Source organism: Eurosta solidaginis, chromosome X (genome assembly GCF_040869045.1).
Source record: "Eurosta solidaginis isolate ZX-2024a chromosome X, ASM4086904v1, whole genome shotgun sequence".
Taxonomy (NCBI): Eukaryota; Metazoa; Arthropoda; class Insecta; order Diptera; family Tephritidae; genus Eurosta; species Eurosta solidaginis.
In genome coordinates this window covers 52,842,028-53,130,385 of record NC_090324.1, presented here as the reverse complement: position 1 = coordinate 53,130,385, position 288,358 = coordinate 52,842,028, and the positions used below count along the sequence as shown (strand labels likewise).

General features: G+C 38.1%; 1 long non-coding RNA gene across 1 annotated transcript; it reads left to right on the top strand.

Moving 5' to 3' along the window:
- The first annotated feature begins 68,802 nt into the window (after positions 1-68,802).
- On the top strand, positions 68,803-248,678 carry LOC137234672 (uncharacterized). Its single transcript, XR_010947864.1, has 3 exons — positions 68,803-68,821; positions 134,481-134,706; positions 248,341-248,678. It is a non-coding gene; the product is annotated as an uncharacterized lncRNA (long non-coding RNA).
- Positions 248,679-288,358: the final 39,680 nt, after the last annotated feature.

The following is a 288,358-nucleotide window of genomic DNA, read 5'->3' as shown; positions in this document are numbered from 1 at the left end:
CATACGTTAGATCTCATGCATAGGCTCAAAAAGCATGAATTCTACTTATTTCTGAAGGAGGTACTTCGGTTTTTTTTGATCAATTTATCTATGATTAATATTACAGGAATGCGATTCTGTGGCTTTTCCTAATGTTCACATGTTGTTGAAAATCTTATGTACGCTTCCAGTAACAACGGCAACGAACGAGAGATCTTTTTCAATTCTTAGGCTGATTGAGATCTATTTGAGAAACACGATGAGTGAAAATCGATTTAATGGCTGTGCATCACTAAGCATCCACCGTGATCAAATTGTTACCTTTGATGAAGTTTTAGATGAAATTGCAAAGAAAAGCCGACGCACGCGCTTGAGTTTTTAATGTAACCTTTTTCATATCATATTCTGAATACACGTACTTTAATGTTAAAGCTTAAGACAACATTTTTTTAATTTATTTAACTGAAAAAAAAATTTTTTTTTGAACCCACTCCAAGGCAATATTCTGGCTACGCCCCTGCCGTGAATAAAGAGTTTTTGCGACCTGAAGAAGTAATAATTCGTCGAGATCATCAAAAGTGTCCTGTTATTTTTCCACGTGATTGTCATGACGTGGCATTTCCTACCTCGTATTTAAACAGAATCTTGCCAAATGGAGAGAAAGTGGAGCGTGACTAGTTAGTGTGGAGTGCCAGTAGCAATGCTTTATATTGCCTATCATGTCGTCTGTTAAGCACCAATACTTTAAATCGACCTAAAATTTGTTGTCCTGGCGGATATTCGAAATTCCAGGAATGGAAGAAGCTATACGATAAACTGCCATCACACGAAAATACTCAAGATCACATTAAATGTTATATTCAATGGCGATCTTTACAAAATCTAATTCAAAAGGAGGCTACAATTGCTACACTTATCAATGAACACCTAATCACTGAAACTCAAAGGTGGAAAGAAATTTTATATAGAATTTTGGACACTATTTTATATTTGGATGAAAGAGGCCTAGCTTTCAAAGGCGAAAGTATATATCTTGGTGAACGAAACAATGGACATTTTTTGGGCATCTAAGATCTTATAAGCCATTATGATCCGATACTTAGATCACATTTGGAGACAGTTAGGATTTCACAACAGCAGCACAAACGTTTACAAGTTCACTACCTTTCCCCATACATTCAGAACGAGTTTATAGAAATTTGTGCAAAGCACGTGAGGGAAACTATATTAGATCAAGGCAAACAAGTCAAGTATTTTGCTATTATCGTTGATGCTATGCCTGATGCTAGTCACGTTGACTACGTTCATTTTGCGCTAACTCCATTGCAATTCGAAAGCAACAAATTTCACAATCCAAAAACGGTTTTTGGCTTTCGTGAATTGTAACCAAAAAACACGGGTCAGAAAATCGCTGATATAATTTGCCATACTCTAGGTAAACATGAAATCCTATTAAAAGATTGCCGTGCACAAGGGTACGATAACGGCGCCAATATGAAAGGAGCTTACAACGGAGCACAACGTCACATTCTCGCGTCACATTCTCGACAAAAACTCGAATACTGATTACTCGCCTTGTGCAACCCACAGTCCCAATTTATGTGATGTTGATGGTGCATGCTGACGTTGTACGACTGCATTTTACTTTCTTCGGAGTTGTACAAAAATGTTTTACTATTCTCAGCAGCACTCCACAACGATGGGACATCCTCAAAAAAATGTACCGACAAAAGCCAAATTTTTCTGCGCAAGCATACGGAGATGTTACCGACATTCTCAAGTACATCAACAAGTTCGAATGTATCTTGATGTCCTAAATTTGGTTCCAAATACTGACTACCATTAATGAAAGAAACGTGGTCCTCTAAGCTAGAGACGCCACAATTGATGCTGAGGTCCGACTTCTAGATGCCTCATAAACTGATTTGAAGTTGATCAGGAACCAATGGGAAACAATTTTAAAAGAATGCAAAACAGTTGCTATCCAATTGAGCATCTCGCCAAAGTTTCCGGACATTCGAAAGAAAAAGCCCAAAAGACGTTCTGAGGATAATTTAAATGAGATGATTACGGATGATTCAGAGTCTGATTTTAAAAACAATACATTCCTGGTGATCGTAGATTCGGCAATCACTGGCACTACTCAACGATTTGCAGCTATGAGAAATTTGAGCGATTCGTTTTCCTTTTGTGGCAATTTGAAGACATGGATGAAACTACGATACGGGCGAGCGCAGTAAAATATGTCGAAAGATACAAGTCGGACAATTCTAAGCTTAGAATGCGAAATAGTTCACTTGAAACACATTTACGAAGCAAATTTTGATGATGGTCTGTCACCATTGGAATTGCTAAATGCCATCTATGTTCAAAATCTGTATACAATTATCTTTTGCACTATACCTGTCACTGTAGCTAGTGCAGAACGTTCCTTCAGCGTCCTTTCAAGAATCAAAAACTTTCATAGATCGTGTTCATCTCAGGAGTGAGTTTCAGGACTTGCCACGCGTTGTGTTGAGTCCGTTTTGGCAGGACAGTTAAATTTTGATATTATTATAAACAATTTTGCAGCGAAAAAAGCAAGAAAAGCCACTCTTTGATATCCAAACCTTCTATATTGAATAATTAAAATTTATAATTATCATTAAATTTATCAGAAATGTATTAAAATGTTACCAAATAACTAGAAAAGATTACTTAAAACAATATGTGTCTATTAAAAGATAATTTTATTTCTATGTTAAAATATAATATTATAATTAGTAAATATACTGTTTTATTGTCAGCTCTTATTCCAAAAATCATTTAGTTGATGTGGCACAATTTGTTTGATGTAATACATCAATAATGATTCATGAATGAGATGTCATTAATTCAAGTTAATCAAATGTATTAGTAGATTTTTTATAGGGGGCCCGTAAATTGTTTAGTTCCGGGCCCGGATTTTCTCTCTACAGCCCTGCATCCAATTCACACATATATTCAATTGTTTATGAGAATATCATAAAAATTTGGACTAAAGCTTCAATTCCTATTGTTTCTAGGGAACGAGTTATTCAATTGCTGAAAACTTGCTTCGGAAATTACCTCTTCTTGAAAAGATATCCTAAAGCCAAACCAAATCATAGCTATGAAAACAAATTGAAGTGTTTTTTAGGGTCATCTGAAAAGCTCTTCGACGTTGCAGCTTGCAAATGCTCTTCATTTGAATATTGTAATTGCCTAAAGCTAAAGAAACTTCCTATTAATGAGAGATGTTTTTTGTTGGATCAAAGAAGTGATAGATAAATGGTCATTAGCGTAGTTGATAAGAAAGAAACGGTTAGATTAAGAAGCGAAATCAGAGAAAAGTTGAAGAGTCAATGAGAAAAAAAATCTTTGTACGCAAGAAGCAGGTATTATGTCAGAAAACTTATATGACCATTTAACATGTCCGATTCCATTGGTAGACAAACCGTCAGTCTCGTCGGCGAAACGGAATACATTCCCATTTCCAACAGTTGCAAAAATGTGTGATAGATATGGCTTATCGACGCGATCAGCTGCTGCTGTTGCCTCTGCGGTTTTAGTTGACGTCGGTTTGATAACAAACGATGATTTAACTCTCGTTTTAGATAAAAACAAAATTCATAGAGCAGTTTCTAAAGCACGGAAGGAAGCTTTGGAAAATATTGAACACATTGACATAAGAAGCATTTATTTTGATGGATGCAAACCAAAACTCTTATAAATGAGACAATGGGGGATCGTTACCATCGGAAAGAAGTTTTAGGAGAGCACATCTCCATTTTAACAGAACCCGGATCTGTTTATTTAGGTCACGCAGCACCAAATCGTGGCACCGCAAAGGAAATTCTTAAATCGATAACAACATTATTAGAGGGACCAAATGGAATTTAGATGATGTTGTTTGCGTTGGATGTGACGGAATTGCAAGGAACACTGGTTGGAAGGGGGCATAATTCAGTATTTAGAGAAGTATTTGGGAAAACTGTTACAATGGTGTATTTGCATGCTTCATGCTAATGAGTTACCTTTCATGCTAATGAGTTGCATTACGGGCCCTAGAACATATTCCGGAGCTATTGGTCAACAATTAGCTGACTGTGAAAATAAAATGATTGTGTCTTTTTGTGCAGTTTCCAGTAATTTGCCTGAATTGCCGAAAAATATAGTATACGATCTAAGTACAGATCAAAAATATCTTTATGAAATATGTCGAGCTCTATCGATTGGTTCCTGAACTCCTTAGCTGGCAAGCCGTAAACCTGGACAAATTTCGCATTCGAGATGGCTTACGTCCGCAAATCGCATTCTGAGACTTTACATAAGTACTCCTAACCCATCAGAAAACTTGAAAATGCTAGTTAACTATGTGGTTAAAGTATACGCTCCGATTCGGTTCCTAAACCGGGAAAGGGAGTCTTTTAAAAATGGAGCCAAACACATTTTCCAACTAATTATGTACTCGCGATTTTTACCGGCATATCTAAAACCTGTTGTGGATTCTGCTATCGAAAGAAATGCCCTTTTGCCCATCCAGAAAACATACTTGTTGGTATGTTATTGGATAATATGGACTACATTCGGGATCTGGTATTACAAAGAATAATTGAAGCCAGAGAAGCAGAAAATAGTTTTAAAAGATGAATATTCAATTTACCAAAAGTCAACTTCTGTGCTAGAGATTTCAGGAAATTATTTTGTGGAATGAGGGTGGTGTTACAGCTACGCCGGTTTTTCGAATTATCTCAAATGAGAACCTAAAATCATGGTGAAAAATAAAAGCTTGGAATTACCTGACTTCCCTTGTCATACGCAAAATGTAGAAGGATGTGTTAAACTGGTATAAGAAGTTTCTCAAAATCGTAATTGGTGCTACTTCTAGAGATGGTTTTATTAGAACCAGATTGCAATCCCGAGCAGAAATGCAAAATGATCGACAGAAAAATATGTTTAAGCTATAATTTTTTAAATTAATCGAATACAATTGTTCTTTAATTTATTTCTTTGTACTTGAACGATTGATCTCAATAATAAAATATCTTTTGAATATGACTTTTTTCAGCTAAAAAGTTTAAGCTTGTAAAAATGTAAAATAACAAAACTTCAAAATTTGTTAGAGCCCTCAGGATGGCCCTGAGTTCTAATTTTTTTTACTTTTCTCGTGGTCTGTACTCAATTGCGCAAATTTTGATACCTCTTGCGGTAGCGTAGCTCCAAAATAAATGTACCCCATACATGGACGGGCCACCCTTATATATAGGGGCTCTTTGGCTGAAAAGGTATCAATGTCACTTCTACACACAAGTACGATTTTTTAAAATATTTCGATCCATGCGCCACGTATCGGAGTTTTTTTTTTTGTTATTGCATTGTCATCGGGTTCTGAACTATATTCCAAGTTTCAAGCTTGTAGCTTATCGGCAGGGGTCGCCGAAATCAAAACTGTGGCTGTATGAGTAAAACTAAAATCATCTTATTAGTGCTGATTACATTCAACACGGCATCTACAGACCACAGCCACAATAAAGCAAAGCTTGACCACAACCGCTGCCAAGCATTGGCTTCTTAATTACTTTAAAAGCGGAAGCCACCAATATATATTACAGCAAACAGTAGCGAAAAATTTAGAAAAAAAAATATTAATTAGGTTTAAAAAACGTCCAAAAGAATGATTTTAGCTTTTATTGTCTGTTAATTATTTGTATTTTAATTTTTATTTGACAAATAAAAAGGACGCCACTCACTGTCGCTTCCCAAAAATAGAATTAGGTTTAATTTGGCTATAACGGCTTTCGTAATTGATTGTCTTTACGCTCTATCGGGCCGATAATAACGACACTCATAAGGACATGTGTAAAAATAATATCACCGATGTGGCGACTACACCACCGTCGTGAATGAAATCACCCCTATTGGTGGTGGTTTAGTTGTTGATGAAAAATCATGTCCGTCATGTCCTTCCGTCCGATCGTTAACACGATAACTTTAGTAAATATTGAGATATCTTCACCACATTTGGTACACCATCTTATCCTGACCAAGAATAGATTGGTATTGAAAATGAGCGAAATCGGATGATAACCACGCCCACATTTTATATATATAGCATTTTGGAAAAAGCAAAAAACCAGATTATTTAATACACCTAGAATATTGATATTTGACGCGTGGGCTGATATTGAGACTCTTGATAAAAATTTTAAAATGGGCATGGCACCGCCCACTTGTGATAACATCAATATTACAAATATTATTAATCATAAATCAAAAATCGTTAAACCTATCGTAACAAAATTAGGCAGAGAGTTTGCCTTTAATATAAGGAATGATTTGAAAAGAAATTAAAGAAATCCGTTCAGGATCACGCCCACTTTTATATTACAGATTTTTGAAAGGGTCGTGGACGAATAAAATAAGCTATATCTTTGCAAAAAAGAGCTTTATATTAATGGTATTTCTTTTCGCAAGTGGATTTATAACAATAAATATGAAAATTTAAAAAAAATTGCGTGTCACCGCCCCTTCTGTGACTGAGCAATTTTCTATGTTTCGGGAGCCATAACTCGAAGGAAAATTAACGGATCGTAATAAAATTGGGTACCCAAATTTTCCCTAAAGCAGGAAATAGATCTAGACACAATGGACGAGATTGGTTAAAGACCACGCCCATTTTTATATAAAAGATTTTTATAAGGTTCGCAGACGAAAATAATAAGCTATGCTTACTTACTTACTTAATTGGCGCTTAACCGTCTAAACGGTTATGGCCGTCCAACAAGGCGCGCCAGTCGCTCCTTCGCTTCGCCAACCGGCGCCAATTGGTCACACCAAGGGAGTTTAAATCTTTTTCCACCTTGTCCTTCCAACGGAGAGGGGGCGTCCTCTACCTCTGCTTCCATAGGCGGGTTCCGATAGAAACACTTTCTTGGCCGGAGCATCATCTTTCATTCGCATAATATGGCCTAGCAAGCGCAGCCGCTGCGTTTTAATTCGCAGAACTATGTTGATGTCTGCGTATAGCTCGTACAGCTCATCATTAAATCTTCTTCGCTACTCGCCATCGCCAACGCGTAGAGGTCCATACATCTTTCGAAGAACTTTTCTCTCGAACACTCCCAAAGCCGCTTCATCTCCTGTTGTCATGGTCCATGCTTCTGCCCCATATAGCAGGACGGGTACGATAAGTGACTTGTAGAGCATGATTTTCGTTCGCCGAGAGAGGACTTTATTTTTCAATTGCCTACCTAGTCCAAAGTAGCATTTATTGACATGGAGTGGATTGATTCTTCACTGGATTTCAGTGCGGATGTTGTTGCTAGTGTTGATGCTGGTTCCCAAATAAACGAAGTCTCTTATTATTTAGAAATTATGGCTTTCAACAGTAGCGTGGTTGCCAAGGCGCATATGCGCTGACTCTTTTCTCGATGACAGCAGGTACTTCGTTTTGTCCTCATTCACCCTCACACCCATCTTTACCACTTCTTTTTCCGGTTTGGGGTAAGCGGAACTAACGGCGCGGATGTTTAGGCTGATTATATCAATGTAATCAGCATATGCCAGTAATTGCACGCTTTTGTAGAACAATGTTCCAGTGCGGTTAAGTTCTGCAGCTAGTGTAATTTTCTCCAGCATCAAATTAAAGAAATCGCACGATAGGGGGTCACCCTGTCTGAAACCTCGTTTAGTTTCGAACGGCTGAGAGAGGTACTTCCCAATTCTGAATGAGCTGATGGTGTTGCTCAACGTCATTTTGCACAGCCGTATAAGTTTTGCGGGGAAACCAAATTCAGACATAGCGGTTTTAAAGTCGACGAAGAGGTGATGTGTGTCGATTCTTTTTTCACGGGTTTTTCCAAGTTTTGGCGCATTGTGAAAATCTGGTCGATGGTGGATTTACCAGGTCTGAAGCCGCACTGATAAGGTCCAATCAGCCGGTTCACGGTGGGCTTCAATCTTTCGCACAATACATTTGAAAGGACCTTATATGCGATATTGAGAAGGCTGATTCCACGATAGTTGGTGCATTTTGCAGTATCCCCCTTCTTGTGAACTGGGCAAAGAACACTTAGACTCAAACCGTCGGGCATGCACTCTTCCGCCCATATTTTGCTAAGAAGCTGCTGCATGCGCCTTACCAACTCCTCGCCGCCGTACTTGAATATCTCCGCAGGCAATCCATCAGCGCCCACGGCCTTGTTGTTTTTCAATCTGGTTATTGCTATTCTAACTTCGTCATAATCGGGCGGGGGACATATATTCCAACGATTGCGGGATCGGGTTCTTCATCTCTGTGCGGTGAATTTCTGCCTCCATTTAGTAGAACAGAGAAGTGTTCCCTCTATAATCTAAGCACTCTCTGGACATCAGTTAAAAGGTCGCTGTTTTCCTTCCTACAGGAGTTTGCCCCGGTCTTAAAACCTTCCGTCTGTCGCAGTATTTTTTGGTAAAATTTTCGGGCGTTATTCCTGGTGGCTAGCAGCTCAAGCTCCTCGCACACACGCCTTTCTGCTTCTGCTTTTTTCTTCCTGAAAAGGCGTCTCTCTTTCTTTTTCAACGCACGATAGCGTTCACACACTCCTCATGTCGCGCTCGCTTTTAACGTAGCCCAGTAGGCAGCGTCTTTTCTTTCAGTTGCAACGCGACATTCTTCATCGTACCAGTTGTTTTTTTGTGGTTGCCGGTAACCAATTTTTTCCTCGGCGGCAGTACGAAGTGCTTTGAAAATATGCTCCCACTGTTCCTGTATTCCTTCAGGATGAGTTGTTCTCTCAGAGAGCAGGTGTGAGAGTCGAGTTGCGAAATCATTGGCAGTCTGTTGTGATTGAAGCTTTTCGACGTCCAGCTTTCCTTGTGTTTTTTGTTCCTTGGTTTTAGCCGAGTTGAGGCGGGTGCGTATTTTGGCTGCAACGAGATAATGGTACAAGTCGATGTTAGGTCCTCGGACCGTGCGCACATCTAAAACACTGGAGGCATGCCGTCCGTCTATCACAACGTGATCGATGTGACTGCGGGTATTTCGAGTATCTTTTTATGCATGAACCTCGTGCTGGATTTGACCATGTTTCGTGCACCGGCAAAGTCAATCAGCCTCAGTCCGTTAGGAGAAGTTTCATTGTGTAGGCTGAACTTTCCGACTTTAGGGCCAAAAACACCTTCTTTGCCCGCCGGCGTTAAAGTCAACAAGCACGACTTTTATATAGTGACGGGAGCCACGCTCGTATGTGCGTTCTAATTGTTCATAAAAAGTGTCTTTCTCCTCATCATCTTTCTCCTCTGTCGGCGCATGGGCGCAGATGAATGATATATTAAACAATTTTTTTTTATTCGGTTAGCGGCGGGACGTTCGTCCACAGGTGTGAACGCCAGAACTTGGCGACAAAGTCTCTCGCCCACCACGAATCCGACGCCGAAACTGCGCTTATTCATATGGCCACTCCAATAGATGTCACAATTTTTGATATTCTTGCTTCTTTTCTTCGTCCAACGCATTTCTTGGATGGCGGTGATGTCAGATTTTGCTTTGACGAGGACATCAACCAGCCGGGCATCTGCACCAATCCCATTCAGGGAGCGGACGTTCCAGGTGCATGTACTCAATTCATTTTCCTTCAAACGTTTGCCATGGTCGTCATCAATAGAGAGTGTATTTATCCGAGGCTTGTTGTTATATTTCATTGGAGTATGGTTTTACGTGGCGGGTCCCAAGCCCAGCGCACAACCCGCTCAGCGTGGGTGCTATATCTTAGCGAAAAGAGCTTTGTATCAAAAGAATTTTACTTTTTAAATGGAATTATTAAATTGGAAACACTAAAAGTTTTGAAAATGGGTGTGGCACCGCCCCTTTTAAGACTAAGCAATTTCCAATGCTTCGGGAGCCATAATTCAAAGAACAATTAACGGATCGTAATAAAATTGGGTACACAAATTTTCCCTATAGCAAGAAATATTTCTAGAAAAAATGGACGAGATCGGTTAAAGACCACGCCCATTTTTAAATAAAAGATTTTTATAAGGTTCGCAGACGAAAATAATAAGCTGTATCTTAGCAAAAAGAGATTTGTATCAATAGAATTTTACTTTTTAAATTGAATTATTAAATTGGAAAACACAAAAATTTTTGAAAATGGGTGTGGCACCGCCCCTTTTATGACTAAGCAATTTTCTATGTTTAGGGAGACATAACTCGAAGAAAAATTAATTTATCGTAATGAAATTGTGCACACAAATTTTCCCCGTAGCAGAAAATATTTCTAGTAAAAATGGACGGGATCGGTTAAAGACCACGACAACTTAGATATAAAATAAATTTAAAAGGGTCGTAGACTAGAATAATAAGCTATAACTTAGCAAAAAATATTTTTGTATCAATGATATTTCACTTATCAAGTTTTATTGTAAGAGGAACATTTTTGTTTAACGGGCGGTGCCACGTGTTATATAGAAAAGTAATTTATCTGGAATGAAATGTGCAATTGTCATTCCGGCCGTGTCTTTACGTGTGAGTGGGCGTGGGGTATCATCCTCGACTCAACGCCAATTTTTTCGGGCTTTTTTGCGTTGAGTGGAAAAGTAAAATAGGCCTCAAGGTTGGCTGCTTTGCTTCCCTCGGGCGTTTTGGCGGAGTTAGGAGATGCAATGCCTCCCTGACCTGGAGTTAGGGAGGTTTTATGCACTCCTAATAGGAATCAGTAACATTTGAAAACTGGCGTGGTGCTAATGAAAAACCTAACCTTATTTTTATATACTAAACAAAATTTAACGGGATATTGTAACACAAACTAACGGAATATCTGGCGTGACGCCATACAAATCAAACGTGTTTTATATACGAACGGGACTTTGACCCATAAAGGGATAGTGGTAAAAACATGGCAACAAGCCATATATTGGATTTTCAAATATATATGAATAATTTTGTGCCTGGGATGGTGCCATGAAAAAAAAACCAAAAAATTTACATTTCTGCAAATAACGGAATTGAATAAGTGAATTTAGACAACCTGGCAGTATAAGGGCTCTTTTAAGCTCCTTGCCATGCGACGCTTGCGAATGCAGTCTCATTTATATCCAAAAAAAAAAGTGCAATTGAAGCTCATGCTGAGTATTTAACGTTCGGTTACACCCGAACTTAGACACCTTTACTTGTTGATTCTGCTGTTACTCTCTCATATGAATTCTGTACACGACAGGCATGCTGCCATTGTATTTGAGCTTCCCACAAAGCCGAACTGGTTTTTATCAATTATCTCATTTTGAGTCATAAATTGTTTGAGACGGTTAAGTAGTATGCTTTCGAATATTTTATCGATGGTGCTAAGCTTGGTTATGGAGCTGTAGTTTGAGCACAATTCCTTAGTTCCTCCTTTATGCACAGGAACCACTGAGCCAATCTTAAGCTCATTCGGGTACTGGCCTGATCGAAAACAATCGTTTATGAATTTGCTGGTCGTATCAGCAAGATCACCTTTATATTTTTTTATAAATTTCGCAGAGATTCCATCTGAGCCATTGGCGGACTTTACATTCAAACTCTCTATCCCTTTTATAACTTCTAGGGTATTACACTCTGCTAAAGTGAATGGATATCTTATATTATTTGCTGGGTTTTCTATTAAACTGATTGTATCTGGCATTTCATTCAACAACTGTATCAAAGTATTCATCGACACTATTAGCAATCTCATATATAGCATTATAATTCTATTTTTATGTATATCAGATCAGTAACATTTTCAATCTTCTTTCCATAAATAATTTCCTTTATAATTGACCACGTTTTATTTCCAGAATGTATGTTTTCAGTTATTTTATTACCAAAGTATTGGTTTTTCACATAGTTGGTCATGTTTCGAACATAAATTTTTAGTGAGTTTTACTGACTTTCAAAAAAGAGATTTTTCGTATACTTTATTTTCATTTTGTAATATTTATTTTTATCTCTAATAATGTTAGCGATCTCTGAAGTCATCCAGGGATTCCTGCAGCCATCTCTTAATTTGTTTATCTTTTTTGTATTTTCAAAGGCGCTATAGTCAAAAACCTCTAACAACCTAACATTATTATCTTTAATACAGTTTTGGTTCATCTCTATGTCAACGTTTATTAATCTGTGATCTGAAATCGGATTATCTTACAGGGAAAATAAATAATTATAGGTCAACTTATCTGATAAAACGTGATCCATTATACTGCCAATGGAATTTTTCTTTCTTGTAAACATTTCTTGACATAAAATATTCAAGCAAATTAAGCCGTCACTGTAGAAGGTGTTGAGGTAGTTAACAGTAGCTGTATTTCGTTGCAAGCGAGCTTGAAAAAAACCTTCAACTAGGTAAACAGTTTAATTATGGCAATACCATACAGATGGTTACTTTTGTTAGCTGCTTTGACATTTGTACTTCTAGCGCAGTATGTTTTTGACACTCAACCACAGAATTACAAAAACAAAATACATGAAATGCGTTTGTTTGTTTGTATGTATGTCACCCTGCCGCCACGCTGTTATTTTTGTTTATCTGCACATTCGTATGTTCATTTCATTAGCTCGTTCACAATAGTGCCCTATTTTTAAATAGGCAACACTATACAGCACTATCAATCAGGTCGACAATTACCTAAGCGGTTTAGTTGAAACCGCTTAGCCAACTCAACTTTTTATTGTTGCTTTCCATGCAATTCGGAAAGCTAGCTAGTGTTTTAATTGTAATAGTTTGCAACGAAATACAGCTAGCTTCATTATTATTATTTAGCAAATTTAAATTGAAATCACCAATTATAATAAAGCTTTTATATTTCAAAACTTCGTTTTCAAGGAAACTGATAAAAGATGAAGTATCTGAAGCACAATTTTGATATACGCATGTTATGTGTAAACCAATTTTAATTAATTTTATTGCTAGAAAGCTACTATTCTCATATTCTAGAGAAGAAACTAAAGCAGAGTCCATGCTTTCATGCATAAAAACCAAGCAACCACCTGCTCGATTAGTTTCTCTGTTTGCGAAATAAGCACTGTAGTTCGGAATATTAAAATACTTATTTTCGTTACTATATATCAAAATTTCGCTAAGTGCTTTATATGAATTGGTTTACCCGTCTTCCTCTTTTCGTCAACAATGTCATTAAGTTGATTTGTTTATTTCTTATGCTTTGTATATTAATGTACAATATATTAAGATTAAAATTAGGAATGTTATGAACACATATTTCATTACATTTATATTTCACATTTGTAGCTATAGGAGCATTTTTTATTATATTGAAACTATCCATTATACGTAAATACAATATCTAATAGATTTTTAGAATTAAGTATGTATGTATAGAGTTATTTTAGTTTCTTTCTGTCTTCAATAATTCGGTTTTTATTACACCGCTCATTTCTTCTTTTCTAACCAAGACTTTCGCATATCTCACCCACACAAATTTGTAGTTTTTTTAAAGCTTCTTCCTTTGCTTTTTTAAATAAATCGCTTAGCTCTTTTTCCATCAGGTGATGGAAGTTAATATTTTTTCCCCTCATATTTGTATTGGGCAGTATCTCAGACACATCTATTTTTTCTCTTTCTTTCTGAATTCCATGCATTTCATTTTGAATCCTTCGTTTCTCATTTTGAAAATCAACGATTTTGCTGTCATCAACTTTGGAGTTTACTTGTCTTCCTATTCCAACTACAATGTCCTTCCACGTTGATTTTTCTATTTTCGGTAAATTTGTTATGATTAAATCATTTTTATGTTTACTTTGTTTAAGTGTAATTATATCTTTTTCAACAGTTCTCACTTTATTATTCATATCAGAGCTTTGAGCTTAAGCTCCACCAGTTCTTTTTTAATTTGCTTATATTGCATCCCCTTGGATGAGCGCTCACCTTCGTGGTTACGCCATGTTAAATTTAAAGTTGCCTTCTACTGCGTGTGATGTACTCCTATAATGTACACGCTGCCTCTTTACGATCTTGGAGGGCACTGCCTCCAAATACTTGCCATTTTATGTTTACACAAAACTCCGGGGCGGTCTTATCTGCCAAACTCCCATTTAAAAACTTTATTTAAATTTTCTTTAAAAAAATTACTTTTTATTTTATTTAGAAATATAAACCACGTCCTTCGTGTAATCTTGCCAAATTTATAATGGTGGCGGTGAAATATGAAAATGTCGAGGACACTATTGCCGATCGTCATTTTCATATGTCACCCCACATATGTATCTTATTCTTTCTTACTAACAGCCTTACAGTAGCTGAGAACATATATGCAATATGTTTTATTCTTTTTTATGCTATTCACAATGACATATTAACATTGTGAGCAACGATGTTGCCAGATGTGTCTATAGGAAGATGACTTGGGGAATTTTACCCTTACACTTATTCTCCTCCGAGAGTCAAACTATCTCACTCTTGAGCGCATCAAAGCTATCACTAATAAGTTGCTGTGAGTTTCTAATTTTGTTCATAGCCTTTTCTTGCAATTTGAATTGCTTTTGCATATTTTGGATTATTGTTGTTAGGTTGGGGCAATCACCTCACACAATCTTCTTCACTTTCACTTTTTGTTGTCACTTTTTCTTTTAGGTGAACTTTTTTATTTTTTTTTGTATTTTCTTGTATTTTGATTCTCTCAACTCCGAAATGTCTTGTTTACACTGGGATTGTCTTTTCTATGGACTATCTTTACATGACGGCTTTAGCATTTTCAAATTTAAAGTTAACAGCATCTGAAAGAGAATTATTCCTATCAATAAAATAGATCTTATAAAACTCCATGGTATACTAAAGATTTAAAGAAACTAAAAAATTTTAGAAACAAATTTTATAAAAAATTTAAGTCTTCGGGCTCTTCTTCCCATATAGATCTATATCTGCGTGCTCTCAGCCTAATAATTGATGACGTAATAGATGGCATTATCAATATTAGTTACTCAACACAGGCTGATGTCGATGGTTTGTCGGCCTGCCTATTTAAAAATTGCCCAATTTTTGCTTACCCTCTTTTAATGTTACTCAATAAATTGCTTGGTAGTGGCGAATTTATCAGTGCTTGGAAGATTACTTCTATTACCCCTATTTTTAAAAGCGGTAACAAGAATGATATTTCCAATTACAGACCCATCTCTAAATTATCTACGGTTTCTAAATCATTTGAGTACATCGTTAAACAGAAAATGTGGTTTGCCATTAAGAGCTTGATATCACCTAAACAGCATGGCTTCCTGCCAGGAAGTTCAACTACGACAAATGTAGTTATATTTTCAGAAATCTGTTTATCAGCTTTTGGCAGCCGAATTCAAGTTGACACCATCTATACGGACTTTTCGAAAGCTTTTGATAAAGAAAGTCAATCGCTTTTATCATCCAAACTAGCCTGTTTGGGATTTCCCTCCATCTTTTTAATGTGGATAAGATCATATCTTTCATCTAGAAGCTGAGTGGTAACCGTTGAGAATACATTCTTTTATTGCCTCCTCTGGTGTTCCTCAGGGTAGTATTTTGGGTCCGTTGCTCTTTATTATTTTTATAAATGACATATCAAGCTGTTTTCGACACTCAAGATTTCTTCTATGTGTTGATGACCCGAAAATATTGCAACGAACTTAGGGAAATTCTGCTTATTTGAAACCTTCTGCTAACGCTCGAATCGCTAAACTGTTGAATAAATAACTCCAATATTCAATAATGCAAAATGGTCTTTATTAGACTGCTTTGAGAGTACTTCACAGTAACACTTATACTTCAAAACCTATAGCGTTCTTAAATCAAAACTGATTAGTCCTACCTCAGCTTGCGCTGCCTTTATACTCTCGGTTTCCCCATTCACCCGTTTCTCATAAGGTCTAGTAATTTTGCGAACTTCATGCTTGGTTGTAGCCATATGTGTGTGTTTATGTGAGTACTACTTCGGCTTATGATTACATGTGTTTGTGAAAATATCTTCGTTGCCTTGTATATATGTGTATAAATGAGGATTGATTTGATGTACACAAGAGTGTCAGCTTGCTTTCTTGTTGTGGTGCCTTTATTTACAAGCGGATCTTAATATTGTTGTAGCCTGATGTAATAGCAACCGATTACATTTGAACATAAAAAAGTGTTTTCATATTCGTTCTCAAAGTCTCGTTCTCCCATTCCCACCAAAAACAAATACAACAACCACCAACACTGGCGGGCGGGTTCGACGAACACACCACCAGAAACAACAAGCACGTATGTGCAAGCAAAACGCACGAGGAAATCGAGCGAAAACCTACTGAAGGAGTTGGAGAAGGAAGTAGAAGAATACGAAGGGAAACCAGCTAAACTACCAACACCGACATTAAGCATCACCCCAACACAACCTGATAAGTCAATACCCCCCATCCAGGTACAAAATTGCCCCTCGCATGCGCCTGAGAGAGAACGCGTGCAACTGAAACGCGACGAAATGAGCACCGGTGAGCTAATGAATACCGTCCGCCACTGGGATCCGCATTTTTCGGAAGGTGAGTCGCTGCACGAATTCTGGAGGAGACAGAGGAGCTCGCCGAATGTTACCGTATCCCCGTCGACCGGCTCCTCCTAACGCTGCCGGAACTGCTACGTGGCAAAGCACTCCAATGGTGCCGCATTCGTAAGCAACAAATCAACCACTGGAGCGATTTTCTATTTAGAAGAGGCCATCCGAAAACGCAGGCAAGAAGGCCCAGAAAAAGCCAAGGACTACGTTCTCGAATTGGAAATGCTGATCCGCCAGCATCCGACATCGAGGGAATATACTATGGCCTACGCGTTGAATACCGCCTCTTCGTCAAGCGCAGCGAGTTTAAGACGATCGATGAACTGCTGGAAATAACGGAAGGATATGAGCTGCTAAAAACCGAGGAAGCGAAACAGGGCAAAGTGGCGATCCTCCACCGCGCGAGTCTTCCAGACCAATTTTCTGATTTATGAACCATTTCGGACTCGCGTGAATAGTTATAATTGTGAAAGGCAAACATTCTACGTACGGGCTAAATCTTTCTACGCTTATCACCGCGGCGTAATTCTCCAGCTCCGTGATGATATAATTTCACTGGGCTTTGTTTAGTTTGGCGGAAATGTAAGCTATCGTTCGTTCGTTGTTCTACTCGTCTAACTGAAAGAGTACCCCGCCCACTCCGTCTGTCGAAGCATCACACTGGATGTAAAAACGTCTGTCAAAGTCAGCATGTACCTGTACGGAAGCAGAAATAAGGCTCTGCTTTAGCCGTTTGAACGTCTTCCTCGCTTCCCCTGTTATCGTGAATTTCTTAACTTTATCTTAAGTGAGAGAGTTGTGCAGCGGAACTGCAATGGTTGTGTAGTCTTGGATAACACGACGGTACCAGCCTGACATCCATAGAAACCATCAGAGCTACTGTGTGTTTTCGGTTCGGAAAATCCTTCACAGCAGCAACCTTGTTCGAATCAGTCCGGATGCATCTATCGCCCACTAAATAGCATAGGTATCTAAATTCTTTGAAACAAAATTATCTTTTTCCACATTAATGGCAAGGTTAGCTTCACGTAAACATTTCGCGACCTTTTCCAGCAAACATAAACAGGACGCAAAATCTACGGAACATACCAACAAATCCTCTAAATACACAAACATGGAATCACATAAAGAAGCGGGTATAACCCTGTCCATAAGTCGACACATTCTTTTCGTTGCATTACAGAGTCCAAAGAACATGACTGTGTATTAGTATAGGGGACGCCTTGGCACTGTAAAGGCTGTGTTTTCCAAAAATATTTTTTCAAGCGGGATTTTGCCAAAAGGCATCTTTGAAATTGATGGCTGAAATGAACCTAGTATTCTGAAAAATACTGAGAATCCCGTCGATATTTGGCTGTGGGTACGCATCTTTTATAATCCGCTCGTTAACTATTCTCGCATCGAGACACAAACGCTTCTTTTCTCACTTTATTACCAGCGATACAGGCAAGCTCCAGCTACTGTTGCTCTCCTCAATCACTCCTAAACCAAGCATCCTATTCAGCTTTCGAAAACTAGCTTTTGGATCGCTGGTGATATGGGATAATATCTCTGTTTTACTGGGACCTTTTCATCCACAACTTCTATAATATGCTCTTCTACACTAATTCGGCCAAGCCCTAGGACTGCGAAGGATGGAAACTGCGCTTTGATTCCCTCTAACGCAACACTTTGCTCCTTAGTCAACACATGTCACACCGCATGATAAATCGCCCTCAGCGGGTACAATTTCTGCAACGCCAGTGTGGAATGAATGCGTGCTAACTCCCCGAATAACAACATTTAGATCGAAAGCCTGCCAAAAGTCTACCCCTAAATAAACCTGTTGCTGGAGGCCTGGCACGATAAAGAACTCAAAGTCTTTATACGTTCCACTCCAAAGGACAGACAGAGTGATAGCACCAGCTGTATGTATATTTTGATTATTTAATGGGATGATGCTACCCTCTCTGTCTTCTATCACTTTTTCGTAATTCGTCCCTAGGCAACTCGCGCCAGCACCTGAATCCAGCAAAGCTATGACATCCATATCACCGATTTTTGTTTGAGCGAAGGAACCGTTGTTGCCCTTCAACGTGACAATTGTTGAAACTATTTTATTAAAAATTCTTTTCATGATCTTTTTTCTTTCTCTCATTTTCTTTATTTTATTGTAATTCCAGCTTGCTAACATTTCTTCGCAAAAAATCCGATGTATAGCGGCTTCCTAATCCAACTTTCTTTCATTGTAGACTTTTTGGCTCGACTTTCGATACGCCCGTATTTTCATTAGACAAGCTACTATCAACTCTTTTTAAAATTTTGTAGCTGGGTTGATCTCCGGGCAGTCTGTGCCCTGGCGAGAACTCCCGGCAATCTCCGCCAGTTGAGAGTTTAATTTACCCGCTTTGAATACACAAAAAGACACATCGCCGCCACACGAAAAACACACCATATTATGGAAGAACAATTTACATTTATTCTCCTTCTTCAACTCGGACGGATTTTTAACAAAAATCGACAGGCATACAACAGGAAAAACATAACATGAGATGGAAAGGGGACGCACAAAAGGAATTGGTGGTGGGTTTGAGGTTACAAAAAAGCTTTATTTGAGACGCACTTCCGGGCATTGACTGTGTTTGTTGTTGGAATGCTGCCTTCGGTTTCACATGATTCGCGATCGCGTCCACGGTTTTCCGGTTAATCCCCTCATCCCAAGGTGTCAATTCGGGATATTCGAGCTCGTTGACCGGTTTTGCTCTGCTAAAATTTTCTTTAATTAGCCGTTCCGCCCGCCGACATTCTTCCGCCTTAAGCTCAGCCAGCGTTTCAATTTTAGATGCGAAGGTTAAGTTCGCAAGGTAGGGTTTCAGGTTTCCTCGGATTATTCCTACTAATTCTTTCTCCTGAATTTTTTTCCGCAGGCGGAAAGTCAGGTTATGGACCTCACCATAGTTGTCGTCGAACCCTTCCTGAGGCTGTTGCTTACGCTCCATAATTTCTGGTATTATCTCGTAGTCGGACTCTGTTGTCTTGAAGTGGGCCAGGAGTTCAGCTTTAAGCTCTAAATACCCAAAATCGGGTTCGCCCGCATGATCTTCTAGAACTTGCCAGTATCATTTCAGGGCAGAGCCCGTTACGAGACAATGGAAAAAAGGTGTAGGGCTGGAAGTGAGAAACATTGTGCTGCTGCCTCAACTTCTCGATTCTAAAAATGAAGCTCTCCACCGTAATTCCCTTGCTTGTACCGTCAAACTTAACATGCCACTTGTCCAGGTCCAACTTTTTCCATCTCGATGGGTCCTGGGCGTTCCTATCGGTATCGGTACGAAGACAGACACTCATGAAAAAGGAAAACTTTCTCGAACAAATTGGGGTTGAACACAAAGATAAATGAGCACGCTAAACAAATTCTAACCCTGTGGTTAAATTTAGCGATAGTAAAAAAAGCAAAAACAATCAAAAAATTTTAGGGATGGTGTAGTCAACCCAAACTAACTGTGGTGACTGGCAGATAGCCAAGAACAAATTGTCTTTCATCCGTTCAAACCGAAACACTGGTCGATTTCAACGTTATCGAAGACACAGGGATCCGATACTTATATAAGATCGCTGACAATGACATTTTAATCTTTCCTTTTTTCTTTTGATCTTAGATCCGATCGCACGTCTAAAGCAAACTTTATAACTTTTCATATATTGGTAATTAAATATAATATATATTAGAACACAAACGTACGTATACTTTCATTTGGATAAACCAACATCCCCAACAATTGGTGACCCCGACGTTGCAAAACGAAATGGTCAACGGGCAGGCAGACGCAGCTGCCGCAGCACCACCAGATGATAGAACGATCATTAATAAAGTTTCGGTGAAGGTTCCACCATTCTGGCCGGAGCAACCAGAGATTTGGTTTGCGCAGGTCGAAGCGCAATTCAGCGTACCTGGAGTGTCCACCGACATTTCTAAATTTAACACTGCGGTTGCCACTATAGAGTCAACCGTTCTAGCGCAAATTTCCGACGCCATTTTAAGTCCACCTGAGACTGGCAAATATCATAACCTTAAAACACGTATTATAGAACGCTATTGCGAGAGCGAACAAAAGAAAACTCAAAAGCTGCTTTCGGAAATAGACTTAGGAGATAATCGACCAACGCAACATTACAACGAATTAAGCAGCCTTGCGAAGGGCAAAGATGGTAGCGAATTTCTGAAATCACTTTGGCTACAGTGGCTGCCGGCGCAGACAAGAGCCATTTTGCAGGCATCAGATGCTAAACTGCCAGAGCTTGCAAAGCTGGCCGATAAAATTTTGGAAGTAGGCGATTTCCACCAAATGGCAGTCGTTGGTGCGCGTAGTACCGGAGATCCATCGGATTCCCAAATAGATAAACGTATGAGCGCCTCGAAATGAAGTTCGAAAAGTTAATGCGAAAAGGCACCATCGTAATCGGTCACGTTCATTCTCGTCACGACGTCGTAGCCGTGCAGACACACCTAAACGGGCAAAGGATGAATACTGCTGGTATCATCAAGTACATGGAGAAAATGCTCGTAAATATCGGACACCGTGCACGTATGAACAATCAAAGCCAAAAAACTAATACAAATTTCGGAACAGGCGAGCAGATCTGAAAATACCCAACGAATTGCTCGCATACTTGTTCATGACACCAATACAAAAACGAAATTTTTAGTTGACACCGGCGCAGATGTGTCGGTGTTGCCCGCACTAAACGCTAAGACATTCAAAAATGTAAGCTCTACGCCGCAAACGGATCACCCATAAAAAAATATGGCGAAAAGCGACTGCGGCTATCTCTTGGCTTAAGGCGTGTTTTTTATGGACGTTTATTCTAGCCGATGTCAGTTCGCCCATAATAGGTTCCGATTTTTTAAGGTACTACGATCTTCTCATAGATAGTAAGCGAGGTATGCTCCTAGATAGGCATACGCTTTTAGAAACGAAGGGTACTTTCACGCAAGCAAACTTATCACAGATCCTTGTTTATGACGTCCATGGAAAATACGCAAAATTACTGCGTGAGTATCAAGACAACGCCATGATCAACATAAACAAGATACCTGTCAATTTAGATGTGACACACCACATCACAACGATAGGTGCACCTGTGTTTGCAAGGCCAAGGAGGTTAGCGCCAGACAAGCTGCGTGAAACGAAAAAGGAGTTCGAATACCTGCTGCAAAAGGGTATTTGTCGGCCGTCAAAAAGCAACTGGGCGAGCCCCCTACACCTCGTTCGAAAGGAAGACGGGACAAGGAGGCCGTGTGGGGACTATCGAGCACTTAACGCTATCACGGTGCCTGATAGGTACCCAATTACATATCTACACGACGTTACGAGCATTTTACATAACAAAACTATTTTTTCGGCAATCGACCTTCAGAAGGCCTATCACCAAATACCCATAGAATTATGCGATATTCCCAAAACGGCTATAGCCACACCATTTGGGCTATTTGAATTTGTTTTTACGACATTCGGTCTGAAAAACGCTGCACAGACATTCCAGTGACACATTCACCAGGTACTAAAGGGACTCGACTTTACCTTCGCATACATCGATGATATTTTAGTGGCTTCGGAGTCTGAAGAAGAGCACGAAAAGCACCTGCGAATAGTGTTCGAACGCCTTCGTCAAAGTAACCTAGCAATTGCACTCGGCAAATGCAAATTCGGAATGAGAGAGCTTAAGTTTCTAGGCCACACGATAAATGCAGAGGGTATAAGACCACACGATGATAAAATTGAAGTAGTACGCAATTTTAAATTGCCAACCGTAGCCAAGGGGTTGAAGAAATTCCTAGGCATGATTAATTTTTATCGATCCTTTATTCCACATGCGACGAAGAACCAGGACATCCTTCAGCACCTCATCGTTGGCAATCGAAAAAATGATAATACTACTACATGCGGCGAAGAACCAGGACATCCTTCAGCGCCTCATCGTTGGCAATCGAAAAAATGACAATACTACTATCACTTGGTCAACGGAGGCCAAAGTAGCCTTCAACGCGTGTAAAGATGACTTGGCGAACGCAACATTAATTAGCTATATGGCACCGAATTCCAAACTTACCTTGACAGCAGACGCTTCAGACGACGCGGTAGGAGCGGAGCTGCATCAAATTGTGGATGGGCAAGTTCAACTTTGGGTTTCTATTCAAAGAAGCTGACAGCGGCGCAGAAAAAATATAGTGCGTACGATAGGGAGCTTACAGCGGCATACCAAGGCGTACTCCATTTCAAATACGCTCTCGAAGAAAGGGAATTTACATTGTTTACCGACCATAAACCTCTCATTTTCGCGTTGGTTGAAGCAGCGACAAGGCATGTTTTTAGATAGGTTTTCGAGATGGCCTGTGGCCGTACCTCTAGTTGACATAACAGCAGAGAGCGTAGCTAATGCGCTGATTATTGGTTGGATATCAGAGTATGGCATACCACAGAAGATTTCCACCGACTTAGGGCGCCAGTTCGAATCAGAGGTATTCAAATCATTAACGAGAATCCTGGGCGTCCAACATTTCCGTACTACACCATATCACCCTCAGTCGAACAGGCTTATTGAACGCTGGCACAGCACACTTAAATCGTCAATCAAGTGTTGCCCTACCAGGAACTGAAGCTTTGCTTTACCTCTCATCCTTCTTGGAATGCATACTTCCGTGAAGAGAGACATCGGCGCGAGCCCCGCAGAAATGCTTTATGGTATACAGTTACGAATACCAGGGGAGTTCCTACACGAGAGAAAAAATCAACTTAGAGAAGCAGAATTCATCGAAGTTTTAAGAAAAGCAATGAGGGATTTGCCAACAACAAAACCAGTTCGACACGAAAAAGTCTCAGCTTATGTACAACCAGCGCTAAAAGATTGTAAATATGTTTTCGTACGAATGGATCGCGTTCGCGAACCATTGGAGCCAAACTACGAAGGACCGTACGAGGTTATATCGAAAAACTAAAAATACTTTGTAATACGAATCCGACAGAGAGAAGCAAAAATCTCTATCGATCGATTAAAAGCGGCATATATTTTTAACGATAGCGATATCGAGGATACGACGCCTACAGTACAAGGTCCACATATTGAGCCCGCGACGTCCAACGCAAAAGACGGGGTGACGGTAAAATATTCATCATCAGGACGTCAGGTCAGAATCCCTCTTCCGTATCGTTAGTCGAATAACTAGCCGGGGGGTATTGTGGTGACTGGCAGATAGCCAAGAACAAATTGTCTTCCATTCGTTCAAACCGAAACACTGGTCGATTTCAACGTTATCGATGACACAGGGATCCGATACTTATATAAGATCGCTGACAATGTCATTTCCATCTTTCCTTTTTTCTTTTTATCTTAGATCCGATCGCACGTGTAAAGCAAACTTTATAACTTTTCATATATTGGTAATTAAATATAATATAGATTAGAACACAAACGTACGTATACTTTCATTTGGATAAACCAACATCCCCAACATAACCAAAAACATTTTATTAGACAGAAAAATTAAAGACGTAAAAACTTCAAAAAGGCCCTTATTAAATGTATTTAAAGCAAAGTAAATGAATTTTAGTTCAATAGCGAAAATAACAAACTAAAAAAAAATACAAATAGAAGTGAATGACAATATATCTTTCAGCAAACAACTGAACTGCAAAACTGCCATTAACAGATATAATGAACTTTAACAAAATAAAAAACTAATCTAAAAAAACTGGAGGTTTGCAAAAATAGATATTTAGCAACTAGTCCTATGAAAAGATATCCTCAATTCCAGAGAACTCAGAAGTTCAAAAAAAAAAAACAATTTATTTTCAAATAAAAAAATTTATTATTTACCTTAATTATAATAAAAATCAAAGCAATTGTAAGCAAAAAAAAACTCTTGAAAATTCAGCCAAATTTAAATTCAAGAGCCAAAAGCCACTACTTCAAGGGGTTGTAAAAAAATTCTTTGTGTTGATTTTTTAATAATAATAAAAGAATAGTATGTAAAGATAAAATTTCAAATAATACCAAAAAAATGTGTAAAAATAAAATTTTCTATAGTAAAAAAAGCTGTTCAACAATAAGTATATATGTATATGGTGTGAGGGCGAGTTAACATCACCCATAAACAAACATGCACAGATACGAGTTAACAGCGCCATCAATGTTGCTGACATACGCCGTCTCAGCCATAGCAACATTAAGCCCTGTTGCTAAACATATTGGCACTTCCAACAAGGAACAGTGTGAGACGAAATAAGACTGACAAGTATACATGTGTTTGGTTAGGTGTGTATTCGAACTATAGGCAGATATCGTATAAGTTTTGGTACCGAAAGAAGGAATGACCAAGTAGGTTCGGCCCAAAAACAAGTGAATAGAGAATGAGTTAGTTCGAAAACAATAATCAGTTGATCACTAATGCAATTTATGGTAATAACAGCAAGGAGTTTGCTGGCGCTGCAAGGAACGCGGACACCGCCGCTTCCAATGCAGGGGCCGCTGGAGAATGTTCTGCTACAGGTGTGGACAGGACAACATCCTCTCAAGGGACTGCCTATGCCTTTCGACCAACCAATCCACCAACAAAAACACATCCAGGATGCCGTCAAACTATGTGAAAGGAAGCCGCCAAGCATTATGTGTTCGGCCACAGAAGCCAATGGAACCACCAAGCTGCGAGCCCGCTGCCGAATTGCTAGTACATGACCGTTTCTACATACCAATAACCATCGAGGGCACGAGCGTGCGCGCGCTGGTGGACATCGGCGCCACCTTATCATACGTCGATGAGTCAATACGAAATCACCTGGAGAGTAACAACATCAAACCACGTCTTAACAGACGAAGCGTCCAATTGGCAGACCAGACGTGTGTCTATAGTTCGAATTCCTACCCAGCAAGGATTGCGTACCAAGGACGAACGACTAACACAATTATTTCCGTCATCCCGAACCTGGTAGAACGGATGATCTTAGGAATGGACTTTTTACGGGAAAGGGGAATCAACCTCACGCTAGATGGCCAGCCGGTAGAAGACACTTTGACCAGACGATCAGCTGAGTTAGACATACTATGTGCAATGACCAGCTGGGAACACGCGAACAATGGCCGAAGTTCGGAGCAGGAAACTTTCAGAGCACCACCAGAAGCGATCGAGCAAAACCGTTAGCCCAATTACCGCAGCCGAAAATTCAACCATCGGTAAGTATAACCGACCGCTGAAGCCACGCTTCGACACCCGTTATCCGACTATACAAAAATACAACTTGGATAAAGAGTACCGAAAAAGATCGCCGAACGCGATATGCTATGCGCTCTCCCGCCACCCGTTACAAAACACCGAACCAGACATATTTTATACAATAAAAAGCGACATAGAAGGTCCCGGTGAGATTATTGGCAACCGTGCAATATCCGCAGCCATGGGAAAGAGTAACCACCGACATTGTGCCAACACTACCACGTTCCAAGCAAAGAAGCACTTATCTCCTCGCCATGATCTACAAATTCTACAAATTTGTGGAGTTAATCCCGGCGCGTCAAGCAAAAACGGAAAGCGTACTCAAAGCGCTACAAGAAAAGGTCATATACAGACTTGGTTGTCCGAAAACCTTCCTCACCGACAATGGGAAGCAGTTCGGCGGAGAAGCGTTAGCACCGTTCCTGAGCGACCACCGAACATGGGAGTAGGAGATTCCACAAATGGCACTTGCAGTAAATATGGTCAGCAAAGAGGGCACAAAAGAATCTTCAGCAGGCATAAACTTCGGTAAAATAAAGCGACGTTAGAGCGGGTGCACACGGAGGGAGCAGTACCAGTGGCCAACCAACCGAGCAAAAACACAAAGGGGACCAATTTTTTCCCGATCACATTTTACCGAATACCTGATGGCCATGATGAAATCACAACCCAAGGAAGATGGAAACGAAGAAGAAGAATATTATGTATTATAATGAATTGTATGAAATATACTCTGTTAGTTTTAAGAACAATGAAATGTAATTATTCTTACGTTATACAAATTAATTAAAACGTGACATATAAACATAAATTCTGTTAGATATAAGTGCAATGATTCTGTATATTTTTGATAGAAAAGAAAAAAATAATTAATAAAGTGCTTCGCCCACATGCACACCGGCATATGACCTAGGTCATGCCTGGAGATCCATCTTTCCCCACCGCAGCTTTCCGTCAACCGAAGTGGGAGGGGGGCTGTAACGTATCATTAGAATAACATCACCCCCTTGTATTTCCTTATTCACTTAAACCTGAACCCCCCCTGTACTTATTTTTCTATAGCATAGCCAACAACCACTATGGTAAATAACTACACGCTACCAACGACCGATGGCAAACCAATGGTGTAGGTATTCCGTCAACACGAGAAAATTACAATAATATTGTATTGGTTTCTCAACCAGTTTGCGGCACCACCCATATAACAGCGAATTTGCATATTTGCAATTCAGTGCTCACTGGTGAGCCAGCGGGAGTGGTTGTCTTTTTAAAGACAAAATAACCACTCCGGCTAGCTAGTTGAGTGGAAGGGGCGCTGTCATGGCGCGGGTCACCCTCCACCAGGGCTGGACAACACGAATGGTGTCTTCGGACTACTTTTCCCTCCGTCGCCCACCTTTGTGCTTCAGCGGCCCTCTGCGTCAATGACCAAATACCCCCCCCTCCCCCCCCCCCCTCAGCACGGGTGGCGTGGCAGGGGCGCCGTCATGGTGCGGGTCACCCTCCACCAGGGCTGGACGACGCGAGTGGTGTCTTCGGAGTACTTTTCCTCCGTCGCCCAACTTGGTATTCAGCGGCCCTCTGCCTCAATGACCCAAAGCACCCCTCCCCCTCAGCTCTGGTTTAAAAGGCTGACCGGAGCGGTGGGACCACTCCCACTAGTTAGCTAGGGAGAAGAGGGTGCGACCGTGGCGCGAGTCACCCCTTGCTGCACCAGGACGACGAGAGTGGTGTCTTCAGGCTACTTTTCCCTCCGTCGCCCTGGTCTGGTAAGGAATAACCCGCTGCCCGAACGACCGCACGACCCCTCTCCATAGCACTGGTTTCAGCCGTGAGCCGATGCGTGCGCACAAGGGGCTACCGCTGTGCCGTTAAGGTGCACTTCCCCTCCGCCCACGGTTCGACGCACTGTGTCTCGGCTGGTACAATTTCGCCCCCCTTACGCATCTTGTAGTAGTGTGCAAGTAGGGCGGCGGGGGTGTCCAGCGGTGAAAATAGTCTCTTCTCCAGGTCACCGACCCCGCCCACTATCGATTATGCCGAAGACTGCCGATCAATCCGATACCGTCAACCGACCCCGCCCGGAACGAGCCGCCACTGTCCAGGTAAACCCCATCGCCATTCTACTTCCCCTCTCACCCCAGCCCTGATACGCCCTCCGTAGCCCACCGCCGCTGCCATCGCATCGTCATCCCTCTGGTGCCACCACTGCTTCCATCCCGCCTGTGCTGCGCCGACCATTGGGCGTCTGCAATACTACCGCCGTGCCGATCCCGCCGTGCTAGTGCCGCCGCTGCTACACCAACCACTGGCCGCTTGCCATCCTACCGCCGGTAAGCAGCTGCTTCCGTCCCACCACTTCTACGACGACCACTGGCCGCTTTCCGTCCTACCGCCGTTAAGCCGCTGCATCCGTCACGCCGCTGCTACGACGACCGTTGGCCATCTGCCATCCTACCGCCGTTAAGCCGCTGCATCCGTCCCGCCGCTGCTACGACGACCGTTGGCCGCCCGCCATCTTACCGCCATTAAGCCGCTGCTCCGTACCGCCGTACCAACCCGGCCGTTACCCGACCATTCAACCGTCCTACCTAACATCCTCTGCTCCAACGACCGTTAGCCGCCGCTCCGCCCCCTCACCATCTTGCGACGGAAAGCTGCTGCCCGTGCGAGTGTTCGTAACACATACATATTGTGTATTTATTCAATAGGGGTTTGTGGGACCTTTACTCGACTCTGGATTGACTGAGCATTACCACAGCCTTAGACAAACCCCACCTCATAATAGACTTCCATATATCAAAATCATCAGTATCGAAAATAATTTGATTTAGCCATGTCCGTCTGTCCGTTACCACGATAACTTGAGTAAATATTGAGATATCTTCACCAAATTTGGTACACGAGCTTATCTGGACCCAGAATAGATTGCTATTGAAAATTAGCGAATTCGGATGATAACCACGCCCCCTTTTTATATATACAACATTTTGCAAAACACAAAAAACCTGATTATTTAGTAAATAATGCACCTAGAATGTTGAAATTTGACGCCAAGACTGATATTGAGACCCTTGACAAAAATTTCGAACGGGCGTGGCACCGCCCACTTGTGATAAAATCATTTTTTCAAATATTATTAATCATAAATCAAAAATCGTTAAACCTATCGTAACAAAATTCGGCAGAGAGGTTGCCTTTACTATAAGGAATGCTTTGAAGAAAAATTAACGGAATCGGTTAAGGACCACGCCCACTTTTATATAAAAGATTTTTATAAGCGTCGTGGACGAATAAAAATAAGACATATCTTTGCAAAAAAGAGCTTTATATCAATGGTATTTCATTTCTCAAGTGTATTTATACCAGTAAATAGGAAAAACTTCAAATTTTAAGAAATTGGTGGGGCTCCGCCCCTTTTATGATTAAGCAATTTTCTATGTTTCGGGACTCGAAGAAAAATGAACGGATCGTAATAAAATTGGGACACATATTTTCCCTATAGCAGGAAAAATTTTTAGAAAAAATGGATGAGATCGGTTAAAGACCACGCCCCCTTTATATAAAAGATTTTTAAAAGGGTCGTAGAGGAAAATAATAAGCTATATCTTAGCGAAAAAAAGCTTTGTGTCAATAGAATTTTACTTTCTAAATTGAATAATAACATTAAATTGAAAAAACTAAAATTTTTGAAAATGGGTGTGGCACCGCCACTTTTATGACTAAGCAATTTTCTATGTTTCGGGAGCCATAACTCGAATAAAAATTAACGGGTCGTAATAAGATTTGGTACACAAATTTTCCCTATAGCAGTAAATATTTCTAGGAATAATGGACGATATCGGTTAAAGACCACGCCCACCTTTATATAAATGATTTTTAAAAGGATCGTGGACGAAAATAATAAGCTATATCTTAGCGAAAAAGAGCTTTGTATCAATTTGTTTCTAAATTGAATTATAACATTAAATAGGAAAACAATAAAAGTTTTGAAAATGGGTGTGGCACCGCGCCTTTTATGACTAAGCAATTTTCAATGTTTCGGGAGCCATAATTCGAAGAAAAATGAACGGATCGTAATAAAATTGGGTACACAAATTTTCCCTATAGCAAGAAATATTTCTAGAAAAAATGGACGAGATCGGTTAAAGACCACGCCCATTTTTATATAAAATATTTTTATAAGGTTCGCAGACGAAAATAATAAGCTATATCTTAGCGAAAATAGCTTTGTATCTTTGTACTTTTTAAATTGAATTATAACATTAAATTGGAAAACACTGAAATTTTTGAAAACAGTTGTGACACCGCCCCTTTTATGACTAAGCAATTTTCTATGTTTCGGGAGCAATAACGCGATGAAAAATTAACATATCGTAATAAAATTGTGTACACATATTTTTCTTATAGCAGAAAATATTTCTAGTATATATGGACGGGATCGGTCAAAGACCACGGCAACTTAGATATAAAACAAGTTTAAAAGGGTCGTAGACTAGAAATATAAGCTATAACTTAGCAAAAAATTGTTTTTAATCAATGATATTTCACTTATCAAGTTTTAATGTAAGAGGAAATGGGGAGACATTTTTTTTAAACGGGCGGTGCCACGTGTTATGTAGAAAAGTAATTTATCTGAAATGAAATGTACAATTGTTCACGCTGAGTATATAATGTTCGGTTACACCCGAACTTAGACACCTTTACTTGTTGTATACAAGTTTGGTACGTTCAAAGTTGGAATATGCTGTCTTTATCTGGATATTATGATTGTCATATCAATAGGATTGAACGAATTCAAACATCCTTTATTCGATTCGCTCTTCGGTCGATTGAGTTCATGGATCCGTTACCTTCGTACACTACTAGATGCCAGCTAATTAATATGAAATTGTTATACTCCAGAAGAATTATTCTGTCACTTTCTTTTGATTATGAATTAATTCGGCGAGCTATTGATTCCTCTGATTTGCTAGAATGCATTTCATTTCATATCCCAGCCCGAAGCTTGCGGAGTAATGACATCGTTTTTATTGATCGAGATAGAACAATATATGCCTTTAATTCTCCTATTCTAACAGCCTTAAGAGAATTTAATTTGTACTCAGGTGCACATGATGTTGATTTCTCTATCAAAAACTAAATTTAAATTATTATTAAATAGGATCGTTAATTAATTTTTAATTTAATGTTTTTATTATCTTTAATCTGTATGAAAAAGTATATTTTCTAGATGTCTTAAATAAATAAATTCCCCAATTATATACGCCTCCGATCTAAAATCTGGACCCTGGTTATATTACCATCATCAGAAAGCCTTAACGGTAAATACTTCATTTGCGTATCCACTGGTAATAAAAGGTACAGTCCCTTACAAAAAACTTAGAATTTTTTTTAAAAAGCAGCTAATAAATAAATTTTTGATCCCGTACCAACGGAAAATCCACTGCCTGGTTCTATATACCCAAAAAGTTCGTTGCGCCAAATATCTACTTTAACATAAAAATATATAAGTACGTATATATGTAATATATGTATATACCACTAACTTACTTACTTAATTGGCGCTTAACCATTTAAACGGTTATGGCCGTCCAACAAGGCACGCCAGTCGCTACTTCTTTCTGCCAACCGGCGCCAATTGGTCACACCAGGGATTTTAATCCTTTTCCGACGGGTCCTTCCAGCGGAGTGGGGACCGCCCTCTACCTCTGCTTCCATAGGCGGGTTCCGAGAGAAACACTTTTTTGGCAGGAGCGTCATCTTTCATTCGCATAACATGGCCTAGCCAGCGCAGCCGCTGCGTTTTAATTCGCTGGACAATGTTGATGTCTGGGTAGAGCTCGTACAGCTCATCGTTAAATCTTCTTCGGGACTCGCCACCGCTAATGCGTAGAGGTCCATACATCTTTCGAAGAACTTTTCTGTCGAACACTCCCAGAGCTGCTTCATCTGATGTTGTCATGGTCCATGCTTCTGCATCATATAGCAGGACGGGTACGATAATTGACTTGTAGAGCATGATTTTCGTTTGCGGAGAGAGGACTTTACTTTTCAATTGCCTACCTACTCTAAAGTAGCATTTATTGGCAGGAGTGATTATTCGCTGGATTTCAGAGCAAATGTTGTTGCTAGTGTTGATGATGGTTCCCAAATAAACGAAGTCTTTTACTATTTCGAAATTATGGCTGCCACAGTAGCGTGGTTGCCAAGGCGCATATGCGCTGGCTCTTTGCTCGATGACAGCAGGTATTTCGTTTTGTCCTCATTTACCATCAAAACCATTTTTACCGCTTCTTTTTCCAGTTTGGGGTAAGCGGAACTAACGGCGCGGATGTTTAGGCCGATTATATCAATGTCATCAGCAAATGCCAGTAATTGCACGCTTTTATAGATATTATTCCAGAGCGGTTAAGGTCTGCAGCTAGTATAATTTTCTCCACCATCAAATTAAAGAAATCGCACGATAGGGGGTCATCCTGTCTGAAACCTCGTTTAGTTTCGAACGGCTGAGAGAGGTACTTCCCAATTCTGATTGAGCTGATGGTGTTACTCAACGTCATTTAGCACAGCCGTATAAGTTTTGCGGGGAAACCAAATTCAGACATAGCGGCATATAAGCAGCTCCTTTTCGCACTGTCGAAGGCGGCTTTAAAGTCGACGAAGAGGTGATGTGTGTCGATTCTTTTTTCACGGGTTTTTCCAAGATTTGGCGCATTGTGAAAATCTGGTCGATAGTAGATTTACCAGGTCTGAAGCCGCACGGATAAGGTCAAATCAGCCGATTGACTGTAGGCTTCAATCTTTCGCACAATACACTTTACAGGACCTTAGATGCGATATTAATAAGGCTGATCCCGCAATAGATGGTGCAGTTTGCAGTATCCCTTTTCTTGTGGACTGGGCAAAGAACACTTAGATTCCAATCGTCGGACATGCACTCGTCCGCCCATATTTTGCAAAGAAACTGATGCAATCGGCTTACCAACTCCTCGCCACCGGATTTGAATAGATCCGCAAGCAATCCGTCAGCCCCCGCGGCTTTGTTGTTTTTCAATCTGGTTATTTCTATTCTGACGCTCCATTCTTCTTCGTACCAGTTGTTTTTCCGTGGCCGCCGGTAACCAATTTTTCCTCGGCGGCAGCACGAAGTGCTTTGGAGATATGCTTCCACTGCTCCTGCATTCCTTCAGGCTGAGTTGAGCTCTCACAGAGCAGGTGTGAGAGTCGAGTTGCGAAATCGTTGGCAGTCTGTTGCGATTACAGCCTTTGCTTTGGAAGATATGCTTCCACTGCTCCTGCATTCCTTCAGGCTGAGTTGAGCTCTCACAGAGCAGGTGTGAGAGTCGAGTTGCGAAATCGTTGGCAGTCTGTTGCGATTACAGCCTTTCGACGTCTTGCTTTCCTTGTGTTTTTGTTCCCTGTTTTTAGCATCGCAGAGGCGGTTGTGTGTTTTGGCTGCGACGAGATAATGCTCCGAGTCGATGTTAGGTCGTCGGATCGGGCGCACATCTAAAACACTGGAGATATGCCGTCCGTGTATCACAACGTGGTCGATTTGACAGCGAGTATTTCGATCGGGGGACCGCCATGTAGCTTGATGTATCTTCTTAAGCATGAACCTCGTGCTGAAAATGACCATGTGCTCGAAGCACCGGCAAAGTCAATCAGCGTCAGTCCATTAGGAGAAGTTTCATTGTGTATGCCGAAATTTCCGAATGTAGTGCCAAAAGAACCTTCTTTGCCCACCCGGGCGTTAAAGTCGCCAAGCACGACTTTTATACCATATCGGCGGCAGCGCTCGTATGTGCGTTCTAATTGTTCATAAATAGCGGCTTTCTCCTCTGCCGGTACATGGGCGCAGATGAACGATATATTAAAACATTTTGCTTTTATTCGGATAGCGGAGAGACGTTCGTCCACAGGCGTGAATACTTGGCGACAAGGTCTATCTCCCACCACGAATCCGACGCCGAAACTGCGCTTATTTTTATAGCCACTCCAATAGATGTCACAATTTTTAATCTTCTTTCTTCCTTGCTTCCTTCAACGCATTTCTTGGATGGCGGTGATGTCAGATTTGGCTTTGACGAAGACATCAATCAGCCAGGCATCTGCACCAATCCCATTCAGGGAGAAAACGTTCCAGGTGCATGTCCTGAATTCATTGTACTTCAAACGTTTGCCATGGTCGTCATCAGTAAAGGGACAAGCGAGACTTATTATCAAACAATACCCACTGAGCCATGATAATTTCGAGCTTGCCTGGGAAGCGCTCAGATCTAGGTACGAAAACAAAAGGATACTCGTCGACAACCAATGGTGAATCAAAACTCGACCCAATTTAATAATATTAGATTCCAAGCATATAATACGGAGTTCAATAAAACGGCTTCGCAACCAATACCACGCAGTCAAACCTTTAGTTAGGTTTAGAAATTTATCGATACCAGACTGAGTCAAATTTGTGACAGAAAATAGTTACTGCGGAAACTGTTTATCACACCCGAAGAATAAATGTAAAAGTAGTTTCTCGTGCGTATATTGTTAAAAACGTCATCTCTCGTTACTGCATTTGCAGCCCCAACCCCAACAATTACAACCACACCCCAAAACACAAAATGCCCAAGCCGGCACCCCGAGGAGAACGTACGACGAGCGGCCAATTCCTCAAAATCTCAGGACAAAAACCCGGTTTCCACACTCTTTTCGAGTAATCAAGGAATCACCCTACTGCCAACAGCAGTATTATCAGTATACTTTTCTGGTGAATTTCATAAAATTCGTGCCCTAATAGACCAACGTTCACAAAAACCTTTTGTATTATCGCTTGTACATACACCAAACCCAACAACGATGTGAAGCACTCTACCGGACAACCACAATTCGCGGAGAAGATGTCCGCTACAGAGTCAAACTGCCGTTCAAGACGAAATTTCCAGCAAATCTGGCACTCGGCCATTTACGGACCAGCAGCACAACAGCAGTACATCAGCATCGAACGAATCTCGAGAGAAAACCCGAATTAAGGGACAAAATTTTGAAGTCCTTAATGAGTATTTAACAATGGATCACATGGAACACTCGCAATTTACACCAAATGTAACTGTTGAATCGTTGAAAATATTTTAAGGCAGAGTTGCGTGTTTTCTAAAAACGATTAGCTGAAAGTTTTTATCTTCTTCATAGATGAGTATTTGGCGATTCGTTTTCTCAATTTTGCTGTTAAACACAAACTTATAAAGTCGCCATTTAAGTATAACGAGCATTAAGTCATTTTGTAGTATATGGCCTGTATATATTTACGGGTACAAACCATGAAAATAGTTTTTCATCCCATTTGCTAGCTGCTAAGAGCAACGTCGCACCCCTTAAAACCGTGAGTCTTCCACCGTTGGAACTCTGTGGAGAAGTCTTGCACTCCAAATTAGTGAAACAGCTGCGAAGTGAGCTGAATCTACCCCAACACGAACTCGTTCTCTGGTGCGATTCTGCCATCGTACTGGCATGGTTTGAAAAACCACCCCATACCCGGAAAACGCATGTCGCCAACAGGACGTCGGAAATTATTAAAAACGTTGACAACGCCAGTTGAAGACATGTTTCCAGCAACGATAACCCAGGAGATTTTGGCACTAGGATCTACAAACCTCGAAACTTAGTCGAATGTCACGAAATGTGGGAAGGACCTAATTGGCTTATAAGGCCATCAACTTCGTGGCCAAAGGATATATCTCACCACCCAACTCGCCCCGAAAAACGACATGTGGAAGTATTCCACACACTGCAGGAAGAAAATAGAGATATACTCGACCGTTGTTGATCGTTTTCTCAAGCACTTAAAGTCGTGGCCTATATGTTGCGGTTTATCCGAAAATCAATGAAACTAAAAGTTCCATCCACGCTCAACCTCACCCACATCGAAGTGAATGATACCAAAATAAAAATCATCATTCAAACTAAACGGAGTTATTACGGAGCTGCTTCAAACGTCAGGAACCTTACATAAAACGAACACCCTTCTAACATCAAACCCCATGCTTGATGACTCAGGAATCATGCGAGTTTCTAGAAGATTAGCATATGCCACATAAAACTTTAATGAGCTGCACCCAATAATCATATCCGAAAACTGTCATTTTTGCTCTCTCCTGTTCGACTTGCTCCATTCGAACCTGCGGCACTCCGAAAAACATCTTATTATTATTATTATTATTTATTTAATATAGAATCTTTGAAATACAATGTTTCTTACAGACTACATAACGAATTAGATAAATTTACATTACAGAATAGTGTACAGAAGATTTAAGAAAGCCTGTTTTGTCATTGTAAAATCAATGACTGTAGTTTCTGACAAAATATTAAATTCTCTCAAAGAGCGCACCAAAGGTGCATTTCCAGCAAATGCCGTTTTTACTTTGGATAAGATACACGAAGGTTACGTCTAGGGACATTGAAACATATTTTATGCAAGAGATATGGGCAATCAACGATGAATCATGTTAAACTTAAACGTTAAGGACAAGATAGATCTACGGCTTTCAAGAGATTGCAAGTTTATCAGTTGAAGACGAGCTGTGTAGGCTGGAACCGGGTTTTCAAAATTCAGAAACCGTAAGGTAAATTTAAGGAAAACCTTTTGTACACGCTCAATCCTCTTAATCGGAAGTTGATTATATGGCCTCCACACGAAGACAGCATACTCAAGATGCGAGCGCACAAAGCTTGTAAATAAAAGTTTCAAGGTATATGGGTCTGAGAAATTAGTGCTGTTACGACGTACAAACCCCAGAACTGAGTATGCTTTCGCGATAATGAAATTAATGTGGCTGTTGAAAGAGAGTTTTGTGTCAAATATAACTCCTAAGTCTTTAACTTCATTAACATTTAGCAGAGTAACATTTGAAATGCTGTAAGACGTACTACGTACATTAAAAATTTTTGCAAAGGTCATTTTGAAACACTTCTTTATATTTAAAGATAAATGTGATTTACTACACCATAGATAAAGAGCATTAACATCCTGCTGCAGCCGTGCTTCATCGAGGGAATCTTTGACTACAGCAAATAACTTAAGATCGTCTACATAAAGCAAACACTTGGCGAATGAAAAACAACTTCCAATGTGATTAATAAATAAGACAAACAGTAGAGGTCCAAGAACGCTTCCTTGCGGTACGCCTGAAGTGGCCACGAAAGATTCGGAACACATGCCGTCAATAGTAACAACACAGCGTCTATTCGATAAATAGGATTTGATCCATTCCAAGAATTAGGAATGAAAACCTAAACAAGCCAGTTTTTTAACTAGAATTTTATGCGAGACTTTATCGAAAGCTTTTGAAAAGTCTGTGTATATACAATCTACTTGATGACTATCAGAAAACGCTGTTATGCAGTAGTCACTAAGAGCCGCTAAGTTCGTAACTGTAGACCTTCCGGGAACAAAGCCATGTTGGTTATGAGATATAATGGACTTTGTAGCAAAATAAAGCTTCTCTTTTACTACACACTCAAAAAGTTTAGATATAGTTGAAAATTTTGATATGGGCCGATAATTTCTAACATCATTTTTCTTACCACTTTTTAGAATGGGAGTTATGTAAGTGACTTTCCAGTCATCAATGAAGCTACCAGACGCCATCGACTTGTTAAACAAGATTTTCAAAGGCTCAACAAAAGCTGGACAACTTTTAAAGAGGACCGCAGACAGACCATCGACATCAGTTTCCCAAGAGGGCTGTAGCAACGATAGCCCGTTGGAGATATCTTCAGAAGAAAATGTGAGGGAACCGAAGTTGAGGCACGTGCTTTCGTCAGAAGAAAAGTTTGGTAAAGCATCGCTATCATCCGATACGAAGTTGGACATAAAAAAATCAGCGAAGAGGTCAACCACATCTTTAGGAACCTCCGCGAAATTATCATCTAAGAAAACCGATTTAGGGATGTTTGAACACGATCTCTTGGATTTGATATAAGTCCAAAAGAATTTAGGATTATATTTAATGCTGGACTCAGCAGATCGAGTGTAATTTTTTCGAAGATGTTTATCTACCCTTGTGAATTCTTTTGAGTACCGCTAATACATGACAAAAAAAATGCTGGCATTTAGATTTTAGAAATTTTTTATAATATTTATATATATAAGTTAAGATATATAAGTTTCTCTCACCCATGCAAGAAAAATACGAATATTTTTCTTTTCATGTCTTTCTGCAGCCGCATATCTGCGGAGATGCAGAAATGCTAAGGCAATCAAGCCGGAGGAGCGCTACGAGTGCGCGAGGTACTGCATCAACTGTCTGGCAGTCTCGCACTGCAGAGGGGAATGTGACTCCCCGTCCAAGAGCGGAGAATGTTCCCTCGGCCACCACACGCTCTTACACAGGGATCAACGCCAAAGCAACACCGCCGGACGCCATGACCACAACGCTCAACGAGACAGGTAAACCCCACGAGCACGCGCGAAAACCCGCCAAATGGCAATCCAATTGTCGGTCGGCTCGAGAGCGCGATGAAAAACTGCGAAAACTCGTCGAAGAGGCACGGGTCGATGCCGTCCTCAACCCAACTACGTGTCGGGGAGGGGACGGGGGGAGCATGTTGAAGACGTGATCCAATTTTCGGACTAACTCTGCCCTCTCCGTCTGGCAACAACCGGTCAGTGCGACCAAGCGCAAGTTTAACTCAGCTGTGCTTTTCGACCACCACCGCGCATAAGTTAATCAGTTTCTGATAAACCACCGCCCATACGCATCGATCGTGCCCGTTCGTGTTCGCTTTTTTTATTTTATTGCCCGCCCGCCTTCGCGCAGTTTTGAAATACTTAGTTAAATTCATTTATTATTACTTGAAGTGTGAATTGCAAACATAAATGCATATATACAAATTTTAAGTTAAATAAAGTGCCTAGTGTCAGCTGTTTACGCAACGTAGCCGCCAAAACCACGCAAAAGTAGAATGTGTTTGAGCCTTAAGACTCGGTTTTTCAGTACCAGTTTAAATTCCAGTTAAAATTTACTTTTTATGCGATAATATTTAATTTGAAGTGTGTGTGTGAAGCGTGCTCCGCCTACCATACGGGGTTAAGTCCCAGGCAATGCTGAACTTTTTTAGAAAAACGTTTTTACAATCACAGTTGAAGGCGAGGTTGCCCCTCAGCAGTGAATTAGCAATCACTTTAAATGCGGGGTTTTTTTAACATGAAAAGCCTCTCAATAAAAATGCAGCTACCGTTAGAGTCGACATAAGACATGGCACCTACATCCCGTCAATTTGTGGGAAAAATTAAAAAGGAGCACTACGCAAACCGGATGAGGATTTGGGCCAATATCGGGGCATAAATTGCTCTAAGAATTTTTTTATATATATATTTTTTATATTAACCTCAATGAAAATTTACATATGGCCCGCAGATATGGCCTTAGACTATCACCTCGGCATACCTACATATTAAGGCTTCAACCTATAAAGAGCTATTAGGTACGCTACGGGTTCGATAAACAAAGTCGTACGTACATCCAAAAAAACCCACTCTTCTTTTGACGATAAAGTATTGACAATAGTTGTAATTCTTTGCAAACAAACTAGAAAAGAACGGGCAAGTGTCTTAAACTCAATTATCTTATAAATTTCATCAACTTCACAACAGTGCTGTTAAAGGCTCGGTTTTATCGAAAACGGTGGCGTCATATAGCGGTCGTTACATAGCGGTAGAGTACGTTCTCACAAACTCTACCACGGGAGTTATTATGTGGTAACTAAAAAGATGGTGAAATTCATCGTAACGTAATACAGCCGCAGTTAAAATAATATTACGGCCGCCATGGTGGGATAAACTAGTTCATCAACGTTTTTTCTTACCGTCACTGGCAAAACGGTGACCATTTTGTCAAAAATTTCAAACTAATTCAACAAAAAATTATTTTGGATATTATTTTTCTTTAAAATGCTTAAAACAAAATAATAAAAAAAATATCAAAACCCATAAAAACCGTTCGAAGTGAGCATTAAAAATTCGAAAAAATCCTTCATAACAGCGGTGTAAGTTAACAATAAAGAGGTGCCGCTGATGACGATGAACATATAGGCCGCTATTTGGCGCCACCTAAGAAACCAAGCCTTAACTATCAAAAATAATATATATGACACTTATAAGGCGCGATTTGCTCCTAAAAGATTTTACGCCGAGCTTCCCTTCCAAGTTGCGTCGCGATCCTTTTAATTTTTCCTACAAATTGGCAGGACGGGAGCTACGAACTTTATGACGACTCCGAACGGCATCCAAAGATTGATTGAAGAATAAAGATGTTGCATGCGCGAACTTCAGTGGAAAGCAGCGGAGCTTCACAAAATTCTAGTAGGTCACTTCCACCACACCACAAACTTTAACACAAGTTTTAACGTAATATAAGCACACAAAATACACTGATTGTAGTTTTAGAGTGTAAAAATGTAAATTCTGAACACATTATCTGAATAAAAAGTGTACAAATAATTGTTAAATAATAAATACAGACAGTGGTAGTTTAATACATTCTGCTATGGTGAGTGGTGAATGTGACCTACTAGAGGTTTTGTGAAGGTTGCTTCACACTATTTTTCGCGCTTGCAAAACCTTTATTCTTCAATCTTTCCGGCATCTGCAAGGCGTTTCATGGCAGAAATACACTTGGAGTGTTTGTCAAATCACTGCCAAGGGATGACCCCGCTTAGAAAAACTGTTTTCTAATAGAAAAAACTTGTTTCTAAACTGTTGATACTACTTTGCACGGAACGTGAACCCAGGATCTTCGATGTGGTAAGCGCGGCACGCTGCGACCACACCACGGCGGCCGTTGTAAATATACTTAAATAATTACAAATTATAACTAATGGTGCAATTTTAGGCTATGTTTATCAGTGAGAAGCACTCATTTGATACAATGCTCAGTATAAAACAAAGTCGTCCTCCGAAAATTCAATAGGTGGAGTTGGGCAAATTGTATATTTGCTCGTGCCCAACAATACGTGCTCAAGTTCTTCTCTTCGAGTAAATTAACACCTAAAAAGTAGAGTTTATTCTCGCATGTGTGTAAAAATTTAATTTTTTTGAGTATTTGACTTTTAGTGTGAATGTTTGAAGTGCCCCATTCACAATAGAACTGATTTTAAGCTTTGAAACGCTGCACAATCCTGGACATCTGGTTCCTTATTGTTCCAGCGCGTTCAGTGCAAACGCTTTTGTATATCGAGAGAGTAGCTTATTTTTTGTGCTTGCTTCCAGGGCCGCAGAGAGCAGAGCCGTGCCCCTGAGACAGTTCGCGTTTACGGGCCCCCCTAAAAAATAAACTCAATGCAGTAAAAAAAATAACATAACATACATAAAATTTTCTATTCACATTGTCAGTTTTATTTCATATAAAATAAGATTTACTGGAGCACTTACATAAATGAAAGGTTAGATTTCATTGGCTGATTTACTTACATTAACTTTTTCTAAATATGTACATTTTAACAGCTTGAATCACCCAAGGAAAACCTTCCGTGCTTTTTGGTGTGCAAATATGAAAATTAACTATTCAAAATTAATGCTGCGAGCAAGGCTGGACTCCAACGCCAATGTTCCAAGGATTGTCAAGCGATTTTGGCTCATAGTAGAACGTAAAAAATTTTTCACGCGGGAAAATAGACTAAAAGAATGCATTTTTTGGATTTCCGATCAATGAATTATCCCCTCTAAATGCCAACCCTTTGTCTCCAAGAAATAAAACAACATCAAGAATTCTGCGGAGTATCTCTCTCCAGTGAGTTGCTTAATTTTTAAGTTTTTCCGCCAAGAGAAAATCCACTGAACTTGCATTTCGAATTCTCATTTCATATTGGCGCCACTTTATATAGCAAGTTTTATGATTTTGACTATTTTCATGTTCAGGAATTCTGTCGTGTAACCTCTTCCAACCTTTTTCTTTAGAATAACCTGAAGACTTTGGCAAATCTGATCGGGTATTTTCGGAAATTTTGCTGAAAAGCCGGCATGGAAAACAAAAGAGCGCTTCATTTGTTGCACTCCAAACAAGCTAATCACGCTATACTTTTCTCCGTCTTTTTTAGAGTAGTATGGATTATGATTTGAAGGAAATGGCGACCACTTAAGTCGTTGGGAAATCGAAATAAAATGTGATTTTAAGTTAGTTTAAGCATTTTTGACAGATAACGCTTATAAAATTGTGTCAAAATCACATTTTATTCCGACTATGACTATGCCCCATAGTATTTAATCGGATGCTTATGATTTTAGTTAATTGATTTTCAGTTTTAAAACAAAATATGTATGTATCTATGAAATCCTAGTTAGAGTACTGTCAATACTGCTTTGCCTTGCCAACCCCCAAAAACCTTCTTTGAAAAAGATTAGCACTTACGTGACGTGAGATAACATGTACCTTTTCTGGCTGCTGGATTCACAGAGGACGAGCCTCTTTGCAACAAAAGCCGATGAACCCACGATACAGCTCCTTCGTTGGGTTTCCCGGCAACAAAGTTGCTATACCGCGGGCTCACAGCGGTAAAAATATAAATATGCATACGTAATACCACTTACACATACCTGTGTGTACTAGTGACCACAAGTATGCGTGGGTGGTAGTTGATTATGTTACGAGGGGGCAGATATATTTAGGTCTGTGACCTAAACATGCCTGCCCTCTTGCCGTAAGCAACGTAAGAAAATGAAAAAAAGGGAATGCCACGTCATCACACGTCCAATAAGGCGCTGCATCGTAGTAAGGCGGTGCAGATGCAGACTGCTAGCACTGCACGCCGTCTGATTGACCTCACGTTTCCTCTCCTGTGGAAAAAGAAAATAAATTATTGAACACCAGTTCGTGGTTTGAAATTCCGTGCAATATTTACTTAATTATATATAAGAGCGTGCGTGTTTGAGGCGTGAAGATCGGAAAGTTTATTTCTGGCACGCTCCTGAGACCACCAATCCGAATAAGGTTGGTTGAGTTAGGAGACTGCCAATTGTATATGCCGGTGTACCGCTCAACATTATTTCGGCGTATATGTCAGTGCTGAGTGTGACCCGAATGGGTGATGAGCGGTAGAGCTGCGGATCCGCTAGCCGCATAAATTGGAAAGGCGCGGCAATCTTCGGGTCCACACTAGACGGCGGACTCAAGCGATAGTGGCCTTTGACCACTGCGGCTTGAGTTGTGACATGCGTCGATGACCGGAACTTGCCGCGCAGAATAAGAGTGCATTTCCCTGGTTTTGGCGCTCCAATTGTAGATCGCGTACAAGCTCTGCATCGACGATTGTGCTGGTGGCGCAGGGATCGATAATGGCACGAAACAGGTGTAAGTGCGCCGACGGCCTTGTCTCCGCTTTCGCCTGTTCTTCTTAAGCTCTCGCTCTCTCTTCTTCCGCCACCTGCTGAGCCCAGGATTTTGTCAGTCCCGTTAGGTTGATGAACAACACCTCGTCGAACGGTGCTGGCAAGCGACGTCGAAATGCTTTGCGTCTCCCTCTGACTTGGCCAATAAGTTTTGGTAACGGGTCATGTTCTGAAAGCATATTGGTATCATTGATCATGACCAAATTGAGGTTGGCGGACTGTTGTTTGGATGTCATATGTAGGGTTATTTATGTACTTGTAATAAATATATTTTGTTATGTTTAAAATTTTTTATTATTAGATTGTTTATTGTTTATTATCAAAAAAATTAAAATATTGTCAATTAGTAAAATATCTTTTATAATTCAAGTTTAATAAAATAAATTTTAAGTGAATTTAATCTAAAATATTTTTTTTTTTATAATTGAATAAAATTTTTTTGATGTAAATTTATTTATGTACTTGTAATAAATATATTTTTTTTATATTTTAAATTTTTTATTATTAGATTGTTTATTGTTTATTATCAAAAAAATTAAAATATTGTCTGTTAATAAAATATCTTTTATAATTCAAGTTTAATAAAATAAATTTCAAGTGAATTAAATCTAAAATTTTTTTTAAATAAAATAGTTTTAATTAAACTATAATGTATGTCCAATGTATTTTCGCAAATAAAAGATAAAAGATTAAAGGCACTAAGAAAATACTTATGTGCGCAAAGAAACGGAAAAAACTGATTTAGCACTCATGTATTCAATGTGGAAGGTGCTTTAGCACATTTAGTACATTTATAATTCGACTTTTGTCTGTCAATGTCGCTAAATCTTGTGCTATATAATTTGTGGTGTGTTTTGTATTACCACAAGTGGCCTGCCACCACACGGAACGGTTCGCAACTTGGACGAAAAGGTATAAAATACTGGCTGTGCAGTTGCGTTTCCACCATTCAACATTATTTTCGACGTGTATTATCATTAGTGTTGAAATTCGTGGAATTAAGTATGAATGATTGGTAGAGATATGTAGTTCGCGAGATGTAGTGCATGTAGCAGCGCATGATGCCTAATATCGGTATTGCCGTTCATTGACAGTCAGAAATTAAGTGTAGAAATTTGACATTTGCTCCGCTTTTTCTTTTCCTGAATGGCAAAAAGTCATTAATTTATAACACGCGGTGGTAGTGTACGGTAGTCGTAAATTTGGTTACCGTTTTATTAATTAATTTTGTCTTTTTATTTTTAGGTATACAGTATACCAGTCAGCAGGGACAAATAAATGTCCAAATTGCTATGGTTGCAAATTTAATATTGATTATAAGCGACAAAACATCACAATATTAATTCAGAACGCGCCTGCTTGCCGCACTTTTTGCTTTCCGAGTAATATAGATTCTAATTTAAGCAAAGTAATGTATCGACCATGTTACCAGTTACAATGGTCAAATTGGCGTCTGTGTAGCCCAAACGATCGATTAATGTATCCGAAACGCGTTCGCCATCAAACCTATCATTCAACAAAAGGAATCTAATAAAGGTGCGCACCAGTCAGATATGGAGTGTAATATTAAATCCAAGTAAAACATTGCTGATATTTGTGATTCTATGTTTGTCTGCAATACAGGCGGTTCCAATACCGGCATAATAAAGCCCTGATAAAGAAAATCCAAAAGTTGGTTTTCATCATCAAATCAGCAAATGTACGTTTTGCATTATAACTACGCATAATTGATTTAATAGAATACCTAAACGTTTTTCCCTATAGGGTGTAGATATTTCAGCCTGACTTGATACAAGGTTTTCAGTAGGGTGGAGAAAGGGCTACTGACACAGTAATTGATGTCGCGAATGATTAAAAAAGTAAGTCATATAATTTTAATTGCTCCAAGCGCACAGCATTAGCATACCGACCTGTTGTACAAACCCATGCATATCATTTATCTAACAGGTTTTCGCTAAGTAAGTGCAGGTGGTGGTGCAGCATCTGGGTTTGGAATTGATACCTTATTGCCAATGATGTAGTTGCACTAACAGTAGTGTTACAATAAAATCTAGATGTGACACTGTACCAAGTACGTCACCATATGTTGGCGGTCCTTGTGATGGCTCTGATCTCAGTATGAAGTAGTATTATCGGTGTTTGAGCTAGCCCCAGCGTTACTATTCGAAGTTGAGGAGAACGGCGCACTGTTACCACTACGTGATAAGCTCTGTCGCCGCGGGCTAGAGCAAAATCCATTATAACTTTATTATTTCTATCGTTTTCTAGAGGTTGTGAAATGCGAAACACCATACTCGCTATTGCTGAACACGAAATTTGCAACACAATGGATTATTTTCCTGCTTTTAGATGTGCGGAAAGCCCAAAATGGACCACTTAACTTGTTTTGATGCTTGTTTTCAGCAGTTTTGTAGACATTTGTGTCTGCACGTCGCAAATTTTTATGTATGTGGAAATAGGTACCCACCATGAAGCAGCAACCACAATTTCGAAACCTTGCTCCACCAGCCTCTCCTTGAGGTATCGAAATTTACGTGCTGTCTTTTCATGCTTTCAGTCACATATTTTCGTGCATTTTCAATAACATACACAACTATTTTAAACAAATCAGAACTAAACATAAGCTAAATATGACTAAAGCCGTTTATGAAATACACTCTAAAAACAGCATGTAATTTTACCCAAGAAATAAGTTCACCTTTATACTACAGCGCAAAAAATGCTTAAAATTTACCCTCAAAAATTTTTTGTGTAGTATTGCGGTTCTTATAATAACAAGTATACATATTAAAGGAATTTCGAACATTTAATTTGTAAATTTCATCCAATTTGCGCATGCAAAATGTAAAGTTCAACAAGTGTGTTTACACGTACACAGCCAATGTTTCAAAGTAAGAATTTATTGCGTACAATTGCTTGCAATGTTTAGTTTAACACACAAAATCAATCAATCAACGCACGATCATGCACGAAAGACATTCGTTATAGACGCTTGTGGATTAAAAGACGTAAATCGTGGTATTACAGTGAATTAATCAATATTAGGTAAATAATATTTGGTGCACAAAAGTGATTATTATTGTTTACTAATAATATTTGTAAGCGTAGGTAAATCAATATATATATATATTAAAATATACGAGTGTAATATTTGTGAAATGAAACTAAAAAATTTGCTCGTAAGCAAGAAGGCGCTCAAATCTGCTGCAACAAACATGCAAGAATTGGTAGCCCAATAACTTATCGGAATGCAAAGACAAGCGAAAATAAACAAAACTTTTTGAAACAAATGCACGGATCTGCTGGCAGTTTTGTGAAAAACCTATCAATAACAACGTATATGGAGGACTGCTATGCAATGTAAAGACAGTTCTTTAACAATTTGGAAACTATACCGTCAATTACAGAAATACAAGCAGAATGGCCATATATTTTTGAAAGCCAATACCTTTCGCAACATTTCGAGCAATTGATAGGTATTAAGACCCCTACATTCACAGAAAGCTATTCAAGTAAAAAACCAGGGTCGAAACATTCAATACTATTGATATATATAGTATGCGGCATTGCAAAATATTTCGGCGAAGACACAAGTTATATATTTATGCATTTTGATGTACTAAGTAATAAAAAATTTTCATATTAAAAAGAAAATACATTTAAAAAATACAATTCTAAAAATTATATTTCAGTTTGGAACCACCAAAGATGATATGATAGCGAAAATTTCAACATGCGCACCTGTCATTGCATTTCTTGGTAAGTTAATCGTATATCTATATATATAAAAACAAGTGCACATTTTTGGTGTTACTTTATAACTTGAGACCGGCTCCACCAAATTCAACGGTACATTTGGGCTATCATGTAGATAATTTCTGTAAGGTTTGATTGAATTTGGTCGAGCGGTTCATGAGATATATCACAAGGTTCGGCTACGTTTCATACAGGCATGCTTAACGAACGAAACGATATCATTTCGTTACGATAATCAACGCTAATAAACGAAACGAAGTCACTTCGTTTCGTTTATTAACGTTAAGAACGTCAAATGATATCGTTTCGTTCGTTAAGCATGCCTGGTTTCATACCAATAGATGGTGCTTATTTCTATATTTGCCTTATTTCATGAAATGGAATAGGTGGTGCTTATTTCCATTTTACATTATTCAATGGAATTGACGTTTCTAGAATTATAATTTGACGTTCGGCATTTCTCAAGTAAAAACCAAACGCAAAAAAGAAGTCATTTGTTTTGTTTTTTTTTTTTATAAAAACTGTGAAAAAAAAATAAATGAACTAGATTTAAGTAAATTCGATATATGCTGTGCTTCAATTTGGTGAGTAATGTCCCACTAAATTTATTAAGTGTGATTTTGTTGTGTCAAAGAAACAACATTGTAATAAAATTACGTTGCTTTTCTTCAGAAACAACCATGAATACAGTTCAAATAATCTTGGAAATTGCTGACCGACTGCATTCTGATGAAGATGTCATAAATTTCACATCGGAAAATTCATTTTTGGCTGGGATTTTGGCAACAAGAATTCAAGAGTATCGAGTTCATCGCATTTTTTACGGCGAAGCGCTGATGCACTATTTCGGTCAATATTTTAGATTTCTCGAAATCAAAACCCGACATTTCGCAAATTTCAACTGGTTCTTTTCAAATGGTCGCTTCCTTACTGAAAATTTACAATATCTCTTCATTACACAACTGTCCCAAGAAACAACGGTTCAGCGCAACGTGTTCAATATACTTTCATGACGAGAAATCACTTATTGGGAAAACGAATATACAGAATCGTTGACTGTTGCCATTCAACTTGCAAATTTACGACTACCAAATCTGATAGCCATAAGATTTACATATACAATGTTTCTTCGAAATACGGATCAAGTCAACATTAGAAACATTCGGTCACCTGTTTTCGAATCAATATCGCTACAACTATTTGGTAACCTAACACATGGATCCCCCGATTTCAACGAATATATTCACCAGCGTCCCGAAAATTGTTGTTCCTACACACTTACTAACTTTTTTACTCTGATGCCTTAAGAATAAAAAAATTTAAAAAAAAATTATGAAGAAATGTATTTATGATGTGTTGTACTGACTCACCTGCATCTGGTCGAGTTTTCTTAAACAAGAGTTTGAAAAATGAACATGGCTGCCATTTTGGCAATAGGGATTTTTCAGATACAATGGAAAGAGATACACCACAACACAACATATCTGTCACATCGTACTTTCGATGTATATTGACATTAGGTCTTTCTATTATGAACTATGGAGAATCAACACGTGTGTTCAATATTTATGTAGTTTTCGATTTCTTCATTTTCAATTGAATTTATATCAATATTTATAATACATTAAGAATTCCTTCTTTAAGTATGTCTTATCGTTGAACTATGTAAAGAATTGTGGCAATGTTCTTTTCTTAAATTAAATTTCTTGCGTTGAACATGGAGTTTTAGTGAATTTTTTTCCTTTCTCTTGAAGAAAATGCCTCGAGCCAGACGTCAAAATATCGGTCGACGTACGCGTAGTGCTACCAGAATTTTACTTCAAAGAAGAGCACAACAAAGTATTGATGACCTATCGCAACAAAATGAAATACGACGTGAACGATATGCACGAAATAGATCTGCAGAACCACAGCGGCAAAGAAATCCAGCACGGCCAAGACAAATACGACGTCGTGTTCTAGAAAATATGTGTCGTGCTGCTTTTAATTACGATCCACAAATTGATTACAGTATGCATGAATATATTGGATTAATGAGTGCGACATGTCCATATTGTGAAGCAGCTAAGTTTCTGGGTGAAACGGCCGTCATGTGTTGTGCTAATGGCAAAGTGAAATTGCCAGCATATGAAACTCCACCTGACCATTGTACTTATTGAGTTTTGGAGGATCACCAATGTCGAAGCATTTTATGAATCACATACAAGAATACAATTCATCATTTCAAATGACTTCTTTTGGTGCTACAAAAATTATAAGAGATAATTTTATGCCGTCATTTAAGGTGATTATCTCATGTGGAATATCTAATTGTTCTTTGGATTTAAGTAACAGTTTCTACAATGTTTTTAAGGATTCTGATCGAACATCAAATTACATTGCATGCACATTACAGATTCAAGGTCAGATTTATCATCGAGCGGTTGCATTGCTACCATTTCCTGACGCTAACCATACATTTTTTCAAATATATTTTCTCGGAGATGAAAAGCGTGAGTTGGATGAACGTTGCACAATTGGCTCACATACAAAACGAGCGATTATTTGCGATCTCCAAAGATTTTTTCATCAGAACAATGAATTGGTGAAATTGTTCAACACCGCTCTCGATCGTATGCCATCCTATAATCACAAAATCATAATCAGAGCGGATAAAACGCCTTTTGGTGAGCATGCCAGAAGATTTAATGTACCAACGATTGATGATGTGGAAATTGTAATTGTTGGGGATCAGTTTCAATCCCGCGATATTGTACTTCATCGTATAAATGAACAATTACAGCATGTTTCGGAACTTCATCGCAGTTACGACGCATTACAATATCCAGTTCTACATTGGAAAGTGATGATGGTTATCACATTAATATACCAATGATAGATCCAAGAACCGGTAAATAATATACTAATTATATTAATCAGATATTGAATAAAAACTAAAATTTAAAACTGAATGAACATATTTTTTACAGGTCGAGATGTTCAAAAGAAAGTTAGTGCGATGAATTATTATCCTTATCGATTGAATTGAGAACAAAATTACATTCTGAGATGTGGTAAACTTTTTCACCAAAACATTGTAGTTATGTATGCAAAAATTGAAACTGAACGTCTCAATTTCATCCGATTCAATCAAGCCAAATTGCGATCTGAAGAGTACATACATTTGCAAGATGCAATAGCGAATGATATTGGACGTCTGACGATATTACCAGCTTCTTATATTGGTAGTCCACACCACATGCACGAATATGCACAAGATGCTATGTCATATGTTCGAAAATACGGCCGACCAGATCTTTTCATCACTTTTACGTGTAATCCGATGTGGAGCGATATAAAAAATAATTTGTTCGGCGGTCAGTCACCAGCAGATCGACACGATGTTACAGCACGTGTATTCCGGCAAAAATTGAAGGCAATGATGGATTTAATTGTGAAATTAAGCGTTTTTGGAAAGGTACAATGTTGGATGTACTCGATTGAATGGCAAAAAAGAGGTTTGCCACACGCACACATATTGATATGGCTGGTACGTAGAATAACACCGGACGAGATTGATAGCGTCATATTAGCAGAAATACCAGATCAAACCATCGATCCAGAATTATTTGAAGTAGTAACAAAAAACATAATTCACGGTCTATGCGGTGAAATAAATATGAATTGACCATGTATGATCGATGGGAAATGTTCAAAGCGGTATCCGAGAGCATTAATTTCCGATACCATAACAGGCAATGACGGATATCCATTGTATCGAAGTCGATGATTTGAAAATATTGGTAAAACGGCGATACTAAGAGAATGCGCAATCAAGATATCGATGTTGACAATCGTTGGGTCGTGCCATATTCACCGATACTGTCAAAAGTTTTTCAGGCTCACTTAAATGTTGAGTACTGTAACTCAGTAAAATCTATCAAATACATTTGTAAATATGTGAATAAAGAGAGTGATATGGCTATTTTTAGAGTAGATTGTGAAAATAGAAAATATGAAATCACTCAATATCTAATGGGGCGATACATAAGCAGTAATGAAGCAGTTTGGAGTATCTCTTCCTTTCCTTTGCACGAAAGACGTCCTGTTGTTGTCCATTTGGCAGTTCATCTGGAGAATGGTCAACGAGTTTATTTCACTAATGAGAATGCACAGCAGAAAGCAGCACAACCACCAGCTACTACTTTAACTGTTTTTTTTTCAATTGCGTGAAATCGACACATTTGCCAGAAATTTGATATATGTTGATATACCGCAATATTACACCTGGAAAGCATCATCGAAAAAATTTCAACGGCGTAAACAAGGAACACCAGTGGATGGTCATAGGGGTATTTTCCAAACAGATGCCTTGGGCAGGATGTATACGGTGCATCCCAACAACGCTGAATGTTTCTATTTGCGTATGTTGTTGGTAAGCGTTCGAGGACCAAAATCATTTCAGGATTTAAGAACAGTTCACGGTCATTTTTGTCAGACATATCGCGAAGCACGTCAGCTCTTGCATTTGTTAGAAGATGACACTCATTGGGACGCAACACTTCATGATGCATCGATTTCATCTCATCCATAGCATATACGAATTCTATTTTCGATTATAATATCAACATGCATGCCATCGAATCCAGTTAAATTGTGGAATAAATATAAAGATTACATGACTGAAGATATTTTAATTCGGGTGCGTCGTAGAGCAATGGATCCTGATTTGCTGATTACATTGGAAATGTACAATGAAGCTTTGATAATAATTGAAGATATGTGTCTTGCGATTGCCAATAAAGCATTGGGACAGTTAGCTTTGATTTCACCAAATCGTCCAATGCATAATTTATTTGATCGAGAGTTGCAGCGTGAACAACAATTCGATTGTGAAGTTTCACGTACATTTGTTCAATCCAACATCACCAAATTGAAAAATCAACAAAAGGATATATATGACAAAATCATGCAAGCTGTTTCTGATAGCACTGGTGGATTATATTTTTTGAATTCGCCTGGCTGCACCGGAAAAACATTTGTGATTTCATTGATTTTAGCAACTATTCGATCGCAACAGAAAATTGCTTTGGCACTCGCTTCTTCTGGAAATGGTGCAACTTTATGGGATGGAGGACGAACAGCTCATTCAGCTTTAAAATTGCCATTGAATATATTGGTGGTTGAAACTCCAACCTGCAACATATCCAAAAATTCAGCGATGGAAAAAGTTTTGCAACAAGCAGCGGTCATTCTATGGGATGAGTGTACAATGGCAAACAAAAAATCATTGGAAGCATTAAATCGAACGATGCAAGATTTACGTGGAAACCGAAGGCTTTTTGGTGGTGCTTTAATTTTATTGTCAGGTGACTTTTGACAAACATTGCCCGTTATTCCACGATAAACATCGTCAGATGAGATCAATGCATGTATGAAGTCTTCCCTTTTGTGGCGATACGTGAAAAAAATTAACATTACACATAAACATGCGTGTTCAGTTGCACAATGATGAGTCTGCAAAGCAGTTCTCGAAGCAATTGTTAGAGATCGGAAATGGCAAAATTCCAATCGACAAAACAAATGGTTTGATTACATTGCCAAATAATTTTTGTACAATTATCCAATCAAAAGAAGAATTAATTGAACGATTGTTGCCAAATATTTTTCAAAATTACTTGAATCACGATTGGTTGAGAGAACGCGCAATACTGGCTCCAAAAAATGTACATGTCAATGAAATCAATCATCACATTCTGAAAAAATTGCCAGGTGTGGTGACAACATACAAGTCAGTGGATAGCGCAATGAATCAAGATGACGCAGTGAATTATCCAGTTGAATTTTTCAATTCATTGGAACCGTCTGGTATGCCACCGCATTGTTTAAATTTGAAGGTCGGCTTATCAGTTATTTTATTACGGAATTTAAATGCACCAAAATTGTGTAATGGAACAAAATTTAATGTAAAAAAGTTGTGGACGATTTTAATTGAAGCAACAATACTGACCGGCAAAGCGAAAGGTGAAATTGTGCTTATACCGCGAATCCCACTGATACCAACAGACATGTCATTTGAATTCAAGCGTTTGCAATTTCCAGTCCGCTTATCATTTGCTATGTCAGTCAACAAGTCCGTGCTTTTCGCACGGACAGTTATACGTTGCCTGTTCCAGAGTAGGCATTCCAAATTGTTTGTTTATTCATATTCCAGATGGAAAAACGAAAAATGTAGTGTATTCAAATGTTTTGGATTAAGAAGATTTAAACACTTCTATGATATTTTATTCTTTTTCCAATATTTCTATTGGTGTAGCGAAGCACACCGGGGTCCTGCTAGTATCTACATAAAGTTTAAATGTAATAATGTTTGCAATTTTTTAAGAAAATATTGTTACTTATATAATAATCGAAAAAGTTATTGTTACAACAAGTAATGACTACAATATTTTAGCGAGCATTCAACAAATTATTAAATTTTACTTTACTTTAATATACTTTATACAAAAGAAATTTCCCATGGAACTCATGGTACGTTTTTTATAAGCATTACCCCTCTTCTTCGCGAGGTAAAAAAAAACAATATTAACAATTTATAAAAAGTATATCCTTGATTTGTAAGCTGACAAATTTCGAACAGTTCAAAAATTTTTTCTCTCAAACAAATATTTACCTGGGAACAAAATATTTTTATATATGCACAAAAAGCACAAAGTACAAAAGTACGAAACAAAATATTTTTATATACATAGATACATAGCTGTAAAAAGTGAATACCTTAATTTTTAAGCTCACGAATTTTTAATAATTCAAATATTTTTTTCTGAAACAAATATTCAGCTGGAAACAAAATATCTCTACATAAGCAGTATACGTAGTATAAACCATTTATAACCCACTCAGAATTTGCAAGTTTTAAATATTTATGTATACATATATACATAATTTCTATATAATTTTAATATTTCTCTCATAGAAATGTTTAAACTTTATGTGTATCTTTTAAAACTTCAAATCATCATCATCATCATCATCATCCTCACCTCCTATTGGTGCATTGGGCCTCGACCACCGACTTAATTCTTATTCTGTTAGGTGCACTTCTTGTGATGGCATTCCACGTGTATCCTGCGTCTTCGAGTTCTTTATCCACCGTTCTGCGCCAAGTTTTCGCAGGTGCACCAGGTCGTCGGCTTCCTTGTGGATTCCATCGCAATGCTTGCCTGGCTATATTTACTGGAGGTCTTCTGAGAGTGTGACCAATCCACGACCATTTACGCTTGGTTATTTCTGTGGCAGCTTTAGGTTGATTTGTTCTAGACATAAGTCGTCATTTGAAATTCTTTCCGGCCATCGAATTTTCAGGATTCGGCGCAGACATTTATTAATAAAAACTGTTAGAGATTTCTGAATTAAAGTTGAGCTTATCCACGTCTCACAAGCATAAAACAGTACTGATTTAACATTCGAATTAAACAGTCGAAGCTTCTTTTTAAAAGATATTTGACTGGACCTCCACACGTTTGCCAGTTGCCCAAAAGCCATTCTTGCTTTGTTTATGCGAGACTGAACGTCCTCATCTGCACCGCTCTTATTTGAGACAATACTACCAAGATAAACAACGAACTCTATACCTTCGATTTCATTTTCGTCAACCGTAAGCATCAATGGCCTTGATGAAATACTATAGCCGCATCTTATGACTTTGGGTTTCGCTGTATTGATGCTTAGTCCGGCCTCCTTTGCATGTGTGTTGACAGCTTCTAAATCTTCAAATACTAGGTGGGTTATATATATGCAATTTATGAAAAGTTTTCAAACCTGCATTGTATGCACAAAAAGCACAAACACAATATTTTTATCTTAATATTTTAAATTACTACTTCTATGAATTTTAGGGCTATTTGAAGACATTAACCGTATTAAAAAAATGTAACACCAAAATACATATATTTCTTATTTATTGAAATTCTTATGGGTTAAAAACTGATATTTACGCCCCGATTCTAGTGTGGTAACAACATTCTTCACCACGGTAACGAAATCATGTGGCAACTTTTACACCCTTTTGGTATTCTACCTGGGAAAGTAGCCGGATAATTTTTTACCCACAAAAGTAGGTGGTTACATCGAAATAACCACACAACAGCTGTTGTTCAGAAAAGGGCAAAACTGAAAAATAAAGAATTGTAAGCGCAAATAAGTAAAGATAATAGTAAAAAAGTGTTGCCTCTTGCTATACATATTTGTTTACATTATGTACTTTTACAGAATAAATTACAATATACCTATGTAGAAACCTAACATGCATAATATGCATAAACACATCGTCCCGTTTATTCGTTAACCTCGTATCTACAAGTGAGACATTTTCGGTAAAGCGAACACGGTTGCCACACCATGTTTTCATTTGGGACCAAAATTCGTCGAAAAAAGAACCAAATTTTTTTTTTTTTTATTAGTTTAAAATACAAAATTTTAGGATGTTTCTATATAAAATTTGACTAAACATAGTGAATACTTTCCTTTAATTCAAGCTGAACCAAACAAATATATGGGCGTGCAACCAAAAATGATACTATATTTTGACATAGGATAAGTCTATGTCTTCCACCAACCAAACGTTGTGAACCTAGTTTTGGTCACAAAGCTCTTGGTTCCAGCATTATACTATGTTCAAACAGAAAAATAAATTGAGGCTATTTTGATTTAAATTGAGTGGTGTTCATACAACTCTATTTAGCTTACACAATAGTAATTTGATAGCTGGTTGGCTCATCTCTACAGTAACAACATATCTTTGTTGAGACTGTCAAAATGTGCGTGTTGGTATTAGGTGAATGGAATGGAATGAAAACATAAAACTTTGAAACTTTTGTGTGTTGTAAGAAAATGTGTTCAATGTTTTGGTTTCATTTTGATTTTGCCATCTTCTTTTGACGATCCCTACTCCAGTGAAATGAAAGACATAAAATCAGCTGATGAAATGAGCCAACCATATAGTTCAGCCATGCGTAACTGACGTTTAAGTATACTCAATAAACACACTTTACAATGTTGCATTTGCAGTTTGAAACAATTTATTACGCAATTTTTTTTAAATTGGCAATTTATTATTACAATTTATTATATGAAAAATTGCGTAATAAATTGCCCAAACAGTATAAATTGCCAATTTGGTGTGTGTTTGAACCTAGTATTATGTTGTTGATTGCAATGAAATAAAATCTATGGCGCAGTTAGGTTTTAGTAAGAAACGGTTCAAAATTTGCGTTCTGGTGTTGCCGAACTATGTATGTGGAAAACTCAGTAAATCATAAATGAAACTAGTAAATTTTGTTAGTGCTATTTTTATATATGCCGACCTTTTCTCTTAGCGTTTAAACTTAATATCAGAGCCTAGATTCAGTAAGTGTGAGTTTTGATCCCAGGACTGAGGGATTCTGCTAGCACCTACGGGAATAATTTTATACAAAACATTTCTTCCGAGATCGAATCTCTTTTGCATTTGCTTCCTTCTGTCTTCGAGTTAAAATATTTCTTGTGCGAATATATTTAGTTTTCAATTACCTTGCGTGGCTTAACACCACAATAGTCCTGGAATTCGTTGAACTCATTGAGCTGGGTGAGAAAGATTTAAATATCAAATTTCCAAGCGAGAAATAATGCATCGAATTTCTTTGTATAAGTTTTGAAAGTGTTAGGCTCACGACAGAGTGCTCGCTATAAGCTATGCCAGGCGAGAAGAAATTTTTATTTTCATATATTTATTTTACATAGCGTTGTATAACCCATCGAAATATCTAGCCGTTATTAATGTTATTATAAAACAAGAGTTTTTTTTGATTAGTCGGCTATTTCATCAACAATTAACGACAATGTGTTTGCCAACACTTTTCTTTTTAATGCCTGGCTTAATTATATCCTAGGTGAAATGTTATTGTTCTGGTACATTTTACTGACTGAACAATTTTTTATGGTGAGAGTTCCATTGAAGTAAATTCAAAATTATATGGGGGTTAACGAAAGTGTAGCAAAAAGAAAGAAAAGTACAAATCGCGGCTACTGCCTAAAAAGGACCAAAATTGAAGAAAAGGGATCAGCGGACCAAATGGGGTTAGAAGGGACCGTTTTTGGTCCAAATGGACTAAAGTGAAAGCGAAGAAAACTATTATTCAAAATTCTCCACAGACACTGGTGAGTTTCTTGATGATGACAGCGTTACCACTTGGGCCAGTATCGCGAATAAAAGAACTGGTAACGATATTCGGTTACATAATGTTCTGGGATCTATTCTACCGGCAACGCTCAGAAACGAGGCATTAGTAGATTTTAATTGAATTAAACTTTATAAAAGAAAATTGATAATTTATTGTGCTTGGTACACTGGCCGAAATATATGTAAGGGCAGGGACTTTTTGCGATTTTCACAGGGTTTTGCTCTGGCTAAATTATTTTCGCTATTTTTTTATAAAAATATATGTCAATACATAATAGGCAATATAAGCTTAAGTTTATAACTTTATGGACAAAATTTCGTCATTTCCAAGATTTTACTAAGAGTTTTAGAATTCGAGTATGCAGTTTTGTAGCTCATTGAATTTTAGTGCAGTGATGTGTTAATATTAAGCCGGTAAAAAATTTTCTGATTTGTGACAATTTTTTTTATGACTATAAAAATATTACGTTAAAAAGTTTGTATGAAAGAAAATGTGGCAGTCCATTAAAAAAATGGCCAAAAATAAAAAAAAAATCTTTAGCGACTTAAGGTTATCACATCATTATACTAGAATTCAATGCTGTATTATATATTGACATATATTTTTATAAAAATATAGCTAAAATAATCTAACTGGAGCAAACCCCGGTGAAAATTGCAAAAAGCCCCTGCCCGTATATATATTTCGACTAGTGTAGGGTTAAAGTTGAAAATTACACATCGATGGGTAATATTGTGTAAGTTTACAACTTCGGTGCTTAAGCTATTAAACATATAAAGCGTAAATTTGCGCATGACTCACATTTAATGTTTAAACTTCGTACACATAAAGTGTTTAATTTTACGCGTAAACTTTCTGTGTGTAAAATTGCTGCTATTATAATTGGTAAAGAGCTGCATAGCTTAATAACGGTGAGTTTACACAATTTTTTTTAATGTGTAGCTTTTAATTTGCGAATATTCCCCAAAATCGTCTCATTACGTGGTATATGTTTTGACTCATTTTGGGATGAGCAAAACTAATTGTAAAAATTAATAGGAATAATTTTTTCGGTAAAAGAGGTGCTATGTGGTACGAGTGCCACCGATTAACTATGACATGCAAATACTTATCCACATACCGTCAGCTGAAGTGCAAAAAGACGTCGCTAATATCTGGTGCTATGATGAAAGGCATAATTTTTATTCTAAAAATGATATTTGCGATTAAATGAAGATTGTTGGGATGATTGCACTTCAAGATACAGTCTTGATATAAGCATTCATCTGCATACCCTATTATTTATTAGTTCATACAAAAATTTATCAACATTATGAAGCACCTCTCTTAAGTGCTTACTAATAGCCATAACTACGTGAATCACACAAAATCACCATCTGAATTTATATAAAAAAGTGCTTAGGAGACCTAACTGATTTTATATGAATGAAGTCACAATTATAATTACATGCACCAAGCGGCTTCTTCTTAAATTTTCTTTTTGTGTTGACAATATTTCTAAATTATATGAGTAAAAATCTTGAAAGCGGCTACAATTTAGGCGTCCTCACGATAGTGGTTGAACAATGATTTTTCTACTCTTTGTGTTATATAGTTTTGGATATTGCCATAAGTCATTAGGAGCCTTTGTTGTGGATGATTTTGTCCGACCTCAAGTGACATATTTGGGACCCAGTACAGTTGTGGATCAAAAAAAAAAAAAATTAATTAACTTCTTTTAAAGTGTTGAGCTTCAGTTGGAAATTGAACGCGATGAGTTTACACAGTATGAATGGGCGACCCCAACTGCAGTTCGACAGCACTTCGATGAACGACAATCCTTATTTAGCTTTAATCTATTTACTCAAAAACTAACGATGCTGCATCTCCCATCATTCAATCAACAGTGCATTGGAGTTGACACTGAGGTATCATATCGCGTTCGACTACACCAATCTCGAGTTGATTATTTTCAATTAGTTCAATTTGGAGTAGGAGTCTCAGTTTTTCTCTTTTCTGGAAAACTTGGCCATAACAAAAGGTTTTATTACTTAACGGGTGTCGTTCCTGGAATTTGTTGTTCATTTATGCTTTTAATATGACCGATGAAATATAATAAGGAGTATGTAAGGAAGATAGCTACGGCACTTGCATATGGCAGTTTAATTCGTAAACCGCGTATCTACAAGTGAAAAACTTTCGGGAAATCGGAGAAAACTAACTAAATAAATTGCTTACTATGCACAAGAGATGTAGTTAGGTAGTACATGGCTAATGAAGGCCCCGAATGCCATGAGGGTAATTTATCCTGGCTATTTTTAGAGTAGATTGTGAAAATAGAAAATATGAAATCACTCAATATCTAATGGGGCGATACATAAGCAGTAATGAAGCAGTTTGGAGTATCTCTTCCTTTCCTTTGCACGAAAGACGTCCTGTTGTTGTCCATTTGGCAGTTCATCTGGAGAATGGTCAACGAGTTTATTTCACTAATGAGAATGCACAGCAGAAAGCAGCACAACCACCAGCTACTACTTTAACTGTTTTTTTTTCAATTGCGTGAAATCGACACATTTGCCAGAAATTTGATATATGTTGATATACCGCAATATTACACCTGGAAAGCATCATCGAAAAAATTTCAACGGCGTAAACAAGGAACACCAGTGGATGGTCATACAGGTATTTTCCAAACAGATGCCTTGGGCAGGATGTATACGGTGCATCCCAACAACGCTGAATGTTTCTATTTGCGTATGTTGTTGGTAAGCGTTCGAGGACCAAAATCATTTCAGGATTTAAGAACAGTTCACGGTCATTTTTGTCAGACATATCGCGAAGCACGTCAGCTCTTGCATTTGTTAGAAGATGACACTCATTGGGACGCAACACTTCATGATGCATCGATTTCATCTCATCCATAGCATATACGAATTCTATTTTCGATTATAATATCAACATGCATGCCATCGAATCCAGTTAAATTGTGGAATAAATATAAAGATTACATGACTGAAGATATTTTAATTCGGGTGCGTCGTAGAGCAATGGATCCTGATTTGCTGATTACATTGGAAATGTACAATGAAGCTTTGATAATAATTGAAGATATGTGTCTTGCGATTGCCAATAAAGCATTGGGACAGTTAGCTTTGATTTCACCAAATCGTCCAATGCATAATTTATTTGATCGAGAGTTGCAGCGTGAACAACAATTCGATTGTGAAGTTTCACGTACATTTGTTCAATCCAACATCACCAAATTGAAAAATCAACAAAAGGATATATATGACAAAATCATGCAAGCTGTTTCTGATAGCACTGGTGGATTATATTTTTTGAATTCGCCTGGCTGCACCGGAAAAACATTTGTGATTTCATTGATTTTAGCAACTATTCGATCGCAACAGAAAATTGCTTTGGCACTCGCTTCTTCTGGAAATGGTGCAACTTTATGGGATGGAGGACGAACAGCTCATTCAGCTTTAAAATTGCCATTGAATATATTGGTGGTTGAAACTCCAACCTGCAACATATCCAAAAATTCAGCGATGGAAAAAGTTTTGCAACAAGCAGCGGTCATTCTATGGGATGAGTGTACAATGGCAAACAAAAAATCATTGGAAGCATTAAATCGAACGATGCAAGATTTACGTGGAAACCGAAGGCTTTTTGGTGGTGCTTTAATTTTATTGTCAGGTGACTTTTGACAAACATTGCCCGTTATTCCACGATAAACATCGTCAGATGAGATCAATGCATGTATGAAGTCTTCCCTTTTGTGGCGATACGTGAAAAAAATTAACATTACACATAAACATGCGTGTTCAGTTGCACAATGATGAGTCTGCAAAGCAGTTCTCGAAGCAATTGTTAGAGATCGGAAATGGCAAAATTCCAATCGACAAAACAAATGGTTTGATTACATTGCCAAATAATTTTTGTACAATTATCCAATCAAAAGAAGAATTAATTGAACGATTGTTGCCAAATATTTTTCAAAATTACTTGAATCACGATTGGTTGAGAGAACGCGCAATACTGGCTCCAAAAAATGTACATGTCAATGAAATCAATCATCACATTCTGAAAAAATTGCCAGGTGTGGTGACAACATACAAGTCAGTGGATAGCGCAATGAATCAAGATGACGCAGTGAATTATCCAGTTGAATTTTTCAATTCATTGGAACCGTCTGGTATGCCACCGCATTGTTTAAATTTGAAGGTCGGCTTATCAGTTATTTTATTACGGAATTTAAATGCACCAAAATTGTGTAATGGAACAAAATTTAATGTAAAAAAGTTGTGGACGATTTTAATTGAAGCAACAATACTGACCGGCAAAGCGAAAGGTGAAATTGTGCTTATACCGCGAATCCCACTGATACCAACAGACATGTCATTTGAATTCAAGCGTTTGCAATTTCCAGTCCGCTTATCATTTGCTATGTCAGTCAACAAGTCCGTGCTTTTCGCACGGACAGTTATACGTTGCCTGTTCCAGAGTAGGCATTCCAAATTGTTTGTTTATTCATATTCCAGATGGAAAAACGAAAAATGTAGTGTATTCAAATGTTTTGGATTAAGAAGATTTAAACACTTCTATGATATTTTATTCTTTTTCCAATATTTCTATTGGTGTAGCGAAGCACACCGGGGTCCTGCTAGTATCTACATAAAGTTTAAATGTAATAATGTTTGCAATTTTTTAAGAAAATATTGTTACTTATATAATAATCGAAAAAGTTATTGTTACAACAAGTAATGACTACAATATTTTAGCGAGCATTCAACAAATTATTAAATTTTACTTTACTTTAATATACTTTATACAAAAGAAATTTCCCATGGAACTCATGGTACGTTTTTTATAAGCATTACCCCTCTTCTTCGCGAGGTAAAAAAAAACAATATTAACAATTTATAAAAAGTATATCCTTGATTTGTAAGCTGACAAATTTCGAACAGTTCAAAAATTTTTTCTCTCAAACAAATATTTACCTGGGAACAAAATATTTTTATATATGCACAAAAAGCACAAAGTACAAAAGTACGAAACAAAATATTTTTATATACATAGATACATAGCTGTAAAAAGTGAATACCTTAATTTTTAAGCTCACGAATTTTTAATAATTCAAATATTTTTTTCTGAAACAAATATTCAGCTGGAAACAAAATATCTCTACATAAGCAGTATACGTAGTATAAACCATTTATAACCCACTCAGAATTTGCAAGTTTTAAATATTTATGTATACATATATACATAATTTCTATATAATTTTAATATTTCTCTCATAGAAATGTTTAAACTTTATGTGTATCTTTTAAAACTTCAAATCATCATCATCATCATCCTCACCTCCTATTGGTGCATTGGGCCTCGACCACCGACTTAATTCTTATTCTGTTAGGTGCACTTCTTGTGATGGCATTCCACGTGTATCCTGCGTCTTCGAGTTCTTTATCCACCGTTCTGCGCCAAGTTTTCGCAGGTGCACCAGGTCGTCGGCTTCCTTGTGGATTCCATCGCAATGCTTGCCTGGCTATATTTACTGGAGGTCTTCTGAGAGTGTGACCAATCCACGACCATTTACGCTTGGTTATTTCTGTGGCAGCTTTAGGTTGATTTGTTCTAGACATAAGTCGTCATTTGAAATTCTTTCCGGCCATCGAATTTTCAGGATTCGGCGCAGACATTTATTAATAAAAACTGTTAGAGATTTCTGAATTAAAGTTGAGCTTATCCACGTCTCACAAGCATAAAACAGTACTGATTTAACATTCGAATTAAACAGTCGAAGCTTCTTTTTAAAAGATATTTGACTGGACCTCCACACGTTTGCCAGTTGCCCAAAAGCCATTCTTGCTTTGTTTATGCGAGACTGAACGTCCTCATCTGCACCGCTCTTATTTGAGACAATACTACCAAGATAAACAACGAACTCTATACCTTCGATTTCATTTTCGTCAACCGTAAGCATCAATGGCCTTGATGAAATACTATAGCCGCATCTTATGACTTTGGGTTTCGCTGTATTGATGCTTAGTCCGGCCTCCTTTGCATGTGTGTTGACAGCTTCTAAATCTTCAAATACTAGGTGGGTTATATATATGCAATTTATGAAAAGTTTTCAAACCTGCATTGTATGCACAAAAAGCACAAACACAATATTTTTATCTTAATATTTTAAATTACTACTTCTATGAATTTTAGGGCTATTTGAAGACATTAACCGTATTAAAAAAATGTAACACCAAAATACATATATTTCTTATTTATTGAAATTCTTATGGGTTAAAAACTGATATTTACGCCCCGATTCTAGTGTGGTAACAACATTCTTCACCACGGTAACGAAATCATGTGGCAACTTTTACACCCTTTTGGTATTCTACCTGGGAAAGTAGCCGGATAATTTTTTACCCACAAAAGTAGGTGGTTACATCGAAATAACCACACAACAGCTGTTGTTCAGAAAAGGGCAAAACTGAAAAATAAAGAATTGTAAGCGCAAATAAGTAAAGATAATAGTAAAAAAGTGTTGCCTCTTGCTATACATATTTGTTTACATTATGTACTTTTACAGAATAAATTACAATATACCTATGTAGAAACCTAACATGCATAATATGCATATACACATCGTCCCGTTTATTCGTTAACCTCGTATCTACAAGTGAGACATTTTCGGTAAAGCGAACACGGTTGCCACACCATGTTTTCATTTGGGACCAAAATTCGTCGAAAAAAGAACCAAATTTTTTTTTTTTTATTAGTTTAAAATACAAAATTTTAGGATGTTTCTATATAAAATTTGACTAAACATAGTGAATACTTTCCTTTAATTCAAGCCGAACCAAACAAATATATGGGCGTGCAACCAAAAATGATACTATATTTTGACATAGGATAAGTCTATGTCTTCCACCAACCAAACGTTGTGAACCTAGTTTTGGTCACAAAGCTCTTGGTTCCAGCATTATACTATGTTCAAACAGAAAAATAAATTGAGGCTATTTTGATTTAAATTGAGTGGTGTTCATACAACTCTATTTAGCTTACACAATAGTAATTTGATAGCTGGTTGGCTCATCTCTACAGTAACAACATATCTTTGTTGAGACTGTCAAAATGTGCGTGTTGGTATTAGGTGAATGGAATGGAATGAAAACATAAAACTTTGAAACTTGTGTGTGTTGTAAGAAAATGTGTTCAATGTTTTGGTTTCATTTTGATTTTGCCATCTTCTTTTGACGATCCCTACTCCAGTGAAATGAAAGACATAAAATCAGCTGATGAAATGAGCCAACCATATAGTTCAGCCATGCGTAACTGACGTTTAAGTATACTCAATAAACACACTTTACAATGTTGCATTTGCAGTTTCAAACAATTTATTACGCAATTTTTTTTAAATTGGCAATTTATTATTACAATTTATTATATGACAAATTGCGTAATAAATTGCCCAAACAGTATAAATTGCCAATTTGGTGTGTGTTTGAACCTAGTATTATGTTGTTGATTGCAATGAAATAAAATCTATGGCGCAGTTAGGTTTTAGTAAGAAACGGTTCAAAATTTGCGTTCTGGTGTTGCCGAACTATGTATGTGGAAAACTCAGTAAATCATAAATGAAACTAGTAAATTTTGTTAGTGCTATTTTTATATATGCTTACCTTTTCTCTTAGCGTTTAAACTTAATATCAGAGCCTAGATTCAGTAAGTGTGAGTTTTGATCCCAGGACTGAGGGATTCTGCTAGCACCTACGGGAATAATTTTATACAAAACATTTCTTCCGAGATCGAATCTCTTTTGCATTTGCTTCCTTCTGTCTTCGAGTTAAAATATTTCTTGTGCGAATATATTTAGTTTTCAATTACCTTGCGTGGCTTAACACCACAATAGTCCTGGAATTCGTTGAACTCATTGAGCTGGGTGAGAAAGATTTAAATATCAAATTTCCAAGCGAGAAATAATGCATCGAATTTCTTTGTATAAGTTTTGAAAGTGTTAGGCTCACGACAGAGTGCTCGCTATAAGCTATGCCAGGCGAGAAGAAATTTTTATTTTCATATATTTATTTTACATAGCGTTGTATAACCCATCGAAATATCTAGCCGTTATTAATGTTATTATAAAACACGAGTTTTTTTTGATTAGTCGGCTATTTCATCAACAATTAACGACAATGTGTTTGCCAACACTTTTCTTTTTAATGCCTGGCTTAATTATATCCTAGGTGAAATGTTATTGTTCTGGTACATTTTACTGACTGAACAATTTTTTATGGTGAGAGTTCCATTGAAGTAAATTCAAAATTATATGGGGGCTAACAAAAGTGTAGCGAAAAAGAAAGAAAAGTACAAATCGCGGCTACTGCCTAAAAAGGACCAAAATTGAAGAAAAGGGATCAGCGGACCAAATGGGGTTAGAAGGGACCGTTTTTGGTCCAAATGGACTAAAGTGAAAGCGAAGAAAACTATTATTCAAAATTCTCCACAGACACTGGTGAGTTTCTTGATGATGACAGCGTTACCACTTGGGCCAGTATCGCGAATAAAAGAACTGGTAACGATATTCGGTTACATAATGTTCTGGGATCTATTCTACCGGCAACGCTCAGAAACGAGGCATTAGTAGATTTTAATTGAATTAAACTTTATAAAAGAAAATTGATAATTTATTGTGCTTGGTACACTGGCCGAAATATATGTAAGGGCAGGGACTTTTTGCGATTTTCACAGGGTTTTGCTCTGGCTAAATTATTTTCGCTATTTTTTTATAAAAATATATGTCAATACATAATAGGCAATATAAGCTTAAGTTTATAACTTTATGGACAAAATTTCGTCATTTCCAAGATTTTACTAAGAGTTTTAGAATTCGAGTATGCAGTTTTGTAGCTCATTGAATTTTAGTGCAGTGATGTGTTAATATTAAACCGGTAAAAAATTTTCTGATTTGTGACAATTTTTTTTATGACTATAAAAATATTACGTTAAAAAGTTTGTATGAAAGAAAATGTGGCAGTCCATTAAAAAAATGGCCAAAAATAAAAAAAAAAATCTTTAGCGACTTAAGGTTATCACATCATTATACTAGAATTCAATGCTGTATTATATATTGACATATATTTTTATAAAAATATAGCTAAAATAATCAAACTGGAGCAAACCCCGGTGAAAATTGCAAAAAGCCCCTGCCCGTATATATATTTCGACTAGTGTAGGGTTAAAGTTGAAAATTACACATCGATGGGTAATATTGTGTAAGTTTACAACTTCGGTGCTTAAGCTATTAAACATATAAAGCGTAAATTTGCGCAGGACTCACATTTAATGTTTAAACTTCGTACACATAAAGTGTTTAATTTTACGCGTAAACTTTCTGTGTGTAAAATTGCTGCTATTATAATTGGTAAAGAGCTGCATAGCTTAATAACGGTGAGTTTACACCATTTTTTTTAATGTGTAGCTTTTAATTTGCGAATATTCCCGAAAATCGTCTCATTACGTGGTATATGTTTTGACTCATTTTGGGATGAGCAAAACTAATTGTAAAAATTAATAGGAATAATTTTTTCGGTAAAAGAGGTGCTATGTGGTACGAGTGCCACCGATTAACTATGACATGCAAATACTTATCCACATACCGTCAGCTGAAGTGCAAAAAGACGTCGCTAATATCTGGTGCTATGATGAAAGGCATAATTTTTATTCTAAAAATGATATTTGCGATTAAATGAAGATTGTTGGGATGATTGCACTTCAAGATACAGTCTTGATATAAGCATTCATCTGCATACCCTATTATTTATTAGTTCATACAAAAATTTATCAACATTATGAAGCACCTCTCTTAAGTGCTTACTAATAGCCATAACTACGTGAATCACACAAAATCACCATCTGAATTTATATAAAAAAGTGCTTAGGAGACCTAACTGATTTTATATGAATGAAGTCACAATTATAATTACATGCACCAAGCGGCTTCTTCTTAAATTTTCTTTTTGTGTTGACAATATTTCTAAATTATATGAGTAAAAATCTTGAAAGCGGCTACAATTTAGGCGTCCTCACGATAGTGGTTGAACAATGATTTTTCTACTCTTTGTGTTATATAGTTTTGGATATTGCCATAAGTCATTAGGAGCCTTTGTTGTGGATGATTCTGTCCGACCTCAAGTGACATATTTGGGACCCAGTACAGTTGTGGATCAAAAAAAAAAAAAATTAATTAACTTCTTTGAAAGTGTTGAGCTTCAGTTGGAAATTGAACGCGATGAGTTTACACAGTATGAATGGGCGACCCCAACTGCAGTTCGACAGCACTTCGATGAACGACAATCCTTATTTAGCTTTAATCTATTTACTCAAAAACTAACGATGCTGCATCTCCCATCATTCAACCAACAGTGCATTGGAGTTGACACTGAGGTATCATATCGCGTTCGACTACACCAATCTCGAGTTGATTATTTTCAATTAGTTCAATTTGAAGTAGGAGTCTCAGTTTTTCTCTTTTCTGGAAAACTTGGCCATAACAAAAGGTTTTATTACTTAACGGGTGTCGTTCCTGGAATTTGTTGTTCATTTATGCTTTTAATATGACCGATGAAATATAATAAGGAGTATGTAAGGAAGATAGCTACGGCACTTGCATATGGCAGTTTAATTCGTAAACCGCGTATCTACAAGTGAAACACTTTCGGGAAATCGGAGAAAACTAACTAAATAAATTGCCTACTATGCACAAAAGATGTAGTTAGGTAGTACATGGCTAATGAAGGCCCCGAATGCCATGAGGGTAATTTATCCTGGGAGAGGGTAATTTTAACGGGAGATATGGTTTTGTCCAAAAAGCAACAAACAAGAGCAGTTTTATAGATGCCAATCGCAGGCTGTACATGCCGACCTCAACATCAGTGCACAGGAGGCTCAGGGTTTTACCTGTTCCGGTTGGCGATTACAGCACAGCGTTTGTACCATCGCAAAGTGTTTGGTGTAGAACAAACTAGCTGGACAAAAACAAAGTTCTTATTCCAAGAAAAATGTAATGAGAAATGAAAGAAAACAAACAAAATAACGGGATTTTTGTTTTTTTTTTGATATTTCTGATAATATATGTTGAGTAATTGAAGTCAGAAGGCAGGAATGGCCGTAAAATGCATTGATTAATTTGCAAAATTCTTGTCTAATATTAAGCTTCATATTTCTTTTAAGTTAACACTTTTATATAATTTTTTTGATGGATTCTAAGCTTGAAGGTAAGTAAAAAATTTTAATAGTAATTGTTTCAAAATTAGAGTATTTTCAATATATTTAACATTCCGTTATTAAGAAGAAAATGTATTTTTTCCCTATATTTTTAAATTTAGGGACAAAAAAGTTACATACATCCGCGGACATCCGGGTTAAATTTTACACATGTTATAGCCGCAAGTATTCTCTAATAGTAGAAAGAAAAATCCATTGCGAGTTCTTTGCACATCTATTTAAAATTTTTTTTTTTGTAGATATAGTTATCTCTACATATAAAATAGGATGTAGGTACGTACCAGCTCCTACGAGATATTTGAAACTTTAAAGCTGATCTAGAAACGGCAAAGACAATTCCCAGGTATAGGGAACAAACACGTAGCCATAAAACACACAAAAATAAACGCGCAAGGTCAAAAAGAGGACACCAAAAGCAAAAAGGCGAAGATCACTGACTTCAACCTGCCACAACCTACCGCACCAGTCACCAAGGCATAAAAACAGGTACATACAAAGCAATCCTAATACAGATATAACCACACTGGAACGTTACACAAAACAACCCCATTTGTTAGCATCTACGCCAATAACTGAATGTAATATAAATACTGCACAACTGATAACAAATCAGAACGATCAACGACACTTAAGATGGCAGCACAACAATAATCAACGATTCACCCTGTCGGAAAATCAACAACACAAAGCAGTTTAGTTATACCCGTACCAAGAACGGAGTTTTTTGACATTTCGGTTCAACATTGGAAGGAAAACAGATATAAAGAATTGTTGAGTTTTGTTGTACTTAAGTACGATTTAAGCGAAGCAGCCGAGTATTCGATAAAAAGTTTAAGCTTACAAATATCGGCATATTCGTCGAAGCTGGATCAAAAGTGGAACACTTCTGGAAGATTTTTGAATAAAAACTCGGAATGACTTTCGGGTCCATACTTCACATTTACAATAACGGTGGATTCAAAGTTGCTATCAGACCAGCCAACCACTTCTTCAGGTAACCTAGGCCCCGGAAGACGAAAGAAGGACTTTGTTAGCTGCAGTGAAAAAACCAAACGGCGTCGAGTGGATGACCTCTTGCAATCTAGAAGTCCTGGTGAATTACTTTATGCGGCAGAAGTATCAACGCGTATGTCCGGCAACAGAAATTTTGCTAACATTATAAAAAAAATCACAGGAAACCACTCAACTATCCGGAAAAAAGATGACATGTGAGCCAGATGCAATATGCTTGAGCAATGTAGAAGCTTTAGCATACTACGTATATAGCAAGTCGACGGCTCATAGGTACAAAACGACTCGGATGCTCAACTTCCAAGACAGGCCATAAAGTTTATTATTTTATAATCTGAGAAAAGCTAAGGCAGAATGCTATCCAAATGAAATTGATGTGGGTGAAACACGTGCGGAAATTAAAGTCCAGCCCGTATTAGATAAAACTGTTGAGCGTTTAGTTTTAGCAAATCAAGAAGTTTTTGTTAGTTTGACGTATACTTTAATCAGCAAGTGGGGTTGCGATGGAAGCTCTGACCATAGTACATATAAGCAAAAGTTTACATGCATTTCTGACACTGATGAGTTTTTGTTTATATTTTCTTTCGTTCCTCTTCAATTACAGGATGAAAAGGTAACATTGTTTGGCAGAATCCTCGACCTTCTTCTACCATGTATTGCCGTCCAATTAAATTTATTTTTTCTAAACAAACAAAAGATAACCTACCCTATAACTTTTTGTTGGATCAGGTTTTAATTAATTAAAATCTATTTTCTTTTCTACTTTGTATGATACTTTACTTTTAAGTTTTTGTAATAAGTAATTTTCACATAATTAATTTAAATATTTACATTGTTATTACTATTATTGTAATTCACTTTTACATTCCTGACTGGTACTATAAAATAATTTTGTAAAAATTGTAGTGCCAGGATAAATACTCAAATAAATACAAAACATGTATGGACATATGTATAGTCACTCACATAAATAAGTAGACACCCCTTTTTGGACAATTCTTACAATTTTCGCTTTCGCAAATTTATTTTAACTAATTTCCCATAAGAAACTTTGTCACGATCTATAACAAAAACTAAATTATATTTAAAAAATGTTTGAAAAATTCGACGAATTTTCATATTTTAACTTATTTTCCATAAGAAAATTTGTCATGATCTATAACAAAAACTAAATTATATTTAAAAAATGTTTGAAGAATTCGACGAATTTTCATTAAAAAATTTTAATTTTTTTCCGAATTTTTCGAATTTTTTAGAGTATGTAGATTTGTAGTCTATTCAATTTAAGTTCAATAAAGTAATATTCTTGACTCCTTTAAATTTTTTTGGATCTATGTCACTTATTCACATGAGTTACTGTATATGAAATAAGCAAATGTGTGCATATGAAGTAAAATTTTTGAAAAAAATAAAAAAAAGAACATATGGCTGAAAAAAATGACGTAGTTGTAATAAATGACTGCATATGAAACGAAAAATCTCATAAAATAATTTTATCTAGCTAGCTTGTTCTACACGAAACATTGTGCATCGCATAGGCAAGTTATTACATTTTCCATATACGATGTGTTATAGATTGAATATTTTGTTTCATGTAGGTTAATGAAGCAGTGCAGCTGCGTAATGAGTATAATATACGACTAGCTTATGAAATGGAGGAACGTACAAGACGAGCTTCAATGTTGCGTAATTTTCAAGCAGGGCAAAAGGAACTGTTCGCCCAGGCTGAAAGCCGTTTAGTGGTAACTAAGAAACTTTTTCTGGCTTAGTTGCAACCTATAACAGATTAGTTGCACGACATTCAGGTCGTGACTCTACAAGTGCCGTCTAAACAAATGGATGCAACTTGTAGAGTGAGAGATGGTTGTTCAATAAAATAGAAGGGTTGCTGAAACTCCTTATGAGGAATCAATTCCTGAGTTGTTTAAAGACCACATTCGTCTAATAAAAATCGTCGGACTCCAAAATCAACCCCCTCTATATAATTGTTGACTACAATTTCCAATTTGAAACAAACTATAAAAAATATTTCCAAAATTGGCTGTGCCCTATGCTTTAATGAGAAATGAAGCTTCAAATGCTACTTTCATATTTACACACAAAAAATCGAAACTTATTTCCGTTTGGGGCAATTTGCCTTAAAGTATATCCATAGAGTAAATCTTCGTTTCCTCAAGTTCTTTATAAACTGCCGGGCGGAGAAAAAAGGAAATACATTTAAGCAGACGCGGTTATGGTCGCCATGGGCCAAATATTATAATACTCAAAAGAATTGAGGGATTTCGCAATAGGAAAGCATATTTTTTTTCGGTTTGTTATGAATTTCTCAAATAATGGATAAGCTCTCCACGCATATTAAAAATTCCTTTTTTGTAGAATTGATATCTGTGTCAGTTTGACAGAGTTTCGATGGCTTTTGGGGGTGGTAATTGTTGATTAAATTGTATTCTGTGGAATATAGTGGATCTGCGTGAGGGTTGTTTGTTGGCCTCGTTTCGGGTGAACGAGAGCTGGGTATCGTTCTGGTGTCCTCGCTATGGGTTAGTGAGTGAATTGTGGAAAATTGTTCGGAATAACGTTCTTTCTGTTTAGTGTCTGATCGGGGAGGGGTTATTTGGTATAGAGGAATTTGGACTATTAAAGTTCATCTTCCTTGTCGTTGGACGGAAGTAGTACCAATTTTGCAATTGGCCTCGTAATTTTTCCCTTGAATGTATTGACGTCAACAACACGTACACGGTTATCAGAGCTTGGGTGTATTTTGACGATTCTCCCCATTCTCCACTCTTTGGGTTAGAGGTTGTCCTCTTTATGACCACTAGGTCCCCGGGTTTTAAGTTGGATTGTGCATGTTTCTACTTATACTGTTTCTGGATCTCGGTGAGATATTCCGATTTCCGCCTTTTGCAAAATGTCTGGTGCAGGGCCTTCATTTTTTGCCATCGATTTACTATTGATGCAGGATTCTCATTACAGCCGATTTCGGGTGGAGCTAACAGATGCCCACCCTCGAGAAAGTGGCCTGGAATAAGCGGCTCCAGGTCGGAAAGTTCGTTAGATGAGGGACTGTATGGTCTTGAGTAGAGGCATGCTTCAATTTGGCATAAGAAGGTCGTAAACTCTTCGGATGTATATTTATGATCGGACACAATTTTTTATAATGGGTTTTAAAACTTTTTACCCCTGCTTCCCACAAGCCTCCCATATGAGGGGCACTCGGGGGTATGAAATGCCATGCGAGAGTTTGGAGGCTATATTTGTTCAATGTGTCGTCCCTTGTTTCGCGCAGAAAGACCTTGAACTCGGATCGTAAAGATCGCGAAGCTCCGACAAAGTTAGTACCATTGTCGGAGTAGACATTTTTTCGGTATCCTCGTCTGGATACAAATCTGGCGAAGGCAGCAAGGAAAGGCCCGGTACTAAGGCTTGTGCCCTTGTAAAGATGGTGCGCTTCTTTGGAAGGATTCCTATAAGTTGAGTTTGTGCCCGCTTCTTGTAAATAGTGCAGACTTTACAGTTGTGGATGACAGACTTAATCATGTTTTTAAAACGCGGAATTCAGTACTGAGTGCGAATAAGTCGCAGCATCAGCTGATTTTCTCCATGGAGGGAGATCTTATGTATAAATTCAACTAGGGGTCTGGTTAACCTACAAGTGTGTGGAAAGATAATGGGGTGACGCTCATTGTAGTACATGTCTTGGGATACGTCGACCCGACCACCAGTACCGATTATACCTTCAGTATCGATGAATGGGTTTAAGGGTAAAATCTCACTCTTCCCATGAATTAGTTTCCCTGACTTCAAATTTGCGTACTCTTCTGGATAGTATTGCCTTTGGCATATTGTTATCAATCGTTCTGTCGTTGTTTTTATTTCATCAGGTGCTTTTAAATGAGAGTGCCTTTTGAAAGAAGCTTTAGCTTGAAAAGTCAGAGAACCAATCAGAATGTTAGAATTATTATTAACATATGCTGCGCGAACCTATACCTCTTTTCCTCAATATTCGTGTTGGCTCATTCCATTTCAAGACACCCGGTCCGCGCAGGACATAATTTTTGATTTCGATGAAATTTTAATATGTTGTTCTTTGGTCAAAATAATGAAAACACGTGTTTTTTTTTTTGCCTAAAAAAATTTTTTTTTCGGATTTATCGGCAATTGAATTCGATAAAATTCTATCGATGTTTTATTCACCTATTTCTTTAACTGTCAATAACTTTGTCAAAAATTAACCGATTATATTAATTTTTTCTTTGAAATGTTCGTTATTACTTTTACTGTTATATAAATTTATAAACAATAGCATGCAGTTTGAAAAATTTTTTTTTAGTATTTAGTAAACATTTATGACTTTTTTCAAAAAATAACTTCTTAAAACAGGTTATTTTTTTTTTGTTTAAACTTTTGCTCTATTGAGTTTGAAATTTTTTTTAGTATTTAGTAAACATTTATGACTTTTTTCAAAAAATAATTTCTTAAAACAGGTTATTTTTTTTGTTTAAATTTCTTCTCTATTGAGCGAACAGTTCACATCTCAACTTGGCCAAATGCTTACTAGCCAAAACTCGTTGTTTTCGAGATATGAATTTTTGAATATTAAAAATTTTTGCCCCCATTTATTGATGCAATGCATTACAGCATGCAATAACTTTGTCAAAAATTAAGCGATTCTCATGATTTTTTTTTTGAAATGTTCGCTATTACTTTTAATTTTATACAAATTTATAAACAATTGCATAAAGTAAAAAAAATTATTTTTTTAGTATTTAGTAAAAATGTATGACTTTTTTTCAAAAATTAATATATGAAAAAAACGTTATTTTTTTTGTTTAAACTTTTTCTATATCAGGTGACGAGTTTATATTTTAACTTCGGTAAATATCCATTAGTCAAAACTCGTTGGTTTCGAAATACGAATTTTTGAATATTAAACTTTTTTTCGCGAAATATTGATGCAATACATATCAGCATAAAGGGAGATCAATACCAAATGCTTAAAATTAATTAAAATATCACATTTACTTTCGAAAACATTTATTTGTTATTATTTTTCAGAATATGGCAAAATATTTTACTAAACCTACAATACCGTCACAAGAGCCTTTGCCTTGTCCTGTTAAAAAATCACTGTAATTCTCAAAAATAATAAGAAATGAATGTTTTCAAATATAAATGTGATATTTTTTATTAATTTTAAGCATTTGTCATTGATCGCCCTTTATGCTGATATGTATTGCATCAATATATGGCAAAAAAAGAGTTTAATATTCAAAAATTCATATTTCGAAAACAACGAGTTTTGACTAATGGATATTTACCCAAGTTGAAATATAAACTTTTCACTCGATATAGAAAAAGTTTGAACAAAAAAAAATAACGTTTTATGAAATATTAATTTTTGAAAAAAAGTCATACATTTTTACTAAATACTAAAAAATTTTTTTTAACTTTATACAATTGTTTATAAATTTATATAAAACTAAAAGTAAGCGAACATTTCAAAGACAAAATCATAAGAATCGGTTAATTTTTGACAAAGTTATTGACAGTTGAAAAAATAGGTGAATAAAATATCGATTGCATTTTATGGAATCCAATTGCCGATAAATCCGAAAAAAATTTTTCTTGAGGCAAAAACAACACGTGTTTCATTATTTTGACCAAAGAACAACATATTAAAATTTCATCGAAATCAAAAATCATGTCCTGCGCGGACCGTGTGTCTTGAAATGGAATGAGCCTGTTGTAATCTTCTTCTTGTGTTGGCCAATTTCCGTTGTCTTCTTGTAACCAAGAAGGTCCCTGCCACCACAAAGAATTGTTGATTTGATCCGAAGCGAAGAGGCATCTGCTCGCCAAATCTGCCGGATTTGACGCGGAGTCTGCGTGCCGCCATACTTTGTCTCCTACTTTGTCGATGTGTCTAAATCTCACTGCACTAGGCACGTTTCCAATTAAAAAGAGGGCACCCGGGGGGTTATGTTAAATTGATGTATATGTATTTATATTGTTATTCACAATTCAAACTTTAAAATACATAGATCAACAAAGTTATAAAATGAAATTTAATTAAATATTAAAAAAGGGAACTGCGCGACGGCGGGCAGGAGAAACTCCGATTTAAAAAACACACGGCGAATGATGCGGGCACGAACGATGCGTTTGCGTGGGGAGTTTTAAGTAAACTGACTTAGATTATGCGCGGTGGTGTTCGGCAAGCACAGCTGAGCTGCACTTGCGCTTGGCCGCACTGGCAGGGTGTTGCCAGACGGGGGGGCGGACTTAGTCCGAAAATTTGATCATGTCTTCAACATGCCAAACCCCCCTAAAGCTATAGGTGGCATATGCTAATATTCCAGAAACTCGCATTATCCCTGAGTCATCTAACATGGGGTTTAATGTCAGAAGGGTTTTCCTTTTGGGTAAGAGTCCTGCCGTTTGAAGCAGCTCTATCGTGTCTCCGTAATAATTCCGTTGAGTTTGAATCATGGTTTTGATTTTGGTATCATTCACTTCGGCGTGGGTGAGGTTGAGCGTGGATGGAAATTTTAGTTTCCTTGCTCTCTGGATAAACCGCAACATATAGGCCACGACTCTAAGCGCTCGAGAAAACGACGAAAATAGGTCGAGTATATCTATATTTTCTTCCTGCAGGGTATGGAATACTTCCACTTGTCGTTGTTCGGGGGGAGTTGGGTGGTGAGGTATATCCTTTAGCCACGAGGTTGATGGCCTGATAAGCCAATTACGTCCTTTCCACCATAATGGACATTCGACTAAGTCCTGAGGCTTGCAGCCTCGAGTGCCCAAACCCCTGGGTTATCGTGACTGGAGCATTAAGTCATTTTGTAGTATGGGGCATGTATGGAGGACGCCGTTCAACGAGTTGCCAGAATGTGACATTTTTGATGCGTTGAAGACGACTCGGACTTTTCTGGTTTTGCTTTCGGGTTTTATGATCGTTGTTGGGTTTGGTCAACTTCTTCCTGTTTCCAACATTTTCTCAAAAGTTGGTTGAGGGGGTCATCGGTACATTCCGTGACATGAGTGCTGAAAGTTGATACTTTTCAGCTACAGGGCCGCTTAATATCCATCCGAATATTTTATTTTGGGCAAGTAATGTTCCACTCACATTCCGTAGAAGCCCTTCGGTGAGGATTTGCGGGGTGATATCGTTGCCGATTACCATATCGATTTTCGATGGTATCGAATACTGTGGATAGGCAATCGGTAAATGGGATATTTCTTCGAGATCGATGCTTGAAACTCTGACTGTGGGCAAGAACTTAGTTAGTTTCGGCAAGATTATTGCTTGTGCGTCTATCATTTGGGTTAAGTCTGCAGAACAGAATGTTATCTGGCAGACTTTATTGGTATTTTTCACAACCGTTCACCCATTCTAGATATCTGGTGGAGAGACTCTTTTGTGGGTAGACCAAGAAGCTTTTGTATACGGGATGATACAAAGGTTTTTTGTGAACCTTGGTCTATTAGGGCACGAATTTTATGAAATTCGCCAGCATAGTATACTGATACTACTGCTGTTGGTAGTAGGGTGGTTCCATGATTACCCGAAAAAAGTGTAGAAACCGGGGTTTTGTCCTGAGACTGTTGGGAGGAGGTGGCTCTTATAGCGGCTTTCGATGTTGAGGGTCGCTCGTTGTCCATTCTCCTACGTTTAGCTGGGTTCAGTTGCAACATGATCATAAACGCACAAAAACCTTTGACTAGCGAGATGTATCTTGATGCGCAAGTGGGTTATTACCATTATTAGTGAAGATATATCTTGCAAGTGTTTGTGTCGTAAGTACTTGTCAGCATCACTGTCTGTTGACCAAGAACAGATAGTTTTATTCACAAAGAATTATATGAGGCTCTCACTCTATAGAACATTTAAGTAGCTATTCATGAGGAAAGACACTTGCGCTGATAGATTACTTCGGTAGTTGGTTCACGGCGAACGGTCCTTTTTGATCATAACATGTGGTGCATAGCGTTGGAGGGAGGTGCCGCCTTCAAGCAAAGTCTGAGCACAATCAGCTCCGTCGTTAACAATGTATTATACATTGTTGTAACACTGCAGGACAGAAAAGGTTGGTCACATTCCTAAATTGCGACAAAGCACAAATCTCGATCTAATTGACCTGACAATTAGATACCCGAGATTATAAAATCAATTAAAGAGGGATACTGAGGCAAGCACGGAACTCGCGGTGGAGTTGCCGTGCAACCGGGTGCCATTACCCGAAAATGGAAGAGGAGGGTGGATAGTTCTCCTCGGCCAAACCAAGGCTGGTGGACTTGAACACCCCAGCTCACCGATTGGTACCAACTTGTTGGGCCGAAGATCAACGGACATTGATCTGTGTTTTAAACCGGATGTAGGTCTACGAAGACAGCGACTCCTGTAAGCACTTATCGAATATTGGGGTTTGGGATGCAAATGCAGCTGCGAATGATGACGCTTTTGGCATTAAACGCACGTGAAACTTCTTTTACATGCGTTCTTGGGGTGTGACGTTGATGACAAGTTTTCGCAGTAACTAATTTCTATCACAAATTTGATTCGGTCTGATACCGATAAATTTCTAAACCTAACGCAAGATTTGACGGCGTGGTATTGGTTGCATAATTTAAACGGAGCCGTTTTATTGAACTCCGTGCGATCTGAGTGGGTTTTATTGTTATTAGATTGGGTCTAGTTTTGATTCACCATTCGTGGTGTAAAACTCGAAAATTGGGGTTTCTCTTTGCCTGGTCTATAGGTACTTAGTCTCCCTACTACCTCGTATCTGCTGGTCAAAAAATTATTCATATCATCCCAAAGTGGGAGTTCTTTTCGGAGGGATTGTTCCCATAGTGAAAGGCTTTCACTTAGCAGCTTGGATGAGCAGAGGTAAACGAGGATTGTGCCAGTCCGTTGTCGGGATTCCTTGGGTGTTTAGAGTTAACATGCAATTGTTGATATTTGTCTGCATCTTCTGGATTTGTTCTCTGTTTTCCGCGAATATTGTTGGCAGATTGAACAACGTCTTCAGTTGGTTGTCGACGAGTATCCTTTTGTTTTCGTACCTAGATCAGAGCGCTTTCCAGGCAAGCTCAAAATTATTAGCGCTCAGTGGGTATTGTTTTACAATAAGTCCAGCTTGTCCTTTTGTTTTCAGGCGTAGGTGGTATAATGGTGATAATTTAGTGTGTTTTTATAGACTGCCGTGAACATATCTCTGAAGGATGGCCAGTCTTCGTATCCACCATGGAAGAATTCGGTGTCACATGCTGGTACTTTCAGATAACAACCATTTGATTTTGTTGAGGCATTTATTGGGTGGGCGGGTATTTGTTGTTGGTTGGTGCTAGCAGTGTTGAAAGTTTGCAAGGCTTCCATAATTTCAGATTGGCATGTTTGATAGGTTTCCATGCATTTAGCGAATTTTTGCTCAACCGAGCCGCTAAAATCTGTATAATTATCTGAGAAACTTACTTGTCGATGGTGCTCTAGCGCATTTGCCCATATTTTATCTAGGTCGTCGAATTTGACCTTGAGCATACACTCTGATAAATCGGTAGCTTGGGAGGGTGACCATCTTGAGCAGTAAACCTCTAATTGGTTACCGTCATATATAAATTCCTGCAGGCATTGGTCTGCAGTGGTCAATTTTTCGGTTTCGTTTGTTTTTGGCATTATAATTTAATGTAATTTATCAAGAAATGGGAGCTTTTATTAAGCTGTGAAAATCGAAAAAAATTTTGTCAAAAGGGCAAAAAAAAATTTTTTTTTGAAACCAGACTAAAGTACGCTTGGTTTTTAATACGGGCTTGTATCAGCGCTTCTGAGTACAAGTAATGTGAGTATATAAATGGGTGGGTGTTCACTGGGTTTTTTTTTTAGACCCGCCTAATATATGCTGGGTTTTTTGTTATATGTACTTGTCTCAGCGCTTCTGTGTACAAGTAATATGGGTATATACGTATGTATGTATATGTGTAATATATTTGCGGGTAAACTGTGGTGTACCAACAATACCTTTTTGTTTGCAAATGCCAGAGCACTTGATCTGTTGCCAAAGTAAATGTAACTAAGTGGGTATATACATATATAACATATATACGTATATGCTTTTATAATTAAATAGGTATTTAGCGCAACGAACTTTTTGGGTACCGGGCAGTGGATTTTCCGTTAGTACAGGAATGAAATTTTATTTATTGAGAAAATTATGGGCTTTGACGGTACTGTACCTTTTGGTACCAGTGGGTAGGCAAATGAAATATTTTGCCGTTAAGGCTTTATGATATGGCTTATATATCAAAGTCCAGATCTTAAGATCGGAGGGCTATATAAATTTGGGGAATTTTAGATTTGGGTCCGTACTTTAGACGGAGGGAAAATACATGTGGATATATAATGGGTATGTTTATAATGAAGGGGTCCGGATTCTAAGATCGGAGGGATATATATGTATGTATATATATGTACCGTACTCACTCTGACATTTTTGATTTTTAAATGTGTTACTTGTGAGTTGTTTGTGTTGTCCTTTATTGTAATGTGTTCCTCGATGTTGTTGTGTTGGTAATGTTGCTTTGATGTATGATTTTGTTTCCAATTATTGTTTTCCAACATTTTCCCATATGTAGTTTTTTCTTTTTTTTCAAAATTTTTTGTAAAAACGTTATATAATTAAGTTCTTGATTTTTTTAATACCTTTTGTTTTTTGTATTCGTGAAAAATTAAATATATATATTTTTTTCCAAAAAAATCTGCACTTTGTTTTTATCTTGTCAGCCCTTTTCCAAGGATTATATTTTTCCCTTACATTTTTTTTTTTAAATAACTCTACCGTGTTTTTTTTCAAATCTCCAACTATTTCAATTTTTAATTTCTTTAAACTTTTCTTTTCCTTTTCACCTTCACCCACTTTTGTGACAACTTAATTTTGTTTGATGTTTTGTGTAAATAAATCTTGTGTTAGATTTTTTTTTTTGTTTTTTGAAAAATAGATTTTTTTTTTCCAATAGTGTGTAGTGTTTAAAATAAAGTGAGTTTTGTTTCTTTTATTTTTTTTCTCTTAGATATTTTTCTTCTTATTTAAATTTTATTTTTATTAGCAAAAAATTATTTTTTACTTTACACTTTTTTTCCTTTTCCGCTTGTAGCTTTGTGTAAATTTTTTAATAATTAGTTTTTTTTTTTTGTTTGAATTATTTCCAATAAATAGCTTTTTGTTTTTTTTTGTGTATGTAAATTTTTTTGTTTTTTATTAAAATTTTGATTTCTCAATTTAAAACCTTTTTTGACACCTTAATGTTGTGTTTTAGCTATTTATATATTTATGTATGTGCACGTACCGAACGCGTATTATTTAATGTAAAAATTTTTGGTTTTATTGTTTTTGTTTTTGGGTCGCTGGTTGCCTTTTCCGGCTCGAAGGACTATGTCTAAATCTCACTGCACTTTTCCAATTAAAAAGAGGGCACACGGGGGGTTATGTTAAATTGGTGTATATGTGTTTATATTTTTATTCACAATTCAAACTTTAAAATACATAGATCAATAAAGTTATAAAATGAAATTTAATTAAATATTAAAAAAGAGAACTGCGCGACGGCGGGCAGGAGAAACTCCGATTTAAAAAACACACGGCGAATGATGCGGGCACGAACGATGCCTTTGCGTGGGTAGTTTTAAGTAAACTGACTTAGCTTATGCGCGGTGGTGTTCGGCAAGCGCAGCTGAGCTGCACTTGCACTTAGCCGCACTGGCCGGGTGTTGCCAGACGGAGGGGGGCGGACTTAGTCCGAAAATTGGATCATGTCTTCAACACGATGATTTTTGTTATTCGATGGGCCACGAACGTTGACCACGAACATGGTGGTTTTCGGATCCATGCGAGCACTATAATTGAATCTGTCCAGAGAGTTACTTGAATTTTCGAGAGTTTCATAATTTCAATCACAGATTATATTATTTTTGCTAGTAGAACTGCACCGCAGAGTTCGAGCGAGGCAAAGATATGGTTTCGACCGGGGCTACTTTCGCCTTGGCAATCAGAAGTTTGGTGAAGACTTGAAGCTGAAGCCATGAATTTGGATATTGTCCTTCATTGTATAGTGAACCCATCGCGGTATGCGTAAGTCGTTAATTTTTTTGTAGTCAATCATGAATGATTGCCATCGATGTAAAGTGGTTGCTGACACGTTTTCGTCCCAGCCTGCCTTTCTATCTAAATGTTTTGAATTATCATCTCGGCTACAATTATGACTAGTGCCAGCCAGCCGAGAGGGTCGAAAAGTTTTGCGATCGCAGAAAGTCTTGACATTTTTGTTACGGCATGGTTATTTTCAATGGGTTTCGCTGTAAAATAGAAGAAGTCGAAATGGGCGTTCCACCTGATTCCGAGTGCTTTTACCGTGCTAGTGTCTTCAAACTCAAGAAATTCCTCGTTTAATAAATGTTGTTTCGGTATGATGATATTTGATCCCTTGCCCTTATCACAGTTTCGATGTTGTGTCCACCGGCGAGTACGTCATCAACGTACATACAATTTCGCCGGATATCTGCTACCATTGGATGCGAGGCCTCCATGTCATCAGCGAGTTGGTGCAGCTTCCGAACCGCGAGGTATGGAGCACAGTTGATCCTAAATGTTACCGTTCGCTGGTATTTTGTTTGGTCTTCATTGACACATATTTGGCGATACATTTTTTCTATGTCGCTGTTGAATACGTATTTGAACGTATCTATCCCCTAAATCCCCCCACCCCTATCTACGCCACTGGTCCAGCCGTTTCCTGTAATATTAATGTGTTTAACACATCTTTCCTAATGCCGCCTAACATAAATTGGGGGTAAATGTCTCCGCCCAGAACTATATCGACTGGCTCCTGTTACGTTACTGCCTGTTTTTGAGGTAAGGGACGGTGGCAAGCAGGCATGCTTGCGAGACCTGATTAGCTCGTCGGTTGGGGGGTCTTTTCCACCGTCCTCGCCTACAGTACCCGTAAACAAAAATAGAGGGATTCATGCCTGTGTGTACATATAGAGATAGGGTGAGAAATAGACAAGGTGATAGGAAAGTGAAGGCCCGTCCAGGTCAGGTGGAGTCTACCCTCCCTCTTCTACATACGGAATGTAGACGTGGGGTTCGCCTACACCAAACAAAAGGGGAATCCTATCTACTCATAGTGGTATTTCAACCCATTAACCCAAAGAAAATACCGAAGAATAGAAATAATCCAAATCGATCTTTTTTTCTTGAACGTTATAAACGTATTTCTTAATTTATATTTCAGATAATAAACAAACCCAACAAAAAAAGGAATTTAATGGTTCTTAAGCCTATGTAACTAAACCTCTAACAATTATATAACGAAGACTTCAACTCAAGTTTCAAGTTTATGCCTAAACTAGCTCAAAGGAATTTTCTAACTTTTCTCCAATTGTTACCAAAATCTATCTGTAATATGTGCCTTACTTCAAAGAAAAACTGCTACGTTAACATTAAATTTCAAGATAGAAATATAAAGATAACCGCAAAAAAATGTGTAAAAAGAATTATATAAAGGAATATTAATATTCGCGATTCTTATCGCCCGTTCATTTACGTGGTTCTATAACCACGGCCGCTGCTGTAGGCTTCTCCCAATCCAACCTAATTCCTCTCCCTTTCCCAAGCAGTTGCAAAAAAAAATGCAAACCAAAGCAACAGAATATACATACGCACGCAAAAAAAAACCGCGTGTACTAAATAGGAAAAAATAGGTAGTAAAGAAATCTGCCTTCCAATGCCTAACGGGATGAATTATAGAGAGGAGCTACTTTGGATGAGTTTCCGCTTTTAGTCACGCGGTCATGGGCTGAAACGTCGTAGCCCAATTACGAGGTCAAAAAACATGTATTTAACTTGGTTCCGGAACCATTTAAATAATAATTGTAAGTGATTAACTAAGTAAATAGTAGTGAAGAAGATCGTGATAACAAATTATAAATATTTGCCCAGTGGAATGAGCCTTCTGGCTTATAGAAATGTTTTACAAAATTCATATATATATATACAGCTATGTATATATGCATATTTATATAAACTGCGATTTAAAAGCTACTTTTAATTAATTTGTTGGTTTGTTCTTTAACGCTTATATTTTTTTTTTTTTGCTTTAAGCTGTGGAAAGCTACAAGGCCTTGAAGTTGCTGCAACTAACAAGTAGAAATCTAAATTCAAAACTCGCCAAAATTAAGAGAAGGCTATCTCAAAAATCAAATTATTGAGTTCACAACCGATTAGTGTAAAAAAATATATGAAGAAAAAAAATTAAAAGAACAAACATGCACCGAAAGTTTAGTGCAAAAATAAAATCAGAACCCAAACGTGGAATTGCCCCCACACTAAATTCTCCTCGCAAAAATACAATAAATTCGCTGGCGCATATAACAAAAATTATACACATATACATAAAATATATAGAAGTTATTAAAAAAGCAAAGCGCTGCCAGTCTCTCCGTCCTCACTGTGGATGTTGTGGTTTTCGCTGCATTTGTGTTTTTCCTTCTTTGGCTTATTGGTGGTTGCTTTTCCATCCGACTGGCCAAATAACATTGCGCTAGGTTTAATTTTATTTAATATCTACGATGTTTCCTCTATGCCGATTTGCCGTCGGCTTTGACGCAATTAAATTAACATCCAACTTCTTGGGTGGATGCGGTCCAGGGATAACCCCGCCGGGTGGGGACCTGTTATATAAATAGACCAAAACCTTACTAAGAATTCTATTTGTTTGTATTTATTAATTCTATTTATTTGGATGTTATTATGTGTATGTATGTATATGTGGCTACGTAAATGTGTGTCTTATTTATTCGCATTAATTATTTCATACTTTTATTTATTTAATTAATTAATTTATTTATTTAATTTATGGTATGACAGTGGTTATAAATTTAATTTATTTAGAAAATGGACAATACTATTTCTTTTTTCTTAAATTTATTTTGGTTTAATTTATTTTAAAAAATAGCAGTATTTTTATAACGCTTGATTTACTTAGGGTTTTATTTGTTTAATATGTTCTTTGGTTTCAGGTTTTATTTAATTTTAGGTTTTATTACATTTTATATTTTATTAAATTGTAGATTTTATTTAATTTTTAGATTTTATTCAATTTTAGGATATATATAAAATTTTAAATTTTATAATTTATTTAATAATTTGGGAAAAATTTAAACAACGTGACATCAGGACGGACAAGGCGACAGCTGTTTCGATTATACCTTGTAAATCTCTTCAAAGCCTTTTCTCCCGGGAGTGGGAGTCGAACTCGCACTCCTACGATAGTTGAAATGGTTGTAAACGCATTCAGCTACGTCATGCCAGTTGTAAAGTTCTTCCCAATTGCCTTCTTTTTGCATATTTTAATCTTTTACACATTGCATACTTCGTATGCAATTATGTGTTAAAGCTATGCTTGGTACGGCGGTTTTCAAAGAAACTTTGGTTTTTGTTGCTGTTTTCGTTCTATTTATAGAACTACAACGAATTAACCAATTTTGTCTGTTTGTATGATTTTAATAATCGGGGATTGCCCATATTGCTTTTTCAAATGTATGAAAACATTTATTTGGAGCAATTTTTTAATTTTATAATTTATTTAATAATTTGGGAAAAATTAAAAAATTTAAATTTAAAAAATTGCTCCAAATAAATGTTTTCATACATTTGAAAAAGCAATATGGGCAATCCCGATTATTAAAATCATTTAAATTTTATAGTTTTTTTTTTCATTTCAGGATAATTTAATTGGAGATTCTATTAAATTTTAGGTTTTATAAAATTTTAAGTTTAATTAATTAAATGCTGGATTTATTGAATTTTTGGTTTTTATTCAATTTTCGATTTAATTAAATTTTAGGTTTAATTAAATTTTGGATTTATTAAATTTTTGGTTTTTATTAAATTTTCGATTTAATTTAATTTTAGGTTTAATTAAATTTTAGGTTTTATTTATTGTAGGTTTAATTTAATTTTAGGATTTATTTATTTTGCGCTTTTATTAAATTTAGAATTTTATTAAATTTTTTGATTTTATTCAACGTTAGGTTTTACTTAATTTTAGCTTTTATTACATTTTCGCTTTTTACTGAATTTTGCATTTTATTAACATTTTAAGTTTAAGTAAATTTTAGATTTAATTTAATTGTATACCTTTATTAAATTTTAGGGTAATTTAATTTTAGATTTTATTAATTTTAGGTTTTATAAAATTTTTATATTTTATATTTTAATTGATTTAAACAAACTGTACTTTTCACTTACCTTAAAGCTTGTTGCGTTTTGAGTGTACCGGTGCACAGTGTTTCGTGTAGAACAAGCCAGCTGGACAAAAACAAAGTTCTTATTCCAAGAAAAGTGTGATGAGAAATGAAAGAAAAAAAAAAAACAAAATAACGGGATTTTTGATTTTTTTTGATATTTTTGCTCATATATATTGAGTAATTGAAGTAAGAAGGCAGGAGTGGCCGTAAAATGCATTGATTAATTTGCAAAATTCTTGTTGAATATTAAGCTTCATATTTCTTTTAAGTGAACACATTTATATAATTTTTTTGATGGATTCTAAGCTCGAAGGAAATCACAATTTTTCTATAGCAATTCTTTCGCAATTAGAGTATTTGCAATATATTTAACATTGCGTTATTAAGAAGAAAAGGTATTTTTTCTCTATATTTTTAAATTTAGGGACAAACAAGTTACAGACATCCGCGGACATCTGGGCTAAATTTTACATATGTTATAGTCGCAAGTATTCTCTAATAGTCGAAAGAAAAAACCATTGCGAATTATTTGCACATCTATTTTTAATTTGTTTTTTGTAGATTTAGTTATCTCTACATATAAAATAGGATGTAGGTACGTACCAGCTCCGAAGAGATATTTGAAACTTTAAAGCTGATCTACAAACGGCAAAGACAATTCCCAGATATAGGGAACAAACACGTAGCCATAAAATACACAAAAATAAATGCGCAAGGTCAACAAGAGCACACCAAAAGCAAAAAGGCGAAGATCACTGGCTTCAACCTGCCACAGCCTACCGCACCAGTCACCAAGGCATAAAAACAGGTACATATAAAGCAATCCTAATGCAGGTATAACCACACAGGAACGCTACACAAAACAACCCCATTTGGTAGCATCTACGCCAATACCTGAATGTAAAATAAATACTGCACAACTGATAACAAATCAGAACGATCAACTACACTGAAGATGCAGCACAACAATCATCAACTATTCACCCTGTCGGAAAATCAACAACACAAAGCAGTTTAGTTATAACCGTACCAAGAACGGAGTTTTTTGGCATTTGAGTTCAACATTCGAAGGAAACTAGATATAAAGAATTATTGAGTTTTGTTGTACTTAAGTGCGATTTAAGCGAAGCAGCCTAGTATTCGATAAAAAGTTTAAGCTTAAAAATATCGGCAGTCGAAGCTGGGTCAAAAATGAAACACTTCTGGAACACATAAGGAGCGATTTTTGAATAAAAACTCGGAGTGGCTTTCGGGTCCAGACTTCACATTTACAATAAAGGTGGACTCAAAGTTGCCATCAGACCAACCAACCACTTCTTCAGGTAACTCCGGCCCCGGAAGACGAAAGAAGGACTTTGTTAGCTGCAGTGAAAAAACCAAAAGGCGTCGAGTGGATGAACTCTTGCAATCTAGAAGTCCTGGTGAGTTACTTTATGCGGCAGAAGTATCAACGCGTATGTCCGGCAACAGAAATGTTGCTAACATTATACAAAAATCACAGGAAACCACTCAAATATCCGGCAAAAAGATAACATGTGAGCCATATGCAAGATGCTTGAGCAATGTAGAAGCTTTAGCATACTACGTAGATAGCAAGTCGATCGTAATGGATACAAAACGACTCGGAAATGGAGCATCAAGGCAGGCCATAAGGTTTATCCATCATTTTATAGTCTAAGAAAAGTTAAGGCAGAATGCTATCCAAATGAAATAGATGTGGGTGAAACACGTGCGGAAACTAAAGTCCAGTCCGTATTAGATAAAACTGTTGAGCGTTTAGTTTTAGCAAATCAAGAAGTTTTTGTGAGTTTATTACATACAAACTTGACGTATACTTTAATCAGCAAGTGGGGTTGCGATGGAAGCTCTGGCCTTAGCACATATAAGCAAAAGTTTACATACAGTTCTGACACTGATAAGTTTTTGTTTATATTTTCTTTCGTTCCTCTTCAATTACAGGATGAAAAAGGTAACACTGTTTGGCAGAATCCCCGACCTTCTTCTACCATGTATTGTCGTCCAATTAAATTTATTTTTTCTAAATAAAGAAAAGATTTTATTGTTTTTGAAACGAACAAAGCTTTAGAGGAGATAAATGCGTTGTTGCCAACAAAGTACATGCTCGAAGAATACGAAGTTTCCGTAAATCACAATATGCTTCTAACAATGATTGACGGAAAAGTTTGCAATGCTTTGACTGACACTTCTTCCGCACAAAAGTGTTATATTTGTGGTGCCACTCCAAAAGATTTGAATAATGAGTTACGGGACTTTACGCCTAACCGAGATAATATTGGTTTTGGTTTGTCTACACTCCATGCATGGATAAGATGTTTTGAATGCTTGCTTCCCATAAGTTATCGCCTCGAAGTAAAAAATGGCAGCTTAGGAATGAGGCAGATAAAAAGAGTGTAAAGCTACGTTCCAACGAAATCCAGAATAAATTTAAAAGTGTACTTGGATTGATAGTCGAGAAAACCAAAACCAGGTTTCAATAAATACCCCAGTTGTTTCAAGCTTTCACAGTAGTGTTGCTGATGCTCATGACTATTCCACAAGTGACTCATCGAATGAAAGTGATGATAGCGAATAATAACATAATTATAAAAGATAACCTACCCTATAACTTTTTGTTGGATCAGGTTTTATTTAATTTAAATCTATTGTCTTTTCTACTTTGTATGATACTTTACTTTTAAGTTTTTGTAATAAGTAATTTTCACATAATTAATTTAATTATTTACATTGTTATTATTATTATTATTGTAATTCACTTTTACATTCCTGACTGGTATATAAAATAATTTTGTAAAAATTGTAGTGCCAGGATAAATACTCAAATAAATACAAAATATGTATGTACATATGTACAGTCACTCACATAAATAAGTAGACATCCCTTTTTGGACAATTCTTACAATTTTCGCTTTCGCAAATTTATTTTAACTAATTTCCCATAAGAAAATTTGTCACGATATATAACAAAAACTAAATTATATTTAAAAAATGTTTGAAAAATTCGAAGAATTTTCATATTTTAACTAATTTTCCATAAGAAAATTTGTCACGATCTATAACAAAAACTAAATTATATTTAAAAAATGTTTGAAAAAATTCGTCGAATTTTCATAAAAAATTTTAATTTTTTTTCGAATTTTTAGAATATTTTATAGTGTTGAGATTTGTAGTGCATTCAATTTAAGTACAATACAGTAATATTCTTAAGTCCTTTAAATTTTTTTGGATCTATGTCACTTATGTACTGTATATGAAATAAGCAGATGTATGCATATGAAGTAAAATTTTGGAAAAAAATAAAAAAAGAACATATGGCTGAAAAAAATGACGTAGTTGTAATAAATGACTGCATATGAAACGGAAAATCTCATAAAATAATTTTGTCCAGCTAGCTTGTTCTACACGAAACACTGTGCGGTGGCCAGTTCCGTAAACTTGCGGTCACTTGCAGTAAAAAAAATAAGTCCGCTTTATAAAAAAACTTGTTTAATATTTTCTTTTTTTTACGCACTGGTTATATGTAAGACGTCCTTTTCGGTCTTGAACACTTCGATCATTAATTTATATTTTATTTCGGCCATTAAGCGCTACCATCACCAAAGTGGAACGGCAGGTTTCCCTCGTCCGTTTTTCACTCAGCACCCGAAGGAATTACCTATGCATTCTTGCCACTAAACGTTATTCACATATTCATACATGCCTACACAGCCACTAAAACCTACTCCTACAAGCTATCTATATAGACATTCACGCTTTCACAAGGGAACATACTTTCCACGCATACATACATTCACACACACGAAGTAAGGTTTGACATGGTTGTGCACTAGGCATTGGCAACTGGTTTGGCTGTTCGATGTTGCTTTATATTTTCGACGATGGGGCGATTTGGTTTGACGTGTTTCCTAGGGCTCTGATAAATTTATGTTGCATACACTATACAGGCTGTCGTTACGGTCCCTGACAAAGAATCTTTTGTTAGCCAGTACTAAATCAGGGAATGCTTACCTAGTCATTGCGTTTATGTGGCAAGTGGGAAGATTCCCTTTTAGTTGTGGTAAAACCAGCATGATCTATTGATCTCGACTAATGGGTCTGTTGGTGACCGCAGTTGTATGTTGTACGCTTCTTTTACTTGTGCAGACATTGTATTATTGATGCCCGAAACTTGGGCATGCAGGTGTTTGGATGTGTGAGGACCCAAATCCACCGGCTTTGGAGCCCACACATTCGAACCTACAAATATTTATCAACCTACAAATATTTCCATAAGAAAATTTGTCACGATCTATAACAAAAACTAAATTATATTTAAAAAATGTTTGAAAAAATTCGTCGAATTTTCATAAAAAATTTTAATTTTTTTTCGAATTTTTAGAATATTTTATAGTGTTGAGATTTGTAGTGCATTCAATTTAAGTACAATACAGTAATATTCTTAAGTCCTTTAAATTTTTTTGGATCTATGTCACTTATGTACTGTATATGAAATAAGCAGATGTATGCATATGAAGTAAAATTTTGGAAAAAAATAAAAAAAGAACATATGGCTGAAAAAAATGACGTAGTTGTAATAAATGACTGCATATGAAACGGAAAATCTCATAAAATAATTTTGTCCAGCTAGCTTGTTCTACACGAAACACTGTGCGGTGGCCAGTTCCGTAAACTTGCGGTCACTTGCAGTAAAAAAAATAAGTCCGCTTTATAAAAAAACTTGTTTAATATTTTCTTTTTTTTACGCACTGGTTATATGTAAGACGTCCTTTTCGGTCTTGAACACTTCGATCATTAATTTATATTTTATTTCGGCCATTAAGCGCTACCATCACCAAAGTGGAACGGCAGGTTTCCCTCGTCCGTTTTTCACTCAGCACCCGAAGGAATTACCTATGCATTCTTGCCACTAAACGTTATTCACATATTCATACATGCCTACACAGCCACTAAAACCTACTCCTACAAGCTATCTATATAGACATTCACGCTTTCACAAGGGAACATACTTTCCACGCATACATACATTCACACACACGAAGTAAGGTTTGACATGGTTGTGCACTAGGCATTGGCAACTGGTTTGGCTGTTCGATGTTGCTTTATATTTTCGACGATGGGGCGATTTGGTTTGACGTGTTTCCTAGGGCTCTGATAAATTTATGTTGCATACACTATACAGGCTGTCGTTACGGTCCCTGACAAAGAATCTTTTGTTAGCCAGTACTAAATCAGGGAATGCTTACCTAGTCATTGCGTTTATGTGGCAAGTGGGAAGATTCCCTTTTAGTTGTGGTAAAACCAGCATGATCTATTGATCTCGACTAATGGGTCTGTTGGTGACCGCAGTTGTATGTTGTACGCTTCTTTTACTTGTGCAGACATTGTATTATTGATGCCCGAAACTTGGGCATGCAGGTGTTTGGATGTGTGAGGACCCAAATCCACCGGCTTTGGAGCCCACACATTCGAACCTACAAATATTTATCAAAACTCATTAAAACGTGTATAAATCCTACTTGAATTACAATGAATTTATACATATAGCATGTAAAATGTACAAAACTGAATTATATGAATTAAATTTACACATACAAAATAATCATTTTTGAATTACCCTAATATACATGTAAACATTCATGACAACATCTAATTTCTTCGTTTAAATAATTGTCTCTGCCCGCATACGGTAAATATTTTGGTTGAACATTATAATTTCCACAGATAACCCATAACCGGCTGGAATTTTAAATAATGCTGGGAATACAGCAATGCAATAAGCAACACACATAAGCTCCCATTGCAAGAACACCTAAAATATACAAACATACGTATACCAAGCCATTGCGACCAAGCACAGCAAGCATTAAAGCGAACCGTCGGGGCGGACATCGCACAAAGAGAAAGGAAAAAAGAAATGCAATGTACTAGGAAGCGGTCACGTTAGCATACCAACAACACAGCGTGGGTACTAGACACAAGTTACCTACGAAGGGCAACCAAGTCGTCGACAACAACAAGACCCAATAAGCAAGCAGCAGAGGGAAAACAAAAATAACTATGCTAACTAACTGGAGATGCGTACCAACGAACTCACATGTTAGGGGGGGGCAGTACAAGAGGCTTTTTTACATACGCAATTTGGAGATAAATACTTATAATGCGATATATGGGTAGAATAATACAGTTAAATGTAAGATACCTTAAGTAAATACATATAATAAGTAAAATTTATTGTTGTAGGATAACTGTCCACCTGCGCGTGGATAAGTATAAAAGGGCGACAAATTTCGCGAATTGGGACAGTAGCCAGCTAGGTATAGTAGCCTGCTAACGCCTTGTTTAGCGGTGAATGGGACTCCTGGGATTTTTCCATCTCACGAGTTCTTTATTTTAGCAACTTTGGGGGTTTCTCCAACCCCATCGTTAGAGGGATTGTGGTGGTTTTTCCACCTCCGCAACCTTCAGAAAGAACAGGGTATTCTTAAGCTATATACTCGGTGGGGGTTTTACCAACTCCACCGACTGGGAGGAAGTGGTGGTTCTCCACCTCCACTTTCTTTACGAAGTAGTCAGAGATTTTTAGTTTAAGCGTAGTCCCGGTGGGGGTTTTCCCAACCCCATCGGCGTAGAACCGACGGTGGTTTCCCACCTCCGTCGCCATAGCTTTAAGGGTAGTTTGAATATTTTGGAATAAAGAGTTTATAACGTTTATTTTTTTTAACAACAAAACGGGATCTTTCTCTTTAAAAGGAGACGATAGGGATTCTTCTCTAATTCCACAGGGATCCTGGACGGACTGAGCATACCCCGGCGCAAGGAAAAGTCCGTCACAAATGGCGCCCGAGCAGGGACTCTGAATGCATAGACTCATGGGAAACAAGTAACAATACGAGGATAATCACGAGAGGAGTACAATCCACCAAAGGATAACAGGTGGTAAAATCACAGGAAGATCACACAAGGGAATTCAGAGTAGACGCGCACGATGTCGCACGCCAACGTAATGGACCGAGTCCGTAAGTGGGGTCTGAAATATGACGGTGGTAAGGACCCGCTATGTTTTATTGAACGGGTGGAGGAGCTGGCCGACAGTTACGAAGTTGGTCGCGATTCCATCCCACGAGCGTTACCTGAGTTGCTGAAGGACAAGGCCTTGGTGTGGTACCGGAACAACAACAGGCAGTGGCAAGAGTGGGAAGCCTTCAAGAAGGACTTTCTAAAATTTTTCCTGAGCTCGAGGTATTTCGAGAAGATAGATGACGAGATCCGTCAGCGTACGCAGCGCGCAGGTGAGCAGTTTAAGGATTACGTTTTATCGTTACAGGCACTCATGCGTCACGCTGACTACAACAGCGAGCAGAAGCTGAACCGGATTTACAGAAATTGTCGACGAGAGTACAAGCTTTACATCAAACGGAGCGAGTTCACCAGCTTAGAGGAACTGGTAAGCATGGCCGAGGATTACGAGAACATCATACCGGAGAAAGAACCGCTGAGGCCGGCGGCGAAACCTTTTGTGCCGCGACGGCCAACCGAGCATTATCAATATATACACGAAGATGAGAAGCAAGGGGATCGGAGAACGGAGGTGCAACGACAAGCGAGCACGCCAGAGCATGCGACGACACCACGCCAAGGGCCCATCGATCCACGGAACGCATGCAGGCGATGCGGGGAAAGCGGACACTACGCACATGGGTGTCCAAACGAACGAAGGGATTTCTGCTGGCAGTGTGGCCGAGTAGGTATACTAAGGCGTGACTGCTGTCGTGGACAGCAGGGAAACGGGCAGAGACCCCATTGGTATCGAGGGGTGGCGTCTCAACAAACCCAACCTCGTACTCAGTAAGTACATTTAGGCAGACCCAAGGGCGAATCTTGGCTGCAGTAACCCTGAATGGAGAGGAAGTCATGGCGTCAGTAGATACGGGGGCGACACGAAGTTTCATCAGCGAGAAGACAGCGGCGAAAATAGAAGCACGGAAGCTCAAGAAGATACAGACACGAGTGGTGATGGGCGATGGTAGCGTAGCATGGATAGCGGAGGCAGTGGACGCAGAGGTAAAACTGGGGGATCAAGTGCATCAGAGTGAGTTGTTAGTTCTGCCTGGGTTAGTCGACAGCGTGGTGATCGGGACAGATTATCTGGCAAAGGCTAAATTTGAGCTGAGGTGTGGCAACGAAACAATGACGTTACGAGCAGAAGAGAGAGCGCAGGAGATGGTGACGTGTACAACCATGATGGAGGACGAAGGTAGCGCAAGTATCGAGAAAGACGTGAGGAGTGACGTTGCGGTGAGTACGTTTCTAAAGCGCGAATTACAGATTTTCGAAGAGATGACAGGAGTATCCAACATTGCCACGCATAAGATAGTGATGCGAGATGACCGTCCAATCAAACAGCGGTATTTCCCTAAGAACCCAAAGATGCAGGAGATCATAAACAAGGGGGTAGACGAGCTAATAGAGAAGGGTTGCATCGAACCATCCCACAGCCCACACAGTGCACCAATAGTTCTAGCCCGGAAGAAGAACGGCAAATGGAGACTCTGCGTTGACTATCGGCAGCTCAACGCTCGCTCAGTGCCAGATGCGTACCCACTCCCAAGAATACAGCATATCTTAGATAGGCTACGTAGCGTGCGTTTTATCAGCAGTCTGGACCTCAAAAATGGTTATTGGCAAATCCCGATGGAAGAAGATAGCAAGAAGTATACAGCATTTACCGTGCCTGGCCGAGGGTTGTATCACTGGAAAGTGATGCCGTTCGGTCTACATTCCGCTCCGGCTACGTTTCAGCGAGCACTCGACCGTGTTATTGGCCCAGAGTTGGAACCAAATGCGTTTGCCTACCTGGATGATATCATCATCACCAGCACAACTTTGGAAGAGCATATAAAGCACCTAGGGGAAGTATTTCGGCGGCTAAGGAGGGCGAATCTGAAGATCAACCCAGAGAAATGTGAGTTTTTTAAGAAAAGTTTGAAATATCTAGGACACGTCGTCAGCGAGGAAGGAATACACATGGATCCCGACAAAGTTGCGGCAATCAAGGAGCTGACGCCACCACACAACATACGAGAGTTAAGGCGATTTCTGGGGATAGTCTCTTGGTACCGGAGGTTCGTACCCGACTTTCACAAGTTGCGCACACACTGACGTCAATGTTGAAGAAGGGAAGTAGGTGGAAATGGTCCGAAGAACAACAGGCGGCATTCGAAGCGTTGAAGAATGCACTAATACAAGCACCAGCAATAGCTTGCCCAGATTTTACGAAAAGATTTCGATTACAGACAGACGCGAGCGATTATGGTCTCGGAGCAGTTCTCACACAGGGGTTGGATGACGAAGAGCGAGTAATAGCGTATGCTAGCCGCCGGCTGAATAAAGCCGAGATGAACTACTCACCAACTGAGAAGGAATGTTTAGCAATCGTGTGGGCAATAAGGAAAATGAGACCGTATTTAGAAGGGTACAATTTCACGGTTATCACCGATCACCTGGCTTTGAAATGGTTGAACGCGATCGAAAGTCCGTCAGGCCGGATCGCTAGATGGGCGCTCGAGTTACAGCAGTATTCGTTTGACGTGCAGTATAGGAAGGGCAAGATGAACGTGGTCGCAGATGCACTGTCGAGGCAGCCACTGGAGGAACAGCTGGGTAGCCTTACGACACATGAAGAAAGTTTGAGTTGCAAGTGGTACATGTCAAAGATGGCTGAAGTAACGAGGACACCAGAAAAGTTTCCCGAATACGTCATAGAGGAAGGAAGACTATACAGACGAATTTGAAGTCAAATGGATGGTGAGGATGCGGTACCCTGGAAGTTATGCGTACCGAAATCGGAGAGGCGAAGAGTGCTTAACGAGATTCACGACACACCAAGCGCGGGGCACATGGGGATACGGAAATCCATCGCGCGTGCAATGATGCGGTATTACTGGCCTGGGATGTTCAGGGACGTACGGAAGTACGTACAACAATGCCACGCATGCCAAGTCTACAAACCCAGCCAGCAACAAGCTGCAGGTAAGATGCTAACGCAGATTTCAGATGAACCTTTTGCTACCGTTTTTGCAGATTTCGTTGGACCACTCCCTCGTTCGACGCATGGTAATACGATGGCATTAGTTTTCGTGGATAAATTCTCGAAATGGGTAGAGATCATAGCAATACGGAAGGCGACGACGGAAAATTTGATCAGAGGTATGAGGGAGAGGATTTTGGCCCGATTTGGCGCGCAAAAAATTCTAATCACAGACAATGGAGCACAGTTCACAAGCAGGAATTTCAAGAAGTTTTTACAAGAAGCCGGCATAAAGCACCAGCTAACGGCACCGTACACACCGCAAGAGAACCCGACGGAGAGAGCGAATCGTAACATCAAGAGGATGATAGCACAATTCACTGGGAAGGAGCATAAGACATGGGATGAGTTGTTGCCAGAGATTACACTAGCACTGAATACGAGCGTATGCGAGTCAACAGGCTACAGTCCAGCATTCGTGGTACAGGGTAGGGAACCGAGGATCCCCAACGCCCTCTACGGTGAGCAAACACTTGGCACAGGCGAGGAGAAGGTGGCTCTCAGTGAAAAGATGGCGAAAATGCGAGAGGTATATCAGATGGCACGTCGTAGACAACAGCAAGCATCAGCGGAGCAGGCAAGGCATTATAATTTACGTAGGAGGCAATGGCAACCGGCGGTGGGCGACTTGGTACTAGTAAAAGAGCATCAGCTGTCCAAAGCAGTGGACAATTTCGCAGCAAAGTTAGCACAAAGATACAGTGGGCCTCATCGTGTAACGAACTTCGTATCGCCCGTATTCGTCGAGCTAGACAAGGTGCATAACGGCAAAAGGAGGACGGCACACATAAGCGAGCTAAAAGCATACCATCAAGCGACAGTCGAAGAAGAAGCAAGTCCAGAAACAGAAAGAAGAATACGTTCACCCCGCGAACGTGGTAAGTCAAAAGCGCCCCGCCAAGCCCCGAATGAGGGCTTCACTGAAGTCCCCATCGGGGAACAAACGAGACGACCGACGACGATAGCAACAACACGACGCGCGCCATCATCAGCATCGTGTAGTGGAACCTCGAACCAACATTCCACCGAGATATCAACCGAGAACACAGAGCAACTGGCCGTAGTAAGAGCAACGCCACGCGCACCAACATCGCAAAGAGTCCAGGTCACGGAAGAAGATCAGACGGATTACAGCACTGTAGCGACGTGTGGTTCACTAGCACTCGCCAATTCAGGTTCAAATTGTTTCGGAATCGAACGCGCAGACATAATCAACAACCAACAGGTGATAGATGAAGACCGGAGTGGGTGGCACACAGCACGAGCGCAAGCCCCAACCCTAGACAACGGGATCCTGACGACAATGAACTACGTCAACCACATAGCCAGCCAATGCTATAACCTGGTGACGGAATTCTGCATAACATTTCATTTTAGAACAAGACCCAGATCGCGACAGATTACCCTATAAATAACGCAAGTATTAACCGCTACGAGAAATTGAATTTTTCAATGGTGACAGTAAGTCACATTACGGCAGGTGAGGAGAGAGCGTGAGGACCGAAATCCATCGGCCTTGGGGCCACACACGCAAAACCACATTTTTCAAATTTTACAATATTCAAATTTACCGACATAATTTTTTTGAAATACCCTAAAGTACATATACGTATAACTTTGAATTTACATTCGTATATTGGTACATCATCATTCCGCAGCAGTGGGACCACCAACGAACGTCAACGACGACGAAGTATTTAGGCGTTTGACCAATGAGGTCAACGGCAGCCTCCACGACGACGACGAAGTATTTAGCCGTTTGACCAACGAGGTCAACGGCAGCCTCAACGACGACGACGAAGTATTTAGCCGTTTGACCAACGAGGTCAACGTCAGCCTCAACGACGACGACGAAATATTTAGCCGTTTGACCAACGAGGTCAACGGCAGCCTCAACGACAGCGACGTACTAAGTCTCAACGCGAGTGACGGCAACATAGGCGAAGGTGAGGATGTGCTCACAGAAATCGAGAGGTGGCTCGAAAAGACAACAGCGGAGGCGACCGAGACATTGGCCAACCGAACCGGAGTCGAACCCCTCCCCGAGGAATTAGCGAGAGACATCAGGGAGCACTTACAGGTAGTACGGACGAAGCGGTGGAAGAGGACGTTCCATCGGAACATAGACGGTCACACGTACCGAGTGAGAATCACTAGGACCGGCCTGGTAACGGTAACCCTGCTTACGGCAGGTGAGGGGAGAGTGTGAGGACCCAAATCCACCGGCTTTGGAGCCCACACATTCGAACCTACAAATATTTATCAAAACTCATTAAAACGTGTATAAATCCTACTTGAATTACAATGAATTTATACATATAGCATGTAAAATGTACAAAACTGAATTATATGAATTAAATTTACACATACAAAATAATCATTTTTGAATTACCCTAATATACATGTAAACATTCATGACAACATCTAATTTCTTCGTTTAAATAATTGTCTCTGCCCGCATACGGTAAATATTTTGGTTGAACATTATAATTTCTACAGATAACCCATAACCGGCTGGAATTTTAAATAATGCTGGGAATACAGCAATGCAATAAGCAACACACATAAGCTCCCATTGCAAGAACACCTAAAACATCAAACATACGTATACCAAGCCATTGCGACCAAGCACAGCAAGCATTAAAGCGAACCGTCGGGGCGGACATCGCACAAAGAGAAACGAAAAAAAATGCAATGTACTAGGAAGCGGTCACGTTAGCATACCAACAACAGAGCGTGGGTACTAGACACAAGTTACCTACGAAGGGCAACCAACTCGTCGACAACAACAAGACCCAATAAGCAAGCAGCAGAGGGAAAACAAAAATAACTATGCTAACTAACTGGATATGCGTACCAACGAACTCACATGTTAGGGGGGGCAGTACAAGAGGCATTTTTACATACGCAATTTGGAGATAAATACTTATAATGCGATATATGGGTATAATAATACAGTTAAATATAAGATACCTTAAGTAAATACATATAATAAGTAAAATTTATTGTTGTAGGATAACTGTCCACCTGCGCGCGGATAAGTATAAAAGGGCGACAAATTTCGCGAACGCCTTGTTTAGCGGTGAATGGGACTCCTGGGATTTTTCCATCTCACGAATTCTTTATTTTAGCTACTTTGGAGGTTTCTCCAACCCCATCTTTAGAGGGATTGTAGTGGTTTTTCCACCTCCGCTAAGCTATACTCGGTGGGGGTTTTACCAACTCCACCGACTGGGAGGAAGTGGTGGTTCTCCACCTCCACTTTCTTTACGAAGTAGTCTGAGATTTTTAGTTTAAGCGTAGTCCCGGTGGGGGTTTTCCCAACCCCATCGGCGTAGAACCGACGGTGGTTTCCCACCTCCGTCGCCATAGCTTTAAGGGTAGTTTGAATATTTTGGAATAAAGAGTTTATAACGTTTCTTTTTTTTTAACAACAAAACGGGATCTTTCTCTTTAAAAGGAGACGATAGGGATTCTTCTCTAATTCCACAGGGATCCTGGACGGACTGAGCATACCCCGGCGCAAGGAAAAGTCCGTCACAGATGGCAGATTAATTCGTCGCTTGAGTTTCTCGGTAAAGCGTGGTACGCAGATCACAAGAAAGTCATTCCATATAAAAAGCGATCAAGAAATGCTCAAGAAAATTCCTTGTGGTAAATTTTCTTGAGGTAGTACGCAGTTTACAAGAAATTTAGTACGATACTTTACTACTATTTTTCCATCAAATTTACATACGGTAACACCGGTTTCCGCAAGAAATATGTCAAGTGCCATATATTTCTTGAAGAAAAAAAGGTAAACAACTGGAAAAATTAGGTAAGCAAATTTTTTTTTAATTTTTCTGTGATAAATAATTATTATTTTATTTCAGAAATGGAAATAAATATTGCTGCAGCACCAAACCGCAAAAAGCGCGTATTAAATTTCACGGCGGAGGAGAAACGGGCTCTGATAAGGGAAGTGAAAGAGTGGCCCAGGATATGGGATACTTCTGATCCATTGCATTGCAACGGAAATGCAGTGGATCAGGCCTGGGTCCACTTAAGTAGCTCCCTTGGGAAAGAAAATATGTTAATAAAACTTTTTGTATGTATATTTGTGGTAATAGTTTACTTTAGCTCACAACAGCTAAACCTCGTCCAAAAATATCAGGAGAAGTGTCAAAAGACGCGGTTTGCACCCAGGATCACGAATCCGAAGGCGGAAATTCAAAATTTTATGTCTTTTAGGAGATATTTTCAAACAAAATTGAAAATTTTCATGTGGTTTTTGTTTTGATGAAAGAAAAGAAATGAAGAAAAACTGTGGGTAAAAGTGATTTGCGCGGATATAGTTTTGGTCTCCAAACCGGTGTTGGACCCACCCAGGGTAATTTTTTATAAGCGCGGCCGAAGGCCGCCAATGCAAAAACGTGTTCTGCGCAAAAATACTATGGATCTCACCCCCTGTTTTGTAGCGCTCCGGGTCCATTTTTGGGTTTTTGGATATAACTTTTGACAGAAATGAAATTTTGAATTTCCGCTCTCGGGTTCGTGGTCCTGGGAGCAAATCGCGTCTTTTGACACCTCTCCCGATATTTTTGGTCGGGTTTTTGCAGATGTGAGCTAAAGTAAACAAATACCATATTTGTGTATTTTAATTGGTCATTATTTACTTTAGCTCAAAACTGTTAAACCACGTCCAAAAATATATGGAGGAGTGTCAAAAGACGCGTTTTGTCTTTTATAAACAGGTATTTGCAAACAAAGTTGGAAATTTTCTGTAATTTCCATTTGGTTCGTGTAAGCACAAATATTGGGTGTTCCGAAAACTGCAATTGTGTTATTGGTACGGAAGTCAAAACGCATATATATATATACCTCGTGCGACATTTTTGGACATTTTTTAACAATTCTGAGCAAATGCAAAGTATTACATTTAATTGTATGTGTTATTTACATTAGTGATTGAAAGCAAAGACGCGTGGACCAGCCTTCGGGAAAGCTATCGCTACCACGCCAGAGCATCCAAGCGGCAAAAGAGTGGCAGTAGCGGCGGCGCTGCGCTGGATGAGCCAAAATTTTCAGAGGAAATTGGGACTTTGCCGGGGAAATGGCATTCTTGCCAAACGTTTCAGAAAAACGAAGGTAATTTTGCAATCCACTTTTAACTAACTTCCCAATGTCTTAGAGTCCTGAAACTCAGCACGTAGTTCGAAACTGGGTGACAATTTAATTCATGGAAAACCAAATTCCTTTGGGTGGTGTAGGGATCGAGATAACTGAAAATCTCTTAGAAACATGGTGAATCTTGCGATAGATTTGAAAAATCACTTTTTGTGCATGAGTTGTATGGAAGAAACCAAGGCTGCACAACGAAATAAACAAATAATTTTTTTTCGACAACAAAATCATAAAAAATTTTTTTTTAAATTCGTTTCGTTGGCAACAGAAACAAAATCAAAAAATTAGAATGTTTGAGTAATTTTTTGAGCAATTTTTGTATGGAAAAACATACTGAAACTCTAAAAATCAATTTTTTTTTACTTTGATTACAACTAAATGAAACTTTTGAATATCGAATAAAAAACGAAATATTTTTATTTTTTTTATGAAAATAACGTTATTATGCAGGCCTGGATGAAAATAACCAACACTCTCGACAAAAAAAGTTTTAAAAATTCGGTGAAACTTCTAACTTGACATTCCAAAACTGCATATTCGAAAAATTTTTTGAAATTCGGATTAAAAAATTCAAATTTTTGATAAAAATTTTTTCGAAGTTTGATCCATTGTCCTGAATTCTGTGTGTATACTTAAAAAAATGTTAGCATTGTACATGTACTCTCTTGCAGGACATTTAGATTTACATCTTCATCGAATTTCAGTGAGGAATCAAGCCAATATCCCTTAGATCCCTCAGAGGACGTGAACAGCACGTAAATTACTGACAACGATTCCTAATACGACTATGTGAGTATGGGTGCAGATGGTAATATCGACAGCAGTATTGCGCATTTGCCACAGCATCACATTCTGCGTTGATGTCTGGCAATATGCGCAACACCATGACGTTCTATAAATATAAATAAATAAAATATATAAACAGACCTACCATTTTGTATTTACAGAATCCAAAGCGTTCGAAACCATCTACGTATCTCAAAGTCCAGATGAGAAGTGGGGGCGCTTCAATAGAATTTTAAAAAAGCAAGAGGAGTTTTTGTAGGATCGTAAGAAATCCCCATACGCCCAGGCATTATCGAATTTTGACTGGCTGCTAAATAAGCTGCCACGTTCTGTCGGAGATGACATGTGTCTTCACATAAACAGTATCCTTCTACAGAAAGTCGAGGAACACAAATTCAGCCAGACCACAGAATAAATTGGTCTGTACGTGAGTGCCTGTGAAAAATTGTTATAAATTATATTTAAGTAAGCAGACTATACCGCGCCGCCGAAATTATAATTCCTTATGTTGGTACGAACAAAAAATTGATCTACGACATACACTCATTGCCAAATTAATAGGTACATAATTCATCGGTCAACTACACCTTTCAGAATAGTTAATTGAATTTCAGAATTTGTCATTTGGATTAAGAATAGTTATCTGAATTTCAGAATATGTTAATTTGATTTCAGAATATGTAATTGGAATTCAGAATGTGTGAATTGGATTTCAGAAAATACCTTTCGAATTGTTTTACTTTTAAATGAATTTATGAAATGCCTTCAACTTACAAATTATTTTCCAACTTTGCGCAATAAATTGTATGATATCTGAAATCCAATTGATGTCTTCCGAAATTGAATTGTCTATTTTTGAAATCCACTTCACACATTCTGAATTCCAATTGCCTATTCTGAAATCCAATTATAGTTCTCTGAAATCGAAATCACTATTCTTAAATCCAAATGACAAATTCTGAAATCCAATTACCTATTCTGAAATTCAATTGACGTTTTCTGAATTCAAAATTGAAAAGGTTTAGATTTGCGAATGATTCCTTCTAAGTTTTTAATTTTTTTTTTTTGTAACAACATTAAATTTGGTTCGTACGAACATGAGGAACTATAATTTCGACGGCGCGGTATTGGCCCTTATTGAAAATATACATTTAATGAATTTAATAAGCTCCTAAAGCGTCCAAATATTGAAGTCTATTAGTAAACTCTTTTGTTCATATTGCCCAATATATTATTAGATAAAAAGGAATGTTATTTTATGTTTGTTATAAATAATCTCCCTTATTCATAAAAAATTAAATAGGTTTATTAAGCTCTTGTAATTGGAAATTTGTATGGAAATGTCATTTTAAAAATCTTTAAATATTTTTTATGAATAAGGGGGTATATTTATTTAATCCCATTATTAATACAAAATATTGAAGGTTTATAAAGCATTTCCATACAAATTTCCAATTATAAGAGCTTAATAAACCTATTTTATATTTTTATGGATAAGAGGGGAAGTTTATAGGCGCTTATTGAAAGCATCCCTTCATTATTAATTATTGTATTGTATTATTAATGAGCTCTCAAAGAGTAAATATTGAAGTCTGTTGGTGAAATGTATGATATATAGTGTGCGACATAAATAAAGCACCGAAATTCCTTTCAGAAAACCTACATAGCTTAACAAAAGTCAAATTATAAGTTTCCTAGAACTAAGTATCTTTTATGAATATATAACTGTTTAGTATATCGAAGGCTGAGTGGAAGATCACCGTTTCAAAACATTTAAAAAAATTCCCTTTCTCAGAAATTGTTTCAAGAACGCCTTAACTTAGAATTTTTTCCAAAAACGCCCTATTTTATAACTTAGTTCCAAAACGCCGTATCTTAGAAAGAGTTTACAAAATGTCATATTTGAACGAAAACTAAATACATTTCCAGCTGAGATAGGGTGTTTTTGAAACTCATTCTGAGATAGGACGTTCTTGAACCAAGTTTTGAAATACGGCATTTTTGAAACAAGTTCTAATTTAAGGCGTTCGTGTACCAATTTCTGAGAAAGGCATTTTCGAAAAATGTTTTGAAATACAGTGATGTTCCACTCAGCCGTCGATGTGGTCTTCATAAATAAAAGCAAAATATTGGGGTATATTCATAGTCAGAACTAGGTGGGTACTTAAAGTTAGTTGTAGCTATTTGACAAAACTTCCAATGCGCTATCTGTCAAAAAAAGTTGCAACTAATTTAAAGTATACGCCTCATTGAATTAAGAACTTGCACTTAAGATTTTATTTAACCAAAAGCAACAGAGACTGTTCGGTGCTCTAGTTTTGGCGCACACTGTACATATCGTCACTTGCTTGCCAGAAGCGTGAGTGTGCCATTTGTTAAATTTTGATCTAATCAGGCCATTAGATGAACCATTAAATATTCTAGTATATTGTATCAAAATCTCGATTAAAATGCATAACAGGAAGGCTGTATAATTTGCATAACAGAAAGGCACTCTAATTTGCAAAATATAGCTAAATCTATAATAGAAGCCACCTAAACAAAAGTTGCAAAAGTTATAAAGAATTAATCAAACTTTGAAAAACGGACATCAAAATTTGCACCTTTTTTGGCAGAGGGTCTAGCAAATTTTTGAGTACGCAGAATAATGGTGTAAATGCTAGAACTACTAAAAAGTTTATCTGAATTTTCCGAATTTTTTGTAGAGGCTGTTGAGAAATTTCTTCCATATAACGCATGAGAAAATTTTTCTTTTGTATAGAAGAACAAGCCTCTACAAAAAAGTTCTGAAAATTCAGATAAACTTTTTAGTCGTTCTAGCATTTACACCATTATTCTGAAATTGATTGGGCTACAAAACTGCGTACCCAAAAATTTGCTAGACCCTCTGAAAAAAATGTGCAAATTTTGATGTCCGTTTTTCAAAGTTTGATTAACTCTTTGTAAATTTTGCAACTTTTGTTTAGGTGAATTCTATTATAGATTTCGGAGCCACTGTTTGTATGTATATTTGTTTTTAGTTTTTAATGTTTCTTTGTATATACATACATTGTCTGAAAGTGATATTTATAGACTGAATAAAAGCCTTCAATTCCAATTCTATATTTAATATTTCGATTTTATATTTTTTGTATGACTTTGAGTCCATCAAAGGAAAGTACAGCGTCCAAAACCATTTTAGAAAATAAATATCTTTGTTGATGAATAAGTTTGGAGGACATTGCTGTGGCAGCGCATTTTTCCAATAAAGCACCTTGTTATTCCTTTTATTGGCTCTTCTACATGTACAGCCATGTCATATTTTGGTCATGTATAATTTTAATGCTTTGCGTATAGCTTTAATGATGATACGTGCATGCACGTCTTCCTCAACATATGGCTTAACTTGTTTTAAGATTTCACCTGCTTAAAGTACTACTGAAGTGGTGCCATCGCTGACCTGATAAGAGAAACATTTTCATTCTACACATTCTAATATAACAAAAAACTTACCTCAGTATCTTGAGATTTGGCGATGTCGACTAGAGTTTTACGGCTGGATGGACAATATGCAATAGTTTCATACTGCTTGCACCATCATTTGAAATTGTGGCCTTACCACTGGAATCAACAATATGCTTGTCCATACTACGTGGACCCAATATAGTGCGTATAGCGCCCACCATTGATTGCGAGGCATTGATGTTGGATATGAGTTGAGGTTTACCTTGAGAGCTATCGGTACCCAAACATTTTTTACACAAAAAGTCATATGTACCCAATACAAGTTCAGGACATTCATATTTATCGAAACGCTGTCCGGTGTGGCCCAAATGTTGGAAATATTCAGTTGGCTCTATTGATAAAAAATATGGATCAATGAACGCAAGCAAAATTTAAAGATTTTTTTTTACCTTCTGTTGTTACTTTACACATAAGACTTTGGAAACGACGACCAACATCTACAAATTTTACATAGGAGCCTTGCAAAGATTACATCTAATTGCACCCTATTCACCAAAATTTACAATGGGTGGCTCATATTCACCCTCAACCGTGCGTGGCATTGGTGAGCCGGTAAGTGTAATGGACAAAGCTGTTGTTTTTAATAAATCAGCTGTTGCAGGTATGCAATACAAAGACGACCTGCAAAGAAGAAAGATCAATGTAATTGCCAAACAAAACATTAATTTCGATTATCGATACCTAACGTAAAGTGGCGAGGAGTTACCCTGATCTTCTACCACAAATTTTGTTGTTTTGTGGTCACCAATGGTGGTAATAAACCCTGTTCATTATTAATAAAAGCATCACCAGCGCTATTTTGATTTTCAATGATAACGCTTATCGGATTTGGCATCTGATCGGGATCTAAACGGCGTTGGGCTTGATCATACTGTTGCGGCTGTTGATATTTACCAGTAACAGGTGCAGGAGGTTGCTAAAGAAAATAACACAAAAATAATCATCAGCAAATTTGTAAATTATTAGTTGTATTAGCATACATTATAACCGGGACGTCCGGACGTGTCCGGGTATTGGGGGTTGACCCGGCTTGGGTGGTTGACTGAGCATTGGCGTCTGTCCAGGTTGTGTTGGTGGCATCATTTGACCCATGTAACCACGTGGTGCACCTGGTTGTTGTAGAGGATAACCTGGATGTTGAGGTTGTGGTGGATAGCCCGGATTTTGTGGCATTGGCAGATAGCCATCCTGGGGAGGTTGTTGCTGCTGTTATCGTGGCATTGCATAACTCGGTTGCTGTTGTGGTATATACATTGGCATAACTGGATGTGGTGTCATTGTCCCACCTGGTCCAGTAGATGCCGACGGCATACCGGAGGACCTTGTTGCTCATGGCCACCAAATGACTGGCGCATAGGGTGTTGAGGTAGCATTTGACCGAATTTTGACTGCATTAGACCAGGCTGTAGTGGCATTGGACCCAGTTGCGGTGGCATTTGCTGTTCATCTGTTTGCTGGTATGGAAATGTAACACAGCCGGCAATTTATGTTGAAGGTGCAGCTGACCAATTTGAGGACCATTCTAGAAAAATAACAACATTTATTAGACAGAAAATTATTCAAAAATATATGTTTGCGAATACTTTACCCAATAAGGGAAGTGATGTTCTTTATATTTCTTTTGTTTATGTGCTCTTCTTCTTGCTTGTTTCACTATTCACCGTAGATTTTTAACGTCAAAATTACTTCCATACTACACTATTTCACGCAAGAAAAAAGGCAACATTTTTCTTGAGCAATTACTTGTGATCTGCGTACCAAGCTTAATGGATGAGCATTCAGATCCCGAGTCTATTAGGGCTCTCGCCGAATAGTCAACACCATTAAAATGAACATTAACCTGAGCTGTCTCTAGTAATACCCCTTTACTTTTATTTGCGAAACATGAGTTCACATTATTAATAGGAGCATTTTCTCTTTCAGCATTGCGTCGTAATTGAGCTTCTCGTGACGTTGATGCTCCGATTGTATCTGAATTATTTGTTGGTTTTGGCTGTTTGGAAATATGAAGCAGCGTATGATGTCTTAGATGACATATGGCACAGTTCATTTGACTGATGCACTTTGTTACCGAATGGCCAGCAGAAAGGGAGTTTATTCACCCACGGCTGCTCTTAGTTTGTTCAAACCGTTTATTGGGTGTCAAACGTAAAAACTTTTCGCACTTTGAAATTCGATGTGCAGGACTCTTGCACATCTTATCTGTAGGTTTGGCTACACTTGCCTGATAGGACCCTAATTTTTTAGCAGACGCATCTGTTGTCGAACGAAATACTTGTGGCTTTGATGGTTTGCAAACTGTATCCCCTCTCAAATCACTCACGGTTTCTAGGGTTTGGAAACGATTCGATAAGAATTTATCCATATCAGCCCATTTTGAAATTTCTGTTTTGTTTTCGATAGTTTGTTCACAGAGTGCCAGTGTGGTTTCCGGTTTTTGGAACATAGATAAGTTATAATTGCATCCCAGTTTCATATGTCGATATGATGACACTGGAGCGCTAAGACGCATTCACTCTCAACTGCTTTCAAACTAAAAATAATTTTTAATTGAGCTTTATTCTTTCTTCTCAGTTTTCTCAACCTTTCCGAAAATTCAGCTATTGCTGCCTGGCACTTAAGAAAGCTGAAATATGTAACTTTGTGCTTCTTCTTAATGGCCCACAGCTCTTTTGACTGACTCAAGTTCTGAGGAGCTCAAGAGTTCTTCATATGTCTGCCTCGCCTTTTCTCATAGCGGTGTGTTTTGTATGGGCTGAAGGGGACATATCATTGTAGTTAGTTTCAAACTCTGTCACTGCATCTGCTTGTCGTATGTAGGTATCCATTGTATTAGATGAAAATTTATTGAAATATTAATTAATTAATTGCCTTTGCAGAGAGTATTATGTGAAAATGAACTGAAATGCAGGAAAGGAGAGAGGTTCCTCGGTGAAGTGGCCTCGAAACAATAACAGTCCACTAGAGAGGTGGGTGATTCCTTGGTGGTTCCTAGGTGAAGACATGAGGACCGCATCATTAACCTATAGACAGTTAAAGGGCCGCGGCCGGCGGAATCCTCTGGTGCCTTAGCTCTTTGAGGGGGGGGGGGCGGAGAGGGGGGTCGGTTAGGCTATACCATAACTGCATTCACATAAATTTAATTTTATAGGATTCCTGACTGGAGAATAAAAATCAAAACAAACTTAGAAATTAGGTATGGTAACATTGGCGGACACTAAATATTACCAAGAGAAAAAAGGGACACCCTACTGTTAATCGTACTGATGGATTCAGCAAGGTCTAAGGTGATATTCGACCTGCGCTTTCTATACCCTACCCAGCCATGGATCTTCTTAACAACTGCATTTGCTGAAGATCCCCAAAGAATGTAAAGTTCCCTACCTCCCTATGCCATCATATGCCTCCAGTAAAACTCAACTTAACACATAATTATATGTTATAAATTCACTTCACATATTTATTCATATTCAATCAGTAAAAATTATTTATATTTACGTTTACTATATATACTACATTCTTTACTTGGCCAATATGCGCCAAATCCGTTTAGATACAATGGCACCCGTTTTGATAGGTGAGAATAATTAGGTAGCTATGTATCTAGTATAGGCAATCCAATTGTGCCTTTAATGCTAGGAGCTCAGAAAATTTAGCTAACCGCAGTTGGGTGTGATCGCATTCAGAAGCAAATTGTAAACAATTTGTGGTTTCTTTTTTCCTTTTTCTTTAACGCATTTCTAAGTGCACTATGATAATTGTTGTTGCGTTTATGGGCAAATATGGGATAAGCTGTTATCAAGTCGACATTGGTATGCAAATTTGTACCAATAAATATGTAGGTATATATGTCGTCATAGGGAGCAGGTTTATTGCTTGCTACGTTCTACATACTAATGTCGATCTGACTGTGCTTATCAAAAAAAATTAAGAAGGTCGAACAATAAGAAAATATTAAAAACAACAATTGACTTACATGTGTTTATGTGTATGTTGTGTATGCGATCCGTCATTGAAAGGCCTTTCAGGGATGAATGTGCGGGACAGCTTATACTGTTCTTATTGTTGGTGTTTTATTTTAGCGAAATTCTTATAAGTTGGGCGCATTACTGTACCCTAACAATTAGGTGTTTTTGCTTTTATTTAAAAGATCACACTAGCATAACCACGACCGCTATACGATTTCTTTTGCCCCCTTTTTTTGTTTCTAGACAAGCTTTAATTATTATATATCTATTCTAAGTTTTGTAAGTTTTAACTTGCTTGCTACTTTAAATAATCATTTTCAAAACTTTTTCTTTCTAATTACGTTAAATATACCACGATTGTTGACCTAAAGTTTAATTAGGAATGTTTAAAAATTTTAAATTCATTAGCGAAAACCAAAAATAGGTTACTAAATCACGTAAATTTTACTAATTTAACCTTCTATAACTATTTTCACATGTATAATATTATGGGCTATTTCCCTCGTGGGTTTTGCCATCTGCACAAACACTTATAATAATATAGGCAATGGACTTTTGTCCTCTTTTTGTGGGCTGTTCAATTTCCGCGATGATCAAGATGCGCGCCTGGTATGCGCGACTTTTATTTATAAATATATCCTTCTCCAATGTATTTCTTTATTTTATTTTCTTTAATTTATATCCGCCTTCATGTATTCAAGTTTATTAAAAACTAAACTAATTTCAATGACATTTTCAAATCATATTTTTTCTATCTTCCCAACGTATGTGTTCAAAATTAAAATTATTGAAACAATTAAAGTTTATAGGAAACCAGTACATAAATAATAAAAGAACAATACAAAACAGAAGACTTAAACAACGAACTTAATAATATAAACATGCATATATAACTCGCCCTCCTCATATAATTCGAGTCCCTTCGAATTTCAATTCAAAATCCACAAACAAATTATTTTTAAGTTAACAAAAATAACAAACGGAAATTATTACTCTGCAAATTGCCTCAAAGGTCTTTTAATCTGAGAAAAATCTATTTTATTAAAATTTTGGTGTTTGACAAATTTTTTTGCTATTTTTTGTCTGGTTGCCTTCGGATTTCTAATATAAATATTGCTTGTATCGAAATTTGGTATATTCTCTCTCTTTTTATTAATTTTGTTTATAACATATTTCTTTTTTTGGCTCATTTCATAAGCAATTTTATTGTAATCAATATCAGATCTATTAAAAAAATCGATTGGTTTTATTTTAGTTGTATTGTTATAAAATCCAACTCCCTTAATTACTATTTCTTCAATATCTTCAATATCGTCTGAATTTCTCAAAATCCTAATATGCTCTAGCAGAGTTGAATGAAATCTTTCAACATCTGAATTACCTGTATGCGAATTTGGGGTAGTAAAATGCACTTCAATCTGTTTTTCTCCACAAAACATTTTAATTAAGGCGTTATTAAATTGGTTATCCATTTTTAAAAGTTTTGGAGTGCCTAGTATTGCTATTCTTTCCTCTAATTTAATCTTAACCGTACACATATTCTTATCAAAAAGTTTATGAACTGAAACTAATTTCGTAAATCTATCGATTGAAGTTAAAAAATACGTTTTACAAACTTGAAAAATATCTATATGTACAATTTCGTTTGGGCCATTTGGAGTCAATGTATGATTAAATTTTTTTTTAAAAGGTTGACGGTCTTATTTATTTTCAAACCAAATAATACAACTATTAATATATTTAATAATAATTTTTTTTAAATTTGGATAGAAATATTTTAATTTAATTTCCTCAAAATTTTCAGAACTTCCCCTATGATTGCTTTCATTATGGATACGTTCTATTATTTCAAAAATGTCTTCCTTATTACAAACATCGATTGCCAATTTATTACACTTTGTGAATTAAATTTTTTTTCTGGAAAATAATTTAATTAACATTTCCTTTATAACGCTGTACTCACAATCATCTAACTCAGAATATATTCCTACTGTTCCTTGTTTCAAATAACGCCGAAGCAAATCATTCAAAAAATGTGTTTTGTGTATATCCTGCTGAGAAATATAAATAATTTTATATTTTCCAAAAATTGTTTCAAAATCTTTTGTTTTTTTTTTTTACAATTCGTATTTGCATTAAATACTTATTAATAATAGAATCCGAAATTAAAAATTGTTCATTTAAATCATCAGTTATTTCTAAAGAGTTTTCAAATAAAGATTCTATTCCGAAATCTTTATTATCCTCAATGTTATTTTTCTGTGGTATACGACTTAAAAAACCAGCCACCTTATTTTCTCTACCTTTTAAATATTCAATTTCGAATTCGTATTCACTCAACAATATTTTCCATCTTATTATACGTGAGTTTGGTTCTTTTAAAGAAAACAACCATTTCAATGGTTGGTGGTCAGTTTGAACAAGAAATTTTCTACATATAAATAAGGCCTAAAATATTTAACTGACCAAACGATAGCAAGTAATTCTTTTTTTATTGTGCTATAATTTCGCTCATGTCCATTTAATGTCCTACTTGCAAAACAAATTGGTCTACCACTTTGACTAAGCACTGCACCAATAGCTGAATTACTGGCATCTGTCGTAAGAACAAATTTTTTAGAAAAATTTGGAAATGATAAAATAGGAGGTGACACTAATATTTTTTTTTAATTTATTAAACGCTTGTATATAATCCACATTATTAATATCAATCTTTGACCCTTTTTTGTAATAGGAGTTGCTATTAAGGAGTAATTTTTAATAAACTTTCTATAATATCCAGTTAATCCCAGAAAAGACTTTATCTCTTTAACAGTTGCTGGTATATCCAACTTATTTAATACAGAAATTTTATCTGGATTGGGCCTTATACCTTGATGAGTAATTTTATGACCTAGAAAATCCGTTTCTTTTGATAAGAATTTGCATTTGTCAAATTGAATCTTCAAATTATGTTCTTTAAGACACTTAAAAATTTTTGCCAAATTTTCAAAATGTTCTTCTATTGAAGTGGAAAAAACCAAAATATCATCCATGTAAAGTACACAAATCTTATTTACAAATTCACTCAAAACGAAATTCATCATTCTTTGAAATGTTGCTGGCGCATTTTTCAAACCAAAGGGCATTCTCAAATATTCAAAATGACCCATTGGGCTAGAAAAAGCAGTCTTTTCAATATCAGCCTCATTCATAAGAATTTGATGAAATCCCTTTGCAAGATCAATAGTTGAAAAATATTGAGCTCTACCAAGTTTCTCAAACAATGACTCTATATGCGGAATAGGAAATTTATCATTAACTGTAACTTCGTTTAATTTTCTAAAATCGACAACAACTCTCCATTTCTGTTGCTTTGAATTATCAATTTTTTTAGGAAATATCCAAAGTGGAAAATTATACGGAGATCTACTATGTCTTATTATTCCATCTTTTAACATATTTTCAACTTGCATATTAATTTCTTTTTCTAATGCATATGGATACCTATAATTTTTACAATATATTGGCTCATGGGGAATTGTAATGATTTCATGATTAACATAATTAGTCGCTGATAATTTTTGACCTTCCTGATAAAATAAATTTTTATTTTGTTCTAAAAAAGTCTTTAATTTATTCTTTTCATTCTCATTTAAATCTTCACCTATTAAGCCATTTATATTTAAATCATTTTTTTCTATAAAATATACGTCACTGAATTCTAAACCGTCTAATTCATCATCATAAAAAGAAATTTCTGAATTATTAACAACAAGCTTATTTTCCAAAAAATTTATTTGAGCTCCAATTGGACTTAAAACATTTATTCCCAAAACACAGTCAAATTTTTTATTATTAATATTTACTAATTTTATTGACATTGTTTCATTTAATTTGTTAAATTCCAACGGCACTTTCGTAACAACTTCCTCAGTTATTAAACTTGACCCTAACAATGTATTAAGCATTAAAGGCTTTTGTAATTTTCTCCTACTCCGGAATTTATTAAATATTCTGAAATCTCCTAAAGTTGTTGATGCACCACTGTCAATTAAACATCTTACTTTGATATTATTTATCGTCAAAACAACTACTGGTAATTTGGACGTTCTTGAAGCCGTAAACGAAAATTTGATACAGTGTCCAGAGAATCAACTTCCATTGGCTCTAAATAATTTTGGCCATTAAATTTTCTATATCCACTATTATTATTTTCATAACGACCATTCTGTCTAAAATAATTTCTGTTAGGATTTTGATTGTTATTAAACTGCTGAAATTTAGGGGAATTTGAATTATTTAAACTGTTAGCATTAAATTGTTTATTTTTTTCTACATAACAATTTCCTTGAAATTTCCTCATGTTGGATTGTTCAGGATTATAAGATTTAATATTAATATTGATTTCTTTAATTAAATTATTCTCTACATAATAGCTATATGCCTGATCAATATTCTGTATATTATTTTGTAATAGAATGGTTTTAATAAATATTGGAAGAAAAGTTATATATACATCAAAAATTATTCTTTCATTATTTATAGGAGTATACAAAATATCAATATTTCCCTCTAAATAAAACTTCGAATTCATCAAATGTAAAATTTTCCTTAAACCAACATGCATCTCTTCAATATTTGAAGCATTCACATTCATCGCTTCATTTCGAAGATGTATAAAAGATTTCTTAACTCCAAATTCCTCACGTAGCCTTTGAAGCGTTTGTTCCCACGTTGGATTTACCAAACATTCAACTGCACGTAATGCTTTACCCTGAAGACGATTTGCCAGTACACATTGAATAGTTCTTATATGCTCCTCGGGTGTTAACGATAGCACAGTCGCTACATCTCTCAAAAAGTTATTTAGACTATACTCACTCTCTCCATTGAATACAGGAATACTTCGTGCTTCCCTCAAGCATTCAGCTAATGTTAATGCCATTTTTTTTTTTGTGGATAAATTTTGTTTTAGTATTTGATTTTATAAATTTATATATGTATATAATCTTATCCGTATATTTAACAACACGGATTATGAAATATATTTCCAAAACTGTCTATTTTTTAAATATTTAATTTTGTCCAAATTAAAAATGAGTCGCTTTAGAAAATTATGTATTTTACGAGCACGATTTTCACTTAGTCTTTGTTGTTTTTTTTTTTTTTCAGGCTTTGGGAAGTATGTTGTTGTATACACAAACAGTAACACCAAATAAACTGCACATATATTTTCTAGTGGTTTCCTCTGTCTTAATCTTCCAATAAAGATATACCGTCAATATTAAACGAACTCCTTTTTGTTTTATTATTTTTTTTTTTTATATGTACCATATATTATTTTTTTTTATCTCAAATGTATGCTCGTTTATCGAACATATCCCATCCTCGTCGCCACTTTTATTTATTAAGAGTCCTTCCTTAATAATAAATATATCCTTCTCCAATGTATTTCTTTATTTTATTTTCTTTAATTTATATCCGCCTTCATGTATTCAAGTTTCTTAAAAACTAAACTAATTTCAATGACATTTTCAAATCATATTTTTTCTATCTTCCCAACGTATGTGTTCAAAATTAAAATTATTGAAACAATTAAAGTTTATAGGAAACCAGTACATAAATAATAAAAGAACAATACAAAACAGAAGACTTAAACAACGAACTTAATAATATAAACATGTATATATAACTCGCGTTCGTGGCGCATTGCAACTTTTTGTTGGGGAAGGTGGCTACTTGGATGCTAAGGCAACCGAATGGGAGTCATTTCGCCAAGCGGACTTATATTTCGGTCTTCCACGATATTTTATGCTTATCCACTGAACTGTCCACCTTCAGACTAGTGCGCCAACGTTCCAGCTGAGCCGATGCAGACGCTGGCAACCAAAGCTGGAGGTGGAGATATGGAGATCGTGCTTCGCACGTATATGGTGTTCTTGGCACTGGGCACTCTCTAAGCTATTAGGCGTGGCCGTGTAAAGACGCTGGTGAAGAATTCCAATCACTTGGTACTTTGCAATACGGTTCTGACACAGGTCTGCCAAAAATAGAATTCGGGACTTTTTCCGCTGGTGATATGCTGCTAATTATTTCACCACTTCGGTGACTCGCTTGCACACAGGAGGTAGAGATGTCCAAAAAAGAGGCTAACTGTAGGCACATGGGCCCTTTTATACCTTTCAGAGGCCGGAAGTTAAGCTTCTCATTGTGACAGATGCGATCTATCACGATATGGAAAATGTAAACAAATTTTTAGCTTTTTTTATACTAACTTTTCATTAGGCACAAGACAACAGCGCCATCAACGGCTCGAACTTTGATTCTGTTATCTCATGCGGTAAATTTTTTCAAAATACAAGTAATACCAGTACGCTGGGTCATTCGCTGGCTTATTCGCCACCGACCATTACAAAACCCAATAATACAACCCTGGTAGGACGGAGTATTATGTGGAACTAGCTTCTAATATCATTGGCGTGATAAGTGCCTACCTCTTTTCCCTGCAAGTCCTCGAGCTGGTGATAAGAATTTCCAAGGATCTTTCGAATCCTACATTTCATAAATTTTGACCTAATTTCATATTGTACTGATCGGAAAACTTACTCAGGGAAAAGTTACGGCGGTAAACTTCTTGACCTTCTTTAAAAGATACTGATTTGGAACGTAAATTATATTGCTTGGCGTTCCTATCGTATGCCTTGCGTATGTTAGCTTGGATGTCTTTCCTCAACAACGCCAAGTTATCTGTCCGTTCGAGAGGTAAAATTGGCTCTTCAAGAAGGGATAAGTCTTTTAGCAATTTATAGTCGGATCTATGTGTGATCATATCCAGCCCAAAGGATGCTCTATAAGGGGAATATCCAGAGACTGATGCAGGGCGGATCTCAAGGAACGAGATATGCGGATATGCACGTCCCATTGGGTTTGATCTTTCTTTAGGTACGAACGAATCGCTGCTAACAACGACCGATTAACGTGCTCAGCCGCATTACTCGGCGGTGAGTATAGGGCAGTGTACATGTGACGGATACCTAATTCCGTGAGAAATGCCTTGAATTATTTAGCTTTATATTGGGTCCCATTATCGCTTACAAGAGTTTCGGGAACCCCAAAACTATGGAAAATATTTTCCAGAAGAAATTTTTGTTTTGTCGCTGACGTGAATTTCTTCAACGGTTGAAGCCAGTGGTACTTGCTAAAATGATCAAGAACAATCAGTAGTCCTATGTTGTCATTTTTGCTTCGCGGGTATGGTCCCTGCAAATCAATATATAGTCTTGGAAAGGGTCGACAAGTAGGACTATGAGCACCCATTGGAGGACGTAATGTGACGTTCGGAGCTCTACTCTCCTTACAGACCCCACACTGCCGAATGTACTCGCGTACATCTTTAGCAAGACCAGACCAAAAAAGATAACGGCGAAATTTTTCTATCCTTTTTTGTACACCCGCGTGAGATGACGTAAGGCTGTCAGGGGCTTGTTGTTGTTACGTAGCCTCTCTGGAACCCATACCTTCCAAGGTGATTTGTCTTTTAGCGCATCTACCATGGCTGGGTCTGTTCTAATATACACTATTCTATTGACGATTTTCATATCGGGAAATTTCTCCGCATTTGCAGCAATTTTGTTCTTCAGAGCTACATAAGCATCATCATTAAATGCCTCGGAATCAATATTTATAACCGGGTTCATATCCAATGCTAATATCTCATTTTCACACAGCCGTTGCAAAGCATCTGGCACGATATGATCTTTACCCTTTCGATGAGATATGGAAAATTTAAATTGCTGCAAACGAAATATCAAGCGAGCAAGTCTACCGGAGACGTTTTGCTGTCGCATTAACCACAGAAGGCTCGAATGGTCCGTGACTACTTCGAACTTTTGGAGCTCTAAGTAGCAACGGAATTTTTCTATGGCCAGTATTACGGCCAAGCATTCACGCTCGGTGACGCTATAGTTACGTTGAAATCGGGTCAATTTCTTGGACATAAACGCTATCTGCTTTTCTTCTTTTTCTTCGGACAATTGGACTAAGACTGCGCCAATAACGAAGTCACTGGCATCACAATTCAAATAAAATTTCTTTTGAAAATCAGGATTGGTTAAGACTGGGGCCGTCGTCTAAATTTGCTTCAGTTGGTTCATCGCCTTTCGGGCTTCCGACGTCCAACAGGACTTCTTCTTTGTGGACAAGTTTTCAGTTATGGGATACGTGAGGTCAGCGTAGTTGTGAATGAACCGACGGTACCATCCACAAACCTCAAAGAAACCTCGAACTTGCTTCAAGTTTTTGGGCGGTGGCCAGTTTACAATACAGGATACTTTATCGGGGTCGGTACAAATACCACCACTACCAATGATATAACCTAAGTAATTAATGCTTGTGGCACAAAATTGGAGTTGGTAATATTAAGAGTCAAATTTCCTTTTGGAATTGCTCTGCCAAACGAACTAGTGTCGTCATGTGCGAGGCAAAATTTTCCGAAACAATGCACAGATCGTCGAGGTAACCAAAAACGCAATGTCGGAGGTCAGGTGGAATAATTTCATCCATCAGGCGAAACATGGTTGACGGGGCATTGCATAAGCTGAACGGCATTACCTTAAATTGATAAAGCGGTCGTCCGGGTACTGTAAACGCGGTCAACGGTTTGGACTCACGACTAAGCTCAATTTGCCAATATGTATCTTTAAGGTCGAGTATGGTAATTATATTGGCTTTCGGTAGTCGTGAAATATTCCATCGATGCTAGGTAAAGGATAGGCATCTTTTTTGGTGACGTCGTTGAGTCGACGAGCATCTAAACAAAGGCGAACTTTATTGGGTTTGACTACGAGACGCATGGGTGAACTCCAAGGGCTTACGGATGGTTCAATTACATCCAGTTCGAGCATGCGATCTATCTCATTATAAAGCAACTTTTCGAATTCTGAGTTAACGAGATAGAAACGCTGTTTCACGGGCTTCGCATCTCCAACGTCAATATGATGTTGAATTGAAGCTGTACGACCTAACCCTTTAGTTGCGTTAGGGAACATGTTTTTGACTACGTCTAGCTGTTGGCACTCCTGTTGGCTCAATGGGTAAGAATTTTAGTCTTGTTTAATGAACTTATTATATTTGGGGCAAGAGAAAATAATCTCCAAAAATCATGACCTAATATAAGTTTCTGTTTTATGGAGGGGATGACATAAAGCTTCATAGGCATCTTGGTGGACTTATAGGTCATCAACACCTCAAGTACTCCAATGATTTGCTGCTTTTCGCCATCGGCAGTTCTGGCCTCAGACTTTAAAGGTCTAAATTCAGGCATGATTGAGAAATCTTCGGTTGGAAGGGTTGAGCCAATGCAACTGATATTTGCTCCGGTATCCAAGAGACCAAGCTCTACATAATTCAAAAATGAAACTTCTGCATAACTGTGCATATCTCTCTGATCACTAAAATGGTTGAAACTAATAGTTTTCGGGTTTCCTTAATATTTTGAAAAAATTTTCTTAATCGCAAATTTCGCTTACTTACGTTAGACTGGATATCTTGAAAGATTCGATTCCTAACTTCTAAATAATTGTCTAACCGTTCTTGATATAAGCGACGATGAAGAGGAACTGGGTGGGCCAATGGTTGAATAGGTTTATTTTCTTTAGATCCCAATGGTTGATTTATGCTTTCGGGCCCATCTGGTGTGGATTGGATGCACCCGTTTGACGGTTTCCTGAAAACTTTCGGAGACACTCTGGGCATTGCGGCTTATATACGTTGGAGGTACCACATTCGTAGCAAAAAATGCGGCGATCTGCCAACCAATCTTCCCAAATGTGACCTACTTCCTCACAATTCCAGCATTTGATTTTGGAATGGTTGCTACGAATTGCTGCTAATTCTCCTTCAAACTTTACTTCTTCGTCGGGTTCCGCACCAGCTTCTTCTAGGGTATAAACCTGACGACGATTAGCTATTGGTCTATTTTTGGCAACACTATCTGTGCGGCAGCCAATCTCCTTTGTCCAATTTTCACTCATTTGTACCAAACGGCGTAAGTGCCCAACAGATTTTACGGGCTTGTACAATAAATTTTCTCTGGTATCAGGACGTAAGTTATTCTTCAAAATCTCCATGATTTCTTCTTCGTCCTGCTGCACGCTGGATTTGTCAATCAGCGACGGCATCATGAAAAGATGCAAATGAATCCCCCGGCTTTTGCTTACGAGACCTAATCATCTCCTTACTCATGAAAGCAGAGCGGTATTCTCTATAATGCTGACGAAGAGAAGCACAAATATCTGACCAAACCATACGATTTACCAGCTTATGGTACCTCCAGTACCAATATCTGGCTTTACCAGCAAACAATATATGCATGTGCTTACACATGGCAGTAAAGTCGCTGTTTAAGGTTTCATCTGTTAGGGATTTTACCCGATAGAAAAACTCTTATACACCTAAACCTTCCGCGGATCCGTCAAAGTGTAAATTCCATTTTTGCATAATGTCAGCTGTTTCTTATATGCGTGTGGACGATTCTGTCAAAGCAGTGGTATCCCGCGAGGTTATTTGTAAAACAAGGTTATTTTATAGGCTTGAACTAGGCTGAGCATTTTGAGATAAACTAACGTTTAAACTCGTCATGACTCTAGTCACGGTTTGCTTGATCATTTCTTTAATAATTGTAAGGCCAATCCCGTTGCCTTGACGATTATTTCATTTTCGAGAGGGCCTACCTCGCCTTCTATATTCGGTAATAGGCTGGCCTTCAATCTGGTTGGTACTATGACAAGCATCCAAGGCGGATAACGGTGCGCCACTTGTTCCAGCACCCCGCATCTCTTGTGTTTCAATAGGGTTGGAAGTTTGTGTTGGTTGCATGGTCTTAGAAAGACTTCGCGTAACAATGGTTCGATCAGTTATAGGATCGGTGCGTTTTGACTTAGCTCCAGGGGAGCAATTGCCAACAACTATTTTCAGATCAGGTTGGTTAATAATTTGGTCACACAGGTAAACCTGACTATTTTCTGCCAACCAACTTTCAAAACACGGTTTATGAAAAATACGGTCGCAGACTAGTATATAACAAGGATGAGTGTTATTTATCTCCTGCTTACAATGGGCACATACTATATTTGTAACTGGCCCTGATGGTGGACTGTGCTGTAATGGCATTATCAAACCAAAATTCAAATTCTCCAAATAACTTCAATAGAAGAAACAAAATTTATTTTCCTGGCTTTGGCATAGGCTGATGACATAAAAAATAGGTAAAACTATCAATACGATGTGATTTATAGGGTGCACTAAGTTTTTGTAAGTTAATAAAAAGAAAACGGATGCTAAATGTGCTTACTGCCGTGCTCCGATTCAAATTATTCGGTTTGTACACGCCAACGCAGCATACGATCGCGTTGCAGACAATAAATCGGCCAGAGATCTGGCAGAAACGATCTCTAACAATCCGGTGCAATACTTGGTTTCATCAAGTATTTTAGTAAAAGTATAATGTAGGGGCATTCAGTACTTGGATCCGTGCAGAGCCGAATACGCAATATTCTGGAAATGTGTACAATAGTATTTACTAGTTGACCTAAAAAATTTATGATTTATCCCAAGACAAATGAGCTGTGCTTGTGTGAGAACTAATCTAGAGACAGTGGATGGAAAGTACTAACTTAACTCGGATTCGATTGAGTCCTAGTGCAGCTAAACCTGCTTCTCGGCTTGGTATCCAATCAGAATAACCAGCATCGTATGCCGCTTAACTCCCTCTGCAGCATCAAGCTCTGCGGAAGTAGACTTAAACCGATCTAACTTCGTCAGAAGGGATGACACACTTCCAAACTATATTAAAGCTTCTCAGCACAAATCGGATATGTGCGACAACTAACTATGTAGAATGTACTTGGAAAGTTTTTTCACTAAGTGGGTGTACCGAATATGTACCGCTGCGTTCCAAGCAACGCAGACGCCGCAAAGCAGTGCTAATTTTGTTATCACCACACGTCAGTTGGCCCCACGTTGGGCGCCAAAAATGTATGTAACAGTCCACTACAGAGGTGGGTGAATTCATAGGTGGTTCCTAGGTGACGACATGAGGAACGAATCATTAACCTATGGACAGTTAAAGGGTCGCGGCCGGCGGAATCCTCTGGTGCCTTAGCTCTTTCGGCGGGGGATGGGTTTGGCCATACCTTAACTGCATTCACATAAATTTAATTTTATAGGATTCCTGAATGGAGAATAAAAATCAAAACAAACTGGGAAATTAGGTATGGTAACATGGGCGGAAACTAAATATTGCCAAGAAAAAAAGGGACACCCTACTGTTAATCGTACTGATGGATTCAGCAAGGTCTAAGGTGATATTCGACCTGCGCTTTCTATACCCTACCCATCCATGGATCTTCTTAACACCTGCATTTGTTGAAGATCCCTAAAGAATGTAAAGTTCCCTACCTCCCTATGCCATCATATGCCTCCAGGAAAATTCACTTAACAGATAATTATATTGTCACGGATATTAGCATCACTAAATTATCCCATCACTAAGGCGATGCTAAGGCCATGCCAAGCAGTATTTACGTTAATAATTAACTCAAGTATACACATATATAAGGCAGCCCAGAGAGATGTCACACACAGATGCATTTACTTATATGCCTATGTGCGCAAACTACAAACATTCACATCAATAATTCAATCTTTATGTATCTACTTAAACGAATAAATAATTGCGTCTACACATATGTACACATTCCGACGAGCAACATTTACATACAAGGCAGCAAGAGATGAGATGTCACACACCGATGAATTTACTTATACGCTTATGTGTGTGCGGGAGACTGTAAACTACAAACACATGCATATACCTTATCTGAGTTGTCACAAGAGTGAGCAATAATTTGTGCACGTAGTTGTGGCTGGCGATTTTGTAGCCGAAACAACTAGTAAGTTCTGGAAATCGAAGAGCCTAGAAGTATGCAGCGTAAACTATAAAAGCGGCGCCAGCGAGTAAGAAGTAATTCAGTTTGAGTTGAGCAATCAATCAGTTATTGATTAAGCACGCGATCTGGCGGCCAATAGTAGAGTTTAATTTGAGTTATCAATCAGTTTGGTTATTAAGCCAGCGAGTAGCAAAGTATAAGTGTTATTGTGAAGTACTTTAATAAAGGCCATTTTTCCATTATTCAATATTGGAGTTATTTATTCAACAGTTTAGCGATACGAACTTAGCAGAGGATTGCAAATAAGAGGATTTGCAAGCAAATTCGTTACAATTGGTGTCAGAAGTGGGATTGTTGAATAAATTCCAGAGGACAACAACGACATGGCAAAGTTCAGTGAATTGAAGATCCAGCAACTAAAGAAGGAGTTGGAGAGCCGTGGATTGAATACAAGCGGCGTTAAACTTGAACTTCAGGCACGGCTACGAGAGGCAATGGAAGCGGAAGGAATTGATGTGGAAGAGTACGACTTTCATCTTGATGGCGAGGAAGTAACAAAAATTGAAGAGAAAAACGAAACATCGCAGACAGTTACGAGCACAGACTTGAACATGATTTTGGCTGCAATATCTGCTCAAACATCGACAATGTCATCACAGATGGAATCCCAAGAGACACGAATAACATCGAAAATTGAAGCACAAGAAACGCGTATGGCAGAAATGTCGGCGCAGATTACATCAAAGATGGAGACACAATTGGAAGAACAGAAGACATATATGGCATCCCAACTGGAATCGCAGGAGACACGCATAACATCAAAGATGGAAGAACAAGAGGAGCGCTTATCATTGCAGGTGGCACAAATGTCTTCACAGTTAGAAGCACAGGAAGCAAGGGTAACATCAAAGCTGGAAGCGCAGGATGCAAAAATCGCTCAATTTCAGGCAGAAGTCGATGATTTAAAGGGTCGTATGGAGCAGTTACAATTAAATCGTCCAGCAGTTTCAGCAAGTAATTCAAAGGTAAAAACACCATCCTTTGACGGTTCTGTTCCTTTCCAGGTCTTTAAGCTACAATTTGAGAAGACCGCAGCAGTGAACAACTGGAATGTGGAAGATAAAGTTGCCGCACTCTTCGTAGCATTGAAAGGACCAGCTGCCGAAATCTTACAGACTATTCCAGAATACGAACGGAACAGTTATGACGCATTGATGGCTGCTGTAGAACGGCGATACGGAAGCGAACACAGGAAACAGATATTTCAAATAGAATTGCAAAACCGCTACCAAAAAGCTAACGAGACCTTGCAGGAGTTTGCTTCTGACATTGAAAGATTGGCTCATCTTGCAAATGCGGATGCACCCGTGGAATACACGGAAAGAGTGAAGATTCAGAGCTTTATAAATGGCATACGAGATGTGGAAACGAAGCGAGCTACATACGCGAACCCAAAACTGACATTTTCTGAAACGGTATCACATACATTGACTCAGGAAACTGCCTCCCTATTAAGTAAACCAGCATATAAGGCTCATCGTGTAGAAGTAGAAAGGCCAGAATGGATAGACACAATTTTGGAAGCACTGAAGGGATCACAACAGAAAAATGCCGGAGTTATTAAATGTTTCAAGTGCGGCAACCCAGGTCATATTGCACGACATTGCAGCACCGGTCCCAATAGCTCCAACAATGTGGGTGGCCGTAAACGCAGAGCTGAAGGAGATGAGCAAATCTCCAAGTCCACTCAATCGTTAAACTAAAGCGAGTCAGCCGCAAGGGGCGACAGCTGGCTCCCTCAATTGAATGCCCCATAATCTCTATCTCACAAATTGGAAGAAGGTCAAACAATCTTACTGTCGGAGGACATGTGGATGGAAAGGAACGTTTACTGACTGTAGATACGGGTGCATCTCATTCCATCATTCGAGCGGATTTAGTCAACAAGAAGATAACACCATTGCATGGAGCAAGATTGCGTACAGCCACTGGAGAAGACAGCACGGTTCTAGGAAAAGTATCATGTGAAGTCGCAATTGGGAACGTCACGGTAGTACACAATTTTATAGTGGCAGAGATTGTTGATGAAATCATAATTGGAGTGGACTTCTTAATCGACCAGGGCATCAAGATCGACATGCAAAGCAAGACGATGCGATATAAGAACATGGATGTACCACTTAATTTCGGCTACGAGAGAGGCTACAGCAGTAAACGAGTGCTGGTGGAAGAGAGTCAGCGAATACCACCAAAATCCGAAGCAGTCATCTGGGCAAAGGTTGATGGAGATTGTGGGACAAACAAATTGTGGGTTGTCGAAGCAGCAAACAAATCAGCACTGAACATACTTGTAGGAAAAACCCTGGCTATGACAAAACAAGATGGATGTGTTCCAGTAAGAGTACTCAATGAGTTCAATTCACCACTCAAACTAACTAAAGGAGCTATTTTGGGAAGATGCCAAGAGGCTGAAGTAGTTATTAACTGTGAACAGCTCCAGGAACACGTTTCAGCTAGTAATACTAATCTTTCAAATGACATCACGGCATGGACGCAGGGGCTAGAGGAAGCATATCAGAGTAAGGCAAAACAACTGCTCCTAAAGTACGCGAACATATTTGACCAGGATGGTTCTAAACCAGGCCGCACCAACGTTGTGAAACATCAAATTGACACTGGAGATGCGAGGCCGATCCGTCAAGCTCCACGTAGTGTTCCACTGGCGAAGCGGCAAATTGAGAGTCAAATTATACAAGAAATGAGCGACAGCGGCGTCATCGAACCATCAGCTAGTCCCTGGAGCTCACCGGTAGTACTTGTAAAGAAGAAGGATGGAAAAATGAGGTTTTGCGTGGACTACCGGAAGTTGAATGACGTTACGAAAAAGGATAGCTACCCATTGCCAAGAATTGACGACACTCTGGACTCGCTCTCTGGTACGAAATGGTTTTCCACACTGGACTTGAAAAGCGGCTACTGGCAAGTGGAGGTAAATGAGGAAGACAAAGAGAAAACAGCCTTCAGCGTCGGAGATGGTCTTTGGCAATTTACAGTAATGCCCTTTGGACTATGTAATGCACCAGCTACTTTCGAGAGACTCATGGATCAGGTATTGAAAGGACTACATTGGAAAACATGCTTGGTGTACCTGGACGACATCATCGTATTGGGCAAGAATTTCGATGAACATCTTAAGAACTTGGAGGAAGTTTTCCAAAGAATAGCTGGCGCTGGTCTGAAGTTAAGTCCCAAAAAGTGTGCGCTGTTTAAAAAGGAAGTAAATTATTTGGGTCACAAGGTAACGACAGAGGGCATCTGCACTGCGAACGAAAAGATAGAGGCTGTAAAGGATTGGCCAAGACCACAGAACCTACATGAATTAAGAAGTTTCCTTGGGCTGTGCACATATTACCGCCGATTTGTACAAAATTTTTCCAGCGTAGCCCATAGCCTCCATGAGCTTACAAGAAAAAATAAAGCTTTTGAATGGAAGAAGGAGCAAGAAGTGGCTTTCCAAACATTGAAGGAGCGTTTGTGCACTGCCCCAATGTTAGCATATCCGATTCCAGGAGCAACATTTATTCTAGATACAGATGCGAGTGGATATGCTATAGGAGGCGTTTTATCACAACTGGTCGATGGACAGGAGAAGGTAGTTGCATATTACAGCCGTTCGATTGGAAAACCAGAGAGGAACTACTGCGTTACGCGGAGAGAGCTGTTGGCATTGGTAGAGTGCGTTAAACATTTTCACAAATACCTCTACGGCCAGCGATTCCGTGTCAGGACAGATCACGCAGCTTTAAAATGGCTACTGCAGTTCCGTAATCCAGAAGGACAATTGGCACGGTGGATCGAGCGACTACAAAGCTATGACTTTTCCATTGAGCATCGAAAAGGTAGTACTCATGGAAATGCCGATGCAATGTCACGAAGACCATGTAGTTTGGAATGCAAGCACTGTTCAAAAGCCGAGGCTAAAGAAGACATTATAGATGTCCGGCTAATGACTATAACATGTACAGATGAATGGGACAAGGAACAGCTAAGAAAGTGCCAGCTAGAAGATGCAGATCTGTCACGTGTTATGCAAGGGCTCGAACGAAATGAAAGACCAAACAGAGAAGAGATGTCAGCAGAGAGTCCCATTGCGAAGTCATATTGGGCACAGTGGAACAGTTTGGAATTGATATCCGGTTGCCTTCATCGAGTATGGGAGAGTGAGGATGGTAAATACAAGAATAAACTGATAGTTGTTCCCAGAAAGAGGATTCCTGATGTGCTCAGCGAGCTGCATAATGGTCCAAGCGGAGGTCATCTTGGAATCACGAAGACGCTCGAGAAGATTAAACAGAGATTTATTGGGTTGGTTGCCGTCAGTCGGTCACTGATTGGATTGCGAACTGCGAGGTTTGCAGCAGAGCGAAAGGGCCCAGAACACGAAGTCATGGCCAGATGAAGCAATATAACTCAGGTGCGCCATTTGAAAGGATCGCTATGGATGTCGCCGGTCCATTTCCTACTAGCAACGGCGGAAACAAATATGTACTGGTAGTTATGGATTATTTCAGCAAATGGCCAGAGGTATACCCAATCCCAAATCAAGAAGCGGAAACGGTAGCAGAAGTTTTTATAAACAATTGGGTTGCAAGGTATGGTGTACCAATGGAGTTACATTCTGACCAAGGCAGGAATTTCGAATCAGCTGTGTTCCAGGAAATGTGTAAGTCATTGGGCATTCGAAAAACACGGACAACTGCATTGCATCCTCAATCCGATGGTATGGTAGAACGATTCAATAGAACATTGGAGGAGCACTTAAGGAAAGTAGTGGACAAGTACCATAAAGAATGGGATACCCGCATACCATTATTCTTGATGGCTTACCGATCAGCAGTGCATGAGACAACGGGCCAAACCCCTGCAAAAGTAATTTTTGGCAATGACCTTAGACTGCCAGCTGATTTGAAGTTTGGGATAGATGCCAATGCGGAGAGAAATGTCAGGAAATCCACTAGTGATTTGGAAGAAGAGCTAAGAGAAATACATGATCTGATAAGGCAACGAACAAAGATTATGAGTGACAAGATGAAAGCCAGATATGATAAAGCAATTAATTCAGAAGGTTTTCAGGAAGGAGATTTGGTGCTGTTATACAACCCACAACGTAAAAAAGGTTTGTCCCCGAAATTGCAGTGTAATTAGGAAGGCCCATACAAAGTTGTAAAACGGATCAACGATGTAGTGTACCGCATACAAACCATCGGTAAACCACGAACCAAAATGAAGGTGGTCCATTTGGAAAGGCTAGCAACGTTTAGATCGAGAGATTTGTCTGATCGGGACGATCAGACTTAGGTGGAGGGCAGTGTCACGGATATTAGCATCACTAAATTATCCCATCACTAAGGCGATGCTAAGGCCATGCCAAGCAGTATTTACGTTAATAATTAAATCAAGTATACACATATATAAGGCAGTCCAGAGAGATGCCACACACAGATGCATTTACTTATATGCCTATGTGCGCAAACTACAAACATTCACATCAATAATTCAATCTTTATGTATCTACTTAAACGAATAAATAATTGCGTCTACACATATTTACACATTCCGACGAGCAACATTTACATACAAGGCAGCAAGAGATGAGATGTCACACACCGATGAATTTACTTATACGCTTATGTGTGTGCGGGAGACTGTAAACTACAAACACATGCATATACCTTATCTGAGTTGTCACAAGAGTGAGCAATAATTTGTGCACGTAGTTGTCGCTGGCGATTTTGTAGCCGAAATAACTAGTAAGTTCTGGAAATCGAAGAGCCTAGAAGTATGCAGCGTAAACTATAAAAGCGGCGCCAGCGAGTAAGAAGTAATTCAGTTTGAGTTGAGCAATCAATCAGTTATTGATTAAGCACGCGATCTGGCGGCCAATAGTAGAGTTTAATTTGAGTTATCAATCAGTTTGGTTATTAAGCCAGCGAGTAGCAAAGTATAAGTGTTATTGTGAAGTACTTTAATAAAGGCCATTTTTCCATTATTCAATATTGGAGTTATTTATTCAACAGTTTAGCGATACGAACTTAGCAGAGGATTGCAAATAAGAGGATTTGCAAGCAAATTCGTTACAATATGTTATAAATTCACTTCACATATTTATTTATATTCAATCAGAAAAAATATTTATATTTACGTTTACTACATTCTTTACTTGGCGAATATGCGCCAAAGCCGTTTAGATACAATGGCACCCGTTTTGATAGGTGAGAATAATTAGGTAGCTATGTATCTAGTATAGGCAATCCAATAGTGTCTCTAATGCTAGGAGCTCAGAAAATTTAGCTAACCGCAGTTTGGTGTGATCGCATTCAGAAGCAAATTGTAAACAAACAAATTTATGGTTTCTTTTTTCCTTTTTCTTTAACGCATTTCCAAATGCCCTATGATAATTGTTATTGCGCTTATGGGCAAATATGGGATAAGCTGTTCGAGTCGACATTGGTATGCAAATTTGTGTAGGTATTAGAAGTTTACGCCGATCACTTTATCGGCGGCGGCGGCGGCGGTGTAGTCTCTACGTAGTGCCTACGCCGCCGCCGCCGGTGTTCTTACTTTAAAAGCTTGATTTTTCTATTTAAAAAAATAAAATTTAGGAAAGGTTTTGTTTATATGTATTTAAGGAAATCAACGTGTTGGCCATTTCGGAAAGATCCGGGGGTTTTGCATCAAAATCTCGCAGACCGTTCAAACATTTTCAGGAGTAGCTCCTTGCGAAAGGATTGTCCCTCGTTTGCCTGCTCCAGAGAGGCTTCGAACCTAACCCCGGTCTTTGGAATAGGTACTGCCGCGTCTGCTGAAAAGAAATAGAGATACATAAAATAATTTTGCCTGTATATTTCGTGCAAAGAGTAGTTTCACCTAGGGTTAACTCTTAATAATCGTCGCGAACACAATTTCTTTATGTCATTTGTCGCTCCTTGGCGGTCACGTATAAAGGCGACTTAGGGTTGCTATTAATGGTCTATTAATACTCATGTCTCTCGTGGCACAGGGCGCCTCCAGTTTTTTCGGCTGTTTTTAAGAGCTACAATTCCCGATGTGCGAACAGTAGGAATCCCACCACCAGTCGCTACCACGCCTCCTGAGCCTCACACCATATGCCAGTACAAAAGCTATAGGACTGCGGCTTCGAACTCATACCTTCGTCGACGTCACTTTCTTAGAATCTCTAGGTGTAGCTCCGAAGACTTTCCAACGGATGCTTTTGTCGCGCTATGCCGCAGAGGTACACCAGAGAAACACCTTGAAACGTTAGGGAGTGACTATTCGGCCAAGGATGCCGCCCTCGAAATCATAAGCAGTCTAAGTGGATGTCATTGCGACATGGGTGAAAATCGTATAATCCTCGGCGCATCTACATAATTAAAATTTTACAAGGACCGTGGATAAAATTTTTAAAATGTAGACCAAAGATTGCAGACGTTTGTGTTCACAACATTGATTTCAATAGTCTTCGTTAAATTAAATTTAGAATGAAAGACGACGGATTTTAAGTTGAAAGTTGTTAACTACTGTTTTCCGGCCTTACGGAATAGGAGCTCATTATGGATGACCGCGTAGCTTCAGTTTTCAGACAAGTTCGACTGTCCACTACGTTAGGGTAGTATCACACACGGTGATTAGTTCCACTGTCTTGGGAAAGCTTTTGCTTCACCACTTTGAGTGTTCTTGCGAAGGACAAAGCCTCACCTGGTAGATATATGTGCCTACGTATTCACATTTGTAAAAGGAGCCATAACGTGTAGGTGATATTTAAACTTGGTTGATAGGCTATAATCAATGTGATTCACTCCAAGGGACTAGTTTTGGATAGGGCCGCCAACTTTAGGAAATGTCAAACCGGGAGACTTGGGTGTTGAAGGATGAAGTGTGAAAATCAAAATTAACATTTCAGACGCTATTGTATAGTTTCGCAAATAAACAACAGATGTTTGAATGCAAGACTTTGTGATTTTTCAAACCCTTCTCATAAGTACATATATCCTCAACTTAAGTATGAGGTAAGAATAATTTCAAAGGAGTGTTTATGCCTCTAGAACCTACCAAAGGATTTTGCATCACTGATTTCGCTTATTCTTGAGGACAATTTAAAAACATGTTCGCCTTGGGTCATTTTATTTGAATTAATTGTTCATTATTAATTTTTTCAAAAATGCAAAGTGAGCATATAAATTTATTATATAACTTGCTTTTAGTGTTTTGTTTTAATAACTTGCTGAATTAGGTGATGCAAAGTCCGTGTTAAGCTGGCATCGAAAGCGCCTGTTATTTTAAATAACTTTTGAATAGTTATAAAGAGTTAAATTTCGCAATTAGTTTCTTATAACTGGCAGTGATGCGCATCCGTTGATATCACTTTCGACCATATCCGACCAATTTTCGACATGAACAATAAATGACCTAAACAGTCTTAAACGAGTAGAAAATATAGTAACGCGGCGGACGCCGCGCCGATGCGCCGATATTTTTGACATTCGGCGGCGGCTTGCGAAAAACGACCAAAATCGGCGGCGGCGTATATCTCTAGTAGGTATGTATGTCGTCATAGGGAGCAGGTTTATTGCTTGCTACGTACTACATACTAATGTCGATCTGACTGTGCTTATCAAAAAAATTAAGAAGGTCGAACAATAAGAAAATATCAAAAAAAAGGTACAATTGACTTACATGTGTTTATGTGTATGTTTATCGATGCGATCCCTCGTTGAAAGGCCGTTCAGGGATGAATGTGCGGGACTGCTTGTACTGTTGTTATTGTTGGTGTTTTATTTTAGTGAAATTCTTATAAGTTGGGCGCTTACTGTACCCTAACAATTAGGTGTTTTTGCTTTTCAGCTGCAAGTCTGACGTCATTGATTTTAGACAAAACTACAAACTGACATTAGACCGTTCAAAAAAACTCTTTTTTTTTTTTGTTGAAAATTTTACTTTTAAGCCCTCTTCTAAAAGATCACACTAGCACAACCACGACCGCTATACGATTTCCCTTTTTTGTTTCTAGAAAAGCTTTAATTATTATATATCTATTCTAAGTTTTGTAAGTTTTAACTTGCTTGCTACTTTAAATAATCATTTTCAAAACTTTTTCTTTCTAATTACTTTAAATATACCACGATTGTTGACTTAAAGTTTAATTAGGAATGTTTAAAAATTCTAAATTAGTTAGCGAAATCCACAAATAGGTTATTAAATCAAGTAGATTTTACTAATTTAACCTTCTATAATTATTTTCACATGTATATTATTATGGGCTATTTCCCTCGTGGGTTTTGCCATCTGCACAAACACTTATAATAACATACGCAATTGCCTCTTTTTTGCTTTATGGACTTTTGTCCTCTTTTTGTGGGCTGTTAAATTTCCGCGATGATTAAGATGCGCGCCTAGTATGCGCGTTCGTGGCGCGTTGCGACTTTTTGTTGGGGAAGGTGGCTCCTTGGATGCTAAAGCAACCGAATGGGAGTCATTTCGCCAAGCGGACTTATATTTCGGTCTTCCACGATATTTTATGCTTATCCACTGAACTGTCCACCTCCAGACTTGTGCGCCAACGTTCCAGATGAGCCGTTGCAGACGCTGGCAACCAAAGCTGGAGGTGGATGGCAATCTGGAGATCGTGCTTCGCACGTATATGGTGTTCTAGGCACTGGGCACTCTCTAAGCTCTTAGGCGTGGCCGTGTAAAGGACGCTGGTGAAGAATGCCAATCACTTGGTACTTTGCAATACGGTTTTGACACAGGTCTTCCAAAAATATAATTCGGGACTTTTTGCGCTGGTGATCTGCTGCTAATTATTTCACCACTTCGGTTGCACACTGGAGGTCGAGATGTCCAAAAAAGAAGTAAACTGTAGGCACATTGGCCCTTTTATACCTTTCAGAGGACGGAAGTTAAGCTTCTAATTGCGACAGATGCGATCTATCACGATATGGAAGATGTAAAAAATTTTTTTGCTTTTTGTATACTAACTTTTCATTAGGCACAAGACAACAGCGCCATCAACGGGTCGAACTTTGATTCTGTTATCAAAATACAAGTAATACCAGTACGCTGGGTCATTCGCTGGCTTATTCGCCACCGACCATTACAAAACTTGCAAGAAAGCTAGTAATTTAAAAGAATATGCTAATAAATTGTGTAAGCCAATATGTAATGGCTAGTGAAAGTGGTGTTAATAAGAATAACGAAACACTAGTTAATGGACCTTCTTGATAACTTAACCAAGGACTGTATTCAGACTTTATAGTGCTTAGTGATCTTTTATATATCACCAAAAAATAGATCAGTCAAAACTGATATATATATTGCCGCAAGTGAAAAATAAAAATTTCAATTTTAAAAAATTGGACAAGAATAAGCCTGTTGGCCACCCAAACAGCAACAATATGTGCTGGTGAAAATATGTGCACTTTGCGCTATAACAACAAAATAAACTGCAATCGTATTGCCCGGGTAAATAAGTGCAAGTTACTTGTATGTGGAAATAATTTTAGTTAAATTGACTTTGTGCACGTAAATTAAAATTAAAAATTTTGGTTTAATAAACTCAGCAAATCAGAATTTAATTCTGTGAATCTTTTTGAACATGAAAATAATGCAAAATTGAAGATAGTAAAGTGGTGCAAAGCGGTATTTGAGGTTATGTTAACCTTTTAGAGCAGTGTTGTGCTACCTTAAGCTGTGTCCGGACAATCTTTATATAACTGCGTAATGTTCTTTGGGACATTATGTGTTTACCGAAAGGGGCGAGAATACTTTTAATTTTCCCTACTATTGCACAATTGTATATGAATTTTCCACTTATCACTCACTTGCACTTTTTTTTTTAAGAGAAAGAGACAATTTACGACGCTTTATGAGTTTTATTTTTAAATTTTTTATTAAAAGAGACACTACCTAGCACGGAATAAAGCACGTACATTTTATTAAATTGGTGATCCGGAGTGATGATTGGGATTTGTAGATGTTGTTGTCGTTGATGTTTGGTGTTGCTATTGGATGCTTTTCCTCTGTGTATAGCCTATTGTTGGTTATAACAGATTATATTGGGTGAACAATTTCCAGCTTTTGGTTAGCTGCTTCCTTGATTTTATCTTGGTGTTAATATCACGAGATTTTTGAGAAGTTAGCTGTTTCCTTGATTATATGCCTAGGGAGTGGAGTGGACTGTAGTTTGTGTTTGTGCGGTTCTCTTGACCGACTCGAAGGATCATGTACAAATGCGAGGTGGCAACGGCGCGCACCCACGTATTTGTTAGAGATGGTTAGGCGGGAAAAGGAAGAAATGAAAACACCAAAAAGGTTTCGTATTAATAAAAGGAAATACAATGGTTTTTATTAAATATATTGAAAGGAAGCAACTCGTGTTAAGAACAAGGTTTAACAAATGTTGTGAGATTTAATATTGAAAAGTATTTGAAAAAGATTAGCACTTAAGTGACGTGAGTTAACATGTACCTTTGCTGGCTGCTGGATTCAAAGAGCCTCTTTGCAACAAAAGCCGATAAACCCTCCTTCGTTGTTTTTCCCGGCAACAAAGTTGCTATACCGCGCACTCACAGCGGTAAAAATATAAATATGCATACGTACTACCACTCACACATACCTTTCTGTACTAGTGACCACAAGCATGTGTTGAGTTTGTTACGAGGGGGGTAGATATATTTAGGTCTGTGGCCTAAACATCTTCAAAGTCGGGCATACGTAACATCCTCAACAATTACTTATCAAATATATTTGAAAAAGTATTTGCAGAAGCCACTATGAATTGGTAATGAACGCAATAATATCGATATAGGGCCAAAAGAATTGGACTCGCCAAGTTGTCCTCAACTTTGGCCATGTTGAAAACATGTATTAACCTTAAAGATGTATTAACCTCAACTGAGGTATGCATTTTTTTTTTTTTTATATTTGTGTTAAAAGTAGAATTTGTACCAATTATTGCCAAGCGAACTTTCTTGGTGTACCAGGGCGATGAGGGTCATCATTAGCGACGGAACTACGCGAAATCGGAGACACGCTCTGTGAAGATAGGGATTCTGCCTTGAAAAGCTTCTCGGTAAAAACTCATCTGCCTTGCAGATGCCGTTCGCAGTCGGAATAAAACATGTAGGCCCAGTCCTGCCAATTTGTAAGAAATATTAAGTGGAGGGTATCGTACCCTGCATTTTTCAATGTAAACAAATCTACAATTATCTGCCTGTTCGGGAGTGCTATATTGTTATAATTTTTTTAACTATTTGCAAACTACTCTAATTAATATTTAAATTTTGTCTTATCAAATATTGTTTTCCAGCTTATTGGTTACACCAATGCGATTTCAACAATTTCCGGGGTTATAAGTCCTACTAATTTAAGTTTCTATTCCTCACCAAATACTGGAGGTTCAAACATGGCGCAAAGATCTACGCCACGGACACGATGGAACCCGCCATTTCTAATGGAGGATGAATTTAGTATGATGTAACATACAGTATCAAGTATCTATCAGGATAATGGACCAGTAACAATAATGGAGGATGGTAAGTACAATGTGTATGGAGATAAACATTTACTAGTGGACCGGGCATGCTTTTTTCTAGTTGTCCTTCACATCAATTCAGTCAATGGCAGCCTCGTTCATTATCACATACTTCTTCTTCTTCCATTTCTCATTATGTATCTCCCTTTCCCATTATTTTCCTCTTGAATTTTCTCTGCCCTAGGGTATTTGACTCTTACAGGCCAGCTTGATAAAAATCCATTGCGGCAGTTTTCTGTCAAAATTGTCTCCATGCTTTATATGAGGTCAAACCGAAATTGAATTTACTGCATAAAAAGCTACTTCGATTTCCAATTTTTGTTATACCTCAAATTTCGGTTTGATGTTTGCATACATGTTGCAACACATACTTATTTCGGTTAAGGCAAAACGTTTATGATCCTGCGTTATGCTGGCGCAATGGGTTTCTATTAAGTTGGCCTGTTACTAATTGAATTTTTTATGGTTAATAGAGTACCCGGCGTCGCTGGAGCTGGGCATGAAAATTGATTAATGCAGAGGTACAAAAATTTCAATTTATGAAAATGATAGAAATTTTATTTGAAGCCTATCTCATCTCTCACTTTCTCTCTCCTCTTTTTGAAAAAAGGTTGCTATAAAAATCATTTCCAACTTTCTTTTCCCCTCTAATATCCCTTTAATAATCTTGCACGTTTCGAGTACCCACGGACTGACCAACAAGCTGTTCAAATGCGGAGGTGCAAAGTTGCAAAAGGTATGCGTAAATTTCTATATGAAATGTGGACAAAAGAGCGCTGGCACCTATATTGGGACTTAAGCGTGATCTCGCCTATCCAAGAGAAAAGCATTGCCGTATACTGCTAAATGAGCTCTCTTCAATCGTGTATAAGAATATATTTAACATGATATGCAAAAGACTAAACATATTCACGATACGTCAAATATTTATTAAAAGAATTGACAACCGCCATCTGATTTCAAAACAGTTTGCGATGCTCTGAAAATGAGTCACTTGTATGCTGCTATGTCTAAATTTATTACAATGCAAAGCTTGGAATGGGTAAGAGTTCAAACTGGAGAGGTCTAATGTGGACAAATGAGCGCTGGCCAGAAGGACTTACGCGTGATCTCGCATATCAAAAAGAAAAACCGACCGAATACTGCTAAATAAGCTCACTTAAATCGTGTATAAGAATATATTTAACATAATATGCAAAAGACTAAATATATTCACGATACGCCAAATAATAACTTGCAACCATCAAAGAACTGGAACCACCGAAGAATATATGAGAGTTACGACGTTTTCTAGGAGTCGTGTCTGGGTATAGAAGATTCGTGCCGGATTTCTCACAAGTCGCACACCAGTTAACATCGATGCTCAAGAAAGGTAGTAAGTGGAGGTGGTCTGAAGAGCAACAATCAGCATTCGAAGCACTTAAGGCAGCACTGACGCAGGCACCGGTACTCGCTTGTCCAGATTTCTCGTAGAAGTTTATTTTACAGACGGATGCAAGTGATTTTGTTCTTGGTGCAGTACTTACGCAAGATTCAGGCGACGAAGAGCGAGTAATAGCATACGCAAGCCGCAGGTTAAACAAGGCAGAGATGAACTACTCACCGACAGAAAAGGAGTGTTTGGAAATAGTCTGGGCAATACGAAAGATGAGGCCATATGTAGAAGGATACACGTTTACAGTAATAACAGATCACCTAGCTTTGAAATGGTTGAATGCGATAGAGAGTCAGACTGGTCGGATTGCGAGATGGGCGCTAGAAATACAGCAATACTCATTTGACGTACAGTATCGAAAAGGAAAGTTGAACGTTGCGGCAGATGCATTATCAAGGCAACCGATGGACGAGCAGTTGGGTACGTTGACGATGGATGACGAAAAGCCGAGTGTAAGTGGCTTAAAGCAAAGATGGAAGATATACGAAAGGCCCCGGAGAAATTCCCAGAGTACGTTATCGTAGATGGAAAGTTGTACAGACGCATAGGAAGTCAGGTGGATGGCGAAGATGCAGTGCCAAGGAAGCTATGTGTGCCGACTCCACAAAGACGCAGATTGCTAAACGAGATACACGACATACCGAGCGCAGGGCATATGGGCATCCGAAAATAGATAGCAAGAGCAACAACACGTTATTACTGGCCAGGAATGTTCAGGGATATACGGAAGACGTACAACAGTGTCACACATGTCAAATATATAAACCGAGTCAACAGCCAGCCGCGGGTAAGATGCTAGCGAAGATTTCAGAGGAGCCTTGGGCAACAGTCTGTGCAGACTTTGTTGGTCCAATGCTACGATCGAAGCATGGCAACACGATGGCATTAGTCTTCCTAGACAAATTCTCAAAATGGGTAGAGGTAGCACCAATCAGAAAGGCAACGACAGAATGCTTAATAAGAGGATTTCGAGAGGGGATTTTGGCACGGTTCGGCGTTCCAAAAGTATTTATTACGGACAACGGAGCGCAGTTTATCAGCAAACGTTTTAAGAGATTTTTAGAGGAACTTGGCGTGAAACACCAATTAACGGCACCGTACACACCGCAGGAGAACCCGACAGAGAGGGCAAACAGGAACCTCAAGAGGATGATAGCACAATTTACAGGAAAAGAGCAGAAGGCATGGGAAAATTGTTACCAGAGATAATGCTGACATTGAATACAAGTGTATGTGAGTCGACAGTACAAGGGAGGGAACCGAGAATCCCCAACAGCCTTTACGATGAGCAGACATTTGGTGCAGGTGAGAAATTAGCGAACCCAGGAGAGAAGTCAACGAGGATGAAAGAAATATTCGAGATGGTACGACGGAAGCAAGAGACAGCATCTACGGAGCAAGCGAAGTATTACAACTTAAGACGAAGGCAATGGCGACCGGTCATAGGCGATCTAGTGCTGGTAAAGGAACATCAGCTGTCAAAAGCGGCGGATAACTTTGCAGCCAAACTAGCGCCCAGGTACAGTGGACCTCACCAGGTAACGAACTTTGTGTCACCAGTGATCGTAGAGCTAGACAAAGTCTTCAGAGGAAGGAGGAGGACAGCCCACCTAAGTGAGGTGAAAGCATACCACGCAGCCGACGCCGCCGACAACAACGAATCCAGGAGGCAAAGTCATAAACAGAGATACAAGAAGGACGCTAGTGAAGATCAAACCGCGTCAACATCGTCAAATCGAACAGCAGACAACAATCCCGAGGTACAACAACAGAGAAAGAACAGCGAGGTAGCCATTTGCGGTACGCTCACACGAGTCAGCGAAGAGACCGAGAGACAACACGGAGGGAACCAAGGTACAAGTCAACAGCTGATGGCATATAGACACGGTCAAGTGCAACAAAACATTGCGGAGAATCAGGTACGAATATTTCCAGAAAATAAATTACAGATCACCAGAGAACCGGCGCATGGATCAAGATTACACCTAGGAAGGCAGTTCGCTATGGTGGCCTTAAACGAACACACACCCCGAGACAACTGCGAAATTACAGACTATTTTGTAAGATTCTACTTCAATCCGGATGAAATCGGTAGTAACGGACGCGCCCAACCGATACAGTGTCAAATCATACACGAAGAAATTTCATATCAAGAAGTACCCGGAAGTCGAATCAACCACTAAAAGCTCGGTAAAATCTAACCACAATTACATAAATATCCCATAAATATACTCTTTAACTATGCGCATGATATACCACGTTTTTTTAAAATCCACCATACATGATGGGAACACCCTAAGGAAAATCCACCAGTTTTCATTTAAAGTACAGGCTGGCATCATACATGCCACCAACTGGAAGGACAGCGACGAACAACAACATAGCAGCATCTTGATGAAAGTTACAAAAACTAATTTGGTAAGAAGGATTGAGTGATACCGTCTAACGCGTTAGGAGAAAAACATATATAAACCGGGCCTCGGCAGGCCAAACCTCAAAGTATCGTAAAGCGAGTAGCAACGAGTACGCCAAATTATTCCAATTTTTCTGAAGAACAGAATGAAGGGTGCGAGTGGGCCCCGTTGAGAATACGGCTACGGCGAACGAAACCAGCTGCCACATACGAGGAGGGAAGTGGCGATGACAGCACCGCGGATTACAGGTCCGAGTCCGACGAGTGGGCCATCGTTCGGGACCCTACCTCGATCCCCATTTCCTCAGAGAGCGATGACGAAGACGACAACGAACCACCACCACGAGGAGACCCAGGGTCGAGGGTACCCTCGGCGCGTCAATCTCAGAATGCGCATATATAACGCGCATGTCGAAACCGAACTCCCGGCCAAGCAGAGGATCGTGGAGGCGATATGAACGAAGTATTAAGCCGTATAGCCAGCGAGGCCAACGGCAACTTCAACGACGACAACGACGAATAGGAGGAGCACCTAAGAGGTTGTAACCTCTCTACCGGTGTGGGTAAACTTTGGTCCACCGTAAAGTCCCTATCTAATCCGACTAAGCACAAAGACAAAGTTTCCATCGCCTTTGGCGACAAAGTGCTGTCGGATGCGAAAAAATGCGCGAGCGCTTTCTGCCGACAATATATAATGAATCCTACGGTCGACAAAGATAAGGTTTTGATACGGTCAACCATGCCTCGATACTGCAAGACCTGGAAGGGTCTACCCTTCCCCCATGTCTTAAAAGGTGGACCGCAAATTATCTGGTTGGTCGGCAGGCATCGGTGCAATTTAGAAACGAAACATCAAAACCAAGGAGAATTAAACAAGCGGTGCCACAGGGTGGTGTCCTATCCCCACTTTTGTTTAATTTCTACATATCTAAGCTACCTTCACCACCGGCGTTTCCTACGCCGATGACTGGACAATAATGGCCACAGGCCCAGGCCCAAAGATCGATGAGCTATGCAATAAAATAAACGGCTACCTCCCTGATCTCTCCAGTTTTTTCGCCTCGCGAAACTTAGCATTATCACCGCCTAAATCTTTCGCGACCTTATTTACAACATGGACGTCCCAAATGTCGACCATTTTGAACATCCACGTCGATGGCACTACGCTACCGATTGTCCTACACCCCAAAATCTTGGGTGTGACCTTTGATCAGGATCTACATTTTGGTGAGTACGCAGCCGCAATTGTTCCGAGAATTCAGAGCCGTAACAAAATCCTCAAATCCCTCGCTGGCAGTACCTGGGGAAAAGATAAAGAAACGCTAATGACTACATACAACGCGATTACGTGCTACGCGTCACCCATATGGTCGCCAAGCCTAAACATTACCCACTGGAAGAAGTTACAGGTCAAAATACTGCTCTCAGAATTGCCACTGGCTGTCTTCTTATGTCCCCAGAACAACATCTACACAATCAGGCGAGAATACTCCTCATCAGGGAGAGAAATGAGATGATGACCAAACAGTTCCTGTTGAATACCCAGAAACCTGAGCATCCCAACAGACATCTGATTGATGAACCAGCACCGCCTAGGGGCTTAAGGAGTCATCTCCGTAAGCATTTTGAGGAAATACGGCACCTGAGAACCCAGCCGTATAAAGCGAAAAAACACAAGCAGGTCCTTGGTGAACTCCGTAAACAGGCGTCAGACGTTTATGCCGGGAATCGCCCGGTGAATCCAGTACTTAAAGAAAAGTATCCAAAACTCGCGGAAGAGGAACGCATACTCCCCAGGGAAACGCGTGTTACTCTTGCTCAACTTCGTTCTGGATACTGTAACAGGTTAAATTCTTACCTATCCAGAATCAACCCCGACATACAAAATGTATGCCCCGCTTGCAATGTGTCCCCACATGACACCAACCATCTCTTTAACTGTAATGTGAAACCAACGCGTATAACACCCCTTTCCTTATGGTCCACCCCTGTTGAAATGGAAAGTTCTTTGGACTCCCGTTAGAGGATATTGATGACAATTTGTGGTCGGTCGCGGCTGTTAGGTGGGGCGAAGAATTGCTACAACAACAACGGCGACATCAACATATTAAGCCGTCTGGCCAGCGAGGTCAACGGCAGCCTCAAAGACATCAGCAGCGACGAGCTAAGCCTGACGGCAAGCAACGAGGACATCTGCGACCGCAACAATAACGAAGGAGACGGCAGCAGTATGATAGGCGAAATCAAACAATAGCTGAACAGCGCCCAAACAGACACGCCGGAGACGTGGGAGAACCGCTCCGGTATTCAGCCACTGCTCACCAAGGACATTCAACGGCACCTACACCAGCCACAACAGCAGGCACAGAAACGACGACAGCGGTCTTTCAAACGCTTTATTGAGGGTCATCTCTACCGCGTCGCATTACGCGCACTGGGCTGGTCACGGTGAGTCTCGCTGCGGCAGGTGAGGGGGGAGTGTGAGGACCCCAAATCCGAGGGATTTGTATCCTCACAACATCCACATATCTATATATTTTTGTAAACAACATACATTTTGAAATAACTTGGAATTTATATTTGAATTTATCACTTATACATTTTATATGAAATATACATATGTATACCTTTATGAATTATACTCTAAATACATATATTCGGTTGTACATTGAAGTGATAATTATTAAATTGAAGGACAAATTAGACTTGCGCACTTTTGCCCGCAAGCAAAGTATTTACATTTTCGCAAACATAAATTTTAAATATAGTATCACCCTAACACGTATTGAATATTTGGAAGGGAGGTAGATACGCACAAAACATAAAAATGCAGCGGTCAATCAACCCTTTGCACACTCAAAATTCAATACTCCCAGCTACAAATTCAACATACATAATAACTTAAGTGAACGGAGATCAGTCGTCAAAATAAGCGCCGCTACTAATTGAAATTTCGCTATACATATTTACGCATTAGCATACAACACACCAACGCACGACATACAAAAGAAGGCAGAATCATTGGGCAAAGCAAAACACAACATTAGAATCAGGTGACCACAAACAAATGTACAAACACACAATAGTTAAAGCAAAAGCTGGAAAGCACGGTATGAGCAAGTACAAAGGCCGTGTATTCAATAAGGAGCATTATGGTGCGTGGAAGTTCATGGGAAGGAAATATTCACCGGAATAACAGTTGTTTTATATTGTTAATACTATTAGTTAGAAGTTGCTATTATAAAATAACCGTTTGCCTGCGTGCAAATATTAGTATATAAGGGCGACGAGTTCGCATTAAAATTCAGAGATTAGGAGACAGGCATACGAGTCGGTAGGTTTTATGACTACCGACCAAGAGTACACCTGAAGGTTTTTGATTTCATTTGTACTAAAAGTATATTCGTCTGGAGGCTTCATTACTCCATTCGACCGCAGAGGTTGGCCGAGGGCTTTATTACCTCAGTCACCTCTTACAAAGCAAGGGAATCAGCTAGGAGTAGAAATAGAATTTTTATCAAATAAATACTTTTATAACGTTTTTATACGAAATAAACAGGGTTATTCTTTTAGAAGGACTGGTAGGAATTTCTACTTTCAGGAACCCTGGACGGACTGAGGCCAACCCAGGCAAAGTCAAAGGAAAAGTCCGTCACAATGTAACATTGGCGAAGCACGGCGCCTTTAAAACACACGCAATCTTGCTCATATTTCATCACCCTCTTCATATGCAGAAACCACAAAAAATAATAAAACTAAGAAAAAATTCTCGGAACGTAACTCTCCCAACAACCAAAAATCAACTCAGCAAAAAGATCTCAGCACCTTACCCCCCCTTCCAACTGAAACTGCTCGTGTAGAGCACTCAGTCGAAAACTTAACAACAATAAACAATAATACAATAGCATCACTTCATAGCCCTTCCAATCAGCTCCCACACTTTAACCAAACTCTAACCACATGGATACAACAGAAGATAATCAACCAATCCTTTCTTCCCTCACTCAACAAAATAATGAAACTGCGACTAACTCTTCTCCCGAACTTCTACAAATTTTATTCAATTCAATGTCATCCACTCCACTTGATGTTGTTACAACAGGTAACGCAAACATCAATAACTCTCCTCCATTTTAAAAAATCATAGCTCTTTCGCTCTCCCTTAACTATCGTATCTATAAATTTATTCCGTAAAACAAGTTTACTAAATACAAAGTTTTTTATTTTCTCTTCAGTTCTCATGTTCTTTAGAATATGACAACAGAATATTAAACGAAATATTAATTCTGATGAGCTAACTGAACTTATTAAAGAACACAACCCAAGTGTAATTGCATTGCAAGAAACACATTGCCCATCATATTTTAACCCTTATCCACCGTGAGGCTATACTGGCCTTTTTTATAATTCAGCCAATAACTCCTCTTGCAAACAAGGGGTAGGAATATTAATAGAAGAAAATATACCATATTAACAGATCAGTATACAATGCCCTATACAGGCGATTGCCGAAGAACTGCAAACGCAAATAAAAACAAGTAAGGACGGGACTGTCTTCGGCTGTACCGAAGACTTCATACCTTTCATGAATGGGGCTGAACAATAATCTTATCCCGTTCGTAATCTCCAAATAATCGGATGTATAAGATAAGAAATATATAGTGAACAGATGTACATACCTAAACGATTTTTGAGATAAATATAAAATAAACAAGTAACCGAACATTACATACTCAGTTGAGAGCTGTGGAGACAAAGTAAGGGAAAATCACCATGTTGTAAAAAGAACCTAGGGTAACCCTGGAATGTGTTTGTATGACATGTGTATCAAATGGAAGGTATTAAAGAGTATTTTAAGAGGAAGTGGGCCATAGTTCTATAGATGGACGCCATTTAGGGATATCGCCATAAAGGTGGACCAGGCTTGACCATAGAATTTGTTTGTACGATATGGGTATCAAATGAAAGGTATTAATTAGTATTTTAAAAGGAATTGGGCCTTAGTTCTATAGGTGGACGCCTTTTCGAGATATCGCCATAAAGGTGGACCAGGGGTGACTCTAGAATTTATTTTGTACGATATGGGTATGAAATGAAAGGTATTAATGAGTATTTTAAAAGGGCGTGGGCCTTAGTTCTATATCGCGAGATATCGCCATAAAGGTGGACCAGGGGTGACTCTAGAATGCGTTTGTACGATATGGGTATCAAATGAAATGTTTTAATGAGTATTTTGAAAGGGAGTGAGCCTTAGTTCTATAGGTGGACGCATTTTCGAGATATCGCCATAAAGGTGGACCAGGGGTGACTCTAGAATTTATTTTGTACGATATGGGTATCAAATGAAAGGTATTAATGAGTATTTTAAAAGGACGTGGGCCCAAGTTCTATAGATGGACGCCTTTTCGAGATATCGCCATAAAGATGGACCAGGGGTGACTCTAGAATTTATTTTTCGAGATATCGCCATAAAGATGGACCAGGGGTGTGTAACGAACTTTCTCCTAAATTCAGCTGCTTAGAAAAATATTCAGGGATTAGGGTAGGTGCTTGTACTCGAGGCGGGTCTGCATACCTTGCTATGCTACAACTTAGCTCAGGGAAAAGGGGTGGGCTTGCCTCGGTACTTACAGCGAAAGCGTTACTAAAAATTTAAATGTATGCAGAGAGAGATAATTCAACAAAACAAAAGAAAACCAGCGAAATAAAAAAAAAATACCGCAGCCTTGTACACAATTGTATACCTATCATCATGGGATACGTCTACACTGGCGAGGAATCACGCAGCAACAACAATAATCGAAAGAGGGAGGTGAATGGTGGCATTTCCCCCTCTGTCTTTACCCACCCAACCTGTTAATGAATTACGTAAATTTTTGTTCATTAACCCAATATCATACTTACTCAGTTTACCATGACCTAACCCTACATTTCGTCATTCAATAAAGGCAACTCAGCAATTCATTTTGGAAATTGTATACAAAAACTTTAATAATTTCATAATAGTAATACTTTACATATAATTGTGATTACGACTACCCTAATAGAGAATTCTTATCCCCCTTTTTTTTCTTTCTTCATCTCAATAATAACTTACAAGGATACGGTATCATTTATTTTGTTCTTATTCTATTAATTACGTTTATATCTTTTCAAAATCCTTAAGCCAAGTTTTGTTTTCTACTCTAAACAAAAGTCTAAAAAAAATTATCCAACCCGTTGAAATCCGTTTCCCAACTTTTGACTCAGGATAAGAATCAAATCAAAAAAAAAGAATTTCAAAATTATGTAATTATAATGACTTCAACCTATGTATATGTATCATTAAACAAAAATAAAAGTTCCAATTAGGTATATTTACATAGGTAAGGATGCTAAAATCCATAACAAAAGCTATATAAAAAGAATATATGCATGTAATTGTAAATAAACACTTACGTTATAATCTGCTGCATCGATGCGACGATGGGCCCAGCGACGTCGATGAAGCTCGATGTTGCCTTGCGTTTATGATGTTGCTGTTGGCAAAATTTAGCGAGTATATGTTTGATGCGCGGCAAAAGAAAAAACACCAACAAAAACCGATTTGATATAATCAAAGGGAGTATATGTAACCATTTGTATGCTTCAACCAAATGTGGCAAAAATTTGCTGTTCAGATAACAACAAGCCAGAGTTTAAGCCTTCTGAGGCCATCAAAATGGTAAAACGAGGTTCGATGACTTTGTTTACACATATGTACATGTTTGGATGAAATTATTTAGTTTAAAGTTTCTTGCTGTTGTGCTTTTAACTATAAAGTGATTCCATTCAAAAACATTCGGAAAATGATAATTACGGCAAAAAATAAAAGGTTAACAATATTGAAAAATTTTAATTAATTTTTTTTTTTGTCATAAAGAAAAATAAGTATAAAAACAAAATTCTATGCGTATTTGAACATAGCCAAAAATATTTCTAATTCCAATTCATTTATAGAAATAAAATTTTTTTATTATTTTCTTTTTTTCCTACCGATCACCCTTTCTAACTTATTTTAGATAACCTAATATACACTAATCTGCCTTCGGAAGGTTTCTCGGGAACGGGAACTGGGCCTGAATCCTCTGCTCATAATGAAGCTGCAACGATGCGCGTGGAAGAGGATCTTATTTTCATTTGGCTGCACAGCACTATGCAACTATTTGTAGCATATAGGGGATGATGGAACGTTTTCATAGATTTCGTTTATTCTTCATATTTGTTTGTTTATTCATTCGAAATTAAATTTATAATCGTAAAAAAAAAATCAATTTTTTTTTTTCACTTGCGAAAATCAATTGTAATTATTTTACGGTGATAATTATATGACGTAACAGTCCTTCTATATTTCTAACATCCGTAGTAATTTCACCCTTTTCTTTTGTGGTTTATTCAGCAAAAAATTCGAATTTTCGGACTTTTTCGAAACGTTTGAAATTTTTATTCAAGCTTTTTCTTTTTTTTTTTTAAAGCATTCACGTCCTTTCGACTTTTTTGCGAAGTTTTTACACAATATTCAGATGTTCCTTTTTTTTTTTTTTTTTTGAAAACGTTATGCAATTCGCATAATCTGTATAATTTTCGTCTTGTACATTTTTTTTGTACATCGAAATTTTTATGAGAGATTTTAGAATTCAGTAAATTAAACAACCTGTCCAACATATAATCACGATTCTTAATTCTTTTCCAGTTTTTGGCATTCTTTCGAAAACGTTTTTGAAAATTTGGAAGTTTTAATGAGGATTATTTTTCGCTACGAATTTTCAATTTTTTTTTTTTTTTTGCAACAAAACACTTGGAACTACATCTTTTTCCTTTTTGTTTTTTTCTTTTGAAACACTGCACAATTTCAATTTCTCCATTTTTTTCGCAGTTTTTAAAGATTTTTGAAACTTTTTAGCTCTTTCACTATGGAGCATTTTCCAACTCAAAAAACAGAGTTTTAGCGTTTTTTTTTTTAACTTTCAAAATTTGTTTAGTTTTTTTTTTCGTAAATATTAAATAACTTGTTCGTTATTTTTTTTTTTGTTTTTTTTTTTTAAACAGCACATATAATCAATGGGCATTTGCCAACTGCTGCATATGAACTTGTGATTTTTTTTTTTTTTTTATATAATTGTTCCACAATTAGTTATTTTATTTCAGCTTTGTCATTTTAATTTGTCCACCTTTTTAATTTAATTTCCGGACGAATATGCCTTAATACAGCGCAACCAACTAATATACCGCAACATACTTTATATTTGGCTCTAGCCACAGACACGACCATCACTCAATCAACATCATCGAAAAACTGCCTTTTTCCCAAAACGACTCATCGCGCTCTACCCTTTTGTTAGCTATAGCCTCCTCATATCATACTTGATCAACGGGATAATCGGATGATCAATAAGCCGTTAAAATTGGTCACCTGATCTGCATTTTAAGCCTTTGCTAATTCACTCTTTTTTTTTGTACGAGCGAAAAAAAAAAAAGCATAAAGAACATTATGAAATTCGACGTCTGAATAAGCTGCGGTAGGGACTCCAATCCCGAAAATCCTAAGTCCCGGAAATCCTTGATTTGCCTATCAGTTGAGATGAACTTAGCCCTGCCTCGGCTTGCTGGTTGAAGGCGGGCTGTTGCAACTGAGCTTTGAAGAAGATGACAAACATATTCTTATATATTGTTGACTTAAGACCCGTTCGAGCTTTTCACGGAGATAGCGTCGCCTTCAATGGTTCCGGCGATAAGCAAATTAAAGTTAAAAAAAAAACAAATATAATGCTCATATTATAGTATTGTAAACATATTTTTTCAAATAAAATGTACGAAACTTTGAGAGCTAAACTGTTGAAAGAAAAACAAAATTCCTAAATCTCGGGACTAATCCCGATCTTGGGATTAAAATTAGATTGGATCTATATCACTGATCACCTGATATTACGGTTGAGCTTGGCTTAGCATATATAAGTAAGTATGCGTGGCACATACATAGTGGATGTTGTGTTATCATCCCGTCTAATGGGATATGGTAATGAGCGGATCGAGACTCGAACTTCCCAGTGGTAAATTCATCTGGTCATCATCATAAACTCCCCCGCCCCAGACAAATGCAACGATGCTATGCGGAAGTTACATTTGAAAATATATATGTGTAGGCACCAGCATCCGATGCGTTTGACAGTATATCCATGTTCCTTATGGTTATTGCCAAATATCTTTTGCGTGATATCTTCCTTTATGATTGCCGTCAATGTCTTCCAGCTCGTAATATGCGTTTCCTATCCTCTTTATTACTCTGGCCTTAATACCCCTAGGAGCTAATTTAGCAGTAAAATGTTTTACTAAATTGCTTTGTTCGAAATTTCGACGTATCACTTCTTGACCAGGCTGAAATTCTCTCATACGTGATCGCAAGTTATACGTGCGTGTATTCTTTTCGTGAGCTGCCTTAATTTTATTTTTGATGCATTCACGGATAACGGCAAACTGATCTTCCCTTAAAGGTTTAACACTGCCTTCCGCCAATAAACCTAAATTCTTCAATAACTTATAGTCTCCACCGTGGGTGATCATGTGTTGGCCAAAAACTATGTAATATGGTGCGTTTCCGATTGTATGATGTAAACTGTTCCTCAGAGAGCAATTTATACTGCTTATGTACTTATCCCAATCTCTTTGATCTTTTCTAATAAAGGATCTTAGCGCCTCATTTACAGCATGGTTAACACGCTCAGATGCATTAGACTGTGGTGAATAAACTGCTGTCCTCACATGACTGATGCCGTGGTTTTTCAAAAAGTTCGTAAACTCTTTGCAGGTGAACTGGGTGCCGTTGTCGGAAACAATAGTTTCTGGTACACCAAAACAGTCGAAAATATTTTCCTTAAGGTATTGAATAAGGAGATTTGCACTGAATTTCTTCACAGGTTTTAGAAAAGTAAATTTTGAGAAATGGTCCAAGATAATAAATACTCCAATATTCCCCGCTTTGGATCTAGGAAAAGGTCCAATTAGGTCAACATATAGGCGTTGAAATGGCCGGTCAGTTTCAATAAGTTCACCCATGGGCGGTCTTAATATATAAGTCGGTGTCTTAGATGTTTTGCACAAATCACATGTCATTACATAATTGCGTATATCCGTAACCATTCCAGGCCAATATAAATTCCTTCGTGCACGTTCAATGGTTTTCGCTATTCCCCCATGTGCAGACGTAGGCGTGTTATGAGCGGCATATATCACACTTTTTCGCAATTCCCTTGGTACGAATAGCTTCCAGACATCATCGTTGTCATTATGCTCATTTTCAAATGAAGACCGATAGTAAATATATTTATCTATTACCTTATAATCTGGAACTGAGCTGGCTAGAAATTTTTCCCTTAGCGCTTTATATTCATTCGAATCGAAATACTCTGACTCTAAATCTATTTCTACCATACTTCCTTGTTCTATCTCGGCGATTTGTGCGTCTTCGCCATCGTAGACCCTCGACAATGCATTTGCCACTTTATTTTCACTACCTTTACGATGCTCTATCAAGAAATTAAATCCTTGCAACTTCAGTGCCTACCTCGCTATCCTTCCATTCAAATCTTTTTGGTGCATAAGCCACTTAAGACTGGCATGATCTGTAACGACCTTAAATTCATGCCCTTCGATATATGGCCTAAACTTTTTAATGGCTAAAACCACCGCTAAACACTCGAGTTTAGTCACTGTATAGTTCCTCTGAGCTCTGTTCAATTTATGAGACATGTACGCTATAGGTTTTTCAATTCCCTCTTCATCTGCCTGTGCCAAGAGAGCCCCTACCCCATACTGGCTTGCATCGCATTGCACTACGAAAGGCTTCGAGTAGTTGGGATGAATTAGTAAAGGAGCTGTCGTAAGTTTCACTTTAATCGCATCAAACGCTTGTTGAGCATCCGAGTTCCACTCAAACTTACGTTTCTTAGTGAGCAATTCGGTCAACGGAAAGGTCAGGCTAGCATAATCGGAGATAAATCGACGATACCATCCTGTCATACCAAGGAATTGTCTAATGTGGCAGACATTTTTGGGTATCGGATACTCCGTAATAGCTTTAACTTTCTCGTCATCGACTGCTAACGATCCATTTCCAACAATAAATCCTAAATACTTGACTCTGTCGAGACCAAATTTACTTTTGCTAATATTTATAGTTAAACCAGCCTTCCTTAGTTGGGCGGCCACTTCCAATAGATGAGTAAGGTGTTCTTCAAACGTTTGCGACATTATCCGCAGATCATCAAGGTAGACGAATACATGAGATTTGAGGTGGTATGGAATCACTTTATCCATTAGTCGGCACATGGTTTGGGGAGCATTGCATAACCCAAAAGGCATACGCTTAAACTGATATAAAGGACGATTGGGAACCGTGAAAGCTGTTTTAGGGCGAGACTCTGGAGAGAGGCTTATTTGCCAAAAGGCATCCTTTAAATCAATTTTAGATATACATCGCACTGGCGGAAGTCGTGAAAGTAGACCTTCAATATTCGGCAAAGGATACGCATCCTTCACTGTCAGTTCATTCAACTTTCTAGAGTCAAAACAATATCTAGCTTACCTGGCTTAACCACTAACACACCTGGAGAAGACCAGGGCGAACCTTCAGCTTCTTCAATCACTCCTAGCTCGAGCATCCTATCAATCTCTTGGCAAAGAACTTTTTCCATTGCTGGAGAATTTGGGTAATATCTCTGTTTAATAGGGATGGCAGTGCCGGTATCTATAGTATGCTCTATCAATTTAGTTGATCTTAGCCCTTCTTTCTCGAATGGTGGGAAGGCAGCTAGAACATTTTCTAAGCGAGATCTCTGAGGTGACGTCAGCGCATCAAAATCTACTTCAGAAGACAATGTATTAATATTAGGTTCTGGTGTCACTTTTAACCCAAAAGCTTGCCAAAAGTCCATTCCACATATTACATCATTCGCCACTGTCGGCACTAACAAAAATTCAAACTCCTTCTCGCAGTGGTTAAACGATAATAATATCGAAATAGAACCTAGAATATTTTGTTTCTTACCATCTGCGGTCCTAACGCTACCTAAAACTTTTCTATATCCGTACTTACGACCATCAATAATTGATTTGGCTAAATTTGACCCTATATAGCTCTTATTAGCTCCACTGTCCAATAGAGCCAGATAATTTTTTCCGAAAATATTTAGGTTGGCATATGGACGTATGTCAGCCCCGTTGTAAACGATGGCTGAAATAACCATTTTTCGTAACTTTCTCTTCAGCTGCCAAAAGTCATGCATACGCCTCGCTGATCTACTTTGTAAGGATTTCCTAAGAGTATCTGAAAATATTCTTGCCCGAACACGTTGATAGTCGGCTAACCTAACATGGTAAGGTCGATAGCGAGGTGATGGGTGTATGGATTGCTTTGCAAGGTTATGAGGACCTCGAATCTCCATCTCGTTTGGCGCTAGTCTAGGTGTTTCGTTACGTTTCAACAATTTAGGTGGAATATTATCAATCGATTTAGTTGGTAATGGGTTTAGTTCCGAGGCGGGTTCGATGGACGTCCGTCCAATGTACGACGAACATCCCTCGTCCTGTTTTCCGACGGTTGGTTACACTTAGCACAATTCGGTTTGTAAGTGTTTACTTCCCCGCAACCATAACAAAAAATTCTCTTGCTCTTTAGGCAGTCATGATACCGATGGCCAATTTCTTCACAGTTCCAACATTTAAGGGAATTGATTGCTAACGCATCGATATCGGTCGTTAACTCTTCAATTTCTACATTCACATTATTTGTATCGCCGATGTTGTGTACCACTTCATAAAGATTTTTGCGGACTGGGTTCGCCCGAGGTACAGACGCTTGTAAGTCTCTGAAAAACTTTTCGTGTTTTCGAACTTCTTTACGCAACGTCTGTATGTCCTCTATTTCCAAATGTAATAACTCATGTCGCAATTCCGGTTTCAGGTTTCGTAATAGAATTTCAACAAGCTCAGATTCGCTTATTTGAAATCTTAAGCGATCGCTCATCATCATTACGGCATCAAAGAATTCGTCAAATAACTCTGTAGGCCTTTGCTTTCGTCTCCTAATCTCATCTCGAATTTCTGAATCGGTTGAGTAATCTTTGAACTGACGGCGCAGAGCGTCGCATAACTCAAACCATTCGAGATTATCTACGTGCTGCCTATACCTCCAAAACCATTTAAGTGCTTTTCCATCAAATATGGAGTGTATATGTTTACATAAAACCTCAAAATTACCATTCAGATGTAAAGACGTTAGGGTATTGATACGATAGATGAACTGGTCCGTCGTCATACTATCCGTTGAACCATTAAATCTTATTTGCCAATTTCTAATAAGATTCGATATTTTTTCGTTTGCCAAAGTAATATTACCTATGCCGATCGAATCCGTTCTTCGTGGGTTAGTAAATAGACGTCTCGAGTTTCTTTCTTCGTAAGGAACTTCCCGTGGCCATTCGACTGCTTCCTCATGTCGACGCTGGACTGGAGAAGGTGTTCTACCGCGATTTAAATTGATATTATGTTACAAGGTTTGCATTTCATTCGTGATGGTACTAGTTATTTCATTACGAAAATCATTCAAAGACTGACTAATAATTTCCTGAACTCTACGTTCATTGACACTACCTACATGATTCGCTGAGGTCATACGAGGATTTCTCGGACTCTGCGATTGACCACCGACGTGAGTGCTCGCAGAAGTAACTCGAGGTTGAGGATTTTCTAGGCCCTGCCTACGTGTATTTCGTCGCTCTCGAGGTACAGTTCCCGTTCCTCGACTGTTCGAATCTCCGATCGTTTTAAGATCTGAGAGGGCGCATGTTTGCCTACAAACCGGGCATGGTTGGTTGCTATCTAACCAGGTACTAATACACGATAAATGAAACTTATGCTTGCATGCCGTTTCGACTTTTTCGGCATTAGTCAGAAAATTGTCACTACATACGGTGCAAATAGTGTTATTCATACTATGGGCTCCTCCGCTGGCCGAAGCCCTATCTGGACTATGAGTAATAGGCATATCGGTTGATTTATACGCAAAAAAAATAAAATAAAAATTAGCTAGTTAGTCAGTTCGGCAATATCAACTATATATCTTTCGCAAAAAAAAAGTTATTATGAATTAAAGTTAGTTTTGTATCTTATAGGCTTACAATCAAAAATAAATAATAACAGAAAGACTACTCTGTAGGGTATGTCATGGCGGATAACCTACTGAGAAAGGAAAATGTTTGTTAATAAGACGTTGTTGTTGTTGCTTCGCTTATCCCTGCCATGCTGGTATAAAATTACTAACTTACCAATTTACTTCTTCGGTTTGATAACCCTATTTGGTCTATGAGGATTGATCAACATCCTTAGGAGAAGTATTTAGGTGAAACCTGATTTTACATAACGATATATGTATATAAAACCTTTTTAAATTTTATTATTATTTTTTTTTTTTTTTCAATATGAAACGAAGGGTAAGATTAAGCGAACAGCTAAATCAGAATTATCCTCTAAGTTCGACTGAAAAAATAGTATTAATATCGTATTATCTATGGAAACGTTAAACCAACGGTATGAAATCAGGTATTCCCCGAATTAAAAAAATCCTGTTTTATAACCTTTCCACTTCAAGCATAAAAAGAAACTAGAACAATCCTTAGTAAAATCCGCGGAAAGAATTCGAAATGATACAAATTCAATAAGTCCTCCTTCTTTTACTAAGGCAAAAAAAAATGTTCAAAAATATAGGAGCTTAGACAAGGGTGTGATGATTTTAATTCTTACACTACATAGGTAGGTTGATTTCGGGTGAAAACCAACTTACTCAGATATAAACTTTCAACCGAAATTTGCAATTCCTGAAAGATTGTTTAAACACCTTGTCTGGCCCCACGTTGGGCGCCAAAATTTTCTGTAACGAACTTTCTCCTAAATTCAGCTGCTTATAAAAATATTCAGGGATTAGGGTAGGTGCTTGTACTCGAGGCGGGTCTGCATACCTTGCTATGCTACAACTTAGCTCAGGGAAAAGGGGTGGGCTTGCCTCGGTACTTACAGCGAAAGCGTTACTAAAAATTTAAATGTATGCAGAGAGAGATAATTCAACAAAACAAAAGAAAACCAGCGAAATAAAAAAAATTACCGCAGCCTTGTACACAATTGTATACCTATCATCATGGGATACGTCTACACTGGCGAGGAATCACGCAGCAACAACAATAATCGAAAGAGGGAGGTGAATGGTGGCATTTCCCCCTCTGTCTTTACCCACCCAACCTGTTAATGAATTACGTAAATTTTTGTTCATTAACCCAATATCATACTTACTCAGTTTACCATGACCTAACCCTACATTTCGTCATTCAATAAAGGCAACTCAGCAATTCATTTTGGAAATTGTATACAAAAAGTTTAATAATTTCATAATAGTAATACTTTACATATAATTGTGAAACGACTACCCTAATAGAGAATTCTTATCCCTCTTTTTTTTCTTTCTTCATCTCAATAATAACTTACAAGGATACGGTATCATTTATTTTGTTCTTATTCTATTAATTACGTTTATATCTTTTCAAAATCCTTAAGCCAAGTTTTGTTTTCTACTCTAAACAAAAGTCTAAAAAAAAGTATCCAACTCGTTGAAATCCGTTTCCCAACTTTTGACTCAGGATAAGAATCAAATCAAAAAAAAAGAATTTCAAAATTATATAATTATAATGACTTCCACCTATGTATATGTATCATTAAACAAAAATAAAAGTTCCAATTAGGTATATTTACATAGGTAAGGATGCTAAAATCCATAACAAAAGCTATATAAAAAGAATATATGCATGTAATTGTAAATAAACACTTACGTTATAATCTGCTGCATCGATGCGACGATGGGCCCAGCGACGTTGATGAAGCTCGATGTTGCGTTGCGTTTATGATGTTGCTGTTGGCAAAATTTAGCGAGTATATGTTTGATGCGCGGCAAAAGAAAAAACACCAACAAAACCCGATTTGATATAATCAAAGGGAGTATATGTAACCATTTGTATGCTTCAACCAAATGTGGCAAAAATTTGCTGTTCAGATAACAACAAGCCAGAGTTTAAGCCTTCTGAGGCCATCAAAATGGTAAAACGAGGTTCGATGACTTTGTTTACACATATGTACATGTTTGGATGAAATTATTTAGTTTAAAGTTTCTTGCTGTTGTGCTTTTAACTATAAAAACTTCAAAAACATTCGGAAAATGATAATTACGACAAAAAAATAAAAGGTTAACAATATTGAAAAATTTTAATTAATTTTTTTTTTGTCATAAAGAAAAATAAGTATAAAAACAAAATTCTATGCGTATTTGAACATAGCCAAAAGTATTTCTAATTCCAATTCATTTATAGAAATAAAATTTTTTTATTTTTTTCCTACCGATCACCCTTTCTAACTTATTTTAGATAACCTAATCTACACTAATCTGCCTTCGGAAGGTTTCTTGGGAACGGGAACTGGGCCTGAATCCTCTGCTCATAATGAAGCTGCAACGATGCGCGTGGAAGAGGATCTTATTTTCATTTGGCTGCACAGCACTATGCAACTATTTGTAGCATATAGGGGATGATGGAACGTTTTCATAGATTTCGTTTATTCTTCATATTTGTTTGTTTATTCATTCGAAATTAAATTTATAATCGTAAAAAAAAATCAATTTTTTTTTTCACTTGCGAAAATCAATTGTAATTATTTTACGGTGATAATTATATGACGTAACAGTCCTTCTATATTTCTAACATCCGTAGTAATTTAACCCTTTTCTTTTGTGGTTTATTCAGCAAAAAATTCGAATTTTCGGACTTTTTCGAAACGTTTGAAATTTTTATTCAAGTTTTTTCTTTTTTTTTTTTAAAGCATTCACGTCCTTTCGACTTTTTTGCGAAATTTTTACACAATATTCAGATGTTCCTTTTTTTTTTTTGAAAACGTTATGCAATTCGCATAATCTGTATAATTTTCGTCTTGTACATTTTTTTTGTACATCGAAATTTTTATGAGAGATTTTAGAATTCAGTAAATTAAACAACCTGCCCAACATATACTCACGATTCTTAATTCTTTTCCAGTTTTTGGCATTCTTTCGAAAACGTTTTTGAAAATTTGGAAGTTTTAATGAGGATTATTTTTCGCTACGAATTTTCAATTTTTTTTTTTTTTTTGCAACAAAACACTTGGAACTACATCTTTTTCCTTTTTGTTTTTTTCTTTTGAAACACTGCACAATTTCAATTTCTCCATTTTTTTCGCAGTTTTTAAAGATTTTTGAAACTTTTTAGCTCTTTCACTATGGAGCATTTTCCAACTCAAAAAACAGAGTTTTAGCGTTTTTTTTTTTAACTTTCAAAATTTGTTTAGTTTTTTTTTTCGTAAATATTAAATAACTTGTTCGTTATTTTTTTTTTTGTTTTTTTTTTTTTAAACAGCACATATAATCAATGGGCATTTGCCAACTGCTGCATATGAACTTGTGATTTTTTTTTTTTTTTTATATAATTGTTCCACAATTAGTTATTTTATTTCAGCTTTGTCATTTTAATTTGTCCACCTTTTTAATTTAATTTCCGGACGAATATGCCTTAATACAGCGCAACCAACTAATATACCGCAACATACTTTATATTTGGCTCTAGCCACAGACACGACCATCACTCAATCAACATCATCGAAAAACTGCCTTTTTCCCAAAACGACTCATCGCGCTCTACCCTTTTGTTAGCTATAGCCTCCTCATATCATACTTGATCAACGGGATAATCGGATGATCAATAAGCCGTTAAAATTGGTCACCTGATCTGCATTTTAAGCCTTTGCTAATTCACTCTTTTTTTTTGTACGAGCGAAAAAAAAAAAAGCATAAAGAACATTATGAAATTCGACGTCTGAATAAGCTGCGGTAGGGACTCCAATCCCGAAAATCCTAAGTCCCGGAAATCCTTGATTTGCCTATCAGTTGAGATGAACTTAGCCCTGCCTCGGCTTGCTGGTTGAAGGCGGGCTGTTGCAGCTGAGCTTTGAAGAAGATGACAAACAAATTCTTATATATTGTTGACTTAAGACCCGTTCGAGCTTTTCACGGAGATAGCGTCGCCTTCAATGGTTCCGGCGATAAGCAAATTAAAGTTAAAAAAAAACAAATATAATGCTCATATTATAGTATTGTAAACATATTTTGTCAAATAAAATGTACGAAACTTTGAGAGCTAAACTGTTGAAAGAAAAACAAAATTCCTAAATCTCGGGACTAATCCCGATCTTGGGATTAAAATTAGATTGGATCTATATCACTGATCACCTGATATTACGGTTGAGCTTGGCTTAGCATATATAAGTAGGTATGCGTGGTACATACATAGTGGATGTTGTGTTATCATCCCGTCTTATGGGATACGGTAATGAGCGGATCGAGACTCGAACTTCCCAGTGGTAAATTCATCTGGTCATCATCATAGGTGACTCTAGAATTTGTTTGTACGATATGAGTGTCAAATGAAAGGTGTTAATGAGTATTTTAAGAGGGCGTGGGCCTTAGTTCTATATTTGGACACCTTTTCGAGATATCGCCATAAAGGTGGACCAGGGGTGACTCTAGAATTTGTTTATACGATATGAGTATCAAATGAAATGTGTTAATGATAATTTTAAAAGGGAGTGGGCCTAAGTTCTATAGGTGGACGTTTTTTCGAGATATCGCCTTAAAGGTGGACCACGGGTGACTCTAGAATTTGTTTGTACGATATGAGTATCAAATTAAAGGTGTTAATGAGTATTTTAAGAGGGTGTGGGCCTTAGTTCTATATGTGGACGCCTTTTCGAGATATCGCCATAAAGGTGGACCAGGGGTGACTCTAGAATTTTTTTGTACGATATGAGTATCAACTGAAATGTGTTAATGAGTATTTTAAGAGGGCGCGGGCCTTAGTTCTATATGTGGACGCCTTTTCGAGATATCGCCATAAAGGTGGGCCAGGGGTGACTCTAGAATTTGTTTGTACGATATGAGTATCAAATGAAAGGAGTTAATGAGTATTTTAAGAGGACGTGGGCCTTAATTCTATATTTGGACACCTTTTCGAGATATCGCCATAAAGGTGGACCAGGGGTGACTCTAGAATTTGTTTATACGATATGAGTATCAAATGAAATGTGTTAATGATAATTTTAAAAGGGAGTGGGCCTAAGTTCTATAGGTGGAAGTTTTTTCGAGATATCGCCATAAAGGTGGACCACGGGTGACTCTAGAATTTGTTTGTACGATATGAGTATCAAATTAAAGGGGTTAATGAGTATTTTAAGAGGGCGTGGGCCTTAGTTCTATATGTGGACGCTTTTTCCAGATATCGCCATAAAGGTGGACCAGGGGTGACTCTAGAATTTTTTTGTACGATATGAGTATCAACTGAAATGTGTTAATGAGTATTTTAAGAGGGCGCGGGCCTTAGTTCTATATGTGGACGCCTTTTCGAGATATCGCAATAAAGGTGGACCAGGGGTGACTCTAGAATTTGTTTGTACTATATGGGTATCAAATGAAAGGGGTTAATGAGTATTTTAAAAGGGAGTGGGCCTTAGTTCTATAGGTGGACGCCTTTTCGGAATATCGTTATAAAAGTGGACCAGGGTTGACGTGGCCTTAGTTCTATATGTGGACGCCTTTTCGAGATATCGCCATAAAGATGTACCAGGGGTGACTCTAGAATTTATTTTGTACGATATGGGTATCAAATGAAAGATATTAATGAGTATTTTAAAAGGGCGTGGGCCTAAGCTCTATAGATGGACGCCTTTTCGAGATATCGCCATAAAGATGTACCAGGGGTTACTCTAGAATTTGTTTGTACGATATGAGTGTCAAATGAAAGGTGTTAATAAGTATTTTAAGAGGGCGTGGGCCTTAGTTCTATATATGGACGCCTTTTCGAGATATCGCCATAAAGGTGGACCAGGGGTGACTCTAGAATTTGTTTGTACGATATGAGTATCAAATGAAAGGTGTTAAAGAGTATTTTAAGAGGGCGTGGGCCTTAATTCTATATGTGGACACCTTTTCGAGATATCGCCATAAAGGTGGACCAGGGGTGACTCTAGAATTTGTTTGTACGATATGAGTATCAAATGAAATGTGTTAATGATAATTTTAAAAGGGAGTGGGCCTAACTTCTATAGGTGGACGCCTTTTCGAGATATCGCCATAAAGGTGGCAGGGGTGACTCTAGAATTTATTTTGTACGATATGGGTATCAAAAGAAAGGTATTAATGGGTATTTTAAAAGGGCGTGGGCCTAAGTTCTATAGATGAACGCCTTTTCGAGATATCGCCATAAAGATGGACCAGGGGTGACTCTAGAATTTGTTTGTACGATATGAGTATCAAATGAAAGGTGTTAATGAGTATTTTAAGAGGGCGCGGGCCTTAGTTCTATATGTGGACGCCTTTTCGAGATATCGCCATAAAGGTGGACCAGGGGTGACTCTAGAATTTATGTTGTACGATATGGGTATCAAATGAAAGATATTAATGAGTATTTTAAAAGGGCGTGGGCCTTAGTTCTATAGGTGGACGCCTTTTCGGAATATCGTTATAAAAGTGGACCAGGGTTGACTCTAGAATGCGTTTGTACAATATGGGTATCAAACGAAACGTGTTAATAAGTGTTTTAAAAGGGAGTGGGCCTTAGTTCTATGGGTGGACGCCTTTTCGAGATACCGCCATAAAGGTGGACCAGGGGTGACTCTAGAATTTGTTTGTACGATATGAGTATCAAATGAAAGGTGTTAATGAGTATTTTAAGAGGGCGCGGGCCTTAGTTCTATAGGTGGACGCCTTTTCGGAATATCGTTATAAAAGTGGACCAGGGTTGACTCTAGAATTTGTTTGTACGATATGGGTATCAAATGAAAGGTATTAATGCGTATTTTAAAAGGACATGGGCCTAAGTTCTATAGATGGACGCCTTTTCGAGATATCGCCATAAAGATGGACCAGGGGTGACTCTAGAATTTATGTTGTACGATATGGGTATCAAATGAAAGATATTAATGAGTATTTTAAAAGGGCGTGGGCCTTAGTTCTATAGGTGGACGCCTTTTTGGAATATCGTTATAAAAGTGGACCAGGGTTGACTCTAGAATTTGTTTGTACGATATGGGTATCAAATGAAAGGTATTAATGCGTATTTTAAAAGGACATGGGCCTAAGTTCTATAGATGGACGCCTTTTCGATATATCGCCATAAAGATGGACCAGGGGTGACTCTAGAATTTATGTTGTACGATATGGGTATCAAATGAAAGATATTAATGAGTATTTTAAAAGGGCGTGGGCCTTAGTTCTATAGGTGGACGCCTTTTCGGAATATCGTTATAAAAGTGGACCAGGGTTGACTCTAGAATGCGTTTGTACAATATGGGTATCAAACGAAAGGTGTTAATAAGTGTTTTAAAAGGGAGTGGGCCTTAGTTCTATGGGTGGACGCCTTTTCGAGATACCGCCATAAAGGTGGACCAGGGGTGACTCTAGAATTTGTTTGTACGATATGAGTATCAAATGAAAGGTGTTAATGAGTATTTTAAGAGGGCGCGGGCCTTAGTTCTATATGTGGACGCCTTTTCGAGATATCGCCATAAAGGTGGACCAGTGGTGACTCTAGAATTTGTTTGTACGATATGGGTAACAAATGAAAGGTATTAATGCGTATTTTAAAAGGACATGGGCCTAAGTTCTATAGATGGACGCCTTTTCGAGATATCGCCATAAAGGTGGAACAGGGGTGACTCTAGAATTTATGTTGTACGATATGGGTATCAAATGAAAGATATTAATGAGTATTTTAAAAGGGCGTGGGCCTTAGTTCTATAGGTGGACGCCTTTTCGGAAGGACAAAAACCGAATACAGAGGAGAAAACAATAAAGAATCTACGGTATAAACTAAGGAAAAACAATATTGTCACAACGAAAGCGGACAAAGGAAACACCACTGTGCTAATCGAAAAAGAGCGGTATATATCCAAAACCGAGGATCTCATAGAGGAAATAAAATGTCGTAGAATGAGAGAGGATCCCACAGATGAATACCAAAAACAAATCAAAGTTGCTATAAAAAATGCAACAAATATAGTAGATTCTAACATGGCACATAGATTGGTCCAAATGAACCCTTCGGCTCCTCCACTGGTTGCGCTACCAAAAATCCACAAGCCGGACACGCCAATGAGGCCCATCATTAATTTCAAATCGGCACCATGTTACAAACTGTCCAAATATTTAAAAACGATATTAATAGATACTCTGGAGCTAAGGAACGAATATGCAATAGCTAACACAACAGAACTAATAGAGAGACTCGAGACCGTAGAGCTAACAAGAAACAGCAAATTGGTATCTTTTGACATAAAAGATTTATACCCATCTATACCACTATCGGAGACTTTGGACATAATTAGCTCAACAATAGTTCATAACACAAAAAACAAAGTGAAAAGTATGCAAATCACAAATACGCTAAGAACCACTTTACGTCAAAACTATTTTAAATTCAACAATAAAATATATAGACAAACAAACGGTCTTGGAATGGGAAGCCCCACATCAGCAATTCTTATGGAAGTGTTCATGCAAAATCTGGAAGAAAAGTACATACAGGAGCTGAAGTCCAAATTAGGCGTGTCATTTTATGCTAGATATGTGGATGACATAATATGCGTTTTAACTACTAATAACGAAGAGTTCGTACTGGAGTACCTCAACAAACAGCACGGCAATATAAAATTTACAATGGAAACCGAAAAATACGGAGGAATCAACTATCTAGACCTCACGATAAATATTGATAAAGAAGCCAAAAGATTTAACTATGACATATATAGAAAGTCAACGGCCACCGACACAATAATACACAATACCTCAAATCACCCTCAACATCATAAAAATGCAGCATTAAGGCACTTGGTACATAGACTTGAAAGAACACCTCTTACACAAGAGGCATATAAGAGAGAACTTGAGGTCATATATAATATCGCTGCAAACAACGGATATAAAAAAGCACTAGTAGATAAGCTCAGAAGGACAAATGGAGAACCAAAAAGAAATAATGAAAAGGAAAATAATAGCTGGACGACTATGACATATACTGGAAAAGCAACATATAAATTGGCAAACTTCTTTAAAAAATACAACATTAACACAGCATTCAAAACATCGAACAATCTAGGGCGAAAACTAAGAACTAACATTAACTCAGAGGATCCGTTTAGCAGCCACGGCGTATACAAGCTTACCTGCGGATGCCAGCATAGTTACATAGGACAAACAGGACGGCAAATAAGAACGAGGTTCAGAGAACATATTAGAGATTACAACAAAAAAATACGGAATCCAAACATTATACCCGAGTCTAACTTCGCGAATCACATGGTCGAGAATGAATGTTCCCCAGCAAACATCAATAAAACAGTTAGGGTTCTTCACATACAAGAAAAGGGCCGACGTCTCAACGTACTCGAAAACATGGAAATCTACAAACAGAAAACATTCGATGGTAGAGTAATAAACGAACAGATAAACACAATTTCTGACACAATATTCGAGCCTTTAAAACTTGTTTACAGGAAACGACTTAATCACACAGGTACAACAGACAAACACACAACAACAAATAAACACAAAACAATTAACACACCAAAACAAAAAACCGACAAAGAAGGTCAAACGACTAAAATAACAGATTTCTACCTACCCCAGTCAGCAACGCAAATCGATTAGTAAACCACCCTCGGTTCTGAACGAACACACAGCACATACACATAACTAAATATACACAAGCATCAATTTGACAATACCTGCTCATATACCTACGAACTATAAATACAGGACAAATGACAACAACAGATCAGAACGAAAATCGACACTGATGATGGCACAACGCCGAAACCGGTTTGTCTCAAAACCAAATTTGACAAGGGATGACGGAAAATCGTTCCAATATACATCACGCTAGAATTTGTTTGTACGATATGGGTATCAAATGAAAGGTATTAATGCGTATTTTAAAAGGACATGGGCCTAAGTTCTATAGATGGACGCCTTTTCGAGATATCGCCATAAAGATGGACCAGGGGTGACTCTAGAATTTATGTTGTACGATATGGGTATCAAATGAAAGATATTAATGAGTATTTTAAAAGGGCGTGGGCCTTAGTTCTATAGGTGGACGCCTTTTCGGAATATCGTTATAAAAGTGGACCAGGGTTGACTCTAGAATGCGTTTGTACAATATGGGTATCAAACGAAAGGTGTTAATAAGTGTTTTAAAAGGGAGTGGGCCTTAGTTCTATGGGTGGACGCCTTTTCGAGATACCGCCATAAAGGTGGACCAGGGGTGACTCTAGAATTTGTTTGTACGATATGAGTATCAAATGAAAGGTGTTAATGAGTATTTTAAGAGGGCGTGGGCCTTAGTTCTATATGTGGACGCCTTTTCGAGATATCGCCATAAAGGTGGACCAGGGGTGACTCTAGAATTTGTTTGTACGATATGGGTATCAAATGAAAGGTATTAATGCGTATTTTAAAAGGACATGGGCCTAAGTTCTATAGATGGACGCCTTTTCCAGATATCGCCATAAAGGTGGACCAGGGGTGACTCTAGAATTTGTTTGTACGATATGGGTATCAAATGAAAGGTATTAATGCGTATTTTAAAAGGACATGGGCCTAAGTTCTATAGATGGACGCCTTTTCGAGATATCGCCATAAAGATGGACCGGGGGTGACTCTAGAATTTGTTTGTACTATATGGGTATCAAATGAAAGGTGTTAATGAGTATTTTAAAAGGGAGTGGGCCTTAGTTCTATAGGTGGACGCCTTTTCGGAATATCGTTATAAAAGTGGACCAGGGTTGACTCTAGAATGCGTTTTTACAATATGGGTATCAAAAGAAAGGTATTAATGAGTATTTTAAAAGGGCGTGGGCCTAATTTCTATAGATGAACGCCTTTTCGAGATATCGCCATAAAGATGGACCAGGGGTGACTCTAGAATGCGTTTGTACAATATGGGTATCAAATGAAAGGTGTTAATGAGTATTTTAAAAGGGCGTGGGCCTTAGTTCTATAGCTGGACGCCTTTTCGAGATATCGCCATAAAGGTGGACCAGGGGTGACTGTAGAATTTGTTTGTACGATATGGGTATCAAATGAAAGGTATTAATGCGTATTTTAAAAGGACATGGGCCTAAGTTCTATAGATGGACGCCTTTTCGAGATATCGCCATAAATATGGACCAGGGGTGACTCTAGAATTTATGTTGTACGATATGGGTATCAAATGAAAGATATTAATGAGTATTTTAAAAGGGCGTGGGCCTAAGTTCTATAAATGGACGCCTTTTCGAGATATCGCCATAAAGATGGACCAGGGGTGACTCTGGAATTTGTTGGTACGATATGAGTATCAAATGAAAGGTGTTAATGAATATTTTAAGAGGGCGTGGGCATTAGTTCTATATGTGGACGCCTTTTCGAGATATCGCCATAAAGGTGGACCAGGGGTGACTCTAGAATTTGTTTGTACGATATGAGTATCAAATGAAAGGTGTTAATGAGTATTTTAAGGGGGCGTGGGCCTTAGTTCTATATGTGGACACCTTTTCGAGATATCGCCATAAAGGTGGACCAGGGGTGACTCTAGAATTTGTTTGTACGATATGAGTATCAAATGAAATGTGTTAATGATAATTTTAAAAGGGAGTGGGCCTAAGTTCTATAGGTGGACGCCTTTTCGAGATACCGCCATAAAGGTGGACCAGGGGTGACTCTAGAATTTGTTTGTACGATATGAGTATCAAATGAAAGGTGTTAATGAGTATTTTAAGAGGGCGTGGGCCTTAGTTCTATATGTGGACGCCTTTTCGAGATATCGCCATAAAGGTGGACCAGGGGTGACTCTAGAATTTGTTTGTACGATATGAGTACTAAATGAAATGTGTTAATGATAATTTTAAAGGGCCTAAGTTCTATAGGTGGACGCCTTTTCGAGATATCGCCATAAAGGTGGACCAGGGGTGACTCTAGAATTTATTTTGTACGATATGGGTATCAAATGAAAGGTATTAATGAGTATTTTAAAAGGGCGTGGGCCTAATTTCTATAGATGGACGCCTTTTCGAGATATCGCCATAATTATGGACCACGGGTGACTCTAGGATTTGTTTGTACGATATGAGTATCAAACGAAAGGTGTTAATGAGTATTTTAAGGGGGCGTGGGCCTTAGTTCTATATGTGGACGCCTTTTCGAGATATCGCCATAAAGGTGGATCAGGGCTGACTCTAGAATTTGTTTGTACTATATGGGTAATAGATGAAAGGTGTTAATGAGTATTTTAAAAGGGACTGGGCCTTAGTTCTATAGGTGGACTCCTTTTCGGAATATCGTTATAAAAGTGGACCAGGGTTGACTCTAGAATGCGTTTGTACAATATGGGTATCAAACGAAAGGTGCTATAAGTGTTTTAAAAGGGAGTGGGCCTTATTTCTATGGGTGGACGCCTTTTCGGGATATCGCCATAAACGTGGAAGAGGGGTGACTCTAGAATGCGTTTGTACAATATGGGTATCAAATGAAAGGTGTTAATGAGTATTTTAAAGGGGCGTGGGCCTTAGTTCTATAGGTGGACGCCTTTTCGAGATATCACCAAAACGATCGACCAGGGGTGACTCTAGAATTTGTTTGTACGATATGGGTATCAAATGAAAGGTATTAATGAGTATTTTAAAAGACGTGGGCCTAAGTTCTATAGATGGACGCCTTTTCGAGATATCGCCATAAAGATGGACCAGGGGTGACTCTACAATTTATTTTGTACGATATGGGTATCAAATGAAAGATATTAATGAGTATTTTAAAAGGGCGTGGGCCTAAGTTCTATAGATGGACGCCTTTTCGAGATATCGCCATAAAGATGTACGATATGGGTATCAAATGAAAGGTGTTAATGAGTATTTTAAAAGGGAGTGGGCCTTAGTTCTACAGGTGGATGCCTTTTCGAGATATCGCCATAAAGGTGGGCCAGGGGTGACTCTAGAATTTTTTTGTACGATATGGGTATCAAATGAAAGGTTTTAATGAGTATTTTAAAAGGGAGTGGGCTTTAGTTCTATATGTGGACGCCTTTTCGAGATATCGCCATAAACGTGGACCAGGGGTGACTCTAGAATGTGTTTGTACGATATGGGTATCAAATTAAAGGTATTAATGAGGGTTTTAAAAGGAAGTGGCCCTTAGTTGAATATGTGAAGTCGTTTTCGAGATATCGACCAAAATGTGGACCAGGGTGATCCAGAACATCATCTGTCGGGTACCGCTAATTTATTTATATATGTAATACCACGAACAGTATTCCTTCCAAGATTCCAAGGGCTTTTGAATTCGCCCTGCAAAACTTTTTCATTTTCTTCTACTTTATATGGTAGGTGTCACACCCATTTTACCAAGTTTTTTCTAAAGTTATATTTTGCGTCAATAGACCAATCCAATTACCATGTTTCATCCCTTTTTTGTATTTAGTATATTATTATGGCATTTTTTTTCATTTTTAGTAATTTTCGATATCGAAAAAGTGGGCGTGGTTATAGTCGGATTTCGTCATTTTTTACACCAATATAAAGTGGGTTCAGATAAGTACGTGAACTGAGTTTAGTAAAGATATATCGATTTTTGCTCAAGTTATCGTGTTACAAGGCATGCGTAAGGACAGCCGGACGACTGTGTATAAAAACTGGGCGTGGCTTCAACCTATTTCGCCCATTTTCACAGAAAACTGTTATCGTTATAAAATTTAAGCCTCTACCAAATTTCAAAAGGATTGGTAAATTTTTGTTCGACGTATGGCATTCAAAGTATCCTAGACAAATTAAATGAAAAAGGGCGGAGCCACGCCCATTTTGAAATTTTCTTTTATTTTTGTATTTTGTTGCAACATATCATTACGGGAGTTGAATGTTGACATAATTTGCTACATACTGTAAAGATATTAACTTTTCTTTTAAAATTTGAATTAAAAAAATTTTTTTTTTAAAAAGTGGGCGTGGTCGTTCTTCGATTTTGTAAATTTTTATTAAGCAGACATATAGTAATAAGAGTAACGTTCCTGCCAAATTTCATCATGATATCTTCAACGACTGCCAAATTACAGCTTGCAAAATGTCTAAATTACCTTCTATTAAAAGTGGGCGGTGCCACGTCCGTTGTCCAAAATTTTACTAGTATTTTGTTCTGCGTCATAAGTTCAACTCACCTACCAAGTTTCATCGCTTAATCCGTATTTGGTAATGAATTCTCACACTTTTCCGATTTATCGAAATTTTCGATATCGAAAAAGTGGGCGTGGTTATTGTCCGAAATCGTTCATTTTAAATAGCGATCTGAGATGAGTGCCCAGGAACCTACATACCAAATTTCATCAAGATACCTCAAAATTTACTCAAGTTATCGTGTTAACGGACTGACGGACGGACGGACGGACGGACATGGCTCAGTCGAATTTTTTTTCGATACTGATGATTTTGATATATGGAAATCTATATCTATCTCGATTCCTTTATACCTGTACAACCAACCTTTATCCAATCAAAGTTAATATACTCTGTGAGCTCTGCTCAACTGAGTATAAATAAAATTAAAGAAAAAAAAAAACTTTTTTAAAAATAAGCTTTTATTATTTTGGTTAATAAAATTAACTACAAAGTAAACAATAAATTGACTCTAAAGAAATATAACACTTTATAAGTTCATTGTAAGCTTAAACGATAATTAGGCTTTTTCGTCTGCGACAAAAAAATCCTATATCGTACATAATTATATATTTTTAACATTAAAACTTTACACCTAAATTATTAAATCTTACAGTTTATATCAAAGTCCAAATTGTTCTAATAAAAAACGTGTTAAATTTTGATGGTATAATTAAGAACATTTGGGATCTCATTTTCTTGCTATCGCAATGTAACACGCTTTTATTAGAACAATTAGGACTGTGATATAAACTGTAAGCTTTAATAATTTAGGTGTAAAGTTTTAATGTTACAAATATATAATTATGTACGATATAGAATTTTTTTGTCGCAGACGAAAAAGCCTAATTATCGTTTAAGTTTACAATGAACTTATAAAGTGTTATATTTCTTTAGAGTCAATTTATTGTTTACTTTGTAGTTAATTTTATTAACCAAAATAATAAAAGCTTATTTTTAAAAAAGTTTTTTTTTTCTTTAATTTTATTTTTTACTTTTTAGTTCGTTTTATTAACAAGTAATAGAAGCTTGTTCTTAGAAAAGCCTTTTTCTTAAATTTAATTTAAATATGATTTTTTTTTTAATTTTTAGTAGAGTAAAATATTGTTTAAATTAGTTACGTAAACTTTACTTAGTTATTTGTAACGTTTCTCATTATATCCATTTCTTTTAATGCATCAACATTGGAGGGTTTCTTCGAAGTCAACTTTGAACAGTCAAGTTCTTCGATTCGAATATCTGCTAAAGACCTAACTCGGCTTTTGACAGAGAGCACATATAAAATAGTGTCAAACAGTGTTAACTAACTTAAAATCATATTTTATTGTGACTTGGCCTATGTGGCGTTCAGTTTACAACTACTCATTGCAGATCTCTGCTCTGGGTGTTAAATCTGTTTTAAAATAATAGCCGTATTTTTTTTTTACACGTAAACGTCTATACGCTTATAATTTATATGGACTGCTAAGCGCCAAACTTTAAATACACCTCTGAAGTTGCTGCGCATAAAATGTGTACTAATAAATTCCAATACGCATTATACGCAGATGTAACTGAAATATGTGTTTTTGTTTCACCCCCTACACTAATTCTATGTATTCTATGTGTTTCCACAATTCATCGCAACAGATTTAGCTATATGTTATACACAGGCATACAACAGAGGGTCGTGTCTCCGCTTTTCGGTACACGCTGTAGCTGTAGCTAGTTGTTTAACCACTGCCGCTAGATGGGGCTCCTAAGCATTATGTAAGCGAGGATAGGCGTTTTTTTCACGCGCAAACGTAAACCTATACGCGTGTATAAAAAACACGGCTAATATTCCAACTTTCGCTTAGCTAAAATTCCATCGCCAAAAATCTCTAAAACAAAATCAAGTGCGCAGAAAAGTATGCAACACTTACCGATAAGAGCCTAACCGCGTTAGCGTTCGTTGTATCACAGAATTTTTACACTTTGAAAATGGCGGCTGTTGTTTGCAAGGTTGCATTCCTTTGAGTGTTCGTTTTCACCATCTGGATTAACAAAGTCATGAGCCTGGGCATTCGCGTAATTTTAGTGATGTAAATTGCATGGCGCCAGCGCCAATGCGGTGCCAGCTCAATGGTAGCTCATTGACGAAATGACTCCAAGCGAATTTTTGACGCTACTTAGTAGTGAGTGCGTAGTACATTTTACTTGCGCTATTGAGTGAAACGACTTTTGTGTGTCAGGCACGAGTTTGGTGTTATTGGCGCTACTGGCAATGATGACACTGAGCTGTTGACGGTAGCGCTGGTAGTTCAGATTTTGAATCAGAGAAAGAATTGATGACCCGTGTAAATTATTATGGCTTTGGCCGTGTATATTATTATGGTGTATTTGCATATTTTAGATTTAATTTCGTTCAATGGACGCGCGAAATTGCCACATCTGCTCAAATTTTCCAAGATTTTCCATTCTTGATTTAACTTAAGCTGTTATGCCAATATTTTTCTGCCAGTTTTTTTCAAATACGTAATTTTTCCAAAAGCAAAATAAATTACAGAAAAGATTACAGAGTTAAACAGCCTTAAAAATTCAGCTATTTTGGTTATACACAGAAATACAACAGAGGGTTGTGTCTCCGCTTTTCGCAAGCGTTGAGATTCACCACGCGTGACACGCGTGATTCACCACGTCCAAATATCACAATCCACGGATAGGTACCGGCGAGTTTGTATGGGACTTAGGCTGTTATGCCAAAGTAAATACAAATCTTTACCGATAACTGTGTTATCGATTAATTTATCGAATTCTAACAGAGTAATATTGCATTGTCATCGGAGTTATACATGTGTGCAAAATTTCAGCTCAATCGGGCACCGGGAGGTGTATCAAATTTAACTTGAAAGATTCCATTACAGACAACAAAAGTGAAACTAAATAAAAGCTTATAAAAATAGGTAGGTACTTTGTGTGAGGATGCAAAGTTTCAGGTTTTTTGTGGTCTGCATGTAAAAACTGTTGAACATTGAAACTCTGTACTATAAATCTTTGAACATCGTAAACCTTGTTTTAAATGTCATTCATAATATGTAAAATGAAACTATTTTCTAACTTCTTAATAAACCACTGAATTGAACGGTATTATAAATTTGCGCAGTATTCATTAGGTTATGTGCCCAGAAGTTTCCATATAAAATTTGTGTAATATAAAATAGCGTCATCATCACTTTATGCTATTGAAAAACTGGATGTGTCCAGCTATGAAACATGGATTGTACAGATGAGAAGTGTGCTAATCCATAGTGGTTTGTGGAAAGTGGTAAATGAAGCGAAACCTACAAATGCAGACGAATTGGCATTATGGACAGTAAATGACGAAAAAGCGTTGGCAACGATTCTACTCATAGCTGAATTCAGTAAGCCGTCTCTAGTCACTATTAGAGACTATTTGGGGTGAAAATCACTTTTGAGACAATTTGCCATTCTGTAAGCTGTCTCGCGTCTCCAGCCTCACAAAAGCAATCACTAATTTGTGAGCTGGGCCGGGGTAGATCACAAACGTGAAAATTTCAGAAAAATTATGAAAATTATTTGCGAAAAACGCTTTAAATATATTCTTTTTATTCTTCAAATTAAAATAAGCATACAAAAAAATAAAAAACAGAAACTACTTAAAAAAACATCGAACTCTAGTGGCGCCGCTGAGATTCGAACCTACACACTTTCGGATTTTCTATAAAAGTTGTGAACGGTGTCTTAGCGAGCTCAGCCACAACACCACTCAACATTGCGTTGACAAAATGCAATGCTATATTATTTGTCCAATGTATGAGTAAATTGTCATTTTGGTGAATTTCGTTGATATGGTGAATTGTTTTTGTGACTTTCGTTTACTGAATACCGAAATCATCTCAAGTCACAAAAATTGTCTCTAAAGGAAAATCTCAAATTTAGAGACTTGAGATGAGACTGAATTACAGAATTCAGCCGTCAGTATGAAGTCAAATCAACTTCTTTACATCAAGAACTGCAAGTCATCAGCAGAAGCATGGAAGAAATTAAAGGAGGTGCATAAGCCTCAGGGTCCAGTACAAAAAGTTTCATTGTACAAGCAGCTGTTAAGCAAGCAAATGGGCGAGGAGGAGAATGTACAAATATTTCTGAATTCTTTTACTGAAGTGGCTGATAAGTTGGCGGAGACTGGTATTTCAATACAAGATGAATTGTTAAATATAATTCTGTTATCAAGCTTATCTAAATCGTACGAGAATTTTGTAATAGCGATGGAGACGCGCGATGATCCACCAAATTTTAATGCATTAAAGTTAAAGTTTTTAGAAGAGGGAGAACGGCGTAAAAGGCAGGTCATAGCTTCGGAAATTGGTGGACAGCAAGCATTCGTAACTCGTGAAAATGTCAATAAGAGAACGCAGCAGAAGTTTAATGGTAAATGTTTTGTATGCGGTAAGAAAGGGCATTATGCAAGTAAGTGCAACAACAAAGAAAAGAAAAATCTTAGCGAAGCTGCTATGAATGTTATTGCAATGACAAAAACGCCCAGAACATTCGACAGCGGGGCAACATCTCACATGTGTAATAACAAGGCAATGTTCGTGAATTATGAAGAGGTAAAAGAGAATATTTGGCTAGCATCAAACACATCAATAGTAGCATTTGGAAAAGGTGATGTATTGTTGAAAACAAAACAACGAAATGTTCGGTTGCACAATGTATTGTACTCGCCGAATTTGAAGGCGAATTTCATTTATATAACCAAAGCAGTAGAACGCGGTATGACAGTCAAGTTTAAAGACGAGCATGCATATATAAACGACAAGTATGGTGAAGTTATATTGAGAGCGATCAAACAGCACAACCTGTATATAGTAGAATTGAATAGAGAAGGCTTGTTTACTATGATTAGTAATGAAGTTTGGCACAACAGGTATGGCGATCTTAATTATGAAAGCCTACGTGATTTAAATAAAAATGATAAGGTGCGAGGCATGAATTTACAGCAGAAAGATGATAAAATATGTTGTAATACTTGTATGATAAGTAAAATACAAACAATGCATTCCCTAAGCAATCTGAGAGAAAATCAGCAATTTTATTAGAACTAATACATTCAGATGTATGTGGCTCGATAAATATACAATCAGTAGGGGGTTCGCGTTATTTTTTAACACTAATTGATGATAAATCAAGGTTTATTAGTATTTATTTTCTAAAAACGAAGAACGAAGTTTTAGAAAAATTTAAAACATACAAGGCGTATGTAGAACGTGAAACAAGCTGCAAAATAAAAGCATTAAGAAGCGACAATGGCAAAGAATATGTCAATAGTGATGTATTATGATGTATTGTTGAAAACAAAACAACGAAATGTTCGATTCCTTTTTGAAAAAACATGGTATACGTCACGAATTAACTGTGCCTTACACACCACAACAGAATGGTGTAGCAGAAAGGGCGAATCGCACACTTGTGGAAATGGTACGATGTATGCTTTTACATGCTAAGGTTCAGAAAAATGTATGGGCTGAAGCTATATCAACGGCAGCTTATTTGAGAAATAGGTGTCCAACAAAATGTCTTGTTAACAAAACCCCGTATGAAATGTGGTTTAATAAAAACCAATAGTCGCACACTTAAAAACGTTTGGCGCTATAGCAGTAGGGCTAGATAAAACACAGCACGGCAAATTCGAAGCTAAGGGAAAACAATTTATAATGGTTGGATACTCACTTGAAAGCAAAGCATATCGTTTGTACGACAAGGAATGTAATCGGATTATTATAAAAAGAGATGTTATTTTCAATGAGGCAAATTTTGGTGGCAACATTGCGTATAGTGACAGCATAACAAATGTAGATACAGTAGATTTACAATTCATTGTCGAGGAGGAGAGTAATAGAAATATTGTTTTGCCAACAGGTGACACAGATGAAATTTATAGCGATAGTTCAGTGTATGATAGTGCGGATGAGCCGAGTTCAAGTTCAAGCTATTCTGAGGAAAATAGCAACCAGGAGGAGATTATTGAGAACGTTAAAAAAATTGGTAGGGGTAGACCCAGGTTGGTGCGAACAGGATTGCGTGGACGTCCTAAAAAGCAGTACCATGTTAGCAATAATGTAACAAATGTGAGCATTCCACTTACTGTCACTGAAGCACTATAGAGTGAGAGTCACGAATACTGGAAGAAAGCAATGCAAGATGAATTCGATGCGTTGATGAAAAATGAAACTTGGGTGTATGTAGATTTACCACCGCGTAAAAAGGCTATTAAAAATAAATGGGTTTTTACATTGAAACGTAATAGCAGTGGTGAAATTAAGCGATACAAAGCAAGGCTTTTAGCTAAAGGATATGAGCAGCGTTTTGGTATAGATTACAATGAAAAGTTTTCTCCTGTTGTTCGCTACGATACCATTCGCATGTTATTGGCAATAGCGGTAGAAAACAAAATGCATTTACATCGGTTAGTACTGCATACTTAAATGGCGATTTGATAGACGAAATATACATGCAGCAACCTGAATATTTTATTTGCGAGAAAGAACCTAAAAAAGGTCTTAAGTTGAAGAAATCACTTTATGGGTTGAAACAATCTGGCAGGCAATGGAATGTTAAGTTAGATGAAGTCCTTAAGCAAATTGGGTTTGAAGCTTGTGAGAATGAGCCATGTTTATATAAAATGATGTTCGAGAACGAGTTTGTTCTTATCGCAGTATATGTAGATGACATGATCATAGCATGCAAATGTAAATCGAAATTGCTAACAATTAAAGCACTGATATCTAAAAAATTCGAAGTATTAGATAAAGGTGAACTCCAACATTTTCTTGGAATAAAAATCCATCGACAAGACGAGGTGGGTCATATTACTTTGAGTCACGAACAATATATTAAAGATTTGTTAAATGAGTATGGCATGAATGAATGTAAACCAACGGCGGTTCCATTAGAAGCTGGGTATCAAGTTGCATGTAACGAAAACTGTAACAAAGCAGATATTAAGCAATATCAATCGTTGATAGGGGCTCTTATGCATTTGGGCATAACAACCCGACCAGATATTTTACACTCTGTTTCAAATTATCGCAGAGAAACTATGATCCACATGTTGAGCAAATGACTGCGGCGAAACATATTTTGAGGTATTTGAAAGCTACCATTGACTTATGACTTACGTACAAGGCGGGTAGTAAACACGTTGAAGGTTTTGTCGATGCTGATTGGGGAAGTGATTCCCATGACCGAAAATCATATACGGGATTCGTATTATTTTACGGAAACAGCGCTATATCTTGGGAGTCCAAGAAGCAAGCCACCATAGCGTTAAGCAGCACAGAAGCTGAATATATGGCAGCATCAAATGCCGCCAAAGAAGCAGTTTACTTACAACGTTTACTAACAGAGATAGGTTTCTGGAATGGTGATCCGATCACTCTAAACATCGATAATCAAGGTGCACAAAATGCTAAATGCTAAAAAGATCGTTTTATCGTATTGTCCAACGGACCAGATGACATCTGATGTATTCACGAAAAGCCTTCCGAAAGTCAAACATATTAAATTTACAAATGTTATGAATATTTTGTAATTATTTTTTAATGTAAAACAGCATTCACGTTGAGAAGGAGTGTTGAACATTGAAACTCTGTACTTTGAATCTTTGAACATCGTGAACCCTGTTTTAAATGTCATTCATAATATGTAAAATGAAACTATTTTCTTACTTCTTAATAAACCACTGAATTGAACGGTATTATAAATTTGCGCAGTTTTCATTTAAAACGATGACTACGAATCACGTATTTCAACAATATATGACGTAAACGTTGTGATGAAATTTGTTGAAATTTGAAGCTTCTAGCCGTAAAAAAGGGGCAAAAATTACAGTTTATATGGGGTATATAATATATATACCACCGATCTCTATGATTTTTTCAGGCAATAATATGGTGAAATTTTAAGCTTCTAGCTGTTAAAATGGGGAAGAAATTGCGCAAAGGTTCTTATCTGAACAACCGGTTGTATGAGATATATACTATGTATACCACCGATCTCAATGATTTTTTCAGACAACAATATATGCTATACACGTAAGCATTTGGTGAAATTTCAAGATTCTAGCTGTTAAAATGGGGCTGAAATTGCAAAAAAAAAAATATATATACTATATACCATCATATATATATTATATATATCACCGAATTCTATGATTTTTTTACACAACAATATATACTATATACGTAAGCAATCGGTGAAATTTGATGCATATAGCTGTTAAAATGGGGTAGAAATTGCGAAAAGTTTCTTATCTGAACAATCGGTTGTATGAGATGTATACTATATATACCACCGATCTATATGATTTTTTCATACAACAATATATGCTATATACGTAAGCATTTGGCGAAATTTGAGGCTTCTAGCTGTTAAAATGGAGCTGAAATTGCGAATATATATATATATATATACTATATATAGCACCATATACATACTATATATATCACCGAACTTTATGATTTTTTTAGAAAACAATGTATGCTATATACGTAAACATTCGTTGAAATTTGAAGCATCTAGCTCTTAAAATAGGACAGTAATTACGAAAATTTTCTTATCTGAACAATCGGGTTTGGGGATATATACTATATATACAACCGATCTCATCAATTTTTTCAGACAACAATATGTGGAATATATGAAAGTATATGGTGAAGTTTGAAGCTTCAATCTGATAAATTAAGGAAGATATGACAAAAATCCTCTTTTTCTTAAAAATCGGTTGTATGGAGGATATATGCTATAGTGTCCGATCCGGCCGGTTCCGACAAATGTCTAATCCGACACCCGAATACAACCGCTCACCAAATTTTATCAAGATATCTCAAATTGAGGGACTAATTTGCATACAAACAGGCAGACGAACAGACGGACAGACGGACATGGCTAAATCAACTCAGCTCTTCATCCTGATTATTTCGGTATACTTAATGATGGATCTATCTATTTTCCTTTAAGGACTTACAATTTTGGGATAAGTGACGAAATTATTATACGATTTCATTTTCATGAAAGGTATAAATAGGTAGGTACTTTGTGTGAGGATGCAAAGTTTCAGGTTTTTTGTGGTCTGCATTTAAAAATTATGACTACGAATCAACTATTTCAACAATATATGACGTAAACGTAACTATTTCATGAAATTTGTTAAAACTTTAAGCTTCTAGCAGTAAAAAAGGGGAAAAAATTACAGTTTATATGGGGTATATTATATATGTACCACCGATCTCTATGATTTTTTTACACAACAATATATACTATATACGTAAGCAATCGGTTCAATTTCAAGCATAAGCTGTTAAAATGGGGAAGAAATTGCGCAAAGTTTCTTGTCTGAACAATCGGTTGTATGAGATAGATACTATATATACCACCGGCCTCTATGATTTTTTTAGAAAACAATATATGCTATACACGTAAACATTTGGTGAAATTTGAACATATCTAAACGATTTTTAAGATAAAAATAAAATAAAAAATAGGTAGATACTTTGAAATTGAAGCTTCTAGCCGTAAAAAAGGGGCAAAAATCACAGTTTGTATGAAGTTTATAATATATATACCACCGATCTCTATGATTTTTTCAGACAAAAATATATGCTATACGTAAGCATTTGGTGAAATTTGAAGCTTCTAGTTGTTAAAACGGGGTAGAAATTGCGCAAAGTTTCTTATCTGAACAATCGGTTATATGAGATATATACTATGTATAAAACCGATCTCAATGATTTTTTCAGACATCAATATATGCTATACACGTAAGCATTTGGTGAAATTTGAACCTTCTAGCTGTTAAAATGGGGCCGAAATCGCAAAAAAAAAATATATATACTATATATATCCTATATATACCATCATATATATATTATATATACCACCGATCTCTATGATTTTTTGAAACAACAATATATGCTCTATACGTAAGCATTCAGTAAAATTTGAAGCTTCTAGCTGTTAAAATGGGGCTAAAATTGCGAAAATATATATATATATATATACATACTATATATATATACTATATATACCACCATATATATACTATATATACCACCGATCTTCATGATTTTTTCAGACAACAATATATGCTATATACGTAAGCATTCGTTGAAATTTGAAGCCTCTAGCTCTTAAAATAGGACAGTAATTACGAAAAGTTTCTTATCTGAACAATCGGTTGTGGGGATATATACGACCGATCTCATCAATTTTTTCAGACAACAATATGTGCAATATACGAAATTATATGGTGAAGTTTGAAGCTTCAATCTGATAAATTGAGGAAGATATGACAAAAATCCTCTTTTTCTGAAAAATCGGTTGTATGGAGGATATATGCTATAGTGGTCCGATCCGGCCGGTTCCGACAAATGTCTAATCGGACACACAAATACACCCGCTCACCAAATTTTATCAAGATATCTAAAAAATTTGCATACAAACAGACAGACCGACATGGCTAAATCAACTCAGCCCTTCATCCTGATTATTTCGGTATACTTAATGGTGGGTCTATCTATTTTCCTTTAAGGACTTACAATTTTGGAATTCGTGACGAAATTAATATACCATTTCATTTTCATGAAAGGTATAATAAAAAATTATCTCCTTATATTTACTTCCTCAAGACGCTAATGTTGAAAAAAATGTCACTGATTTGCTAGTTAAATAATAAAAGAAAACACACTACATTTATCTGACCTCTGCATCTTAAACCAACAAAAACCAACTCACTTTTCAACACATTCCGCATTCACTAGCATAGATATGAAATGTTGTTCTGTATCTTTACTTCCATACGCCTCTTGGGAGATAATCGTTGACTTACATAATAACGACCACTATCCGATTTTAGCCAATTTTTCAATCTTTTGTGACCAAAAGCAGCGGAAACCTCCTAAAATATTTCTTCTAGGCTCAGCCAATTGGACTAGCTTCTCGAAATAGGTCGATCAAGAATACAGCAACCGCCTTTTTCAGGCAACAGCAATGCAGATGCGACCACATTCACAAAAGCTTTTCGTGCAGCGACTAATTTACATATCCTCCAAAGCTTTCCAACAAAAAGAAAGAGTGTTCCATGGTGGAACGATAAGCTAACAACTTTGAGAAGTTTAAAAATGACACTCTGGCAAAAGTGTAAGAAATACCCTTCACAAGATAATCTGATTGCATACAAAAAAGCGAAGTCCTATTTCCGGAGAGACTTAAGGAGTAGCAAATCCAACAGCTTCGAAGAATTCACTAAAACTATAAATAAAAACTCATCGACTTCTTATATTTGGAAAAAAATAAACGCTCTATCGTGCAAACGTAAAACAATGGAAATTTCTTATATTAGAGCAAATGACGAAGTCTTGTCAGATCCTTATAGAATCTCATATCACTTCGCAGACACCTGGTCCAATTATTCCGACAATTCAAATTTCTCTGATACGTGCAAACAAGAAAAATCTAAGATTCAATCAATCAAAGTAGCGAAAGCCTCCAACCGTTAAGCCATATTAATACAAGATAACATTTTGCAATTATAGTTAATCTCAAGTTTAAATAAGGTCAAAGGAAAAACTCCAGGTTCAGATAGAATATCACACAAAATGTTAAAAGCTCTATCCCCCACCGGAAGATTCCGCATACTTTCATTATACAATACTGTGTTTGAATCGGGAATAATTCCTCAATCTTGGAAAACTGCCACGGTCATCCCTACTCCAAAAAATAACTGTAATATCATAGACATAAAATCGCATCGCCCAATTTCTCTAATATCATGCATATCCAAATTTATGGAGAAAATTATTGCTACACGCTTAGCTTGGTTCTGAGAATCAGGACACCTCATTCTACCAAACCAAGTAGGACTCAAACGCGGTAGGAGATGCACAGACGCACTCCTACACATAGATTTTATTGCTTCTAAAGCTATCCCTTCACGAAACCACATCTCGATTCTCTCCATAGACTTTGAGAAGGCCTTTGACCGTATAAGTCCACATATTATTCTGAACTGCCTAAAGGAATGGGGGCGTAGGCCCTAAAATCTTTAAATATATAAAGTCATTTCTATCAAATAGAAAGTTTAGATTAAAAATCGATAATATTTACTCAAACGTTCATTCCCTGCACAATGGCATCCCCCAAGAGTCACCACTTTCGGTAGTCCTCTTCCAAATCGCTTTTAATGAAATAAGTAAGATAATATTAAAACATAAGCACATAGAACATTGCCTGTACGCAGATGACGTTTATATTATTAGGAAAAGACATTGCAATTTGGAAAACGACACCGCTTTAAAAAATGCGTTAAACGATAAACTTGCATGGACCGACAGCTCCGGTGCAAGATTATCGCTTCAAAAAACGTAGAAATGACTTATATGTCGTAAACAAAAATGCAAAGCATTGGAATCTATAATTACTGTTAGTAACCATTGTATTGAAAATGTAAAAAATGATGAAATGAAAGAGAATCTAGGTATTATATTCTCAAATAGATATTATTGGGTTGAACCTAGTAATTTGTTGAAAAAATCATTAAGTAAAAAGCTAAATTTCATACAATACATTGCACGAAAAAGTCATGTTCATATCAACACACTTATATACTTAAATAAAACCATAATTTTAAGTAAAACTGATTACAGCTTATGGCTCTATGGCCATAGAGCGAAATCGGTATTAAACATAATTCGCACACAATATCACGCTGCCGCAAGAGCAAGTACTTATGCCATAAGTACCACTCCAGTATCAAACATCCTTGATGAAGGTGTGTTTCCCAGTATTAAAGATAGAGCACCCGAATCGGAACGTAAACTATGCACAAAGTTACTGTTTCTCAACAACTCAGTTATCAATGGGCACATTAAAACTATTATGAAAAGTTACAAAACACCCAGGATACCATCAGCCATCCACCGATCCCTACAATATGCCAAACAACTTAATATTAAGGAAGCAAGAAATTACATCACACGATACCCTCCATGGAAAATCAACCCGAGATCATCGATACGGAAATCTCTCGTTACAAAAAAGACACTACATCAGATACTATATACAAACAACAATTTCTCGAAAAATTGTTCACTGCGAAACAAAATAATTGGCAGTTGATGTACACAGAGGGTTCCAAGATGGGAAATTATAACATAGCATATGCCGCGGCGAGCGAACAAGAAAATACCTTACTCAATAAACGTTTGTTATTCCACAATATTTACTGCCGAAGTTTTAGCCATTTACAATGCCGCTTTCATTGCCTTGAGAACAAAAAATAAAGTATTAATATGTACAGATAGCCTGTCGTTCGCAAAAGCGGTGGCAAATCCCTCAACATCCGCGTGGCAAACAATAAACAAAAATAAAGACTTAAACTTTTGGAGATACCAGGACACTGTTTCATCAAAGGAAATGATCATGCCGATTGTTAGGTCACCCTTTGACATTTCATGTTTTCCATAATTTTTATATTCTTTGTTTGCATTGTAGTCGTCCATCTTTAATCTGTATTTGTCCATATACTTTACTCTGTATTTGACCATATACTTTACTCTGTATAACTTGACATATATATGGGGTATTCCATCCCATTTCGACCAATTTTGGACCAGACCCCTTTAGAATTGGCTGAAAGTTTTTCTTCTTTTTCTAGCTTACGAAAGACGTTTTTCAGAAGTTTTTCAAATTTTTTCATCCAACTCAAAAAAAGTTATGAATTAAAAAAAAACACCGTTTTTGTTTTCAAAATGCTATAACTTTTTCAAAAATTGAGCGTTTGGGATCTTTTTTTTTTTTGAATTTGTTTTTAAATGCACTTTTCGGAAAAAATTCCAAAAAATTTTTAAAGTTTTTTTTCTAATCTTTCAGTTTTTCAAGATTTTTCGAATTTCGCCTTTTTTTCTCATAAAAAACTTCAATCAATTCTGCAATCATCCCCACTAATCCCGGAGTGGGCCGAGAATTTTTTTTTTTTATTTAATTGAAAAAAAAAACTTTAAAATTTTTTTTGTATTTTTTCCGAAAAGTACATTTAAAAACCTATTTAAAAAAAATGATCCCAAACGGTCGATTTTTTTCAAAATGCTATAACTTTTCCAAAAATTGAACGTTTGGGATCATTTTTTTTTTTTTAAGATATGCTTTTAAATGTACTTTTCGGAAAAAATACAAAAAAACATTTTAAAGTTTTTTTTTTCAATTAAATAAAAAAAAAAGGAAATTCTCGGCCCACTTCGGGATTAGTGGGGAAGATTGCAGAATTGATTGAAGTTTTTTATGAGAAAAAAAGGGCGAAATTCGAAAAATCTCGAAAAACTGAAAAATTACAAAAAAAAACTTTAAAAATTTTTTTGAATTTTTTCCGAAAAGTGCATTTAAAAACAAATTTAAAAAAAAAATATCCCAAACTGTGTATTTTTGAAAAAGTTATAGCATTTTGAAAACAAAAACGGTGTTTTTTTTTTAAATTATAACTTTTTTTGAGTTGGATGAAAAAATTTTAAAAACTTCTGAAAAACGTCTTTCGTAAGCTAGAAAAAGAAGAAAAACTTTCAGCCAATTCTAAAGGGGTCGGGTTCAAAATTGCTCGAAATGGGATGGAATACCCCATATGTATTTAACTAACGGAATTTGATCATACGATTTGAAGATATAAAAGGCACAATATAGGGATAACATTATAAAACAAGCAAATATTTAACGTTAGGACATAAATGTACTAGAAGTTTCGTATCGTATTAAAGTTTATATCACCGAAAATTATCGTCTTCATTTTTATACTCAGCTGAGCAGAGCTCACAGAGTGTATTAACTTTGTTCGCATAACGGTAATCCGTAACGGCATAAACTAATCGAGATAGATATAGACTTCTACATATCAAAATGATCTGGGTGAAAAAAAAAACCATTTAGCCATGTCCATCCGTCCGTCTGTCCGTCCGTCTGTAAACACGATAACTTGAGTAAATTTTGAGGTATCTTTCTTAATGAAAAATGGTACGTAGGTTCCTGGGCGCTCATCTCAGATCGCTATTTAAAAAGAACGAAATTGGACTACAACCACGCCCACTTTTTCGATATCAAAAATTTCGAAAAACCGAAAAAGTGCGATAATTCATTACCAAAGACGGATAAAGCGAAAATTAGTAAACTTTTGGACAATGGGTGTGGCACCGCCCACTTTTAAAAGAAGGTAATTTAAAAGTTTTGCAAACTGTAATTTCGCAGTCGTTGAAGATATCATGATGAAGTTTGGCAGGCACGTTATTCCTATTACTATATGCATGCTAAATAAAAATTAGCAAAATCGGATGACAAACACGCCCACTTTAAAAAAAAAATTTTAAAGCCAAATTTTAACAAAAAATTTAAAATCTTTACAGTATATAAGTAAATTATATCAACATTCAACTCCAGTAATGATATGGTGTAACAAAATACAAAAATAAAACCAACTTTCAAAATTTTATTCGTCTAGAATACTTTTAAGGCCATAAGTCGAACAAAAATTTACTAATCCTTGTGAAATTTGATAGGTGCATAGATTCTATGACGATAACTGTTTTCTGTGAAAATGGGTGAAATCGGTTGAAGCCACGCCCAGTTTTTATACACAGTCGACCGTCTGTCCTTCCGCTCGGCCGTTAACACGATAACTTGAACAAAAAACGATATATCTTAACTAAACTTAGTTCACGTACTTATCTGAAGTCACTTTATCTTGGTATAAATTATGGCCGAAATCCTACTATGACCACGTCCACTTTTCCGATATCGAAAATTACGAAAAATGAAAAAATGCCGTAATTCTGTACCAAATATGAAAAAGGAGATGAAACGTGGTAATTGGATTGGTTTACTTACTTACTTAATTGGCGCTCAACCGTCTAAACGGTTATGGCCGTCCAACAAGGCGCGCCGGTCGCTCCTTCGCTCCGCCAACTGGCGCCAATTGGTCACACCAAGGGAGTTTAAATCGTTTTCCACCTGGTCCTTCCAACGGAGTGGGGGCCGCCCTCTACCTCTGCTTCCATAGGCGGGTTCCAATAGAAATACTTTCTTGGCCGGAGCATCATATTTCATTCGCATAACAAGGCCTAGCCAGCGCAGCCGCTGCGTTTTAATTCGCTGGACTATGTTGATGTCTGCGTATAGCTCGTACAGCTCATCAGTAAATCTTTTTCGGTACTCGCCATCGCCAATGCGTAGAGGTCCATAAATCATTCGAAGAACTTTTCTCTGGAACACTCCCAAAGCCGCTTCATCTGCTGTTGTCATGGTCCATGCTTCTGCCCCATATAGCAGGTTTGGTTTGTTGACGCAAAATATAACTTTAGAAAAAACTTTGTAAAATGGGTGTGACACCTACCATATTAAGTAGAAGAAAATGAAACGGTTCTGAAGGGCGGAATCAAAAGCCCATGGAATCTTGGCAGGAATTCGTGGTATGACATATATAAATAAATTAGCGGTACCCGGCAGAAGATGTACTGGGTCACCCTGGTCCACATTTTGGTCGATATCTCGAAAACGCTTTCACATATACAACTAAGGGCTACTCCCTTTTAAAACCCTCATTAATACTTTTAATCTGATACCCATATCGTACAAACACATTCTAGAGTCACCCCTGGTCCACCCTTATTGCGATATCTCGAAAAGGCGTCCACCTATAGAACTAAGGCTTACTACGTTTTAAATAATCATTAACACCTTTCATTTGATACACATATCATACAAACACATTCCAGGGTTACCCTAGGTTAATTTTGCTAAATGGTGATTTTCCCTTATTTTGTCTCCAAAGCTCTCAGCTGAGTATGTAATGTTCGGTTACACCCGAACTTAGCCTTCCTTACTTGTTTAACATAATAGCCACAACAGTTTTTATAATTTTTTGGCACGTCTTGCTTGTTCGTATACGGTGATATATTGTTGAAATTTGTGGGAAATTATTGCGAACACGATTGTCTGTCTGATCGTATGTACATGATTTAAAATTATTAAGGGCATGTCGCAGTCCGACAAATATTTTTTGCGAAGCCGTGCGCCTGAAATATTGAACAATACTGAAAACGAATCATCTTTTGAAAGTACGGAAATGGAAGAGTCAAGTCAAGTGGGTGCTGCCGGAGATGGTCAAATTCAATCTATAATCGCTACGTTAAACGCCTTGAGAGCATCAGTTGAGCAATTGAGGAACAGCACTGTCGAAAGTCAAAGGGACATTGTAAGATTGCGCGAGAATATTCGTACGCTGAATATGGGTAAGCAAAGCGTAGCAACACAGCCAATACAACGAGAATCAAGTCTAGTCACAACGCCGTCGACCGATTCTACAATAAAACTCTACGACTTGCCAACCTTTACCGGTAATGCGGAAGAATGGCCGCTGCTTTTTGCCAATCTTAACGATACCACGGAGGCATTTGGATACAGCCATCGCCAAAACTTAGCAGTGGCTGCTATGCTGATATACCCAAACGATGTGCCCAATGTTCTAAGAGAGTTAGAGTTTAAATTTAGTCGGTCAGATATTCTGGTCAAACATCAGCTTCAAAAACTACAGCAATTCGCGCCAATTCCAGATCAAATACTTGAGCAAGTGGTGCCGTTTTCTTCAGAGTGCGCAATGTAGTCGCATTTATGAAATCTGCAAATTGCCACGAACAGCTAGCAAACGTGTCTTTGGTAGAACAAGCAGTAAGCAAATTACCACAAAACAAAGAGTTTGAGTGGGCAAAACATTCAGTAACCATTTCACTGTTACCCACAATAGAAGTTTTCAGTAAATGGCTGAGCGAGTTGGCCAGAATTGTGTGTTTGATGCCGACAAGCTCACAGAGCCTCAGAAGTAATGCCACATCTTCCAATCCCCGACGTATAATGCACATACAAGAAAAAATATCGTTAGGAACTCCAACGTGCCTTCGTTGCAGCGGTGATCATATGGTCACCAAGTGCGATTCATTCCAATCCGATGATTTACAAACCAGGTGCGACTATGTAAAGAATAATAAGTTATGTTTTTCTTGCCTGAAAAAAGGTCACATTACAGGTAAATGCCGATCAAAGAAGATGTGTGGCATAGACGGGTGTCAGCGTTACCACAATTCGCTTTTAAACAACGACAAGATTTTATCGACGATGCCATACCAAACTGGTCAGCGTGATAGAAGTGTGCAACCTATGTTAAACTGCCGCCTCGCCAATGAATCGCTTATGCAACTGTTTAAGACGCTACCTATCGACATTTACGGGCCAAATGGTAAATACGAAATCCAAGCAATGTTATTTGAAGGCTCTGCATTACTATTTTGGAGGAGGATATAGCCAGAAAGATTGGGGTTCGAGGTCAAAGTCACCCGCTAACTCTTTAGTGGTACGATGACCGGGTGGTGATGGAACAATCGTTTTAAGTTAACGTAGAAATTGGAAGCCGTTTTGACGAAAAGAAGTTCACGCTTAAGGATGTGTGCACCGTGAATCACCTGAATCTGCCTGAACATTCATTCACGAAAGAAAAGTTCGAACACTTCGGGCATGTACCCTTACAAAATTATAGTAGCACGAAACCTAGTCTGCTAATTGGTTTAAATCAAGCGTATCTAGGTATCACTACAACTTGGATACAATCCGATAATGATAGCCCTATTGTCGCCAAACATCATTTGTCAACAAGGTCTAGTCCTCGCGTTACGGTCATAAAAGAACAAAATTTACATAAGATGGTTTCAGATTATTTTGAGGCTGATATCTTCGGCGTAAATCCAACGTCGGAACAATTGGATTCTGACGAAGATAAACAAGCACGTCATATACTAGAAACAACAACAATACTCCGACCTTATTAACATTATGAAATAAGACTTCTTTGGAAAAAGTTTCCGCCGCAACTTCCAAGCAGCAGAGAAATGGCAGAACGACGTTTGTTATCGCTTGAGAAGCGTATGCATAAAGACGAGGAGTTCGGCGAACGCTACAAATAGGAAATGCCTAAGTTCGTGGAAAATGGGTATGCAAGAAAAATAACGCAAGAAGAAGTCACCGAGTCGTATGCTCAAACTTGGCACTTGCCCCATTTTGCTGTTTGCAACCCACATAAGCCAAGCAAACTTCGTATCGTTTTCGACGCAGCAGCTACTGCAAATAGTACATCTCTAAACTCATCGTTACTGAAGGGTCCCGAACAGGCACAGCCAGTAATGCGAATTTTGCTACAATTTTGACAAGGTCGTATTGGAGTTGCAGCAGATATACGGGAAATGTTTTCGCAAATTAAAGTACGTCCAATCGACCAACATGCCCAGCGTTATCTTTGGAGAAATGGTGACATCAACCAACCCATTCAAGCGTATATGATGACCTCGATGATCTTCGTCGCCGTTTTCTCGTCCTCTATTGCTGAGTACGTGAAAAACAAAAATGCAGATCTCTTTAAGTCGGAGTATCCTGAGGCGTCATCAATCATAATAAATAAACACTATGTCGATGATATGGTTGCTAGTTTCAATTCGCCAGAGCAAGCCAAAGAAGTCAGCCGACAAATCGTGAAAATTCATCAGGAGGCAGGGTTCGAACTTAGGAATTTCTTGTCCAACTGCCCTGAAGTACAGATTGAGTTAAATAAATCGTCAAAATGGTGCGTAGCGGAACGACAGATACAGTTCTTGGCCTATACTGGAATACCTGCGACGACACATTTGAGTTCCACACTAAGTTCCATGGAGTTCCCAAGGATGTACTGGAGGGAACACGGGCACCTACAAAGCGGAAGCTGTTACAAATAGTGATGGCGGTGTTCGACCCGTTCGGTATGTTGGTTGATGTTTTGATATTTTCTAAACGTCTCATTCAAGATATGTGGAGATTTGATATCGTGTGGATGAAGCGATGCCAGCGGTGGTTACATTGGTGGAAAAGGTTCAATAAAGTAAGTCTGTTCAAGTTGCCACGATGCTACTCTACACATATCTCGAATAACAGTAAAATTGAACTTCACATATTTGTCGATGTGAGTCAAGTTGCGTTTGCCGCAGTTGGGTACATAAGAGTAGCTCACAAAGACGTATTTGATATCAGTTTTGTCATGGGAAAAACGCGTACGGCGCCTATTAAACTCTTGTCTATCCCGAGACTAGAGTTACAAGCGGTAGTATTAGGTACTAGATCGTGCATGTTGGTAGTAAACGCTCATGAGTTCACAGCTGAACTGGTAGTTTTTTGGAGCGATTCACAGACATTGTTGCGTTGGTTGAATTCGGCCGAACGAAACTACAAGCCATTTGCAGGTCATCGAATCGCTGAAATACTCGGCTCAACTTCGAAAGATCAATGGCGATGGGTGCCAACATGCCAAAACTCCATAGACGTTGCAACACGCCCGTCTAGTCCACTGAAATTTAATTGTGATAGTAGATGGGCTAAGGGTCCTGATTTTCTAAAGCTGGACGAACAATACTGGCCTGTCATGACAACAAAGCCGTCACCGTCACTACTTGAGGAAGAGGTCCCAAATCGCATATTTCACATACAGCCGGCAAAATTATACAGTTTGAAAGATTTAGCTCCTATTGGAAGTTGCACCGCACTGTATCTTGGGTTCTTAGAGCAACGAAGCTGTTCCGAGCAAGTATGGAAAGAGTGCGTTTACCACCACAGCTTACAACAGCAGAAATCGAAAAGGCCGAATATACAATATGTAAGGCGGTACAACATGAACATTTTGGAAATGAAATTGCCGAGCTGTCCGCGTCACGTAAGCTTAAAAAACAAAGTTCACTGTACAAATTATCACCGCATTTGGATCATAGTGGCATCTTGCGCCTGCGTGGTCGCATTGATGAGGCAGCTTATTTACTAATTCAATCACGTCGTCCTATTTTATTGCCACACTAACATATTGTTTCAAAGCTTATCGTCCAATATTATCATGAGAAGAATCATCATCAAAATGTGGCAGTAACTATCAATGCTATTAGAGAAAAATTTTGGATACCAAAACTGAAGTCGCTTCACAAGAGAATTCAAAGTAGCTGTCTTGTATGCTGTATCGATAAAGCGACCGGGTAACGCGTTTTTACGTCCGTTTACTTACTCTAGCGTTGAGTTATTTGGGCCGTTTGATGTCTCAATAGATAGAGGCAGAGGAAAGAGATGGGGCGTCATATTTACATGCCACGATACGAGCCCTCCGCATTGAGCTGGCGGAAAATCTATCCACCGACGCTTTCATTTTGTGCCTACGTAATTTTGTGAATCGACGTGGTACCCCAGTAAAGGCTGAGAAGCGACAACGGCACCAATTTCATAGGGGCACAACGAGAGCTGGCATACGCTGAACAGCTAATAGACACAGACCGCATCCAATACGAAGCCACAAAGTACCAAATCGAGTGGATATTTAACTGCCCTGCAAATCCTAGTTCCGGTGGCTATTGGGAACGCTTAATACGAGTTGTCAAATCACTGCTTAATAAAACCCTCCGGCAAGTAGCCCCAAAGGAACATACATTGCAAAGTGTTCTAATAGAAGCAGAAAATATTGGCAATTCACGGCCGCTGACAGACCCCCATATATCACACGAAGAGGATAAACCACTTACCCCGAATCATTTTATGATAGGTTGTGTCAATTCGACTCAAACGCCTCATCCCGTTGATGAGAAGATATGCCTTAAGAAACAATGGAGAATTGCGCAGAGCTTAAAAGATCGCCTTTGGAAACGTTGCACCAGAGAGTATTTACCTCAGTTGATTTGCCGAACAAAGTGGCAGGAAGCAGTGCCTCCCCTTCAAGTCGGAGAGTTGGTTATTTTGATCGACTCGGTGTTGCCTCGCAGATTGTGGCAACGAGGCCGCATTATCCAAGTTTTCCCAGCCAAAGACTGCCAGGTACGAGTGGTGGAAGTGAATACAATAAACGGAAGTCTACGCAGACCAGCCTCTAGCCTAGCCAGGCTTATGGTTGATGGTGAATCTTCGAGCGATCCATGGCGGGTGGGGTGTTAGGTCACCCTGTGACATTTCATGTATTCCATAATTTTTATATTCTTTGTTTACATTGTATTCGTCCATTTACTTTACTCTGTATTTGTCCATATACTTTACTCTGTATTTGACCATATACTTTACTCTGTATAACTTGACATACATATATATGTATATAACTAACGGAATTTGATCATACGATTTGAAGATATAAAAGGCACAATATAGGGATAACATTGTATTAGATTTGCAGACGTGCCAAGCAACACAATTATAAAACAAGCAAATATTTAACGTTAGGACATAAATGTACTAGAAGTTTCGTATCGTATTAAAGTTTATATCACCGAAAATTATCGTCTTCATTTTTTAACATAGTAGCCACAACACCGATGTAGCCGCGAAATTCGCTTGCCAAGCCCCAATAGTTACGAACCCCACCGTTGAACAAATTAACTTTCGTAACTTCAGCAAACATTTGAACAAGAACACAAAAATGAGCAACTGGTCGCAGTACCAGCATAGACACTATAGAAATATCATGGATAACTTTACCCGCCTGCTTTTCCCTCCAATGTAAGCAAAAATAAAATAAAAACTTTTGTTAGGCTTCGTCTTGGACATACACTTGCTACACACAAACACATACTAAGTCACGAAAGCCCACCAACATGTACCAGATGCCAAAAAACACTTTCATATGATCACATAGTATATCATATATCCATCAACAGCAGGTATTAAAAGAAAATATTTTGGAAACGAACCTATGATACAAATATTGAAAACACCTTCAGAAAACATTGCAAAAATCTACGAATTCATCAATACTTTAAAAATCACCGTTTAGGGCAGCAAAAGTCATTGTACATATGTAAAATCCTACACACGTAGGTATATAAATAAAATTCTTTCTTATTTTTATTCTCTCATACATATGTGTGTAGGTTTGTACGCTATGTAAACCTGCAGCACAACCAATTTTATCTTAAGTAGACAATTACTGTTATAAATACATAGATTAGCTGAATTATTTGTTAAAATATTAATTAATTGTAAGTTTAATTAAATAATAATTATATAATAATTGTACTGTCTATTGTGTATGTATACATTAGAGCGCGACAAATTTTTTCCATCAGGAGTATAGCAAAAACGTAATCTACAGATGATTCTATGAAAATTTGTTGAAGACACCATAGCTGTAAGTTCGATTTCGAGTCCCAGACTTTTGCAAAATAAATATTTTGCCATATAAATGTAGGATTTCGCCAAAAAATCTTCATAGCTTCTGATAGAATTATAGAAAAAATATCATATTGGGCTTACTTTAAAGGTATTTTACGTATATTTCAGAATCTGTATTAATATCTATAGTGTTTTGAATTTTAGTAGAGATATCAGGCTTAAATTATGAGAAATTAGCCTAAAATGAACTTTTAACTACTATATTATCATATAAAAAGACCGAGAATTATCTACAGATGTTAAATATTTATAGCAAATGGTCAAAGCAATTTCAAGTGGTGCTGTTTCAGTTCATTTATTTAACATAAAACCAGAACCAGTTGTACATTCTCGATGGCTAACCAAAGCAAGCAGGGTATTACGTCTATATACAACAACTAATACACCATTTGGAAAATTTGAAAACTTTAGCAGTTTATATTATTATAATTTATGTGCCAATGTGTTTCAATGTAAAATACTATAATTCTGTTGTATACGGCAGTGTACTTAAGGAATTTTCAATGGGACTCTTCATTTAATCTTCCACCTTATACTAATGGATTAAAACTTATCAATCTTCCAACTCTTGCTAGTCGTAGAGAAATGCTTGGCGTAATATTCATGACCAAACTAACGATTTCATGCCCATTTCTTCTGAACGAAGTGAACTTCAGTGTTCCCTGTCGCACTACGAGATACTACCAATCTCTTCTTTTAAAACAATGTAGAACGAATTTCGAACTTAACGAACCTTTCGGAAGTTTGTGCCAAGATTAAAACTCTCACTCAAACACATTTGATATGTCGGGCTCCCTTTTTTCTATAAAAAAGACTGTCATTACCTCTCTTAATCGTTAATCCTCATATATTTTTGTTTCTATATTCTAGAGGACGACTATAAGAGTAAGGCAAGTACGCAAACATATTTGACCAAAATGGTTCCAAACCAGGCCGCACCAACGTTGTAAAATATCAAATTGACACTGGAGATGCTAGGCCGATCATTCAAGCTCCTCGTATTGTCCCACAGTGATGCCTTTCGGTGTTAGGGTAGCGGACGGATTGATACGGCTGTATGGAAGTGGTGGTGGGTTCAGCACGGTGTTTGCATAGTGGATGGCCGTCGTAGCAGCGGCGGATCGGCGGAAGATTGGCGGGCGGCCAACGGTCGTCTTGGTAGCGGCGGTATGGAGATAGTGGCAGGATGAGCACGGCGGCTTAACGGCGGCATAGTAGGAGACGGTCAAAGGTCATCGTAGCAGCGGCGGTGTCAGCACGGCGGCTGAACGACGGTAGGATAGCGGACGACCAACGTTCGACGTAGGAGCGGCGGTATCAGCACGGCGGGATGGAAGCAGCGGCCGCACCAGATGGGCGACAATGCAACAGCAGTAGCGGTGGGCTACGGAGCGCGCACATGGGCGAAGCCGGAAAAGGAGGTATGCTGGTAACGGGGTTTACCTCTAAAGCGGCGGGTTGTTCCGGTAGGGGTAGTCGTCGGTGGTATCGGACGGGTTGGAGACTTCGAGAACTCGGTTAGTGCTGGCTCCACCGCTGGACAACCCCGCCTCTCTACTTGTACGATAGATAGAAGGTGCGAAATGGGGTCGGGACTGCACCAGCCGAGACATCGTGGATCGATCCGTGCACCTTAACGGTACAGCGGTAGCGAAGCAGGGGAGAAGGAGTCGTGCGGTCATTCGGGCGGCCAGCCATTCCTTATCAGACCAGGGCGACGTAGGGAGATAGTCCGAAGACACCACTCTCGCCATCCAGCCCAGGAGAAGGGTGACCCGCGTCATAACAGCGCCCTTTCCACTCAGCTAGCTAGCCGGAGTGATAATTGTGTATCTAAAAAGACAACCACCCCCGCGCGCTCATCTGCGAGGACTAAATTGCTGACAGCAAATTCACTCCTTTTATGTGGCTTGCGTTACAAAGCATATGAGAAATACACCACTACTTTGGCACTTCTGTATATTGCCATTTACCATATTGTGGTTCCCTTGTTGCTGTAACTGCCTGCCATCAGCTGTTGGTTGTTGACTATACTATATACGCATACCTTCAGGCGCAAGTAAGGTGTAATGATTGGGGAATGAAAATAAATTAAATTCGGTTGTAGTGCCCATTTAGCGGCACCAGATAGAATTGAGTTCTGTATTGAAAAGCTGTTTCTTTTATACAAAATTTCTATAAGCTAAAATACCTACTTACACTAATCCTAACAAACTAAATGTATTACATACATATACATACAGTTCAGTTCCCTGGGAACTGCATTCTAAGCATAAATAAAATTAGCTGTGGAATCTGTAACGCAAGCATAAGTAAATCATGTTAATGTGTATACAGATAAAGGCTTGTGGCGAGCAAGCTTTGAACAGTAGCATACCAAGGTGCAAGTTACCAGATGATGCACGGTGTACAAAATGTATGTTTGTACAAATGAATGAATGTGCCAATTGAATCTCAGACCGTACCAAAACGAGCCAAAATATATGTATGTACAAATGTATTAATATGTATGTAAGCGTCAATGTATTTTAAGACATTCCAAAACGGGTTGAAATATATGTTTGTACAAATGAATGAATAACTTAATGAGTGAATGCACGAATTATCTATGGCTACTCAAGTTATGCTATTAATTTTTGAATCCGTTTGTGCTTACCTTATTTGTTGGGTTTTTTTTTTGTGTGTGTCAGTATTTTACGACATTTAGCTTGATTTCAAAAGAATAGTTTACATATGTTTTTTTTTTATTATTATATTTTTCTTTTGTATACAATACAAATTTTCTTTGTGTTTACAAAATTAAATCGCTCTTATTCTATGATTTTAAGTCTATTTTTTATGTATTATAATTTTCGTATTTTTATTATTTTGATTTATGTTTTCTATGTTTCTATTTTCTACATTGTTTTTATCGATATTTACTACTCTAAAGGGAATTATAGTAAAATTATTATTTTTATCGATTTTTTCTACCTTATAGAGTCCTTTATATCTACTATCTAACTTATGACCGGTTTCATTCTTTACTAACACTAAATCTCCTAAATTTATTTCTTTATATTGTGTTTTCCTATCATAACTAATTTTTTGTTTTTCCTTAGCCTGTTTTACTAATTTATATGCTCTATCTTGCACTATTTGTAACCTATACATAATTTCTTTGTCGTAAGCCTCATAATTGTATAATGGGCTTACTGTATTTTCTCTTAAAAATTCGTAAGTCTGGGGTTTTTTGGCAAATACTAATTCGTATGGGCAATAATTATGAACTGTAGATGGGGTAGTATTGTAACAATACGCAAAATATTTAAGATATTCATCCCAATCGTTTTTGTCAGCGGATATTTAGGAACGTACATATTCATTGAATGTTCTATGACTACGTTCAACTGTGCCTAAATTTTGATGGCGGTAAGGTGTTGACGTTTTATGGTTTATTTTTAGAAGCTTGCATAATTCCTCAAATAAGCTATTTTTATATTCGCTTCCCATATCTGTCATAACTGTCTTCATGCAACCATAAACTAGGATAAAATTTTCGAATATCGCTTTGGCTATTGTTTTTTCGTGTTTGCTGGGTATTGGTATTGCAACTAAATACTTAGTCAAGTCACATAATATAGTAACTGCATATTCGTTTCCATTTTCCGACCTGGGAAGAGGGCCTATCGTATCTATTTGTACTGTGTCGAACGCTTTTGTGGGCGTTACGGTTATAATCATAGGCTCTTTCAAGTTTTTTATTATTTTATTTTTATTACAGTGAACGCATTTTTTGATATATTTTCTGATATCGTTTTTCATTCGCTTCCAGTAATATATTTTTTTTAATTTTATTTGTCATGCGATGTATTCCTTGGTGGCCACCAAAAACAGGATCGTCATTAATTTTGTGAAGAATTCCTTTAATTTTTTCATTATTTGTCATATGCATAACTTCTGGGGTTAATGCTAAAATTAGATTTTTGCGAACTTTGGTACCAATTTCTTTAAATGTGTCTACCCGGGTATAATTATTCTTAAACAATTTGTCTCCTAAGGACAACTGTATATTTCTAATTCCCAAATTGCCGGCTTCTTTCATAAGCTTGGCAAAGAATTGGCCTAAGTCAATCTTCGCCTCAACAATTAGATTTTTATACTCAGTTGAGCAGAGCTCACAGAGTATATTAAGTTTGATTGGATAACGGTTGGTTGTACAGGTATAAAGGAATCGAGATAGATATAGACTTCCATATATCAAAATCATCAGGATCGAAAAAAAATTTGTTTGAGCCATGTCCATCCGTCCGTCCGTCCGTCCGTCCGTCCGTCCGTTAACACGATAACTTCAGTAAATTTTGAGGTATCTTGATGAAATTTGGTATATAGGTTCCTGAGCACTCACCTCAGATCGCTATTTAAAATGAACGATATCGGACTATAACCACGCCCACTTTTTCGATATCGAAAATTTCGAAAAACCGATAAAGTGCAATAATTCATTACCAAAGACAGATAAAGCGATGAAACTTGGTAGGTGAGTTGAAGTTATGAAGCAGAATAAAAAATTGGTAAAATTTTGGACAATGGGCATGGCACCGCCTACTTTTAAAAGAAGGTAATTTAAAAGTTTTGCAAGCTGTAATTTGGCAGTCGTTGAAGATATCATTATGAAATTTGGCAGGATCGTTACTCCTATTACTATATGTACGCTTAATTAAAAATTAGTAAAATCGAAGAAGGACCACGCCCACTTTAAAAAAAAAAATTTTTAAGTAAAATTTTAACAAAAAATTTAATATCTTTATAGTATATAAGTAAATTATGTCAAAATTCAACACCAGTAATGATATGGTGCAACGAAATACAAAAATAAAATAAAATTTCAAAATGGGGGTGGCTCCGCCCTTTTTCAGTTAATTTGTCTAGGATACTTTTAATGCCATAAGTTGAACACAAATTTACCAATCCTTTTGAAATTTGGAAGGGACATATATTTTATGACGCTAACTGTTTTCTGTGAAAATGGGCGAAATCGGTTGAAGCCACGCCCAGTTTTTATACACAGTCGTCCGTCTGTCCTTCCGCATGGCCGTTAACACGATAACTTGAGCAAAAATCGACATATCTTTACTGAACTTAGTTCACGTATTTATCTGAACTCACTTTATCTTGGTATAAAAAATGAACGAAATCCGACTATGACCACGCCCACTTTTTCGATATCGAAAATTACGAAAAATTAAAAAATGCCATAATTCTATACCAAATACGAAAAAAGGGATGAAACATGGTAATTGGATTGGTTTATTGACGCGAAATATAACTTTAGGAAAAACTTTGTAAAATGGTTGTGACACCTACCATATTAAGTAGAAGAAAATGAATAAGTTCTGCAGGGCGAAATAACGAACCCTTGAAATCTTGGCAGGTATTACATATATAAATAAATTAGCGGTATCCAACAGATTATGTTCTGGGTCACCCTGGTCCACATTTTGGTCGATATCTGGAAAACGCCTTCACATATACAACTACCACCACTCCCTTTTAAAAGCCTCATTAATACATTTAATTTGATACCCGTATCGTACAAACACATTCTAGAGTCACCCCTGGTCCACCTTTATGACGATATATCGAAAAGGCGTCCACCTATAGAACTAAGCCCCACGCCCTTTTAAAATACTCATTAGCACCTTTAATTTGATACCCATATCGTACAAACACATTCTAGAGTCACCCATGGTCCACCTTTATGGCGATATCTCGAAATGGCGTCCATCTATAGAACTAAGGCCCACTCCCTTTTAAAATACTCATTAACACCTTTAATTTGATACCCATATCGTACAAACAAAGTCTAGAGTCACCCCGGGTCCACCTTTATTTCGGTATCTCGAAAAGGCGACCATCTATACAACTACCACCACTTCCTTTTTAAAACCCTCATTAATACCTTTAATTTGATACCCATATCCTACAAACACATTCTAGAGTCACCCCTGGTCCACCTTTATGGCGATATCTCGAAAAGGCGTCCACCTATAGAACTAAGCCCCGCGCCCTCTTAAAATACTCATTAACACCTTTCGTTTGATACCCATATTGTAGAAACGCATTCTAGAGTCACCCCTGGTCCACCTTTATGGCGATATTTCGAAAAGGCGTCCACCATAGAACTGAGGCCCACTCCCTTTCAAAATGCTCATTAACCCTTTTCATTTGATACCCATATCGTACAAACAAACTAAGCCCCACGCCCTTTTAAAATACTCATTAACACCTTTCGTTTGATACTCATATTGTACAAACGAATTCTAGAGTCACCCCTTGTCCACCTTTATGTCTATATATCGAAAAGACGACCACCTATACAACTACCACCACTCCTTTTAAAACCCTCATTAGTACCTTTAATTTGATACCCATATACTACAAACACATTCTAGAGTCACCCCTGGTCCACCTTTATGGCGATATCTCGAAAAGGCGTCCACCTATAGAACTAAGCCCCGCGCCCTCTTAAAATACTCATTAACACCTTTCGTTTGATACCCATATTGTACAAACGAATTTTAGAACCACCCCTTGTCCACCTTTATGTCTATATATCGAAAAGACGACCACCTATACAACTACCACCACTCCTTTTTAAAACCCTCATTAATATCTTTAATTTGATACCCATATCCTACAAACACATTCTAGAGTCACCCCTGGTCCACCTTTACGGCGATATCTCGAAAAGGCGTCCACCTATAGAACTAAGCCCCGCGCCCTCTTAAAATACTCATTAACACCTTTCGTTTGATACCCATATTGTACAAACGCATTATAGAGTCACCCCTGGTCCACCTTTATGGCCATTTCTCGAAATGGCGTCCATCTATAGAACTAAGGGCCACTCCCTTTTAAAATACTCATTAACACCTTTCGTTTGATACCCATATTGTACAAACGAATTCTAGAGTCACCCCTTGTCCACCTTTATGTCTATATATCGAAAAGACGACCACCTATACAACTACCACCACTCCTTTTTAAAACCCTCATTAATACCTTTAATTTGATACCCATATCACAAACACATTCTAGAGTCAACCCTGATCCAACTTTATGGCGATATCCCTAAATGGCGTCCACCTATAGAACTATAGCCCACTCCCGCATAAAATACCCTTTAATACCTTTCATTTGATACACATGTCATACAAACACATTCCAGGATTACCCCCGGTTCATTTTCCTACATGGTTATTTTCCCTTATGTTGTCACCATAGCTCTCAACTGAGTATGTAATGTTCGGTTACACCCGAACTTAACCTTCCTTACTTGTTTATATTAATTTCGCTACAAATTTTCTTTCCTTTTTTGAAACGTAATTTCGGAGGATCTAAAACGAGCTAGACTAGTCTCTTTACTTTACATTTATTTTGCGCTTCAAATATTATTGGGTTCTCTTTGTGACTTTTTATTTCTTCGTTTTTACTACTGGAATCTTTATTGTTATACTTTTTCTTGGTTTCCGATCTAGTCGTAACTTTTAATATTTTACACGCTTCTACCGATATTTGTTTTAGGTTGTTGTTGTAGCAATGTTTCGCCCCACCTAATAGCTGGTTGGACCATAATGAAAGGGGTGTTAGAGGCGTTGGTTCCGCATTACAATTAAAGAGATGGTAGGTGTCATGTGGGGACACATTGCAAGCGGGGCACACATTTTGTATGTCGGGATTAATTCTGGATATGTAAGAGTTTAACCTGTTACAGTATCCAGAACGAAGTTCAGCCGGAGTGACTCGCGTTTCACTGGGGAGTATACTTTCATCTTCCGTAAGTTTTGGGTACTGTTCCCCGAGTACTGGATTCACCGGGCAATTTCCGGCATAAAGGTCCGACGCCTGTTTGTGGAGTTAACCAAGGACCTGCTTGTGTTTTTTTGCTTTATACGGCTGAGTTCCCAGGTGCCGTAGTTCCTCAAAATGCTTACGGAGATGAATCCTTAAGTCCCTAGGCGGTGCTGCCTCATCAATCAGATGTCTGTTGGGATGCTCAGGTTTCTGGGTATTCAACAGGAACTGTTTGGTTAGCATCTCATTTCTCTCCCTGATGGGGAGTATTCTCGCCTCATTATGTAGATGGTTTTCTGGGGACATAAGAAGACAGCCCGTGGCAGTTGTGAGCGCAGTACTTTGGCAGGCCTTTAGCTTCTTCCAGTGGCAAGTTTTTAGGCTTGGTGACCATATAGGGGACGCGTAGCACGCAAACGGCTGGCCAATTGCTTTGTATGTGGTAATGAGCGTTTCTTTGTCTTTTCCCCAAGTACTGCCAGCAAGGGATTTGAGGATTTTATTACGGCTCTGGATTTTCGGAACAATTGCGGCTGCGTGTTCACCAAAATGTAGATCCTGATCAAACATCACGCCCAAGATTTTGGGGTGTAGGACAGTCGGTAGCGCAGTGCCATCGACGTGGATGTTCAAAATGTTCGACATTTGGGACGTCCAAGTTGTAAATAGGGTCGCGGATGATTTAGTCGGTGATAATGCCAGGTTTCGAGAGGCGAAAGAACTGGAGATATCAGGTAGGTAGCCGTTTATTCTGTTGCAAAGCTCATCGACCTTTGGACCAGGGCCTGTGGCCATTATTGTGCAGTCATCGGCGTAAGAAACGATAGTAACTCCTTCTGGTGGCGAAGGTAGTTTTGATATGTAAAAATTAAACAAAAGTGGGGATAGGACACCACCCTGAGGTACCCCTTGTTTAATTTTCCTTGGCTTTGATATTTCGTTTCTGAATTGCACCGATGCCTGCCGACCACCCAGATAATTTGCGGTCCACCTTTTAAGACATGGGGGAAGGGTAGACCCTTCCAAGTCTTGCAGTAACGTGCCATAGTTGACCGTATCAAAAGCTTTTGATAGGTCTAGCGCTACGATTAATGTTCTATGGTGGGGCTTCTTATTTAAACCGCAATTTATCTGGGTGCTAATGGCATTTAGCGCGGTGGTGGTGCTATGGAGTTTTCTAAAACCATGCTGATGACAGGCTAGCTGCAAATTTGCTTTGAAGTGGGGGAGCAAAATGGATTCAAGCGTCTTGGCTACTGGCGATAGGAGAGATATAGGGCGATATGACTCTCCTAGGTTGGCTGGTTTCCCAAACTTTAGTAGCGGCACCACCCTCTTTCCCTAGGCTTTTAAGCATCGGCATGGCTATGGTGTCTATTCCCACTGCTTTGGCTGGTTTAGCATGACCGATGGCATCCTCAACCTCTTTGGCGGTGATGGTAATTGGTGACGCGCTGAACTTATGTTTACGTGCGTGTCTGTTGGCCCTCCGTCTGTTTTCAAACTTTGTCATTGTGCCTACACGGATTCGATAGGGACTTTACAGTGGACCAAAGGTTACCTACACCGGCAGAGAGGTTACAACACCTTAGGTGCCCTCCCATTTCGCCCGCTTGTGTTCATCCACATTTATATCCCTTATTTGGGGTCGCCGGGATCGAGCTGTCTTATAAGGTCACGTTCTCTCGCTAAACTTGCGGCCTCTGCCGGGAAGTGGGGCCGAATTTCGGAAATTCTACTGACGGGAATGAAACGAGCCGAGGCGGATTCAATGACCCTGCGGAAAGCACGCTCCCCTTGGCGGGCATCAGCTGGGATAGGGAGGGCAGCAAAGCGGTTGTCTGTAAAGGATTTGTATTCGTCCCACTTTCCTTTTTTAAAGTTAAGGAAAGTGCGTTTTTCTGCGACGATGAAGTCGGCGGGACGCTCGAGCGAAATAAGTATAGGCAGGTGGTCGGATGCCAATGTTACCATCGGCTGCCAGTTAACGCAGTTTATGAATTCTGCGCTCACGATTGAAATATCCGGCTAACTGTGACAGATTCCTACCATACGCGTGGGGGCGTCTCCCTTTATAGTGCAGAACGTCGTTTCTTCTATTTGATACGCTAAAATCTCACACCTACAAGAGTATGACCTTCCTAAAAAGATTCTTTTCCAGCAGATGCAGCAAAACCATTTCTCAGGACCGGGGTCAGGAGACGGACCTGAATTGGGTTCGATAGCTTCCCGGAGCAAAAGAATATGGAGCAGTCCCGCTGCAAGGAGCTGCTGGGAGGATGACAATTTGTGGAAGGGACGCAATTAAATGGGGTTACACTGAAATGACAGTCCTTGGTCGGGAAAAATCACGAGTCGCTCCGGTACATAGAACCGACGGCCTTGGGAAGCGATTTGTTTTAGGTCTTTAATATCTATGCATGAAAATTAGAAAACTATGTATTCTTTACCTGCGATATACTCCACCTCGAAATCATATTCTTCCAGATCTAATCTGATTCGAGTTAATTTTGATGCATAATTTTTCATCGAAAATAGGAATGTTAAGGGTGTGTGGTCTGTTTTGGCTAAATATTTTCTACCGTAAATGTATGGTCTAAAGTATGTTATGGCCCATTGAATTATTATTAATTTCTCTTTTAGTAAATAATCTTGATCCATTGGCAATTGGCAATTGTTTTCCTTCATACTCTTGGCTTAATATTGCTCCGCAAGCATATCCACTTGCGTCAGCTGTTATACAAAATTGTTTATTGAAATCGGGATATTGTAGGATATTAAGGCTTATTAACGCAGCTTTCAAATAGTCAAAGGATTTTTTGCAATCCTCTGTACAGTCGAAAACTACATTTTCTTGCAAAGTCTTGTTATTATTCTAGAATATTCTGCAAAATGTGGAATAAATCTTCTGTAATAATTGCAAAATGCGACGAATCTTTTCGCCTCATCCGCATTTATAGGGGTTGGGAAATTTTTAACAATTTCGATATTATTGGAGTCTGGCAAAATTCCTTTGCTTGCGCATTTATGACCAAGGTAAGTTACTTCTTGGTTGAAAAATAAACATTTATCCGGATGTAATTTTAAATTATATTTTCTACAAGTTGCGAAAACACCTCGTAAATTTTTATTCATATGATTTTCGGAGCATCCTAATGCGACTAAATCGTCCATGTATAGTAATGCTTGTGGAGGTTTTAAGCCTGCAAATGCTAATGTCATCATTCTTTGGAACGAGTTCGGTGCTACTTTAAGGCCATACGGTAATCTTTTAAAACGATAAGTACCATTATCTGCTGTAAAGGATGTGATATCTCTTGATTCTTCGCTGAGTTCAATCTGGTGAAATCCAGACATTAAATCTAAGCATGAAAAATATTTAGCTCTACCTAATTGATCTAGTATGTCATCAATTCTTGGTAAAGGGAATTTATCTGAGCTTAATTTTTTATTTACCTGTCTGTAATCTACAACCGTTCTCCATCTTTTTTCTTGGTTATTCGGGAGTGATTTTTTCGGTACTAATAAAATTGGACTATTAAATTCTGAGATTGAGGGTTCTATTATGTCAACTTTAATTTATTTACTGGTATACTATAATTTTTTACGTAGACTGTGTTATTGTATTTCATATGAAGTTTTTGTTTGTAAAAATTATTAGTGGTAATTGGTTCTGTTTCCAATGAAAAAATTTCAATGAATTCTGCACATAATGCATTAAGTGATTTATTTGCAAAATTTGGAAAATTTTTATTTAATCTTTCTAAGTTTTCCTAATTGTTGGCCTCATTTTCGAGTTTTTTATTTTTTGTTTGTTATTCCTTGACATTGGTCAATTGGTCCTCTAGTATCCGTTTTTTGAGAATTATTTATCGTAACATTACTGTCAATTTGACCCTTTTTTATTATTGAAATATCCGCTCCCGTATCGATTAGGAGGGTTGATTTGGGATCATTCAGAGTTGTTCTGGAAGATATGTAGCTATTAAGGTGTAAATTGAAAATATATAATTTTTTATTTATTGGTGTGGAGTTTGTTGGTTTTGCTGTTGTGTAACATTTCGGATATTTCTGATGGATTTTTTTTTTTTTTTATTCATTCATTCTTGTGAACGTTCCAGCTTGCATAATTGTTTTTACCTTGTCGTTGGAGCAATTTTTACACAAAGCTTTCACAGCTGATTGTGTAGCATACTTGTTTGCTAACTCTGGTGTTAGTCCGTCAGATATGTAAGCACCTTCCAACGATTTTGTGAGTCTTTCAATTTCAGCAGTGTATTGGTTTGCCGTTCTATGTTCATCTACGTTCGTGGATGTTCAGGATTTTAATTGCTTTTTAATTTTTGTTTTATTGCTTGAATTGAGCTTTCAGTGCTTAATAGGTTTCTGGCTGTTCCTTTCAGCTTGGTTTTTATCATCGAAACTGCTATAGCTTCATGTGTATCCTTAATTTGTTCTAGGATATCCAAAGCATCTAAGAAGCTATTCAAGTTCTCAGCTATACCATCGAATTCTGGCAGAACTGGCGAAGAAGTCTTTAAAAATTCGACTATTGTTTGTGGCATTTTGTCGCTTTCTGTTTGCGAATTTTTATCAGTAATTTCAATTTTTAGAGCTTCCCCTCAATTGGGGGGAATAGGGCAACAAAATCTATTTCTATTTCCTTTTCAAATGTCCCAATGCCTCACCGTTATATCTACTCAGTGAGGATACCAATTTATCCCTGACACTGGAAAAAGTGTGTTGTGCTTCTATCTGATGTTTAGCTGTTAAATTGCTATATACCCTTTGTATGAGTTTTCCTATATAGTTTAACGACTGTAATATTGTCGTGAGGTGTTTCGACACAGTAAAGCTTAGTATGGTTGTATTTTTATTGATACACTTATAAGATTTTTCCACCAAGGTCCTCTCTTCCTTAAGCTTATTCAGAATGGTTTCCCGTTTCTCCATTGGGATATATATAATTTTCTTTAGAATTAGACTAGAATGGTTTCCCATTTCTCCATTGGGATATATATAATTTTCCCTTAGAATTAGACTTTGTCTAGACCATCTGCTCGGCTCATGTATATTTTCTTTAAGAATTTATTGTGAGCTGAGTATAATTTGAGAAACAAATTGAGGCAAGTGCAAATTGTTAATATTAGCAACAAGATTTTGATAAATTCTAATGCTTCACTATGGTCAACGAACTGAAAGGAATTAATTACGTTTGCATTGGGTTCTTCTACTTTGTTTCCTTTGCCTCCCATTTGAAATAATAATTGCTAAAATTTTCTTATATTTGTTTATTTATTTATTCATTAATATTAGTCGGTACGTCCCATATATTTAACTTCGAACCTCAACCTTTCTTCCGCTGTGGTTAGTCTGGGTATTAATACATTTTCTAAGGTGGGTTCCCTAGGCATGCCTATCAGTTTCCACCATTTTTTAAATGAGACTTTTGTGCTTCTTTTAATTTCTTTAATGATATTGTATCTTTCTCAAAATTCCTATTTTCCAATTCTATATTATCAACAATGCGGTTGATAGCCTCGTAAACAAGGTCATCAGGCAATGCATTCTCCATTGAAAATGCTTACTTTATATGCCCTTGATTTTTCTTATTTCTGTCTTTAATCGAATTCTTTCCTCTATGTGTGTGGATAAGTTAATTTTTCGGTACAAAATTGCTATCGTTTTTCTGAGGTTTAATTTTTTACCTCCTCTCTTTCTTTTGATTTTATCTGCTTTTGGAGTCTTTGGTTCCTCTATTTCATGTTGCTGATTTCTACGCCTATATTCTTCTATGGTAATTGCCTTAGGGCCCTGTTTAGTTATTTCTACTGTTCTTACTTCTACTGCTTTTGATACTACCTCTTCTAATTTTTTTTTCTTCTTCCTCAGTTAGTTTGCTACGACGCAAGAACAAAGCGTCAAATTCTTCCTAACTATTTATATCATTCATTTAAAAAAAAATTAGAGATGGAAAGGGGAAAAAAAATTCTTAAATTTATTGGCAAAAAATCCACTTTTTGCCCGTAAACTACAATTACCTAGATAATAAATACATAATAAGATAAATACTATAAAATCCTGGTCATCGCACGTAGAACCTCCAACAAGCTCCACATTTACTCCACTTCGCTATGCGGTTTTGGTTGTTGTAGTTAATGAAAATGCCATTCGTATCAAATGCAAAAAATATTTTTATTAGTGTATATGGCTTTACTCCAAAAATATTTTTATACTCAGTTGAGCAGAGCTCACAGAGTATATTAAGTTTGATTGGATAACGGTTGGTTGTACAGGTATAAGGAAATCGAGATAGATATAGACTTCCATATATCAAAATCATCAGGATCGAAAAAAAATTTTATTGAGCCATGTCCGTCCGTCCGTCCGTTAACACGATAACTTGAGTAAATTTTAAGGTATCTTGATGAAATTTGGTATGTAGGTTCCTGAGAACTGTTTAAAATGAACGATATCGGACTATAACCACGCCTACTTTTTCGATATCGAAAATTTCGAAAAACCGAAAAAGTGCGATAATTCGTTCAAAGACAGATAAAGCGATGAAACTTGGTAGGTGAGTTGAACTTATGACGCAGAATAGAAAATTAATAAAATTTTGGACAATGGGCGTGGCACGGCCCACTTTTAAAAGAAGGTAATTTAAAAGTTTTGCAAGCTGTAATTTGGCAGTCGTTGAAGATATCATGATGAAATTTGGCAGGAACGTTACTCCTATTACTATATAACGCTTAATAAAAATTAGAAAAATCGGAGAAGGACCACGCCCACTTTAAAAAAAAATTTTTTTTTAAGTAAAATTTTAACAAAAAATTTAATATCTTTACAGTATATAAGTAAATTATGTCAAAACTCAACTCCAGTAAGGATATGGTGCAACAAAATACAAAAATAAAAGAAAATGTCAAAATGGGCGTGGCTTCGCACTTTTTCATTTAATTTGTCTAGGATACTTTTAATGCCATAAGTCGAACAAAAATTTACCAATCCTTTTGAAATTTGGTACGGGCATAGATTTTATGACGATAACTGTTTTCTGTGAAAATGGGCGAAATCGGTTAAAGCCACGCCCAGTTTTTATACACAGTCGTCCGGCTGTCCTTCCGGATGGCCGTTAACACGATAACTTGAGCAAAAATCGACATATCTTTACTGAACTTAGTTCACGTACTTATCTGAACTCACTTTATCTTGGTATAAAAAATGAACGAAATCCGACTATGACCACGCCCACTTTTTCGATATCGAAAATTACGAAAAAAAAAATTCGAAAAATACGAAAAAATGGATGAAACATGGTAATTGGATTGGTTTATTGACGCGAAATATAACTTTAGAAAAAACTTTGTAAAATGGTTGTGACACCTACCATATTAAGTAGAAGAAAATGAAAAAGTTCTGCAGGGCGAAATAAAAAACCCTTGAAAACTTGGCAGGTATTATATATATAAATAAATTAGCGGTATCCAACAGACGATGTTCTGGGTCAACCTAGTCCACATTTTGGTCGATATCTGGAAAACGCTTTCACATATACAACTACCACCACTCCCTTTTAAAACACTCATTAATACCTTTAATTTGATGCCAATATCGTACAAACACATTCTAGAGTCACCCTTGGTCCACCTTTATGGCGATATCTCGAAAAGGCGTCCACCTATAGAACTAAGCCCCACGCCCTTTTAAAATAGTTATTAACACCTTTTATTTGATACCCATATCGTACAAACATATTCTAGAGTCACCCCTGGTCCACCTTTATGGCGATATCTCGAAACGGCGTCCACCTATGGAACTAAGGATTACTCCCTTTTAAAATACCCATTAACACCTTTCATTTGATACCCATATCGTACAAACAAATTCTAGGGTCACCCCTGGTCCACATTTATGGCGATATCTCGAAACGGCGTCCACCTATGGAACTAAGGATCACTCCCTTTTAAAATACCCATTAACACATTTCATTTGATACCCAAAGCGTACAAACAAATTTTAGAGTCAACCCTGATGCACCTTTATGGCGATATCCCTAAATGGCGTCCACCTATAGAACCATTCTAGGGTTACCCTCGGTTCATTTTCCTACATGGTTATTTTCCCTTATGTTGTCACCATAGCTCTCAACTGAGTATGTAATGTTCGGTTACACTCGAACTTAACCTTCCTTACTTGTTATTAGTGTATATGGTTTTACTCATGTTTATTCCACTTCGCAATGCGGTTTTGGTTGTTGTAGTTAGTGAAAATTCCATCAGTATCAAAGACCAAAAATAGTTTTATTAGTGTATATGGTCATACTCTAGTTTATTCCACTTCGCTATGCGGTTTGGTTGTTCTATTTAATGAAAATGCCATCCGTATCAAAGGCCAAAAAAGTTTTTATTAGGGTATATGGTCATACTCTAGTTTATTCCACTTCGCTATGCGGTTTTGGTTGTTGCAGTTTAATGAAAATGCCATCCGTATCAAAGACCAAAAAAGTTTTTCCTTCATTCGTCGTTGCAAGATTGATGCCTTGAACTCCTTTGCAGAAAGTAAACATTTTCAAGAATATTTTAAAATGAAATCAGTCCTGCTAATTTAAGCAGAGCTGGCAGGATCGTTCGTAGAATGCCAATTTAGGCAGTATGATGCCGATTTAGGCAGTATGATGCCGATTTAGGCAGTATGGCAGGATCGCCATGTAATGATTGGGTAATGAAAATAAATAAAATTCGGTTGTAGTTCCCATTTAGCGGCACCAGATAGAATTGAGTTCTTTATTAAAAAGCTGTTTCTTTTATACAAAATTTCTATAAGATAAAGTACCTACTTATACTTATGAGGTGGGTTTGGTCAAGGGCTGAGGTATGCTCAAGTCAATCCAGAGTCGGATGGAGGTCCCACTTCCCCCACCTAAATAAATACACAGTAAATTAGTGTTGATTTCGAACACACACACACACGCGGCTCTCAGGCTAAAATATCAACAACCTTGAATCCAGGAGAGAGAGAGAGATGTTCACTAAGTACTATCGCTTATATTATAATCCAAGGACGACGGCTCTCCGCAGAGAGAGAGATAGAGTGCTAGCTAGCGGTGGCCGAGATGGTGGAGACAACGGTGGCTCTCGCTAAGGGGTGCTAACGGCGGTAGTAGTGACGGCGGTAGTTAGGATCACGCCCAGAGAGAGAGTACTGAGTGACGGTGGCTCTCACCAAATAGCTATGACGAAGGTGGTGGCTAGACTTCGGGATGGAATGTCCAAGGATCGGGATGGCGATGATGTTGTACCTACGGCGAAGTGTCTATATTAGTATGAGGCTAACTAACTACAATATATTGGCTCGGGTATTCGGCTAGGGTAGTAGGGGAGTTTGTCCCGCCGCAGGCGTTGGGAAGTGTTCCCCTCTTACCTGAGCCGTATATCCGTGCATTACCCTTCCTCTGAGTAATAGGGGGGGGGGGGGGCGGGTGAGTCCCGTCTTACTCAGAGGAGATGATAGCAAAATATTAGGGTTTCCCAATAGGCCGGGGGGAAGTACCATCGGCAGAACCGACCTTGTAACTTTACCCCCCTCGACCCAAAGGGAGTCCCTGGAATATGGGTAGGGCTGCCCAATAGGCCTGGGGGGGAAGTACCATCGGCAGAACCGACCTTGTAACTTTACCCCCCTCGACCCAAAGGGAGTCCCTACAATGTATTTATATTGGCTCGAGCAGTCTACTAGAGTAGTGGGGAAATCCGCCTCGCCAATGGCGTTGGGACGGGTTTCCTTCCTACCCGAGAAGGCTGCTCGTGCATTACCTTTCCGATGAGTAATAAGGGGTGTGAATTCCGTCTTACTCACCGGAAATGTGGGTAAACCTGCGGGGTGTCCGATAAGCAGGGGGGGGGCGTACCATCGGTGGAACCGACCTTGTAACGCACCCTCCTAACCCAAAGGGCACCCCTTGTCGACCGCCAGTGGCGGCCGACACGCACTTCACTTACCTACGGCGAAGTGTGCCTGGTGTATTCCGGCCAATCATCTTATTCATAGGTAACTATGAACACGTTGGGAATTATGCTCGCATTATCGCGCACAGCGCGCCACGAATGAAAATTCCCAAGCATTGTGCGTTCACCATCGCTGGCTTGCTTTGTGCTTGCGCGATGGTTGCTGGGCCGGTATGTATGTATATATGTATGTCGGTACATACACTACTAGGGGTGGGCAGTAAATGGAAAATATGATGTTAGGGGTGGGCGCTAAATAGATATTGTGGCGTAGCATTTGCTACGTTACAGTCCCCCTCCTACTTCGGCGGACGAAAGGTTGTGGTATTCTAGGGTTTTTTCGCGGAGGCCTGAACTACCATGGGCAGAGCCCAGGTATGTTTTATCATCGGTTGAATCCGATGGCTAGGCCGACATGTGTGTATATGTGTTCGTTGATGTTTTTATTATTATGATTGATTGATTTTTTTTTTTTTTTTTTTCAACAATAATGTGTACATTTCATGTGTGTTTAAATTTACATTGCAAGTAGAAATTCATTTTAAATTTACATTTCAAGATTAAGGTATATACGTATGTACATTTTTATATTACATTTTAAATTTACATTTCATGTATAGAAAACTTATCAAACTAGGTCGGATCTTGCTTCTCCTCAGCCAGCGAATCGTACCATCTTGTAGTGTTCTTTCAGCTTGATTATGGCGTGTTCTTCGTCCACCCTACGTGCCGTGTTACACCCTTTTTGCGATTTAGCCATAGTCCGGGCAAAGAAGTCTGGGCGTGGTTTCCATTAATAGTATCGTGTGGCTCTAGGTTTGGTGCATACGGTATAGTGTCACCAGCGGTTGGTTTGTCGCATACGATGGCGTTTAGATGGCCGGCTATTAATGGCGGGTTCCAGAATACCTTAGCGTCCAGTATTCGTGGCTTATTTGCGGGCCACGGTACTGCGTCGAATGGAGGCGGTTCTTCGGGCATGGCATATTTCGTTCGTGCTTCTCTCGGCCCAACGAAGTTGCGGTTAAAATTTATTTCGGCGGTTGATTTGTGTTGGGTCGTATTTATGGCGAACGCTTTTTCTGGTAATTCCCGTTGCCAGTTCCGATGGTCTTGTTTCGTACGTTGTGCCACCCTTGTTTTGATAACGCGATTAACGCAATCGGTAGGATTTTTGTGGGGGGCACCCGGTTTGGTAAATCGGTGGGTGATGTTATGATCCTTCAGGATCGTTGCCGGAGCGTTCGTGACGAGTTGCACACCATTGTTGCTGAGGAGGATGGCCGGGTAATAACTTTGTTTTAGTGTTGTGTTGTGTATGTGTTCTGCGGCAGTGTTTGGCCCTTTTAGGTATGTGGGTGCTTTTTGATGTGTTTCTATGAGCTCTAGGTGTTCTATCTTTCGCTCTTCGTTGAGGTGTTCCGCTTCTCGTATGTAATGCAGGGTTACGGGTGCGTTTGCTTTGGTTGCACCGGCTGTGGTAAGGGGCTTTCCATCCAGTGAGACGGTAACGTTGCGCTTTGCCAAAAAGTCCATACCCAGGATAACACTCTCGGCCAAATTTGGGATAACAGACACCAACATACTGGCTGTTTGATCATTGTATTTGACCTTGACCGGGTAGGAGTGGGTGCTCGCAATGCATGATTGGCCGGAATACACCAGGCCTCCAGCGTAATGTACATCCCAGCGGCGGACTGTATTCATGACCTCCGTGTTACTTATGCCGCTCTGCTCGCGCTGGGGGGATATTGTTTTGATTGAGACGGCCGGCGTGGTGTTTTGCGTATATGTGACTGGCCGGGCCTCTTCGGCGGTGATCTCCATCTCTACCTCCCTCAAAAGATTTTCTGTTGACTTACGCTTTCGTTGGTCTCGGACGTATGCGCTGAGTGTGCTGCGCAATTCGGTGACGGTATTTTCTTCGGCGTAGATTCGGTAGCGTTTGCATTCTTCGATTAGCCTCTCCTTCTTCAGCAGGTAAATCCAGCCTAGAAAGTCGACGTTGAGCGTGGTGGTGGTGGTTTCGCTTATCTTTGTGTCAATTGTTGGTTGTGTGTTCGGTGAACCCGTTCCTACAGTGTTGGTGCTCTCGTTGGTTTTGGCACAGTCGCCTGAGGAGACGGGTCCCTGCTCGGGCGCCATTTATGAGGTGGGTTTGGTCAAGGGCTGAGGTATGCTCAAGTCAATCCAGAGTCGGATGGAGGTCCCACTTCCCCCACCTAAATAAAAAACAGTAAATTAGTGTTGATTTCGAACACACACACACACGCGGCTCTCAGGCTAAAATATCCACAACCTTGAATCCAGGAGAGAGAGAGAGATGTTCACTAAGTAGTATCGCTTATATTATAATCCAAGGACGACGGCTCTCCGCAGAGAGAGAGATAGAGTGCTAGCTAGCGGTGGCCGAGATGGTGGAGACGACGGTGGCTCTCGCTAAGGGGTGCTAACGGCGGTAGCAGTGACGGCGGTAGTTAGGATCACGCCCAGAGAGAGAGTACTGAGTGACGGTGGCTCTCACCAAATAGCTATGACGACGGTGGTGGCTAGACTTCGGGATGGAATGTCCAAGGATCGGGATGGCGATGATGTTGTACCTACGGCGAAGTGTCTATATTAGTATGAGGCTAACTAACTACAATATATTGGCTCGGGTATTCGGCTAGGGTAGTAGGGGAGTTTGTCCCGCCGCAGGCGTTGGGAAGTGTTCCCCTCTTACCTGAGCCGTATATCCGTGCATTACCCTTCCTCTGAGTAATAGGGGGGGGGGGGGGGTGAGTCCCGTCTTACTCAGAGGAGATGATAGCAAAATATTAGGGTTGCCCAATAGGCCGGGGGGGAAGTACCATCAGCAGAACCGACCTTGTATCTTTACCCCCCTCGACCCAAAGGGAGTCCCTGGAATATGGGTAGGGCTGCCCAATAGGCCTGGGGGGGAAGTACCATCGGCAGAACCGACCTTGTAACTTTACCCCCCTCGACCCAAAGGGAGTCCCTACAATGTATTTATATTGGCTCGAGCAGTCTACTAGAGTACTGGGGAAATCCGCCCCGCCAATGGCGTTGGGACGGGTTTCCTTCCTACCCGAGAAGGCTGCTAGTGCATTACCTTTCCGATGAGTAATAAGGGGTGTGAATCCCGTCTTACTCACCGGAAATGTGGGTAAACCTGCGGGGTGTCCGATAAGCAGGGGGGGCGTACCAACGGTGGAACCGACCTTGTAACGCACCCTCCTAACCCAAAGGGCACCCCTTGTCGACCGCCAGTGGCGGCCGACACGCACTTCACTTACCTACGGCGAAGTGTGCCTGGTGTATTCCGGCCAATCATCTTATTCATAGGTAACTATGAACACGTTGGGAATTATGCTCGCATTGTCGCGCACAGCGCGCCACGAATGAAAATTCCAAAGCATTGTGCGTTCACCATCGCTGGCTTGCTTTGTGCTTGCGCGATGGTTGCTGGGCCGGTATGTATGTATATATGTATGTCGGTACATACACTACTAGGGGTGGGCAGTAAATGGAAAATATGATGTTAGGGGTGGGCGCTAAATAGAAAATAGATATTGTGGCGTAGCATTTGCTACGTTACATACTAATTCTTACAAACTAAGTGTATTACATACATATACATTCAGTTCAGTTCCCTGGGAACTACATTCTAAGCATAAATAAAATTATCTGTGGAATCTGCAACGCAAGCATAAGTAAATTATGTTAATAATTTGTATACAGGTAAAGGCTTGTGGCGAGCAAGCTTTGAACAGTAGTATACCAAGGTTCAAGTTACCAGATGATGCACGGTGTACAAAATATATGTTTGTACAAATGTATTAATATGTATGTAAGAGTCAAAGTATTTTAAGACATTCCAAAACGGGTTGAAATGTATGTTTGTACAAATGAATGAATAAATTAATGAGTGAATGCTACAAAGGATGAAAGAGGTACAGTGGGAGTTATATTATTTGAACGGTGCGTTACAGTCCCCCTCCTACTTCGGTTGACGGAAGCTGCTGTAGGGAAAGATGGATCTCCAGGCATGGCCTAGATATTATGTCGGTGTGCATGTGGGTGACGCACTTTAATAAATATTTTTTCCTCTTTTTCCAAAAATATACACAATCATTCCAAGCCACTTATATCTAACAAAGTTAATGTTTACATTTCAGGTTTTTTTACAACGCAAAAATAATTGCAATTTCATTGTTTTTAAAACTAACAGAATATTTAATTAATTTAATTTAATATATAACTTGGGATCAATCATCTTCTTCGTTGTTCTCATCTTACTCTGGTTGTGATTTCATCATGGCCATCTTGTATTCGGTAAAATGTGGTCCGAAAGAAATTGGCACCCTTTGAATTTTCACTCGGTTCGCTGACCACTGATCCTGCTTCCTCCGTGTGCAACCGCTCTGGCGTCGCTTTATTTCGCAGAAGTTTATACCTGCTGAAGATGCCTTTATACCATCTTTGCTGACCATATTTATTGCAAAAGCGATTTGTGGAATCTCCTGATATCATGTGCGGTGGTCGCTCAGGAACGGTGCTAACGCTCTTCCGAAGAAGTGCTTCTAATTGTCGGTGAGGAAGGTTTTCGGACAACCAAGTTGGTATATGACCCTTTCTTGTAGCGCTTTGAGCATGCTTGGCGCACCGGGATTAACTCCACCCACATGTAGAATTTGTAGATCATGGCGAGGAGGTAAGTGCTTCTTTGCTTGGAACGCGGTAGTGGTCGCACGAAGTCGGTTACTATATCCCATGGCCGCGGATATTGCGTAAAGTATGTCTGGTTCAGTGTTGTGTAACGGGCTGCGGGAGGGCGCATTGCATATCGCGTTCGGTGCTCCTTTTCGGTACTCTTTACGGAAGCTTTATTTTTGCGTCGCGAGTAACGGGGGTAGAAGCGTCGCTTCAGCGGTCGGTTATGCTTCAGGATGGTCGAATGTTCCGCCGCTGTAATTGGGCCAAAGGTTTTGCTCAGTCGCTTCTGGTGTTGCGCTGAAAAAATGTCCTGCTCCGAATTTTGGCCATTGTTCACGTGTTCCCGGCTAATCATTGCACATAGTGTGTCTAGTTCAGCTGATCTCCTGGTCAAGGTGGCTTCTAACGGTTGGCCATCAAGCGTGAGGGTGATTCCCCTCTCCCGTAGAAAGGCCATTCCCAAGATCTTCCCTTCTGCCAGGTTCGGAATGAAGGATATCATTATGTTAGTCGTCCTTCCTTTGTACACAATCCTTGCTGGGTAGGACTTCGAGCTATAGACACACGTCTGGTCTGCCAGTTGTATGTTACTCTGGTTACGATGTGGTTTGATGTCGTTCCTCTGCAGGTGATTCCGTAATGACTCATCGACGTGTGATAGAGTGGCGTCAGTGTCCACTAGTGCGCGCACGCTCATGCCCTCGATAATTACTGATATGTAGAAACGGCCATCTACTTGCATTTCGACCGTGGACTCGCAGGCTGGTGGTTCCATTGGTTTCTGTGACCGCACCAATGATGTTTGGTGGCTTGCTTTCATATAGTTTAACTGCGTCCTGGGTGTGTTATAATCGGTGGGTGGGTTGGTCGAAGGGCATGGGCAGTCCCTGGAGAGGATCTTGTCTTGTCAACACCTGGAGCAAAATATTCTCCAGCGGCCTTTGCATTGGAAGCGGCGGTGTCCGCGTTCCTTGCAGCGCCAGCAGCACTCCTTGCTATCGTACTCCGTTTGAAGATGATACAGGCTGTGGACCACCACTTTGCCCTGTTTCGCCTCCTCGCTATTTTGCAGCTCATACTCCCCCGTTATTTCCATGAGTTCGTCGAATGTCCTAAACTCGCTGCGCTTAACGAAGGGGCGGTATGCAACACGTAGGCCATCGCAAATCCATTCGAGGTGGTTTTCCTTACACATTTTGGCGTGCTGGGGAACAGCGTTTCTAATGCGAAGATATATTGGCTGTTTCACGGCCTTGCTGAATGCGTTTGTCGGATGGCATCTTCTAAATATTGAATGTGGCGCCGAATCAAGAAAAAATTTGCACTCCCTTTCGAAAATCGTTCCACTGGCTGATTTGTTGTTTACGGATGCGGTAACACAGGAGTGCTTTGCCACGTAGAAGTTCGGGCAGCGTTAGAAGGAGCCGTTCTATCTTCTCCAGAAATTCGTGAAGCGACTCCTCTCAATAAAAATGCAAATCCCAGCGTCGGACGGTATTCATTAGCCCACCGTCGTTCATTTCGTCTCGAGGGGGACTTTGTAACTGGATGGCGGGTACTGACTTAGTCGGGGTTGTTGGGGTAATATCCACGACGTTTACTGCCGGTGTTGGTAGCTTAGCTGGTTTTCCTTCGTCCTCTTTTACTTTCCGCTCCAACTCCTTCAGTAGCTTTTCGCTTGATTTCTTCCTGAACGGCGGTGTAGTAGCGGACGGAGTGGTGGCGGGTTCAGCACGGCGACTGAAAGGCGGTAGGATAGCGGACGGCCAGCGGTCGTCGTAGCAGCGGCGGAATGGCGGTAGATTGGCGGTCGGCCAACGGCCGTGGGAGACGATACGACAGCAGCAGGCGCGTGCCTGGGCGAAGGCAGAAAGGAAGGTATGCAGATAAGGGGTTTTACCTGTACAGCGGCGGGTTGTTTCGGTAGGGGTAGTCGTCGGTGTTATAGGACGGATCGGTCGTGGGCGGGATCGGACGGGCGGGATACCTACAAGCCACTACGAGGACGTGGTTAGTGCTGCCTCTACCGCTGGACAACGCCGCCTTCCTACTTGTATGCTAGATAGAAGGTGCACAAGTGGGCGCGACTGCACCAGCCGAGACATCGTGATCGATCCGGGGCGGGGAAGTGCACCTTAACGGCACAGCGGTAGCCCCTTGTGCGCACGCATCGGTTCACGGCCGAAACCAGAGCTGTGCTGAGGGGGGCGTGCGGTCATTCGGGCGCCGAGCCATTCCTTACGACACCAGGGCGACGGAGGGTGATAGTCCGAAGCACCACCCTCGTCGTCCAGGCGCAGGAAGGAGTGACTCGCATCACGGCCGGCTCTCTTCTCCCCAGCTCGCTAGTGGGAGTGGTCAGATATGCCTTAGGCATCCTCTCCGGCTAGCTTACTATACCAGAGCTGGGGGGGGGGGGGGGGGGGGGGGGGTGGGGCGGCTTCGTCATTAGGGCGTCGTTCCACTCAACACCTAGGTGGGCGACGGAGGGATATAGTCCGAAGACACCACTCTCGTCGTCCAGCCCAGGTGAAGGCCATGACAGCGCCCCTTCCACTCAGCTAGCTAGCCGTAGTTGTAATTGTGTCTTTAAAAAGACAACCACTCCCGCTGTATCACCTGCGGGAACTGAATTGCTGATGGCAAATTCACTCCCTTTATGCGGCTTGCGTTACAAAGCATTTAAGAATTACACCACTACTTTGGCACTTCTGTATATTGCCATTTACCATATTGTGGTGCCTTGTTGCTGTAACTGCCTGCCATCAGCTGTTGGTTGTTGATATACTATATAGGCATAGTTTCAGTCAGGTTCAAGTAAGGAAAGAGGTACAGTGGGGGTTATATTATTGGAACTCTACGTTACACATTGGAAAACATGATTGGTGTACCTGGACGACATCAACGTATTGGGAAAGAATTTTGACGAACATCTTAAGAACTTGGAGGAAGTTTTCCAGAGAATATATGGCGTTAGTCTGAAGCTAAGTTCGCTCTTTAAAAAGAAAGGAAGTTAGTTGGGTCAAAAGGTAACGACAAAGGGCATCTGCACTGCGGATAGAAGCTGTAAAAGATTGGCCAAGACCACAGAACCTGCATGAATTAAGAAGTTCCCTTTGGCAGTGCACATATTACCGCCGATTTGTACCAAACTTTTCCAGCCTAGCCCATAGCCTCCACGAGCTTACAAGAACAAATAAAGCTTTTGAATAGAAGAAGGAGCAAAAAGTGGCTTTCGAAACATTGAAAGAGCGCTTGGGCACTGCCCCAAAATTGGCATATCCGATTCCAGGAGCAAGGTTTATTTTAGATACAGATGCGATTGGATATGCTATGGGAGGAGTTTTGTCACAACTGGTCGATGGACAAGAGAAGGTAGTTGCATATTACAGCCGATCAATTCGAAAACCGTAGAGGAATTATATGAGTTTTCCATTTAGCATCGGAAAGGTAGTACCCATGGGAATTCCGATGCAGTGTCACGAAGACCATGTAATGTGGAATGCAAACACTGTCCAAAATTTGAGGTTAAGCAAAACATCATAGATGTGCGGCTTTTGACTATAACGTGTTCGGATGAATGGCACATGGAACAACTGAGGAAGTGTCAGGTAGAAAATACAGATCTGTCACATGTTATGAAAGGGCTCGAGCGAAACGAAAGACCAAATAAAGAGGAGATGGCAGCATAGACTCCTATTGCGAAGTCATATTGGGCCAAGCGGAACAGTTTACAATTGATATCCATTTGCCTGCATCGAATATGGGACTGTGAGGATGGTCAATGCAAGAAGAAACTGATACTTGTTCCCAGGAAAAGGATTCCTGAAGTTATTAACTAGCTACATAATGGTCCAAGTGGAGGTCGTCTTGGAATCACGAAGACGCTCGAAAAAATTAAGAAGATTCTATTGAGTAGGTTGCCGTCAGACTGTCACTGAGTTGATTGCCAACTGCGAGGTTTGCAGCAGCGCGAAAGGGCCCAAAACACGAAGTCATGGGCAAATGAAGTAGTATATTTCAGGTGAAGCATTTGAAAGAATCACCATGGATATCGCAGGTCTATTTCCTACTCGCAACCGCGGAAACAAATACGTGTTGGTGGTTATGGATTATTTCAACAAATGGCCAGAGGTATACCCAATTCCAAATCAGGAAGTTTAAAAACAATTGGGTTGCATGGTATGGTGTACCAATGGATCTACATTCTGACCAAAGGAGAAATTTTGAATCAGCTGTGTTCCAAAAAAACGGCATTCGAAAAGGACAACGAACCAAGATTGTTAGTGACAAGATGAAAGCGAGGTACGATAAAGCAATTAATTCGGAAAGTCTTCGGAAGGAGATTTGGTGCTGTTATACACCCACAACGGAGAAAAGTGTTTTCCCTGAAGGTGCAGCGTAATTGGGAAGGCCCGTACAAAGTTGTAAAGCGGATCAACGATGTAGTTTACCGCATACAAACCTTTGGAAAACAACGAAAGAAAATTGGAAAGGCCCATACAAAGTTGTAAACCGAATCAGCGATGTAGTTTACCGCAAACAAACCATTGGCAAATAACGAAAGAAAATGAAAGTGGTTCATTTGGAAAGGCTGGCAGCTTTTGTGTTGTCTGATCGCGACGATCCGCCTTAGGTGGAGGGCAGTGTGGCCAATTTTAGCATAGCTAAGCTGTTAGTAAATTAAGGCACAACAGCAAAAACATCAAAGCCAGCTACACTTGTGTACATGAACACATCAATCATCATTTATACACATACATAGAAGGCGAAGAATAGATTTATCATACATACATATGTAGTTATCAGCAGAAGTAGTTACTCACACATATACACGAATATAGCACAATTACCAAGCAGGAGATGCAACAGTTCTAGAAGGCGAAACGTATAGACCTTAGTAGAAATATGCGGGCGAGGCAACAGAGAGTATAAAAGCAGCGCAAGCTGAGGAATGACTAATCAATTTTGATGTAAACACGCTATTTGTTGTGAAGTATAATTGTAAAGTACTACTCCCAAAGTAACCTAAATAAAGCCCAGTTTGCAATACTGAATATTGGAGTGATTTATTCAACAGCTTAGCGATTCGAACGTTAGCAGAAAATACATAAACATCAAAAATCCCCATAATTCGTTACAATATGATCTGTGATAATTTATTTCATTTTATTCTTTTATTTCGTCATTTTTTTGTTACTGCGATATTTTGTTTTATATTTTTAATTTTTATTAGTTTTATTATCTCTGATATTTTCTTTACTATTATATACGTAGAGCAGTATCTGTCGAAGCAATGGCGTAGAGAGGGGGGGGGGGGGAGGGCAAGGGAGCGGCATCTTGCGCTACTCACAGGGGGCGCCAATGGTCCGCAAAGCAGAACTTCCTGGATAGTTTGTATTATTATTATAACTGATTTCTTGAAAAAAAATTGTATAATAAAAAATGCATGCATATATCCAGAACATTTGCGACAGGTTGTGGAACAATTGAAAGCATATGCCTATCTTTTTTTCTCATGTTCAATGTTACAATAGGAATTATTAAAAAATGCTTTAACAAGAACTGTCAACCGTGAATCTAAAATTTGAGACACTCTCAGGGAAGAAGCAATAGAAAAAGCGAAGTCTCTTTGTGAAAAATGGGATATTGATATAGTAAAACGTAAAAGGTGGCGCAAAATCGGCTGGCGATATTGGTTTTGCCGTGGAATGTGAAATTTCTCGCGTCGTGAAAAGTGTTCTCGATCGTCTCCAACAATAAAATAATTTAAACAAATTGTTTAAGTTAAACGGTTTTATTGAAAACAATACTTACATGAAGTAATAATAATACGAAAAGCTAGAAAATAATTAGGTAGGTCCTAAGTACTAGTCATCACACTCCTTATCAATCTATGGCGTTGTCAAGACAATTAAATAAAAGCGTTGAAAGATAGATAGATTTTTGGCAATGTCTCTCTTAATTTCCAATATAAAAACGTTAAACTTGGTGACATTTATTCTATCATATCATATTCTAATATATCATAGAAGATTTCATGAAAAAATAATTTCGATCGGAGCTATATATAATATATATCCCATACAACCGATCGTTCAGATAGAAAATTTTTAGCCATTTCTGCTTTAATTTCCAATATAAAAACGTTTAACTTGGTGATATTTATTCTAATATATCATAGAAGATTTCCTGAAAAAATCACTTTGATCGGACCTATATGTATATACTACATACTAGAGCGGGTCGATTTAAAAATCGCTCATTGCTCTGTGAAAATCGTATTCTAGGGATCAAAATAAGAACTTTTGCCGAAGGAACCATACCTCCAAAACGAATTCTGATGCAATAATTCATTACCAAAGACAGATCAAGCGATGAAACTTGGTAGGTGAGTTGAACTTATGACGCAGAATAGAAAATTGGTAAAATTTTGGACAATGGGCGTGGCACCGCCCACTTTTAAAAGAAGGTAATTTAAAAGTTTTGCAAGCTGTAATTTGGCAGTCGATGAAGATATCATGATGAAATTTGGCAAGAACGTTACTCCTGTTACTATATGTACGCTTAATAAAAATTAGCAAAATCGGAGAAGGACCACGCCCACTTTAATGAAAAGAAATTGTTTAAGTAAAATTTTAACAAAAAATTTAATATCTTTACAGTATATAAGTAAATTATGTCAACATTCAACACCAGTAATGATATGGTGCAACGAAATACAAAAATTAAATAAAATTTCAAAATGGGCGTGGCTCCGCCATTTTTCAGTTAATTTGTCTAGGATACTTTTAATGCCATAAGTTGAACACAAATTTACCAATCCTTTTGAAATTTGGAAGGTGCATATATTTTATGGCGTTAAATGTTTTCTGTGAAAATGGGCGAAATCGGTTGAAGCCACTTATTTTAACTCACTTTATCTTGGTATAAAAAATGAACGAAATCCGACTATGACCACGCCCACTTTTTCGATATCGAAAATTACGAAAAATTTTAAAAATGCCATAATTCTATACCAAATACGAAAAAAGGGATGAAACATGGTAATTGGATTGGTTTATTGACGCGAAATATAACTTTAGGAAAAACTTTGTAAAATGGTTGTGACACCTACCATATTAAGTAGAAGAAAATGAAAATGTTCTGCAGGGCGAAATAAAAAACCCTTGAAATCTTGGCAGGTATTACATATATAAATAAATTAGCGGTATCCAACAGATGATGTTCTGGGTCACCCTGGTCCACATTTTGGTCGATATCTGGAAAACGCCTTCACATATACAACTACCACCACTCCCTTTTAAAAGCCTCATTAATACCTTTAATTTGATACCCGTATCGTACAAACACTTTCTAGAGTCACCCCTGGTCCACCTTTATGGCGATATATCGAAAAGGCGCCCACCTATAGAACTAAGCCCCACGCCCTTTTAAAATACTCATTAACATCTTTCATTTGATACCCATATCGTACAAACATATTCTAGAGTCACCCCTGGTCCACCTTTATGGCGATATCTGGAAAAGGCGAACACCTATAGAACTAAGGTCTTCCCCTTTTAAAAAGACTCATTAACACCTTTCATTTGATACCCATATCGGACAAACAAAGCCTAGAGTCACCACTGGTCCACCTTTATGTCTATATCTCGAAAGGGCGACCACAACTAAGGCCCACTCCCTTGTAAAACCATCATTAATACCTTTAATTTGTTACCCATATCGTACAAACACATTCTAGAGTCACCCCTGGTCCACCTTTATGGCGATATCTCGAAAAGGCGTCCACCTATAGAACTAAGGCCCACTCCCTTTTAAAATGTTAATTAACCTCTTTCATTTGATACCCATATCGTACAAACAAATTCTAGGGTCACCCCTGGTCCACCTTTATGGCGATATGTCGAAACGGCATCCACCAATGGAACTAAGGATCACTTCCTTTTAAAATACTCATTAACACCTTTCATTTGATACCCATATCGTACAAACAAATTCTAGAGTCAACCCTGATCCACCTTTATGGCGATATCCCTAAATGGCGTCAACCTATAGAACTATGGCCCACTCCCGGATAAAATACTCTTCTAATACCTTTCATTTGATACACATGTCATACAAACACATTCCAGGATTACCCTCGGTTCATTTTCCTACATGGTTATTTTCCCTTATGTTGTCACCATAGCTCTCAACTGAGTATGTAATGTTCGGTTACACCCGAACTTAACCTTCCTTACTTGTTTATTTGATATTTATCGTCAAAATCGTTTAGGTTCACTATATTCTTCTTATCTTTTACATCCGATTATTTGGAGATTACTAACGAGATAAGATTATTGTTCAGCCCCATTCATGAAAGGTATGAAGTCTTCGGCACAGCCGAAGACAGCCCCGTCCTTACTTGTTTTATATTTGGATTTTTCTTAGAATTTGTTAAATAGGGATAATAACGACGATATTGTAAGGACTTGGGTGAATTTTATAATACAGATTTCGATGAAACAGAACTTTTTATCGAAATATGTGTCTGAAAAATAATACTTTGCAGTAGAAAAGGAATTGAACCTAAAACTCCATTAGATTTACTTACTTTTATAATCTCGTATGGAGAAGATGTTTTTCCCAAACTTGACTATCTCAGTATTACTAATGTATATTATTACTAATATATATTATTACTAATGTATTATAATCATTATATTATTAAATATGTATTTGAGTCTACTTATAGATGATATCTTCAGTCCATGATAAAAATATAGGAAGGTAAAACCATTCTCCCTTCTCGGCGCCGTATCTAATGATTTTTTGATTTTTAAAAAAATTGTATAATCTCTCAAAAACTTTGTGGAAATGCCAATTCAAAGGATACAAACAAAAATTTTAGTATATTTGACTTTACAAATGCCCGATAAAAAATAAAAATAAAATAGATCGAAAATTTGGTATGCATTTTTTTTAGTTCGTTTTTATAGTTTTTTTTATTTTTTTTTATTTTTATTTTTTTATTTGTACGATTTAACTATGCATGGCCATAATTTACTCATACCAGCATTCAGCTTACTTCCATCATTAGATTTTTGCTGGTCTTCGCAACTGGACTATTCACCTAGTCCAACTGGGGGATACTAATATGTGGAGGTTGAATTTTTCCGACACCTCTTTCCCCCACTTTGGCGTTAAGTGGGACATCCCGATTTTGGTTTGATGACATGCAGAGAGCAGCGCACATATACATTTTCCTGTTTATAATCGACAGAACTAGGCGGCGTAGTCTTTTTCCTGTCCGTCCATGTATGGTTCTTATTTTTGTTGTACAAATCCCTAGCCTGGGTTAATAGGCTAGAACACTCAAGAAACTTTAAATAAATTCCTCTAACGGAAGTCCAAGGAATCGGGCAGTTTCGGTATGGTTTTAGCAAAAAAAGTTGCTATTACATATTTTTGTTCCACACTACAGACGAATACATGATTTGTGCTATACACCAGGCTGGTATCATACATATAGATCGAAACTGGGGCAGAGTAACGCGCATATCCTTCGAAAGTGGTCATTCTTATTCAGCGATGGCTGCAAACGCGGGAGCCTGAGTTTGATGGAAATCACAGACTCTGCGTTCGTGTTGCTCTGGATCATACTACACCCTATCTCGTCATGGGGCTTATGCAGTTGTCTTGTTATCTACCTTGGAGGCGGAACTACATCAATCAATTGTCTATTGGGATAGGTGCTCAGACGTCTTAAGAAGATATTCCGTGGCAGTTCTAAGTGGGAAATTTGGCAGCCCGGCAACTTTCTCCGTTGAAGCGATTTAAGGATTGTTATGCATCTTTGTGCATTGTTGGCAATTTTGGATGCATTTGCATTGAAGCAGAGACTGTGTTCGAATATCACAACCAAAATTTGTTGGGGATCCACAGCAGTAACGGTGTGCCATCGAAGTCCAGTTGTTATGTTATGTGCAAGGTCCACGTCGTGAACAATATGGCCGTATGTACATTAAATCAGTGTCAAGTCCTGTGATGTGAACAATTTGAAGAGACAAGGGATATAAATGTTTATTTGGAGCATAGGTTTCTTTTGTTGATTCCAAAAAAATATTTTGCCCTGGCGCAAGAAAACCACACTACGCCACTGGGTCGAGGTCACACGTTAGATGCGGGAAATAATAATCTATAATAATGCCGCATTGAAATCTTTTACGCACACGCTCCATAGTACAGGCACCATCGGCGGTTGCGAGCCTGTAACGACAGCCTGTCTCCATACTGCTTTGAATGAATGGCAGCGTGTATATGTGTCTATGGGTGTTGTGTCCAGCGCCGTACCTCAGCCGCAATGTTGCCACTATGCTAACAACATCGCGTAATGACAACTTTGTAGATATTGCGAACACAATGTTGCAGCGGAAGTAAAAAGTTGCTTGGGCATCACTCAGTGCATTAGCAGCAACCATATTACCAACGGCATAGCAACATTGCGGTCAAACCCCGAAATAAATGTATCTGTGTAAGTGTTGGTTTGTGTAAGCATTTAAGTGTGTGAATGTATGAGTGGGTGGATGGGTAAAAAAAAACCGGGAAAGCTGAAAGATAGTATTGCACGTATAGGTAAAAATGCCACAGCGGAAGCTATAAAAGAGCACAACGTTAGCCAACGGATAAAGTATTATTCTATCAGTTCCCAGTGCAAGTCCCAATATTGCAAGTTAAACCATTACAAAAGTGCCAAGTGAAGTGCGCGGCTTTAACACTGGACAAAAAAAAGTATTCGTTTCGATAAAGCTGTGTCCGCCGTAAGTTTCCGCTCGTACCTTTGTCAGCCGAGCACCACGAAACCAGGAAACCCGCCCAGAAAATCAAGAGTCGATGCCACCTCGCCAACGCAAGGACCCACTGGGCACAACACTCCGACGGCACACAACGCCTACAACGACTACACATATTTTTTTCATCGTCGGCACAACTTCAACAACAATTACGACCCATTTTTAATGCTGGAAACCACAACTAACACCTGCGACGCGGCAACAACAACACTTTTTTTTACTGGCGGATCACATTTTGGTATCGGCGATATATCGCCACAACAACAACCACATCAACATAATCTTCATTCACCGAATAGCTCAACACAATTCATTTTTACCAGCTCGTTCAGCCTCCAGAGACCAACAACAACATCACCCATAATAATGCAAGGTTATTAAAATATATGGTATACCCACGGAGGATTTGGAAAAAGCAACACGGTCAACAAGAAAAGAAGTATAAACGCAGTATTGGCGGCTGTCAGTCCCAACAACTAAAATAACCACAACGGCAGCAGCAAAAAAAATCGCCGAACCTCAACTTCAAAACTTTTTTTTTTGTTTCCGACAAATTGTACTTTTTTCTGTATTTTCTAGCGCATATTATTATATGTGTATTCATATGAATATATTTTTTTTTTACTTAGGTCTTTGATAGGAAAAAGGTTGGGAAAATCTAAGGGCTTGGATAATTTTTATTTTTGTTGTTTTTATGTTGCAATTTTTTTTTTCGGTTAGACCCGCGACTAACTCAAAATAATGGAATTTTAAACATTTCAGATTGTTTTCGCACAGATTGCACACACGTATGTTTGCCAGATCAGTTCCGGCAAACTTAAACTTTGTTTTTCCGGCATTTATCATTAGGGGCTTGCTTTTAAGCACCCACGTTAACCTTTTTTTCATCTTCTTCATTGTTTTACATACGTGTTTTTTGGTATGTCGTCACCAAGACTACAAATGTATTACTACTAAAATATGTAAATAATTTAAACGCGCAGATTGGCTTAGCATCTTGACAATTATTAATTCTTTATTGGAAATTGCTTTCTCTTTTACATTACAAATACGTATTTGCACTAATACTTACAACCAAAAAGTACCTACATTCCTAGTGCGTATAAGCCAATTCAGCATATTATTATTATATATATATATTTATATACACATGCAATTAGATACATATAAACATTACATATAAATGAGTTAATCGGGAATTGCCCGTATTGCTTTAAATGTATGAAAAACATTTATTTCAAGCAATTTTTAATTTTTATAATTTATTTAGAAATTTGGGGAAAATTTAAACAAAGTGACATCAGGACGAACAAGGCGACAGCTGTTTCGATTATACCTTGTAAATCTCTTCAAAGCTTTTCTCCCGGGAGTGGGAGTCGAACCCGCACTCCTACGATAGTTGAAATGGTTGCAAACGCATTCAGCTTCGTCATGCCTTAGTTGTTGTAAAGTTTTTCCCAATTGTCTTCTTTCGCATATTATATCTTCTACACAATACAAGGTATAATCGAAATAGCTGTCGCCTTGTCCGTTCTGATGTCACGTTGTTTAAATTTTTTCCAAATTATTAAATAAATTACATATAAATATTGTAACGAATTTACTGCAATTCCGCTTATTTGCAATATTCTACTAACGTTCGAATCACTAATCTGTTGAATAAATAATTCCACTATTCAATAATACAAAATGGCTTTTATTAAAGTACTTCACAATAACACTTTTACTTCGCAACTGGGAGCTTGCTTAAATCAAACTGATTGTCGTGCCTCAACTGTGGCCGCCTTTTATACTGTTCGGTTTCCTCGGTGACATATTTCTAGGCGCTTCTATTTCTAGAATTTACTAGTTAGTTATCAGCTATAAAATTACCAACTATAACTACGTTTATAGATATATGTGAGTGATACTTGCACAATTAAATCCTAATCCTATAATGAACTACCGAATGATATTAAATCATGTCATTCCAATAAATTTAAACAAAAATTGTACAATTATTGCAGAACACTACCAATTTAGTGCTGGACAGGCGGACGTCCATAGCATCGATAGAAGTGCAGCGAAACTATACTGCTATGTAGCGCCAAGACTTCCAAGCTCTTGTACGCATACAAAAAAGGTTGCCGAAGCACATACTAAAGCGCATCACTCGATTAACTCAGTGCATCGCCGTGCAGATGTTGCCTTCGCGCTTTACTAACATGCGTAAAATTCCTACATACTACACAAGCACAACGCTTTGTTCGCATGATCTGGAAGTCTCCCATCCAGTACTCCAAGGTAGGACATAGATGTAACTATTCTAGATTGCACAGTCCCGAAAACAATTATAAACATGTAAAATAGATTTAAGTTAGGCTTAGGAAATCCGTAATAAATAAATACATTGAATAAATACATAATTAAATACAATTATAGCTTCTCATATGCGCGTGTATATGTGAGTGATACTTGCACATGATTGCATACTTTCGGGAGTATCTCAGATATATGCATGTGGTTGTGCGTTGCTCTCCGCTGATTGTATGGACATAATGATTAATTTGGTTATGTGCAGAAAAGTCCCTGCTCAGTATCGGCTTAGAGATGATAGTATCACTTAGTGTTACTCATATTCGTCACACTGCCCTCCACCTTAATCTGATCGTCCCGATTAGACAAATCTGTCGATCTAAATGCCGCCAGCCTTTCCAAATGAACCAGTTTCATTTTGGTGCGTGGTTTGCCAATGGTTTGTATGCGGTAATTTTAGAAGAAATTTTATTTCTAAAAGTTTAAGTTTTTTCAGTAAGTATAAATTCACTGAGATTGTTTGTTTCATTCGGGGAGATCGAAACTGCTAGTCAAAATAATCATACTCACGTTATGACACTTTCGAAAAAATAACAAAGTGCAAGCTGTCTATATCCTTATATATATAATTTAAGACCCTAACTGGCCTAAGGAATAACAGCAGACCTACTGGTCTGATTTTCATGTTTAGGCATTAGATACGACCTCCCCATATTTACATAAACTGGGCCAAGTATTATCTAGCCTGCTTGACAGCTTTATCACGCTGGAATCCAGGAAACATAATAAGCCCAATGCTAAATATTCCCTCGGAATTTCGTTCTCGCGGATTTTTTTAATCTCGCGGGAAAATTCCTCCAATCTTTTCTCCCAGGGAGAAAAATAATTAGGGAATAGGAATTTTCGAAGGCAGCCGATTTGTCAATTTAACTTTTGTTGTTTTGTTTTGTTTGTTTAACAAATTGAAAAATTTTATTGATAGTCATAAAAAGACCAACTGAACCTTAATCAGCCATGTTACGCCATTTTTAGAAATTTCACGCGCCCAACGCTTTTATTTAATTTTCTGATCAACACCCAACATCAACAAGACAAGTAGGCCCAACGCTGTAAGACAGATGGCCCCAATAACGAGGTAGCATCTACCTCGAAAGCTGCGAGTCAGAGGGAAGTTCCAACTACGGAAGTAGGAGATAATCCAAGGGGAGATAACGCTAAGACTCCGGCTTTCTCGGAGGTGCTAAAGGGAGTTAACGCTAAGACTCCGGCTTTGTCGGAGGTGCCAAAGGGAGATAACACTAAGACTCCGGTTTTTCCCGAGAAGATGAGTGATGTGGCAAAGCAGTCACTGACTGTGGCGCTGCACAGTGTTTCGTGTAGAACAAGCTAGCTGGACAAAATTATTTTATGAGATTTTCCGTTTCATATGCAGTCATTTATTACAACTACGTCATTTATTTCAGCCATATTTTCTTTTTTATTTTTTTCCAAAATTTTACTTCATATGCATACATTTGCTTATTTCATATACAGTAACTCATGTGAATAAGTGACATAGGGCCAAAAAAATTTAAAGGACTTAAGAATATTACTTTATTGTACTTATATTGAATGGACTACAAATCTCAATACTCTAAAGAAATTTAAAAATTCCGAAAAAAAATTAAAATTTTTTATGAAAATTCGTCGAATTTTTCAAACATTTTTTAAATATAATTTAGTTTTTGTTATAGATCGTGACACATTTTCTTATGGGAAATTAGTTAAAATAAATTTGCGAAAGCGAAAATTGTAAGAATTGTTCAAAAAGGGTGTCTACTTATTTATGTGAGTGACAGTACATATGTATATACATATTTTTTATTTATTTGAGTATTTATCCTGGCACTACAGTTTTTACAAAATTAGTTTATAGTACCAGTCAGGAATGTAAAAGTGAATTACAATAATAATAATAACAATGTAAATAATTAAATTAATTATGTGAAAATTACTTATTACAAAAACTTAAAAGTAAAGTATCATACAAAGTAGAAAAGACAATAGATTTAAATTAAATAAAACCTGATCCAACAAAAAGTTATAGGGTAGGTTATCTTTCATAATTATGTTATTATTCGCTATCATCACTTTCATTCGATGAGTCACTTGTGGAATAGTCATGATCATCAGCAACACTACTGTGAAAGCTTGAAACAACTGGGGTATTTTTTGAATCCTCAACATTATCGGGGGACAGTAACTTTAAGACTTCTGAAGTCAGACATTTAAATTTTTTCTTAGGTATCTCCCAAAAAATGTTAACTAAAGGATCCGATTATAAGCAACATATTCATAAGATCTATATTCGTGGCTTCACGCGACTGCTTTTGTGTGTTATCGTCCCTGAATCGTCTCAAATCTTTGTTCCGGGCTTCCTCAGAAAGTTGACCAATAGGTAAAATTGCTGATTTTATAATATCAGTACTCTGCACTAAGATTTTATGAAGCGTAACAGGCATATTAAACCATGGATAGAGATCTATATATAGTTTTTTGTCTCGACGGCAAATTTTTCCAATCTTTTGGATAATTATATTGTACGCAGATGCTAATGCGCGAAGGAGAGTGTCGAATCTTTTGATGAGCGTTACATCCAATCCCGTATTCTCAGCACTAGCCTCAGAATTTTCGAACAACCTGCGAGCAGTGTTGCCGTCATCGGTATTGCCGAAACATGGTTTTGGTTTATCTACTATCAATCCAAGTACACTTTTAAATTTATTTTGGATTTCGTTGGAACGTAGCTTTACACTATCTTTATCTGCCTCATTCCTAAGCTGCCATTTTTTTACGCCGAGGCGATAATTATGTGAAGCAGGCATTCAAAACATCTTATCATGCATGGAGAGTAGACAAACCAAAACCAAGATTATCTAGGTTAGGCGTGAAGTCCCGTAACTCATTATTCATATCTTTTGGAGTGGCACCACAAATATAACACTTTTGTGCCGAAGAAGTTTCAGTCAAAGCATTGCAAACTTTTCTGTTAATCATTGTAAGAAGCATATTGTGATTTACTGAAACTTTGTATTCTTCGAGCATATACTTTGTTGGCAACAACGCACTTATCTCCTCTAAAACTTTGTTCGTTTCAAAAAGAATACAATCTTTTGTTTCTTTAGAAAAAATAAATTTAATTGGTAGAAGAAGGTCGAGGATTCTGCCAAACAATGTTACCTTTTTCATCCTGTAATTGAAGAGGAACGAAAGAAAATATAAACAAAAACTCATCAGTGTCAGAACTGCATGTAAACTTTTGCTTATATGTGCTATGGCCAGAGCTTCCATCGCAACCCCACTTGCTGATGAAAGTATACGTCAAGTTTGTAGGTAATAAACTAACAAAAACTTCTTGATTTGCTAAAACTAAACGCTCAACAGTTTTATCTAATACGGACTGGACTTTAATTTCCGCACGTGTTTCACCCACATAAATTTCGTTTGGATAGCATTCTGCCCTAGCTTTTCTTAGACTATAAAATGATGGATAATCCTTATGGCCTGCCTTGATGCTCCACTTCCAAGTCGTTTTGTACCCATGAGTCATCGACTTGCTATCTACGTAGTATGCTAAAGCTTCTACATTGCTCAATTATCTTGCATCTGGCTCACATATCATCTTTTTACCGGATATTTGAGTGGTTTCCTGTGATTTTTTTTATAATGTTAGCAACATTTCTGTTGCCGGACATACGCGTTGATACTTCTGCCGCATAAAGTAACTCACCAGGACTTCTAGATTTCAAGAGGTCATCCACTCGACGCCGTTTGGTTTTTTCACTGCAGCTAACAAAGTCCTTCTTTCGTTTTCCGGGGTCGGGGGTACCTGAAGAAGTTGTTGGTTGGTCTGATGGCAACTTTGAATGCACCGTTATTGTAAATGTGAAATCTGGACTCGAAAGCCACTCCGAGTTTTTATTCAAAAGTCGCTCCTTATGTCTTCCAGAAGTGTTCCACTTTTGATCCAGCTTCGACGAATATGCCGATATTTGTAAGCTTAAACTTTTTATCGAATACTCGGCTGCTTCGCTTAAATCGTACTTAAGTACAACAAAACTCAATAATTCTTTATATCTGGTTTCCTTCGAATATTGAATCCAAATGTCAAAAAACTCCGTTCTTGGCACGGTTATAACTAAACTGCTTTGTGTTGTTGGTTTTCCGACAGGGTGAATAGCTGATGATTGTTTTGCTGTGTTTTGTTTTGTTGTGCAGTATTTATATTACATTCAGGTATTGGTGTAGATGCTACCAAATGGGGTTGTTTTTTGTAGCGTTCCTGCGTGGTTATACCTGCATTAGGATTGTTTTGTATGTACCTGTTTTTATGCCTTGGTGACTGGTGCGGTAGGTTGTGGCAGGTTGAAGTCAGTGATCTTCGCCTTTTTTCTTTTGGTGTGATCTGGTTGACCCTGCGCGTTTATTTTTGTGTGTTTTATGGCTACGTGTTTGTTCCCTGTACCTGGGAATTGATTTTGCCGTTTGTAGATCAGCTTTAAAGGTTCAAATATCTGGTCGGAGCTGGTACGTACATACATCCTATTTTATATGTGGAGATAACAAAATCTACAAAAAACAAAAATTAAAAATAGATGTGCAAAGAATTCGCAATGGTTTTTTCTTTCTACTATTAGAGAATACTTCGGACTATAACATATGTAAAACTTATCCCGGATGTCCGCGGATGTATGTAACTTGTTTGTCCCTAAATTTAAAAATATAGAGAAAAAATACCTTTTCTTATTAATAACGGAATGTTAAATATATTGAAAATACTCTAATTGCGAAAGAATTACTATTATAAATTTTACTTACCTTCGGGCTTAGAATGCATCAAAAAAATTATATAAAAGTGTTCACTTAAAAGAAATATGAAGCTTAATATTCAACAAGAATGTTGCAAATTAATCAATGCATTTTACGGTCACTCCTGCCTTCTTACTTCAATTACTCAATATATATGAGCAAAAATATCAAAAAAAGCAGAAATCCTGTTATTTTGTTTGTTTTCTTTCATTTCTCATTACACTTTTCTTGGAATAAGAACTTTTTTTTTGTCCAGCTAGCTTGTTCTACACGAAACACTGTGCGCTGGTTGATCGCGGCAGTCCTTTCGGACAAATGACTACTGAAAGGTGGAGATCTGTGGAAAGGGAGCTTATTAGCTTAATGCTTAAAATGATGCGGGAAAAACCAAGTTATCCTCTTCCATCCTTTGATTCGGGGGGATGGTATAATGGTGTGGAGATGATAGCGTAGTTCCAAACCTCCACAGGCAACCTCCGAGGACAAAATTGATGCCGAGATAGAAGCGTTGAGAGGTCTTATGCAACAGTTACAACTAAATCGCCCAGCTGTTCCAGCGAGCAATCCGAAGGTAAAAACTCCACCTATTGACGGCTCTGCTCCTTTCCAGGTATTCAAGCTTCAATTTGAGAAGACGTCAGCAGCGAACAACTAGAATGCTGAAGATAAAGTTGCTGCACTGTTCGTGGTATTGAAAGGTCCTGCAGCTGAAATCTTACAGACTATTCCAGAGTACGAACGGAAAAGTTATGAAGCATTGATGGCCGTTGTCGAGAGACGTTATGGAAACGAGCATAGAATACAGATATACCAAATTGAGTTGCAAAACGAAATCCGACTATCACCGCTCCCACTTTTTCGATATCGAAAATTACGAAAAATTAAAAAAATGCCATAATTCTATACCAAATACGAAAAAAGGGATGAAACATGTTATTGGATTGGTTTATTGACGCATATTGAAATATAACTTTAGGAAAAACTTTGTAAAATGGTTGTGACACCTACCATATTAAGTAGAAGAAAATGAAAATGTTCTGCAGGGCAAAATAAAAAACCCTTGAAATCTTGGCAGGTATTACATATATAAATAAATTAGCGGTATCCAACAGATGATGTTCTGAGTCACCCTGGTCCACATTTTGGTCGATATCTGGAAAACGCCTTCACATATACAACTACCACCACTCCCTTTTAAAAGCCACATTAATACCTTTAATTTGATACCCGTATCGTACAAACACTTTCTAGAGTCACCCCTGGCCCACCTTTATGGCGATATATCGAAAAGGCGCACACCTATAGAACTAAGCCCAACGCCCTTTTAAAATAATCATTAACACCTTTCATTTGATACCCATATCGTACAAACATATTCTAGAGTCGCCCCTGGTCCACCTTTATGTCTATATCTCGAAAAGGCGACCACCTATACAACTACCACCACTCCCTTTTAAAACCCTCATTAATACCTTTAATTTGATACCCATATCGTACAAACACATTCTAGAGTTACCCCTGGTCCACCTTTATGGCGATATCTCGAATAGGCGTCCACCTATAGAACTAACCCCACGCCCTCTTAAAATACTCATTAACACATTTCGTTTGATACCCATATTGTACAAACGCATTCTAGAGTCACCCCTGGTCCACCTTTATGGCGATATCTCGAAAAGGCGTCCACCTATAGAACTAAGGCCCACTCCCTTTTAAAATGCTCATTAACCCTTTTCATTTGATACCCATATCGTACAAACAAGCTAAGCTCAACGCCCTTTTAAAATACTCATTAACACCTTTGATTTGATACCCATATCGTACAAACATATTCTAGAGTCGCCCTTGGTCCACCTTTATGTCTATATCTCGAAAAGGCGACCACCTATACAACTACCACCACTTCCTTTTAAAACCCTCATTAATACCTTTAATTTGATACCCATATCGTACAAACACATTCTAGAGTCACTTCTGGTCCACCTTTATGGCGATATCTCGAAAAGGCGTCCACCTATAGAACTAAGGCCCACTCCCTTTTAAAATGTTCATTAACCTCTTTCATTTGATACCCATATCATACAAACAAATTCTAGGGTCACCCCTGGTCCACCTTTATGGCGATATGTCGAAACGGCATCCACCTATGGAACTAAGAATCACTCCCTTTTAAAATATTCATTAACACCTTTCATTTGATACCCATATCGTACAAACAAATTCTAGAGTCAACCCTGATCCACCTTTATAGCGATATCCCTAAATGGCGTCCACCTATAGAACTATGGCCCACTCCCGGATAAAATACTCTTCTAATACCTTTCATTTGATACACATGTCATACAAACACATTCCAGGTTTGCCTCGGTTCATTTTCCTACATCTTTATTTTCCCTTATGTTGTCACCATAACTCTCAACTGAGTATGTAATGTTCGGTTACACCCGAACTTAACCTTCCTTACTTGTTTATTTTATATTTATCGTCAAAATCGTCCACCTTTATGGCGATATCTCGAAAAGGCGTCCATCTATAGAACTAAGGCCCACTCCCTTTTAAAATACTCATTAACACCTCTCGTTTGATACCCATATTGCACAAACGAATTCTAGAGTCACCCCTTGTCCACCTTTATGTCTATATCTCTAAAAGGCGACCACCTATACAACTACAACCACTTCCTTTTAAAACCCTCATTAATACCTTTAATTTGATACCCATATCGTACAAACACATTCTAGAGTTACCCCTAGTCCACCGTTATGGCGATATCTCGAAAAGGCGTCCACCTATAGAACTAAGGCCCACTCCCTTTTAAAATTCTCATTAACCCTTTTCATTTGATACCCATATCGTACAAACAAACTAAGCCCCACGCCCTTTTAAAATACTCATTAACACCATTCGTTTGATACCCATATTGTACAAAAGCATTCTAGAGTCATCTCTGGTCCACCTTTATGGCGATATCTCGAAAAGGCGTCCACCTATAGAACTAAGGCCCACTCCCTTTTAAAATGTTCATTAACCTCTTTAATTTGATACCCATATCGTACAAACAAATTCTAGGGTCACCCCTGGTCCACCTTTATGGCGATATGTCGAAACGGCATCCACCTATAGAACTAAGGATCACTCCCTTTTAAAATATCGATTAACACCTTTCATTTGATACCCATATCGTACAAACAAATTCTAGAGTCAACCCTGATCCACCTTTATGGCGATATCCCTAAATGGCGTCCACCTATAGAACTATGGCCCACTCCCGGATAAAATACTCTTCTAATACCTTTCATTTGATACACATGTCATACAAACACATTCCAGGATTACCCTCGGTTCATTTTCCTATATGGTTATTTTCCCTTATGTTGTCACCATAGCTCTCAACTGAGTATATAATGTTCGGTTACACCCGAACTTAACCTTCCTTACTTGTTTATTTTATATTTATAGTCAAAATCTTTTACATCCGATTATTTGGAGATTACTAACGAGATAAGATTATTGTTCAGCCCATTCATGAAAGGTATGAAGTCTTCGGCACAGCCGAAAGCAACCCCGTCCTTACTTGTTTTATATTTGGATTTTTCTTAGAATTTGTTAAATAGGCATAATAACGACGATATTGTAAGAACTTTGGTGAATTTTATAATACAGATTTCGATATAACAGAACTTTTTATCGAAATATGTGTCTGAAAAATAATACTTTGCAGTAGAAAAGAAATTGAACCTAAAACTCCGTTAGATTTACTTACTTTTATAATCTCGTATGGAGAAGAGGCTTTTCCCAAACTTGACTATCTCAGTAATACTAATGTATATTATTACTAATGTATATTATTACTAATGTATTATAATCATTATATTATTAAATATGTATTTGAGTCTACTTATAGATGATATCTTCAGTCCATGATAAAAATATAGGAAGGTAAAACCATTCTCCCTTCTCGCCGCCGTATCTAATGATTTTTTGATTTTTAAAAAAATTGTATAATCGCTCAAAAACTTTGTGGAAATGCCAATTCAAAGGATACAAACAAAAATTTTAGTATATTTGACTTTACAAATGCCCGATAAAAAATAAAAATAAAATAGATCGCAAATTTGGTATGTATTTTTTTTAGTTCGGTTTTATAGTTTTTTTTATTTTTTTTTTATTTTTTTATTTGTACGATTTAACTATGCATGGCCATAATTTACTCATACCAGAATTCAGCTTACTTCCATCATTAGATTTTTGCTGGTCTTCGCAGCTGGACTATTCACCTAGTCCAACTGGGGGATACTAATATGTGGAGGTTGAATTTTTCCGACACCTCTTTCCCCCACTTTGTCGTTAAGTGGGACATCCCGATTTTGGTTTGATGACATGCAGAGAGCAGCGCACATATACATTTTCCTGTTTATAATCGACAGAACTAGGCGGCGTGGTCCTTTTCCTGTCCGTCCATGTATGGTTCTTATTTTTGTTGTACAAATCCCTAGCCTGGGTTAATAGGCTAGACCACTCAATAAACTTTAAATAAATTCCTCTAACGGAAGTCCCAGGAATCGGCAGTTTCGGTATGGTTTTAGCAAAAAAAGTTGCTATTACATATTTTTGTTCCACATTACAGACGAATACATGATTGTTGCTATACACCAGGCTGGTATCATACATATAGATCGAAACTGGGGCAGAGTAACGCGCATATCCTTCGAAAGTGTGCATTCTTCTTCGGCGATGGCTGCAAACGCGGGAGCCTGAATTTGATGGAAATCACAGACTCTGCGTTCGTGTTGCTCTGGATCATACTACACCCTATCTCGTCATAGGGCTTATGCAGTTGTCTTGTTTTCTACCTTGGAGGCGGAACTACATCAATCAATTGTCTATTGGGACAGGTGATCAGAGGTCTTAAGAAGATATTCCGTAGCAGTTCTAAGTGGGAAATTTGGCAGCCGCAACTTTCTCCGTTGAAGCGATTTAAGGATTATTATGCATCTTTTTGCATTGGTGGCAATTTGGGATGCATTTGCATTGAAGCAGAGACTGTGTTCGAATATCACAACCAAAATTTGTTGGGGTTCCACAGCAGTAACGATGTGCCATCGAAGTCCAGTTGTTATGTTATGTGCAAGGTCCACGTCGTGAACAATATGGCCGTATGTACATTAAATCAGTGTCAAGTCCTGTGATGTGAAAAATTTGAAGAGACAAGGGATATAAATGTTTATTTTGGAGCATAGGGTCCTTTTGTTGATTCCAAAAAAATATTTTGCCCTGGCGCAAGAAAACCACACTACGCCACTGGGTCGAGGTCACACGTTAGATGCGGGAAATAATAATATATAATAATGCTGCATTGAAATCTTTTACGCACACGCTCCATAGTGCAGGTACCATCGGCGGTTGCGAGCCTGTCACGACAGCCTGCCTCCATGCTGCTTTGAATGAATGGCAGCGTGTATATGTCTCTATGGGTGTTGAGTCCAGGCCTCAGCCGCAATGTTGCCACTATGCTAACAACATCGCGTAATGACAACTTCGTAGATATTGCGAACACAATGTTGCAGCGGAAGTAAAAAGTTGCTTGGGCATCACTCAGTGCATTAGCAGCAACCATGTTGCCAAAGGCATAGCAACATTGCGGTCAAACCCCGAAATAAATGTATCTGTGTAAGTGTTGGTTTGTGTAAGCATTTAAGTGTGTGAATGTATGAGTGTCTGGATGGGTAAATAAAAATACGGGAAAGCTGAAAGATAGTATTGCACGTATAGGTAAAAATGCCACCTCTGCCAGTGTCAGCCGAGCACCACGAAACCAGGAAACCCGCCCCGAAAATCAAGAGTCAATGCCTCCTCGCCAACGCAAGGACACACTGGGCACAACACTCCAACGGCACACAACGCCTACAACGACTACACATATTTTTTTCATCGCCGGCACAACTTCAACAACAATTACGACCCATTTTTAATGCTGGAAACCACAACTACCACCTGCGACGCAGGCAGCGGCAACAACAACACTTTTTTTTTACTGGCGGACCACATTTTGGTATCGGCGATATATCGCCACAACAACAACAACCACAACAACATAATCTTCATTCACCGAATAGCTCCACACAATTCATTTTTACCAGCTCGTTCAGCATCCAGAGACCAACAACAACATCACCCATAATAATGCAAGGTTATTAAAATATATGGTATACCCACGGAGGATTTGGAAAATCAACACGGTCAACAAGAAAAGAAGTATAAACGCAGTATTGGCGGCTGTCAGTCCAACAACTAAAATAAACACAACGGCAGCAGCAAAAAAAATCGCCGTAACTCAACTTCAAAACTTTTTTTTGTTTTCGCCAAATTGTACTTTTTTCTGTATTTTCTAGCGCATATTCTTATATGTGTATTCATATGAATATATTTTTTTTTTTGACTTAGGTCTTTGACAGGAAAAAGTTTGGGATTTTTATTTTTGTTGTTTTTAGGTTGCAATTTTTTTTCGGTTAGACCCGCGACTAACTCAAAATAATGGAATTTTGAACATTTCAGATTGTTTTCGCACAGATTGTACACACTTATGTTTGCCAGATCACTTCCGGAAAACTTAAACTTTGTTCTTCCGGCATTTATCATTAGGGGCTTGCTTTTAAGCACCCACGTTAACCCTTTTTTTCATCTTCTTCATTGTTTTACATACGTGTTTTTTGGTATGTCGCCACCAAGACTACAAATGTATTACTACTAAAATATGTAAATAATTTAAACGCGCAGAGTGGCTTAGCGTCTTGACAATTATTAATTCTTTATTGGAAATTGTTTTCTCTTTTACATTACAAATACGTATTTGCACTAATACTTACACCTAAAAAGTACCTACAATCCTAATGCATATAAGCCAATTCAGCATATTATTATTATATATATATATTTATATACACATGCAATTAGATACATATAAACATTACATATAAATGAGTTAATCGGGGATTTCACGTATTGCTTTAAATGTATGAAAAACATTTGTTTCAAGCAATTTTTAATTTTTATAATTTATTTAGAAATTTGGGGAAAATTTAAACAAAGTGACATCAGGACGAAGAAGGCGACAGCTGTTTCGATTATACCTTGTAAATCTCTTCAAAGTCTTTTCTCCCGGGAGTGGGAGTCGAACCCGCACTCCTACGATAGTTGAAATGGTTGCAAACGCATTCAGCTTCGTCATGCCTTAGTTGTTGTAAAGTTTTTCCCAATTGTCTTCTTTCGCATATTATATCTTCTACACATTACAAGTTATAATCGAAATAGCTGTCGCCTTGTCCGTTCTGATGTCACGTTGTTTAAATTTTTTCCAAATTATTAAATAAATTACATATAAATATTGTAACGAATTTACTGCAATTCCGCTTATTTGCAATATTCTACTAACGTTCGAATCACTAATCTGTTGAATAAATAACTCCACTATTCAATAATACAAAATGGCCTTTATTAAAGTACTTCACAATAACACTTTTACTTCGCAACTGAGAGCTTGCTTAAATCAAACTGACTGTCGTGTCTCAACTGTGGCCGCCTTTTATACTGTTCGGTTTCCTCGTTGACATATTTCTAGGCGCTTCTATTTCTAGAATTTACTAGTTAGTTATCAGCTATAAAATTACCAACTATAACTACGTTTATAGCTTTTGATATCTCAGATATATGCATGTGGTTGTGCGTTGCTCTCCGCTGATTGTATGGACATAATGATTAATTTGGTTATGTGCAGAAAAGTCACTGCTAAGTAAATAAAAGTATCACTTAGTGTTACTAATATTCGTCACACAGCCCTCCACCTTAGTCTGATCGTCCAGATCAGACAAATCTGTCGATCTAAATGCCGCCAGCCTTTCCAAATGAACCAGTTTCATTTTGGTGCGTGGTTTGCCAATGGTTTGTATGCGGTAATTTTAGAAAAAATTTTATTTCTAAAAGTTTAAGTTGTTTCAGTAAGTATAAATTCACTGAGATTGTTTGTTTCATTCGGGGAGATCGAAACTGCTAGTCAAAATAATCATACTCACGTTATGGCCCTTTCGAAAAAATAACAAAGTACTAGCTGTCTATATCCTTATATATATAATTTAAGACCCTAACTGGCCTAACGAATAACAGCAGACCTACTGGTCTGATTTAATGTCTAGGCATTAGATACGACCTCCCCATATTTACATAAACTGTGCCAAGTATTATCTAGCCTGCTTGACAGCTTTATCACGCTGGAATCCAGGAAACATAATAAGCCCAATGCTAAATATTCCCTCGGAATTTCGTTCTCGCGGATTTTTTTAATCTCGCGGGAAAATTCCTCCAATCTTTTCTCCCAGGGAGAAAAATAATTAGGGAAAAGGAATTTTCGAAGGCAGCTGATTTGCCAATTGAACTTTTGTTGTTTTGTTTTGTTTGTTTAACAAATTGAAAAATTTTATTGATAGTCATAAAAAGACCAACTGAACCTTAATCAGCCTATATTACGCCATTTTTAGAAATTTCACGCGCCCAACGCTTTTATTTAATTGTCTGATCAACACCCAACATCAACAAGACAAGTAGGCCCAAAGCTGTAAGACAGATGGCCCCAATAACGAGGTAGCAACTACCTCGAAAGCTGCGAGTCAGAGGGAAGTTCCAACTACGGAAGTAGGAGATAATCCAAGGGGAGATAACGCTAAGACTCCGGCTTTCTCGGAGGTGCTAAAGGGAGTTAACGCTAAGACTCCGGCTTTGTCGGAGGTGCCAAAGGGAGATAACACTAAGACTCCGGCTTTTCCCGAGAAGATGAGTGATGTGGCAAAGCAGTCACTGACTGTGGCGCTGCACAGTGTTTCGTGTAGAACAAGCTAGCTGGGCAAAATTATTTTATGAGTCATGAGTTATGCAGTCATTTATTACAACTACGTCATTTATTTCAGCCATATTTTATTTTTTTTATTTTTTTCCAAAATTTTACTTCATATGCATACATTTGCTTATTTCATATACAGTAACTCATGTGAATAAGTGACATAGCGCCAAACAAATTTAAAGGACTTAAGAATATTACTTTATTGTACTTAAATTGAATGGACTGCAAATCTCAATACTCTAAAGAAATTTAAAAATTCCGAAAAAAATTAAAATTTTTTATGAAAATTCGTCGAATTTTTCAAACATTTTTTAAATATAATTTAGTTTTTGTTATAGCTCGTGACACATTTTCTTATGGGAAATTAGTTAAAATAAATTTGCGAAAGCGAAAATTGTAAGAATTGTCCAAAAAGGGGTATTTATCCTGGCACTACAATTTTTACAAAATTAGTTTATAGTACCAGTCAGGAATGTAAAAGTGAATTACAATAATAATAATAACAATGTAAATAATTAAATTAATTATGTGAAAATTACTTATTACAAAAACTTAAAAGTAAAGTATCATACAAAGTAGAAAAGACAATAGATTTAAATTAAATAAAACCTGATCCAACAAAAAGTTATAGGGTAGGTTATCTTTCATAATTATGTTATTATTCGCTATCATCACTTTCATTCGATGAGTCACTTGTGGAATAGTCATGATCATCAGCAACACTACTGTGAAAGCTTGAAACAACTGGGGTATTTTTTGAATCCTCAACATTATCGGGGGACAGTAACTTTAAGACTTCTGAAGTCAGACATTTAAATTTTTTCTTAGGTATCTCCCAAAAAATGTTAGCTAAAGGATCCGATATTATAAGCAACATATTCATAAGATCTCTATTCGTGGCTTCACGCGACTGCTTTTGTGTGTTATCGTCCCTGAATCGTCTCAAATCTTTGTTCCGGGCTTCCTCAGAAAGTTGACCAATAGGTAAAATTGCTGATTTTATAATATCAGTACTCTGCACTAAGATTTTATGAAGCGTAACAGGCATATTAAACCATGATAGAGATCTATATATAGTTTTTTAGTCTCGACGGCAAATTTTTCAAATCTTTGGATATTTATATTGTACGCAGATGCTAATGCGCGAAGGAGAGTGTCGAATCTTTTGATGAGCGTTACATCCAATCCCGTATTCTCAGCACTAGCCTCAGAATTTTCGAACAACCTGCGAGCAGTGTTGCCGTCATCGGTATTGCCGAAACCTGGTTTTGGTTTATCTACTATCAATCCAAGTACACTTTTAAATTTATTTTGGATTTCGTTGGAACGTAGCTTTACACTCTCTTTATCTGCCTCATTCCTAAGCTGCCATTTTTTTACGCCGAGGCGATAATTATGTGAAGCAGGCATTCAAAACATCTTATCATGCATGGAGAGTAGACAAACCAAAACCAAGATTATCTAGGTTAGGCGTAAAGTCCCGTAACTCATTATGCATATCTTTTGGAGTGGCACCACAAATATAACACTTTTGTGCCGAAGAAGTTTCAGTCAAAGCATTGCAAACTTTTCTGTCAATCATTGTAAGAAGCATATTGTGATTTACGGAAACTTTGTATTCTTCGAGCATATACTTTGTTGGCAACAACGCACTTATCTCCTCTAAAACTTTGTTCGTTTCAAAAAGAATAAAATCTTTTGTTTCTTTAGAAAAAATAAATTTAATTGGTAGAAGAAGGTCGAGGATTCTGCCAAACAATGTTACCTTTTTCATCCTGTAATTGAAGAGGAACGAAAGAAAATATAAACAAAAACTCATCAGTGTCAGAACTGCATGTAAACTTTTGCTTATATGTGCTATGGCCAGAGCTTCCATCGCAACCCCACTTGCTGATTAAAGTATACGTCAAGTTTGTAGGTAATAAACTAACAAAAACTTCTTGATTTGCTAAAACTAAACGCTCAACAGTTTTATCTAATACGGACTGGACTTTAATTTCCGCACGTGTTTCACCCACATCAATTTCGTTTGGATAGCATTCTGCCCTAGCTTTTCTTAGACTATAAAATGATGGATAAACCTTATGGCCTGCCTTGATGCTCCACTTCCAAGTCGTTTTGTACCCATGAGTCATCGACTTGCTATCTACGTAGTATTCTAAAGCTTCTACATTGCTCAATTATCTTGCATCTGGCTCACATATCATCTTTTTGCCGGATATTTGAGTGGTTTCCTGTGATTTTTTTATAATGTTAGCAACATTTCTGTTGCCGGACATACGCGTTGATACTTCTGCCGCATAAAGTAACTCACCAGGACTTCTAGATTGCAAGAGGTCATCCACTCGACGCCGTTTGGTTTTTTCACTGCAGCTAACAAAGTCCTTCTTTCGTTTTCCGGGGTCGGGGGTACCTGAAGAAGTGGTTGGTTGGTCTGATGGCAACTTTGAATTCACCGTTATTGTATATGTGAAGTCTGGACTCGAAAGCCACTCCGAGTTTTTATTCAAAAGTCGCTCCTTATGTCTTCCAGAAGTGTTCCACTTTTGATCCAGCTTCGACGAATATGCCGATATTTGTAAGCTTAAACTTTTTATCGAATACTCGGCTGCTTCGCTTAAATCGTACTTAAGTAAAACAAAACTCAATAATTCTTTATATCTGGTTTCCTTCGAATATTGAATCCAAATGTCAAAAAACTTCGTTCTTGGCACGGTTATAACTAAACTGCTTTGTGTTGTTGGTTTTCCGACAGGGTGAATAGCTGATGATTGTTTTGCTGTCATCTTAAGTGTCGTTGATCGTTCTGATTTGTTATCAGTTGTGCAGTATTTATATTACATTCAGGTATTGGTGTAGATGCTACCAAATGGGGTTGTTTTTTGTAGCGTTCCTGCGTGGTTATACCTGCATTATGATTGTTTTGTATGTACCTGTTTTTATGCCTTGGTGACTGGTGCGGTAGGTTGTGGCAGGTTGAAGTCAGTGATCTTCGCCTTTTTTCTTTTGGTGTGATCTGGTTGACGCTGCGCGTTTATTTTTGTGTGTTTTATGGCTACGTGTTTGTTCCCTGTACCTGGGAATTGATTTTGCCGTTTTTAGATCAGCTTTAAAGGTTCAAATATCTGGTCGGAGCTGGTACGTACATACATCCTATTTTATATGTGGAGATAACAAAATCTACAAAAAACAAAAATTAAAAATAGATGTGCAAAGAATTCGCAATGGTTTTTTCTTTCTGCTATTAGAGAATACTTCGGACTATAACATATGTAAAACTTATCCCGGATGTCCGCGGATGTATGTAACTTGTTTGTCCCTAAATTTAAAAATATAGAGAAAAAATACCTTTTCTTATTAATAACGGAATGTTAAATATATTGAAAATACTCTAATTGCGAAAGAATTACTATTATAAATTTTACTTACTTTCGGGCTTAGAATGCATCAAAAAAAATTATATAAAAGTGTTCACTTAAAAGAAATATGAAGCTTAATATTCAACAAGAATGTTGCAAATTAATCAATGCATTTTACGGTCACTCCTGCCTTCTTACTTCAATTACTCAATATATATGAGCAAAAATATCAAAAAAAGCAGAAATCCTGTTATTTTGTTTGTTTTCTTTCATTTCTCATTACACTTTTCTTGGAATAAGAACTTTTTTTTGTCCAGCTAGCTTGTTCTACACGAAACACTGTGCGCTGGTTGATCGCGGTAGTCCTTTCGGACAAATGACTACTGAAAGGTGGACATCTGTGGAAAGGGAGCTTATTAGCTTAATGCTTAAAATGATGCGGGAAAAACCAAGTTATCCTCTTCCATCCTCTGATTCGGGGGGATGGTATAATGGTGTGGAGATGATAGCGTAGTTCCAAACCTCCACAGGCAACCTCCGAGGACAAAATTGATGCCGAGATAGAAGCGTTGAGAGGTCTTATGCAACAGTTACAACTAAATCGCCCAGCTGTTCCAGCGAGCAATCCGAAGGTAAAAACTCCACCTATTGACGGCTCTGCTCCTTTCCAGGTATTCAAGCTTCAATTTGAGAAGACGTCAGCAGCGAACAACTGGAATGCTGAAGATAAAGTTGCTGCACTGTTCGTGGTATTGAAAGGTCCTGCAGCTGAAATCTTACAGACTATTCCAGAATACGAACGGAAAAGTTATGAAGAATTTATGGCCGTTGTCGAGAGACGTTATGGAAACGAGCATAGAATACAGATATACCAAATTGAGTTGCAAAACGGTTACCAAAAAGCGAATGAGACTTTGCAGGAGTTTGCGCCGGATGTTGAAAGATTGGCCCATCTCGCAAATGCAGACGCACCCGTGGAATACACCGAGAGGGTTAAAATTCAGAGTTTTATAAATGGAATACGGGATGTCGAAACGAAACGAGCTACATATGCGAACCCAAAGCCAACATCAGCTGAAACGGTATCCCATGCACTGAATCAGGAAACAGCGTCACTTTTGAGTAAGCTCGCATACAAAACTCATCGCGTGGAAGTGGAAAGACCAGATTGGGTAGACGCAGTTTTGAAGCACGGAAGGGATTACAACAGGAAAATGCCGGAGTTATAAAGTGTTTCAAGTTCGGTAAATTAAGTCACATTTCACGTCACTGCAGCACCGGTCATGGTAGTTCCAACTTGGCTGGTCGTAAAGGCGAAGCTGGAGGAGTTAAGCAAGAGCGAGTCTGATGTAAAGATCGAGAACTTGCCCCAGCTATTGAATGTCGTGTGATACCTATCTCTCAGACTGGAAATAAATCGAGCAATCTTACCGTCAAAGGATATGTGAATGGCAAGAAGCGTGTACTGACTTTAGATACAGGCGCATCTCATTTTTTAATCCGATCTGATTTGGTCAACAGGAGAGTAAAGTCATTACCTGGAGCAAGATTGCGTGCGATTACTGGCGAGTATAACCAAGTCCAGGGAGAAGTGATACATGAAGTCTTAATTGGGGAGCTCATGGCTCTACACATATTCGTTGTGGCAGACATCGTTGATGAAGTCATATTGGGAGTGGATGTCTTAGTTGACTATGACATTAGGATCGATATGCAGATAAGGATTATGCAGTATAAGAACAATGATGTGCCACTTAACTTCAGTTTTGTGCAAGAGTTCAGCAGTAAGCGAGTGCTGGTGAAAGAGATTCGACAAAAACCACAAAAGTCAAAGGCAGCAGATTGCGCAAGGGTTGATGGAACGAATGGGCCAAACAAATCAAAACCGAAGGTAGCTGCGAGAAAAACACTGGCATTGACAAACCCTAAAGGAAAAGTTTTGCAGAAAGAATGCAAGGGTGGTTTCAAGCCAGCACGCACTACTGTTGTGAAACCGCATACAAACAATTGGGAAACAACGAAATAGAAGGGCGGTTCAGTTGGAGAGGCTAGCAGCGGTTGGATCGGGAGATTTGTCTGATCGAGACGATCAGACTTAGGTGGAGAGCAGTGTGACGCATATTACCATCACTAGTAATAAACTCCCAACACAAGAACAATGAAGCGAGCCACACTGTGTACATTAACACATCAATCATAATTTACACCCATATATGTATATAAGGCACGGAGAGATATTACGCGCACACACTTGTAGCCGAAAGTGGCTACACACACACGCATATGATTATGAGAAACGCATAAACTACAAATATACATGTATATAGCTAATTAAAAATAGGAGATATGTACAGCAGTTCCAGCACTCTATTCACACGTATTAATATTCTCTTTATTTTAGTTGTCGCTGAGCATTTGGCGCATTAACATCGATTGTGTTCGTCGCTCGCAATATTGACGAATGTTATTAGCAAGCAACAAGCAAATATCGTTTGTTAATTTTTTCAATGCGCACAAGCGAAAAATATTTAATGTTGACCAAACGTTTTCCGCAAATACAATGTATTTAATTGTATAAACCTTTTGCTTCCCATTGTGCGCATTAAAAATATAATAACAAACGATGTTGTCTTGTTGATTGCTAATAAGCGAATTAACTAAGCAAACCGATGCATCAGGTGATGTGCGCGATTATCGTGCTCTTACTAACACATCTGCATTTCCAATTTGCCGATGCCTGGTCTAGACTGTAGTAGAAATATGAGAATCAAACAGCAGAGTGTATAAAAGAGCGCTAGCTGAGCAATCATTGATCAGTTTGATTTAAGCACGCTATTGGTTGCGAAGTATAAGTGTTATTGCGAAGAACTTTCAAAGTAGTCTAATAAAGACCATTTTGCAATACAGAATATTGGAGTGCTTTATTCAACAGTTTAGCGATACGGACGTAAGCAGAAGGAAGCGGAATTTCTCTAAATTCGTTACATTATAGTACCATTTAAAGGAAGTGCATTTAAAGTAATGCTACATTATCTATGCACTCATTATCCAAGAACGTAAGCGATAGATCTGTATCAGCGATTGAGTCTGGGCATATGTACATATGTATGTTTGAGTTTTTTTTGTTGAGCTACTCATTTGCAGCGGCGCCGTTAGAGAAGACGAGTAATTAAGTGAGTGCTTTGAGAGACACATCATAATTTATGCAAATACACTTGTTTAGGTGTACATACGTTAGCAAAGATTCCTGATCTTGCAAAAATAGAACAGGAGTTAGCAAAGTTAGAAAAAGAATAATAGATTGCAACAAACATATGTAAACACATACAAATTTTGCAAAGATACATTTGTACTTACATGCCTTTCTTTTGATATACACATATTCCTTTTTCTTTGATGACCTACTTCTGCTATATACAAAAGTGATTTTGGATTTACTTTAACGTTTGCGCTAGGACAGGGATTAGGGTTTTGATTTTTTTTTTGTCCTTTTATTGTATTTTGTTACCCCAAGGAGATTTACTTGAATTTTGTATGTTTAGATTTTAAGATAGGTGTTGGTAGGATAATACATTAGGGTTGTAGAAAAAATTAAAACTGGCTTTAGCAAACATACGTTTAGTATATATGAATAGTAGATAACCTTGTTTTATTTGAATTTTTTTGGATTATGGTAAAGTAAATACTTAATTAATTGGAATTAAATTTGAAATTGCTTTCGATTGTGTTATAATTTTTATATAGTTTGTAAGCGGATTCGAGATTGATATTAAGGTATTTCTATTAGATTTTTTACTTCAGGAATTGGTAATAAATATGATGTTTGGATGAAAATATAGTTTTTGAATTATGCAGGGCTAAACATAATTTTTGGTGTAGGTGCTGCGCTTGCGCGTGGTAAGTTTACGTGGAGGCTCGTATTAGGGAAATTACTAATTGACAGATTGACAGACCAATGTCAGGATAGGGGGCACTGTATGTTAAATAGGAGTCAGCACAGTGCCCACGGTTCAGCGTAAGTTACGCTACAGAGGGCGGGAAGACCCTTCATTTTTTCTCCCATTATACTTTCCCCTTCTAGCTTTGCCCGCACGTCTATTTTTATCTTCTTCAGTTTTCCCCTTTTTTTACAACATATGCAAGTGCGAACCCTTTTTTTCATTTGCCTGCGGGTAAGGCAATACCCCGCCTAAGACGACGAGCTAGGCTGGGATCATACCTGCTTGCCGCCGCTCCTCACCACCGTAAACAGTCAGCCACGTAACATAATACTAGAAGCTAGGAAATAATTAGGTAGTTCCTAGGTACTAGTCATCACACTCCTCATCAATCTAGGATTGATCAGACAATTAAATAAAAGCTTTGGGCGCGTGAAATTTCTAAAAATGTGAGGCGTAGCATAACCTGATTAAGGTTCAGTTGGTTTTACTTCTGACTATCAATAGAAATTTGACGCATCCAATGCTTTTATTTAATTGTCTGATCAACGCATTAGATTGATGAGGAGTGTGATGGCTAGCACCTAGGACCTACCTAATTATTTTCTAGTTTTTAGTATTATTACTACTTAATGTAAGAATTGTTTTAATAATTGTTTTCAATAAAACCGTTTAACTTAAAAATTTTTTTAAAATTATTTTATTTTTATTTCAATACATACTAAGCGTTTTGTGCAATATTTTAATTATTTAATTAATTTCTGGTTGGTAGTGTGCATCGTAAAGTCGAATACAACACAATTGAATGGTGCAGTATTGTAAAGATGCACACTCTGCACATAACACTACTTCTTTCCGTACTTAATACCTACGCTATTGTATGGCTGTGAAAACTGCCTGTGACTCTGATGTAAGAACAGGCTAAATGTTGTCTATAAGAACGTTGCCAGATATGCCTTTGTGCTAATACGACTTGACCATGTGTGTGGATATTTTGTTAAGTTGTTTAATATTTCTTCTCGATAATTTGTTAAAAGTCCTAACACTGCCTTAAAACTCTGAGTTCTGAGCTAAAATTTTTCATTAACACGGTTCGTTTTTGAAACTCACTTCCAGCTAGATTAAGGCTGAATTTTGAGGTAATTAGATTCTATAATAATTATTAAGCACCACAACTCTTTTACATATTGATACTTTCTGTAAGAACCTGAAAGAATATATGTACATGCTTTTTCATATTTCGATTTTCAAAATAAAATACTGTACAACCCTTTCCCTTTATCCGTATTTAATATTTATCTTTTCTTTTTCCCTTTATTAGGTTAAGAATATTTAATTATAAGTATATCTTATTATATCATACACAACTGGCACTAGAATATAATCTAGAATATAATATAATATGGTCTCCTTTTCAGCGGCTGGTCGTTATCCTGAGGAATATGCTCAGAACCGTGATTATATAACATGATGGAGAACGCCCGTTGTAGAAAACTACAGTTATGTCATGGGAACAGTGCCACTTGAATAATACGAGTCCTACAGATTAAAATTTTGTTATATGTATATATTAACGTAAAGCGCAGACGAAAAATACGAGAAATCAAAGAACGGATCATATTTTTGTTTGTTTATTCTTTAACATTACAAGTATGTACAAATGAAATGTAGATATAATAATCAAAACCCCTTAATTTCATACTTTTCTGAATGAAGCCTTTAAAATGCAGTACATTACTTTTTTTCTGAATAATAACTATAACCATTAAATTTCATATTTTGCGGAATTTTGTTATAAAATTTTATTTCTAAAAGTTTAACTTTTTTCAGTAAGTATAAATTCACTGAGATTGTTTGTTTCATTCGGGGAGTTCGAAACTGCTAGTCAAAATAAGCATACTCACGTTATGGCCCTTTCGAAAAAATAACAAAGTACCATCTGTCTATATCCTTATATATATAATTTAAGACCCTAACTGGCCTAAGTTAGTTCTGCTTACTCCAAGCTGGAAAAAGAAGCGGTAAAGATGGGTTTGAAGGTGAATGAGGACAAAACGAAGTACCTGCTGTCATCGAGCAAAGAGTCAGCGCATATGCGCCTTGGCAACCACGCTACTGTTGGCAGCCATAATTTCGAAATAGTAAAATACTTCGTTTATTTGGAAACCAGCATCAACATTAGAAACAACATCAGCACTGAAATCCAGCGAAGAATCAATCTTGCCAATAAATGCTACTTTGGACTAGGTAGGCAATTGAAAAGTAAAGTCCTCTCTCGGCGAACGAAAATCATACTCTACAAGTCACTTATCGTACCCGTGCTGCTATATGGGGCAGAAGCATGGACCATGACAACAGCAGATGAAGCGGCTTTGGGAGTGTTCGAGAGAAAAGTTCTTCGAAAGATTTATGGACCTCTACGCGTTGGCGATGCCGAGTACCGAAGAAGATTTAATGATGAGTTGTACGAGCTATACGCAGATATCAACATAGTCCAGCGAATTAAAACGCAGCGGCTGCGCTGGCTAGGCCATGTTATGCGAATGAAAGATGATGCTCCGGCCAAGAAAGTGTTTCTATCGGAACCCGCCTATGGAAGCAGAGGTAGAGGGCGGCCCCCACTCCGTTGGAAGGACCCGGTGGAAAACGATTTAAACTCCCTTGGTGTGACCAATTGGCGCCGGTTGGCGGAGCGAAGGAGCGACTGGCGCGCCTTGTTGGACGGCCATAACCGTTTAGACGGTTAAGCGCCAATTAAGTAAGTAAGTAAGTAAGTAACTGGCCTAAGGAATAACAGCAGACCTACTGGTCTGATTTTCATGTCTAGGCATTAGATACGACCTCCCCATATTTACATAAACTGGGCCAAGTTTTATCTAGCATGCTTGACAGCTTTATCACGCTGGAATCCAGGAAACATAATAAGCCCAATGCTAAATATACCCTCGGAATTTCGTTCTCGCTGATTTTTTTAATCTCGCGGGAAAATTCCTCCAATTCTTTTCTCCCAGGGAGAAAAATAATTATGGAATAGGAATTTTCGAAGGCAGCCGATTTGCCAATTGAACTTTTGTTGTTTTGTTTTGTGTGTTTAACAAATTGAAAAATTTTATTGATAGTCATAAGAAAGGCCAAGTGAACCTTAATCAGCCAATGTTACGCCATTTTTAGAAATTTCACGCGCCCAACGCTTTTATTTAATTGTGTGATCAACACCCAACATCAACAAGACAAGTAACCCAAAGCTGTAAGACAGATGGCCCCAATAACGAGGTAGCAACTACCTCGAAAGCTGCGAGTCAGAGGGAAGTTCCAACTACGGAAGTAGGAGATAATCCAAGGGGAGATAACGCTAAGACTCCGGCTTTCTCGGAGGTGCCAAAGGGAGATAACACTAAGACTCCGGCTTTTCCAAAGAAGATTAGTGATGTGGCAAAGCAGTCACTGACTGTGGCGCTGGTTGATCGTGGCAGTCCTTTCGGACAAATGACTACTGAAAGGTGGAGATCTGTGGAAAGGGAGCTTATTATTATTAAAACCAAGTTATCCCCTTCCATCCTTTGATTCGGGGGGATGGTATAATGGTGTGAAGATGATAGCGTAGTTCCAAACCTCCACAGGCAAGGCAAGAACGCTCGGTTTGAGGTGGTGGATAAAGCGCAAATCCCCACGGTACCAAAGTTAAGGTATGGATACCTACCTTATTACGCGCAAACGGAAGGACGGGTGCGAGCTGTAGTAATGGTAAGGAAACAGCTACATTCATATATGCTGCCTAATTACACTACGTAGTGGTGGCCGTTTAGCAAAAGAATAAGCAGGCATTTATCCTGGCGTCCTGCTACATGGCCCATGCTGCGGAGGTTCCACCGATGGACTGCAAAAGGGTAGTGCAGGAGGAAGGGCGCAGATGCAAATGCGCACCACAATGCGTGGGGAGGAGCAGATACGAACGAGAGGGGCGAATCTCTATTTTGTTACATCGTGCAAACCAATTTGCCGATAGCCAACAGGAAAATGTCCCTACATATATTGGTCCAACATCCAGCAATATTCTGGATGTTACATTGAGCTCCGAGCGTGAGATATCAAGGTATGATTGGATGGTTCTTGATAGACCACGTAAAACTTACGGCTTACGCAGATTTCGTTGCAATTGTCATAAGTGGAAAGTGCCTTCCAACGATTAGTTCTTTGATGGATCTGGCGCTTCGGGATATTCATACCTTGACATCTAATGTCGGGTTGAAAGTCGATGCGGAGAAGGCGGATATGGTCTTGTTTACAAAGAGGTACAAGGTCCTAAATTGGACCAGGTCTAACTTGGGAGGGGTGACCTTACAGAAGAAACCTTGCACAAAATATCTAGGAATCATCCTAGACAGTAAGCTGTCATGGAAGCTCAACGTGGAGGAGAGGGTGAAGAAGGTCTCAACGGCACTCTATACATGTAAAAGAATGCTGGGGTGTACGTGGGGCTTATCGCCCTCTCTTTCTGATTGCGTTTTTACAGCGATTGTAAGCCCTATTCTATACTATGGAGTTCTTGTTTGGTGGAGAGCCACATAAAAAACAACATACCTCAAAAAATGTGAGGGTATATGCAGACTATCGATGCTTAGCATTGAAAACAACTTCGACGCCTGCACTGTATGCCATTCTGCACATTCCAACTGTAGACCTGGTAGCAAAGAACATAGCATTAACAACTGCAACCAGGTTCGGTGCCTCGCGGCAGACTGAGCGCCGACCATATGGCCATAGTAGTATAGCGTCATCAATCACAAGACGAACAGACTACCTGATTCCCTTCTGCGCTTCGAGGGAGATCTTAAAGCCACAATAGATGTGGACGGTTGGCAGATGCAGGAAGTGCGGGTTGGAAGAAGAAATGATCTAGCACGTTCTGTGCTCGCGCCCTGCACTTGCCAGGCTAATACTCCAGCTATTAGGAGTGATACAGCTGTCAGATCTAGAATCAGCAAGTGAATTAAGTCCTAGGAAGCTTCTAGTATTTGCGAAGAGGACGGAGTTATTTTATAAGATAGATCCTGGTATTTGATAGGGGTTTATAGTTTGGTCGCTAAAACAAACTTCTGGTAACACTACGGACTCATTCAGTCTATGTGAGGACCTTATGGACCGGCCAGTTCAACCTAACCTAACCTGATCAACACCCTAGAATGATGAGGAGTGTGATGACTAGTACCTAGGACCTACCTAATTATACCTTTCATCAAAATGAAATAGTAATTAACTTCGTCACGATTCTCAAAAGTCATTAAAGGAAAATAGATAGACCCACCATTAAGTATACCGGAATTATCAGTATGAAGAGTTGAGTTGATTTAGCCATGTCCGTCTGTCATTCTCAGGGTGGGGTATTTGATCAATCTAGCTGGCCAAAAGTGGGTTTTTCAGAATAATCCAATTTTTTTTAAGTATACTCTTTTTCGTTCCTAGATGTCCACTGAATAGTATACATACCCCAAAACCCATCTGCAACGTCAACGGAGCTATCCGCGCACATTTAAAATTGTATAAAAATTGTGTGCAGTTCGAAGCATTTTGGATTAAAAAGCAATATACCCTTGTTTAGCCTTAATCAAGTCGAGTTACATTTTCTGTTATGACAGGTAAATGTGTTTTTAATTCATATGTCAGATTTTTTATACCGCATGTTTTAACTAAGTTATTCTACTTGTAATACTACTATTTTTCAATCTTAAATTTTTTAAAAACCTTGCCAAAAACATTTTTTTAAGTTAAACGGTTTTATTGAAACAATACTTACATTAAGTAATAATAATACTAAAAGCTAGAAAATAATTAGGTAGCTCCTAGGTACTAGTCATCACACTCCTCATCAATCTAGAGCGTTGATCAGACATTTAAATAAAAGCGTTGGACGCGTCAAATTTCTATTGATAGTCATAAGTAAGACCAACTGAACCTTAATCAGGTTATGCTACGCCTCACATTTTTAGAAATTGCACGCGCTCAACGCCCTAGTTTGATGAGGAGTATGATGACTAGTATCTAGGACCTACCTAATTATTTTCTAGCTTTTAGTATTATTATTACTTATTGTCAGTATTGTTTTCGATAAAACTGTTTAACTTATAATTTTTTTTTATTATTTGATTTTCAAGTTTTTGGTCTTTATTTAATTGCCTATTATTTCTCATTCTACTTAGTTCATTTAGTTACAAGGACTCTTTCCTGAAAATTTGTTATAATCTAAGTCCTCAATACATAATCCTTCTAATCCTCCTACTTTACTCAACTCGGCTCCATGTATGCTTGCCCCTCCTCGAACACCAAAGTATTTTGATGTCACTTCTACCGGACTCTATGTAATATTTGTTCCAAATATAAGCCAAATCGGGTCACAAGTACAATTTTTTTTAATATCGCGCGGCGATTTTTTTCATATGTCGCTTTCTATTCATGTATGTAATATGTGGTCCAAATATGAGCCAAATCGGACTATAAATATGATTTTTTGAAATATTTCGATCCATGCGCCACCCATCGGAGTTTTTTTCTTATTATTGCATTTTCATTGGGTTTAGAACTATATTTCAAGTTTCAAGCTTGTAGCTTATCAGGAAGTTACTTAAGTTTTAATAAAAAATTCGTTCACAACGGCCGGCCGACCGCTACACAGAGTCAAGCTAAATAAAACCGTTTAAAAAAGCTGCGCATACCCGCGATATTTAAGTGGTGACCAATTTTGTAAGAGATTGAAATCCTTATTGGCAAGAGGTGGCAACCTTGTGAGAATATCCTTAGTGGCAACACCTAGGTGAAAAGTCTTAAAATGTAATACTATATCGCCGTTAAGCCGTTTCCGAGATGGTACAAAGAAATATAAAAAAGAAGGTGAGGTGGCAACCCTAAGTGGCAAGCCTTCTTAAAAATTTCAATATAAATTCGGAGTAACATACTTTTCGTTTAATACCCATATTGACATATCTCATGTAATGCCAAAGAATGACCCCGGGTCCATCCGAAACCGGGGGCCCGATCCATAGTAATTCTGGGCGGAACGCCGTGTATTTACTGTCAAATATTTCCTTTCACAACAATGAAATAAGCAACCACTTTTTGAACAGAAATAACTGCTGTTTTAATTTTGGCCAGCTAGATTGATCAAATACCCCACCGTGCATCTGTCCGTCTGTGTGTTTGTATGCAAACTAGTCCCTCAATTTTTGAGATATCTTGATAAAATTTGGTGAGCGGGTATATTAAGGTGTCCGATTAGACATTTGTCGGAACCGGACGGATCGGACCACTATACCTAGCATATATCCCCCATATAACCGATTTTTCAGAAAAGAGGATTTTTGTCATGTCCTCCTCAGTTTATCAGATTGAAGCTTCAAACTTCAACATATGCTTTCGTATATTGCACATATTATTGTCTGCAAAAATGAATCAGATCCGTCGCAGGGTTGAGTCATTTTGAAATGAAACAAATCAAAATAAAAAATTAAAAAATTATTCATCATTTAAAATTTTTTAATTCATGAATAAAAAGTTATTTTTTATTCAAGCATTTCTTGAATAATGAATAACATTTTGTCGTTATTCAAAATATTCTGATTGATGATAACCGCTCATTCTTATTTTTGCAAAATTTGAATAAAGAGTTGAGTTATTTTTGGGGTCATTTCGGGATGACTTTTGCGACTCCCTCGAGGTCTTTTGGAGGTCATTTTGGCATGGTTTAGGGGAGTACCACGGGGTCCTCCCGGGGTCATTCCGTGATTTTTTGGGACTCCATCGGGGTAATTTCGGGGTCATTCCGGGATGATTTTGGGGACTTCCTCGAGGTCATTTAGGGATGGTTTTGGGGACTCCCTCGGGGTCATTTCGGGGTCATTCCGGGATGGTTTTCGGGACTCCCTCAAGGTCATTTCGGGATGGTGTTGGGGAATTCCTCGGGGTTCATTTCGGGGTAATTCCGGGATGGTTTTGGGGACTCCCTCGGGGTCATTTCGGGGTTATTCCGGGATGGTTTTGGGGACTCCCTCGGGGTCATTTCGGGGTCATTTCGGGATGGTTTTGGGGACTCCCTCGGGTTCATTTCAGGGTCATTCCGGGATGGTTTAGGGACTCCCTCGGGGTCATTTCTAGGTCATTTCGGGATGGTTTTGGGGTCTCTCTAAGGTTATTTCGGAATGGTTTTGGGGACTCCCTCGGGGTAATTTCGGGGTCATTTCGGGATGGTTTTGGGGACTCCCTCGGGTTCATTTCGGGATGGTTTGGGGACTCCCTCGGGGTCATTTCGGGGTCATTCCGGGATGGTTTTGGGGACTCCCTCGGGGTCATTTCGGGGTCATTTCGGAATGGTTTTGGGGATTCCCTCGGGGTCATTCCGGATGGTTTTGGGGACTCCCTCGGGGTCATTTCGGGGTCATTCCGGGATGGTTTTGGGGACTCTCTCTGGGTCATTTCGGGATGGTTTTGGGGACTCCCTCGGGGTCATTTCGGGATGGTGTTGGGGACTTCCTCGTGGTCATTTCGGGGTCATTCCGGGATGGTTTTGGGGACTCCCTCGTGGTCATTTCGGGGTTATTCCGGGATGGTTTTGGGGACTCCCTCGGGGTCATTTCGGGGTAATTTCGGGATGGTTTTGGGGACTCCCTCAGGGTAATTTCGGGACGGTTTTGGGGACTACCTCGAGGTCTTTTGGAGGTCATTTTTGCAGGGTTTAGGGGATTACCACGGGCTCCTCCCGGGGTCATTCCGTGATCTTTTTGGGACTCCATCGGGGTCATTTTGAGGTCATTCAGGGATGATTTTGGGGACTTCCTCGGGGTAATTTCGGGGTAATTTCGGGATGGTTTTGGGGACTCCCCTCGGGGTCATTTCGTGGTCATTCCGGGATGATTTTGGGGACTCCCTCGGGGTCATTTCGGGGTCATTCCGGGATGGTTTTGGGGACTCCCTCGGGGTCATTTCGGGGTCATTTCGGGATGGTTTTGGGGATTCCTCGGGGTCATTCCGGGATGGTTTTGGGGACTCTCTCTGGGCCATTTCGGGATGGTTTTGGGGGACTCCCTCGGGGTCATTTCGGGATGGTGTTGGGGACTTCCTCGTGGTCATTTCGGGGTCATTCCGGGATGGTTTTGGGGACTCCCTCGTGGTCATTTCGGGGTTATTCCGGGATGGTTTTGGGGACTCCCTCGGGGTCATTTCGGGGTAATTTCGGGATGGTTTTGGGGACTCCCTCAGGGTAATTTCGGGACGGTTTTGGGGACTACCTCGAGGTCTTTTGGAGGTCATTTTTGCAGGGTTTAGGGGATTACCACGGGCTCCTCCCCGGGTCATTCCGTGATCTTTTTGGGACCTCCATCGGGGTCATTTTGAGGTCATTCAGGGATGTTTTTGGGGACTTCCTCGGGGTAATTTCGGGGTAATTTCGGGATGGTTTTGGGGACTCCCTCGGGGTCATTTCGTGGTCATTCCGGGATGGTTTTGGGGACTCCCTCGGCGTCATTTCGGGGTCATTCCGGGATGGTTTTGGGGACTCTCTCTGGGTCCTTTCGGGATGGTTTTGGGGACTCCCTCGGGGTCATTTCGGGATGGTGTTGGGGACTTTCCTCGTGGTCATTTCGGGGTCAATCCGGGATGGTTTTGGGGACTCCCTCGGGGTCATTTCGGGGTTATTCCGGGATGGTTTTGGGGACTCCCTCGGCATCATTTCGGGGTAATTTCGGGATGGTTTTGGGGACTCCCTCAGGGTAATTTCGGGACGGTTTTGGGGACTACCTCGAGGTCTTTTGGAGGTCATTTTGGCATGGTTTAGGGGAGTACCAACGGGGTGCTCCCGGGTCATTCCGTGATTTTTTGGGACTCCATCGGGGTCATTTCGGGGTCATTCCGGGATGATTTTGGGGACTTCCTCGAGGTCATTTAGGGATGGTTTTGGGGACTCCCTCGGGGTCCATTTCGGGGTCATTCCGGGATGGTTTTAGGGACTCCCTTGGGGTCATTTCGGGATGGTGTTGGGGAATTCCTCGGGGTCATTTCGGGGTAATTCCGGGATGGTTTTGGGGACTCCCTCGGGGTCATTTCGGGGTTATTCCGGGATGGTTTTGGGGACTCCCTCGGGGTCATTTCGGGGTCATTTCGGGATGGTTTTGGGGACTCCCTCGGGTTCATTTCAGGGTCATTCCGGGATGGTTTTGGGACTCCCTCGGGGTAATTTCTAGGTCATTTCGGGATGGTTTTGGGGTCTCCCTAAGGGTCATTTCGGAATGGTTTTGGGGACTCCCTCGGGGTAATTTCGGGGTCATTTCGGGATGGTTTTGGGGACTCCCTCGGGTTCATTTCGGGATGGTTTGGGGACTCCCTCGGGGTCATTTCGGGGTCATTCCGGGATGGTTTAGGGGACTCCCTCAGGGTCATTTCGGGATGGTTTTGGGGGACTCGCTCGGGGTCATTTCGGGATGGTTTTGGGGACTCCCTCGGGGTCATTTCGGGATAGTTTTGGAGACTCCCTCGGGGTAATTTCGGTATGGTTTGGGGATTCCCTCGGGTCATTTCGGGGTCATTCCGGGATGGTTTAGGGGACTCCCTCGGGGTCATTCCGGGATGGTTTTGGGGACTCCCTCGGGGTCATTTGGGGGTCATTTCGGGATGGTTTTGGGGACTCCCTCGGGATCATTTCGGGGTCATTCCGGGATGGTTTTGGGGACACCCTCAGGTTATTTCGGGATGATTTTGGGGACTACCTAGGGGTCCTTTCGGGGTAATTTCGGGATGGTTTTCGGGACTCCCTCAAGGTCATTTCGGGGTCATTCCGGGATGGTTTTGCGGACTCCCTCGCGGTCATTTCGGGGTCATTCCGGGATGGTTTTGGGGACTCCGTCGGGGTCATTTCGGGATGGTGTTGGGGACTTCCTCGGGGTCATTTCGGGTCAATTCCGGGATGGTTTTGGGGACTCCGTTGGGGTCATTTCGGGGTTATTCCGGGATGGTTTTCGGGTCTCCCTGGGGGTAATTTCGGGATGGTTTTGGGGACTCCCTCGGGTTCAATTTCGGGTCATTTCGGGATGGTTTGGGGACTCCCTCGGGGTCATTTCGGGGTCATTCCGGGATGGTTTTGGGGACTCCTTCAGGGTCATTTCGGGATGGTTTTGGGGACTCCCTCGGGGTCATTTCGGGATGGTTTTGGGGACTCCCTCAGGGTCATTTCGGGGTCATTTCGGGATGGTGCTGGGGACTCCCTCGGGGTCATTTCGGGGTCATTCCGGGATGGTTTTGTGGACGCCCTCGGGGTCATTTCGGGGTCATTACGGGATGGTTTTGGGGACTCCCTCGGGATCATTTCGGGGTCATTCCGCGATGGTTTTGGGGACTCCCTCGGGGTCATTTTGAGGTCATTCCGGGAAGGTTTTGGGGACTCCCTCTGGGTCATTTCGGGATGGTTTGGGGACTCCCTCGGGGTCATTTCGGGGTCATTCCGGTATGGTTTTGAGGACTCCCTCGGGGTCATTTCGAGGTCATTCCGGGATGGTTGTGGGGACTCCCTAGGGGTAATTTCGGCGTCATTTCGGGATGGTTTTGGGGACTCCCTCGAGGTCTTTTGGAGGTCATTTTGGCATGGTTTAGGGGAGTACCACGGGGTCCTCCCGGGGTCATTCCGTGATCTTTTTCGGACTTCATCGGGGTCATTCCGGGATGATTTTGCGGACTGCCTCGGGGTCATTTCGGGGTCATTTCGTAATGGTTTTGGGGACTCCCTCGGGGTCATTTCGGGGCCATTCCGGGATGGTTTTGGGGACTCCCTCGGGGCATTTCGGGATCATTCCGGGATGGATTTGGGGACTCCCTCGGCGCCATATTCCGGACGGTGTTGGGGACTTCCTCGGTGTCATTTCGGGGTCATTCCGGGATGGTTTTGGGGACTCCCTCGGGGTCAATTCGGGGTTATTCCGGGATAGTTTTGGGGACTTCCTCGGGTTCATTTCGGGGTCATTTCGGGATGGTATGGTGACTCCCTCGTGGTCATTTCTTGGTCATTTCGGGATGGTTTTGGGGACTCCCTCGGGGTCATTTCGTTGTCATTTCGGAATGGTTTTGGGGACTCCCTCAGGGTCATTTCGGGGTCATTTCGGGATGGTTTTGGGGACTCCCTCGGGGTCATTTCGGGATGGTTTTGGGGACTTCCTCAGGGTCATTTCGGGTTCATTTCGTTATGGTTTGGGGACTCCCTCGGGTCATTTCGGGGTCATTCCGGGATGGTTTTGGGGACTCCCTCGGGGTCATTTCGGGGTCATTCCGGGATCGTTTTGGGGACTCCCTCGGGGTCATTTCGGGGCCATTGCGGGATGGTTTTGGGGACTCCCTCGGGATCATTTGGGGTTCATTTCGGAATGGTTTTGGAGACTCACTCGGGGTCATTTCAGGGTCATTCCGGGATGGTTTTGGGGACTCCCTCAGGGTAATTTCTAAATGGTTTTGGGGACTCCCTCGGGGTCATTTCGGGATGGTTTTGGGGACTCCCTCAGGGTCATTTCGGGGTCATTCCGGGATGGTTTTGGGGACTCCCTCGGGGTCATTCCGGGGTCATTTCGGGATGGTTTGGGGACTCCCTCGGGTTATTTCGGGATCATTCCTGGATGGTTTTGGGGACTCCCTCGGGGTCATTTCGGACTCATTCCGGGATGGTTTTGGGGACTCCCTCTGGGTCATTTCGGGGTCATTCCGGGATGATTTTGGGGACTCCCTCGGGGTCATTTCGGGATGGTTTTGGGGACTCCCTCGGGTTCTTATCGGGGTCATTTCGGGATGGTTTGGGGACTCCCTCGGGGTCATTCCGGGATGGTTTTGGGGACACCCTCGGGATCATTTCGGGGTCATTCCGGGATGGTTTTGGGGACTCCCTCGGGATCATTTCGGGGTCATTCCAGGATGGTTTTGGGGACTCCCTCTGGGTCATTTCGGGGTCGTTCTGGGATGGTTTTGGGGACTCCCTCGGGGTCATTTCCGGGTCATTCCGGGATGGTTTTGGGGACTCCCTCTGGGTCATTTCGAGGTCATTCCGGGATGGTTTTGGGGACTCCCTCTGTGTCATTTCGGGGTCATTCCAAAATGACCTCCAAAAGACCCTGAGGGAGTCCCAAAAGCCGTCCCGAAATTACCCCAAAACCTTAGAAGGATCGCGAGGGAGCCCCTGGAATGGACCCCAATAGGCCCCGGGAGGATCCGCAGGGTGTCCCAGAAATTACCCACCAACCGCCCCCAAAAAACCCCACGAATACTCCCCAAAATCATCTCAATATTACCCTAAGAAGCTTCAGAACTACACACGAACTGGTTACGCATATGGGTATATTTTCAGGGCATCTCGATGGTTTATTTTTTTATATTTGGATAACTGAATAAAAACTAAAATTTTACTGTTATTCCATATTTTGTAAATAAGGAATAATAACTCAACTCTTTATTCAAATTTTGCAAAAATAAGAATGAGCGGTTATCATCAATCAGAATATTTTGAATAACGAGAAAATGTTATTCATTATTCAAGAAATGCTTGAATAACAAATAACATGTTATTCATCACTCAAGTTTTCTTGAATAATGAATAAAAATTTATTTTTTATTTTTTCGTCAATGGTTATTCAAATTTGTTGATAACGCCCATCCCTGATCCGTGGTATACATAGCATATATCCCCCACAACCGATTGTTCAGACAAAAATCTTTTCGTGGTTACTGCCCTATTTTAAAACCACAAGCTTCAAATTTTACCGAATGCTTAGGTAAAGAGCATTCATTGTTGTCTGAAAATAGTTTATTGCTCGGTGGTATATATAGTATATATCTCATACAACCGATTATTCAGATAAGAAACTTTTCGTAATTTCTGCCCCATTTTAGCTGCTAGAAGCTTCACATTTCGCCCAATGCTTACGTATAGAACATTCATTGTTGTCTGAACAAATTTTATAGATCTGTGGTATATGTAGTATATGTATATCTCATACAACCGATTGTTCAGATAAGAAACTTTTCGTAATTTCTGCCCCATTTTCACAGCTGGAAGCTTCAAATTTCACCGAATGCTTACGTATAGAGCATTCATTGTTGTCTAAAAATATTGTATAGATCTATACCACAGATACTATATATCTCCTACAACGGATTTTTAAGATAAGAAATTTTTCATAATTTCTGCCCCATTATAACAACTAGAAGCTAAAAATTCTACCGAATTATTACGTATAGAGCATATATTGTTGTCTGAAGAAATCATAGAGATCGGTGGTATATATGTTATATAGCCCATATAAAGTGTAATTTCTGCCCTCCTTTTTTACGGCTAGAAGCATCAAATTTCGTCAAATACTTACGCTTACGTCATATATTGTAGAAATAAGTGATCCGTGGTCATAAATTTTACATGCAGACCACAAAAAACCTGAAACTTTGCATACTCACACAAATTACCTACCTATTTTACTTCCTTTATATTAGGTCGGTTGAATGTTTGTCCGCTTTCCATACAAAAATTGAAATAAATTTTTAACTAACTTCTCATTGAGCTACAAACGTGAAACTTTACACATAGGTTACAACACCGGCATGCTTAACCAACGAACCCATATCATTTCGTTACGATAATCAACGTTAATAAATAAAACAAAGTCATTTCGTTTCGTTTATTAACGTTAAGAACGTCAATTAACGAAATGATATCGGTTCGTTGGTTAAGCATGCCTGACCGTGACAATGCAACAAAAGGAAAAAAATCCGTTTGGTGGCGCACGGATCGAAATAGGTCGGTTGAATGTTTGTCCGCTTTTCATAGAAATCTTGCAATCGATTTTTAAGTAACTTCTCATTGAGCTATAAACGTGAAACTTTACACAAAAGTTAGAACACCGTGACAATGCAACAAAAGGAAAAAAATCCGTTAGGTGGCGCACGGATCGAAATAATTAGATAAGAATTTGAAAATTTTCAAACCAGCTTTTAGGTAACTTCTCGAAGAGCTAGAGACTTGAAATTTCAAACCTAATTCAGAGGTCGATGAGAGCCGATGACACGATAAAAAAAGATTCGTTGGGGGGTGCACGGGATGAGGTATTTAGAAAATTCGTACGAAACGAAGGGAATTTTGGGTTTGATTTGTATGTAAATTCTCATTAAGCTACAACTGTAAAACTTCACAGATAGGATAAGGCGCCGAGAAAATTTAAGAAAAGGACAAAAAATTCCGTTATGTGGCGCACGGATCGAAATATTTAGATAAGGATTTGGAAAATTGGTGTTTTGAGATCGCTTTTGAAGTAACCTCTCATAGAGCTACAAACATGAAACCCCAGAGACAGGTTAAGACACCGTGACAAAGGAACAAAGGGAGAAAAAATCCGTTAGGTTGCGCATGGATCGAAATAATTAGATAAGAATTTGAAAATTTTCAAACCAGCTTTCTCGATGAGCTGGAAACTTGAAATTCAAACTTAACTCAGAGGTCGATGACAGCCGATGACACGACACAAAACGATTCGCTAGGGGGCGCACGGGATTAGATATTCAGAAAAATCGTACGAAACGGAGGGAATTTTGGGATTGATTTTTATGTAAGTTCTCATTGAGCTACAACTGTAAAATTTCACAGAAAGGATAAGACGCCGAGAAAATGTAAAAAAAAAGAAATTTGGAGTTTTGAGATCGATTTTTAGTAAGTTCTCATTGAGCTAAAAACATGAAACATCACGGATAGGTTAAGACGCCGTACGGTGGGGTATTTGATCAATCTAGCTGGCCAAAAGTCGATTTTCCAAAGTATTTCAATTTTTTTTTTTTAATATACTCCCTGGCATTGTTAGATGTCCACTGAATAGTATACATAACCCAAAACCCATCTGCAACGTCAACGGAGCTAACCGCGCACATCTAAAATTGTATAAAAATTTCGTGCAGTTTGATGTATTTTTTTAGATTAAAAAGCAATATACCCTTCCAACCTAAATATTTGTTCACTTGTTTAGCCTTCTTTTAGGACAGGTAAATGTGTTTTTAATTCATATGTTAGATTTTTTATACCGCATGTTTTAACTAAGTTATTCTACTTGTAATATTACTACTTTTCAATATTAATTTTTTTAAAAACTTTACAAACAAAAAGGTATATTTTTTTTTTCGTGGCATATCATGTCAGTAATTTTTTGTAATACATAAGCTTGTATTTGTTTCAAAGTTTAATAGCAAAAACAGCTGCGCATATCCGCGATTTTTTGAGTGGTAATCAATTTTGTAAGAGACCAATTCCCTTATTGGAAAAAGGTGGCAACCTTGTGAAAACATCCTCAGTGGCAACACCTAGGCGAAAAGTCCTAAAATGTAATAAAATATCGATGTACCAAATTTGATTCAAATCGGTTAAGCCGTTTTCGAGATGGTTGTGGATATATTTTTTTTTTCAAGTTTTTAGTCTTTATTTAATTGCCTATTATTTCTCATTATATTTAGTTCATTTAGTGACACATTATTACAAGGACTCTTTCCTGACAATTTGTTACAATCGATGTACTCAATGCATAATCCCTCCAAAGACTTTACTCGACTCAGCGCCACGTATGCTTGTCCATCCTCGAATTCCAAAGTAATTTGATGCCACTTCTACCAGACTTTATGTAATATTTGTTCCAAATATGAGCCAAATCGTACCACAAATGCGAGTATTTTTAATATTTCGATCCTTACTGCACCTAGCGGAATTTTTTTTTCATAAAGCCATTACTATTTCTGTATGTAATATGTGTTCCAAATATGAGCCAAATCGGACCACAAATACAATTTTTTTCTTATTATTGCATTGTCATCGGGTTTTGAACTATATTCCAAGTTTCAAGCTTGTAGCTTTGCGGGAACCTACTTAAATTTCAATTACAAAATTCTGTTCGCTACAAGGAGTCAAACTAAATAAAACCGTTTAAAAATTGCAGAGATATGTCCCTTTCAATCACATTCTTAATATCTACTTTTCTCCATTAACCGGTTTTTCATTTTCGAACATTGTTCAGAATATGAAGAAAGAGAGAAGTGAAAAAACTCACAGTAATTTTTTATTTAGAATACGACGAATGGGGGAGGGGAAAAAACGCTCAGGGAATTTTTGTTTAGAATTGGGCTGAATGTAACATTATACATTATAACAATAAGTTCTAATGCGTTACATTGTTTTGAAAGGCGTTGTCAATCGTTTTTAGTTCATTGTTGAAAGAAAATACTAAAAAAAGAAATCGTTAAAGTCGATAAAAATAGATGTTTTAAACATTAAAACCAATTTTTCGACAACTTCAAGCGATGTTATTGATTGTAATTGGTTGTTGTTACGTTATAGTTTTTATTGCAAGTTTGAAATAAAAAGATGATAAAAAATTTTAAGGAATACCTTTATATAAATGAACCAAAAATAGAATGCAATTTTTCCTTTAATAAACACATAGTCTTGTTGAATTTTGATTAAAAAACTTTAACAATAGCTCTTGTAATGAATTTTGGGATTTAAAACTATAAAAGTGGAGTGCAATCTTTCAATTTAAGGCAAACCATGTACTTGGGATTAACTAATTGGTTATTTAAAATTTAAACACGCGCTCTACCTTTATAATTTTAAATCCCAAAATCCTTTTACAGGAGCTATTGTTAAAGATTTTTAGTCAAAATTCAACAAGACTATGCCTGTATTAAAAGAAAAATTGCCTTCTATTTTTTGGTCCAGTTATATAAAAGTAGTCCTTCAAATTTTTTTATCGTCTTTTTATTTTAATTTTTTTAGTACTGCCTCCAAAAAGGCAATTGCAACTTTGATTAGTAATTTAAGTAATACCTAAGTGAACATTTTTATCTTTCTTTATTTTATTATTTAAAATAGCAAGATTTAAGAGAATTAGTGGAATTTTCGCTGACAACACTGGCGAAAACAACAGAATTCCACCTCGCATCATAACAAGAGAATTCCATCTCGTTTGTCAGCTACTCGATTTGCACAGCTGAAAATCGTGGTGAAATTCGCATAAGCCTGAAAGTCTAAAAGAATCGTGGTGAAAGTCGCGTACGCCTAAAAGTATGCAAGGACGTGCATTGAGGTGGGCCTTCAACGAGGTGGAATTTTACAGCGCCTGCAAACCTCAGGATGCTAGCCAAGAAGGTATGGCCTAATCTTCTAAATAGTTCGACTTGTGCTACGTAGCTAAAATTTTTTGATCATACATTGCACTTCCACCGTGTTTTAAACTACATTTCAGGTTTCAAGTCTCTAGATATCCAGGAAGTTAGTTAAAAATCGATTGCAAGATTCCCAATTTAAAACTAGTTTTCTCAATATCTAGATCCATCCGCCACCTAGCGGAGTTTTTTGATAAAATATTGCATTGTCAACGGGTTCTGACTTACGGCCCAAGTTTCATGTCTCTAGCTCATCGGACGTTACTCGAAAATCGATCGCAAGATTCCCCCCGTTTTCAAAGGATTTGCAGTTATTTTGATAGCGCGTCACCTAGCGGAATTTCGTTTTCTATAAGTTGTACTGTCACCAGGTCTCTAAATAAGTGCCAAGTTTCAAGTCTCTAGGTAACCGGGAAGTTAGTTAAAAATGGATTGAAAGATTCTGAAATTAAAATTTGTTTTCTTACTATCTCGATCCGCGTGCCACCTAGCGAATTTTTGTCGACCATATGTTGCATTGTCACCGGGTTCTGACCCACGACCCAAGTTTCATATCTCCAGCTCACCGGGAAATTACTTAAAAATTGATCGCAAAATTCCCTGCGTTTTTTCGGCGATTTTCGTTTATCTCGATTCTTCTGCCACCTGGCGACATTTTGTTTTCCACGAATTATAGTGCCATCGACTCGCAAATTATGTGCTAAGTTTCAAGTCTCAGGATCACCGAGTAGTTAGTTAAAAGTCGATCGCAAAATTTCTATTTTAAAATAAAATTTCTGTATATCTCGATCCGTGCGCCACCTAGCGGATTTTTTTTCACTTGCATTGTAATGTCCCCCAGATCTGTACTATGTTCTAAGTATCAAGTGTCTAGCTAAATGGGATGTTACCGAAAAAGACTTTTCCGTGGGCCAAAAATTTGTATGGAAATGAGGAGACAAACATGAAAGGGACTTAATATAAAGGTGGTAAAAAGGAAGTAGTTCTTTTTGACACTTGTTCTTGGATCTATGAGTAGATTGCATTATTACAGGGTTGTAATAATTGGTACAAAGCGCATGAGTAGCTAAATTGTATTAAGAATGTCGTTAATTCTACAACACCCTCCCTGAATGGCTATTTTTTTTCGCTCATGCATTTTCCATACTATGCTTGATAAAGTACAAAAAGGTTTAAACCAATTATTTTAGTGAAATGTTTCCAGTTTTGTAGACGTCTGCAACCATTTCGCTTGTTGACAAATACTATAAATGGATTTGCTTGAGTTCAATTGAGTTACGGACGAATTTTGTCTTTATGTCTACGTACTTAGTTCATGGCGATTACGAGTTATTTGTTGCTATTTGAATTGCACTTTTACTATCGCAGAACAGTGTCATAGACTTCTCATGTCTTGGAACTAACACTGCTTCGAACCGTTTAAGCCAAATCGACTTTTGGATTTCCGCTATTATAGACATGAACTTCGCTTCTGTACTGGATAGTGCAATCATCTTCTGCCTCTTTGTATTACAGAATAAATCAGCTAATCGAAAAGTGAATGGATAACTGTTGGTAGAACGTCGGTTGTCAATGTCTCCAGGCCAATCCGCTTCACATTAGCCTGTTATATCGTCGTCATATTTGTGTGCACCAACCTTTTCAGTGGTGCCTTTTAGATAACACATGACGCGCTTGGCAGTTTCTTAGTAAGCTTTTCCCGGATGAGGTGTATCTGCTTAAACCATTTACGGCGTAACAAATATATGTCTAGTAATTTGGGTCGCAAAGAGAAGCAACTGACAGCCTGCATGTATGGAACTTGTTACGATTTCTCATTTGATGGAGATATATTATTTCATCCTTTCACCGCTTGCCACGACAGTCGGTTCTGTGTACCGCAGAGATGAGGGGTTTTTTCCCGACCAAGGGCTGTCATTTCAAATTGTTATTCCCTCAGCAGATGAATTCAGTGGGATTGCTCCCAACCCTCTTTTTCCGGGAAGTTTTTGAATCCAACCCATGTCCAGAGAAATAGTTTTGCTTCGTGTGCCGAAACGAATCTTTTTAGGACGGTCACACTCATGTCAGTGGGTTACGTGCAAAGAATGGTTGTATCTAACGGGCTAGATCCCAACATTCTTCGACAGCGTAATTTTTTCAAATATTGTATACCTCCTTGCTGTTTACACCCCAGGAATCCCCTGGCCTGCTCTTTAAAGTTCCTGCCTTGGGCGATGCCATTTGCCTAGGTGTTCTGGGCTCAGCGCTATGGATCCCCCGACAGGTGCTTTTGTTGCCTTTTGCTGCCACGCCGCACTCCGCCAACACGGCGCAATCACCCTTCTCTTACCCCCGGAGCATTGGAATTTTCCACGTTGCAGAATACCGCAGTAAAACTGTAATGGTTTGACTGGAAGGATCGAAAGCTAGTTGACTTCATGAAGCTGCACAATATCCGCTAAGCTGCTATGATTATGATTTGTTGAAATATTTCGACCCATGCGCCACTTATGGGAGTTTTTTTCTTATTATTGCATTGTCAATGGATTTTTAACTATATTCCAAGTTTCAAGCTTGTAGCTTTTCGGGAAGTTAAATAAATTTTAATTACAAAATTCGTTCACAAAGGCCGATCGGCCGGTACACAGAGTTAAGCTAAATAAAACCTTGTGAAAACATCCTCAGTGGCAACACCTAGGTGATGAAAAGTCTTAAAATGTAATACTATATCGATTTACCAAATTTGATTCAAAACGGTCAAGCCGTTTCCGAGATGGTAGTGGATACACAAAGAAATATAAAAAAGAAGGTGTGATGGCAGCCCTAAGTGGCAACCCTTCTTAAAAATGTCAATAGAAATGCGGAGTAACATACTTTTCTTTTGATACCCATATTGGCATATCTCATTTAATGCCAAAAAATGACTCCGGGTCCATCCGAAACCGGGGGCCCGACCCATAGTAATTTTGAGCGGAACACCGTGAATTTAGTGTCAAATATTTCCTTTCATAACAATGAAGTGAGTGAACACTTTGTTGTTGCTGTTTTTATGTTGGCCAGCTAGATTGATCAAATACCCCCCGTGCGTCTGTCCGTCTGTCTGTTTGTATGCAAACTAGTCCCTCAATTTTTGAGATCTCGTGATAAAATTTGGTGAGCGGTTATATTAAGGTGTCCGAATAGACACTTGTCGGAACCGGCCGGATCGGACCACTGTAGCATATATCGCCCCTATAACCGATTTTTAAGAAAATATGATTTTTTTCATATCTGTAGTGTAAACAGCCAACAATTTAATCCCAAATATTTAAATCAGTCGAATATGCTAACCTGCTACAAAAATCTAAAATGTTCATCAACACATAAATATGCATTTTATAATTAATGCTGACATAGCCATTAAAACAGGTGTGTGTACAACACACAACCAAACAAATTTGAATTCCAGCAAATTTGCAAGGTATGCATTTCCCATAGAAGTCGCAGCTCAACACAGATGTGTAGGTACATATTTTGTAAATATGTATGTAAGAATATGTTTAGAATAATTTAATATAAATAAGCTGATATATTTGAATAAAGACACATTCGAAATTAACTCATCAACGTCTCAACACTTTTCTTTCATTTTTAACCTTTTATATGGCGATCCTGCCTATGATTCTACTGGCTGAATTTTTAGCCTAATTTCATAGCTGGCAAGGATTTTACTGGCTGATTACAGCCTAAGCCTTGTAAAAGAAGCAAATGATGTTTAGCAATTTTTACGATAATTTACGGGCTTTATAATCGAACTGATGCAGGAGCAGTGAATACGACCAATTTGGAGCACTCAAATATGACGCCATTTAGCAATTTTTATGATAATTTATGGGCTTTATAATCGAAATAATGCAGGAGCAGTGGATATAACCAGTGAAAATATTGATATTACCTTGGAAGGAACTGACCACATCAGGAATAAACTGGCAAATTAAGTATAATACGTATATGAGATTAGTTTTAACAATTTAAAAATTATTGTTAGGCAGGAAAATATTCGGGCAACCTAGCAGCTGCCTATTGACAAGCAAAAATTATATTTTTGCTGTAAAAAATTGTTTTTTTCTCCTACTTATTGAATTATGTTCCCAGAAGAGGGCATACAAAATCAAAATCAGTTTGACCAAATTAAGGAAAAATAGTTACAAAAATAAAAATCCGAATCCAACTATGTAAACATTAGGTTGTTGAAAAAAAATACAATTTTTATAAAAACTTTTGATTTTAAAATTATGGAAAGATCAAGAAAAATTAAAAGTTATGTAAAAGGCCCACTTGAGGACCTTACAAATGAAATTAAAATTGTAGATGAGGAAAAAACTCTGATTTGGTTGAAAAGTCATTGTAAACTTATTGAGATGACTGGGGAACCAACAATATGGAATGTTAGGAACCCACTCGCAACAGCAGCTAAAGAGATATATAGATGGGAAGTAAAATTTATGGGAAGAACAGATTAAAATATTGGAAAAATTTTTAATAAACGAAAAAAATAAATAAAAAAATGTTCCTGTCTTCATATTTTTTACGATGGGAGGCCAAGAATCAAAAATAGAAAAACCAACGGCAAACGTTGTAAACTCAGTCCAAGTAGTAGATCATACTGAGGCACTAGATACTATCAAAATCATGCTTCTAATAATCTGCGTAGTAAGTTGCATCAATCTGTTTCTGAAACTCTACTCAACACATAATAAATTCCTAAAAAAGCGATATGCTAGCCGCGCAGGCGGTTTAGATAAGGTTTAACTAAATTTTAACTGCCATCCCCAATGGGCAAATGGGAAGATATCGTTAAACTACTCATAGAAGAAAAAACGATCTTAAAATAATAGTTGAAGCATTTAACAAAATAGGAAAAATAATTCAACAGTTAAATGGTAAACTCGACGGCAATCGAAAAGACCAAGCATATAAAATTTTTTCCAGCATTAGAGACAAATTTATATCCTCACTGGCACGATATGATATAGAATTCATAGTACCAAAGAGTTTCAAGTAAGAAATAGACTATAGCACATTCCTTCTGGAATCAGCATCCGACTTAGAAGAGGATCCAGACGTAGAACAAAAAGAAAAAGAACAAGTAAGGAAGGTTAAGTTCGGGTGTAACCGAACATTACATACTCAGTTGAGAGCTATGGTGACAACATAAGGGAAAATAACCATGTAGGAAAATGAACCGAGGGAAACCCTGGAATGTGTTTGTATGAAATGTGTATCAAATGAAAGGCATTAAAGAGAATTTTATGAGGGAGTGGGCCATAGTTCTATAGGTGGACGCCATTTAGGGATATAGCCATAAAGGTGGATCAGGGTTGACTCTAGATTGCGTTTGTACGATATGGGTATCAAATGAAAGGTGTTAATGAGTATTTTAAAAGGGAGTAATCCTTAGTTCCATAGGTGGACGCCGTTTCGAGATATCGCCACAAAGGTGGACCAGGGGCGACCCTAGAATTTGTTTGTACAATATGGGCATCAAACGAATGGTGTTAATGAGTATTTTAAAAGGGAGTGGGCCTTAGTTCTATAGGTGGATGCCGTTTCGAAATATCGCCATATAGGTGTACCAGGGGTGACTCTAGAATGTGTTTGTACGATATGGGTATCAAATTAAAGGTATTAATGAGGGTTTTAAAAGGGAGTGGTGGTTGTTGTATAGGTGCTCGCATTTTCGAGATATCGCCATAAAGGTGGACCAGGGGTGACCCTAGAATTTGTTTGTACAATATGGGTATCAAATGAAAGGTGTTAATGAGAGTTTTAAAAGGGAGTGGTGTGAAGGCGTTTTCCAGATATCGACCAAAATGTGGACCAGGGTGACCCAGAACATCATCTGTTGGATACCGCTAATTTATTTATATATGTAATACCTGTCAAGATTTTAAGGGTTTTTTATTTCACCCTGCAGAACTTTTTCATTTTCTTCTACTTAATATGGTAGGTGTCACAACCATTTTCTAAAGTTTTTTCTAAAGTTATATTTCGCGTCAATAAAACAATCCAATTACCTTACCATGTTTCATCCCTTTTTTCGTATTTGGTATAGAATTATGGCATTTTTTTAATTTGTTGTAATTTTCGATATCGAAAAAGTGGGCGTGGTCATAGTCGGATTTCGTTCATTTTTCATACCAAGATAAAGTGAGTTCAAGTAAGCACGTGAACTAAGTTCATTAAAGATATGTCGATTTTTGCTCAAGTTATCGTGTTAACGGCCATGCGGAAGGACAGACGGACGACTGTGTATAAAAACTGGGCGTGGCATTAACCGATTTCGCCCATTTTCACAGAAAAGAGTTAACGTCATAAAATCTATGCCCCTACCAAATTTCAAAAGGATTGGTTAATTTTTGTTCGACTTATGGCGTTAAAAGTATCCTAGACAAATTAAATGAAAAAGGGCGGAGCCACGCCCATTTTGAAATTTTCTTTTATTTTTGTATTTTGTTGCACCATATCATTATTGGAGTTGAATGTTGACATAATTTACTTATATACTGTAAAGATATTAAATTTTTTGTTAAAATTTTACTTTAAAAAAAATTTTTTTTAAAAGTGGGTGTGGTCCTTCTCCGATTTTGCTAATTTTTATTATTTATTAGTGATAGGAGTAACGTTCCTGCCAAATTTCATCATGATATCTTCAACGACTGCCAAATTACAGCTTGCAAAAATTTTAAATTACCTTCTTTTAAAAGTGGGCGGTGCCACGCCCATTGTCCAAAATTTTACTAATTTTCTATTCTGCGTCATAAGTTCAACTCATCTACTAAGTTTCGTCGCTTTAGCTGTCTTCTGTAATGAATTATCGCACTTCTTCGGTTTTTCGTGGTTATAGTCCGATATCGTTCATTTTAAATAGCGATCTGAGATGAGTGATCAGGAACCTACATACCAAATTTCATCAAGATACCTCAAAATTTACTCAAGTTATCGTGTTAACGGACGGACGGACGGACGGACGGACATGGCTCAATCAAATTTTTTTTCGATCCTGATTATTTTGATATATGGCAGTCTATATCTATCTCGATTCCTTTATATATGTACAACCAACCGTTATCCAATCAAACTTAATATACTCTGTGAGCTCTGCTCAACTGAGTATAAAAACAGGAACCAAAAGAAATTTTAACAGAGACGCCAAACTACTAAACAAGAAAAGACAAAATGGCTCAAACCACAGTAGAATTCTTAAACACGGCTTCGTCAATTCTACCTGAGTTTGATGGTAAACATGAGAACTTACATAGCGTCTTAGACGCACTAGATATCCTAGAACAAATTAGGGATACTCACTCACAAAGCTCAAGGGAACAGCTAGAAACCTTTTGAGCACTGAAAATTCAATACTAGCAATAAGGCAAAAGTTGAGTTCAGCAATTAAAGATGAATCTGTAGAGGTTTTGACGGCAAAACTACTAAACATCCAACAGCGCAGTAAAACAGCTAACCAGTACACTGCCGAAATCGAAAAATTAACAAAATCGTTGGAAGGTGCTTACATATCAGACGGTCTTGCACCTGATGTGGCAACCAAATATGCCACACAATCAGCTGTAAAAGCCATGTGTAAGAACTCGGCTAACGAAAGAGTAAAACTGATAATGCAAGCAGGAACGTTCACATCTATGAACAAGGCTATTTCAAAATTCACGAATAGCTGTACTGAACTCACGGGTAACCCAAATACAGTGTTACGCCTGACGCGCTCGCAAGGTAATTACCGAAGTAACTTCCGAAGAAGCTACCAAAATAATAATTATCGAAGTAACCAAAACCGAAGATATTACAACAATATTAATAAACAAAATAATAATATACAAAGACATAATTTTGGAGGTCAGTCAAGATCATCTAATGAGAGTAACGCAAGCAATCTCCGTAATATAAACCTACATGAACACCAGCAAACTCCACTCCAACAGTAAATTCTAACGGTAATAAAATATGCACATTCAACTTGCATCTAAACAGCTACATATATTCCAATACTACCCAATACTACAACTTCGACGTTCCTGATAGATACAGGAGCGGATATCTCAATAATAAAGAAGGGTCAAATTGACAGTAATGTCACAATAATTAACTCACACATCACAGATTTAAAAGGTATTGGCCGAGGCATAACAAGCACACTTGGAGCAGTAAAAGAAGATCTAACAGATGATAGTCTTTTAATACGACATAAATTTCACATAGTAGAAGACAATTACCCAATCCCATGTGATGGAATTTGGGACTCGACTTCATTAAAAAATATAATTGCATTTTAGATTATAATAAAAATGGGGACAGCCTAATACTACGACCATATGACTACCCCGAAGATATAGTTATACAAATGACAAATAAACCAACAATTAATAGCATTACAATACCCACAAGAGCCGAAGTAATTAGACAGGTTCATATCAATAGTCACAACAAGGAACTATTAGTACCTTATCAAGAATTGACTAATGGCATTTTTGTAGATAGTAAACTCAAATCAAGCTTTAATAAGAATAATAAATACAACAAATAATAATGCAATCATTCAAGATTATGACATCAAAACAGAAAGTTTAGAGGATTATGTAATAATTGAAAATACACCTCACTTTAAACCTAATAATAAAGAAAAGTTGGAAAGATTGAATAAAAATTTCCCACCATTCGCTAGTAAATCACTCAACACATTATGCTCAGAATTCGTTGATATATTCTCATTAGAAACAGAACCAATTACGAACAAAAACTTTTACAAACAAAAGTTGCATCTGAAGGATAACACTCCCGTGTATATTAAAAATTTTAGACTACCCCAAGCACATAAGAATAAAATAAATAAACAAGTACATAAACTAATTCAAGATGATATTGTTGAACCATCAACCTCAGAGTACAACAGCCCTATTTTATTGGTACCAAAAAAATCTCTTCCGAGCAAAGAAGAAAAAAGGTGGAGATTAATTATTGATTTCAAACAAATAAATAAAAAAAACAACAGCTGATAAATTCCCTCTGCCTAGAATAGATGACATTCTGGATCAATTGGGAAGAGCGAAATATTTCTCATGCCTGGATTTAATGTCAGGATTTCACCAAATAGAACTCAGCCCAGAATCAAGAGATATCACATCCTTTACAGCAGACAACGTTACTTATCGTTTCAAGAGATTACCTTATGGCCTCAAAGTAGCGCCAAACTTATTCCAGAGGATGATGACATTGGCATTCGCAGGTCTAAAACCATCACAAGCATTCTTATACATGGACGATTTAGTAGTATTAGGATGCTCTGAAAAACAAATGATTAAAAATTTACGGGATGTTTATCCACATACAGAAAATATAATTTAAAATTACATCCGGACAAATGTCTATTTTTCAGCCAAGAAATCACCTATCATGGACATAAATGCACAAGTACTGGAATTTTACCAGACCCAAGCAAATTTAAAATTGTTCAAAATTACCCAACTCCCAAAAATGTGCAAAAAGTTTTGTAATTATTATAGAAGATTCATACCAAATTTCGCGGTATACGCCAGGATTCTAACAATACTTAGTAAGAAAAATGTAATTTTCAATTGGACAGACGACTGCGAGAAATCTTTTAATTACCTAAAAAATGCATTAGTTAGTCCGAATATCCTACAATATCCCAATTTTGATAAAGAGTTCTTTATTACAACCGACGCAAGTGGTTATGCTTGCGGTGCTGTGCTAAGCCAAGAATATGAAGGAAAACAATTTACCCATTGCCTATGCCTCAAGATCATTTACAAAGGGCGAAATAAACAAAGCCACGATCGAAAAAGAATTAGCGGCCATACATTGGGCAATTATATACTTTAGACCATATGTTTATGGCAGAAAATTCACAGTGAAAACGGATCATCGACCTTTAACGTATTTATTCTCAATATGAAAAACCCTTCATCTAAATTAACTAGAACCAGGTTAGATTTGGAAGAGTATGACTTTGGGGTGTAGTACATAGCCGGAAAAGAAAATTACGTGGCAGACGCTCTGTCACGAATAGATATCAATGATTTGAAAGAAATGTCAGTACAGGCATGTAAAATAATGAAACTCACGACAAGATCGCAAACTAAAAAGAATTCCAGTAATAACAGTAATAGAAATGAAGGGAAGAAAAGTCACAAAGAGAACCCTATAATACACGAAGCGCTTAATAAATGTGAAGTAAAAAGGCTAGTCCATCTCATTTTCGATCCTTCGAAATTATATTTCAAAAAAGGAAAGAAAATTTGTAGTGAAATAAATATAGAAAATCAAATTGTTGAGGCGAAGATTAACTTAGGCCAATTATTTACCAGGCTTTTGGAAAAAGCCGGCAATTTGGGAATGAAGAAAATACAGTTGTCCTTAGGAGACAAATTGTTTAATTATACTCGAGTAGACACATTTAAGGAAATAGGTACCAAAGTTCTAAAAAAGTTAACTATTGCATTAACTCCGAAGGTTGTGCATGTGACGGAAAATGATAAAATTAAAAAGATTCTTCAAAAATATAACGATGATCCTGTTATTGGTGGCCACCCAGGAATCAATCGTACAACTAATAAAATAAGACAAAAATATTACTGGAAAAATATGAAAAATGATATAAGAAAATATATAAAGAAATGCGATAGTTGCAATAAAAATAAAATTTATAAAAATCTAAAAGAACCAATGGCGTTCGAACCACCAAAGGCGTTCGAAACAGTACAAATAGATACAATTGGACTTTTACCACGATCATTAAATGGAAACGAATACGCTGTCACTCTAATATGTGATTTGACTAAATACTTAGTTGCAATTCCTATACAGAACAAACATGCAAAAACAGTAGCCAGAGCCATATTCGAGAATTTCATATTAATTTATGGAAGTATGAAAACAATAATAAAGGATATGGGATCTGAATATAAAAAAGCTTGTTTGAAGAACTATGTAAACTTCTCAATATTGAGCACAAAACATCTACGCCGTATCACCACCAAACTTTAGGCACTGTTGAACGTAGCCATAGAACTTTCAATGAATATGTGCGTTCATACATATCCATTAACAAAGATGACTGGGATGAATATCTCAAATATTTTGCATACTGTTACAATACTACCCCATCTACAGTCCATAACTATTGTCCATTCGAATTGATCTTTGGCAAAAAACCCCAGACTTACCAATTTTTACAAGAATGAGGCTTACGATAAAGAAATTAAATATAGGTTACAAATAGCACAGGATAAAGCCTTTAAATTAGTAAAAGAGGCTAAAGAAAAACAAAAGATTAGTTATGATAAAAATATTCACTATAAGGAAATAAATATAGGAGATGTAGTGCTAGTAAAAAATGAATCAGGACATAAGTTAGATAATAGATATAAAGGGCCCTTCAGAGTAGTAAATTCAATGAAAACAACAATTTTACATTAATTCGCTATAAGGAAGAAGAACTCGATGAATATAATAAGTTTACTCTAACACCCTATAAAGAAGAAAATACTAATAATAAAAATAATGACACTTTAATCCCATCTAGGATAGGAAATGAGGATAAGCAAAAATATCTCAGTAACATAGAGGATAGCAATATCATAAATAATAAGAAAATAAAAATACACAAAAATAGACTTAAATTAGAAGAATAAGAAAAAGTTCAACCTACAAACATAAAATACAAAAGTAGAATTAATTTATAATAATAGAATGCTCATGCATTCTCCAAATGCATAAGCATTCTGAAAAAAAAAGGGAGATGTAGTGTAAACAGCCAACAATTTAATCCCAAATATTTAAATCAGTCTAATATGCTAACCTGCTACAAAAATAGTCTAAATATTCATCAACACATAAGTGTGCATTTGATAATTAATGCTGACATAGCCATTAAAACAGTTATGTGTACAACACACAACCAAACAAATTTGAATTCCAGCAAATTTGCATGGTATGCATTTCCCATAGAAGGCGCAGCTCAACACAGATGTGTAGGTACATATTTTGTGACGAGTTGTATGTAAGTATGTATGCTTAAGGTATTTATGCATGTAAGTATGTATGCTTAAATGTAAATATGTATGTAAGAATATGTTTAGAATAATTTAATATAAATAAGCTGATATATTTGAATAAAGACACATTCGAAATTCACTCATCAACGTCTCAACACTTTTCATTCATTTTTAACCTTTTATATATCTTCCTCAATTTGTCAGATTGAAGCTTCAAACTACACAGAATGCTTTCGTATATTCCGCATATTATTGTCTGAAAAAATGGATGAGATCGATCATATATATAGCTTATTTCCCCCACAACCGATTGTTCAGATAAGAAGCTTTTCGTGACTACTGCCCCATTTTAACAGCTACAAGCTTCAAATTTCACCAAATCCTTACATATATAGCAAATATTGTTGGCTGAAAAAATCATAGAGATCGGTGGTATATATAGTATATACCCCATATAAAATATCATTGCTGCACACTTTTTTATGGCTAAAAGCATCAACTTTCATCAAATACTTACGCTTACGTCATATATTGCTTAAATAAGTGATTCATGGTCATAGTTTTTACATTCGGACCACAAAAAACGTGAAACTTCGCATCCTCACAGAAATTACCTACCTATTTTTATAACTTTCATGAACATGAAATAGTATATTAACTTTGGTCCGATGTTTATAACTTTAAGAAATATAGAAGATATACTCACCATTAAGTATACCGAATTGATCAGGGCGACGAACTGAGTTGATAAAGCCATGTCCGTCTGTCCATCCGTCTGTCTGTTTGAACGCAAACTACTCCCCCAAATTTTGAGATATCTCAATGAAATTTTGCACAAGAATGTATTTTTGTATTATATTAGACATATGTCGGATCCGGTAGGTTCGAACCAATATAATATATAACTCCCATACAACCGATCGTTAAGATAGAAAGATTTTAAGCCATTTCTCCCTTAATTTAGAAAGTATTAACGCGAAACTCGGTGATATATATTTTAATATAAATAAATAAAAAATAAATGTAAGGCGCGATAACCTCCGAAGAGATCTAAGGCCGCGCTTCCAATTTGCGTCGTGCTCCTCTTGATTTTCCCTACAAATTGGCCGGACGGGACCTACATGTTTTCTGCCGACTCCGAAAGGCATCTGCAAGGCAGATGAGTTTTCACTGAGAGCTTTTCATGGCAGAAATACACCCGGAGCGCTTGCCAAACACTGCCGAGGGGCGACCCCGCTAAAAAAATGTTCTTCTAATTTAAAAATCTTATTTCTAAAATTTTTTATGTTGTTTTGCCCGGGGTGCGAACCCAGGGCATACGGTGTGTTAGGCGGAGCACGCTACCATCACACCACGGTGTCATAGAATATTTTCTGAAAAAATCATTTTGATCGGAGCTATATATAGTATATATCCCATACAACCGATCGTTAAGACAGAAAGATATTTGGAAATTTCTCCCTTAATTTCCAATATAAAAACCTTAAACTTGGTGATATTTATTCTAATATATCATAGAATATTTCATGCAAAAATCATTTCGATCGGAGCTATATATAATATATATCCCATTCAACCGATCGTTCGGATAGAAAGATTTTTAGCCATTTCTCCCTTAATTGCCAATATAACAAGTAAGGAAGGCTAAGTTCGGGTGTAACCGAACATTACATACTTAGCTGAGAGCCTTGGAGACAAAATAAGGGAAAATCACCATGTAAGAAAATGAACCTAGGGTAACCCTGGAATTTGTTTGTATGACATGGGTATCAAATGGAAGGTATTAAAGAGTATTTTAAAAGGGAGTGGGCCATAGTTCTAAAGGTCGACCAGCGTCATATAATCTATGCCCCCACCAAATTTCAGAAGGATTGCTCAATTTTTGTTCGACCTATGGCATTAAAAGTATTCTAGACAAATTAAATGAAAAAGGTCGGAGCCACGCCCCTTTTGAAATTTTCTTTTATTTTTGTATTTTGTTGAACCATATCATTACTGGTTTTGAATGTCGACCAACCGTTATCCAATCAAACTTAATATACTCTGTGAGCTCTGCTCAACTGAGTATAAAAACAGGAACCAAAAGAAATTTTAACAGAGACGCCAAACTACTAAACAAGAAAAGACCAAATGGCTCAAACCACAGTAGAATTCTTAAACACGGCTTCGTCAATTCTACCTGAGTTTGATGGTAAACATGAGAACTTACATAGCGTCTTAGACGCACTAGATATCCTAGAACAAATTAGGGATACTCACTCACAAAGCTCAAGGGAACAGCTAGAAACCTTTTGAGCACTGAAAATTCAATACTAGCAATAAGGCAAAAGTTGAGTTCAGCAATTAAAGATGAATCTGTAGAGGTTTTGACGGCAAAACTACTAAACATCCAACAGCGCAGTAAAACAGCTAACCAGTACACTGCCGAAATCGAAAAATTAACAAAATCGTTGGAAGGTGCTTACATATCAGACGGTCTTGCACCTGATGTGGCAACCAAATATGCCACACAATCAGCTGTAAAAGCCATGTGTAAGAACTCGGCTAACGAAAGAGTAAAACTGATAATGCAAGCAGGAACGTTCACATCTATGAACAAGGCTATTTCAAAATTCACGAATAGCTGTACTGAACTCACGGGTAACCCAAATACAGTGTTACGCCTGACGCGCTCGCAAGGTAATTACCGAAGTAACTTCCGAAGAAGCTACCAAAATAATAATTATCGAAGTAACCAAAACCGAAGATATTACAACAATATTAATAAACAAAATAATAATATACAAAGACATAATTTTGGAGGTCAGTCAAGATCATCTAATGAGAGTAACGCAAGCAATCTCCGTAATATAAACCTACATGAACACCAGCAAACTCCACTCCAACAGTAAATTCTAACGGTAATAAAATATGCACATTCAACTTGCATCTAAACAGCTACATATATTCCAATACTACCCAATACTACAACTTCGACGTTCCTGATAGATACAGGAGCGGATATCTCAATAATAAAGAAGGGTCAAATTGACAGTAATGTCACAATAATTAACTCACACATCACAGATTTAAAAGGTATTGGCCGAGGCATAACAAGCACACTTGGAGCAGTAAAAGAAGATCTAACAGATGATAGTCTTTTAATACGACATAAATTTCACATAGTAGAAGACAATTACCCAATCCCATGTGATGGAATTTGGGACTCGACTTCATTAAAAAATATAATTGCATTTTAGATTATAATAAAAATGGGGACAGCCTAATACTACGACCATATGACTACCCCGAAGATATAGTTATACAAATGACAAATAAACCAACAATTAATAGCATTACAATACCCACAAGAGCCGAAGTAATTAGACAGGTTCATATCAATAGTCACAACAAGGAACTATTAGTACCTTATCAAGAATTGACTAATGGCATTTTTGTAGATAGTAAACTCAAATCAAGCTTTAATAAGAATAATAAATACAACAAATAATAATGCAATCATTCAAGATTATGACATCAAAACAGAAAGTTTAGAGGATTATGTAATAATTGAAAATACACCTCACTTTAAACCTAATAATAAAGAAAAGTTGGAAAGATTGAATAAAAATTTCCCACCATTCGCTAGTAAATCACTCAACACATTATGCTCAGAATTCGTTGATATATTCTCATTAGAAACAGAACCAATTACGAACAAAAACTTTTACAAACAAAAGTTGCATCTGAAGGATAACACTCCCGTGTATATTAAAAATTTTAGACTACCCCAAGCACATAAGAATAAAATAAATAAACAAGTACATAAACTAATTCAAGATGATATTGTTGAACCATCAACCTCAGAGTACAACAGCCCTATTTTATTGGTACCAAAAAAATCTCTTCCGAGCAAAGAAGAAAAAAGGTGGAGATTAATTATTGATTTCAAACAAATAAATAAAAAAAACAACAGCTGATAAATTCCCTCTGCCTAGAATAGATGACATTCTGGATCAATTGGGAAGAGCGAAATATTTCTCATGCCTGGATTTAATGTCAGGATTTCACCAAATAGAACTCAGCCCAGAATCAAGAGATATCACATCCTTTACAGCAGACAACGTTACTTATCGTTTCAAGAGATTACCTTATGGCCTCAAAGTAGCGCCAAACTTATTCCAGAGGATGATGACATTGGCATTCGCAGGTCTAAAACCATCACAAGCATTCTTATACATGGACGATTTAGTAGTATTAGGATGCTCTGAAAAACAAATGATTAAAAATTTACGGGATGTTTATCCACATACAGAAAATATAATTTAAAATTACATCCGGACAAATGTCTATTTTTCAGCCAAGAAATCACCTATCATGGACATAAATGCACAAGTACTGGAATTTTACCAGACCCAAGCAAATTTAAAATTGTTCAAAATTACCCAACTCCCAAAAATGTGCAAAAAGTTTTGTAATTATTATAGAAGATTCATACCAAATTTCGCGGTATACGCCAGGATTCTAACAATACTTAGTAAGAAAAATGTAATTTTCAATTGGACAGACGACTGCGAGAAATCTTTTAATTACCTAAAAAATGCATTAGTTAGTCCGAATATCCTACAATATCCCAATTTTGATAAAGAGTTCTTTATTACAACCGACGCAAGTGGTTATGCTTGCGGTGCTGTGCTAAGCCAAGAATATGAAGGAAAACAATTTACCCATTGCCTATGCCTCAAGATCATTTACAAAGGGCGAAATAAACAAAGCCACGATCGAAAAAGAATTAGCGGCCATACATTGGGCAATTATATACTTTAGACCATATGTTTATGGCAGAAAATTCACAGTGAAAACGGATCATCGACCTTTAACGTATTTATTCTCAATATGAAAAACCCTTCATCTAAATTAACTAGAACCAGGTTAGATTTGGAAGAGTATGACTTTGGGGTGTAGTACATAGCCGGAAAAGAAAATTACGTGGCAGACGCTCTGTCACGAATAGATATCAATGATTTGAAAGAAATGTCAGTACAGGCATGTAAAATAATGAAACTCACGACAAGATCGCAAACTAAAAAGAATTCCAGTAATAACAGTAATAGAAATGAAGGGAAGAAAAGTCACAAAGAGAACCCTATAATACACGAAGCGCTTAATAAATGTGAAGTAAAAAGGCTAGTCCATCTCATTTTCGATCCTTCGAAATTATATTTCAAAAAAGGAAAGAAAATTTGTAGTGAAATAAATATAGAAAATCAAATTGTTGAGGCGAAGATTAACTTAGGCCAATTATTTACCAGGCTTTTGGAAAAAGCCGGCAATTTGGGAATGAAGAAAATACAGTTGTCCTTAGGAGACAAATTGTTTAATTATACTCGAGTAGACACATTTAAGGAAATAGGTACCAAAGTTCTAAAAAAGTTAACTATTGCATTAACTCCGAAGGTTGTGCATGTGACGGAAAATGATAAAATTAAAAAGATTCTTCAAAAATATAACGATGATCCTGTTATTGGTGGCCACCCAGGAATCAATCGTACAACTAATAAAATAAGACAAAAATATTACTGGAAAAATATGAAAAATGATATAAGAAAATATATAAAGAAATGCGATAGTTGCAATAAAAATAAAATTTATAAAAATCTAAAAGAACCAATGGCGTTCGAACCACCAAAGGCGTTCGAAACAGTACAAATAGATACAATTGGACTTTTACCACGATCATTAAATGGAAACGAATACGCTGTCACTCTAATATGTGATTTGACTAAATACTTAGTTGCAATTCCTATACAGAACAAACATGCAAAAACAGTAGCCAGAGCCATATTCGAGAATTTCATATTAATTTATGGAAGTATGAAAACAATAATAAAGGATATGGGATCTGAATATAAAAAAGCTTGTTTGAAGAACTATGTAAACTTCTCAATATTGAGCACAAAACATCTACGCCGTATCACCACCAAACTTTAGGCACTGTTGAACGTAGCCATAGAACTTTCAATGAATATGTGCGTTCATACATATCCATTAACAAAGATGACTGGGATGAATATCTCAAATATTTTGCATACTGTTACAATACTACCCCATCTACAGTCCATAACTATTGTCCATTCGAATTGATCTTTGGCAAAAAACCCCAGACTTACCAATTTTTACAAGAATGAGGCTTACGATAAAGAAATTAAATATAGGTTACAAATAGCACAGGATAAAGCCTTTAAATTAGTAAAAGAGGCTAAAGAAAAACAAAAGATTAGTTATGATAAAAATATTCACTATAAGGAAATAAATATAGGAGATGTAGTGCTAGTAAAAAATGAATCAGGACATAAGTTAGATAATAGATATAAAGGGCCCTTCAGAGTAGTAAATTCAATGAAAACAACAATTTTACATTAATTCGCTATAAGGAAGAAGAACTCGATGAATATAATAAGTTTACTCTAACACCCTATAAAGAAGAAAATACTAATAATAAAAATAATGACACTTTAATCCCATCTAGGATAGGAAATGAGGATAAGCAAAAATATCTCAGTAACATAGAGGATAGCAATATCATAAATAATAAGAAAATAAAAATACACAAAAATAGACTTAAATTAGAAGAATAAGAAAAAGTTCAACCTACAAACATAAAATACAAAAGTAGAATTAATTTATAATAATAGAATGCTCATGCATTCTCCAAATGCATAAGCATTCTGAAAAAAAAAAGGGAGATGTAGTGTAAACAGCCAACAATTTAATCCCAAATATTTAAATCAGTCTAATATGCTAACCTGCTACAAAAATAGTCTAAATGTTCATCAACACATAAGTGTGCATTTGATAATTAATGCTGACATAGCCATTAAAACAGTTATGTGTACAACACACAACCAAACAAATTTGAATTCCAGCAAATTTGCATGGTATGCATTTCCCATAGAAGGCGCAGCTCAACACAGATGTGTAGGTACATATTTTGTGACGAGTTGTATGTAAGTATGTATGCTTAAGGTATTTATGCATGTAAGTATGTATGCTTAAATGTAAATATGTATGTAAGAATATGTTTAGAATAATTTAATATAAATAAGCTGATATATTTGAATAAAGACACATTCGAAATTCACTCATCAACGTCTCAACACTTTTCATTCATTTTTAACCTTTTATATATCTTCCTCAATTTGTCAGATTGAAGCTTCAAACTACACAGAATGCTTTCGTATATTCCGCATATTATTGTCTGAAAAAATGGATGAGATCGATCATATATATAGCTTATTTCCCCCACAACCGATTGTTCAGATAAGAAGCTTTTCGTGACTACTGCCCCATTTTAACAGCTACAAGCTTCAAATTTCACCAAATCCTTACATATATAGCAAATATTGTTGGCTGAAAAAATCATAGAGATCGGTGGTATATATAGTATATACCCCATATAAAATATCATTGCTGCACACTTTTTTATGGCTAAAAGCATCAACTTTCATCAAATACTTACGCTTACGTCATATATTGCTTAAATAAGTGATTCATGGTCATAGTTTTTACATTCGGACCACAAAAAACGTGAAACTTCGCATCCTCACAGAAATTACCTACCTATTTTTATAACTTTCATGAACATGAAATAGTATATTAACTTTGGTCCGATGTTTATAACTTTAAGAAATATAGAAGATATACTCACCATTAAGTATACCGAATTGATCAGGGCGACGAACTGAGTTGATAAAGCCATGTCCGTCTGTCCATCCGTCTGTCTGTTTGAACGCAAACTACTCCCCCAAATTTTGAGATATCTCAATGAAATTTTGCACAAGAATGTATTTTTGTATTATATTAGACATATGTCGGATCCGGTAGGTTCGAACCAATATAATATATAACTCCCATACAACCGATCGTTAAGATAGAAAGATTTTAAGCCATTTCTCCCTTAATTTAGAAAGTATTAACGCGAAACTCGGTGATATATATTTTAATATAAATAAATAAAAAATAAATGTAAGGCGCGATAACCTCCGAAGAGATCTAAGGCCGCGCTTCCAATTTGCGTCGTGCTCCTCTTGATTTTCCCTACAAATTGGCCGGACGGGACCTACATGTTTTCTGCCGACTCCGAAAGGCATCTGCAAGGCAGATGAGTTTTCACTGAGAGCTTTTCATGGCAGAAATACACCCGGAGCGCTTGCCAAACACTGCCGAGGGGCGACCCCGCTAAAAAAATGTTCTTCTAATTTAAAAATCTTATTTCTAAAATTTTTTATGTTGTTTTGCCCGGGGTGCGAACCCAGGGCATACGGTGTGTTAGGCGGAGCACGCTACCATCACACCACGGTGTCATAGAATATTTTCTGAAAAAATCATTTTGATCGGAGCTATATATAGTATATATCCCATACAACCGATCGTTAAGACAGAAAGATATTTGGAAATTTCTCCCTTAATTTCCAATATAAAAACCTTAAACTTGGTGATATTTATTCTAATATATCATAGAATATTTCATGCAAAAATCATTTCGATCGGAGCTATATATAATATATATCCCATTCAACCGATCGTTCGGATAGAAAGATTTTTAGCCATTTCTCCCTTAATTGCCAATATAACAAGTAAGGAAGGCTAAGTTCGGGTGTAACCGAACATTACATACTTAGCTGAGAGCCTTGGAGACAAAATAAGGGAAAATCAACATGTAAGAAAATGAACCTAGGGTAACCCTGGAATTTGTTTGTATGACATGGGTATCAAATGGAAGGTATTAAAGAGTATTTTAAAAGGGAGTGGGCCATAGTTCTAAAGGTCGACCAGCGTCATATAATCTATGCCCCCACCAAATTTCAGAAGGATTGCTCAATTTTTGTTCGACCTATGGCATTAAAAGTATTCTAGACAAATTAAATGAAAAAGGTCGGAGCCACGCCCCTTTTGAAATTTTCTTTTATTTTTGTATTTTGTTGAACCATATCATTACTGGTTTTGAATGTCGACATAATTTACTTATATACTGTTAAGATATTAGGTTTTTTTTTTTTAATTTGACTTTACAATTTTTTTTTTTGTATGTGGGCGTGGTCGTTCTCCGATTTTGCTAATTTTTATTATGCATAATAGAGTAATAGGGGTAATGTTCCTGCCAAATTTCATCATGATATCTTCAACGACTGCCAAATTACACCTTGTAAAACTTCTAAATTACTATCTTTTAAAAGTGGGCGGTGCCACGCTAATTGTCCAAAACTTTACTAATTTTCTATTCTGCGTCATAAGTTCAACTCACCTACCAAGTTTCATCGCTTTATACATCTTTGGTAATGAATTATCGTACTTTTTCGGTTTTTCGGAATTTTCGATATCGAAAAAGTGGGCGTGTTTATAGTCCGATATCGTTCATTTTAAATAGCGACCTGAGATGAGTGTCCAGGAACCTACATACCAAATTTCATCAAGATACCTCAAAATTTACTCAAGTTATCGTGTTAACGGACAGACGGACGGATGGACATGGCTCAATCAAATTATTTGTTCGATACTTATGATTTTGATATATGGAAGTCTATATCTATCTCGATTCCTTTACACCTGTACAACCAACCGTTATGCAATCAAAGTTAATATACCCTGTGAGCTCTGCTCAACTCAAAGATATTAACTTTACAGTATGTAAGTAAATTATGTCAACATTCAAATCCAGTAATGATATGTTGCAACAAAATACAAAATTAAAAGAAAATTTCAAAATGGGCGTGGCTCCGCCCTTTTTCCTTTAATTTGTCTAGGATACTTTTAATGCCATAAGTCGAACAAAAATTTACCAATCCTTGTAAAATTTGGTAGAGTCTTAGATTCTAGGACGGTAACTTTTTTCTGTGAAAAAGGGCGAAATCGGTTGAAGCCATGCCCAGTTTTTATACATAGTCGGCCGTCTGTCCTTTCGCTCGGCCGTTAACACGATAACTTGAACAAAAATCGATATATCTTTACTAAACTCAGTTCACGTACTTATCTGAACTCACTTTGTATTGGTGTAAAAAATGGTCGAAATCCGACTATGACCACGCCCATATTTTCGATATCGAAAATTACGAAAAATGAAAAAATGCCATAATTATATACCAAATACGAAAAGAGGGATGAAACATGGTAATTGTGTTGGTCTATTGACGCAAAATATAACTTTAGAAAAAAACTTGGTAAAATGGGTGTGACACCTACCATATTAAGTAGAAGAAAATGAAAAAGTTTTGCAGGCCGAAATCAAAAGCCCTTAGAATCTTGAAAGGAATACTGTTCGTGGTATTACATATATAAATAAATTAGCGGTACCCGACAGATGATGTTCTGGATCACCCTGGTCCACATTTTGGTCGATATCTCGAAAACGCCTTGACATATACAACTAAGGGCCACTCTCTTTTAAAACCCTCATTAATAACTTTAATGTTATACCCATATCGTACAAACACATTCTAGAGTCACCCCTGGTCCACGCTTATGGCGATATCTCGAACAGGTGTCCACATATAGAACTAAGGCCCACTCCTTTTTAAAATACACATTAGCACCTTTCATTTGATAACCATAATTCTAGAGTCACCCCTGACCCACCTTTATGGCGATATCTCGAAAAGGCATCCACCTATAGAACTAAGGCCCACTCCCTTTTAAAATACTCATTAACACCTTTCATTTGATACCCATATCGTACAAACAAATTCTAGAGTCACCTCTGGTCCACCTTTATGGCGATATCTTGAAAAGGCGTCCACCTATAGAACTAAGACCCACGCCCTTTTAAAATACTCATTAACACCTTTCATTTGATATCCATATCGTAAAAACAAATTCTAGAGTCACCCCTGGTCCACCTTTATGGCGATATCTCGAAAAGGCGGCCACCTATAGAGCTAAGGCCCACGCACTTTTAAAATACTCATTAACACTTTCATTTGATACCTATATTGTACAAACAAATTCTAGAGTCACCCCTGGTCCACCTTTATGGCGATATCTCGAATAGGCGTCCACCTATAGAACTAAGGCCCACGCCCTCTTAAAATACTCATTAACACCTTTCATTTGATACCCATGTCGTACAAAATAAATTCTAGAGTCACCCCTGGTCCACCTTTATGGCGATATCTCGAAAAGGCGTCCACCTATAGAACTTAGGCGCACTCCC